Source organism: Rhineura floridana, chromosome 8 (genome assembly GCF_030035675.1).
Source record: "Rhineura floridana isolate rRhiFlo1 chromosome 8, rRhiFlo1.hap2, whole genome shotgun sequence".
In the NCBI taxonomy this organism is placed as follows: Eukaryota; Metazoa; Chordata; class Lepidosauria; order Squamata; family Rhineuridae; genus Rhineura; species Rhineura floridana.
The window spans coordinates 51,206,470-51,494,827 of NC_084487.1; the positions used below are offsets into that span (position 1 = coordinate 51,206,470).

Genomic DNA, 288,358 nt, shown 5'->3' on the forward strand with positions numbered 1-288,358 from the left:
AGAGGAGAGAATTGTAGGAAGCATGTGGATTCCACAACAGTTTCTGTGGTTTCCAAATGGGCCCCAGAAGGTTGGGAACTCTTGCCATAATGTATGTAACTCAAATTGCCATCTCCCTCATGAGTATATGCTTTCATCTAGGAGCTTTATTATGGAATCACAGACAGTTAGTGGCAGTTTGAGTTTTCAGAGAATTCCTATACAAAGAGGGGTCCTCAAAAATATTTATTCTGACATTAAGGCTATTTGGCTAACAGGGTCTATCATAATGCCATTTGATTATATGCCCCCATGGTGCATCCACATTTAAATTAATACGTGCCCCTAATGCTGCAGTTAAACAATCATTTCTCAAGGTAGGCCATATTCTTTCTTAAGATAAGCTTTAAAAGCTGAGAGGGATAGTTGTATTTTTTTGTTGCAGGAGGCAAAAAAGTAATGTAGTGGTACCTTTGGGTTTATGCATACATCCTTATAATCTGTAATGTAAATCCCTTGTGCCTCCATTAATTCACCCTCATCCATATGTCGTTCTTCTCCAATCACTGCCTTATCACACTTTCCCTTCCCTTGATGCAGTTTTCAATACCAACCATACACAACAAACAGTGATTACAAAGAGTTGCTGAGGAGGGATGCAGGTTGCCTTGAGCTGAGTCACATTTTAACCTCCTGCCATGCCTCCTGCTTCTGTTTGGTCCCCATTGGCTCCCTCACTCCTCTCTCCTCTAATCTAAGCCAATAAGCAACACAACAAGATGAGAAGGAGGGAGGGGGAGTTTGTAAACATAAAAGGGCACACCCACAAGTATGGATGAGGAAAAAGTTTGATTCAAGTACAAAGAAACTGCGAAGTAATCAGATTTGGACTACGAGCAGGCAATTCCAAAAAAGAAAATGTGGATTTTTAGTGTGGTGATACCATACTACTAGCAGAAACCAGTAATGATTTAAAAAGAATGCTGATGAAAGTTAAAGAGGAAAGCACAAAAGTACGACTACAGCTGAATGTCAAGGAGACTAAATTAATGACAACAAAAGATTTATGTAACTTTAAAGTTGACAACCCCCCTCTAGGATGCACACCTTAACATAGTGAGGGGGTTTGAGAGTGTTGAAGAAGCTGAGAGCAATGCCGTCAGGAGTCTAGACCAAGAGGCTAGATTCCTAGCAGGGGCACCCAAGGCGGAATGGGCAAAGCTGAGACAACAGACTAAGATGCATCCAAACTCAGAGGAAGGCAATGGTAAACCACCTCTGAATATCTCCTACCACGAAAACCCTATGAATAGAGTATCCAAAATGCAACACGAGATAGTGCTGGAAGATGAGACTCCCAGGTCAGAAGGCACTCACCGAGGTACTGGGGAAGAACTAAGGACAAGTACGAGTAGCACTGTGACTAATGATGCAGCTGGGTCAAAGCCGAAAGGAAGCCCAGAGGTTGATGCGCACAGATGCGAAAGGAGAGTCCAGAGTTGTACGACACACACAATAGGAACATGTAATGTGAGAAGCATGAACCAGGGAAAGTTAGAAATTGTCAAGCAAGAAATGGAACGTATCAACATTACAATACTTGGCATGAGTGAATTAAAATGGAGGGGAATGGGACATTTTCAATCAGGCAACTAAAAGATATTTTATGCAGGAAATGAGAAATTAAGAAGAAATGGGGTTGCTTTAATAGTGAGAAGTGATGTAGCAAGAGCAATTAGGAGCTACAATGCAAGGTTTGAACGAGTGATATCAATGAGATTAAATGGGAAACCTATAACCATCATCCAAGTCTACGCTCCAATGGCAAATGCAGAAGAAGAGGAATTGGAGAGATTTTACGCAGAAGTACAGGAAGAAATTGATCACACACCAAAACAAGATGTACTGATAATCATGGGGGACTGGAATGCAAAAGTAGGGAACAGAGAAGAATTAGGAATTGTGGGGAAATGGGGTTTAGGAGACAGAAATGAAGCAGGAGAAAGACTTATTGAATTCTGTAAAGCCAATAATTTGTTTCTTGCGAACACTTTTTGAGGAACCGAAAAGACAAGTGTACATGTGGACATCACCAAATGGTCAATATAGGAATTAAATTGAATATATAATTGCTAGCAAAAGATGGAGAAGTTCCATACTTTCCGCAAAAACAAGACCAGGAGCAGACTGCAGTACAGATCATGCACAAAAGCAGGACTACAGCTTAACGTTAAAAAGACTAAAGTAATGACAACAGAAGATTTATGTAACTTTAAAGTTGACAATGAGGACATTGAACTTGTCAAGGATTATCAGTACCTTGGCACAGTCATTAACCAAAATGGAGGGCTTGGCAACCAAGAGGTCTTCTGTATCTTTAAAAGTTGTGCAGGGGGAAGGGAGAATTCCACCTTGTGGTTTTTCCCATTACAGTGTTGCAAGAACACCTGCACTTGGCTGACTTTCTCTTCTCCTAAAGATACAGGATCAGCCTCAGGCCCTGAGCCTGGCAACCCTAGTGGGCAAATACATGGTTGCAATGTGAGGCCATAAAGCCTACCCTCTATTCGGCACTGGTTAGGCTTCATCTTGAATACTGCGTCCACCGAAGGATGATACAGAAAATATTGGAATGTAGTAAGCTAACAATGGTGGATGGACATGTCATAAAAAGTGGGTGAATATAGGATGACAATTCTAGAGAGAAAGGCTAAAGGGAAGAAATACAGTATTGTTATTTAAGGTACCATAAGACTCTACTTCGTTTCACCTTTAAAACTTGAGAACTCTTACTTTTTACAAAAAAAAAGATGGAAATTGTAAATTTTGTAAGATTTCCAGCGGCATCAAAGTGGATGGGGGAGTTTACCTACAAAAAAAGGTTAATATTTAGAAGCTGCTTTTCTCAAAGTTAATTACAAGATAATTTCAAAAGATTAAAGATGACCACAAAGAGAAATGGGTGTGTGTGATATGATAGCACTCTTCAAATACCCGAAGGACTATCACAGAGAAGGCAAAAGCCTATTCTCTTCTGTCCCAAAGGCCAGGGTTAAAACTAATGCACTTAAGTTACAAGAAAACAGATGTTGACTGAACATTAGGAAAAATGTCTTAATGGTATGAGCACTTTGATAAAGGGACCAATTCTTGGAGGTGGGGGAAGACCTCACTAGAGGTCTTCAAGTACAGGCAGGCCAAACATCTGCTGGGATGCTCTAACTCTGGATTCCCTGCATTGAGGAGGTTGGCCCTGTCCTGCTCTATGATCTTTAGTCATTCAAAAGTCAAGATATGACTTGGTACTAGCTGATCTATCACTGAGACAGCACTTCCCTAGGCTTAAGCTTAACTTTAAACCACGGACAGCCAATGTGGTGCCCTGCAGATGTTAGGGGTCTACAACTGCCATAAAACTGTATTAGGGAATATCAGGAATTATGGGTTTTAGGCCAGGAACATATGGAGAGAATCACATTAGCTATACCTGCTTTAAACCCATGAGGATAGGGTGATCAGGAAAGGAAAACCTAGATTGAATGTCCCATTCCCCCACATAACAGCTTGTTAGCATTGTGCAGGGCTTCATATTCAGATAGATGCTGGTCATGCTATAGGGAGCATCAAGACTGCAACTTTGCAGGCAGCTGGGTCAACCTATCAGATGCCACCCTCATGTAGCAACCTATGGCACCCCTCTTTCAGCAGATTTACATGTGAATTATTATTTGGATTGGGATGATAATACAATTGTGAGGAATTACATTAGGATCGGTACTGGGACCACCCCTTTAGGATGCATACCTTAACGTGGTGAGGGGATTTGAGAGTGTTGAAGAAGCTGAGAGCAATGTCGTCAGGAGTCTAGACTCCTAGCAGGGGCACCCAAGGCGGAATGGTCAAAGCTGAGACACCAGTAAGATGCATCCAAACTCAGAGGAAGGCAATGGTAAACCACCTCTGAATACCTCTTACCATGAAAACCCTATGAACAGAGTATCCAAAATGCAACATGAGATAGTGCTGGAAGATGAGAACCCCAGGTCAGAAGGCACTCACCGAGCTACTGGGGAAGAACTGAGGACAAGTACGAGTAGCACTGTGACTAATGACGCAGCTAGGTCAAAGCCGAAAGGAAGCCCAGAGGCTGATGCGCACATATGCAAAAGGAGAGTCCAGAGTTGTATGACACACACAATAGGAACATGGAATGTGAGAAGCATGAACCAGGGAAAGTTAGAAATTGTCAAGCAAGAAATGGAACGTATCAACATTACAATACTTGGTGTGAGTGAATTAAAATGGATAGGAAAGGGACATTTTCAATCAGGCAACTACAAAATATTTTATGCAGGAAATGAGAAATCAAGAAGAAATGGGGTTGCTTTAATAGTGAGAAGTGATGTAGCAAAAGCAATTAGCTACAACGCAAGGTCTGAGCGAGTGATATCAATGAGATTAAACGGGAAACCTATTAACATAACCATCATCCAAGTCTACGCTCCAATGTCAAATGCAGAAGATTTGGAGAGATTTTACTCAGACGTACAGGAGGAAATTGATCACACACCAAAACAAAATACGATGATAATCATGGGGGACTGGTGTGCAAAAGTAGGGAACAGAAAAGAACTAGGAATTGTGGGGAAATGGGGCTTAGGAGACAGAAATGAAGCAGGAGAAAGACTTACTGAATTTTGTGAAACCAATCATTGGTTTCTTGCCAACACATTTTTTGAGTAACCAAAAAGACAACTGTACACGTGGACATCACCAGATGGTCAATATAGGAATCATATAATTGGAAACAGAGTATGGAGAAGTTCCATACTTTCTGCAACAAACAAGACCAGGAGCAGACTGTGGTACAGATCATGAACTGGTCGTATTGAAAATCAGAGTAAAGCTAAAGAACAACAACAAAGCAATCATAATGCCAAAATACAATTTAACTATGGACTGAATTCAGAGACTTTATCAGGGAAGAATGCAAAAAGACAATACCTCTAGTTAAAAAGAGAGAAAGACCACAATGGATGACTGAAGAAACTCTTAAAATGGTTAGAGAAGGAAAGCAAAGCAAAAGGAGATAGAATACACTGAAGAACTCTATAAAGGATGACAGATTCATTCACGGAGGAACCATATGATGAAGAACCAGAAATTTTAGAATGTGAGGTCAAAGCTGCTCTTAAAATACTTGGAAGAAACAAATCACCAGGAACAGATGGCATACCAATAGAGTTGCTACAAGCTACTGAGACTGAATCTGTCCAGATTTTGACAAAGATTTGTCAAGAAATATGGAAAACTAAACAATAGCCCACAGACTGGAAGCGTTCAATATACATCCCAATTCCAAAGAAAGGGGATCCCAGGGAATGCAACAGAAGATTTATGTAACTTTAAAGTTGACAATGAGGACATTGAACTGGTCAAGGATTATCAATACTTTGGCACAGTCATTAACCAAAATGAAGACAATAGTCAAGAAATCAGAAAAGGCTAGGACTGGGGAGGACAGCTATGAGAGAACTAGAAAAGGTCCTCTGATGCAAAGATGTATCACTGAACACCAAAGTCAGGATCATTCAGACCATGGTATTCCCGATCTCTATGTATGGATGTGAAAGTTGGACAGTGAAAAAAAACAGATAAGAGAAAAATCAACTCATTTGAAATGTGGTGTTGGAGGAGAGCTTTGCGCATACCATGGACTGTGAAAAAGACATATAACTGGGTGTTAGAACAAATCAAACCAGAACTGTCACTAGAAGCTAAAATGATGAAACTGAGGCTATCATACTTTGGACACATGAGAAGGCATGATTCACTAGAAAAGACCATAATGCTGGGAAAAACAGAAGGGAGTAGAAAAAGAGGAAGGCCAAACAAGAGATGGATTGATTCCATAAAGGAAGCCGCAGACCTGAACTTACAAGATCTGAAAGTGTGGTTCATGACAGATGCTCTTGGAGGTCACTGATTCATAGGGTCGCCATAAGTCATAATCGACTTGAAGGCGCGTAACAACAACAACAACTGGGACCAGCTTGAGAGAACCAGCATGTTTCATGTGATACTGTTTGGATTATGACCCTAACAGCAGCCCCATTGCCAGGCCAAGCTCCACAAGGGCCACTTTGTGGCTGAGCAATATTCAACTGATCAATACAAATCAGCTTGCCTCACAGAGGCAGCATCAAGCGTCCTACAGCAAGCATCCACTGACAAAAGCCCTGGAACAATGTCAATTTTTGTACCTTTACACTGCTTCTGTGCATGCAGTACACATGGCCTCACTAGTGTACTAACTAAAAAAACTCGGCACCTCTTTGCTATCATATAGTATATATCTGCAGAATGGGTTCCATTTTGTTTTCTTGAACATCTGCTTTTAAGAAATGCATGATGGGGTACCATCTCCGCTCTAAGAAAAAAAAAAACCACTGGAATGTCTGTGGTACAGTTATTCTTTGACTTTTAAAAGGCCTGCCTGCAGAACGTTTTGTTTTACAACCTTGTTCAGATTAAAATGAAGCTCAGTCACCTTTGAGTAGAATCGTTGAGCGGTATAGATCAAAACAAGATAAAACATTAGAGAAAAGTTGGTCCACAAGGAAGAGAACATCAAAATGCAGGCGCGCAGACCAACAACGGAAGCCGGTTGCAACTGTGGGTAAGTAAGCGCTTCTTATCAGTGAGAAGGGAAATCCGATCGAAAACGAAAGGGAAATCTGCTGAGCGTGCTGCATGTGACTCCGAGGGCTCAGCTTTTCGCAAAAAGCAGTAAACAAGAGTCGGAACTTGTGTGGCAGACTCAGCGTCGTCGTCGAAGTGAGCAAGTAAGTAAATATTTTCCTATTTACGCCCCGCTTCTTAAAGCGTTCTTACACTTTTATTTAAAAAGTACTGGAAACTTAAGCAGGGTTAGGAAGGCGTAGTTTCATATTTCATTGCAGTGAATTTGCTTGCTGTTTTGACTTTTGCTACTTCGAGAAGATTTGCAGTTGCCTTAATAACGTCTCAGCTGTTCCCCCGTATCCGTATACTGTTTTGCCGAGGATTTCCCCCTAACTGGAGGGAAGGGATGAGAGTATTTCTTGTTGATTCGCTCAGTGACTACCTCGTTTTTCTCCAGTTTGGGTGGACTCCAATAGGCAGGTTTCAAAGCGCGACTACTGATAAAAAGATACCAAGATCGATAAGAAAACATGGGGGGGGGATGATACTTGTACAACGCGAACTGCGGTAGCCGGACCCCTTGCAGGTTATTCAAAAGTACGTCTGAAAGCCTCGAGACCCATAAAAGTTCCAAGAGCATTGAAAGCGGCGTGACACGCCTTCACTGCATTCCGATGCATTTGTAGGAGCAGAGGTGCGCTCAACCACATCCACCACAAATTATTCATCCTAAAAGGGCAAAATAGGATTGAAGCCAGAGTTCAGGAAATGTATTTGGCTACTACTGGCTCTGAGTCTAGACGTGACTTGGGGAGGAAAGAGGTAGTGAGTAGCACCTCCTCAGACCCTCCAGTTAGTTTTGAAATCCTATATCGGTTCCTGGCCTCGGTGCTTCCTCCTCCCTCCCCAGCTCAGGAAGGTTTGAATCCATCTTTTCCGATTTAATTTTTTTTCCTCTTTGTGCTCTTTCCTAAAAGTCTTATGTGCTTTAAGCAGAACCTGGAATAAAAGAATTGGGCTTGGGGTGCATGGCGAGGGTTCTGTGTGTATCTTTTTTTTTTTTTTGCCCTCGCCAGCACCCGCTCACGTTACTGTGTCCTGCTTCTGTCCCCCCCGTTCCCTTGATCCGGTCCGGCTAAGGCCGCTTTGTTTTTTTTCCTAGGCTTTCTCTAAGAAAATATTGCCTCCCGTTCAGTTCGGGTTTGTTTCTTCAAAAACAAACAAACCCTTCCTTATCCAGATTTTTCTTCCTCGTCCCTGGCATGCTATTGTTCTCTCTCCTACTTATCTTTGTTTGCCTTGCTTCTCTCTCTCTGCTTGTCCTACCTAGTGTAAATTATTCTCTTGATTCGTCTTTGCGCCTCCTATCACGTTTTCCTTACTTCTGGATCTCTTTCTCACGCGGGCCCCTTATGCCACACCTTCCCGATTCCATTTTCAGATTGTGACCGCCTATTTTCAATTTATGTGGGACTTTCCCATGCCCCCCCTTCTTTCTTTGCTTTTGGTTTTGCTTAACACCCAGCCTCATGAAGTGTCTTGGTGAATTTAGAAGCTTATTTAAGTCAGTAGTAATCTACAGTTATTTTTAGAGTATTACTGTTCCTGCATGTGTTTGTCTTCAAGTTCTTTGGCCATTATCTTCCTTTTTCTACTCTTTTGGGAAAATACACACAAGCTCTCTATGCCAGGATTTCCAGCTTTCAGGTTTTTAAAAAAGTAGGTTGCTAACATTTGTAGACCTCAAGGTATAGTAGAGATATGAATGTTTGGAAAATTTGGGGGGAAACTTTTTTGTGAGTTTTTTCTGTACCGTCATATCTCTAGATACAAGGCGAAAAAGTGTGGTTTGTTTGGGGAAAATTGGCCCAGGCCTGCCTTTTGGGTTTTAAGCCAATGAATGAAGTTGTAATAATGATTGGCACCGAGGGGGAAAAGCAGTTGTAGCCAATTGGACAAAGAGAGGTCGAGAGTGAAACACCCGGTGTCTTAGTCTACTTGGTTAATTTTAAGCCCTTTGTGCTGGTTTTTCTTTTGTGAAGAAGTGCTTGCTGCTGCCCCATTGAAAACAGTACAGATGTTCAAAATTTTTGTGTAGCTGTGCTTAGGGAGTAGTGTATCAACTCAAAACCAAAATGTAGTAAAGACAGGATTTCATTATCTTTCTGAATCTGGTATTGTTTCATATTGCTAAAATGTGACTTTATTTTGTTTGTGAATGTTTTAATAATTTACTCTGCTAGTACAGATAAAGCCCATCATTATTATACCCTTATTGCAGCGGGTGGGACTGTGGCTGCGAGGGCTAAGGTTGCGCCAGCTCTGCAAAGTAACCCAGTGTTGCTGTACCCATTTTGCTGGGGGTAGAGAAGTGTAATCTAGTTTTGTTATCCTGGCAGTTAGGGGAAGCTGTGAAATGCATGGTAGGAGTAGTGCAATTAATTAATTAAGGCTAGAGGAGGTGAAGAGAGCCAAGGAAAGAATTGAGGGTTTCACTGTAGAGACACACTTGTGGTTATGCTGGCTTTGGTGTGTCTCCACATGTTTTCCGAATGTGGGAATACATAACATTAGTTAAACTCCACCCCCTTTTACGCCAAAACCTGGGAAGTTGCAGCTCCAGCGTGTTTTACCTTGAAGTCAGCTTCGCGCAGATTTCAAAACGGAGTGGCCGTCAACCCCATGGCCACTGCAGGTGTGATCTGGGCAGTCCTAAAAGTTCTGACATCAGCATGGGGGGCTGGGTGTATTCCAGTGTCACTCCATTTCCAGTGGTCCAATACTCAGCTCCAGTAACACCTCTGTATTGCCCCCTCCCCCAAATGGCACTGCCACTTAGCAATGCAGCAGAAAGGAGGGCTTTTTAAAGACAGTTTGCGCTGTTCTGTGGCTGTAAACACTCAGTCGCCAGAGCAAAGCATTTCCATTAACCACATCTGCTGATCAGTTGCGAAAACACTTTGAAGCTGAATTTTAAAAAACCGCACCTCAGCTGCTTCCACCAGGCTTTACGGTAAAAAGGAAGGGGGGGGGTTGGCTAGCGTTGTGTGTCTTTTTTTTTTTTAGAAGAAAGAGGTGGAGAGACACTGGAACTGGCAGAACAGTGAGTGTGTTTCTACCCTGTGCTTCTGCAACTACGTAACAGCATAGTTCTCCCAGGTGTAGGCAAGCTGTACTCAATCTGTATAACAGAAACAACTTTCTATCCCCCCCACCCCATTACATTTTTGTCAGCAGAAAACAGTTTTTGTGTTTTTTGAAAGAATTTCTGATCCACTCCATGTTAAAAAATGAAGGAAGTGGAAGCAGGTAGGGGTGTGTGAGTGAGTGAGTGAGAGAGAAATCTAAAGGTCATGTTTTGGATGGACATCATTTCACTTTTTGTGCTCTTCCCCCCCCCCTACTCTCTTACACCTGCATGTGTATGTGTATCAGAGAAAATCTTCGCTCTGCTCACCCTCTCTTCCACATTATTGTATGTGTGTGTGCACATGGATTTCTCTTTTCAGGCTGGGGTGGGGGAGGTTTCTTTTTTACTGGGGTGGGGAACTGCAATTGGAAGTACAGTGGGGCCCCACTCATACGGGGGGTTACGTTCCGGACCCCCTCTGAAAAGTGAAAACCGCTGAAAAGCGGAACTCATTGAATAGAATGGCACGCGATGCCCGAAAACCACGTAAAAGTGGAACAAGCGCCGTATGAGTGGGGCTTTAGTCTAATCACATCTAATTGAGACCGGCACATTAACAAAGCACTGTAAAGCGGGGCCCTACTGTACAGTGTTTTTCTGTACTTGAGAGATCGTCTTTTGCTGAAGGTTGCAACTGGGCTTGTAAACCTGAAGCCAGGGGGGAGGAAGTGGTAGGGAGTGGCACGGGTGGTTGTATGTGTGTGGGGGAGGACACACAGATGCAGAAGTCCTTAGCTGCCACCACCAAGCTGAAGCAATGATGGGAGGGCAGATCATGGCATGTGAGGTCCCTGCAGAGCAGAGGAACTGGCAGGACCAGCAGCAGCAAGCAGGCTCAGGTCTTCTCCTTTTTGCTGCAATAAAATGAAAAGTCAGATGGAGACAGGGCTAGTCTGCAGGTAGAGACACACTTACTGTTCTACCAGTTCCTGTGCATTTCCACCTCTCTTCTGAAAATGGGAGCACACAATGTTAGTCAAACCCCGCCCCTTTTTACTCTAAAACCTGGTGGGATCAGCTTCAGTGCCTTGTTGTTGTTTTTAAATTCAGGCTGTGAACACACTAGTTGCCTACAGCAAAGCGTTTCCATTAGCCACACCTGGAGGGGGAACTGATTGATCTGCCAATCAGTTGCAGAATCTCTTTGAAGCTGAATTTTTTTAAAAAAATGCACTCAAGCTGATCTCTCTCTCTAGGTTTTACAGTAAAAGGGAGCATGGTTTGACAGCATTGTGTGCCCCTAATTTCATAAGAGAGAGGTGGAGAGACACACTGCAACTGGCAGAATAGTGAGTGTGTTTCTACTCTCAGTTTCAAACAGATTTTGCAACTGATTGCCAGATCAACCCATTGCCCTACCAGGTGTGGCCAGTGGAAACGGTTTGCACTAGTGTGCTCACAGCCTGAGGCTTCAGCACTTCCACTGCCTCAACAGACCACAGGAAGGACTCAAAAGTGGCATTTTCCACCTCCCAGGCATGTGTGCTAAAGAGACAGGATTTTTTAAAAAAAAGTTAGAAGCTTGCTCATGGATTTTTTTAAGAAAACCCATCTGCATGCATGTGCATAATTTGAGATAATGGTGACAACATTATGGGCAGAGTAGGAGTGGGTAATGAATGCGCATAGGAAAATACATTTCCATTCTCCTCTGCCCACTGGTGTGTACATATATCTACTACAATTAAAACGATATAGATATGTAGAGCTGGGTGCAGATTTGTTTTGAAAATGCACCAGACAAAATGAGGAACGGCAGGTCTACCCATTGAGAAAACAACAGAGGGTAAATCTGGAATACCAAGTTTCTCGGAAGCCAGTTCTAGCTAGATCTTGCCACTCTCAGTCACCAGATTTACCAGAAATGGTAAACCTATTCTCTAATGTTAGTTAAGTTTGTTTATTTGAAGTATTTACCTCCCTTCCCCCTCTTGGAAAAAAAGTCATGTGGACACCCATGCCCTAGTCCCAGTTTGTCTGGCTTCTGTACCTTTAATAGCTGTGTGGAAGGTTGTCATGCAAGCAGAAATTTTGTGTTCTACACAACTCCTAAAGGCGTACGAGCCCTGTCCTCTTTGCATCTGGCCACCCTAAATGTTCTCTCTCTGCTGCCCTCTCTGAAGCCAGGGTGTCTTAGGTAAATGAGCATTGCTTTCTCTTTTTAAACAAATTAGAATGGTTTTGAATACTGTGAAACTGACTTTACTTACTGTAGCCTAGCTGTAACTCAAATATGTCCCAACAGCATTTTTATAGGGGGAAACAAATGAACTTGCACACTTTGCTTCTCATGTGTAATGACCGGCAGAGCAATCCAACTCATGAGAAGCCAGCAGAAGGGGTGCCAGCAGAGGAGGAGCCAGCTGAAAGGTCCACAGCATCCAATTGCCATCTGGAAGCCTCCGGGCTGGCTGAATGAGGGGACTGGAAAGTAAAAGCTAGCTCTCACAAATACCCTAACTGGGGAGTGAGCGCTCTTCATAATCTTCCATTGTAATTATTTTCTTAGACCAACTTTTTTCTCTGCGTAACTTTGGCCTGGATCAGGACCCACTGGAGTGCTCCAAATGGGAGTTGGATGTTGCGTAAGTCCCCCCCAGCCCTTCTCTGACATACCCCCAGAATGCCCCTTTTTTGGTCCCTCTTCCAGGCTGGGCTTCCCTGGTGGACCCCTGGCTAAGCTGGCAGGGTCTTGGCTGTGCCGCGGCTGAGCCAGGGTGAGGGGCTTTTGCCAACAGAGCCCAGCAGACCCTGGCTGAGCCACAATATCCAACTCTCCTTAGCCCGGCATAAATAAGAGTTGGATTGCCCCCTTAAGCTACAATCCTGAAGCACACTTACCTGAGAGTAAACCTCATTGTACATGGAGATATAAAATTTCCAGAAATGTTTAAGCCATGAAGGGAAAATGATGGGGTAAATGGAAATGTGTGCAAGGCTTACTTTCTTATCAAACCCAAATGTATTTTACTGCTTTAACAACATAAAATGCATATGAAATTGTTTGCCATATTTACAAAATTTACAGAGCAATCCTGTGCACGTTTACTCAGTTAAGCAAATGCAGTGTTGAAGCCTTAAAAATATAAATGTCTTAGATTTGTACAAGTAACTTTGCAAACAAATGTTGGAAGGGAGAGTGAAAAAGGTTGACCAAAAGGGCATGAGGGGCCAGGTCAAAGGAACAGCGGACTGAGAATGCCTGCTTCTGGTATCTCCAAACTAGATCAAATGTCACTAGAAGGCAAGCAGCGATTCCCAAGCAACAAAGACCCTGTTTGCTCCTCTTATGAAGTTGGCAGCACAACGGGACATGCGGCCCACCTTGGCTGCTATTTGTCTGGCCCCCAAACCCCAGGGAACTCTGCACCATTTCCTGTTGCCCTGGTGATCATCCATCAGCTGGGTAGTGGGGGAAAGATTACTGTTCCTGCATTACTAAGCGGAGCAAGAGTAGCAAACTGTGGTCACAGGACACCTTGAGGGAGGAAGCTTTAATGCCTCTTCCCCCCCCCCCCGCTAGCACTCTTGATCCAGCCACGATTTCTGTCCCCACACTTCTAGTAGCTGTAATCTTCCCCCGAGCTTCCAATGCAGCCCAGTCGTGGGCTCCTTCTGGAATGAAGGGTAGGATATAAATCTGATAAATATAAAATCTTTCCCCTGCTGTCCAGCTGAAGGCTGGTTGTCCAGACTGAAATTTGTTGGCTTGATTTGTGTGCTGGTTGTGCCATTGTGTTTAGATTTAGAATGACTGACTAAAAACTTGAAGCAAAGCAAATATAAGTCTAACGTAAATACTGTATAGTGTAGATCACTGGTTCCCTAGCCTACGGAATCTTCTGCAGATCTTGCCTTTTAAAATCAAGAAACTAGTTGGTAAAATATATGTATATTCTAGCTTTAGCACAGAATTGCTGACCAAAATAGAAACATATTTTTGTATATATCCAGGCCAAATGTGGTGCCATTGGAGGGAAAGTACATGGTCTGTAAATGTAAATGTACTGCCCTCAAGTCGATTCTGACTTATGGCGACCCTATGAATAGGGTTTTCATGAGACTGAGAGGCAGTGACTGGCCCAAGGTCACCCAGTGAGCTTCATGGCTATGTGGGGATTTGAACCCCGGTCTCACAAGTTGTAGTCCAACACCTTATTTGTTGGTTGGTTGGTTACCAGCCACTCTGGGTGACGTACAAAATAAAAACATACAAATACATTAAAACATTAAAAATCTCAACAATAATAATAAAACCTAACCTACCCCGAAAGCCTGCCTGAAGAGCCAGGTCTTCAGGGTCTGGTGGAAGCTCATCATAGAGGGGGCATGGCGGAGATCATTTAGGAGGGAATTCCACAAAGTGGGGGCCACAGTTGAAAAAGCCCTCTCCCTAGTTCTCACCAGTCTAGCTGTTTTAACTGGTGGGATAGAGAGAAGGCTTTTGAGGCTGCTCTTGTTGAACGGCATCCCTGATGACGTTGGAGGCGCTCCTTCAGATAGACTGGGCCGAAACCATATAGAGTTTTAAAGGTCAGAACCAACACCTTGAATTGGGCCCAGAAAACAACCAGTAACCAGTGCAACTCCTTCAGCACTGGAGTGATGTGATCTCGCCGACGGCTGCCTTTAATCAGGCGAGCAACCGCATTCTGTACCAGTTGCAGCTTCCAGACCGTTTCCAAGGATAACCCCACATAGAGCACATTACAGTAGTCTAGGCAAGAGGAGACCAGGGCATGTACCGCAGATGGTTGGGAAGGTAGGGGCACAGCCTCCGTATCAGATGGAATTAATACAGCACCGCCTGGCTCACCGCCGAGACCTGAGCCTCCATGGACAGCTGGGAGTCAAGAATGACCCCCAGGCTGCGGACCTGGTCAATTGTACCCCATTGAGCACCAGGTCAACATCCCCCAACCTTCCCTTCGGTACCTCGGTTTTGTCAGGGTTCAGCTTCAGTTTATTCCTTCCCATCCAGCCACTCACCGACTCCGACTCCAGGCACTTGGATAGGGTTTCTACAGCCAACCTCAGTGAAGGTTTGAATGAGAGATAGAGCTGCGTGTCATCAGCATACTTAACCAATACATCACACTGGCTCTCACATGGTCTGTATTGCGCACCATTTTTCTCACTGATAAGGAAGCAACTTAGATTCTAGGTTGAAAACGAAAGTGTGTAACTGTTAAGTAATTAGACAGTTTCTGAAAGTATTGCTACCGGCACGTAGCAACTTGAAGAAATAATTTCTTCACTTCCTGTGCAACGAGGTGGTGGCATCAAAGAGGGTTTGGATGATAACCAATCATCAAACAAGATTTTGGTAGGAATCCTATAGAAATCTAAAAAGCTTGGTTGGTATCTAGTAGAGACATTTGTTTTTCCTGGATTGACTGAGGCTGATGGGGTTGCATGCTTTTTTAGTCCAATTCCAAGGATGCAATCGAGCCAGATTTAAGTACTTTTAAGACCTGGTTGTTTCAGTGAACAAGTACAGCACATTCAGTATCTCCCATGGAAACCAATGAAACCTCAAATTGCTTTGCTTTGGCTGGATTCTGTCCCAGTTTATTGTGTTAAGTAAAATATGTTACTTCCCCACCTCACTGTGTATGGGGGTGATATTTGGCATTTTTCATGCCATTATGGTATCATTCTGGCTGCCATTGCAGCAAGAATCACACATTGCGCAGATGAATTGTGAACTACTGTATTGTTTTCCATAGGTGCCAGAACGGTTGTGTGCTGAATTATGCACTCTATGTACTAAGGAGGCCTTGATCTGCTGGTTGCTGTGTGCTGCTTAGAACAAGTTGCTTCCTGTAAGAGGTGAGCATTGATCATCGTCTTGTTTCCTCCTCCACTCCCATCCTTGCCTAGTCATGCTTCCACCTTTGCATGCTCTTGTGCAGTTTGGTGGTGTCATGTATAGATGAGAAGATCTGTGTAAAGTCCTCCCATTTCAAGGGTGAATGAAAAGGTAAGTGTCTGGAATCATCACAGTTCCAACTGATAAAGAGTAACGTGTTCCTAGAATGCAGAAGGCCAGAACTTAATATCATTTAAATTGTGTAGAAATTGCAACTAGTGCTGCCTCTGTGAGTAGGCAGAATAAGACAGGCACCTGAAGCAGCATATGCCTGTAAAGGGCATAAAATTGCCAGATACATAATGTGTAAAATGGTAATGGTACCACAGGATAGGGTACCATTTAGAATCTAAAATTTAGATTTTATACTTCTGGCACCAAATCGGATTGTCCAGCAGTTGCAGATAAAGTTTTCTTACCATGTGAATACAGTGTCCAGCTCAACGATGGAAAATTTATTCTCTCACTAAAAAACTTGATATTATCATCACATGTTTCTCAATTTTATCTTGTTGAGTGGCCCAAAGTTTGCTCTGTGATAGAACTAGGCAGTTTGGATTTATGACTTCTGCACCCTCCATACAGTAGTACCTGAGAAGAAAATAATCTGAAAAGCAGTTTTCAAGACATTTAAAACCTGGGAATTAGCTAGACCCAGCATACCTGATGCCAGGTCATTGTTCACCAGACCAAGTAGCAATAGCACAACAGTTACTTTTGATTTTCTTCCACAGTGAAGCCTAACATATTTTGGTTTTTAAAAATTTCAATCAGATACTGTTAGTATGGAGTCAAATCTGAGAAAGGATGTTAGAAAAGCAGCAGAGGTGGTAAGAAACAAGCGGACAGTGGCCCAATTTGCAAGATGCTAAGCCATGGCTTATTAAACAATGATATATTAAGTCATGGTTTAGTGTTATGTATGAACCATGCCCAGTGACCTAGCAAACCATCTGAAGCCATGGTTTGTTGTTAGCTTACAGGCCTTGGTTTGTTGTAACTATGGCTTAATGTTATTTGTGAACACAGCATCCTTCCTTACCCATGGCTTGTTTGACCACCCTACCCCAGATATGCACCAGGCTTCAAAGGTACAAGGCAAGAACAGCTGGAAAATAAACCAAACTTTGAAGAAACAAGCCGTGGTTTGTTCAACCATCTCTAAGGCAATTCATGGTTAACATGTGGTTTATTAAATGAACCATGGCTTGGCAACATTGTGTCCACCAGTGCAAAGGGGAACTGGTGAAAATACTTTAAACATGCCTGTTTATAATAAGCGATATACCCACAGCAGCCATTTTGTGACTGGGGCCCATGGTACGTTCTCAAAATTCCAAATATGTGCATTGGCCCAAAAAGGCCTTATGTGCAAACCAGGCCAGAGTGGTCCACTTTGAAATCAATATCTCAATCATTATGTCATTCTGGTATGTCATGTGCCACGATGTCACACGTGTATGTTGTAACTGAAAATGAAAGTATTCTTTTGCGTTAATAACCATGGGTAACTTGATAATTAAGAGCCTTTCCAGTGTTCTTAACCCTTTTATTGTATAGGATCCACCCATCTTTCCTCAAGGTAGTGCTTCTGTTTGAAGGATTTTACATCTACACCCCTCCCATTCAAACAGCAATAATTTTGATGCTGGGAAGATGTGATCTTTCCATTTGCTAGCATGTTCATTGCTATATTCTGTAATCTGTGGAATGTGGCTGCAGTTTTTTTAAGCCCCCCCCCCCAATTATAAGGCTGGGAACTCCTTGCAGTGGCAGTACTTGTTTTTGCAGCTGTTTGAAGACTGTATCCTTTCTTTCCATGTTGCTGGACCATCCTTCTGCTCTAGGATAAATAACCAATAGTGCTTCCATTCCCGTCATAACCCCCCCCCCCGAAAAAGTGCTGATGAACCATGTAAGGGTAATTATGTACAGAACTTCTCCTGTTGCTGCATTGAGTTTTTATTACTATTTATTTATTGCTATCTGAGTTTCTTAAATAAAGATGTATACTCTACCTTTTACTCAGATATGGCAACTTAATAACATTATACCAGTGCAATATACATTTAAAATATGTTTTCTTGGAGGTGGGACAGCTAAGAAAGATGCCATGGGGACATGTTAAAGCAGGGGGCTAGGAACCTTTTTTTTTTCTCTGTCAAGGGCCACATGCCCTGTAGATTAGGGGTAAGCTGTTGGGGGCTGAATGCTGGTGGTAGGCAGGGCAAAAGCTAGCTGTAAGCAGGAGTTACTCCCGTTTTTCTCTCTTCCCATCTGCAAACTGCTGGGAAAGACACAAGTCATTCTTGCTCAAAGTCTGAACTGATCACTGGCAAGAGAGCTTTTGAAATTAGGCCAAGGGCCACATGGGACCTTAGAGCTACAGGTTGCCCACCTCTGTGTTCCAATTTTCTCCCCAGGTCCTGTTGCTGCTGCTACTACTACTGCTACTGTCACTTGGAGGCCCGTGGTGCACCCAGGGAAAACCTCCCCCTCTCAGTAGGGATGGGGCCCCTCCTCACACAGGCTAGATGGAGGAGGCTCCAGGCTCATTTCTTACTCAAGGGCCATAGCTCAGTGGTACAGCATCTGCTTCACACGCAGAAGGTCCCAGGTTCAATTGCCAGCATCTCTAGGTAGAACTGGGAACATCTGAAACCCTGGAGCCCCAGTGCCAGTCAGTGTTGACTATACTGAGCAAGATGCGATCTGACTCAGTATAAGGCAGCTTCCTATGCGACTTTAAAGCTTCTCCCTGGTGTTCCTGCTGTTTTTACAGAGTCTGTGATGAGTCCAAGGGAAGTAGCAATTTCCCTCCCCAAACATGCTGCACTGAATATGCCTGTTAATCCAGACTCTGTCTACATCTATATACCTATCAGTCATGTTTTATCTTCCAGAGAGCTCAGGGTGGCATACATGATCTCTTCCCACCCATCCCAACTGTTAATCGTCTTGAGAACAGGTTAGGCTGAGACTGTGACTGGCTTAATGTCACCCAGCATGTTTGTGGCTATGTGGGGACTTGACCCCTGGAAACTAAAACTATGATCTTCTCTTACCAGGTGTTCAAGATGAAAATGCAGCCGAAATGCCCAAGAGTCATTGCGAAGCCCAGGACAGGGTTACACTGGCAGAGGTTTAGCCCATTCCTCTGCAATCTCTTCCTGGCAATTGGCTATATCGCTCTGCTGTTTTATGCCCTGGTCTGGAAAGCAGGGAATATTGTTGACTTTCCCACCAAAAGAATTGGCTTCTACAACTTCTGCCTGTGGGACCAGGAAGCAGAAAAACTGAATTGTTCCAAGAACTTGGAGAAGATGGGCATCAACAAGATTGCGCTGTTGTTGTCAAGGATCTGCGTGTATACCACACCAGTTTTATGCCTCTTTGTTGCCAGTACAGTTTTGCAAGCCCTGTGCTTGAAAGACAGAAATGGATTTAAACTGGCCTGTATTGTTTTGGCTGTTAGCAATTTGATCTTGCCTGTTGGTGTTGCTTTGTTTATCTTCCACACTGAGAAGTGGGTACGGGTGTCTGAATTTGGTGAGGTTTTTGTAGCCCTAGGTGGGGCCCATGTTTTGATGTTGCTCCACTTGACCCTTTTCCTTGCACATTTCAAAGCTACTCTTCCCAAAGGACAATGCTTTCCTGCATGAGTATATGAAGTGGGATGAAAAGATAAATGAATTCAGTGAGTTCACTGCCTTTCCAAATCCCCAGTGAACATAGTTAAGGCATTGCCCTCATTTGAAATGAGTCCACTGAGGGAGAGATTGTATTCCTACCACACAAATATTTCTCTTATTTGTTTGCTCCCTACTTTATTCAGTGCTGAGGGTAGGTTTGCATTATTGGTGCCTTCTTAAATCAAGTAGTCTTTTAGGTGTGAACAGTAGTTGGTTCTTTATATGGCAACAGCAGCTAACTGCTGCTTGGCACTATTGAAACTTTTTTTGGTTATCTGACCTGACAATTCCTGCACTGTTTAGAACAAGTTATTGATAGAAGATAAGCTAATATTACAGGTATCCTATGTATCACTGGTTGACAAGTCAGTCATTATGGTTATCTTTTTGTGCTGAGGTATAGAGAAAGTAAAGCACAGCAGGAGTACTCCCACTGTTTTGCACAGACATACATTTTACTTATTTTATTCGAACCGTAACGCCAGCAAGAGTTCATGACGATGGGAGACCTTTGTGCTGCCTGCTGGCCATGCTCAGCACCAGAGGAGCAGGGGCTATTCATCCTTGCTAAGACTACTAGTAGCATGCTGTTCTACTACTACCATGCTAATGTTGCACAGGTGTTTTTTAAAGGAAAGCTATATAGGTTAGTTATACAACTTTCATATTGAATGAAGGTGTTTGAAATAATTCATACTTTTAAGTTTAACATGAGTATGTATTTTGTAACCAAAGCCAGGTGTAAGACAGGTTCAGTGAACAGGAGCCAGCACTGCAATTTCTGGTGCTTCCCTCTTCTAATATGCCTGCTGATATTCCAGTTATTCATATAGTAAATCAGAAACAGTATAAAGAAGTGCAAAAGTGGACAGGGCTATTGTTTCTAGTATGTCGGGTGGGGATACTGCACCCCTCCAGATATGGTTGGACTTCCAATTGCCATCAGTCCCAACCGGCATGGCTAATGGCACAGAGATTATGGGAGCTATAGTCCAGCAACTGGAGAGCTACAGACCCCCCCAACTCTGTTGCACACAATTATTAAAGATGCAGGATTCCTGACTTGTTTTGCATTTAGTTATGTAAACAAGACCTTTTATTTTGCAAAGTGTAGTTGAAGATACTTCGCAGACATCTAGCTGCTATTTGGCAATAATACTGTGGTGACCGATAAAGGTGGTAGCATTCTCTAATTCTAATTAGAGCCATATTACTACAAGACAGTGAGTGGGAGATTGTTCTTTTCCTTAGGCTTCTTAAGTGTAAACAAAGCATTTGGAAAGCCTATCATTTTATACAACTGTTTCTACTTGAACAGCCAGATAATACTTTTTCAACTGCCTTTCTGCCAAGGCCAAGTCTGTTACTCAAAGAAGAGATGCTGACATTTAAAGTCTTGTCAATCATTTACTAGATGTGACTTTTTGAAAATAGTACCACGTTCCAGTAGAAGCATTCTTTAATGTAACAATTCTAGAACACTTTCAACCCTCTCAAGTGCTTCACGCAAGTTAACTCGGTAATTCTTTCTAAGACAGATGGGGAACCTAATGGTCTTCCAGATGTTGTTGGACTTCCGCCATGCCCAGCCATGTGGACTAGGGCTAATAGGAGTTGGTCAAACAACATCAGGAGGGCCAACTATTAGCCTCCCCTGCTTTACAACAGATGAAGTTGGAACCCAAGAACATCGAGAGAACCGACGCTTCCCCCAACCCTGCTTTAATAACAAGAGTTGAGTTGTTACAAGACAAGTGAAAGTAAATATTCATTGTGCCAAGGAACATGGAAGGATGTTCTTCCAACAAACACATTTTCTCCTTGGTAAGTTTTTTTGGAAGTCCTGTTGTCCAATCCAAAGCTGCTCTTGAGTTACTTTCATAAGTCCAAGTTGCCACAGGCTCAAATAAAGCTTCTGTTATCTGCTTATGCTTTAAAATTAAGTAAAGAAGATCTCTCGGACATATTTTAAGGCATCATCTTCCTCTGATCTGGTCTTCTCACTGCAGCCTAAAGCCTCCAGCTTCTTTGGAGGCCTGGATCCAACAATGGGGATTCTGGCTTGGTTGCTGCTACTCGCTGAACTCCAGTGAGGATCTCCTAGTACTTGCTGAGACTCCTGGGACTCATTTTCTGATGAAGTTATCTCGGCTTCTTTGGCCTTGCACTTCTAGCAAATAAAATAATTGTGCATAAAGTACACATTTCTGCATGTTATGAGCATCCTCTTAGAGAAGAGATTGAAAACCTCCAGGCCAGATTTGGTGAGCAAGGCTGTTTTCCTCAAATTGAATTGAAACTTTATTTTTACCCTGCCCTTTTTCCAAACTGGAACTCAGGGTGGCTTACAAATAGAGCTACATGTAGTTAAAAATATAGAAAAACATACAATTAAACTATGCACAACCTTAAAACTCTAAAAGGCACTTAAAAATCTAAAAACAATTTAAAATAATACAAATAATATAAAACAAGCCTTGTAAAGCCCAATCCTAAACACCTATCCCAAAAGCCTGTCAGAATAAAAAAAGTCCTTACTTGCTTGACAGAAGGATGGCAAGGAGGGGGCCATTTGTGCCTCCCTAGGAAGGGAGTTCCAGAACCTAGGAGCAGCCACCGAGAAGGCCCTATCTCGTGTCCCCACCAATCGCACTTGCGAGGGTGTTGGGACTGAGAGAAGGGCCCCTCCTGAAGATCTCGAGGCCCAGGCAGGCTTGTATAGGGAGATACGGTCTGACAAATAGCCTGGACCTGGGCTGTATAGGGCTTTAAAGGTCAAAACCAGCACTTTGAATTGTGACCAGAAACAAACTGGCAGCCAGTGGAGCTGTTGTAACAAGGGAGTTGTATGGTCCCTGTAACCAGCCCCTGTTAATACTCTGGCTGCACCTCTTTGTACCAGTTTAAGTTTCCAAACAGTCTTCAAAGGCAGCCCCACGTAGAGCGCGTTACAGTAGTCTAAACAGGATGTAAGTAAGGCACGATAGTCAAATCAGGCATTTCCAGGAACGGGCGCAGCTGGCACACTAGTCTTAACTGGGCAAAGGCACTCCTGGGCATCCCAAGTTCAGAGCTGAGTCCTGGAGCACATCCAAACTGCAAACCTGTGTCTTCAGGGGGAGTGTTACCCCATCCAGCACAGGCTGAATCCCTATTCCCTGATCTGCCCTTCGACTGACCAGAAGCACCTCTGTCTTGTCTAGATTTAGTTTCAATTTGTTTGCCCTCATCCAGTCCGTCACTGATGCCAGGCACTGGTTCAGGACCAGTACAGCTTCCTTGGCTTTAGGTGGAAAGGAGAAATCATACACACCTGACATCAAGTAGAGTAGGCAGAGATGTGACTAGATTGACTGGCATGCAGCCAATCTCTACAGAAAGCAGGACTGAACTCCCCACACTTTAGCTGATACACGGGGAGTTGAATCCTGGTTGGTCACAGTATCGCCCGCCCACCCCCATGGGCTAAGTTTTGACAGGGTGGGCAAGATGTCATGGCATCAGATGATAGACAGGTGGGTAATCCTACCCATCTGTCAAACTTGGGGAGGGGAGATAAAAATCTGGGCCAAACAGGTTCTCTGTCTTTGAAGTACATCATTCCCCAACAATAATCAGAGGTAGCATATCTGTCCAGTCTGGGGAAACGGGAAGACAGATGCTAATTGTGAAGGACTGCAGAACATTCACAATCCTGGTCCCCGTTTTAAAAATTACATGCAATTCTCCAGGGCCAAAGACGCCCACTGGAGCCACTCCGTGGGTGTGTCAGACAGAGGGAACTACAAATGCAACTACCTCTTAGTCTCAGCTTTCTTTAGCCTCAGCCAGATCTGCTGCACAAGGATTAACAGAAGAGCTGCAGCCAAAATAGTCAGATTGGGTGCAGGAGCAAATAGCCACAAATGGGACAGCATACCCCCTCAGTGCTCACCTCAGCCAAAATGCAAAGAGCCATATCTACCAGCTCAGCTTCATTCATACAGTAGACAGTCTCAGTCCTGCAAAAGAAAAATCATACTGTCAAATCTAAAGCAAGCAATGGGCAAGAAAAGGGGGGGGGAGGGAAGCAGCTACAATAAGCAGAGAATAGGCGACTGAAGAGTGCACACTGATCTTCCCAGATTTGCTTAAATCCCTTTTGTCTATTAGAATTAGTACCGGGGGGGGGGAACCATCGCAAATATTTTAAGACTGCCTCTGCCCCAAATAAATTCCCCAAATAGGTTCTACTCTTACCTCCTTTTAGTCACATATTCAAGGGAAAAAGTACAACTTTCCATCTCTTACAACTATAGGGAATAGGTCTTTTAACTATTTTGATGCAACTGAAAACTTGCTGCTGTTTTGTTGTTTTTCTGCAGCCAAACTTTCATTTTAAATCAGGTTTTCACCCCTTAAAGGATGACCTATCTTGAATGTAAATGGGTGCAGATATAGATAATAAGATTGAAATTTACCACAGATACCCAGTAGCAATATTGTTATGTAACAGATTTTGGAAATGAAGCGTGTGGAGGAGTGGCTGGGGGAAGATTACTAATTTAATTAATGAAAACAGGATGGAACAGGTGAGATGGGATTAGGCTATAGTGCTCCACACAGACATTTTCATGAGGAACTGGTACGCAGAATCAATATAGCTGACACAATCCACAGAGCTGTGCCGATAGCTCCTAGTTGGACTAAATCAGGATGCTCATAGCAGCTAGCCTAACAATCTCACCGTCAATGCATGCACTAGGTTGGTTCTATTCTATATGATACCTTCCTTCACCACCACCTCTGTTTAATCACAACATTGATGAAGTAATCAACAACTTGGATGTGTTTGAAGACAGACTTTTCCTCAAAGTCCTTAAGGCAATGCTTCCCAAACCTGCTAATGATGGAGGTAACGAGAAGACTGGTTTTGTTCAGGGCAACCAACCAGTTAATTCTGCCTGTATCTACCTTATACCAAGTCATACCATTGATTCCATCTAGCTCAGTACTTTCTACACTGACTGGCAGCAACTCTCCAGGATTTCAGACAGGGTTCTCTCCCAGTTCTGCCTGGAGATGCCAGGGATTGAGCCCGGGACCTTCAGCATGCAAAGTAGATGTTCTACCACTGAGCCACAGCCCTTCCCAGCAATATGCAGAATAAGCCGGACATACCTGGCTCAAATCTCACACTATCCCAGGCTGTATGAAGATGATTGTTTCTCTGAGACTGAAATGTATGTTAACATCACCATCTCACACAACCGTTCACAAGTCATGCTATTTGTTACCCAAACAGGCCGGAAACTTCTAAATTAAGGCCAAAGTGCAACCCAACCTTCCTTGGGTTAAAAGAACCAACACGAGCAACTTACCTCACCAAAGCTGGGTTTTTTCTTTTCTTTGGTTTCATTTGTGCCTGCTGAGCTGGCCCAGTCACCCTTTTTGTCATCCATACTGGGAGGATCCTCTTCTTGGCTGCTTCAGGAGACCCCATTTCCTTCTATTCAAGAAGAAACAGCTTCCACAACAGGGGAACTCAGAATTAATCCTTCTGCGATAGGGTTATATTGTTTATTAGGGAGTAGCGGTCATTACAGATGATCTACAAGAAAAGAGAGTGATCTTATATATGGACTCTGTGATCATCATAGAATAAGCTCAATAATGGCTCATCCCAGTGGTCAACTCATTCTAATTTTCATCACATCAGGGATAATAGGAAGAAGAGATACAGGCAGAGACCTAGGAGACATGCAGGGACCTGGGAGATGGAGGTCCAGTGTTAGAAGTGTGACAACAGCAACTCTCATTTAGTCCTCTTTGCATGGGGAGATGGAGATAGAGATAGTCCACATAGGTGGCTAGGCTGCCACTGACCTGTGTTCATCTTTTCTGTCTTGCCTTCTTTCCATGTACACTGATACATCTCAGGAAGCTATTCACATATCTGACTCACCATCCTCTTTCTTCTCTGCTGACCACAGAAGAAGGAGCCATGTTCTCTTTGTCTTGTCTCCTCTCCTCTCGCATGAGGGGCAATGCCCAGGCATGGTCATTGCAGCTTCCACCTTAGTCAGCTAGATAGAAGAAGCACCTTTCCTATCCAGTATGCATTTCTATTAATAGTCTTTTCTTATTTTGAAACCATGTTTAAGTCTGAGTGATGTAAAGCACGGTAAAAGCTTGCTTCAGGTAAAATCACACCCATGCAGCACAGAGCGCTGAGCAAGCTACACTAAGTTGAACTCTGCTAATTTACTAAATCTCTAATTGATCTACCAGCCCTTGGAGAACCCAACATCCAGCAGGTGTTGCTCAAGACAGGTCAGAAAGGAGCACTAGCTGTATGTAAAGAGAGAAAAATGAGACTCGCAAGTAGTAATTTTTATTCTAAAAAGTATAAGCCTACTGTTAGCTCTCAACATTGTTTACAATACACTCTCATTTGACATCAGAGATAAAACCAGCAGTGTACGAAATGTGGGCAACTATTAAAAAACAACCTAGCCAATAGCAACAGCTAAGATGTCCCCAGTGATAATGTCCAGCAGGGGGTACCTGGCTGTGAAGCAGGGCTGACAGCATACACATCTACTCAGAAGTAAGTCCCACTGAGTTCAATGGGGCTTACTCCCAAGAAAGCAGGAGTGTTGCAGCATGGGGCAGGATAAGAGGGAAGTAAGACACTGAACATGCATCAGGAGTGGTCTGAAGGCACGAGGCCACCACGTTGCTGAAGCTAAGCAGGTCTGGGTCTGGTCAGTGCCTGGATGGGAGACCGCCTGGAAGCCACATGTATGCTGCCTTGGGTTCCTTGATGAAAGAAAGGCGGGGTGTAAATGTAATAAATAAATAATAAAATGTCAAATCCTCATAGGGGCTGTGCCAATCCTTGTGACTATCATTAGTCCATTTGGACTCGGAGACGTCCTCAAATGGCATATAGAAAATCTTTCTGAAGATGCATTCAGACCTTCCCTCAAGTCCTCTGGGAAAGGGTTGATCTCTCACCTCCTCTGAGTTTTCTGAATAAATTGCTCAGGGAAGGGAATCTTTGTCCTAGAAAGGGATAGACACCTCTGGCAGCCTGGTAAGGGGATTCGTCTGGATCACGGACAGAGAACCGCAGGCCCAGGGCTGGAATGTGGCCCTCCAGGCATCTCTATCTGGCCTTTGGAACTCGTCCCGGACTGCATCCCTTTTCCTCAAGCCATACCCCTCAATGGCCCTGCTTCTTCACACACCTTTTTTTGGGGGGGGGGCAGAATCTGGCTGGAATGTGTCCTTGAACTGTGCTTGTCTGGGAGATAAAGAGTACAAAGGTAAAATGCATTGCTCCACCCACTTTTGCCTCTGGCTCGACCCACAACGGGCATATGGCCCCTGGAAGGTTGTACTGAATGGAATGTGGCTCTCTGGATGAAAAGGGCTCCCCACCCCTGATCTTGACCCTTGCAGGAAATCCAGTTCCCATGAAAGGCTAAAAGCAGGTACATTTTAGTAACTGGTACAAAGTAAGTGCACAGATACCCTTCTGCAAGCCTGAAGAGAGACACAATAAGTAGTAGAAGGTACAAATGTAAAGGATACCATTTGCCCTTTAAGCATGCAGATCTTAGGAGTAGGGCCACATTACCAACTATACAAAGCTATTGTTTATATTGTGCCTTGGAGCAGGTCCCACATTAAAGAGGCACAGTAGCAAAAGAATGATGCAACATGCACCCCATATGCAAAACAGTCAGTGCAATGCAGTCATAATTTTAGCGTAAATGAGATGGAATTAATTGCCTTTTCATTCATCCCTCGCTTGTGTATTGTCCAAATGCTCAGTTAAGGCCAGTGAAAAACAGACGCGAATCTACATTCAAAAACAGAACACTCAGTTCTCAATATCTGGGCTAGATACAGCGGGAGAAAGACCGATTCCCAGATGCTGAGGACAATTACCACCGTGCTCTGCTTGTAGACTGTAGAACTGCACAGAGATATATTTACCTGGGCTAGATAACTTTGTACCGCGTAATCTAAGCATATTTATTCAGAAGCCCCACAGAGCTTACTCCCAGCTAAATGACAATCAGTAGCGGCACAAGAAAAACGCCAAAGTGAATTTCTAGGTGGGGAGGGCGACCTCCTAGTAGGGGGGGCGCTTGCCCCTCTTTGTCACAGCCCCTGGTGACAATGCATACGACTGCATCCTCAGCCTGATTCACAATTCTTAGGGTGGACAATGAGCCATTCTTTTAAGCGCTGCGAAACATAAAAATAAAAAAATTAAGCCACAATTTTTTACAGGCTGAAGCATTGCTTACCTCTTCTGTAAATCATTCTTTGCATTTCTTGTTCATTCCTGCATAGGTCAAGAACTACAGTTGGGAAGGACTCGTGCCTTTACGATCATCCAGTTTAAAACGATTTCACCCATCTTGCACGTAAACTTCAGGGTCAGCACTTGAAACCCCACCTCCCTGTTAAAGGAAGCCGGGGGAAATAAGCAAGCAAGCAAGCCAAGCGTCGCTCCCTTGTTACGTAGACAACTGGCTCCACCTCCCTGCCGTTGGATGACAACTCACTCCACGACGCTTAAATCCGGAGCAATCAAACCATCTCTTAGGCTCCACCTGCTCAAAGCTGAACTGTATTTCTGAAAAACGCCATAGATAAAACTGGGAGCGCAGAACTGAGAGGGCAGCATACAGGTTACAGTTACAGCGCTCTCCAAGTGGGGGATTATTGATCCAAGGATGCACACTTTCCCTTGTTGAACTACTGCAGGTTAATTTCAACCATAAAATACTTTTTGCACACTGCACAGCCAGCACAATGGGGAGGAAAGCAATCCCGTTAATTTCTTTCCTCAGCACCTACTTAGGGGAAACACTTTACTTCTGGAGTAAACTGCTATTCGAGAGGATTAAGTGGCAACGTTCTTCAAAAGAACTTCTTCAGTGCAAGATTACTTACAAACTTAGCAGCTTCTCTTCCCAGGCACCTTGGGAAGAAGACCAGTTACTCTTCTCATTTTTCAGGTGGGCCCCAAAGACAAGAATGATGTGGCAAAGGTGACTGATGGGACTGAACCTTCCTTTGCCGTTTAACCAAGTTGGCAAATGACCTCATCTCAGTTAAGTTAGTCAGGATGAGCTGAAAAAGAATTGCTGCAAAAGGATCTCTCTAGACTGTGTGCATGGGCCACAAAAGGTCGAATGAAATTCAGTTAAATACAAAACATTATTTTTGTTCTTAATGCATGCATGTTGTGAGGGGCCTGCTCTGTGTAGTGACTGTGTGAAAACTAGTATGGTAATTATTCTGGGCAAATATTGACTAAAGGGTGTGATCTTGCATCCATAGCCTTCCATACCTCCATAAATCATGCCTTCACATCCTGCCAAACCAACACTTTCCTTTATTGCTGTTCAGCACCTGCTTCTACTACTGGCAATTTTGATGTAGGGTAGCAGATTCGAACATAAACTGGAGACCACACTGCAGCATCCAGCTACTCTATTCACTGCTGGCCTTAGGCTGGCCAGTTGCAATATTCTACTGCAAGCCTACCCTTAAAAAAAACTGGCCCAGACTGAAGTGCTTTCAAGAAAACAGATGACTCAATTGCTTTCTTGCTTAAGTGGCTTTCAGGAATACAATGTTGGTACTTCTTTTTCTTTTACCTTGTGTGTTTATTCTGCTGCCCTGCAAAAAAGATATGATAGGAATTCCTTCATTTTCTTTTTTTTACAGAGAATGAGGTACTTAAGTTAGAACAATCTTATGAAGAGTTTGTTAGAAAACAGCCAGCTTGCAATTATTCATTTAAACATATTCATATTAGTCCCCACAAAGAGAAAGATATGGTCACTGGAAGCTGGAATCGGACAAAAATTATTTTTAAAACACAAAGCGGCCACTCTTGCATGAATACTCAGCAATACAGCATTTTCCTAGTCACGTGCAGTCTATTACCCATATCAGACATCGACAGTGCCTCCCAAGTAGCCATAAGCCCTTAGAAGACCCTCAACATAGGGAAATGAAAGATGCGATACTACAGTTCTCTTGCCAGAAATCCTGCACTGAAGTTTCTTAAAGCTACAGAAGCAACACACACAACAAATGCAATCAAAACATTTTCTTTTAATATGAAACACCAGAGCAGACACAGAATACTGTTAAGGTTTTGCACAGGCCTTGTTTTCCAGTGGAATCTTTACAAAGTCTGCATCCCACACCTTGGCACGATCCTGGAGGTTAATGGTCATGTGCTATTGGGAAAAAGGGGGGGGACTGGTCTCAATGGAAAAAGCTTGAAGTTCAGTGCATGCCTGCTAAGAGAATTGTTTATTTAAGGGAACTGCTGTAACTGAAACTCCTATCTGGCAGTGGTTTGGCATCGGCTTTAAAAAGTTTCCAACCTAGAGGAGAAAGCAACATTAAGAGGAGTGGTTGACACAGTCTCTCCTTCCCAAAGTGGTTTGGACCTAAATGGTTAATACTGATCTCTCCCCCATCCTCCCTCCCTAAAGAAGTCTACAGCTTGTACTTTCCTATCAGCAGAGTTTCATTTATGACTTCTGTGCAAGTAAAGTGGTTAGTTTGATCTTCCCATCCATGGAGGCAGTGAGGCAGGTCCCACAATCCATAGCTGTGCACCAGTCCACTGTGACCACTGGGGCCCTGTGTCCTCCCAAGGAGAGGCAGCTCTCCAGGACCTTGTCATTACTACTCAGCTGAAAGAGAGAAAAGACAGGCACGCATCAACACTTCGCAAGTTTCTGTGGTAGAAATCACATGTCAAGTTTGATATCTAGCACAACCTAGCCTTTTTAACTGTACTGTACTGCCACCGGGGAGGTGGCAAGATTTTGTGCTGCCAACTTTCTACTGAAGTTGAGTGGCTGCTCAGCTACAATCGGTTGTCATTTTTATTTTACATAATGCAGTGACATGGAGTATGCAACGTATAATGGTTAAGTTTGAAGCTCTGTGGCACTATGTTACAGGAAAATAAAAAGGTGGCTGTTCAGCTCTAACAGACTCTTTTAAGGCTCCGAGATTGCATCAGCTGTATCTCTACTCCTAAATTTTTCAAACTCCATTACCCTAAGAACGTAAGGACAGTCCTCCTCAATCAGACTAAATGCCTATTTAGTCTAGCATCCTGTTTCCCACAGTGGCCAACCAGATGTCTTTGGGAAGCCCACAAGCAGGACATGATTGCAATAGTACTCTCCTGGTATTGTTCCCCAGCAACTGTTACTCAGAGGCATACTACCTCTGATCCTGGAGATAGCATATAACCATCATGACTCAAAGCCAATACCTTGTAAATGACACCACCTGTGGAAGAACAGGTCAGCATGTAGTTTCCTTCAGAGTCAAATGCAAAAAGTCTTCCACGTGGGAACTGGACTTGCTTGTATCCACTGTAGCCAGACAACACAAATGGGCCAGTGGCATCTCTGGGAAGGGCATATTCAGAAACCTTGGAGCCACTTTTGTGAATGTTCCATTGAATAAACTAGGATGGCACAAGAGATTCTAATTAGATGGCAAAAGGAAGATACTTCCTACTGTGCAATGGCACCTACAGCTACAGAGACAGGTGTAATGGGTAACTGAAAACCAGGAGAAACACAGCCAACGGAGGTATGACCTTCAAGGCATCAGCATTTCTCCCACAGGATTTGTGAACTAACTTGCAATTGGGGCTTTTGAAGATGCAGCATGCCGCCAGCTCCTTTCTGCATGGCATAATATAAATCTGATGCCACAATGGATGTTATAAAATTTTCAAGTTTTATTTGAATATGTTACTGATTTTGTTATTTTCCATTATTGGTAAGCTACTTTGAGAGGCACATGTGTGGCCAAAAAGTGGCACATAACTGCTGATATAGCTAGAAACACAATGATATAGTTACACAACCTCAGGGTCATCCTAGAACCTACCTTCCCATCTTCTCCAATGCTGTAAACAGCATTCTCGTCGTAACTAAATTCAACAGAATAGACTTCCCCATCATGGGCCTTCCAACTCATTGCACATTCATGCTGCTGCATATCTGAAAAGAGACACAAAAGGTGTGCGATTTATTTTTAGGTTTTTTTTTTTTTTAAATTCACAGTATTCTAAGGGGAAAGCACAGAAAAGGCTCCAAAAGCTACAGGGCCAATGTTTCTTCCCTACATCTGCAGAATGTCTCACCAGTGTAGTAATTCCACCAAACTCCATCTTTCCCTTATCAATCTGACCACAAAAAATCAAATTTTGCAATCTTATGAACCCCTCTAGGCAAATAATGCATCTTTTGCTAGAATTCATTTTGGGAGAACAAGGAACTATGCTGAGCGCTGAACGTTGCATTATATTCATAGATATTTTGTTTCTATATTTCTTCACCAACTGCAAAAAGAACTTGGATTAGTTTCTTTTAAAGCAACACTGATCTCCTTAGGATGCCAAATCCAATACCAAAATATTTTTATTGTTCAGATGCATAAATACCTAGTTATTCCCAATCAAAATAATGATTCCAATGCATAACAAAAAGGGAGCCATTTAGAAAAGAAATCCATTCTCATAATTTGATCATTACTTCTACAAACTATGGGGGATATCCAACATTACTCATACTCAACAGTAGACCCACTGAAATCAATGTACTTAAGTCCACTGATTCGCTGCAAATATGACTTAGTTGGATATCATCCCATCTTTTACTCTGTATATTCATACCACTTCCAATGACTTAAGCAGACTAGTAGGGATTGTTGATTTTTCCCAGTATCAAATAAGTACTATCCCTGCTGCAATCAAAAGATGAACTATCAAGCTTTCACATTCTTTGTAAGGTACAATTGTTGGATGTTGTATCTGGCACAAGCAGATGCCCAGGATGCAGAACAATATAGTGACAGGCTAGATGCCAGTTGAAGCAATGAGCCGGACAAGCAATAAGTTTTAAGAGTCACTTTACTGACAACATATCACAAGCTCTCTCTGTACAAACTCCTCGACCCCCACACTCACAAGTGTCTGCTGGCCCTCTATATAGAAAAGGCCAGCTGCCCGAGCCTAGGTTGCTTAGCAACGTGTCCTTGAAGATGGCTCGAGCTCTGCCAACTTTCGCTTCTAAGTCACGTAGCTCACTTGTGGAAATTTAACCTCTGCTTTCTCGGTTTAATAGCCAATAATAATCACCAGGTTATTTAGCAGAATTCCTAATACAGTAAATCTCAACTCAATCCTTATTTGTTTTAACTATTTGTAAAACTCGAGTGCAGTGCATTTGAATTTTAAGACAATCCAAAACTCATGACATAAATCTGCATCTATCAAAGACTGAATTCAAAGTCTGCACCGTGTAGCTGTAGACATAGTCAATGCACAGTCGGCCTTGCAAAGGATAGCTATTTTATAATCTATGTTAAATACTTGATAGGGGATGATTTAGATATCTATAAGCATAATAACACCACATCTATACAACTCCATTCTAATCCAAAGTGATTAAAGAATGTGAACTCTCTTTGGAGAGAGAAATCTTGTGTTTTCAAATGGGCTATTAGATATACAATTTCCATTTTTTAGGGACTATTCAAATTCTATTCAAATGAAACTCAGGTTATGCTTTGGACACATAATGAGAAGACATGATTCACTAGAGAAGAAAATAATGCTGGGAAAAACAGAAGGGAGTAGAAAAAGAGGAAAGCCAAATAAGAGATGAATTGATTCCATAAAGGAAGCCACAGACCTGAACTTACAAGGTCTGAACAGGGTGGTTCATGACAGATGCTCTTGGAGGTTCCTGATTCATAGGGTCGCCTCTGAAGACTGTTCGGAAACTTCAGTTGGTACAACGTGCTGCAGCCAGAATGCTAACTGGGGCTGGTTACAGGGACCGTACTACCCCCCTGTTAAAAAAGCTCCACTGGTTGCCAGTCTGTTTCCAGACACAATTCAAAGTGCTGGTGTTGACCTATAAAGCCCTATACGGCTTAGGTCCAGGCTATTTATCAGACCGTATCTCCCTGTATGAGCCTGCCCGGGCCCTGAGATCCTCAGGAGAGGCCCTTCTCTCAATACCCACATCTTCTCAAGTACGACTAGTGGGGACGCGTGAGAGGGCCTTCTCGGTGGCTGCCCCTAGGCTTTGGAATTCCCTTCCTAGGGAGGTAAGAATGACCCCATCTTTGCAGTCCTTCCGCCGACATGCAAAGACCTTCCTATTCCAACAAGCCTTTGGAATTGAAGGCTAAGGATAGGGCGTGAAGGGTGCTGCATTGCTGATGTCTATTATATCATTTTTAAACTAGTTTGAACTTTTTTAGCTATATGTGTGTATGGTTTTAATATTGGAAACAGTTTAATCTTATTTTAATGTAGACTTTGCATGTTTTTAATTATATGTATTTTTTATCTGGAAGCCGCCATGAGTTCCAGTTTTGGAAAAATGGCGGGGTATAAATAAAGATTATTATTATTATTATTATTATTAAGTCATAATCGACTTGAAGGCACAAAACAACAACAAATTCAAATTCCACATTGGTATACAGAGATCCAAACTGTCTGAAATTAGTTTCCAAATAAATTAGGAGTCTTTCCCCTTTTAAAATTACCTTCCAAATCCCTCCACACCCAGTAAGTGCTGACTATTTATTTAGAAAATGAGCATACAGAGAACCTCACAGAAAGTTTTATGGTGAACATTTCCTGCTGAACACAACATTCTGTAGAAAAGGGCAAAGGGGTGCTAAAGAATGCTTCCCTCCATCGCCATTAGCTCCCCATCTCTTGCTTTGTTCCACTAATTTATGTCCAGTTCATTCCTACTCTACTGTCTCACTCTACTTCACACCTACTTGGATGAGGACTGGAGGAGCTACTGCACATGGAAGCATCAAGGATAGGAAGAATTCCATTTGTCAACAGCTCCCAGCATATAAGCACTTCTGCCCTCCTGCCTGCAGGAGGGGGTCTTGTTTCAGCACCCTTTTTCTTCTTTTCTTTTTTTTACAGTGGGGGACTGTTCCACAATTTGACATCCTAGGACTTAACAGGCATGGGATGACCAAATCAAGCTATGATGTTATAAGCAGGGATGGGAAGTCTGTGGCCCTCCTTATGATGTTGGACTCCCATCAGCTCCAGCTAGCACAGGCAATGGTCAGGGATGATGGGAGTTATATAGTCCAACAACATCTGGAGACACAGGTTCCCCATCCCTGCATTATAGGAGACTAACTGGCAAATTACCAAAGAGACGAATTATGCCATCGGCTGCTCCAGTGACGAGAAGATTCCCATTGTGGTTGAAGGCTGTGCAGTTTATAGCGATGGGCTCAGGTTCAAGGGAAAACTGGAGCTGAAAAGGCAGACAAAACACAACATTGAAGAGAACTTAATTATGTGTCCTTTGCCCTTGAAACTGCACAGATATGGCAGATACACAGGGGAAGCATTACTCAGAGGCTTCGGGTTGCTCAACCAAATGGTCACTCCATCTGGGTTTCTCCTCTCCCACTCAGGTCTACACCAGAGGGAATTCAGGACATTTTGACCAACCCAGTCCAAATTTCGCCACAGAGGCTTTTCGGTACTGCTGTTTCCCACCATTGAATGCTGACAACTGTTTCCCACCAGACAGAAGATTAAATGTAACTCCTTTGGGAAAGCAGAGAAGGATATGCTGTCTTATGCTCAGGGATTGGGGGAGGGGAAGAGAAAGAAGGAGAGAGACAGACACATAACTTTCTTCAGGCATGTCTCCTTCCTGGAAGATTAAACACTCTGTTGAAATATCCTGTGTAGGCACCTACTTGCCCATCTGCGAATGGCTGCCCCAACCCAACACGTCCACTACTTGAGAGTGCAAGGAGACGGGATCCGTTCTGAGAATGCCCATTAGTTTATTTTTCTTCCGTTAGTGAAGTCAACCTCTGAGAATCTGAGCTCCCTTTTGGTTGCTTGCTGCAGCATTAAAAACTTGCTTGAAATGTAGGCGAGAGGGGAGACAAAACTGGAGGAGAGGCTAGGACCAAACCACAAGGAAAAGGAAGGGCGGGCACATGTTACAGCTGGGGGCAGGGGTTGGATGGGCAGGGAAAAAGAGCCCCAAAGGGAAAAATACAACCAAAGTGATGGCAAGCCAGGAAAGGCCTGTGAAGGCAATGGACTGGCAGTGAACTATAGAAATTGGGGGGGGGGATTCAGAATGCTCCTGACAACTTCAGATAAAAGCCAAATATTTCAGCCTTAAGTTTAAGACATTATAATAAAGGTACTAACAACAAACATTCACTAATCTGCTCATAACTGACACAGATCAGTATTAATGCAGCTGGGTTGTACCACTGGTCTCACCTGAAAGGTGATTTTCATAGGAGTGGGCCATCACTGTGGGAAATAGTTCCACCTATCGTGCGAAGGCAAGAATGTTTTTGAAGTCAAGACTAGGGACGTCATGCCCCTCCCACTCTCCAGTTCATTCGTAGCGAGTCTAAAAAGAGATATCTAAAAATACAAGAACAAGGCCAACAGGCCCGCCAGGAAAATAACATAATAGTCACATGCATAACATGACTCTAACATAACTACATAACATAACAGAGGTAAAAGTCTTGACTTCACTCTTACATTTAAATATAATAGCGTAACAATAACATGTAACCCATTGATAAAATCTCTAGTCATCCTCCAACTGGGAGGGTCGTGATGGCCCACTCCTATGAAAATCACCTTTCAGGTGAGACCAATGGTACATTTTCCATAGGAGGTGGGCCATCACTGTGGGATGTACCAAAGCAACCCATATAGGGAGGGACCACCCACATGTTAATCCTCATTAAGAACCTGTTGCAACACTCGTCTGCCAAAAGATGCATCAGCAGAGGCATAACGATCAATTTTATAATGCCTTATAAACGAGTGTGGGGAAGACCAGACTGCAGCCCTACAAATATCGGCAACAGGAGCATTAGTGGCAAAAGCAGCCGAGGTGGCAGCTGACCTGGTAGAATGAGCCGTTATACTAGCCGGAACTGACAGCTTCAGGGACTCATATGCTAAAGTAATGCATGCCCTTAACCAACGGGATAAGGTAGAATTGGATACTTTATGCCCCATAGACCTTGGATGAAAGGATACAAACAGAGACTCCGTTCGTCGAATCTCTTGGGTCCTAGACAGGTAGGTCTTGAGAGCCCTCCGGACATCTAACGAATGCCAAGCCTTTTCAAGAGGATGGGTAGGATCCGGGCAAAAGGAAGGCAACACAATGTCCTGGTTGCAATGAAAAACTGAATCGACCTTGGGACGGAAGGAAGGATCAGTCTTCAGCACAACAGAGTCCTTATGGAAGATGCAGAGGTGGCGAGCAGAAGACAATGCGCCCAACTCCGAAACGTGTCTGGCAGATGTGATTGCGATCAGAAACAGGACCTTGAAGGACAGTATACGTAGGGGCACAGTCCTGATGGGTTCAAACGGAGGGCGTTGCAAAGCCTGCAGAACTTTCGGCAAACTCCATGAGGGGAACCGATGGACAACAGCCGGAGAGCGTAGTGCGACTCCCCTCAAAAAACGTTTGATGAACGGATGTGAGGAAATATGATCTCCAGGAGAGGACACTGAGAGAATGGATGACAGAGTAGACGCATGTCGACGTAGAGTGTTGGGTCGAAGTCCCATCATAAAGCCACTATGGAGAAATTGGAGTACCTGGTGCACATTGGCCTGGGATGGATCGTGGTGGTCGGACTGACACCACTTGGAGAAAGCCACCCAGGTATGTTGATAAATGCGAGTGGTAGATGGTCTTCTCGAGGCCAAAATAATATCAATCACAGCGTCAGACAGTCCAGCTGACCTCAAATGTCTCCGTTCAAACGCCACGCTGTTAGATTGAGCCAAGTAGGGTCCTGGTGCAGTACTGGACCCTGGGATAGGAGGTCTGGCGTTACTGGAAGTGTCCAAGGATCCATCATTGACATTGCCAGAAGATCTGAGAACCACGGTCGGCGTGGCCAAAATGGTGCTATCAGAACCAGCTGTGCCCTTTCGGTTCGCGCCTTCCTCAAGGTTTTGGCTAACAATGGTATGGGAGGAAAGGCGTACAATAGACCGTCTGGCCACGGTGTTGTCAGAGCATCCACTGCTTCTGCTGTTGAGTCCAGGTATCGGGCAAAGTACCTGGGAAGCTGGCAATTGCGACTGGAAGCAAACAGGTCGACTGAGAGGGCGCCGAACCGACACTGGAGACGATGGAACATGGCTGGATGAAGTTTCCATTCTCCCGGAAAGACCTGTTGTCTGCTGAGCCAGTCTGCTGTCACATTCCAAATCCCTCTGAGGTGCTCTGCTTTCAGGGATTGTAGATGTTGTTCTGCCCAGACAAAGATGAGGGAGGCTAAGTCCTGCAGAGGACGAGACCTGGTGCCCCCCTGTCTGTTCAAATGTGATTTTACACACGTGTTGTCTGTTCGAATGAGCACATGATGCAAAGGGAACAGAGACTGAAAATGACATAGAGCCAAGTGGACAGCCTTTAGTTCCAGCCAGTTGATGCTTCGAGATTGCTCTGCGTTGGGCCAAACCCCCTGAACGTACTGGGAGTTGCAGTGGGCTCCCCAACCTATGAGGCTGGCGTCTGTGGTCACGACGGTTCTGTGGGGTTCTCTGAACGACGTGCCCTTGGAGAGGTGTTGAACCTTGGTCCACCAACGGAAGGAGAGGCGCAGAGTGGGGCTCAAACGAACTTTGCGATGGCTGGAGCTGGCAATGTCTTTTTGAAAGGGCAACAGAGTCCACTGAAGGGGCCGAGTGTGGGCTCGAGCCCAGGGCACAATGTGGATTGTGGAGATAAACATCCCGAGCGCTCTGGCGAGAAGCATGACGTCTGCGGATGTTTGTTGCATCAGGGACCTTGCGATGCTTGTGATGGCAGTGATGCGATCTGGAGCCAGGAAGACCATTGCCTGCAGGGTGTCCAACAGTGCCCCAAGATGTAGTAGGCGTTGGGTTGGTTGGAGATGGCTTTTGTCGAAGTTGACAAGCCAGCCGTAGGTCTGCAAAACATTGAGGGTGATCATTAAATGATGATGAGCCAGCTCTTCAGACTTGGACCGTATTAGCAGATCATCCAAATATGGGTAGATATGAACCCCTTGGGTCCGAAGGTAAGCCACTAGGATGAGTAGCACCTTGGTAAATACTCTTGGAGCAGAGGAGAGGCCAAATGGCATCGCTCTATATTGAAAATGTTGGTGGCCAAAGGCAAACCGAAGAAACTTTCTGTGGGCTATGCAAATGGGCACATGGAGATACGCTTCCTTAAGGTCGATAGAAGCCAGGAAGTCTCCTTCATGCAGACTCTCGGTAATGGAATGGAGAGATTCCATTTTGAACCTGCGGTATGTTACAAAACGGTTGACAAACTTGAGGTCCAATACCGCCCTCCAAGATAAATCTCGTTTTGGCACAGCAAATAGGAGGGAGTACACCCCTTCCGACCTCTCAGTTGTGGGCACTGGCTCTATTGCCGCTATGTCCAAGAGGTGATGTATAGCTGTCTGCATGATGTTGTGCCTGGCTGGTGCCCTTGGGCAAGGAGACGGATGAAATCTGTCTGATGGGGTTGCCCAGAACTCTATGGTATAGCCATAAGTAAAAAGGTCCCTGATCCAGGAGACCATAGTAAGGCGCAGCCATCGATCTCCAAAATTAAGTAATCTGCCACCTATGTGGAGGGCGTTAATACTACTTGTGTAGGCGAGGGCCTCCCCTATATGAGGACGATGAGTTGCCCCTGCGCCCTTGGTACTGACCTCTGCCCTGGAAGCGTCGGTTCCAGGAGCCCCTGAATGCGTTGGGGTCATAGGGTCTGAAGTCGCGGCCTCGTCCTCCTGGCCGCGTTCCTCAAAAGGACTGGTTAGAACGAAAGGAGGGAAATCGCCTGAAGGGCCTGTGGTCGATGTTCTTGACTGTGGCCAGAACCGGTTTTTGGGCGTCTTTTGGATCAACCAGAACTGCCTTTAGAGCTTCCTCGCCGAAGAGTAGACATCCGGAGTAAGGAGCCTTGGACAGGTTCAGTCTGGCCGCTGAATCAGCTTGCCAGTGGCGAAGCCAGAGGGTGCGACGAGCGACTATTTGAGTCGTCATGGCTCGTGCCCCTAATTGAGTGGCATCCAAGTGGCATCGGCCACAAAAGCTGCTGTCTTACGTAATTTCGATAGTGCTCTTCTGAAGGCGACAGGATCAGGGTTAGCATCCTCTAGAAGGTCATCCATCCACATCATAGAGGCTCTGGAGAATATGGAGGCTGAAGCGGAGGCACGCATGGCTAAGGCAGTGGCCTCGTGATTCTTGCGGAGGGCGAAGTCTATTCGTCGCTCAGTAGTATCTTTTAGGTGGGATTCCCCTTCCCTGGGCAAAAGAGATCTTGAAACGAGGCGAGCGATTGGTTCATCTATGCCAGGGACATCTAACTTGGTGGCAAAGTCTGGGGCTAGGGCGTACAATCTGTCAGCCAGGTTCTTGAAGCGTCGGGCTTTGAGTGGATGAGCCCATTCTTCGGAGGCTAATTTGGCAATTGGGTCCGGCACCGGGATGTAGTGTTCAGTAGGTGCAGGGGATTTGAGGACCTTGGCCCCTTTGATAGCTGGGGCGGACGAAGTTGAAGGCGCAGTCTGGAGACCAAGGGTATGAAGTACCCTACGTGCTAGCGGCTGATAGTCTGAGGTATCAAACAGGCGATACGATGTATCCTCCTCATGATCTGAATAGTCGCTCCAGTCGTCTCCTTCAACATGGTCAGTGAAAGTTGACTCCTCCGCATACGAGGCTTCGTCCGTACATCTGCCTCTGGCTACATCAAAGGGATCTGGTGAACAGGAAGGATGAGCTTCATGGCACGCACGTTGGTCCATGTTGAGTGGGGGTATGGCAGGAACTTGTGGTAGTGACTGCATTTGGGTGAAAAATGCCAGCATGGCTTGAAGTTGGGAGAGGAAATCAGGAGACAGCTGCAGACCAGATGTGGCAGATGTGTGTGCCTGATGAACTATTGGGACAGAAGTTTGAGGCGGTAAACCAGAGGTAAGTTCGTTAGGCGAACAGTGAGCGGGAAAGCCAAGAAACTCTTCCTCGTCAGAGGCAGCAGCCGGGGAATGGAAAATATCACTTATGTGTGTCTGTGCTGTGGTTGGTACAGAGACATAACGAGGGCGCTTTGGTTTACTATGGCTGGAAAGATGTTTTGTCTTAGCCAGTGCTTTGGCATGTCTGGTCTTAGACGTGTTAGGATGTTGTGGCTTGGCTGATTGTGGCATGTCTGGCTGATCTGGCACCATGTGTGTTGATGGTGACATGCCTGGCTGTTCTGCCATCTTATATAAACCTGGGTGCAGTACACTGCCACGGAGGGGGCAGGATGTAAAGACCCGAACTGGCACAGCGTACTACCACGGAGGGGGTAGGATACACTGGCAGATGGCAAAATGCACTGCCACAGAGGGGGCAGAATGCACTGAGGTATCAGCGTTAATATAATATAGGCTGTTTTAGAGTTGGCACACTCAGATTAGTGCTGTAGGCTGGGTTTTTGGCTTGTTCACGGCCCCAGAGGGGGCAGGATATACAATGTAAATCAGATTTAATACAAGTCAGCCACTGATATTAAAGCTCCAGCCTTGATAATGTAATCCAGCCACTAGGATTAAAGCTCCAGCCTTGATAATACAATCCAGCCCACTAGGATTGGAGCTCCAGCCTTGATAATATAATTCAGCCACTAGGATTACAGCCACAGTAAAAATGTGTGTAAATCAGCCCTGTGTAAGTTTGTCAGCAGCACATATACACAAACATACAGATAGATAGCCTGCAGGGGAGGTATCCGATGGTTAATAAATGGTAACAAAAAAGGCGGGAATTTTGAATTTCAAAAAATGGCGCCCGGAAAAAAGGGCGGGAAAAAACGATCAAAAAAGGCTGAGGGAGAAGGAGCAATGGCGGCCGTCTGGGGACGGAGTGGGGGGAAGGACTGTCCAGCACAGACTAGCAGGGGAAGCAGCGGGGCCGAAAACCGCACTAGCGGCTCAAAGGAATCCCCAGAAGGGAACAGGCAGTAAGGGAAAAGCGGAGAGCCGCCGTCGCCGTTTGCAAAGCCCTTCGCAGTGGGAATTAAAGCCACGTAGCGAGGGTGATCTGAGGAAAAAGGTATGATGGGGTAACGGCAGAAGCCGCAGCTGCAAGCTCCCGCAGAGATCGGAAGAGCCGCAGCCGCGGCAACAGAGCCGGGGGGGGGGGAAGCTCCAAAACGATCAAAACCAAGATAACCGCAGCCGCGGTCACTGAGGGAACTCCCAGGCAACGGATACAACAGAGCCGGGGGGAGGGGAGACTCGAAAACTGCCAAAAACAAAAAGAGAGCCGCAGCCGCGGTCTCAGAGGGAGCCCCCAGTCAAGGAAAGAAAATAACTTGAAAAAAATAGCTCGGGAAAAAACGAAGAGAGCCGCAGCCGCGGTCTCTGAGGGGACCCTCAGTAGGTTAAACACAAAAGAGAAAAAAGGATTTGAAAACAAATACACAAATACACAAACAAATACGAGACTTAGCTAAATGCTACGTGTAATTCCAATCTTGTTCGTACGAAGGCAAGAATGAACTGGAGAGTGGGAGGGGCATGACGTCCCTAGTCTTGACTTCAAAAACATTCTTGCCTTCGCACGATAGGTGGAACTATTTCCCACAGTGATGGCCCACCTCCTATGGAAAATGCAACATTCACCCAATGTTCTTGAAGTACGAATTGAGCTCAGGACTATGGAAATGACAGGGAGAAATACCAGAGTGAGTACGTGAAGGAATTCTTCCAAAAAGAAAGCAGAGAGAACACGAGACTGGCTAAACATGTTGTATGTATATTGGTGTCAATGGGGAGTAGGTCTTTTTGGATCCACAAAGGCAGAGGTGGGGAATTGGACTCCAACTCTCATCAGCTCCTACTGGCATTGCCAAAGGTCAGTGAAGATGGGAGTTTGGAATCCAACAAATGGAGAGCCACAAATTTCCAACCAGTGAATAAAGGGAAGAACACTCTCCTTTGTTCTTTGGGCTCAAGGAAAACAACAACACAATACCTGCTGCTTCATGGTTTTAGTGTCCCACAAAAGTAGTTTCCCAGGAACTTGATTTGTGCCTTTCCCTCCGGAATCTTGAGCTCCATAATCTAGCTGGTTGACAAGGCCCGATGCGGCAGCTGAACAGACAAAAGACACACCACTTGGACTGCACGCAAGGGAGAGGATCCTGAAATATATACACGCATGGGTCAGCTCAGGCTCTCTGCAAGGAAAGTCCACGAGCCACCATGAGGGAAAGCAGTCGTTTCTGGCTTTGATCAGATTCTGACAAGCTCCTGCCCCCACACCCAAACACTGTGCATCCAAACGAGCCTCTCATAATGTTGAGATCTATGAGTTGCTACCCTATTTTACTCTTTCTTCCTTCAACTTCAGGTCTTAAGAGGCAGAGAGATGCTTTTAAGTGAGGAGCACAAGTGAGCAACAGCAGCTATTGACAGCCATGGCCAAACATGAGCAGAATAAGGGCAAAGATTCATCAAGAATCAGCAATCCATCTGCCCCTAAAAACCAGGTGGATATTCATGATCAAAGCCTCCTGTAATGTTCACATTCTCCTACGCCTTGATCAAAGTTGAGGTCCCAAGCCCCCAATTCCCTAGACACTCAAAGCAGGGAAGATGCAGTTGTACTCTCCTACTCAGCTTTTCTCATTTGGTGGAAGGACTATAGCTCAGTGGTACAGCATCTGCTTTGCATGCAGAAGGTCCTAGGTTCAATTCCCAGTAACTCCAGGTAGGGGTGGGAAAGAGTCCTGCCTGAAACCCTGGAGAGTTGCTGATGGTCTGACTCTGTATGGCAGCTTCCTCTATTCCTGTGTTTCTTGCTTGGAACACATAGGGGATAAAAGCCTCAGGACAGCATCATTTTCTGTTCCAAAAACAAAAAACAAAAAAAAGCAAGCAAAGAAAGCATTCTGGGTTGATACCCTGGTTGATTATAGAGAGCAGCAGCAGGAAATTAGGACGGATATAATCCCGCAACTGTGGGCAGTTACTTAAATCAACCAGCAAATTGTGTCCGTGGCTTTGACCCAACAGTTCAGTGGTTTTCCAAGAAGTATGGGGTAGATTACCAGGATTCAGTGCAGTTTGGGAGAAATCCAGAACAAAATATTTCCAAAAAGGTGGTTTGCATGCAAACCATCAAGGGGCAATTCACATTTTCCCTACACAGAGAATCTGTGCAAGAGGAAGCATTAAAAAAAAGGACTGTCTGGCTTGTTCTTCTGTTCTTCTACCGGGATGAATGCACCACATTTCATGTGTGAAAATATACAGTGCCTTGCAAAAGTAATCAGACCCCTGACCAATGCTCTCGTATTACTGAATTACAAATGGTATGTTGTAATTTCGTTCTGTACGATATTTTATTTTGAAACACTGAAACTCAAAATCAATTATTGTAAGGTGACATTGGTTTTATGTTGGGGAATATCAGGTTTTATTTCATTATAATATATGACTGTCTTATACAAGGTTTTATGAATATCAGCTTTTTTATACATATATTAAACTTACATGTTACAGATGGGATCTGTCTAGCACAAAGACATTTTATTTACATATTTTTATTTCTGTATAAAGTTTTATGAATGCTAGCTAATTTTTATATATAATAAATTTTAATGTATTAGAAAAGCCTACTACCAATATTAGTAAAGACTAGGATTTTTTCCAGTCATTATATAATCATTATGTGTGAACAGATCAATTATCTAGCCCAACTGACTTCTTCCAGGCTTATCTAGGTTGGGTTTCTTTCCTTTTTGGCATTCATTACCTGGGCATGTCTTCATCAATGCTGATTTCACAAAGATTCTTCTTGGCTTCAGTGTCGTAGAGGCGAACAGTCCCAACTCCGCTACCCAACAACAACTGCAACACAGCATCAAGGAGAACATTAAGCGGGGCAATTCTGCACTAACCATGTACATGTTTACTAGATACTATTACACTTGCCTAAGGTTAAGTTATATTTTCTAGGTGGCTACAGAAGTAACTGCTTTGGCATGGTTATGTTTTAGGGAAACCAGACCAAGGCCAGACTCTACGATGGTGAATAAATACAATCAAACCTTTGCAGATATCAATCAACTCCTCTCTGTTACTAGACAGCATATCTGCCAAAAGTCCAGTCTCTAAGTAGGAGATACAACTGGTGAAGAGGTGGCACTAACACTCACAAGATAGTTAGCTTCTTACTGTAAGCACAAAAGAAATGGGTAAGATTCTAGTTCAAGGAAAGAAGGAGAGAAGTGCATGGTTCAGCACCCTTTTGGCATATTCCGGCAATCTTTTCCCTTTGTTTTTAGGCAATATATTTTTACTTAAGGAGTTCCATAACATTTATGTATTTATTTGTTCATTCTTGAGCACCTAAGACAACGTTAGATGATCAGTTTGATCATAATGGATGGTGTCCTACTTATTTATTTACGATCTATTTTAATATTTAAAATAATCATAGTTAAAATTAAAAACCTCATACTTTTTTTTAAAAAAGTCATAGCATCAAATACAAACAAGCAATGGGAAGAGAACTACTGCCTACGCAAAACACTTTTCCTGCCAAGGAACATTCCCAGAAGTGGTGGTTATAAGTAGAAGGTACACAAAATGTTTCAGTGGACAGTACATGCTGAAGATTGCTCAAAATATGCGAAGTTCATCAGCCACAGATATTGCCGGACCATAGTTGGAGTAGTTCATAGAACGTAACAACCAAACTTTACCCTCCTAATTCTGCTTCCCATGTTTGTCACTGCTTGTTCCCATGGAGCAATGGCTCTTGTTAATCATAGGTATGAGTGTCCTCCATCCCATCCCCACACACACAGCAGCAACTGTATCCTGTTCCAAAACCATCCCTAGCTAACAGTGGATTTGGAAGCACATTTACCATTCAAGCTGAAGGACAGACCAAACAGAAGAGCACAATAACAGAGCTACATCAAAGCCCAGTAACCTAACACCTTTGCAGCCATTTCTATTTAGTCTCACCCAGTCACCACTACCCTTCCATCATCCACTGTATCTAAAACCTTATGAGGGAAAATGAGGAATATGCTCCAAGGGAGACACTGCCCTCCACCCAGGACTTGGTCTTCTCCGCTTTTCTGCAAGAGGAAAGACATCCCAGCCAAATGAAAAAAGAAGAGAAAAGACAGATCATCAAATTGGAAGGAATAGAATGAACAGGATGCCGTTTGTGGAAATGTTTGAGGCTTTGGTGACCAGATTAGGAAATTAGTAAACACTGTGTTTTTCCTCATATAGTCAGTCTCTCATCCCATGGTCAATCATGCTATGAAGTCTTTGTATTCACCAGAATCTGGAAAGAGCTGTGGAAAAACTACTGGGGTTCATAGAAATATGATCAACCATGCTGAGCAGTCAGGGAAAGGGAAATACTGCTCATACAAGCCCTCAAGAAGTACCATGGAATACAGTTTAGGCCTCGGGATATATAAGACAAAAAAGTAGTTAGAGGATGACTCTAGTATATAGTGGTACAAATGCTTTAGTAGCAGTTCTAACCTTTCACTGTTGCAACAATGCCAGCTACTCACCAGCCTGTCCCGTTTGGTTGCCCATTCTAGGGAAAGCAGGGGAGACTTGGAAATGGAAGAAGCTTTTGTCTGCATGATGGGATTGAAAGACCACACTTTGATGACTCCATCCACGTCCAAACTGGCCACTCTTCGACCAGAGCAGTCAACCCTAAACACAGAAAGAAGTTTCGCAGTGGTCCTTCCAACACTCACCAAAACCACTGCCTCTTCCTAAATGCGGCCCAGAGTTTCTTCTGCTACTTGATCATTTTATACAAACAATGCCACATCTAGTCAAAATACCAGCACTATCATTTAAATAGTATTTTTAACATGCAGAACCCTTTCCAATCCTTATGAAGTCAAGACTTTGTTTGCATATCTCAAACTGGGAGCAGAGGCTGCGGGACTGGGACTTAGCTGTGCTCCATAGCTTACTCTATAGCTGAGCTCAGATTCCACAAATCCAAGTCTAGTACTCAATCCACTGAACCACAACGGCTCTCTGATCGCCATCCACTCTTTCCCCAAGGGGAAGTACCCCTTACCGGCAATGCATGATGGATGAGTGGTGTTCTCCATATTCTTCTTGGCTCAAGACAATGAATGGCTGCTCTTGCCTGATGCCTCCAGCATCTATGCTGGACCCGGAAACTTTGGTCAGGGTTTCTGCTTGCTCAGCATGCAGCTCAGGGGATGGGTCTGTTTCACTGGTACTAGCCTCCATCTTCCTCTCAACATTCTGCCCCTAAACCAAGAGAAGGACCCTGCATATAGTACAGCAAGCCAGGAAAATCAGTTAAGCTACTCATGCCCATCTCAGTGTGCTAAAGGAGTAAAACATTTTAGGTAACCAAGGCCAGAGTTTTGCATCGTGTTCTGCATGTTCCACCCACTCTCAGAGAAACTAGTTTTTGGGGAAAGGCCTTTTATATGCAAAGCAAGGAAGGGCAGCATCTGCCTCCCAGCGCCTGGAGTTTTCATTCCAGCATATCAGCTGCAAGCACACCCTTCCCCACACTCATGGATAAGAGGAAGTCGATCCACAGCTCTCACAGTAAAATGGATAACTCACCATATCTGAAAAAGCTCCCCACAAACCCCTGCCATTAATTGGGCTGTTAAGAGATGTAGAAAAACAGTAAATGGGACATAAAGGCTGTATCTCTTTGGTTGGTGTTAAAAAGCCTCTTCTGTGTGGTATAACGTGATGCCTTACTTTTAATGTTTGTAAGTGGCAACAACATGGAATGGACGAATCACACAGCAACTCCTAAGCCAATGTGGGGGTTGACTAGCACCAAAAAGCAACTTGACTAACATGGTGTAGTCGCCAAAAACCCACTTCTTCATAGTGTAGTGTAATGTTTTTAAATGGCAATGACATAGATGGAAGGGATCATGGTGCGTGTCCCCATGTTAACAACAGAGATCCCCATGGAAGCTTTTGGTGTTTAATTTTACTACTGCTTTAATGGTATTCCTGCATATGTTTCTGCATTTTAATTGTGATTATATGGCATGTGACCTGCCCAATCCATGTAGTTACTGTTTACAAAGGTTACGCCTGTTTTGGAGCCCCAGCCACAAGGAAGTGGCTGTTCAGCTATCACATCTGAAGAAAGCCTTAGTGTGGGAGATGAAGAGGCAAAATCTGTATATGGACAGAAACATATGAAGTTGCATTATGCCAGATCAGACAATTTGTCCATCTTGTCCAGTATTATCTACAGTGGCAGGTAAAGCTTCTTCACAGTCTTAGGCGTCACCTACACCATACATTTAAATCCCATCACTCTCCTCCCAAGACTTCTGGGAACTGTAACTTACACCTCACAGAACTACAATTCCCAGCACCCTTAACAAGCTACAGCTCCCAGGACACTAGGGAGGGAAGTCATACGCTTTGAATGTATGGTATTGTTCACAGCTTTGGGCAAAAGCATCTTCCATCACCTGCTACCTGACTTTTTTTAACTGGAGGCGCCAGGGATTGAACCTGGGACTTTCCGAATGCAAAGCATGTGCTCTACTACAGTCAACTACAGCTCCTTCCATAGGGCAGGTAAGTAGGAGACCTCGCCCTCCACATTGGTGGTAGCAAAAAGTAAAACTCTGAGATTCTGCTAAGTAGAAGATTATTTCTTGTGTCCAGAAAGAATTATCATTGCCAAGACTGGGGTTCAGTAATCATTTCCTCACTTAGTAGTTGACAGTTGGAAATGCTAGGAAGATTCTGTGACTGCCACTTCCTGATAAGACCTTGAAAACCAGATGTTCCACAACAATATCTATACACACACAGAGCAATACAGAGAAAGTGGAAAATCCCAAGTAGAGGCAGAAACATCCCCTCTTCAGCAAGGTGGCACACAAAGAAACCTACAGAGGAAATAAAACATACTGGCCCTTTTATGGGACAAATCCAACAGCAGATGGTGACAAGCATCCAAAAGCAAAAGAAAGGGAAAAGGGGGGGGAACCCCAAAATGCTTGAAAAAATATTATTTATTAGAACAAAAGCCCAACGCGTTTCAGCCACTCAGTAGTTTGGCCTTCGTCAGGGGATGAACTGGTCTAAAATGACCTTGGTGGTCATTATTAGTTTGAGCAGATCTGCTAGAGAAGAATATTTTAGACCAGTTCATCCCCTGACGAAGGCCAAACTACTGAGTGGCCGAAATGCGTTGGGCTTTTGTTCTAATAAATAATATTTTTTCAAGCATTTTGGGGTACCCCCCCCTTTTTTCCTTTTCCTTTTATGGGACAGTAACCAAGAAAGAAAACAGTAGACAGGAGCAATCAGATAGTTTTCAAAATGGAAGGAAGCATACAATGGGTCTCACAAAGAGCTGTACTGAGACAAATGTTATTTAACTTAATCAGATAATCTGAAGTTGGGGATAAATAGTTTGCAAAACAAAATTATTCAGATAGGGAGAGCAGATTGCAGAACTCCAAAAACCTCCAAAACGGTCTCTCCAAACTTGGTGTCTTTGCAAGAGAATGACCAATTAGATTCAATAATTCATGTCTACTGAGACAAAAAGGATGTATTCTGCATTCATAACAAAAAATTGGATTTAAAGTGACTTTTAACCATCCAGGAAAGAGATCTTGGGGTCCCAGAGAAAAGCTAACTGAAAATGTCAGCTCAATGTGAAGTACAGCAATGAAAAAGGCAAATTCTACATTAGGAATGACTAGGAAGAGGATTGAGAATAAAAACAGCAGATATCATGTTGTTATATAACCCTATGATGCACCTAAATTGAGCAAACTGTGAGCAATTCTGATCATCAAGTCTTAGAATACAGTGAAAACTCGAGGAAAAAAGGGAAATGAAAAGGGAATTAGGAAGTTATGATCTGTGCTCTAAGGTTTCTTAAAGATATTTTTTTAGTTTGAAGGGAGTTTGGTTTCTATGTTCTGTGCTGCTGGGACAGCTTTTCTAGACGCAAGGCATCTATGTGTAACAAGATCAGCCTGTCACTTCCTTACGCACAGCTGTTGTCATTGGAGGTCAATGCTCTAAATGAAGATACCACAGAACAGGGACCCACTCCATTCAGACAGGAAAGCTGTTTAGCGCTATGAGCACCAACATCCTACTGCTACTGCAGGCAACTGAAGGCCTGTGGACCTATTCCAGCCCACAGGAGCTTCCCATCTAGCCAAGTTGCAGGGATCCATTCCTGTGCATGCCATGGCATTTCTTCCAAGCAAACACACAGGCAAAAGTGCTCTTTAGCATCACACTCCCTAGTATCAACAGCAGGAAAGGCTGTGCCAAAGATTCATGCCCATGTGTGAGAACCACAAACCAGAAAATGGGACTGAGCTCCTGAAGTGCACAAGGCAAGAACTCCATCCAAGACACCGCTGCTGCCCACTCTAGGGAAAAGAGGGTTAACAAGAACCCTTTGTCCCTGTCTTGATCCACCAGTGAGGATGTCATTGGATAGAACAAACGGGGCTGACTCTTCATCCCTTGCTTGATTCAAACATAAGACTCTCATTTTTAAAAATCAGCACAGTAAACAATTGTTCGTTCAGGCATGTATGAATCAACATTCCTTAAAAGAATCATCAGCCTAAATATTATTAGACTGTCCTGCATGCGTTTTACCATTCAGAGAGATGCAGGAAAGACTTTACTCCATTTGCTGATCCAGAGGTTCCCAAACTGTGGTCTATGGACCAACAGTGGTCCATGAGCTTCATGCAGGTGGCCTGCATTATGTCGGTGAAGAACAGCAGGAGGAATGACTGTGAAGTGCAGAGACAGTGCTTTAAATATTCATATTGATTTTTAATTGTATGTTATTGCTTCTCTCATTTCCTATATTGTATTGTATTATTTAGTATTGCATTTCATATTGTATTCCATGGAATTCAATTAGTAATGCAATAAAATACAATATAAGAAATAAAGAGGCACAACAATACAATTAAAAATAATACAGCGTCTAGTAGGGTGCATAACAATTGTTACAACAGGCAGAAAAATAATTAAATAGCCTGCCAAGACTCTCAGCAATTTTCAGGTGGACCTTGGGGGGAAAAGTTTGGGAACCACTGTTTTAATCTATCTGACACACCAGTCCATACCTGGGAAGCTGTTTTAGATAAAAGCTCTTTCCTTTCCTTCCCATGATCCTGCAGTCGCCTCTGACGCTGCTGTAGTGAGCTGGACTCTGTTGCCACCAGGCCACTGAAGTGACTTTTTGATTCCTTGCAGCCAGTTGCTGCCTCCTTTCCTTTGGTACTCTGGAAGGCAAGGAGAAGACTTGTCAAGCTGTGTTCTCCTGGGTCTTCTGCCAAAACTGACAGTGCTGGTACTGTTCTAGTAACTTATCCAGGAGCATCGCCTGGAGGTGCAAGAAGCTTTGCACATGATTGGTTCCATCGTCTTCTCTTTTCCTCATGTATAGTTTATTAGGGTTTTCACATTATTGCAATAAAACAGTATGATCCCTTACACCCTCTCTCCTCACACTCCTTCCAATCTTGACATATTCAGGTTCATATGGCCAGGTAAGGGTTAAGAAAAATGAGGGTCAATGTTCTGTTGGGGTCCCAGATTAACAACAATTGAGTTGGAAAAGTTTCTGTCCCTGCATTGCACCTTCCACTTCTTCTAGTTGTAGGTTTTACTCAGTGAGTCTTCTTTACACCTTTACCCAGCTTGGAAATAGCACACGTATTCAGGGAGGGGAGCATCTGCAGCACCAGCTGTGACTTGATTCAGTTGATCCAAGAGCCTGTTATCTTCCCAGGTGTTTTCCTGGGTTGCTGTACCAAAATATAATCTCTTTCTTTAGCTTTAAATTTGAGGAGTGGCTGTTGGATGTATCTCTCCTTAGTATAGCCAAGTCACATTCTTGGACAAGACGGAGAATACAATTATCTGCCAGGAGCAAACTCATATGGCTTAACGTGGAGGACAGCTAGAAAGTGCACACTTGTGCCACTCCCTCCCCTTAGAGGTGTGGCTATACCTTCACTACTGAGTGTTTGGCAGTGTCTTATGGTTTTTTTCATCCTGGTCTTTGTAACTGTGATTATGCTGTACTGATTAGGTGGTTTTGAATATTACTTACTTCGTTATTTAGTGGTTATTAATGGTTTTATGGAATGCTATTGTTTTAATCAGATCTAATGTAAGCTGTGCTGGGATCATGCTCGATGAAAAATGAAATAAAATAATGTATCGGAATAAGAAAAGTACCCTTATGGACATGCTTCAAAAAGGTGACCTGTAAATAAGGCATTGGATCAACACAGCAGATGCTCAGTCTAGTTCTAAACGCAAACATTCAACAAAGGGAGGGAAACAAAAGAGCCTGCCTGCTCTTTCTCCATGTCTCACCTGGTGGTTTGACTGTTCTTTCTTGCCTGCCAGTGTCATGCCAGTCTGTGCTGAGTTGGTTCCTGTTGCCTGCATCACTCTAGAGGGGCCCTTTTTACCCTGAGACAGCAAGGAAGACAGGAATCCCCCTCGGGTCTGGAGAGAGTGAGCAGTGCTTCTTTGGTTGCATGTCATGTCACTGAGGGTGAGGGGAATTTAAAAAAAATGCAGTCAACCCAAAAAATTCTACATCACAGACTCTAAACCAGAGAAGTCAATTTCTAAGAGAATTACCACAGAGATTTTTTTATCCTGTTGCTCACAAACTGCTACATCTGTGCTAGATCAGCATTAGCCTATGGGCCAATTAAAGTTCACCTCACTGTTCACATGTATATGCAATGCAATCCCCACTTAGATCATTAGCTGCACCAGATGCCGCTTCTAAATGAATATGAATTTAGACTGTAAGGTAGCCCCCCACCTGGTGTCCCCCAGATGTTTTGGACTACAACTCCCATCAGCCCCAGCCAGCATACTGTAAAGCCTTCACAGCAGGGACTTCTCTTTTTTTGCTTACATCACCCTGGACATTTCCATGGCCATTGATGGTACAGTAATTACCACCATGTCTAATTATTCCTCAGTATGGCAACAAGTATAACCTATATAGACAATGGCAGCAGGTGCATAAGAGGACAAAAAGGTCCACTGTCATCATCATGCTGTGCACTACAGTAATAACAGCAGAGTTTTCTGTGCTCCTTCCTACCAGCTCAGGATTAGGGCAATTGAATGTAACAAGGCCATTATGAAGTGGACTTCCATTATATGCAATTTGCTAGAGTTAAGCAAGAAGTGACCCCATTTTAACTGCTGCTCCTGGAATAACAGCTGTGTTAGGATGGGTGCAAGGAGACAGAGCCTACACCAAACCTTTCAAGTGTACAACCCCAGACATGGGAGGATGGACCGACCAAGGGAAATTAAATAAATAAAGTCACTAAGGGAGCTTGATGGATTCAGGGAGCTGCACAATGCCCAACAGCAGTAAAATTGGCATAGATGAGATTTCCCACATTTTCAACCAAGTCTCTAAAGCTTTACTTAGCAAGATATGAAGCTGCCATAGAAAGTTCCTTTAAAAAGGCTGTTCCATTAAATGATTTTTTAAAAGAGAGATGTCTACCAATCAGTTCGGCATGAACCAAGGTGGGGTGGGGGGGAAGAAAGAGAAAACACCCAGCAGCAGATCTTTCTGAAAGAACATACACTTCTCCAAAACTGCCTGTCCAAGTGTGCCAGCAAGCAAACAACTGTAAAAGGGCCAAGATCCATCTCTGCCATCCAGTCATGCAGTCACTTGACCTGGCCTCTAACATGCAGACTCACAGCTCTGAGTCCCCCAGATGGTCCATGTTGGCCACGTAGGAAGGAAGCTTGTGATGAAGAATCAGCTCTTCCTCCTCCTGTTGCTGCGGCTGTTCCTCTTTCTTCATTCGGAAGTGCTCTGCCTGCAAGGCAAACAGCTAAAAAAAAAAGGAGGGTGGGGTATGGAGAGAACAGAGAGGGATAGACTGCAATTTCCATGAACACTGATGTAAGCAATGGTTTATACCACATGCTATTTTATTGACCCTAAGCCAATAGCCCAATTTAATTGCTTAAACTGGAAAATACATCTTAAAAACTGCCATTCTTACCTTTTGACGCAGAATTTCATTTTCTTCTTGTAGAAAACAATTCCTCTGACATTCTGTCTCAAAGTTCAAGATTACTGGTACAGGTAAGAAAGGTTAAGGATGAAAATCTAAGACAACAATGGAACTCCTTTCTCTGATGCAGATGTTTTGGAGGGCATCAGTTTGTGTGGCAGCTTAAAGACAAACACATTTATATGGGATAATATTATCCCATTTAGGCTTTGGTGAACCTTCAGAGCAGTCTTTGCCATCCAGATGTTCTGGACAACTCCCACCAGCCCCAGCCAGGACAGTGTTTTCTAAGGGCATTCTAAGACTTGTTTGGTATTGTCCTTGGTGGCCAGGAGTTAAGAAGTGGCTTATTGTAAATCTACTGTTGAAAATTAAAACAAATGTTAAAAATGCATTAATTTCCAGAGGAGTAGCTGTGTCAGTCTGTTGGGAGCAAACATAATGTTATCACATAACAAATGTACTGGTCTTTGAGGTGCTGCGATACTCTTTTGTTATAAAAACAGTGAGGTTGAATGAGTTGGAAGATCCTGCTGCATTCATGTTATTTCTATTATTCTATTTTGTTTCACCCTCACTGCTCAAGGTTTTTATAATTGTTATGTATTTGGGGTGGGAAAAAGAAGCGACAGTTATATATTATCCAAAACAGAAAAAAACTGGCTGCTACCTATCACCTGCCTACTGTTGAAAGTCTACCCAGAAAATGGCTGAGCTGCACTGAAGTCATGGAATGTTCACAAATGATACAGAATACTGAAACAATGAGTACCTTCTGTGAGGAAAGTGAAAGGTAAATTTGGCTGCAGGGGGAAAAATCTCACACAGGGCCAAGCGATCAGAGTAGATGTGTCCTGCTTAGGGTTGCCAGGTTCAGGGCCTGAGACTGATCCTGTATCTTTAGGAGAAGAGAAAGTCAGCCAAGTGCAGGTGTTCTTGCAACACTGTAATGGGAAAAACCACAAGGTGGAATTCTCCCTTCCCCCTGCACAACTTTTAAAGATACAGAGGACCTCTTGAGGTCCTCTGTATCTTTAAAAGTTGTGCAGGGGGAAGGGAGAATTCCACCTTGTGGTTTTTCCCATTACAGTGTTGCAAGAACACCTGCACTTGGCTGACTTTCTCTTCTCCTAAAGATACAGGATCAGTCTCAGGCCCTGAGCCTGGCAACCCTAGTTCTGCTGGAAGGAAGCAAACAGACAAGCAGGTAAGTTTTGAGATCTTGAACTCAAAGCGCCAGTAGTCTAAAGAAAGGTGAGTATCACATAGCAATTTACATTAAAACTAGTCAAGTTTTTGACTACAGGTGTCTAGCCTAGTTGATTTGGTTAAGACACATCAGTTTTTGTGGGCTACAGTCTGGAACAAAATATTCCAGTACTATGTCTGGCCTCGGCCTTCTTTACAATTTTAATAAAGTGGGGCCGAGGACAGTTATCTGATGAAAGAGCAAAAGATATGAATCCACAAGTTGTAGACGACATAGTCAGACCAGAGTATGAAAGTACACAGTTGCTCCCCAACACATACACACACTGTAACCTTCTAACGAGAGCAAGTGCACAAGCACACAGGATGAAGCTGTTCCAGAATTAAAATTATTCTTCTGCACCAAAAAAGGATATGCATGCACTGAAATAAGACACTGAGGAAGTTGTGCAGAGAAACGATGAAAGTGTCTGCCCACTGACGAGTAAAATATGTGGCAAAGGTAGGATTTGCATCTGGATTTGTAATGAAAGGTAGAACAAACCAGTCCTTCCACTCAGCTTGGTTCTGAAGTTCAGAGGCTTGCTTGAGAAAGAATTCCTGTGTCTTGTCATTCCTGTTCGTCTAAAATATAGAAAACAGAATGGGGGTCAGATTTCAATTCTTTATGCTGCAGCAACAGCAACTCCAGATACTGATTTTATTGTGTTCTGGATCAAAGAGGGTCATAGGAGTCTCTTTCCCACCAAGCAGCATATTATGATTTCAACGTATTGCCCACCCTTTACTTCGAGGTCCCAGGGCAGGTTGCAACCATTTAAAATACATTGTTAAAAACAACTTTAACACAACTTACAATCACAAAAATAGGGTGGTTTCTAAAAGTATCTGCTGAAAAAGGATGTGTATAGCATTTTATTACACGAGATGAGACAGCCAATCTTAAAACAAAGCAACTGCATTTTGAAGGAAGGCTATCAGCTTGACAGACCTGCACAGTATGAATGAGGTAGTAGCGGTATAAACTAATCTTCAGTTTGTTCACTGTAGGTCGGTACACATCCTCCAATCGACTGAAAAGGCGCCTGTCAAGGTAACTCCAGTAATCCCGAAGGGCTGTCAGATCATAGCTGTGAACAACCTGCAGAAGCTGGTCCACTATCTTATCAACCTGAAGAGACAATGAGACCCCCCCCCAAAAAAAATCCTGTTAGTTCTTGGCTATGCAACGGCCAGCGTCTGCCACCAATAGCAGGCATGACAATAACTATGTAGCAGGATGAGGGTGAAGTATACACCCTGGATTAGTTATTAGGCTCAAATGAGGACTTCCTTTCCTTTTCAGCTCTTAAATCAATCACAATAAAGTGGCAATATGTTCAGTTGCAACACTTCCGATTTTCTTTTGGGGGCTGGGGGAGACCTTAGTGCCTCTGAGCTGCCACTGGCAGTACTGGAGGAGCTAGTAAATTGGATCCAAACTAGTAAGGCTGTCATCCACTTGCGTAAGAGCCTCTTAGACAGCCTTTGCCAATCCAAAGCCCTCCAGATGTTTCGGACTACAACTCTGGTCTCCACCAGCCAGCATGGCCAATGGGCAGGGGGCTGGAGTCCAATAACATCTGGAGGGCCACATGTTCCCCATCTCTGATACAAAGGAAGAACAGCTTTTGTGATACTGCTTACCGATGGGGGAGGGGGAAGAGGCAACGGGGAAGATGTCTTGAATTTGTGGCCAAGATTTTCCAGGTAGATGTTCCTCTCATTACAGTAGCAAGGCATGGAAAGAGGCTATAAATGTATGTTTGACTTTTTCTTTCCATTTCTCACATCCAGACTGAACTTTTATCACTCATTTTTTGGGGACTCACTGAAAACAAGGAGGTTAGTTTCAACAGAACATTTCTAATCTTGTTCAAACCAGAGTAGTGCCATTCTTAACACTGTAATTTCTCAGCAGGACCAGTAAGAGTGATTGCACTGGATCAGTTTTCCACAGTGCTAGTTTTCTAGCTAGCCTACCCCAACCTGGTGCCCTGCAGATGTTTTGAATTACAAATCCCATCATCCCTGACCACTGGCCATGCTGGCTGGGGCTGATGAGAGTTGGAGTTCAACAATACCTGGAGAACCTGGAGAACACCAGGTTGGACAAGGCTATCAACATTGATACTAGGCAACTCCTTACTAAGATAAGGGATAGTTATTCCCATTTTATAGAGCTGCCGCTGATAAAAAGGAGAGTGTGGGAATGGCTTGCCCCAATCAATCCACTTGGAACTGTTTCAGACAGGACTATTTTCTATCTCGGAGATGGAAACCTCCAGCCTGTGGGCCAAATTAGGCCTGACACGGGTCCCAATTTGGTCCAGGCTGTTTCCTTCAAACCATGCCTACTTGCCCCACATCTGACAGATAGAGCAGATAGAGAAGTGTCTGGATTGGCTGCATGGTCAAGTTCCCCATAGGGAAGTCGATCATGCAGCCAATCCCTACAGAAAGCAGGCTTGAAATCATTGCCCATCAGCTGATAGGCTTTGATTTCAAGCCTGCTGATCAGTAGTGCTACAAAGAGCCTTCAAGGCTCTTTGCAAGCCCTCTATAGTGCTTTGAAGTCCCAGCAATCATCACCTGACCACATGTCAAATTTGGACCATGAGGGGTAGGGGGCATAATGAACTGCCCTGCTGGCTGGTCAGGTTCCTCATCCGCCTTTAGAAAATGCTTCTGTTTAGGAAAACTCAGGAAAGGAATAGGTAGGTCAGCATCTGTGATAAACACATGTATCTTTTTTTAGTGTGAAAAGTGTCAAGAGTGATCATCACATGTCATTCCTTCACAAACCTTAACATGGGCAATGTCCCTTAGCCTGCAGTTGTACTGAATATGATCTGTGCAAGTCAACATATTTGTGTTAGAATTTTTTTAAAGCCAGGGAATATTATACATGCACACTTGGAGCCTTCTGACACATTCCTTACATAAGACATGATAAATATTCTTAGGACCTGTGTCTTTGTTCAAATGAATGAAAGTGTAACAAATGCTACATGTATCTGTGTTTGAGACCAGACACACAGGGCAAGATTTCTAGAAACAATTCTGGAGGACAATGTATACTAGTGTAATCTGACGTTAGATAAATTCTGCAAATATTTTTACTGCATCTTTATATAGAAAATTCCCAAAGAACCATGAAATACCAACCTTAGACTTAATCAGTATAACAAATGAGACTTCAAAGAAAAAAAATGGAAAAGGGGGCTCAACAGTACTGAAATACTACCGTGCAATGTTTGGAATCTGTGGCCTTCCAGATGTTGCGGGACTCCAACTTCCATCAATCCCAGCCAGAATAGCCAATGTGACAGAATTGTAGTCCAGGAACACCTGGAGGGTGACAGGTTCCCAGCCCTTGCTATAACAGGTGTCAAAAGGAAGAGGGACAATTATTCACATGCACATACACCCCACTGAAATTTGGTCAAGTAACAAGTCCTGCAGATAACAGATAACAAAAAAACCTCCAGGCTGGATTACTGTAATGCACTCTATGTGGGGCTGCCCTTGAGGTTGGTCCAGAAGCTGCAGTTGGTGCAAAATGCGGCAGCAAGACTGCTTGCCAACCACGCTGCTGAAAGAATTGCACTGGCTGCCCATTTGCTACCGGGCCAAGTTCAAGGTTCTAGTTTTGTTGTACAAAGCCCTATACAGCTTGGGACCAGGATACCTGAAAGACTGTCTTATCCCTTATATACCCAGCCAATCACTGCGCTCTGCAGGTGAGGGCCTCCTGCAGATACCATCTTATCAGGAGGTCTGTTCTGTACAACCTAGGAAACGGACCTTTAGTGTGGCGGCACCTACCCTGTGGAACTCCCTACCCTTAAATATTAGACAGGGGCCATCTCTGTTATCTTTTCGGCACCTATTGAAGACCTTCCTCTTTCAACAAGCATTTAAGTTGAGACCTTACCCCAGTCTGCGTCTGTGTTGGAATTACTTTTTAATGTTTTTAAACTTTTTTTTAACAATATGTTTTTAATTTTTTTAAAAAACGATGTCTTGAAAGCTTTTTTTAAAAGTTTTTAAATATGTTTTATTTTAAGGTCTGTTTTTATTATGTTTTAAAGTGCTTTTAATGCTTTTGTTTGCTGCCCTGGGCTCCTACCGGGAGGAAGGGCAGGATATAAATCAAATAATTAATAAATAAATAAATACAGTCACATCCTGTTGGATGTTGGATCTGGCGCAAGCAGATGCCCAGGATGCAGAACAGTATAGTGACAGGCTAGATGCCAGTTGAAGGTATGAGCCGGACAAGCAATAAGTTTTAAGAGTTACTTTACTGACAATATATCACAGCTCTCTCTGTACAAACTCCTTGACCCCCACACCAACTGGCCAGATCTGCCAAGTCTTATAGATAAGGCCAGCTGGTTGCCTTGGATACTTGTCCTTGAGATCTGCACGGACTCTGAGCGTCTTGGCCTTGTAACTCTGCTGTGGAAAAATACATTCAGGCACTCTTTCTTTGCCAACACATCCATGGCTCTGCCCACTTTTCCCCTGGCCCTGCCCGCCACTGGCATGCAGACCCTGGAAGATGTCCCATGAAGGAATGAGACCTTCCTCCTAAAAATGGTTCCCCATCCCTGCTTTAGGTGAATTCATGCAGGACAGGACTATCAGTGGCTGCCAGTCATGACATGGCTGCACACTACCTCCAGATTCAGAGACAGCATGCCTCTGGATACCAGTAGCAAGGGAACAACAGCACAAAACAGAAACACAGAATAGTAAAGTTGGAAGGGGGCTATAAGGCCATCAAGTCCAACCCCCTGCTCAAGGCAGGAATCCAACTTTAAGTATACCAGGCAGGTGGCTGTCCAGCTGCCTCTTGAATCCTCCAGTGTTGGAGAGCCCACCACCTTCCTAGGTAATTGGTTCCATTGTTGTACAGCTCTAACAGTCCTACTTGAAAACTTCCAAAAGCCATCTGGTTGTTCACTGTGGGACATGTGATGCTAAACAAGACAGCAGAGCTTGAAAAAGTTACTTTTTTGAACTACAACTCCCATCAGCCCAATCCAGTGGCCGTGCTGGCTGGGGCTGATGGGAGTTGTAGTTTAAAAAAGTAACTTTTCCAAGCTCTGCAAGACAGGCCTTTGGTCTGATCCAGCAGAGCTCTTCCTATGTTATATAGTTACCAGACATGACTTCTTATAGGAGGATTGTTACTGCACAGGATGCATATGAACAAACAGCTAATTTCAGATCACTACACTCCAACTGAACAGATACCTCAGCACATCAGTTTCTCTTGTTTTTGAAATGTGCATCTACTCATGGAATCTCAGCACAGTCAAAGAACCTAAATGTGTAACACTGGCCTACAGTAGTACCAGCCAGTTTTAGCCAGCCAGTGCAAAGAAGAACAGTACAAACATACAGGAGAGGTCATCTCACAAAAATGAGCTTGAAAAGGGATTTAGAATTACATGCAGGAACAATGAGAAGTGCCAAAAGAGATCATTGCAATGAAATGGGTTAAACTGATGGCTTATAAACTGGCCTGTCTGTGTGGACTGATTTTTAGATTATTTTTGTTTGGATTTCATTGTTAATAGCTCTGTTCTGGTTTTATAAGCCAAGAGAGGTGCCATGCTCTATATTAACTGCACGCCCTGCCCAGAGTCTCAGGGGTAGGGTGGGTCCGAGACCCTTTACTTTTTTGCAAGCAGGATCCCAATGTCTGTAGCATCCTACAAGCAATCAGTATGAAAGGGGAGCATCTTAGCCACTGAGAAGTGTCTTCTAGCATGCTTCCTTGTCCTTTCTTGCTGATTGGAACCAATTAGAGTGAAAAGAGGTGAATCAGCCACTGAGAAGACTCTTCTCAATAACTAACACTCTCCCCTTTCATGCCGATTGCCTCCTAGGGATGTCTGTTGTTGTGGGAGAAGGCATTAACAAAGATCTTATTCTTATTCTCAATCTGGTAGGGGGAAAAAAGAGGGAGGCAGTGTGGCTGTGACTAACATGAAGGAGCCCTGCACTTCTCAATTTGCCATTACATACTGGCCTTACCCCTAATCCCAGATGCATAAGGACTACTGCAATTAGCCAGCTGGGAAAAGGGAAGTACTCTAACCATGCTCAGACACTCTCCTCTTCGTTCCTACTCTTCACTTGTTCCAGAATTACTGAATCACAGCAGGGAGGGTGGGAACTGGTTCCAAGTGGAGGCTTGTTTAAATCTAGACACGCGTACAAATGCAAAGGGCTCCATGAGATGGTCATCAGAAAGCTTTTTAACAAGCTCATAAGGACCCAAAGACCATCTAAACCAACCCCTCCTGAAAACCAGGCCTAAACCAGGCTTTAGCCAAAAGCAGCAAGTGAACCGGCAATGCGACACTGAACTCGAAATCCTAGACGCAGATCATTTTTACAAATAATCCTGTTTGTTACAGGTTCGTGAGTTAAAGTGAAAAAGAAAGAAGAATGAGGGAATAGCTAACCTCAATTCCTCCTCTTCCTCCCAGCCCAATTCCTGCTCTTGGCTTCCCTCCCTGCCTTCCTCGCAACCCTCACCCGGAAGCCCTTCTCCTTGTCCGCTTTGATCTCCGCATCGAGCTGCTTCAAGGTGGCGGTGAAGCCGCGGAAGAGCAGATATTCCCGCACCAGTTCATCGGTGCGCTCCGCCGCAGCCGCCATCGCGCCGCCGGGTCACGGGGAACAGGGAGGAACGCTCGGAGTTCCACGCGCCGCCCCTGGCTCCCTCTGCCTCGACGCTCCGCCCCTCCCCGCCTCACTCTTTCACCCCGTCAATTCTCAGCCCCGTCGTTTTCCTAGAATCGGATTTTTGTGATAGCAAACTCCTTAAGATCTTATAACGTTTGCTTTTATTTCCCTTTAAAAAGGAGGAGTTTGTGTGAGTTTGTTGTTGTTTGGAATGGTTGGATATGAGCATAATCGTGCGTTCAAGAGTTCTCTGTAACTGTGAGTTGGAAGCTTCCCTGTTGTAAGGAAAGCGGAAGAATTTATGCACAAGCTTCGAGATGTCAGGTTTTTAAAATCCCAGACGTCGCAACAAACGTGGCAATCTAGTCAAGTGTTTGTCTGTATTAGCACACACTATGTAAATAACACTTCCAGCCCTATCAACAGACATCTTATGGACTGACCAGTCTTTTTCATCATCTTCTTTCTTGCTAGGTCGTTCTCCGTCTCGCTGTGAAAATATATGCTCTTGCCATATTGCACAAACTTTTTTGATCTGGTATTGTTATATTGGTGTAACGTTCTTTCCTCAAGGGGGGGAAATAACTCCACTAGCACAAGCGCTGGAGTTTCTAAAGTCAGTATCGATATGTGTCTGAAAACAAAGTTCACCCCAGAATTTTAAACTGAGATAAGGCTCTGTCAAATAGCATGACAGCAACGGTCATTGCCTTCGTTGTAAAATTGCTACACGTTTCTGCGTGCATCCTATGCAATGTAACTGGAACAAATCTCGTAATAAAGAATAAATCATGTTGCGTTTACATTTAAAATTCTAATGATGGCTTTCTTTAATAAATTGTTCTTAGTTTGCTGCCAGTTCGTGCTACGTATTGCACAGATGATGGCCAAAGCACTTCTAAAACAGGTTTTCCTTTTGAGATGGATGAAGCCCTGAGCTCAGTGGGAGGAAGGGCGGAATATAAATCTAATAAATAAATAAATAACCTAGAATACTATTTCAAAAGTTAGCCAAGCCAGTTTGCCCCACTGCATGGTGCTATTTGTAGTGTAAAGTGATCATATCTTTATTCTCAAGGGCTATTAGGGCATCTTCACTTCAATGTGTGTGAGCATAAGCTTGGGTAAAGATCTTCCCGTAGCTCCCTGACAAATGGGCCATGCCACTTGGGGAAAGTTGTTTCTTTTAATTGAGCCCTACTAAACTGTTTACATGTGAATAAACAAACACTCGCCTTCTTTTTCCTCCCACCCAGGACCACCTTAAACCCGATGCTGGGCGAGCATCAACTGGGTAGACTAAACGTGCCCAGTTATCTCGTTTGAACTGGGTCCGCAGCCGCTACGCACACGAAGATGACGTGTGACCTCAAATTATTATTGCATACACAACATCCAATTTAAATCTGGTCCCAGTATTATAGCGACAGTCGCCCGCTTCATGCCCTTGTGAACACAGCGGTACACCCTGGGATGCAAACGCATTAATTGCTATGAGCTCAAAGCAAAAAAAAAAAACCCTCCCGGGCTATATACTAAAGAATACCTATATTAACCGGCACACAAGTAAATGCTATTTCCTCCCCAGAACCTAAAAATCCCCTCACTGGACTTAATTTACTCCCCCCACATATCTTCAGCCTCCCCGCCCTTATTTCCCGCGTTTTTGTTGCCATTTCCGGCACCATTGCCTTCAGAATCTGTTGATCAACTCCAGAGCTTTCCTATTGGCGGCTGGCAATGCCTTCTGCGTTCTGATTGGCGACACGTCGCTAGGTTAGTACTAGGGCAAGAGAGCGGGAAGGTATGCTGGGCGGAGCGAAGCTTTGTTGTTGGTAACTTGGTGCAAGGTGAGCTGGAGCAATAGGCGGTACTTGAAAGCATCGTTTGTATGAGGCATATTCTGCAAAGAAGCACGCAGCCTCTTCCTGTTATATCGCAGGGCTGTGCCTGTAAAGAGAGAGCAGGGGAACTGGGGCAAAAAGTGGGGAAGGCGCTGGCACCCCTAAGGAAGGTTAGAGCTCGGACAGGCTAAACCGAAGCCTAGGAAAAGGCGGTAAAATGTTACTAAAGGAAAGGAAAGCCATGCAGAAAGGGGGAGCGGAGAGTCTGGGAAATGGCTGGATAGATGTTGTGGTAGATGCTTTCAGTAGCAGTGCAGTGGGTGGATATATGGATGTCTTTAGAAACAAGCTTCAACTAGTTTTATCATCTTGGAGTCAGGAGGAAAGTGACGTTTTATAGACAAGGATGGAAAAGCCAAGCTTGAGACCTGTGGTGGCTGGTCTGTTAGAGGAAATGGGGTGCCACCCTGCCAACCTCAGTCTGCCCTCAGCCAGCCCCACCTGGCCGCTTTCTTACGTTCAACTGTGGGTAGCACTGACTGTCATTTTCCTTTTCCTTAGGTTGTACGGAGAGCCAGTGTGGTGTAGGGGTTAAGGTGTTGGACTACGACCTGGGAGACCAGGGTTCAAATTCCCACGCAGCCATGAAGCTCACTGGGTGACCTTTGGCCAGTCACTGCCTCTCAGAGGAAGGCAATGGTAAACCCCCTCTGAATACCGCTTACCATGAAAACCCTATTCATAGGGTCAACAAAAGTCGGAATTGACTTGAAGGCAGTCCATGTTAGGCTGCATACACATTACTGGCAGAAAACACAGCTAGGTAATTCTATTTCTCAATTTGGATCGAAGCTGTTTTGGGGAAAACGCATCAAAAGGCAGTATTTCATAAGAAATGACAGAAGAGGCACAGGATACTTATAGATGTGGCTAACATTGTGTGTGTACCACTTCCCAAACCAGTGGTAGAAGTGCCCTGGATGCAGAGTAAGCAGGAGTGTACCTGCAGCTCTCAGCATTGCTGCCCTTGTAGAACTCAGCAGGGAGGAAGATATGGACAAAACTAGAATTAGTTGACTGCCTGTCATTGGCTCTGGCTCCACCGGCTGTTGGCCTCCCTGCCTTCTGTCCCACTAATCCCAATGGACACCAGCTATCACTGGGACAATGGCAAACTAGTTGAAATATGCTTTCAATATTCCAGACCATCAGTCTATCTAGTATTATCTATATGAACAGCCACTCTCCAGAGGTTCAAACAGGAGTTTCCCGGTGCTACTTGGAAATGTCAGGACACTTGGACCCTTTTGAAGCAAAGCACACTGACCTATGGCCCTTTCCCAAGCTTCAAATACTTCTAAATACCTGTTTACTCAGAAGTAACTTCTATTGATTTCAATTTATGTATTTGAAAAAATGTTAGATTTGATTATATACGCTACTGAAAATGCTGAATGGAATGAATCCCATAGTTATACCCAATACTGACCGTCAACTATGTATGACTGTGGAGGAGAATAAAAAATCCAGAGATATGTGGGAAAGCCTTAAGATATAATGGGACTCTTCCCTTCTTTCATCAAAGTGCTGTCCCTGTACTTGACCCTCATCTTCTCTCCTTTTACAATTAATAAGTGATACCAATCTTTCACATAAATATCAATGACCTATCCACTGAAGATTTGCAGATCAGAGGAGTAGATTGCAGCACTGTTTGTTGATCTGAAAATCTTAAATGAATTATTTGCATCTGTTATTTTATTGTATAAAATAAGGTACTATTGGCATATCCAAGTGTTTAATCAATCAGGCCAAGCCCTATTGGCAGTAATTGAGCTACAGCAGTGGGGGCGGGGTGGATATGGCAAGGGGTGGAACCCTTAAATATTCTACCCAGAAAGATGAATAGTTCTCAGTTAAGCCTGTTAATAGGTTTGGAGGCCAATCATTATTCCTATATAAAGATGTGCCAGGATTAAAGTTTTACAGCAGTAAAGGAAGGTAAGGGAACAGAGTAAACCATCAGCCAGGCCTAAGTTGTGACTGGTTTTATCCTAGAATCAACTTGAGGATCTCAGTAGGATTTGAGGGACTTTACTTAGTTCTATATTGCTATAAGGATCCACACACGCCTTTTGTACGGTTGTTAGAACACAAAATGGATATACACACCAATCCTAAGCATATTTACTTGGAACTAAGTAAATCTGACTGAATCCAGTCAGATGTTCAATCGGACATAAGCATTCAGAATTGTAGCTTAAAGGATCTGGCAGAAGTTTATCAAAAGTTGTACGGGAAGAACAATGGGCCTGGGGCCTGTGTGTAATAGGGTTGCTGCTTTCTTCCTGACCTTCCTCCTGTGTCTTCAACAGCAGCCTAACATAGCGCTGAAACAGGCAACACTTATTCTCATCACTTTATCTCTACCCTGGCCCTGGTATGGTCTGAGCTAATGTGACATTGGTCCACTCACTTATCTCTCAGCTTATCCTACCTTACAGGGCTGCTGTGAAGATAAATGCCACCTTGAGTTCCTTGGAGGAAAAGGGTCATATAAATGTCATTTAGTTCTCTCAAACAGCAGCTGAAGTGGCAATACTGCGTTGGGTGAATTGCTTCATGTAGAGTTTTATGTGCCTGAATGCTCCTCCATGCAAAAAATAAAAATATTAAACATAAAAAGGGGTATAAGGAAGAAGGATTATTGGCTGGTCTTCTCACTGACATGCTAGTTTTCTGTATATAGGAAATACTCCTGGTCTTTTTATAGCCAACAGTATGGGAGCACCTACCATTTCCTGCCTTACCTTGTCCTCCTCTTCCCAGATCCTGCTCTGTTTTTCACATTTCACATTCTCTCGTAATGGGTTGCCAGCATTTTGGCCATACATTGTTGCTCAGCTTTTAAGAGCTTTTTTAATGTGCAGATTTGGGGTTGGATCAAATCAGTGTTAAAAGTTAGTTGTTACTTCAGTCCCATTATTTCAATGTGAACTGAGTACAGCTAACAGGCTCTAATCCTAGTTCCACTTACTTGGGAGTAAGCTCCATGAAATTCAGTAGTACTTCTGAGTAAACTTAGGGTTGCAGTGTTAGTCTGGAGCCAGTCCATTGTGATTTGTTTATTTCTCTGCTGTGAAAAGTTTCAACTTATGGTTTCTGCACATCAAGATGCTGTTAAGACCTAGGAACACCCTGACCAGATTCTGGGGGGAGGGGAGGGGTTATTTGACAGCCCTTGTCTCCTACTTAGTCCTTGTCTTGCAGCAACCACAATTCAGGGAGCACTTGCTGCCAGGCCTGAGTCTTGCGAGAGGCTAAGCATGGCCACAGGGGGGCAGAGAGATGCCCCATACTTGGCTGGGTCTGATGGAGTTGTAATCCAAAACATATGGAGGGCACCAGGTTGGTGAAAGTTAGGAGAATGGGTGTGGTAGATCACTCATCAATTAGAGTAATCCTGCATTGACACTGGCATAGGCATTTCAGCACCAAGTAATGAAAACAAAACAAAATTACATATTGATCATGGATGTGCACAATCCAGCTGAAGCACTTTCTCCATTATGTCAGTGGGAGAGTTGAGTACATGCTTAAATCTCTCCCACTAAATGAATGGGACTTAGAATTTCATGGATTGTGCCTGCTGTTGTACAATTCCTTTCCTGGCCAGCTCTTGTTTTTCTTATTGCATAAATACAGATAACCTACAGTGAGTTTCTAATAATTTTAGCACTTGAAAATTGAAATGGACTGCCTTCAAGTCGATCCTGACTTATGGCGACCCTATGAATAGGGATTTCATGGTAAGTGGTACAGTATTCAGAGGGGGTTTACCATTGCCTCCCTCTGAGGCTAGTCCTCCCAAGCTGGCTAGGGCCTGCTCAGCTTGCCACAGCTGCACAAGCCAGCCTCTTCCTTGTCTGCAACTGCCAGCTGGGGGGCAACTGGGCTCCTTGGGACTATGCAGCTTGCCCACAGCTGCACAGGTGGCAGGCCACGTAACCCCTGAGCCACTCACTGTGGGGGTGATCTTTAGCTGGCCCTTGACATCCAGGAGACGTGAGCAGGGATATGAACTCACAGACTCTGGACTCCCAGCCAGGCTCTCCTCCCCATTGTGCTATACCAGCTGAATATTATTTTTTAGCACTTAGTGGGCATTAATAAGGTAAGGAGTGATGGTGTTAATGTTGCTTTAGGAACTAATTAAAACAGGTTTACTTTGCTGTGCCCACCAACAGTGCTACTGTTTGTTTGTTTGTTTGTTTGTTTTTAACTCGTGGAATGGCATTGTCTTGCAGCTTTTGATGGAGACATCTGGAGACTGTAGCACCCCATATGCCAGAGTGACTCCTAAGTATCATACATATCTGCAGGACCCAAAGCCACAAGCGGGCAAAAGACGGTTGTCTCAGGCACGCCACAGAGCTACCTTGGCAGGACTCTTCAACAACCTACGAGAAACAGTATATTCTCAGCAAGATAATTCTGCATCAAAGGTACAGAAATAACTAATCAGCACTTCCGATAGATAAATGCTAAGTATTGTTATTACTATAACATCCACAAGTTCTACTTAATGGTGGTTTATGTTTTTATTCCTGGAGCTATTTCTATTAGTACAAATGTTTCTTTCAAAATAAGCCAGGAGGGAACTTTGCGTATCAGAGTCATAAGTGTCAGGGTTATAGTTTGATCTAATTTTGCCTGAAGAATATTTTAAATCTCTTCATGATGGTGCAACTTTAGAGGCAGATCAGAAAAACCTGTATGTGCTTAAACATGTTTTACATGGAGCTTTGACTCAGCAGGCAGTAGTGCCAAGCATACATCTTGCGGTCTAAAAAGTTCATTCAGCCTGATGTGTGTTAGTTCCAACGCACACTAATTTTTAAAGACTAGACAAAATCTAGTATAATAAATAAGGAGAGTTGGTCTGACTTGATAATAAAATGCTGATTGGCTTTTCATAGATGAAATACATGTTTTTACTGTTTAAACACAGGTACATTAGGAGGTTTACATTCCTATGCATGTTTACTCAGAAGTAAATCTCACTCTGTTCAGTGGGGCTTACTCCCAGCTAAGTAGGCATAAGATTGCATTGCATGCAGAGCAATCCTAAACCTCAGCGGGGTGCAGTGGGACACAGCAGAGCGACTGTTGCAATCCAAATCCTGCCACTTGCACCACCCAAGACGGAAGGTGTAGGGTCTTTTTTGCTGCATCAACTCCAAGTTAGTGTAGCAGAGCAGCCCAAGGACAAGGTCCCTCAGGGGATCTGTGGGACTTGGGATTCATCACATCCAAAGCCGCCAGCACCTAGGCATGGGGCAGAAATTCTATTCAGTTCACATTTAATGGTGAACCTACCTAATTTGCATTTTCTGAAACAATACATGAACCAAAACAGAAACATCTATTGAAAGTCACACTTCTCCAAATGTGCAATGCATTTATCCAGCCAAGTAATGTGTACAAAAATGCATATACAAGGCTAAAGTATGCATAAAAATGCATCACTTAGTGAAAATGAAATACAAAAATCCATTTTATTAGAGAAAATTGCTTTGTGAAAATTTGTATAAGGCAAAAGTGCATATAAACATGTATATATTAGAAGAAATTGGCACTAAAATACTGATGAATGTTCATGAAGATCTTTGGGGGGGTGGGGGATTTGCAAACTGATGTGGAAATGTGGAGAACTGAACTTAAGACTGGAAAAATGAGAAACCAAAATTGGCAGATCCACCCATCCCTTCTGGCAGTGTCCTGCTCTGAAACATCCTGTTTCACGGCTTTTCTGCAGGTTGTTGCCGGTGGGAGAGCTGCCTGTGACAGTTTCCTACACCACTAGGGACAGCAGAGATCTTTGCAGCATTGGAGAATAACAGAGAGTCCCCTCCACCTCACCCTAATCCCCACACAGCAGCACACATCGGTGGTCAGGATTCCACTGTTAGTTTCTTTTCCTGGCTTTCCTACTGATTTGTTTTGGAACATCACCTCTATTGAAGTCTGTCTTTGCAGTTTGCAGTCTGAGTAGACAGTAATGCGTATTTCAAAGACATTGAATTTGTAAACCCTTTTTGGACTAAACTTCATTAAAGATGGTCAGGAAGCACATTAATACAAGTGCATTTTGAATACTACTAACAGCAAAAAGTCATCCAAGCTGTCTTAGTGATGAGGTGACCCTACAGTGAAACTCTCTCCCAGTTGGCTCTGTCCGTTCTGGCTTCTAAACCAGCCTTGAAAGCCCATTAGTTTCCAGCTATTTTAAGCTAATGGCCTGAGTTTCTGATTATTTAATAGTTGCATTTACTGCTGCCTTTAAATTGGTTTTTCAGTGGCTTTATGTGAGTGTTAAGATGGATTGTGAGATATGTTTAACTGCTCTTTAAAATTATTGTGTTTTATTTAAAAGGGAGATTATAGCTTTATTTTTATGTAGTGTCCTTTCATAGGACTTTACCTTGAAAGGTGGGCTAGAATTTTTTTAAAAATAAAGAAATTAACATGGAAAAAAAAGGAATTACTACAGTTTTGCAGCAGAGTTGTCACTTTCTTTCTAGCATGGCTCTTGTGCCTTTAACAGCTGCATGACAGCCTAATACTAACAGATAAAGCTTTCCCTGGCATGGAGATATAAAAGACTTCAGCTGTTGAATTTGTGCATACTGTATTGTGCTGATGTTGAAGAACCAGAATCCCTGCAAGCAAAAAATCACGGATATAGGCCCTCGTTAATGTAACAAGAGTACAATTTTATCCCAAGTTGCACTTTTATAATAGCACCTGCAATTGGTAACAAATATATCTGCAGAAGCAAAAGCTCCATTGGCCCCTTATTGAGGAGGCATAAGCTTTGGGGGCAGAGAAGCCCAGTGGAGGGATCGTGCATTGGCCATAACCGAAGCTGTAGCATGGCTGAAGCTTCATTAAAATTGGATCTTACTATATTATGGCTGTGTGCAATCCATACATTTAAAGCACATTCCCCCCACCTAAGAATTCTGGAATTTATAGCTTACCCTTCACAGAGCTCCATTTCCCAGCATCCTTAACAAACTACAGTTCCCAGGATTCTTTTCAAGTGTGTCTGTGTGTGCTTTAAACATATGGTGTTTACACAGCTTATGTGTAAGTGTTTTTGCCCAAAATGAGCAGGACTATGTATGGGGGGTTCCACTGTCTGTGATACGTAGCATAGCAGAGAAGGGGATACAGGCAGGTCATCACACTACAATCTCATCTGTTATGTTTCAGGGATGTTACCTACAGCATAATCATACACCAGCCTTATATCAACTTATTTATTTATTTTTATTTATTATTTGATTTATATCCGGCCCTTCCTCCCAGCAGGAGCCCAGGGCGGCCCAGTCATGGATTTTCCCCACAATCCACTTTTAACCTGGTAGAGGAATTATGGTTTGGTGAGGATATGGAGACGTCTCTGGTGTAATCTCTAGCCCGTGTAACAGGCAAAGAAACATTAAACCAGGTTGAATCTGTGTAGTAGATGTGCCATCTGTAGCTTCCTCTCTACTATTTTCACACTGAACTCTGTTCACAACAGCAGACAAACCCCTTGCTTCTCAAGTAGTAATGTGCTTTTTTAGATTGCTGTTGCTTATTATAAAATATGAGGGTGGATTTATGAAGGGGTTGGCTTTGTGATTACCCTACAACATATTTATCTCCCTCTCCAAGGGTGCTGCCTGCATGTGATGAGAAGCCTCTGTTGATGCTGATTGTCACCTGACAGGAGTTTTAGGCTTCCATATTGTCACGAGACATGATAGTGCAAACATCACGTAAAAATATTGACATATGAAATATTCTTTGTTACTATCTGTGTGTTTTGAGGAACAGAATGAAGGGTCAAAGTAAACTGTATGAAAAGCAATCCTTTTCCTGACTTTGGGGGATGCGGCAGAAGGGATATCTTTACTGTGCTGTCTTTCTTTACTTTTCATATTCTGATGCATTTGAAGTTTTTAAGTAGATATTTAGCTAGGAACAAGAAATTGATATGATAAGGCATATTAAAATGCTAGTTTGGTCATAACACAGATAGATTGGGTCTGTTTTCTGTTTTTATTTAGTGTCAGGTTTTATGCAAGGCTCAGAATTATATTCAGGAACTGGAGCAAACTTTGGAAAACTTGCTGAAGATGAAAGGTACTATACCATCACTATGTCACTTTGTTAAAAAAAATATTTTTGGGGGGGGGGACCTTTTCCCCTGACTACAACAAGCAGTAAAAAGTAAAGTAAGCTTGCAGACATTGCTGGAGAAGTTAGTGCTCCATGCAGATTGCTGAGGTTCTGTGCCACTTCAGACTGTGGGGGGGGCACACTTTGCATGCCAAAATTCCCTGTCCATGGATCATTGATATGCCAGGAGAGAAGGGTTTACATTTGCAGTCTAACTCAACTTGCAGGGCTGGTCTTGCCATGCTGAAGGTCTATATGACCTGCTTCAGGAGTGCTGAGGGAATGATGAAGGCAAGAACTGATGTAGCGCAGCAAGACCTTTTTTGAGTGTTGATCACAACAATGGGGTGGGTGGGCATGTGGGCTGTGCTTCATGTAGCAAAATGTATGTGGCTCGCATTGCCAACTTGTGTGGCATCTTGGCATACTTTTTTTATCCTATATTTATACAGCCATGTGGATTTTTCACATTCCACAATGTTAAATTGAAAATACAAAAATGTTGCTTCATCCCTGCTAAAACAAGATCAGCACAGCACGTCTTCTTTCTATTATTTGGGCTGATTGCAGGTGTTGCCACCACACACCATATGCTCAGACGCTCATGTTACCAAATTCTTCCAAGCTACACAGGAAGTGGATTGGACTGTGAAAGACCAACCGAAATGGTGTTTGTATTTTGACCAATTTGTAGGGCAGTCCAATATCTCAGAGAGGAGGTCAGGTCTCCTACTCCCCTGGTGCATTCACTATAGCTGCCCAATTTCGCTGCTTTTTAAAGTTTGATAGAAATATCTGTGGGCTATAGGTACATTCTTAAACCGCAAGGTTTTTTTGCCTATTAGTGAATTATCCACGTTTCCCACTGTTGTTAGGGCCAAACTACATATGTGATCCCTCATAGGCCATATCTTGTCTGGCTTGCTACCTTTGTAGTATTTCTTCTGGAATTTGCAGCTGTATTGCCTGTTTCATTGTATTGTATTTTTCTTGGCTTTACATTGTGATCTATATTGTGATTATTTTATTGTAAAGTGTTTTGAGCATAAAAATAACAACAATTTTAAAGATCTCTTGTTAGTAACATTTGAAATAATTTACCCACAACACTTTATTGAAATGGACCGGATGCGAGCAAGCCTCAAAATATACTTGTTTGTGATGGCTGTTCTTTCTTCTGGAAAGCAGAAGTTTTAAATCTGGAGGATGGCAATCCATCAAGCTTGGAGGAAGTAAAGGAAGAATATGTCAAGATGTACTTCAACAATCAAAAGTAAGACACTGAAAAATCTAGTATTGAATTCATCCTGTTTAAGCAGCTCAAAGAACTTTTTGCAAGCTTCAGTAGGATGAACTGCTTCTGGCCTGCAAGGTGCGTATGTACATACAGTCTCTCAAGCTATAGAAACAACAACAAGAAAGAAAATTAATGAAGAGCTGACTGAGCCCAGTCTTAAAAGCAGATCATGTAGTAACATAGTATTGATTGCAGTCCCAAACTCCTCTTATGCTTCTGTCTGCCAACATATTCCTTCTCACCACATGACTTTGGTAGCCTGGCAAGTTAAATAGAAGAATAACTGCTCAATCAATTTCTCAGCCTTTAAATTCTTTCTAGCTTTCCTCATCTTGCTTTCTAGTGCTGTATCTCCTTCAAATGCCATGAGTCAAAATGGTGCCACAGTCTGGTATGTGATCCAGGAACAGGAGAAGAGCTCTGTAGAGGAGGATGTGACTTTGAGGCTTACACAATCACCAGCTACCTCTTCTCCTGACCTTATGGAGTTTGAACGGTATATGAAGTTCTATGTTGTTTCTATGTTATAGAGGATGAATTATTTTGAGTCTGCACCTGACCCAAGAAAGGCTGCAAATCTGTAGGATAGGAGAATTTCAGTGGGTGTAACTTGGGCTCCATAATGGGAGAAACTGTACCCTGTGGAGGTTTTCCATGCTGTACCGCTACTGAAAGTGTACAAGCACACTTCACATTCAGACAGGGGCCTGGTTTGCATGTCACTCTGAACCCAACCATGGTTTAGCGCAAGTGTGGAGGCTTCATTCCTTCCTATTCATTTTGTTGTTGCTCTGTAGTGAATTAATGCAAAAAGGAGAGGGGGTATAAAACCCAAATGACCATTAGCGTTCTAAAGTTGTTTATTTTATTTTGTCTTCTTTAAAAATGCCATTAGTAGACCATTTTCTTGAATGTAAACACACTATGAAAGATTTTCATTTTTGGGGTGTAGAAAAAGTGTGGGGACAAAATAACAGTAGACTCCTAAAAAGAGAAATATGGTGGATTTTGGCTTTAAATACCATGTCTCCTTCAGGATTAAATGGAGAACTGGATTTTCTTCCTCTTTTGTAGTGATACAGAGTTTTTAGAGGATCCCTTACAGGCAATTTCTGAATAGATAATGAAATACACATCTCAGCTGAGTACCACTCTCCATATAAAAGCATGTCATCTAGTTTTAACAAATACACAGAAAGAAGGTAAAGGGAATGCTATAAACAGTTAGAGAAACAAATAGACAAAGAAAAATGTAAGTAATTTTTTTTTACAAATGTGTGTTTTCCTATTGTTTATTAAGAATTTTAAATGTAGTACAAATGAAGTATTAATTATGCAAATGTATATATGTTTGTATTGTAGCCCCTGACGAAGGCTGATATACAATAGAGCCGAAACGCGTTAAGGGCATTTTTAAAGAAGACAAAATAAAATAAACAACTTTAGAACGCTAATGGTCATTTGGGTTTTATACCCCCTCTCCTTTTTGCATTGATATTTGACCACCACCCCTCCCTCTTTTTTTCTTTCTTTTTTTTCTGTAGTGAATTAAGCCATAGTTTGGCTTAGGCTGCAATCCAATACATGTCTATTCAGAAGTAAGCTCCATTGGGTTCAATGGGACTTACTGCCAAGTTAGTGTGTATTGGATTGCAGCCTTAGCATGTCTTCTGAACCCAAACTCATGGTTTTGCTCTCTAGACTAACCACGAGCTATAACCAAGGTTTGCTTTATGGTTTGTGGTTCAAAGTTTGTCCAGGAGAACTATACCAGTCTTTCCCAACCTTTGGGTTCCCAGATGTTGCTGGACTACAATTCCCACATTCCTAACCATTGGCCACGCTGCCTGGGACCGATGGGAGTTGTAGTCCAACTGCATCTGGGGACCCAAAGATTGGGAAAGGTTGAACTGTACCATGATCCCAGGTGTGGATGATATGCTAAGCCAAACTATGGCTTAGCTCGGCGTGATGCAGCAGCGAAACAACCAGAAAGCAGCAAAGCGACCACAGTCTGCTTTCCTGGAGCCTGCACATTTGCACAAAGCCATCGTTTGACAAAGCAAAATTTGGCAAAGCAGGCCAGTGGAATTGAACAGAGGGAATTTAGCCCTCACTGCTAAAGTGATTGGTTGCCTTTACCTTAGTCTCTGTCAGTTTTGCACTGGCATGTCTAACATAGAAAGGCCACAGGAAAGCAGTTCAATTCATCACAGTGCTTTGCAAATTTTAGCAATCCCCCCCCAACTATTAGAGGAAATGTTTGTTCATATGTGTCAGGATTCAAGCATTCTAGTCAATAGAATAGCTTAAAAGGCTTGTGCACTGTAGAACATAGATAGATAGAGATACATATAGACATAAAAATATCCACATACAAGCTTGGGATAAGTGTTTGTTGATACAAATAACAAGCCAAGCCCCTAGCCTGATGCACATTTCTGATTGGCTTTCATTATTGTTATTGTTAAGTACTATATGACCACCACACAATGTATTCTCATTCTTCTGCAATACGCCACTTGTTAAATTTTTTATTTGTTTTTTTAGATGGGGTGGTAAAAGGTAGAGTAACAATCCAGCTTGACCACCAGATGGCACAACCCTGCTTCCTTGTACAGTTTGTTGTGGCATTTCATGATTAACAGTTATGGGTTTTTTTGAGAGAGAGACGGCAAAAGATGTACCCAGCAAAATAAGTAGTTACTCTTCAAAAAAAAACCCTATATAACTCCTTTGTGGTTTCTGCTCCCTCCCTTCCCACCTTCAATGATACTCCTAGAGCAAGTCTGACCAGGTCTGCCACAACAGCAGAGAGTAACTGTGGCTTCTGCCATGCAAGCACGTGTATGCCTTTTACATTGCTGATTCTCTTCCTATAATTGGTTCCATAATCAAACATGACACAGTTGTGACATTCCCCTTTAGAAGTATATAATGTACTGCGGTTATACAGTTGGACAACACAAGAAATCGATTCCTTTTCCTCCTCTGGCTTCCCCACAAGTAATAATTTATGGAAACTGATTCCATGCAGGTAGCAGACATAATGGACCACAGAATAGGGTAACACTTTTACACAACTGAAAACAGTGCCATATCTGTTCAGTAATCAGGAGAAATGCAGAGCAAGATGATGACTGAAAGGTGCACATAAAAGGTGTGATTGCCTAGCTTGGTACTTTGTTGTATAAAGGGAAAGACCCATTGCTCGGTGATAAAACAGCTGCTTTGCATGCAGAAGGTTCCAGATTCAATCTTTGGCAACTACATTAAAAAGGGGGGGGAGTAGTGGGAAAGGCCTCTCCCTACCTGATACTCCTGGAAATCTATTATTGAGCAGACAATAATCTGACCTGATTTATGGCAGCTTCCTAAACTATGCATTCTCCACATGGCTACTATTGATACAAGAGGTATGAAAAGACCATGTGATTGGTCTACACACTGTTGGATGCCATCCAGACCACATTCTGAGAGCCATCTCCTTTCCTGTCTTATTCTAGATACTTGTATTTTTACAAACAGACAGTAGACCTGCTAGTAGATAATGGGGTTGTGAGCTCTGAAGATGTTACGCTCCCTGTGATCTCCACAGCTGTTTCCCACCTGTGGCAGGGACTCCCTGAAGAAAAGAGAGACAGTGTCCTACAGTACTGTAGTCAGAGACAGAATTTCATCACTGAGGTCAAGACTGCTTCCCAAGAGCCTCCTTGTACTGAGGGCAGTGTGAGGGACAGCGGAGCTAGTCAGGAAGCCAGCGGTTCACTAGTATCCACACCAGAGGAGGTGAGAACTAATCACTTTTAGGATTCCTGCTCCACAGTTCTAACAAGGACTGGCTCTGAGATTGAGGCAGCCCTGGGCAAACCATCTCCTGGTGGGCCCCATCCTCCATCAGTAGGGATGGTGAAGAATTTCATAGTAATTGAACATGAATATGAGCTCTGCAGCAGTTCACTTGTTCGCCTACCAAGTGAACCAGTTGGTTTCCATGCAAGCTCTAGTAATCATTATTGATACAGTAGGGCCCTGCTTATACGGCGGGTTCCATTCCGGATCCCCGCCATAAAGCGGAAGATGCCGTAAAGCGGAACCCCATTGACTTTAATGGGCCGCATTGTGCGAAAACGGCGCAAAATGTCACAAAACATCGCAAAAGAGAAAAAATAGCTTTTAAATTAAAAATGAAAGCCGCCGCATCAGCGGAACACTTTAAAGCAGAACGCCATAAAGCAGGGCCCTACTGTACCATTAAAAAAAATCCAATACCATTAATGACACCTGGACACTCAACATTACTCTGTTTTCATTGTTCTGGAGTTACCATCTGATTGGATGTGCTGAAATGTGTATTTCATTGAACCCTGTTTTATTGAGGTGATGGTGGTAGCCATTAACATTCATTGTCATGTACCAGTACTAGCACTAGGCCTATTGAGTTTCAGAAGCAGGGGAAAACGTTTTAAATTATTGTTGCTATGAGAGGCTGTCTTTTGGGGATACAATCCTGCACAGCCCTCAGAGACCTCAAAAATAGATTAGGCGTCCATCTCCTCAGGAGGGATGGGGGGCAGTCAAAACAACTTCCTGATTCCACTGAGCTGCTTGCTCAATCAATTTGCACTACAACGACTAACAAATTAACACCCAGGGCTCATCCAGGCCATACTAAAAATCCATGTTTTCCTTATTGGATTTGTCTGCTGGTAGTCCAGACCTGATTGCTTTGCACTTTCTTTGTACTTGAATCAAATTTTTCCTCATCCATACTTGTAGGCATGCCCTTTTTTGCTGTCAAACTGTTCTCCCTCTTTATCTTGTTGTGTTGCTGATTGGCTTAGATTAGAAGGAAGAAGGGCGAGGAGCCAAAGGGAACCCAACAGAAGCAGGAGGTCTGGAAGGAGGTTGAACTGCAAATCAATGCAACCTGCATCCCTCCTCAGCAACTCTTTGTAATCACTGTTTGTCTCCTTTTCAATGTATGGCTGGTATTGGAAACTCTGCATCAAGGGAGGGGAAAGTATGGGAAGGCAGTAGTCAGCGGAGAACATCATATGGATGAGGATGAATTAATGGAGGCACAAGGAGCTTACATTATAGATTATGCAAATGTATGGATGAGTCTTCAAGCTCATGTAACTGAAACTCACTTCCTCTGGACAGAGTTCCATCCCCATCTCCAGGGCTTTGCCCTTTCAGGCATGTCCATACAGACTCACTCACGTTAAACATGTTGGCACTATCAGGAGAATAAAAAACAATGACTTTATTTGTGGAAATCACCAGACTAGGTCAAGATCATACAAATTTAAGAATGGCTTTGTGACATTAGTTGCCAATTGACCAATCATATTCCTCATATTTTATCTATTGGCAGGATTCCAACCACTGGTTACTGACAAGTCAGTTGAATTGTACAAGTCACTTGAATCAAACCACAAAACCATATGGACCTCCACTCAATACATTCTGCTAAGGAATAATCAGGGATTTTAGTAGCTGGGACTTTTTCCTTCACAGGGCTCCATAATGGGAGAAAGTGTCCCCTCTGGAAGTTCTCCATGCTGTGCTGCTACTGAAAGTGTAAAAGCATACCTCACATTTAAACAGTGGTCTGGTTTACACATCATGCTAAGCCAAACCATGGTTAAGTGCAAATGTGAACGTACAGGCTCCTTGAAGGAGATCAGTCACTTCACTTTTCTCTAATCATTTATTGCTGTGCTGTGTTGAGCTAAGCCAAGCCATAGGTTGCCTTAGGTTGCCATCCAGACCCGGGCCTGTGATTGGTTAAAGGTGGAATATGAATGAATGAATGATCAGGTGAAAGAGAGAACACTCTTATGTTAGGGCCTGAAGCATTAGTTGGTGTGACTAACTCAGGATTCCTCAAGCATGAAGGAGGCCAGGGATGAGGAACCTGTGGCCCTCCAGATGTCGCTGGATTCCAACTCCCATCAGGCCAAGACAGGAAGACCAGTATTTAGGAATGATGAGAGTTGGAGTCCAGCAACATCTGGATGGCCATAGATTCCCCAGTCCTGCCCTCCTTCATGCATTGATTACATACCTTGATTACAACTAAGCTAAAACAGAAACATAAAACAGATGAATCACATGCTGCAGACATATTCAATATATTATAAAGGTGGGTTAAACCAAGTTCTGTGGTAGCGCACAGAGCTAAATTGTATTTGGGGTCCAGGTGGTGCAGTTTAGCATGTTGCTAGAAAAAGAGCCATCAGTGTGATTCCTGTCTTTCACTGAGGCTGTTGTGAATAACTGACCCAGATTCAAGGTTTACAGAGAATTAAAAGGTGAAGCTCACAGTGAAACTAGCTGGCTTCGGTCCCACCCTTTTTACTAATCACTTATAAAACTAGTTAATAATAAAACATGACCCAGCCCAGTAATGGAGTATCTTGCCTCAATGAGATAAAAACTAGATTTTTAAAGGGATAGGTGCCACTGCCACTAAAAGCTTTAGTGTATAATAATTAGCCTTGCCGACCAGTTTCATATTGGTATATCCAAGTTCTCTCCTTCCTTCCTTGTTTGTTCATCTGCATTCCTTAATTTTGCAGATTTCTAGAAGGATTTTTAAAAACTATTATATAGTGCTTAGCATAATAGGGCTTGTCCACATTTGTGCATTATTTAGCTGTTAATCCACATTTTCCCCATTCAAATTAGACCAGAGTAGATTCCACACTCATGTTTATTTCAGTTTGTATATGAGGGGCAACTTTGGTCTTTACCATTCATACAAGTAGGCCTTCACTTTTGTGTTTGTCTTCTGATTTTTTTATTCTGTTATGCCAATTAAGTATCAACAGGGCATGCACAAAGATACTTGTGCACACACCTTTAAAAAAAAAAATCCCCACTCAAGAAGTGTGAACAGCCAGAAAAATGTAAATTCTCAGCACACCTTTGTGGTTTTCTCGTTTTGTGCAAATCTGAAGGATCAAAAGGGAAAAAAATATAAGGCCTGGAAATAGTTATGAAAGCAACTGTAAATTCTCAGCACAAACTTTTCAGACTGTTGCCAATATCTGGTGTAGAAATTTTTAATGTGGTGTTGCTTGTTCAGTTTTGTGCAAATCTGAGGGATCAAAAGAAAAAAAATATATTGTGCTGGATATAGCTATGAGCAGGGCTAGAAAAGAAATGAAAGCATTGAGGTAGTGGATGTGAAAAGGGGAGTAGCAAAAAGTGAGGGTTGATCCACCCACACCAAAACAAATAGTCTGCGACCCCAAAGAGAATGGTTTGGAACCTGACTTCCCCTAAATTATCAGATTATCCTCATATCAGGTAAGCCTGAATTTACCAGGGGAAAGCATTGAGATTTGGGTTGTTTGAGGGTAACTTCATGTGAACTACACCAGTTAAATGGGAATGCAAACACAGTAAACTCCAGGGTGGACAAGCCTATAGTGTCCTGTGTTGTCATGAGTAAGTAGCATATTACTTGAATGAAACATTATCATCAATACCTAGTTGATAGCTAGTATCCAAAATGCCTTCTCTTTTAGATACTCTTTGAAGATGCATTTGAGGTGGCAACTAGCTTCCTGGATAGAAATGAAACTCGAGAAATGTCCAGTCAAAGGTAGGGATGGAAAGATTGATCAGTTTCGGTTCTCTCAAATTTTCTTTTTTCCAATGTTAAATTCAGTTCTCTACATTTCTACAGTGATCTGTGGGGTGTGTGTGTTTTAAATCCTCATGAAAATTCTCCACAATTTTAGTGCAAATTTCTCCAAATAAACACATTTTTGTAGGCAGTTTTGACAAAGGTACACATTTTTGCAAGCCATTCCCCATCATTTCATGCCTTTTTGCATGTTATTTTCACTCATGTATTTATTGTTATGCGCACTTTCCCCTAATACATGCATTTTTGTAAATATTGTTTAGTTGGTAAACTGCATCCCAAAATTCTAATAAATGTGAATTTCAAAGGATGGCTGTTTTGGTTCTAATATTGTTTTGGAAATTGCAAATTTGATAAATTTTGCTTGAAATGCGAACTGAATGGAAATTCTCACCAATCCCTTGTCAAAGGTAATGGGCTCAGTTACTTGAACTCCCAACATCTTAATCGATATCTCACCCCCTCTCCTTAAATAGCCTTTTGTTTGTTTTGTTTTTTCAATTTATCTTTTATTAATTTAGATAGCTTAACATACAGCATATAGTTGTCAAAACAAAGCATAATTTGTCACATTGTAACAAAAACAATTTTTTCACAACATAATAAGTAGTAGGAGTACTGGAATCAAAGCAATGAATATAAGGAATTTACATACATTTATATGTAATTTAAAAAATTAAGCATACAAGCATTTATAAGACTATTATTTTCATTTTCAATTTAGAGTACAGTTTACAAAGAATATGGAAATAAGTTATCTTGAATCTTGTTATTCCAAAACATGATAAAGACCACCATTCTACAAACCTGTTTACTTGTCCATTTTTTCCTCTTCTAATATATGTCAGTTTTAACATCAGTATTGCGTCCCAAACTTTATCAAACCAATCCAAGTTTAATGGAGCTGTTTTTCTCCATGCCTTAGCAATGGTTATTTTTGTTACAATCTACATATTTGAAATGTTTTCTAAGTCACATGCTAATACTATGCCATCCAAGAAATTTAACAATAATGCTTTCAGGTCATTTGGTATAGAATATCCAGTCATATCTGAAATTATGTTATCCACAGTGAATATATTATATCACTGGGCAGCTCCAAAATACATGTAGACAATCTGCTTGATTATTATTGCATCTCCAAAATTAGCTCTGTGCCATAGGGTATGTTTTTGAAAGCCTATACGGATCAAATTCCATTGATATTGATTGGACTTTATATAATTTTTTTGTAAATCAGTTGATACTAACCAAGAAGTTATTTTTGCCCATATCCATGTCCATTCTGTCAGGCTTGTTTCTTGTTGGATAAATTAAAATGTTCCCTGATCAGTTAAACATAACTATTGTGTAAATATATATTTTGTTTCACTGGTAATGATTATGTATAACATGGATTGTGTTAGTACTTAGAAAAATATAGACTCCCTTGGATTGACAGGATAGCAGAAAAAGTAGGTTCTTTTCCATAGATTCTCCATTCCACTGTCACAGCTGACAGTCTGTGACTGATCATCATTAAATTTATTGTACACATTGAAAAGAAACACTTTATTTTTCTTAATTTAGGGAAAAGGCATCCCCTTCCTCTCCCCAAAATTGATGCTACGCTCAATATAGTTTCTTTTTCTGTTTGTAGCTCAGCATTCACAGGTTGTGCTTCACAAAGTCAAGAAGATAATCATCACCTCTACCTGCAGATCATCAGCTTCTTGAAAAGCCTGTTTTTTGCTAACACACAACCACCCCAGGTAGGACTTTGCAATCTGCTTTTTATTAGACAACCTGTCCACCATTTATAAAGTTGCTAGTCATGTTAGGACCACTTGTATTGTTGAAGATATGAGAGCTTTACAAGTCACTCCTGTGTCTGAAAATATATGCAAATAGTTTAAATTAATGCATTGTCAGTAACTGAGTGATTATATGCACCATTTGAAAGCTTCTTTTAGAGTCTTATTGGTACATTTCAGAGCTATTTAGGTATAGTAGTAATCCTTAGTTTACATTCGCCTATTTGTCTTTCAGTTGTAACATGAGGGCATCTCTAAATGCTTTTGGAAACTAGGGTCATGACTGAGCAAGGCTTTCTCAGAGTCGGGATGCCCTGATATAAAATTACTGTCCTCAGGATGAAGCATTGGCCAGTGGCTTGTTTGCAGTTGTGGCCGTTCAAACCACCTGTGTTCTATATAGTGATAGCAAACTCTTTATCTGAATGTGGAACTCATATGTAGCCAAAACAGCACCTTCCATGCACAACAGGGAGGTATCAGCAGCAGGCTGAGAGGCACCCCAAGTTTTGCAGGACAAAAAATTATTTCAGGAAGAAAACTCGGGGGGGGGGATTCCTAGCCCCCCCAAAAAAATTCAACTGAAGACTGAGCATACTCAGTGGGCATGGAATAGTGACTGAGACTGTTGAGGGAGGAAAACAGAAAATAGGGAAGGGGGAATAGAAGAGAGTATCCTGGAGAAAGACATAGCTGGCTGGTATCCTGAAGAGTAGCACTATGCACTGCAACATTTTGTGTCCTAGCTGTAAATCCTTGTTTTCTATCTGGCTAATGCAGCAGTGGCAGGAATGAAAGATGGAGCTAAAGGTAGGTGGAGAATCTAACAGCAACACCTTTGTGAGAATTCTTCTGAGTGTCCCAGGGGAGAAGCAGTGGTTGGGGGCACAGGAAGAAGTGGGCCAAGAGGGTCATAAAGCTGAGGAGAGAGAAGCCTTGTGCAGTGAGATTAATAATTAGAGCAGTCTTTTCCAACCTTGGTATCCCCAAATGTTATTGGACTACAAATCCCATCAGCCGCAGCCAGCATGGCTAATGGTCAGGAATGATGAGGATTGTAGTCCAGCAACATCAAGGAAACCAAAGATTGGGAAAGGCTGAATTAGAGCATAGCAGCACAACAGAAACATGACAGACCTACAACAATCAGGACTTTTTTTGTGATAGAACTCAACAGTATGGAGTACCGGCATCTCTGCTTTGGTTGCCATTGGCAGCCATTTTGTGCTGGCACCCACAGCACTTTTATCAAGGCATGAGTACCGCCACCTCATTGTTTTTAACAAAAAAAGTACAGCTTACAACTGATAAGAAAAGTCCTCCCCTCTATCTAGGAAATCCTACTGTTCTGTGTAAGGGATCCTGTATGAACCTTGGCACCCTCACCAGACTGCAATTATGTGACTAATCTGCAGGCTGATGACTAAGACTACCCAACCCAGTCCAACTCATTCATCATAGTAAAATAGCAATACCACAAACTTCAATTGGGCAGGAGGAGCAGGTTTACAGTTGAGAGGTGATGGGGTGGACAAAAACAAGTAGTAGGACTCGTTTACAGAAATTTAAAGAATAACAGTGGCACCCAGTTGTATTTTTAGATAACTGCAGCAGAATATGCCTCAATAAAGAGAAGTGTACAATTTAGGATAATTTTGGTTTGAGCCACAACTTAGGTCAGCCATTCCCAACCAGTGTGCCTCCAGATGTTGTTGGACCACAACTCCCATCTTCCTGACCATTGGCAATGCTGGCTGAGGCTGATGGGAGTTGTGGTGCAACAACATCTGGAGGCACACTGGTTGGGAAAGGCTGACTTAGGTCCTTACCTAATGCTGTAACCATTAAACACTTCATGTTATCCCTAGAAACCAGGGTGCTATGTCAACACAAAACTCTTTGTGGCTACATATGTGCATGAAAATCTGTGACACTATTATCTGACCATAATAACAAGAAGTGGTAATAACACAAATTACAAAACTGAGAACCCGGTTTTCCATTCATCTGGAGCAGGTAGAGAAAACCCAGTGACAATGATAAAAAGAATTGGAGCCACTTCTTGTTTTTAAGAAAGAGGTTGGAATTTTATAGTTTGGAACAGGTGTGGAGAACTTTTTGCCTCCAGATGTTGCTGAACTACAACTCCCATTATCCCAGGCCCATTGGCCATGGTTGCTAGGATTGATGGGAGTTGTGGTTCAGCAACATCTGGAGGGCAAAAGGTTCCCTAATCCTGGTTTAAAATGATAAAATGTGACTATCATGATGAGGCACATCATGATGCAGGTTTACAGAATTAGGAATAGTCTGGGAAGAGTGAACAGAGTAAAAAGTCTCATTCTCAAAATACTAGAACTTGGGAGCATTCAGTTAAATTCATTTAGCAACCAATGGTGCACTACTTTATGCAACACAAAATTGTCCTGTTCCAGCAAAGGGGATCCACATATAGAAGCAGCCTTCTGCACACTTTATAATACTTACCATCCAAGTAGGCTGTGGTTATATGATAAGCATTCAGACTCGCATGTCATCCAGAGCCACCAGCGGCTTCATGCTTCTAGAGTTGGATGGGAGGGGATTTATAGAACAGGATGATATGATAGCTGCTTGCATGGTGGGCTTTATTAAGGATCTGAGACGTTAACAAACAGAACAGTCATATACATGTCTACTCAGAAGTAAGCACCATCAATGGGACATTAATAAGTAAGTATGTATAGGATTTACCTAGGGAGGTGGTGAGCTCTTCAACACTGGAGGCGTTCAAGAGGCTGCTGGACAGCCATCTGTCAGGTATGCTTTAAGTTGGATTTCTACTGTGAGCAGGGAGTAGGACTCAGTGGCCTTATAGGCCCCTTCCAACTCTACTATTCTGTGATTACCGCCAAAGGAACCTTCATGCTTAGTGATAGTATGGCTCAGATTAACAAGGTTTGGCTATCTCCATTGTATTCCAAGTGGTGGATTAAACGGACATTTCGCTAATCCTGCAAGGCGGTTCTAATATTCCTAATGTTTCAATTGGAATAAAGCCATGAAAATCTACATAGTTTTACTTAATTCGCAGAAGAATACAGAAATATGGTAAACACATTGTGGAATAGATGTGAGATTTTCTGTCTAGATCTCAGTACTGTGAAGTGAAACACCAGGATCTTGTGAGGAGAGGGATAGCCCAAAGAACAAAGGAAGCAGCATTGATTTGGAGAAAGATCTGTAAGATAAGGATGAGCAAAGAAACCCCATGCTCTGACTTTCTAGAATAGAGATGGGGAACTGTGGCCCTCCAGATGTTGTTGGACTCCAGCTGCAATCATCTCTCACTATTGGGCTGATGGGCGTTGGGAGTTGGGAGTCCAGCAACATCTGAAGGGCACTGCGTTGACATCTGACACCTTCTGTGCATATAGTTCCTGGTTTAGTGAGATGTAATTTTTGTTTCTTCATTCAGAGTTGTCTTCAGGCTCCTAAAACTCATGAATACAGAATCCATGACTTAGTGCATGCTATTATCATAGTATTTGATGGGCTTTTCAGAATTCTGGGCCAATTAACATGACCAAACTGGCACACTGAGACTGGATTGAGCAGAGCTCTACAGTGTGGTGAAGGACTTTGTTTGATTGCCTCACTGCCTATCCAGCCTTAACTAGCATATCCTCATATCCACAAAGCTGCCAATATGGATGTGGAGTAAAGGTAAGGTGAGTCACAACCAGTGTGTGAAATAAACCAACAATTAAGGTAGGGATGAGGAGCCTGTGGTTCTGTAGATGTTGGACTCCTATCAGCCGCAGCCAGCATGGCCAACAGTTAGGGATAGATGGGAGTTGGAGTGCAACATCATCTGGAGGGCACCATGTTGGCTACCCCTGCTCTAGAGAGAGCATATTTATTCATTTACCTGTTTTGCCAAAACAATCCAGGCTGGGGCCCTAATAAAAGTTTTATGATTTCCCTCCTCACCTCACCTCTCCCCCCACCCCACTTATGTTTGATAGGAAGAGGTTCTCCAGTTAGATTACGAGACTGTGATGCTGAGATGCACAGAGACATTTGATGATGAAGATTTATAAGTTAAGCTGTTTCTACTCAGTGTTGCTTAATGACACTCCTCAGCCTGCACCATTAGAAGAGATGTTGCACCCATTTCTAGGTGTTCATCATGTTTAAAAGAGTTCTGTTAGTTTGCTATGTACTTCTCCATCAGTTAAATTATTGGTAATTTTTACATGTATTACAGTTCGATATTTATAAAGTTTTCTTTTAAAAGTATGTCTGAAATTTGATGCTGGTAAGTACACATTGGAAAGAAAGCACCATAGGTCTGTTTATATCACATAGCATTTACCAATGTTGTTACAAATATGGGCCAAGCCTGAGTCCTAATTAATTCACCGTTGTCCATATGACATCCTTGTTATCTCACTGTTGGTCCACACTTCTTCCTCTGAGCCTGGATTTTTCCAATCTAGAGATGCTCCAAAGCAGAGAAGATGAATTCCAAACTGCCGTTAGCCAAGGTCACTGGATGCATTGGTGCACATTTTCCTGTAGGAATGGTTCAACAATGAAAGAGAAGCACCTCTGCCACACCACCTGATTCAGTTCTCTTCCCATTTGCATTTCCAGCTGTAATCGTGACTGGCTATGCTGCCATTGTTGTTGTTTTTCTAAGCACGGCTAGGCACCATATCGAAAAACTGCTTGGTGCTATTGGAGGAATGCTCATCAGCTGATAGGCGGGAGCAGAGAGGAGACGGCAAAAACACAATGGTGTGGTGGTGGCGTTTGGCCGGCCCAGTGCTTAGTTTGGGGTCCACACAGCTACAGTTCCTTTATTCATAACTGTGGACTGCAGTCATTGCACACTGATGTGCTTTGCAGAAAAACAGCACCTCTTGCCCCAGGTAATGATGATGCATCTCAAAGGGGAGAGTTTCCTGATGATGAAGATGTTTGATACTCATATTTTGTGATGTAGTATCAAATCAACTATCTAGGCTATTCACGCAGCAATTTGTTGAAAAAGGAACTGAGCACCAAATTCAGCATCATAAAAAACATGTAGGACAGTGATAACTGCAAGGGAACTATCTACTTTCCAATTACTGAGGTATAGATCTTGGGGGGGAAATCACATTCAACCTTACTCAGCACACTTGGTACCAGTTCACCTTTTCTGGTGGCATGGCTTGTGTACTAACAAGGGTGATGCACCATCTAGCTTGAGGATTCACTTACTGGGGAGTCTCTACTTGAACAGAAGCCCCACACAGACGCCACAATGGAAATGGGGCTTGTGTTGCATTTGGAAGGTGGGGATGGAGAGCTAGGCAGAGAGCGCTGCCGGCCCCTTCTTCCCAGAAGATGCACCGGGGGGGGGGGTAGGCAATCTATACTAAGAGTCCCCCTCCTCATGTGCAGTGAATATTTTAATACCAAATTGTGAGACCTTTGAAAAAAGAGGTCTTTTCCCTCCCCTGTTTTGAGCTTTCTATGGCTGTGAGCACACGAGTCGCCTACAGCAAAGCATTTCCATTATCCACACCTGGAGGGGGAACGGATAGACTACCAATCCATTGCAAAATATCTTTGAAGTGAATTTTTTAAAAATAGCTGCAGCTGATTCCACCACATTTTACAGTAAAAAGGGGCAAGGTTTGACTAGCTTCATGTGCCCCCATTTTCAGAAAAGAGAGGGGGAGAGGCGCACTGGAACTGGCAGAACAGTGAGTGAGTCTCTGTCGTATGTTTTCTTCTGAGCTGCAGCACTGGGGCAGGCTGCTGGTGTCTCCCCTCTCTTCCTCCCCCGCAAAGCCATAGTCCATGGAAGACACTGCATGTGTGTGCGCATGTCGAGGAAGCGTCCTGAGGATGTAGTGCCCCATCTTCTCTCTCCTTACCCCTAAACTAAAGTTGGTAGTGGATGAGACCAGAACTGGGGGTGAGTCACCCATTCTCTACCTTCCTAAAAATTCTTTCTAAGGGCCATGGGAGCAAGGAGAGAGGGTTAACCCTTCCTTCTCCAGCTGCCTCACAAAACCAGCCCCATCCAAGCAACACATTAAAAACCTGAAATGCTCACAAAAAACCCAGGTTTTCATAGTCTCTTCCCTTTTACTTTTTTTTTTAAAAAAACTACTCATGCTTGAGGGGGCAGTACCTAGTGGTAGGAGTGTTCTCTTGCTCACTTATTAGAGATAGACAGACTTGCCTGTCTCAACTCCACAGCATGAAATGATGCCTCTGAGACTCCTCATTTCCTGCCAGTTTTCAGTGCAGAAAAGAATTCTTCCAACCTCTGACATCAGTCAGGCAGATAGGCTGCCTGGCCAGCTAGTCGGGTGGGTGCAAGGTGTAGGGGTAGCAAGCAAGGATGAAAAGCTTTGGCCCATTTCATGCTCAATCCGGTCTTGACTAGGTCTGGTTCCAACTCAAAATGGAGCACCTGTTATTGAGTGGGGGACCTTGCTTTTTGAGTCCCCTTCAAATATATGCCCCCCATCCCTATTTAGGATATTCCAGGTTTACTCCTGAAATTGTCAATTACTCTTAATAGTCTCACACTAGGCCTCAGCAACATGACATTGGCACAAACAATAAACAGTAAGTAGTGGTGGTCAGTAAAGCAGCTTTTCAGGACACAGGAAGTTCACACACCCACACCTTGTGGTGATTGTGCTGCCTAATTTGGGGGAAATCTGAATTATTTGAATACACTATAGCAGCTGCTATCAACATCTGCAAATGTCAGTGATGATGGGAGTTGTAGTCCAGCAACATATTTAGGGCACCAAGTTGGGGAATGCAGGATATGACTTCATCAGAAAGTAATAACAGAAAATTATACCACATTTTGCTAAGAAGTAAAATATGTTTTTTTATTTAGAGTTGTTTTTGGTTTTTTAGTATAGGGTTTATTTTTTACAGAATATTTTTCACAGAAGACCATCAAATCCACAATATAAGATCAATTTTAATGACACATGGAGAGGGTGAAATTAAGAGCACTCAGGTTGGGTAAGGTAGAGATTGTTGATGCAAGGTTATCCTTATAGCACACTTCACCCACAGTGTCATACAAAAATCAGACTGGTCTGAGGTGTTAAAAATCATCAACCAGTTAAATCTTAATGTATTAATTGCATGATTGATTAAATTTGCATGAAGATAAAGCAATCAGTCTGAAGGAAAATGCATTCCTTTCTTTAGAATTTAGATAAAGCACATGTGCCACAGTACTTGCCATCTTTGATGAGATGATAGCTTGGATGCTGTCTTGCTTCCTATCAACAGAACAGTTCATGTTCACAGAACAGGGCTTTCCTGCCTCTCTCTTCCCTCTGCAGCCCCATATGCCACCACCACCCCTACAGATCTGCTCCTTAGGATTGCTGGAGTGTTGTGAATGGCCTGAGATTTGGTGCAGAGGACTGTAGATGGAAAGGGAAATTGATGATAATCACCTGCCCCTTATGTGAATAGAGCAAACTGGGCTCCAAGGGTTTGTCTTGTGTGTAAGAGAGAAGACATGGCTTATCTAAGATGCTGCTTGCCACCTATGGTGTTTTTTAAAAAATTTTGGGACCAGATTAATAGGGGATATCTCTTAAAATTAATAAAAAACCACTTGACTAAACTTTGCAACCCTGTTTTTTTCCTATCCTTGATTACAGTTTACAAGTATGTATAGAATGGAGTTTCTGCATGTCTGGTTCAAAAGTGTGCACATTCTGCAGCCAGCATTATAGAAAGTAGGACCTTCACTCATCACCTGTTTGTGGTGAAATGGAATTGAATGCTTTCCCCTGCCCTCCCCCATCCCCAAACGGAACTGATGGATGCAATTTCAGCTTCTTTTGTCTTTGTACACAGCCCCAACTCCTGAATCCCATCAGCCTCAAGCAGCATAGCCAATGGTCAGGGGTGATGGGAGTTGTAGTTCAACAACACCTGGAGAGTAACAAGTTAGCCACCTCTAAGCTACACATATGCAAGCAAAATCCCACAACAGAGTCAGGACGATTGTTCCATATGCACAAGTGTGTATTACGTGCCTGAAAGGCAGGAATGTGATCTTGTGTACATGTCATAAATGGCTGATACCAAGAAACCACACAAAACCACCAGTCTTTTACCAAGCAAGGATAAAAAGGTAGACAGGAAACTTAATTGGTCACAGCAGCCCATGCAGATCTTACCACTTATCAGACACCACCACACAATGGGAGAGAAGAGGGCCATGCATGGCACAACCTTTGTGACACAGCTGACCAAACTACTTGTCAGAACAGCAATTAAGGTAATTTGTGTGCTGCTCATGTGTAGTGGGATAATTTGTGTGGAGCTCTTGCCCTATAAAATGTACACTGTTTTCAGGTAAACATGTACTGAACTGTCTACCAACTACTAAGTGAGTGAAGATGGAATAACGAAAGCCTGGACAAGGGGAGAGGGAGAGAGAGATTAGCAAAACAGAAATAGAGAGCTGTCAACAGGTGCTAGGCAACTACAAAATAACTCTTGTAGAATGAACAGACAGGCAGAAATTGAAAGAAACATCACAAAAGTATAAAGGAAATTCATCCTAACTGCTACAAACATACTAGAAAGGAGGATACATATTTGGGGCATATTCTGAGCAAAGAGGGGATTTCTAGAAATGAAAAATGGAAATAGAGGACAGCCCCATTCCTAAGACAGGCTGAGGTACAGTTCTATTTGGCCATTAATAGCATATAGGAAAGTCACTCACTCCCCCTCAAATCAGTTTCATGCCAATTGCACTGGGACTCTCAGCCAGAAGAGGTGTGCAATTGACAAGAAACGATGAGACTGACCAAAAAAAGCCAGCAGTAATTCCTCCCTGGTCTCCCAGAGCACTTGAAAAGGCACAATCACGAGTGCAAAGGCGGGTCCCCAAGGCACTGGCCAGCATTTTCTTTGCTTGCCATCCACTCCCTTCCCCTTCATTAGACCCCGGTTTGTCTTGCAGTGATTTGCAAGAGGGAGCGGCTGGCTGGCTGGGATTCGCCTCAGCCTCTGCAGTTGGGAAGAAAGGACTTAAGGAAAGAACCAAAGGAGATAGTGTCATGTATGCTCCCCTCGCCTTCCCTTTGTCTTGGGGGGGAGACTTTCCCACACAAGAAGCAGGGAAATACATGCACACAAAGTTAAAGGGCAGAAGAATGGCTCATTCTTTCAGAGGGAGAAGGTCAGGTGAGCAACTGCTCTGGGAAACCCAAGAGCGTGGAAGAGAAAAAGCCTGCGATGGAGGAAAGTGGCTCCTTAAGTCAATGCGCCACTCTGGGGTAAAAAAGAAGGGGAGGAGTGCCAGTCCTCCCTCTCTGTCCCTCCTCAAACCAGGAGGGAAGGGAGGAAGAAGAACGGGTGGGTTGGTGGGTAAGACCGGGCCACTCGTGCTCATTTCATGGTCTCCCTCACTCCCAATCTCAAGCCACATGATACAAGACACGTCGCAGGATCTGTGGGACTTTTGTTTTTTTGTTCTCTTGTTTCCTTTGCTCTTTCATTTTCCTATGAGTGCCTGCGTGTGATTTACCTCATGTACATCGAGAGAAGGACAAGGGATCACACGTCTTGTCTTATGGGGAAAGAATTGTGGTCTCAGTCAGAACTCCCCCTTATACACACACACACACACACACATAAAGAGAAGGACTTTCAAGGGGAAGGGGTGCCCCCTCAATTCCTATTACCAAGAAAGAGAAGGGGACAGAATTCATTTATACTAGAGTGGGAGGTGGGGAAGATGTTCAGCTGGGAGAGGCATGCAATTGACAAGAAACAATGAAACTGCTCCCCAAAAGCATCCCCTTCTCCATTAGCAATATTGATACTCCAGATGCAGTAAACATGCAAAATAGGGGGTGGGGACATGAAACAGTGACACGAATCCTTCCCAGAGGAATGCCAACTGGTGTGAACGGAAAACCTCAGATTTGAACGTAGGAAGTGTGAACCTTGAAAATCTATCATGATGGCAAAAGCTGCGTCTTTTTTCAGCTCCCGTGTGAATGAGCCCTTAGACTACAATTAATGCTTCATATATCTTTATCAGAAGGCGCTTCTAGATAATGCCAACAGTACACCTAAGAGGCCACTTGTTACACACACACAAGAAAACAATTTTTAAAAAAATCCCTGTATATGTCACAGGTTAGTTTATTGATTACTTCCTTTTGGCACAACATTTTTATGATTTAACCAAGAAGATAAAGCATATCTCTGTATAGTATTTGTTCTGTGTGGCTTCTCACAAATACTGACTTTCATGGAAGTCTAAAAGCAGCTTAGAACCTACAAATTTATTTTACAGATTTCTGGAAGCCTGTTGTAGCAGATAACATAAATAACATATATTAAAAGGTATAGTATGTCCTCCAGAGACTTACAGCAGAGATGGGGAACCTGTGGCCTTCCATATGTTGTTGAACTACATCTCCCATCAGTCTTGACCATTAGCCATCCTGACTGGGGCTGATAGAGTCCAACAACATTTGGAGTGCCACAGGTTCCTCATCCTTGCTTTACTGTTTAACAAATCTGAAGACTAAAAGGTATGGGAGCAACAAAATATTGAGACACAGGTAAAGTAGTTCAGCCAACTGCATAGGATCATTCTAGCAGAGACAAAATCTTGAGTCTGGTTTTAATGAGGCCTAAGTCAGTAACCTTGCTCCTTGGCACTAGCTTGTCCAGTTACTCAGGAACTCAAAAACCACACACTGGATTTTCAGGGCAACAGGTTCCCGGGGTAGGAAGGAAAACAAGCTCTCCACCTTGGACCTGCTGGGGTCCCTAATCCCTAGTCAAGGTTATTCCTCAAAATGGTACTGTATTCTTGCAGCAGAGAAATTGACACACAAGATCGCGCTGAACAAATGGCAAATTATGGAGCGGCTTGCAGGAACTTAGTCTTTCTTGCTTCAGCCAGTGGCATGAAAGAGCAAAAATGATGTTATTTCAATGGCTTAGCAAACCAATTTGTCTACTGGTGTGGTCTTAGATTCTGGTGTCAACATTCATTTCTGCGTCCCTTTCTGAATTAATATTGCTGTTGTTCTCCTGTACATGATTATTGTGTTCCTGTGCATTGTTTCTAGCTGGGCGCTTGGGGCACATTGGGAGGTACTGAAACCAGTTAGCAACACAGAACTTAGAGCCTATTCCAAAGGGTAGATCATAGATGTCCGTGGTGTTTGCAGTATCATCAGACTCCTCCTTATAACCCTCTTTCCATGCCAGGAGTCCCCGTTCTTCCTTGCTCCCTACCAAAGGAAAATAGAGTGGTTATCAAAAGCCTTCATACAGAATACAAAGTCTTTTGTGTCATTGGCAATAGGCATGGGCATCATTTGGTGCCACAAAAAGCATGAATCTTACACCACTGTCCTTTTAGACTACATTCACAATAAACAAGGCTATTTCCCACTTATAACAAGAATATGAAAGTGACAGGAATGCATCCTCTATATTCTTTTGAGTACTGTATGAGTAAAATACAAGGCACATTATAATAAACATAGCTCTACAGTACACTGAGTATATGCTAGAGAAACATCATACAAATTGCCCCTGTAAATCTATAAAGTGGTTTTGTGACTTTCTGCTGCAAAAAAACAATGATGAGTGCAGTTTTGCATCAGCACCCACATGCCTTGCTCTAACTAGATATCTCCCTGATCCCAATCAGTAGTGACTACACCCTCTGCCTTCATAACTCAAAACACTGAGGATACTTGTACTACATCAGTGGGGCCCTTTCAGGGCCAATGTAGCACCATGCATGCTTGGGCAACTGCAGGGGCTACAAAACCCTGACAGGACCTGCCAACAATGCTTGCCATATTTTTCCCCTCAGACTGGTGATTTGAGAAGCACCAGTTGGCACAGTCTAGCTGCTGCTTTCACTTCCCACAATGCCTCTGTCATAGCATCGCTCTGGGACACTAGAAGTTAAAACAGCAGCCTTCAGCCCCTTCTCCCCATCACTGATGCTGTTGGCTGCCAGGGTCCACTCACGGGTGTCTGCAGGAAGTTTCTGGGATGGAAAGGAGTAAAACACTGAAAGGGGGAAGCAAGCCCCTGGACACCTATGACCAGAGTGCATGTATTCAAGCACCCATCAAACCTGGTGTGGCCCCTTTAAATTTTACTCTAGCTGTATGAGAAGTGCGCTCCTGCGGGTTAACATTTAAATGACCCAACCAGGTGGGTGGCGGCCAACTGCATAAGTTTTCCCAAGGAATTAGCTCCACCCTTCTAGCATGTTGCTGACTCTGCGGTCAGGATCTATGTGCACATGTGGATGGGTCGTTTAAACATTACCCAGTAATGCAGGAGTCACTCATAGAAAATGCAGCTTCTGCATAGCTAAGCTAATGTTTAAAGATCTCCAGTGTTACTGCTTCAGCGGCTGTAGCCAGAAAGTTGTTTTGTTTTGTTTTAAAGTCACCCTATCAGGACAGTGGTCTCAGACTTATTCTGAAGATGTTCTGGGCTCAAGATTTTCTGACGATATTCTGGGCTCAAAGCACGGGCAGCCATGTGCAGCCAGACTGCTAGAATACAGCCAAGAAAGCTATAATAATTACATTATTGTAATTCCTACCTGGTATAGTGTTATCGAGAAGAAAGCCCAGGAATCCCCCAACAAACATGCCTGTAGTTAGCAGCACACTGATCACTTGGTCCAGCTGTTCAATTCCTAGAAACAGAATCCATTGGTCAAAACAAACAATCAGAACAAATTAGAACCCCCAATAGAACCAATAAGGGAAGTCATTTAGCATTCTACTATCTTCAAAAGCACACAATATTTACCTGACACTAAAATCACATTTTTGCATGATTCATGTGAAATTTTGTATTGTACTACTACAGCCATATAAATGGATTCCCCTGTTGTGACCTCTGCCCAGATTATTGTCCATGGACAAAGTTTTCATATACACAAAAGGAATACATAGGAAATGTCCTGCTGAGTCAAGACTACTGAGCTCATCATACTATCGTAACAAATCATAACTATCACATAATTACAAACATCTCCCTGAATCTACCCAGTCCATATTCTCAACACTCCTGCTCAAAAATCAGGCCTCATAATGGAGATATCCATCACATGTTGCTAAATCTCCAGCATCTGAAAAAATGAGGATTATGCTTTGGACTGCTGCCAACAAATATGTTACTTTTTGTATTATGCTAATTATTTAAACAGCAGCCATTCATCCAAGTCTCTGCACTGCTTTAGAATCGCTATATCTAACCATAACAACAGACCTGTTCATCTTCATCTTCAGAATCTCTAATGATGGTGAGACCAACTAGAAGCCCAAGACAGGATGTTGTCATAACTGCAGTCCAGGTGTTCTAAACCACCTGATGTGATGAGGGAGAGCCAGGATGAAAATACTTGTGCTATCTTCTTGTCACCACCCCTCTCCACAAGTTGTAGCAGGGAGGAGCCTCTTCTAGTTGTGGAAGCTCCTGGTGTTTTTTAGAATCCTGATTTTTCAGGGTTTTATCTTGTGTGAGGAGCCTACACAGAGCAGGCTCCCTTCTTCAGAGATTATCCCTCCAACTCATGAAGAGTGACAGAGATGGTGATTTGGGGGGCAGGGAGACAACCACACTTGTTTTCTCTCTCCCACATCAGATGGATTGAATGCCTGAAAAGGGCTATAATAACCTAAACCCAACATTTTTGTGAATTTATTTTGTGAATATAGAGCTTGTTTTGTATTTAATCATATTATTTAATTGTAATACTGACTTGCTGACTTTGCCTATTTTGAATTTGTTACCTTTTGTAACACACTGCTTTTATAGCATTTTTTGGTATCTGATGTGTATTGTAAGTAGCTTTGGCAATGATACACTTTGGGAAAGTTGCATATAAATTAAACTAAAACTACAATCTTACGATTTAAATCCACTAGATCCTACCGATTCTATGCACATTGACTGGCAGGATAAACATGGATTTACAAGCATGTATCCACCCAAAAAGATGGTCAGCTTTGATAATGCTGTTAACTGAATCTGGAGGATCAAGCGCTAAATACAGGTGTCTAGAGCAGTTATCAGCTAGCATCTCAAGACAGAAACCAACCACAGCAGATGAGAATCAATCCACAGCAGCTTCTTAGCATGAACACTGTATCTGTCAAAATCCACTCATTCAAATTCATGACATAATTGAAACCACAGTGTGGGTAGAAGCTAATTTATGGGAATTGTGCCCCTATTTTAGTGTGCTAATTTCTAATTAACTTTCTGTTGATTTCAGGTGAAAGCAAAATATAATAAAAGCCATGGTCTCCCTGTTCACCTGTTTTAACTGCTTCTGAATTACGCTGTACCCAGAAAGGAACAGTCAGACCCGAGAATATAGAAAATCCAAAGATGAACAGGTTTCTTGAAGAGTTCATATCTGTATACTGAATAAGGAGGAGATGTTATTTACAGAGAAAAACAAATCAAAGGTACTAAACTCATTTATTTCACCAGCCAGTTTTGGGGATGTACAAAAGAGAGCACTGTTAATTATTTATCGTACTATCTGTGTGCAAGTGCATTATTGAGAGTAATAGGACAAGTCCATGCCCTGAAGAGCTTACACTCTAAAATTAAGCATAGTGGAAACAGAAGAAGGGAGGGAAGGGGAGCCCAGGGTAAACAGAAAAGCAATATGTGATGGTTTCAGATGCAGTGCGTAAGTGTAGCCCCAGGCAGAGTTACATTAAGGCATGGAATCCAGGGGTCTACGCAAAAGGCATGACAGCAAAGGTGCATTTTGAGGAAGAACTTGAAGGAAGCAAGTGAGGTGATGCTAGTGGCATCACACAGATGCTATGGGGCAGACCCAAAAAAAGGGGAGAGGGAAAGAGATAAAGGGTCTTTTGAGGGATCAGACCTTCTGACAATGGAGAGGGTTGTGAGAATATTCAAGAGCCACAACATTCAGACTGGATTTGTCTTCTAGTGTGCCACTACAAGAGTTGCTCTTTGACATTTGGGCTAATTCACATGTTGTGCACATCAGTTGACAAGATGCCATCACTATTCTCAGAGTTCCCTGTCCTTTGCCATCTTTCTACAAATCTGAAGTATTTCATTTTTACATTTGAGCAACATGCCAGTTTAGCAATAAATTCCTTGGACAGTATCAAGCCAAGTCATAAAGTAAACCCACTGGAATAAATAGGCTTATATTTATATTTATGGGTCAATACCAGTATAATAATAATAATAATAATAATAACAACAACAATAACAACAATAATAATACTTCAAGACAATATATTCTTGATTTATTCCACAACTCTAAAGTTGGTAGTATGAAAGAACTGAAATATGGCACTTTTATGTTTATCACTGTAAGACAACAAGTGAGGTAGCAGAATATTCCTACAGTCCTGCTCTAAGAAGAATCTTTTGCTTTAATCTGTTTTTAGATTGGTTTTAATCTGATAATAGAAATACAGATTTGGAGAAGCCATCACACTGTTCTCTTTGGGTTTCTATAAATTGATTCATGCTGAACTAGGATGTTTAGTTTTCCATATAAGATCTGTAAATATCCTTTTCTATATTTTACAATCTGTGCTGCAATAGAAAAGGGAACATTTTCAAACAAATAAAATCCTTTTGATAATGCTTTTATTTTTTATGATAGTAATTCTACCTAACAATGAGATCTTCAATTTAGATCATATCAGAAAATAACTTGTAATCTTATCTAACAATCTGACAATTATGTTGATAAAGGTCATCTATGCTATTAGTCAGCAAGATGCCTCACTGGTTTTAGGACCTATTTCAATCTGCTGATTTACTTCATTTTTTTTTACAGCAGAGTTAATGTTTCAACTTACAGTTTTATTTTGCTTCTGTTAATCTTGTAGTTTAAAACTCACTTATATGTATTAATACAATTTAACACATAGTTCATTGACTCTTTTGGATTTGTTAAAGATCTCAAATCATCAGGTTCATCATAAAGTCATGTTACCTGGGTCCTTCAACATTCTGCATTTCCTGGCTTATTATTGCAAATGGTTCTGTACTTAAAGTGAGTAACAATTTAGTAACAGCAGCCTTGACATTGTAAACTGAAATGTCCCTATTCCCATCCATGGTGCCAATTCATGTAAAAATATTTTTAAAGGTAATGAAATTTCCAATCTACCCTGTCAAACATCTTTTCAGTATCAATAAATGTCATTTATTTATATCCCGTGCTTCCTCCCAGCAGGGAGTAAACTTCTGTTTACTAATTATGGATAGTGCTTTTCCTATAATAAACCCCATTTAGTCTGTAGCTTGTAGTAATGAAAATATTTTTTTTCTAACTGTAATTTCTAAATTACAGAGTAATTTTCTGTACTAAGCCTTGTTTGTTCATTGTTCATTCAGTTCTCCTACCAACCTCCAACTAGTGTCCCATTGTTTACCACTGATTTAAGAGAAATATTCATTAGAAAGTGTTTGCGTATGTTATAGGATATTTCCTGGACATATTGCTCATATTTTAATAGAAATGTACTCAGTCCTCAGGTTTTATTAACTGGTGTTTTTAAAACAGACCTTTCCAAGTTTCTACATAACAACATATGACACCATTGTTAAAACATCTGCACTGGCTACCCATTCATTACCGAACCAGGTTCAAGGTCCTTGTAATAATTTACAAAGCCCTCAACAATGGTCCAGGGTACCTCAAGGACCACCTGAACCCTTATATCCCAGCTCGATCACTGAGATCATCTGCTGGAGCATCCTTGGGCATCCCCCAAGTTGGCAAGGCTCATCTGACAACAAGAAATCAAGCCTTCATTGTCATCAGCTGAGACCTGAGGAATGCTCTGCCAATAGATATTCAGCAGGCACCTTCTGTTCTGATTTTTAAATGCCTGCTGAAAACTTTTCTGTGTCACCAGATTTATGCAGGCAATTAAGACAATCTATTTCTGCAATAGTTAGTTAATATCTGAGTTTAAATTTTTATATGATTTTATTCTGTGTTTATATATGTTGTGATGTAAACCGCTTTGTGAGGTCTCCCTGGAAAGCGGCATATAAATGCTTTAAATAAATAATAATAATAAATAATAAATATGGGTGCATAACTAGAAATAAAAAAGTTTAGGGCCCTTTTTAACTTCCCCACCAATTGTCCCCTTTTTGATTCACTCAGCCTCTTTCTTCAACCTGAGGACATGGGCCCCTTTGCTCCTCTGCTCCTCCAACCCATCCTGTGCCGCTTCTCAGTTAACAAACAAACGCTCGCCTCTAACCCACCCAGCATCCTTTTTCACACTACTCCTTTCAAAATGTGTTATTCAGAGCATCACAAGGACAGGGCTGTAAGACCTGGGAAACAGGCTAGTAATACAACTGTTGTTCCTAATCCTCTTTCCTTGTAAGGTCCTTTTGCTCTTCTGCCTTCCTTGGTTCTTGAATGTTAAATGCATGAAGACTTGATAAGATATTAAGTACCCACTTGAATTACTTTCCATTTTAGAATAGGAGTGAACAGAAAATAGTCTGGGAAAGTGATGTGTGAGCATGGCCACTGTGTCAAGAATATAGATAGGTAAAAAATGAAAAGACTGTTCTTATTGCTAGTGGAATAAGAGTTGATGGAGAAGATGGTCTTAAAAGCATAGAGCCCATTGCATTAAATCTAAATGTAATAAAGCTGTGATGGTTCAGCAGAAAATGGAGTTGCAGTGGGAGAAAGACAGATAAATTTCTTTAAATCATATTTAATGTTAAAATACATTTATCATACACCACACTGACTCTCATGCTTTATTATGTAATTTATATTTTTATGCAAGCTTAAAAGTACCTTACATGGTTAAAAGTGCCCATTTAAGTTCATTGCCCCACAGTGAAAAACACTGTAAAAACTGATCCATCATCAAGCCTAATAAAAACGGATGTAACCAAACCTGTACATTCTTGAGTAACTTTGGTTTGGATTTGAAAAGACCCACCATGAGCAGTAATGACTGCCAAATGTAACCATCCCATCCATGCAACTGGCAGTCTTAACAACAGAGCAACCATGCAAAATAGGAAAAACTATTACACTTTGTAATTCACCTGTTACTCAATGGTCCTTGATGACCTTCTGAACTGAAACAGTGAATACTAAATTTGTGCTTCTCAGCTGTTTCTTAGCTGTTACAGATTATGCATCTTCATTATAAGCTGACTCGAGGAACTATGTTTAGGCTGAGAGGCAGGATACAATGAATACATACTCAGGCTAGCCTTGGAGTGCTAAAGATGATCAGCTAAACTGAAACTGCACAAGGCCAAATTGTGCTTCCTCACCTAAGCAGAATAAAACTTTCTGAAAGCAAAACTCTTGCCTGTAAATTAGAAACCCCCACAGCAGTGATGATGCCAAACATCACAAAGAACATTCCTCCAATGATGGGAGTTGGAATGCTGGCAAACATAGCTCCAACCTTGCCGAACATGCCAGTCAAAAGCATAACACAGGCACCAGCCACAATGACCATTCTACTCCCTACCTGTGTTGAAAAGAACAGAAGAGAATTACAAGCCATAAAAAAAAAAACAGAATCTTTTATGTTAGATCTGTCAATTCTGGCAGTAGTCAGATTTACAAATAAGATTACAATACGACTAATTAGCCAGTAGGGTTACCATCATTTTGTCATTTCAAAAAGAGTACATTTGGCTTCGATAAGTGAAAAGTAAGAGTATGCTGTTGCACCATCTCAAAAAGAGTACATGTACTCTTAAAAGAGTACGGTTGGTAACCCTATTAGCCCAGCCAAGTGTTTTTTATATCAGTGGAGCATCAGTCCAACCTATCTGGTTGTCCCATGGACTTCCCTGTTAAATATACCATGTTTTTAGCTCTAGGTGTTGTATTAATAAATATTTATTCAATAGGAGATGTCACATTATTCACTTTGAACAATCTAAATTGCAATAGCAGATATTAAATAGTCAGGGATGGGGCAGGTGGGTGTGGTTTGTGGGAAACAGACTTGTAGGCCTAATTAGGCTCATGGGCAGGAGGTTCCCCATCCCTGTTCTGTAAGACAGAGAACACTAATAAACTTTCAAAAGCTAATCATATTACTGCACACTGTGTTGATCTTGATTTCTGAGGCTATACTACCAGCATAAGGACTAGAATGTAATAATTTATTAGCAATAGAAGCGAATCCTTTAAATTTCTTACAGTAAGCCTACATATGAGCACCAAGTTGTTCAGAAGGACTCTTCAGACCAATAATTCAGCAGATTTTTACATTTAGAAGCTCAGTGGACCTTGTGGTAGTTCAGAGCAGTCTGATGGGGCCCAGCCCCATTACCTTTCGTTCCATCCCCTTAGCTACTATTTAAAGAAACCTATAGGGGGGCATGATTTGGCAAAAATTAGAAGGCATCAGGAGTGGGGCCTGTAGATTTAGTTAATTTGAGCACTGAGCCTGCCCACCGCTACCGATCTTCCCCTGCAATGTGCAGGTACAGAGGAGTACTGGGAGATTCTCAGGCTATGCTCTCAGTTCACCTATGCTGTGGCCTGGCCAATGCCCCACTTAAACAAAATGCATACTCCAGAAAATTCCCCGGAATCCTCTGCAAAGCACAGGATTTCCACAGCAGATGCACTGGGTGTTTTCAGCAGACAAACTGATGTGGAAAGAGTTCCCTGAAGGAAGAAAGTTTGAAAAACACCATGCATAGCCAACTTTTGTTTTGAGTGCACATGATTGGCTTCACTTTTTAAAAATGCTAGCATTTTGCTATACTGAAATTCAATGTATCGTACTGAAATCAGACTTACCCGGGTGATGCCCAAAGCACCCACATTTTCACTGTAAGAAGTAGTGCCATTCCCTGTTCCCCAGGCCCCAGCCAGAAGGCAGCCAATCCCCTCCATTCCAATTCCACGGTTGATAGCATGCTTGGGAGGGGGTGGAGCACCAGATAAACGAGCACAAGCATAGTAATCTCCTACTGACTCCACCATGGAGGAGATCACTCCAGCTATGATGCCAAATATCCCGGCCAAGCTAATAGTTGGAACTCCCCATTGACCTGTACATCACAAACACAAAAACTAAGTGTTCATGTTAGCGTTGTGGATCCGAGACTAGTAAAGTTCACCAGCATACATCACTAAATTTTCCCCAAATGTTGTCCAGTTTTGGAGTCAACTGAACTTTTATTTTTCCTGTTAACAATCTTTAACAGCAAGAGACACACAATGATTAGAATGCAAGGTTGTCAACTAAATTCAGGGTACTTAGGACTGCTTAGCAGGCAATAACCACCACAGGGAGACTATTTTAAATTGCTCCGCATATCAGCTGTCATTATGTGGTGAATTGTTCAAGTGCACCTTGAGAAACTCCACCATTAGCATTTCTCTAGGTGAAAACTACCACCAAGCAATGAGTCATTTGTGTGCAATGATTAATTATAGCATATAGGATAAGAAGAGTGGCTGTAAGCTAAGTCAGAAGCAATGGTCTCCACAACCCTTCCAGTTAAGCACTGCTTGGAAGGAAAGAACCAGAATTGGGGATGGAGGAAGGGAAGAGACCAGACTGCACCAAGAAGATGATCCCTCCTGTCATAGTGTGCTTGACTCTCCGCCTCTACTTGCTTCCAAGCTCCTACACGATCTTGTTGCTCCAAGGTTTTATAAAAAATATTTGCATCCCTGTATGGATTCAGGCAGCGATTCCACTCTAATATCAAACTATTGTTTCAAACATACATAGACTGTTATCAGTACCATTAACCATCTTCCAAAGATCATATTAAAATTCAATTAACATTTTAAATCTGAAATTGCCTAATAAAGCGTAATAAACAATTGATTAATGCTTTCACTCCAAATGGTGCAGCAAAAATCAGCAACATTGTAGCATGACAATACCTGGGTAAGGAAACCGAAACCACGGTGCCTTGGACAGAACATCACCTTTGCTGTCAGTCCGAGCTTTATAGCCATGAGCATTTTTGTCCGAAGGGAAGACATTGGTGACGGTAAGTACAAAACAGAGAAGCCAAGAAATTGTAAGGCCAAACAGCACCTAATCATTTACAGAAGACAATACATCTTTGTCATTGGTGAGACTTGTTCTTCTGGACAGGAAGTTCTAGTATAATTCAACAATATTTCCCATTATATTTGCAAGGTGCATCAAAGAAATATAGATGTAATGTAACTGGTTGTCACTCCTTCCTTTCATTTATGCTGAATTTCAGTGTCATTAAAAGTATTATTGGATAATGATATTTTGCCTCTTATCTGAGCATTTCTGTGGATGGTAATTCTGTGCTAATCACTTGATAGAATACTCCCAAAAGCTTTATTGGACCACTTCTAGCTCCTGAATTAGCCCCCAGAAAGCTTAACTGTGTTGTTGTACATTGCATCATTACATGGATTTGGTAAGATGAGCACAACTGTAAATACCAACTGATCCTAACTGCTACTCTAACCTAGACTAAACTTTACAAAAATTCACAGAGCTGCAGCTGAAAATGGAAGCCCTATGTTGAGCTCCATTCCCTGGTTTCCCCTTGGTAACATGCAACTCAACAAAGCTTGTGCCCTCCTGTCATCATGCTGATGGGGAGCAGAGACAAAAAAAACAAGCAAAGGACACTGGAGGGAGAGACATAGTTCCATCCTGAGATCATGTCTGCCACTGTATAAATTTACAGGATGGTTCAATATCATCTGCATGCCCATGATCAACTGGCTTGTATAATCCATGATTCATATTGTGCCTTGACCACACACAGCTGTACAATTCACTCAGGGGATCCAGATGGTAAAACACACAAGTTTTCATGAATGTATTTCTTTTGTTTGACCTGATTAGAGAGATTGTGTCTAGGGCAGGGCTTCAGCCAGGTCACCCTATAATGTAGCTAGAAGTTCTTATTTCCACCATGCTACATTTCAAAGCAAATATATCAAGCAGAAGGAAGGAAGGAAGGAAGGAAGGAAGGAAGGAAGGAAGCCAACTGAGGGAGAACTTGATTGGGTGAAATGGGTGAGACACATGCAGTTCCTATACATCTAGTTTTAACACAATCATAAAAAGGGAAACCACCAAATTCTCCCTTGAGAAAAGCAAGCCTGGCACTAGCGATGGGGCTCCCTTTTGAGGCAAGAAGCACCCAACCCTTTTCCTTCTGCGTTTGCAAATAATAATGCTTTGCATCACGAATACTTTCAGAAGCAGTGGGGGAGGAGGGAATCAGGAGTGGGAAGATCTCATAGACTTCTAAAGCCTCTTTTTTTTAAGAGCAAGAGATAAAGGGCACAATTCTTCATCCCTTTCAAATGCTTTGCAACTAATGTGCCCCTTCTCCTCTTCTGAAACCTGAACTGATCCACACCCAAGAAGCAAGCACAACATCCAATTCCTTTCTAGACTGGGTGATCTGAAGGCAAAATAGTCACTCCTGGGGTTGCAACTGCCTTCCACCCTCCCCCTGTGTAAACTCCTTCTCTCACCCTCCATCATCCTTATCACTGTTCTCCCATGTAAGCTTCTCTCAAGTACAAGGTCCCTTCACACCACCTCTGTCCCTCACATACATACATACACACTCACACTGCGCCGCTACAGATCTGCCACCCCTGCTACCATGGAGAAGGAGGAGTCAGAAGCCCCCGCAGCAGAGGCTGCAGCAATATCCTCCCCAGGAGTGCCAGCCCAGAAGAGGAGGAAGAGCCACACTGCAGGGCAAGAGACAGGCTGTAGGCTGGGATGAGTGAATATCTGCCTAATTGCGCCCCCCCATTGGAATTAAGCAGATTTTTTGAGGGCTTCTGCTGGCAACCTGTCTCCTGCCCCACAGTGTTGCACCTCCTCTTCCTTGTCCTCCTCTGCAGGCAGAGGCTGTATGGTTTGGCTGGGGAGCCCTCTCCCCCACCTCCTCCTTCACCCTGGTGTGTGTGTGTGTGCGCGCATGTGTGGGTGGTCGATTGGAGGAGGCCGGCAGGGGGGCGGCTGCAGAAAAAGTAACAGGATGAAGTCCCAACACATCCCCCCTGAAAAACACACCTGATTATTATTTCTGATATTCTCTATCTTTGCAGAGCAACTCTTTGTGCCTGGTTACCAATTCATTCCTCTTTTTCCCCATTTTTTTTAAATGCTTTGAAATCATTGAGAGTGTGAATGATACTTTTATTGATCTACTCTATATGTGAGCACTTCAAATGTGTATTCCCTTTCACTTATGTCAACGAAGTGTTGATTGTAACTGACAGACAGAAAGCAACAGGGAGGAATGAGATGTTGATTGTACGCAGTGGGGGTGGGGAAGGCACTGACTTGATTATCCACCTTAATCTGCTCTGCAATGCACTTGAAAAGGAATGTAAACAGGCAATAATTACAGAGTTCAGAATAAAGATCAATACCAGTGGAGACTCGTGAATAAATTATAATATTGATAATTCTCTGCAAAGAAAAAAAATCAGAGGAGATAGAAAAAATGAAAAGATATTGGAGGAAATGGTTAACAACCACTGAGGGGGCCACACTTAAAAACAACATGTAAAAAAAGAAGATTTATCCTTACTTGGCACAACACAGCATTAATCAAGTGGTGAACTTCCTATTCAGATAGTCATTTTTTTTGCCAATGAATGAATGGAAGCCAATAGTATTTGCTGGGTGATTGAAATGAACTATGATTTAACTTTATTTTAGTCTACCTGCTGTGGTCTATCTGGTCACCCAAAGTCCAAAGGAGGTAACTCACTGGGAAGATCTGGAAGAGGTAGATCTTGGAGAAATGGCATCTCTTGCTTTTCTTGTAAGATGGCACTGGAACAGGCACATTTTTCAGGTACTGAGAGAATAGAACTATGAGGAAAATGGTTCTAATGTGACAAGCAAAGAAAGAAAATAAGTCATCTGTATGCTTTATGTTGACTTGGAGGTCCTGATCCAGAACTTAAGGGAACATTTATATAGGAACAAACACAAACATTAGTGCCAGCTTGCATGTTTGCAATGCATACTTTTTCAGACATCAAGGCATATTGTTCCTGTTACACTACTTTTTCACAGCTATGTTTTCTACACTAATGTAAGGGATCCAGCTCATATAGTGAGATATTAATTGTACTGAATCATCTTGCAAAATCCCACACATCTTAATGCAAATTACAAACAGGTACATGAATTTGATATCACAGTTCTTTGGTCAGAGTTTTTGTGTTTTCTGAAAGATCATCAATTTTAGGCTGCACTTCTTTGCATATTGACATGGGAGTGTGCCCTATTGAATTCAATGGGGCTGACATTGTCCTGAGTAAATATGCAAAGGAATGGATTGTGCTGTTAATCTGATGGTGGTCTATTTGCTCTGCATTTATATTTTGTGACTATAGTGCATGTTATGTTTAATTTTTTAATTGTTTTTAATCTTATAAGCCACTTCGCATCTTGTGACAAAAAAGCAGGATAAAAAAACAAGCATGACTGTGCTTTGTTTTTAGCAGGGGGCCATGTGCGCTTACTATTCAGTATTTGAAACTGACAAAAAGCTTGTTTTAAAAATCAGGAGATCTAGCCTATTCAATGCCTTGAACAATTTCTCCACATATGGGCATAAAACAAATCATGGGCAAATGCTATAATGCTATATATACTTCTAATTTTTATTTCATTTTTAGTCAAATCAACAGATGCTATGCTATGTGATTGACATGGAGGTCTAGAACTAACAATATAAAGAGGGAATGTCATATTTTGGTCAGTACAGATACATTGTTTCCAAGTAAATGTGAAATCCTCCTAGTTATGAATTATTTTACATTTGCTGGTTAATACAGATAGGGTGGAATCCAAATGATGCCCTTGTGCTTGCAGAAGAGCTTTTGATCCAGCAGACCTCTCTCCCCTCCTTCTATCAGCAGAGGTAATTTTTGCTGATTTCCCCTCCCCCCCTGCAGTATTCAGCACCCCTCACAAATTAGCTCGAGAGAGTTGGGAGATCCTCCAGGTCAGGGTGGAAGGTGCTGCAGAAAGAAAGGCAATTTGACAAAAAATGCATCCTCTCCTAATTGGTAAGCATCACTATGTCTACTGGATCAAAAGCCCTTCCATGGGTGCAAGGACACTATTCGGACCTGTAGTCTTTGCACATTGACTGGGTAATTCACAAAATATGATGTTTACACTACGAATTTGTGTCCATTTCTCTGTTTGGAGACTATGCACATCAACTTGGCAATGTACATAATTCCCAATTTATACCAGTTTCATATATTCCATGCAACTGTATACAACAACAACCAGTGTTTATACACATTTTTCATTTTAACTCACATTTACCAGAACATAGTCTCTGTTTGGAGACTATGCACATCAACTTGGCAATGTACATAATTCCCAATTTATACCAGTTTCATATATTCCATGCAACTGTATACAACAACAACCAGTGTTTATACACATTTTTCATTTTAACTCACATTTACCAGAACATAGTTACTTAATATATGACACATACAAATACATAACAGACAATGCTCCCCATTACTTGGATGTCTATTAAATGGATCTATGGAAAAATGGGATATAGTGTTATATTTTTTGTTTACATCATATTCATTTTGGTAATAAAGGGAGGCAAAACTTACATGGCTGCTATGCCCCAGTGTTCTCCTGCATCATCCCCTGCAGATCCAAAGAGAGGCAGCGCCACCAAGGATATAGTTGGAGCAATTGTCAAAGGGCCAATGAACCGCATCAGAAATCCAATGAGACCAGAAAAACCAACAAAGATTTGGAAGCAGGCAGCTACCATGATCGCTCCCTGCAACTGAAAGAAAGAAAGACTTTCAATGGGTTTTTATTTTCATGTGGGATCTTTCCCTTTAAGTTGTTAAGTACTGTTGTAAGAATGACAGTGGGCTGGACAGGAGAGAGTTAATGGAGCTGGACACTGCCTTAACAGTCCTAGTAAAATTCCCAAGCATCTTTCTTCTGTTAGGGCAGCTTTCACTCATCTGGAACTGTCCAGATGTTTGGACTACAACTCCCATTAGCCCCAGCCAGCAGCTTAGCTGATGGGAGCTGCAGTCCAAAACATCTGGAAGGCACCAGATTGGGGAAGGCTGTGTTAGGGAGACTGGATTTTTGAATGGCTAGTAAAAAATATCTGAAAGGGGGATACCTCTCCAGCTGTTGCAATCTAGGTATCACAGTATCCTACTATTTAGAGCCCAAACCCAAGACATTCCACACACAGAGACAGCATCTCCAGTGGTTACTGTCATGAAAGCCTGCATCTAAGATGGTTGTGGAGCAGGGAATTGTGGGGTTTCTTTTTGACAGTGTGGGACCTTCACAGATTAACATTTGGTTTTTGCAAGCCAGCATGATTTGGCAGTTTTACTGCCCAGCTGTGGGTAATCAAAGGCCCAGCCTAGCACCTTCTTAGCAGTAAAGGTCTGGTTCCATCAAGATAAAGCCTGGGAAGCTTTAGGGAGGATGTGCCATTTGGTCTGTGATTAATGGGCCCTTACCTCATGAAGAAACCCCTGATTGGATAATTGTCTCCAGCCTGTTGCTGGGGATTTTGCCATAAGTATGGGCAGAAAATTCTAAGTTTTGTTCCTCTTCTGGGTCCCATCATGCCTACTTGATGTTGCCCGGCAAGGTTCCATTTTGCCATAGACTATCCTGACTGTTATCTCTCTGAAGAGAGGTGGCTATGCAACTGAAAGCCTTTATGTAAGTATTAGGCTAGGCTAGATAGCTTTCTTGTTTTCTTTATTGTGATTGAACTCTCTACCTTGCCCCTCCTGGGTGTGGTTATTAAGGAACCATTTTGCTGCTGTAACTGTGCACCGCTTTTATTCTTTAATAAATTTACTTCCATTTGCCAGTGTGTGTTCATTTCAGGAGGTTAGTTCTAAACCTGGTACCTTGACCATTGACCATGACTACTGTGTAAATTGGGTGTTTGCCTAAGGCTCCAGGGCAAGGAGTGCCTCTTTGGCTCTTGCCCTTTGGAATTTCTGGCAAGTTTAATGGGCTCTGAGTTTCCCCATGGCTCGGAGTGGTAAACCAGTATAAGGGGTGGTGGCAGCTACCTAAACTGCAGGGCTGTTGTGACCGTGCACAGCCTTGGCAGGGAAGGATATTGTTCCAGGTTCAATTGCCCAGGGTGGGGAATTGGTTCCTGGGACAGCGAAGGGCGGGGGAAGGACTCCCAGCCGATCATCACAGTTACCTCTCGTATTCGTGTCTGCCAGACATCAACAAACTCTGGAGAAGCAGCATCCACCAAACTGGCATTTTGAGTCCATTGAGGGCACTTCCAGTAGGGGAGAGAGAGCATGGCCAGTGAAGGAGTTAAGAAGGCAAAAGTCCCTCCTTGCAGAATAGGGAGCCTGTGTTCAGGATTGGGGGAAGAAATGACACAGCTGAGTGGAATGAACTTTGGGGATTTTCCTAGATAAACCAGCCTAAACATTAATACAAATGCAACAACAACAGAAAATACAATTGAAGTCATTTACCTAACTCCTAGCAAGGGAATATTATAGCTCAAGGGTTGCCAGCTTGGCACTTTCAGGTGCAAGTGTGCCTGCCAATACCTCCAATGGTACCCAGGGAAAATCTCAGTAAATATCTCCTCTAAAATCCACAATGCACAAGAGTGTTTCCTCTTCTGCTCAGCATTTTCACTGGCTCAGTCTGGACTCTGTCCTACATTTAACATGCCCCCTTAAACATGTCCACACTTCTCTGGATACCAGGACTGGTCACCCACTCTTCCTACCATTCTGAGCAGAGGGGAGGGGAAAGGTCAGTGGTGGTTGACGTAGGGCCTAGGGGTGTTTGACATAGCTTGTTTGCACCTAGTCCTGTCCCTTTTTAGATGTGGCAGCCATTTTGTATTATGTCACACATCACACAGCAGCCATTTTGTGACTGGTGCCCACTGCACTCTTACAAAATTCCAAATGTGCCTACTGGCTCAAAAAGACTGGCAACCCTTTGTATAGGTCATTGGCCTTCAACTAGTGAGCTGATCTTACCTAAGATGGATCACACCAGCAACACCACACCTGTCTACTAGAAAGAAAATGAGAAAGGTAAGGAGAAACGGGAAGAAAAAAGGATAAGGGAAGGGGAAAAGGCCAGAATTTCATAGTAGTCAAGAAAATATAGATGAGTATATATAGTAAAGAAAAAATATGATACAAGAAGGAAAAAATGGGATCCATAAGGACTCCAGCCTAGATGACATTGAATAGAAATATGCAATTCATGCATCTTTCCAGAAGATGATACTGCTGTTCTGCCTGCTTTGCAGTAAATTCCTTTGCCTCTCAGTTCCTGCTTCTACAAAAGTTTTGTATTGATTCAAACAGTATCAATGTCCTAACATAAAGCATACTTCCATGCAGGAGAAAAGTGGGGGTGGGTGGGAATACATGTAGGTCATCGCATGCAGAAATCACACACACACGTTTCTTTGGCCACACATGCAGGTGCTACAAAGTACCCCTGCAGCAGGTAGCAATGGCAGGAATTATACCTGCAGGTTCCCCATACACCCTGTCATGTAGGTGGCCTTACACTTTGCAGACAGGCAGCAGTTACAGTTGCTTGTCTCAGGGTAAACTCCATTATGTTGAACAGATTGCATGTTGCCCGGCCGCCAGGAGCAATGAAATCTTGGCAGGCCCTTCTGCCTTGCAAATCATCCTAGGGAGAATTTGCACTAAAGAACAAGCTTTCCCCTTCCAGTGGTTTTCCCCTGAAAAACCTCCCCTTTTATCCTCATCAGCCTTCATCTCAAACATGCACGTGCAAGGGGGAGTAAAAGCAGCTAGGGAAGGTGGCTTCAGGAAAAAAAGGTGACTCGCAGATGAAGGAGTAAGCACTCCTTTCCTTCTCCATTGCAAATCATCTGCTTTTTGGAAACCAAGGTAGCAAACTAGCTCCACAGTTTAAATTACCACTTTTCTCCTTCTTCAGGGTATTTTTATCTCAAGATTTTTGAGATGAAGATACATTCCAAATGCCTCAGTTCTATTACCTATGTGCAACTAGGGTTGCCAGGTTCCTGGCCTGAGACTGATCCTGTATCTTTAGGAGAAGAGAAAGTCAGCCAAGTGCAGGTGTTCTTGCAACACTGTAATGAGAAAAACCACAACGTGGAATTCTCCCTTCCCCCTGCACAACTTTTAAAGCTACAGAAGACCTCTTGCAGGCCGGGCCTGGCAACCAAGACGTCTTCTGTATCTTTAAAAGTTGTGCAGGAGGAAGGCAGAATTATGCCTTGTGTTTCTTCTCATTACAGGGTTGCAAGAACACTTGCACTTGGCTGACTTCCTCTTCTCCTAAAGATACAGGATCAGTCTCAGGCCAGGAATCTGGCAACCCTATGTGCAACTGCATTCATGGGAATGTTTCTTAACTGAAAGCTGAAGTTCTGAAATTAAATTCAGCAGCTGCTTAATGCATCCCTGCAGAGACCCTCCCTCTCCAGTCTATTCACTGTATTATGCAGCCACGCGAGTGGCTGTATACTATGGTCAGCATGGATTTTTTGCATTCCGCAATGTTAAATTGAAAATACCTCCTATGCCATTCTGATGCTTCCCATCAGCTCATTTCAAAACAAAACCTTACAAAATTTATAGTCCTGAACTCAGAAACACTTGCTTAACAACCCTCTAACTTTTCATGGTGTTACACAAAACAGTCAGAGAGAATCGAGAGTTCAAAGTGTAAAAAGAGAGAGAAAACCAGACCCCTTTTGGACTTTTTTCTGTCAGTGTTCTCATAATCTGTTGAAATTCATTAAAAATCAGCCATGCTCACAGAGTACCTGTAATCCTATTACTTGTTGTGGTGTAAATTAGTTAAGCAGAGAGTAACAGCGGTCTGAAATGAGTGTGTGCCAGTGTGTGTGCATTTACCTAAGAAAGCAGATTTTTACCCTGCATTGAGATCACTGAGACTTAAGACTTAGTAAAATAAGAAAAGCTACTTTATTTATAGAAATACATAGTAGATAGAAAGGCATACCTAGTTCTAACTAACTGTTCCCAAATTCTTCCAAGCTACACAGGAAGTGAATGGGACTGTGAAAGACCAACCCAAATATGTGTTTGCATTTTGACAAATTTGTAAGGCAGTACAATATCTCAGATAGGTGGTCAGCTCTCCTGCTCCCCTGGAGCATTCACTATAGCTGCAGAATTTCCCTGCTTTTCAAAGTTTGATAGCAATATTTGTTGGCTATAGGTACGTTCTTAAACCGCAATGTTTTTTTCCTATTAGTGAAAAATCACTAGGGATAGAGGAAGAAATTCAGTTCAGTTTGCATTTAAAGACAAATCTATCTAATTTATGTTTCCCAAAACAATATGAGAACCAAAACGCAGTCATTCTCTGAATTTTGCAATGTAGTTCTCCAAGTAATGTGTACAAAAATGCATACTCTAGGTCAGCCTCTCCCAACCTTTGGTTTCCCAGAAGTTGTTGGACTAGGGGCTCATCCAGATAACTGTAAAATGTGTGACATGATCGCTTTGTGTTTTCATTATTTTTCGGTCATCCGTATGACGCCTCACGCTTTTGCACATTTTCATGCGGTGAAATCCACTCCTGTAATACCACAAATCATGCGATTTGCTTTTTTAAACCGGGAATCATCCCCTGTACCTTCAGGCGCTTGGATGCAATACCACGGACTTTACAGCTGTGGGCATTTGATGGGCGGTTCTTGGGTGGTTCCCCATATCCCTTCCCTCATTCTCAGCCAATCACGTATTTCCACTGTTGCACATGTGTGCGAATGTCCGGGGAAAGCCCAGGAAAAAGGAAACTATCATAGCAATGGTGTGGTGTTAGGGGGGCCCCCTGCAACTTCTACTGCGCAGATGCAAAAAAACGCATTTGCGCAGAAGCAGCAACAGTGGCTAATTTTTAGCCAGCCTGCAAACTGGGCAGCCGCTCAGGGTGAGATCTGCAATTGTGGTTGTTTGTAAACTTTTTCAAGGAAGAAAATATTTATCTTTGCCTAACCTCCACCTCCCACCCCTCACCCCCCGCATCAAATGCCCTTCTTGAACGTATTGGTCTTTGCTTCCAGGCATCTAGAGTCGAGGGAGAGGGGGGGAGAAGAGAAATAGAGGCTTTCCTCTTGGATTACAGACACTCATGCACCCTTAGTCAATTTCGCTTTCCTGCCTGCAAGGCTACTCTCTTTGAGTCTTGTCAATTTCAACCACAGCCTGCAGGTTCTCTGCAGCCCAGCTGAGCTGAAAAGCATACAGTCGCTTTTGCGAAATATCACAAATACAAGCAGAAAACCCACAGGAATTATTGGCTTATAAGTGGTTTGCTAGAGCGTCTCAACCACCTGCAACCATAGAGACTGGTGGTCTACCTTCCTAGACATGACACATTGTTACTTGCTGTTCTGGAGAAATAAGTGGAATTGCAATCATGTGTATCTCCAGAAACGTTAAAGGTAGAAAAGCATACAGTCAGTTTTGCGAAATATCGCAAATACAAACAAACAAAAATACAGGAATTATAGGCATATAAGTGGTTTGCATGTGTCTTTTATCAGAGGGAACACTGCAAAGCCTGTGCTGGTTGCTTCAGAGCAGATTGACACAGCAGCACGCGGGACTGTTTGCCCGCATTCCCTGCCCGAGCCAAGAGCGGCCACCCATGGGGGGTCCTGTTTGCTTCCCTCAGGGGCAGCATTTCTGCTGCCGAGCCACATAACGGTCCGGGGCTGAACCCTGCAGTGAATGGGCCCAAGGGTTACGGGGGATTCACCCGGTGATTACAAGCGCTGATCCCTTGCACTGCCCACAATCCCCCTGGATGGTCAGGGGCACCTGGAGACACTCCGGCCGGCGCTGCTTCAGAGTGATGAGCGACAAGGAACTCCATTACAGCCACTACTACCAAACCATCAGGAAATTCAAACTTCCGCGCTCATACGTTCAAGCGCATGCGCCTTGTTGTGCTTTGTTGCAAAGGGGGAGAGGAGCATATGTCATATTTTTGCGGACCAATTGGCTGATAGGGGGGAGTGTTATGGGCGGAGCTGGGGAAAAGCGAGAAGAAGTACGGGTCCTCTCGCTGTGTGTGGGCACAAAAAAAAGCAGTTTTTTTATTGGGAAAGAGCGAACAAACAGGCAAAGTGAGGATTGTCAGATGACGAACCAGATATGGAAAACGTTGATTATCCCGCCCCGTTTGGATGAGCCCTACGACTCCCATCAGCCCCAGCCAAAATGGCCAATGCTCAGGAATGATGGGAATTGTGATCCAGCAACATCTAGGGACCCAACGATTGGGAAAGGCTGCTGTGCATAAATACGCATAGATAAGTGAAAATAACTGAAATACTGGTGAAAATAACACAAATATGCATTACATTAGGGGAATTTGCTTGCAAAAATGTGTATATTAGAGAAAATTAGATAGAAAAAAGTGCATATTTGGAGAAATTCATACTAAATGGATCGATTTTTATGAGGACTTAGCAATGGAAATGTGGAGAACTGAATTTAAGATTGGAAAAATGAGAAACTGAAAGCAACTCAAATTGACAGATTCTAATGGTCTTCTCTCTAGCATGGAGAGGGCGCTTCCTACACAAGCCTTTTAGAGCACAGTAATAACACAGCCAATTTTTGTTGCAGGGTATTCACTCATGTCCCTTCAAGACAGCACCCTTGTTTGTTTGGAAGCTATCACATTTTCCCCTACTACTCACAGCCAAAATATGGGGGGGGGTGATTTATTTCCTCAAGTATGGCAACTATTGCTGTATGAAATAAGGCTGTAAAAATGTCACGGGCTACTTCCTCCCACCCCTCCATTCTCATTCCCCCCTTTCCAGGAACCTATATTTCATTTTTAAAACTTTCCTTCCTGGCTAGGATTATGACTTGCTTGTAGTAGAGTCATCATCCAGTCAAATTCCCTCATGTTTGTGTGCATTGCACTAATGTGGTCTGCAGGATTTTCTAGAGCATTTGCATGAGCAGAGCCCAGTGCATAATTGGAATTCCCTCCCCTTAAATATTAGAAAATATTAGCCATCAGAGCCGGTGCCAGGCATGACTGGGCTCTGCCTGTTCCACGTACCTCTCTCCTGTCTTCTGCTGCTACGCACGCAGGGCTACCATCAACCAAGATGGCAGTGAAGGCTTCTCTAAGGGGCTAATGCCCCTGCTGCCATCTTGGTTGATGGCCTGCATGTGCAGTACGCTATGTGCATACACATGCCTGCCACCAACCAAGATAGCGGTAGGGGCACGCAGCAGCAGAAGACAGAGATGTCAGTGGAATGAGTGGATCGCGGAAGGGGAGAGCTACCCTCCCACCCTAACAATGGACCCTTCAGGGGCCTTCTGGGCTGCAGGGACCCTTGGCCAGGGCCCAACCTGGCTGTCCTTTGGCGCTGGCGCTGGGCACCATCTCTGTTCTCTTTTTGGCACCTACTGAAGACCTTCCTCTTTCAAGAAACCTTTGAAGTAGAAACTTTATGCCAGTCTGCATCTGGTTTGGAATTGCTTTTTAAGATGTTTTTAAACATTTAAAAATATGTTTTTAAGATTTTTATTCTTAAGATGCTTTTAAGATGTTTGTTTTTGAGATGTTTAAAGTTGTTTTTAGAGTTTTGTTTGCTGCCCTGGGCTCCTTATGGAAAGAAGGGCGGGACAGAAATTTAATAATAATAATAATAGGCCTTGCCTCTTGTTTGCCTTACCCTCTTGGCAACTGATCTACCTGCCTTCAACTTTGAAATCTGATCTTCCAGCTTTGCTTTTCTTCTGATTGTTTTAAGTGACCTGTTCCAAACAGCCCAGTCAATTAAACTGTCCAACAGAATTCCAACAGCTAGACAGCTCAGATCTAATTTCTTGTAATCAGAGATGCCTAACTGAAAGCATTATTATAGGACTAGGGCAGAGGAGTTAGTCTAGCTGTTATCTGATATTATGGGTCCTCACAGCCCTGTGGTTCTTAGTTGTGAGACTGAGGGTTAATGGATCAAGCAGAACTACCAGAGATTGCATTGATATCCCTGGCAGAGTTTGTTAAGGGCATGTATCTCAATGGACACAGGCAATTCTGGAAGGAGAGAGCCATTTGGGAATCAGGGCTCAACTTCCCCCCTCCTCTGGCTCTGGGCAAGTGTGAAAGAAATATAGCCAGTCTAATCTTGAACTGGCTGGGAAGAGATACAGAGGTGTGATTTGCTCTGTGTGCTGAATCCAGAGCTATGGATTTGGAAGTCCCCTAGAAACCTAATGGGGAAGGAAGATTTAGGGAAGGATTAATACTGTGAGCCCTACTACCTTATGCTCAGCCTGAATATATGTGTAAATAAAACCATAAATCACAAAAAGTTACCATAAACCTCCAGTGAGCTTTGTTCTAAGGAAACATCAAGCCAAACTATGCATAGAAACCCCAAGCTCTCTTACTGCCCAGAGATTGGGATGCGCATAGCGGTACATTGATACAGTAGAATAATGAAGATTTACATCTATTATGCAGCCTGAAATCACAAGTGTATGGATCATGCTACTGTTTTGCATATAGCATGCATTTAGGGATATGATTTCCTAACATTAAGACATATATTAGCAACAGCTGCTACTAAATTTGGATGAGGGTTTGTTGCAATATATGGTTTAATGTACAAAATGCATATTATTTTCACAGTGGAAAATAATCCATTCAAATATATATCAATATTTTATTGAATTTGTTAACCTCCTTATTCCTGCCATGCTGTTTTTCTGTGCCATGGCATCCCACCACCTTAAATCATCCAGTGGGACATTCCAGGAATTTTTGTAGCACTTGTTTTACCACATAGGTCAGTGGCTGAGCATATGCATTGCATACAGAAGGCCCACAAACAATCCCTGGCATCTTCAGCTAAAAACATCTCAGGTTCCAGGGCTGGGAAATATCTCTACCTGAGAGCCAGGTGGAGTACACCGTACGAGGCTGGATGAAATAATGGTCTGGCTTATGGCAAAAAGCAGCTTTGCAGGTTCCTTCTGCATGCTGCTGATAATATAAACTGAAACCCAACTCTTCCTGTTTTTGATTTTCAGTAGTTGCAATGGTTTGTTGGCTATGCTTTTAACCTAAGAACAGTTCAAGGGCTTGGGTAGAGACAGCTATGAAAGAATGGAGACAGATATCTAGAACATCTACAGGTATAATAATTCCCTGCCTTCCCTAGGATCCAGCTGAGTTCATCCAATTTCCTAGTGTACTAACATCACCAGTCAGTTTGAGCTATTAGATATAAGTCCTATTGGCCACCACGTCATGAACACTGTTTTGAATGGGTTTGCAGGCATAGTCATCTGAAATTCATAACTCATCTTCACTGTAGCCAGTATTTGGGATGTTGCAGAAAATTCATAGCAAAGAAGTACCCTGTCTGCCTCTTAGGAAAAGCTCTTTAAGGTCCATGATGAATGGAATCATAGTCAGATTTTTCAAGACAATCCTTTATCGTCAGCTCCCATTCTCATGCTGTTATTTTTCTGGACATCCAGCAATACACAAGCCCATGAACTAAATATACATCCCTGCATCCTCTTCCTCTTAATAATTATTTCCTGTGATTTCATAGTTACCCACCACTCCATGAGATTAGTTACTTAATATCGGCTGTCATAGGAGTGCCCACAAGCCTTTCCACAACAAGATCACAATTCAAATAAGCCTTGGCAAAGTATATAAAGGAGTGTTACTGCACAGAATGTACCTAAGACTTCAAAGAAGAGTTTCATTTTTTTATAAGCCATGCCTCAGTAATTCTACTGGAAATAGTAACAGACATGTTTATTACCTGGGCATTCATTAACATCCATTATCTCCCTTTGAGCTCACTGACTAATTACTAGTAACTCACACCAATCAGAGGTTAATCTGAGGCATTTATAGAAGTGCTTTGGGTGTGGAGGAAACAGGATTCCTGAAAAGGTTATCTTTCATTGGTAACTTCCCATTATTCTGGGGGATGTTGCTATTTTTGTCTAGCAAACAAAAATGTTAGTTGTTTCCTGCCCATGTGCATTAGGGCTGTAAGTCATGGCTTTCAGAATCTGCTAGAACTGTGAGTACTTTCTGTCATCACATGGAAAACCAATATGAGGAGAATGACCATGGCACAATCTCTATTTCCCAGCTTAACCTATTTTACAAGGGCTGTTTTAAGGCTAAATGGGTAACCACTGTGTGGAACCGCCAACCTTGGAGAAACTGCAGGATATAATTTAAAAATAAATAAATAAAAAAAATAACTATTAAAATGAATGGCTTTAGACCATATTGCAGCTGATCTTGAAATATTGGAGTTATTAAGTGTGCATAAATCAGATATGGTGAACTTGTTGTCCAACACTATCTGGAGGGCCACAACTCCTATCATCCCTGATGGGAGTCAAAAACATCTGGAGGGCAACAGGTTCCCCATCCCTGACTTAAATTCTGATTCTAAGGTTTCTACCTGGGCAGGCAAGTAAATGTGACCCATTTCCCACTGAACTGAAGTGGCCCAGAGCAGTCCTGTTGCTATAGGAACTCTTGCAGGATAATTCTCCCCCCCCCCTCCGGAAGTAGGCTTGTGTGTGAGAGAGTTAGTCTGGTGTGGAGCTGAAAAGACACAGAGAGGCTTTACTGCTCTGTGTGCTGAACCCTAAGCCAAGGCTTTTGGGTGTCCCCCAGAAACCTAATGGGGAAGCAAGATCTGTTGGGGTGTTAATTATTTGTTATTATTTTATTTATTAAATTTATATTCCATCCTTCTTCCCAGAAGGAGCCTAGGGCAACGCTGTGAGCCCCTCCATCTTACACTCAGATTGTATACATGTACAAATAAGCCATATATCCTGAAGACACCACAATCTCCTTCAGAGGCCCACTGTGAATTGTTTGCAAGGCACTTTGAGGGTAAAGATGCTCACCTCCGTAGCAGTCTTGATGCCCCATCCACATCTACTGTAGTCCCCAATGAGGTGTCCAGTGCAATGTCTGCTGCAACTTCTTGGGAACAGTTTCAGTTTATGCAGCCTGATGATGTAGACAAGGTGCTTGAGATGATGCAGCCAGCAACATGTCCTCTTGACCCTTGCCCTTCTTGGTTTATTGAAGCTTGCCAAGGGGGTTTGACCGAGTAGATCCAGGGTCAACTCATCATTGCGGGAGGGAGTGGTTCCAGCTGCCCTGAAAGAGGCAGTGATTCAACCGACCAACCGCTCCTGAAAAAGCCCACCCTGGACCCATTGGACTGTGACAATTACCGACCAGTCGCAAATACCCCCTTCTTAGGGAAGGTGATTGAGAGGGTTGTGGTGCAGCAATTGCAAGTACACTTGGATGGAACAGATTATCTTGACCCATCCCAGTCTGGGTTCAGGCCTGGTTATGGGACTGAATCGGCCTTGGTCGCCCTGATGGATGACCTTTATCGGGAGAAGGACAGGGGGAGTGTGACCCTGTTACTCTTACTTCATCTCTCAGCAGCTTTTGATACCATTGACCATGGTATCCTTCTGGGCCAACTTGGTGAGATGGGTATTGGAGGAACTGTTTTACAGTGGTTCCGATCCTATCTCCAAGGTCATTTTCAGATAATAGCACTGGGTGATTGTCTTTTGGCCCCCTGGGAGTTGTGCTGTGGGGTGCCACAGGGTACCATCTTGTCCCCCATGCTGTTTAACAGCTATATGAAGCCCTTGGGAGCAGTCATCAGGAGATTTGGGATGAGATGTCAGCTGTACGCTGATGATATCCAGCTCTATTTCTCTGTAACATCTGAAGCGGAAGAGGCCATGCAAGCCCTGGACCGCTGCCTGGCCTTGGTGGTGGGCTGGATGAGGGCAAATAAACTGAGTCTGAATCTTAGCAAGACGGAGGCGCTGTGGGTTGGTGGTTCCCAAGTTTGGATAATTGGTCGGTTGCCTGCTTTGGATGGGGTTGCACTCCCTCTGAAAGAGCAGGCCCATAGTCTAGGGGTGCTCCTGGATCCATTCTTGTTGCTAGCGGCCCAGGTGACTTCAGTGGCTAGGAGTGCTTTTTACCAGCTTCGACTGGTAAGACAGCTGTGGCCGTTTCTGGACCGGGATAGCCTGACCATTGTTGTCCACACACTGGTAACCTCCAGGCTGGATTACTGTGATGCGCTCTATGTGGGGCTGCCCTTGAGGTTGGTCCGGAAGCTGCAACTGGTGTAAAATGCAGCGGCAAGACTGCTCACTGGGGTATCGCCAACATGGCACCCCGCTGCTGAAAGAATTGCACTGGCTGCTCATCTGCTACCGGGCCAAGTTCAAGGTTCTGGTTTTGGTGTACAAAGCCCTATACAGCTTGGGACCAGGATACCTGAAAAACCGTCTTAGCCCTTATACACCCAGTTGATCACTGCACTCTGCAGGTGAGGACCTCCTGCAGATACCATCTTATCATCTAAATGGACCTTTAGTGTGGTGGCACCTACCCTGCGGAATTTCCCTCCCCTTAAATCTTAGACAGGCGCTATCTCTGTTATCTTTTTGGTGCCTATTGAAGACTTTCCTCTTTTAGCAAGCCTTTTAAGTTGAGACCTTATCCCAGTCTGCGTCTGTGTTGGAACTGCTTTTTAATATTTTTAAATCTTTTTGTAAAAACAATATGCTTTTAACCTTTTTTTAAGATGTCTTGAAAGCTTTTAAAATGTTTTTAAAGATGTTTTGTTTTAATGTATTTTAAAGTTGTTATTATGATGTTTTGAAGTGTTTTAGTGCTTTTGTTTGCTTCCCTGGGCTCCTGCTGGGAGGAAGGGTGGGATATAAATCAAATAATAAATAAATAAATTTCTTTAGTAGAATATTGTATATCCTGCTTTTTCTGCTTACCAGAGTAATGCTCAAGGCAGCTAACAGTCAAATAATAAAACAATCATCAACAATTAAACTGTTAAAAACAGAAACAGCATAGCAGATAATTAAAACATCAGAGTCAGCTTAAAATACAAGGCTAATAAAACATTTAACTGGCATTATTACGCAATCCTTTATGTGATTAGAGATCTTGCATCCACCTACATGGAGAATACGGGTGCTAGAAATGGGGGCTAGGCTCACGGAATTAGTGTTTTCTCTCTAACCACAACAATAAGTTGAGAGCTATCCCAGTCTGTGTCTGTGTCAGAATTGCTTAATATGTTTTTTTAATAATGTTTTTAACCATTTAAAAAAGTTTTTAAAATGTTTTTAACGTTGTTTTGTCTTAATGTATGATGTTTTAAAGTGTTTTTAGTGCCTTGTTTGGTGCCCTGGGCTCCTGCTGGGAGGAAGGACGGGATACAAAATAAATAAATAAATAAATAAATAATCTATCCAACAAAATTAACAAATCAGAAATTCATAGGCATAAACAATGCTACAAGGTAAGAATTCTCTGGACAGACAGAGAGTAATCCCCCTCCCACCCAAGAAAAGCTAATGAACCAGCACAAGGTTAAGAGAGTTATTTTTTTCTGTCACATATCACTGGGAATGTTAATTACTGGATTATTCCTACATCAGGAAATGGATTAAACTAAATTCTCCCTGGCAATGTTCTCAGGTCTGTCCAAGGGCCAACTGGGTGAGAAACTGGAGCGTTGTGAATGTCTTCCATCTCTACCTACAGCAACAACAAAGAGCTGCAGAGGGAGAGAAGAAAATTGGAACAACAGCTCCTGGGGGAGGGGCGCTTAAGTTTAACCATTTCCCACAGGGTCTGCCCAAGACATTTTACTGCCTAAGGTGAAGGACAAAATGGCACACACTCCCAACATCCCACGTACAGAAGCCAACTGGACCGGCAGCTGAATCTGGCTATTGGTGGTGGGATAGCATCCTCTTCCCCACATGCGAGAACAACAGACTAGTAGGCTAGTTTAAAGCGTGCAGGGCAGGTCATGCAGCACACACAGCTCTGTCCTCTAAAGAGGGCGACAGCCAGTGGCTGCCACCTAAGATGGTTGCCTCACTCTGCCTAACAGGGGGACCAGCCCTGATTTCTCCACACATTATTTTCCTCATGTAAACTGCTGCCCACCCTCACCCTGATGTTTGCTCCACTGGGAAGAACTTAGGAGTTTATAAGCTACTATTAAAAACTGTGGGGCAGGATGTTTTCCCAGAGGTGCTGCAGGAGCCCTGAACGCCATTTCACATGCCCTTGGATCTACTGGTTAGATCCTACTTCTAAAATATCTCTTGTGCTTTCTATACTGTGTTGACAGCATTTACAAACAAATCCATAAACATTGTGAGAGAGGATCAAAGTTGCTTTTAATATCATACAAGGAAGCACTTTACCCATACACACAGGGAACATAGTCCTTAATCCACATTAAGCAACTTTGATTAACAAGTTGCTTTTGACTTGCCTTTAGTCAAACTAACAATTTACTACTACCCCTCCAAACATGAATTTTGCACAGATAATTCTACCAAGGCACATTTTTGTTCCTGAGCATTTTTGTGGGAATGCTCAAAACAAGGACAGCTTGCCCCTTCCATTTCTCCACTGCACATACATATGAGGGCCAAACTACATGTCACATTATTCACATTCTTTAAAAAGTGTGATTAAACTGGCCACTTTTATTTTGAAGAAAAAGCAGCCATCTGGATTGGGGCACTATACCAGTTTCCTATGGAAAATCATCACCTGTCCTGGAGGTTCTTTTACTGCAAACATTAGTCCTTGAGGAGAAATAGCACCCTGGGGGCAGAGAGGTTATTATTATGTTATTACAGGAAATTGGTGTGGAGCTTCAATCCAGGTCAGGAGAACATTCCAGACTGGGTTCCTGTGGTTGCTTTTTCTTCAACATAAAAGGGGACAGTTTAAGTACACTGTTTAAAAGGTCCAGATAACATAACATATAGTTTGGCCTCCAGTTAGTGTGTATATACTTAGAGCTTCTGTGTCTCCCATTGCACAGCAACTATTTCACTATATGACTAAACAACCTGCACACCACATCCAGCTTGCTTCCAAGATAATTTGAATATGACTCCAACATTACTAAAAGTTGGTGATACAACTCTTAATGATTGCTGGAAAGAGGGTAACATCCTGCCTCCACAACACAACACTCAACAATACTGCATGAATTAAGAACAGCAGGAAAGATTTCATGCATTTCCTGACTATCAGCTGATGAGCAATATCCTGGTTTCTTTAATTCAATAACCACATACACAAAAATAGAACATAGCCATTGAAGATTAGGAAACAAATAACTGTCTAATTCTGGAGTCATATTTTGTGGAACGTTAGCTATGAAGAAGAAAAGTTGGTAAGAAGACAGAGAAAGTCACAGATTATATGAGAAGAAAAACAGAAATATCCAGAAAATATACATAGTCATTCTGGTACAAAACCAACTTACATTTTATGATCTAGAGTCAAAATGGGAGGGGCTGAATCTGGCCAGTTGGCTGAACCCTGACCTCCCCCACCCCTGCAAGCCATTTTGACAGGTGGACAGGACCACCCTTCAGTCAATCAGTCATGACATCAAGTGACAACTTCAAAGAGGCTTGCTGTCAACAACAATCAGCTGACTGACACTCACAGCAAGCCCCACTTTGTTTGCAGGCACAGTTTGGATTCAGACCATGACTTGAAATTGACAAATTGTTTTTCTACAAAGCTGGTCTGCAGCGGAAAGATGTCCATTTGCAGGTGCAATTTAAATCCAAACTGTACCTGCAAATAGAAAACTGGAATGGGGGGGGTGCTTGCTGGGCACTGTCAGTGTGCTCTGTTTGCCAAGGAACAACTGAGAGCACACTTTAAGCTCTTGATTGTTTCTTTGAAGGTGATTTTTACCTGCCCCACACTTGATGTCAAATATGCAGTCAGGTGTGGGACAGCTGGGGCAGTTTGGAGAAAACCACCTCATAGACCAAATTAGGACTCCTGCTGGGCCTAATTAGGCCTGCGGGTTAGAGGTTCCCCACCACTGATTTAAAATAAAAATGCCTAAATCATGTTGCTTTACTTATTTCCAAGTGAGCCCATCAAAACTATAATAATTTTGAATATCAATTTGTAGGAATTTCATGCTTCCTTGGGCAAACAGGAAGAGTGGCACACACCATATCTGCATACTAATATGAATTCTCCACTGTCATCTCACCCTCTGCTTCCTAAGTCCCTGATCCAAATCACTGAATTTAACACATACTGTTGTTTATTATGCCTTAAGTGAAGTTTTCTAGTCAAATAGAATAAATAATTTTCATTCTTCATGAGCTGCTAGCATTGTAACTAATATGTGTGAATTAGACTCGTATTCTCTGCATGCATCTCAATCACATGCAAATGGTGTCTCGTAATTGCCGCACTGTATTTCCAAAGGTACATTCCTACCTGACTCCAAAGATGACTTGAAGAAGGGTACATATCCCTGAGACGAAGAAGATGGTGCTGATCAGATGACTCTGTGTCAAGCTATCATGCTCCAAGCAAAGCGATTTGGAGAGGATGAGAGGGATAGCAACAAGACCCCCAAGTGCAGTGAGGTAGTGCTAAGAACCAGAGAGCAAAAACAACAGGAGAAAGAGCTTTGCATATACCAAACATAATAGCAGACAAGACAGGGCCTTTTCTGATGTGGCACTCAGATTACAGAACTCCCTCCCTAGAGAGATGGAGTTGGCTCCCATTCTTTTAAGGTTCAGGTATGCTGCCACTAAGACGTTCTCATTCCATTACTTTAAAAGTGGTTTAATGTTTGCATCTCCTGGCTTTTTAAGTGTTCTAAATATGCTCTTATTGTTTCGATTACTGTATTTATTGTTTTAATGTGTTTTTAAAGTCACTTTGAATTTAATTTAAGTAAATGAATAAATAAAATAAATTGTAATAAACCTATGTGTATCTAATTGACAATAGAAGCAATGCTAATATTAGACATCCACAATATGTAACCTTTTTCTCCTTTTCTATAGATTCACATATTGCAGTGTCAAAACTAATTACAGATGGGTACTAGGGTAAACACACCATAGCGAAATCCATAGCTCAATAACAGAATGGCAGCCCTGTGCCACTTTTTAATTTTGGGAATAGTTGTTGTGTTGAAGTTTGGGGCAAGGTGAGGGAATTCTGCTGGTCGCTTTGAATGATTCACTTATAATAATAATAATAATAATAATAACAATAATAATAATAACAATAATAATAATAATAATAAATTTTTAGGAAAAAAAACATAAGAGGCCAGTAGTTTATCTTCAGCTGCCAACCATGAAAAATCATCATTTCTAAGCTGGTTTTGATGAAGTAATGGAACAAGATATAAGGTAGATCTCATCAACAACACTACAATACAGATAAAGATTCACAGGGGAATTTTGTATTTTCATTGGTTTTGGCCACAATATATTTTTTCATACATGTTTTTATATACCATAATTGCTATGTTATCATACGAGTCTAATTCACACATGTTTTAGTGAACCATAGTTGTAATATAATGTATTGCCCCATCCCCAAATCTGCTAAGAAATAGTGACACAGAGAAGGGGAAAATAGATATTTGTATTGTATCTGTCTACCCCCCACCCCCTGCAGCCAGTAGCAGCTTTTGAGGGTTAAATTGGGGAAATGCTTAAAAACACCTTCCTCCACCACAACACTCTGTTTTACTATCTATATATAACATACGGAATGATTTTAAGACTGCTAGAATATATTATTTACACACTCTCAGTCATATTTGGCTTGTGATTTGAAGCCTCACCTGAATTCCCAAGAAGATACAGAGGTACCACGGCGGGATATCTGTGACAGTGTAAGCAAGTCTGTTACAGTCTTTGCCTTTCTGCCTCTCTTCAGAGTCTGCAACTGTGGCACCAGCTTTAGTGAAGTTACAGTAATGCCCCTCATCATCAGTCTGCAGGAACCAAGAGAGAATATTCCTGTTAGTGTTTGAACTGGAGGATGACATCAGAGTACCACCAATTGCTTCTCTGGGAGGTATTTACAAAATTACTGCACCTCTTTGGATCCTCTAGATGGGTGGGGTGGGGTGGGGTGGGGTAGGGGAACAAGTAACGTTGTTTAGGAATATTATGAAGCATCCAAGAAGAAGGCATTGCTGTCTGGAACCCAAACAGGAGCACTCCATTTTATTGCAGATCCTACTTGTTGATACTAATAGTAAAAATAAATGTTCATTTTGATAACCCTGTATATATACCATGCCAACCTCCTTGGAGGAACTTTGGGATATAATAACCAGAACAATGTTACTACTGTTGCTAGTATTCATTTATACCGCACATTTAATAGACAAGCCATGCATTTTCATTCATCCTCCTTGTATTAAGTTATTTGCACGTGGCTTGGGGCTCTTTCCAAATAGCAGGAGGCCTTTACTTACAGGACTTGCTGATAGCAAAGCAGTCTCTGGCATTGAAAGTCTAATCAGCATAGTATCCATAAGGGCTTTCAGAAAGAGGAATGCTGAATTTCCAGACATATGAAGCTGTCCATTAGGAAGCAAATTATTGGTCCATCTAGTACATTGCCTGACTAGCAGTGCCTCTCTAGTGTCTCTGGCAGAGATTTTTCTTAGCATATGTGATTGTTTAGCTAGATCTTGACCCTGCAGGGGCACTATGGGTGGGGGATTAATTCATTTCAGTCCACATTTAAAGCTGAATTTATCAAATTCACACTTTTCAAAACAATATGAGAACTGAAACACAGCCATCCTTTGAAATTTGCACTTATCCAAAATTTGCAATGCAGTTCTCCAATGCAGTAAAGCAATGTTTACAAAAAGGCATATGTTAAGGGAAAGTGTGCACAAAATGAATATATTACTGAAAATAACATACAAAAATGCATTATACTAGAATAAATTGGTTGCAAAAAGATGTATAAATTAGTCAAAACTGCATACAAAAATGTATTCATTAGGAAAACATTGCACTAAAATGCTGTGGAATTTTCATGAGGATTTTTTTAAAAATCACAAACTGCTGCAGAAATGTGGAGAACCAAAATTTAAGTTTAGAAAAATGAGAAACCAAGAGAACATAAATTGACAGATATTCCTTCCCTAGGAAAAACCTTTTACATGCTCTATCCACTGATCCCCTCTGAGAATGGATGAAAGCATAACACTTTTTCCTGAAATGCTGCAGAGCTGCTGTATAAGCAGACAGAGGCACCTCCTTTTATCCGTGCATGTGTATATGCCTTCTTTCCCCTTCACCCATAGGTGCAGGCCAGTACTTTGCAAGTTTACTCAGATCTATTCAAGCTCCAGGGAGTACAGCGGGAATTACTCCTAAGTAAGTGTGCAGAGGACTGCAGCCTTAGAACCTGTTGAAGTTATGCAATAATGCAGGATAGGGATGAGGATAAAGAAAGCATGTTCATAAGATATATTTATTATCCAAAAGTCTAAAATGCTAATATTAATATTTATTTCATCTGGTTTGTTGTAATCTTGTATAGTAGAATAGCAAAATCTTTAGACACAGAAGGCAATGATAGGGAGAGAGGTATAGTATAATAAAATGTAGAGCATTCTCTCTTTCTTATTTATTAAATATAAAAAACAATACAAGCAGCAAAATGTTACTGTTTACTCAGAAGCAGAAGTGTATTCAAAACAGTTCTAACACCCATTGTGGGGGAAATGAGTTTTAAAAGAAATCCACACGTTCTGCCTATTGCAAACACAGATTAACATTGCTTACCCCAGGGGTGAAATTCCTGTGGCCCCTCTAGATGTTGTTGGATTCCAACTCTCATCAGTCCCAGCCAGCATGTCCAACGGTCAGGGATGATGGGAGCAGGAGTCCACATTCCTGTCCCTTGGCTTACTCTGTCCACTTCTCTTTTCCCCTACTTTTGAACTGATTTTATTTTAGTGTTTGGTTTTATTCAAGCTTATTATGCAAGTATTTGATTTTAAATGCAAATACAAAACTTACTATAAAAACGGGATTGTCTAGTCCATTGGTGTCTTTGTCCGAGGGGGTCATCACTTCAAAGTTTCTTCACTGACTTCCTTGAAAAAGCAGAAAAACAGATGAGATTTGTGATAAAAACCTCATGCTTCAAATCCTAAAGAAGAGGCAGGAGAGAAGCTGAATGAGCCTGATTTGCAGAGTCCAAATTCAGTTTCAGGCATTCATGTGAGAATTACTGCAAAAGAATTTCACTTTTCGCTAGCTTGCTGAAATCACTCTCTCTTTCACCCCACTCAGTTATACAGGGGCATGTTTTGAAACAATCTTGGGGATTGTCCTACTTGACACACAGTGAATCAGTAACTGAAAGTGTGTCATTTTCAGGAAAACTTGTGATGTCCATAAAAATCTATTGAGTGCCCCTCCTAAGTTAAGAAATATTTCATGCCGAATAACAAATTCATTTTTTAGACTGAGCACCATTACAAAAACACAACTGCAGTTGTTTACTGTGAAACGGGAAAGAAACTCCAAAACTTCTATGGAGCTGATAACATTGGGTTGTATTCAACTAAGCCCTACTCAGAGTAGACCCATTGAAATCAATGAGTCTAAGTTAGTCATATCTAGTAATTAAAAAAAACTTTTTTAAATTAAAATTTCAAAATAAATCAATTATACAGAATATACTTGAACCAATAAGCAATAATCATGTGGAGCAAAGTTAGTCAAATTTCAATAGTTTATTTATTTATTATTTAATTTCTATCCCACCCTGCCTCCCAGCAGTTGAAATGTTGTTGTTGTCGTTTACGACTTATGGAAACCCTATGAATCCTTTTGGATATATTCATAGAGTTTTCATGGTAAGAGGTATTCAGAGGTGGTTTACCATTGGCTTCCTCTATGCCGACGGCACCTGGTATTCCCAGGCCGTCTCCCATCAAAGTACTAACCAGGCCTGACCCTTAGGTTACGAGATCAGACAAGATCGGGCGTGTTCAGGGTAGTACAGTCGTAGGCTAGTTAAGTATAGTAATACAAAAATAAATTTATAGCCAAATACCCTCTCCATAAAGACATTTGCCCTTGCAAGGGTCTCTGAAAGTTGTTGCTTTTATTTACACAGCAGATAAATGGAAACCATAATGTATCAAACTTACCATGTTTGACCAGCCCTTTTACTATCCTTCTGTGCTGAGTGAGATGTTCCAGAAGAGAGCAATGTCCCATATTTTATCAAACTACCCTTGCCTAAGGGGGGCACCTTCACTCTTCCAATATTGAGCTACTTCTACTCGTACCACTGCCAAAAGTATGTATGCCAAACCTCTTTAAAAACAAGAGGGCTGTCCTGTGCACTGTTGAGGGATAATAAAGTCAGGACTGGATCTGGTTTTAAAGTCCTGCCTATAATTTAAGAGATTTTAGTAAACATGGTCCAGAAAGAGAGCACCTTAGGATATTCACACTAAGGATGGAATAGCATGCCCCCTCCAGAAGTTTGGTGAGATGTTGTTAATAAGCAATAGTCAGACTGGAGTCCAGTGCCACCTTAAAATGGTTTTTAAGGATGCCTCTTGAATCCTGGAAGAGGTGGTTTGAAGTGGAGGTTTTTCTCCATATCATTTACCAAATGTCTTCACTGAGTGGCACCCTCAAGTCCCCTACCCATGCAAATTTTAAAGCTCATTGACCATTCAATTAAAAGCTTATAGATTGCAGAATCAATCCCCTTTAATTGATTACCTGATGATAAACATGAATGCTCAAAAGTATTTTGTCAGGGGAGTTCTGTGCTAGTTGAAACCTATTATATTTGAGTCTGTGAAGCTTGTGCCAAAGCACTTCCTCTGAAATGGACTGTCCCCAGTCCACCAAATCTTCAAGCAATAGAGTCCTTTTGATTCCCACCCTGAAAATTTTATTTTATTTATCTCCATTGCAGAGATTGGGATGGTCCAGAAAAGAAATCAGTGGTGATCCCAGAGGCAAAAGCTTCTCACTCCAGTGCTTCCATACCATCCCTGTGTCCTTTACAAGCAGATTGGGCAGTTTCTTTATTAACTCCATGAAGGGCAAAGCTAACAGCAATGGGACAGAGGAAGAGAATTCAATTTGTACTCATGGTATGTGGGTATCTTTTCTAATTATTTGCATTTGTTTGTTCTAACTGAAAAGCATCTTAATATAATTTAAGATTTGACATACCTAGCCCCCTCTGTCACATGGTGATTCCCAAGTTTGGATATGTGGTCAGTTGTCTGCTTTGGATGGGGTCATACTCCCTCTGAAAGAGCAGGTCCATAGTCTGGGGGTGCTCCTGGATCCATCTTTGTTACTAGAGGTCCAGGAGACCTCAGTGGCTAGGAATGCTAAGACAGCTGCGGCCATTTCTGGATAGCCTGACCATTGTTGTCCATGCACTGGTAACCTCCAGGTTGGATTACTATAATGTGCTGTATGTAGGGCTGCCCTTGAGGTTGGGCCAGAAGCTGCAGCTGGTGCAAAATGTGATGGCGAGACTGCTCACTGGGGCAGGGTATCGCCAACATGTCACCCCGTTGCTGAAAGAATTCCACTGACTACCTATTAGCTACCAGGCTAAGTTCAAGGTTCTAGTTTTGGTGTATAAAGCCCTATATAACTTGGGATCAGGATACCTGAAAGACCATCTTAGTCCTTATATACCCTGCGCCCTGCAGGTGAGGCCTCCTACAGATACCATCTTATCAGGAAGTCCATTCTGCACAACATAGGAAACAGTCCTTTAATGTAGTCGCACCTACCCCTTTGGAATTCCCTCCCCTTAAACATTAGACAGTCACTGTCTCTGTTATCTTTTCAGTGCCTACTGAAGACCTTCCTCTTTCAACAAGCCTTTTAATTAGAGACCTTATGTCGGGATTTCAGATCGGGATCCTGAAAGTGCAGTAGGAGAGAGTGGGGAGGGGGATTTGGGATTCCAGGAATTGCAGATGGGGAGAGAAGAGGAAGGGGACAGGAGAGAGATGCCAACAAAGACCTTGGAATTCCAACGGCCGAAGATTCATCCCTGCCAGTTCTCACGCCTCCCTTCGCGCCGCAGGGAGGGGGGTGGGAGGAGGAGTCGGAGGAAGGAGGATTCCTAACCCCACCTCAACCCAGCAGTCCTGGGAAGAAGCCGCAGCCCGGCTCTCCATCCCCTGCCCCCCACGTGCTGGATACGGAAGTCAGCACTTCAGAAGGGGAGGGGCCCAAGGATCCCCCGTCTCCTCGAGCCTGGCTAGGCAAAGACGGGATGAGCAGAAAAGGGGAGAAGGAGGGGGATCTCTCAGGAGAAGTGCGAGGTTACGCGCCCGCCTCCCTCCTTCATAAGGGTCGTAGAGGCGGGAAAACCTTGCTCTGTCAACTTTCTTTCAACGCTGCAGGATCAGGTAGTTAGGGAAGTTAGTGATTTAGAATAGAGGTTTGTATGAAGCGCAGCAAATATAACGTTGATATCTCCTTAATAAAGAAAGAATTTCTTACATCATCGAGTCTGGTCATTGAGTCCCAGCCTGGGCGCGACACCTTATCCCAGTCTGCATCTGTGTTGGAATTGCTTTTTAATATATTTTTAAACCTTTTTTTTTAAAATGTTTTTAAAGCTTTTAAAAATGTTTTTAAAATTTGTTTTAATATGGTTTTAATGTTTTGTTTTAATATATTTTAAAGTCTGTTTTTATGTTGTTTTAAAGTGTTTTTCATGCTTTTGTTTGCCGCCCTGGGCTCCTACTGGGAGGAAGGATGGGATATGATATGAAATAAAAAAATTAATAGTCTGTACAGAACATGGTTACCGATCTTGCTGCACCTCCCCCGGGCCATAAATCTGTTTAGCAATTTTTGGCACGAATCTGAAGTGGCTGTACTTGAAACAGATATAAAAACTTAGGATAAATCTTGACATCGGCTATCCAGCCCAGCCATGATAAATTTAGATGTCTCCACTTTAGTAGTTCTTGTGAAACTGCATTGTACATGCAACCTAAATTTCTTTCGTGCAATTGCTGCAAATCTCTAAGTAGGATGATTCCTCGATATCTGAAGTCCCCATGAATGGAGAAGCCAGTTCTGCTCTTCTTTGGGTAGACTTAATAGCATGACAACAGATTTGGCGCTGTTCACCTCCAATCCAGCCACTTTTCAGAAGTCATTAAGAGCTACATTCAATCACGGCAAAGTGCTGAGGTTTAGCAAGGTGTTGTCCACAAATAAATTGATCTTATGCTCCTCTCCCCTAATCCTAATGCCTTGTATTTGTGGATCATCTCTAATTTGGATATCTGGTGCTTCAATTACTAAAGCGAACAATGAGGGTTAGAGGGGGCACGCTTGCTTAGTTCCCCTCCCTAACAAAACTGATGAGACCCACGGAGATGCTTTCAATGTTCCTCAGACAATTGTCGCAGATGTGTCCTTGTAAGAACTCCGTTATCACTTCCCCAATGGGTTGTCCGAGAATATAAGGAGGAATAAAATTCTTCAAACTCTGCACAAATATCTTCTGGGGTGTAACAGAATGATCCTTCTCTTTTCCACAACTGCAGGATAAGGTTTTGTGCTTTCCATTTTTTAAGAGCATGGGCTAACAGGCATGAAGCTTTATCCCCAAACACATAGTATTTGCTCTTTAAATGAGCTATTGCTACATTAATTCATGCCCTCTCCATCCAAAGTTTGTAACTCAAAGCACTTTTGTCTACATCTCCAGTAAGTTTTATTGGATCCTGTTTGTATATCTTCCAGTTCCAACTGTTGAATATCTGCTACAGTAGCCTGCCCCATCCCCTACCTGTCCTTCCTCGGCCTACAAGTTTTGCTGATGCAGTGGCCCCAGACCACTGCCTTCATTGCATCCCACAGCAGGGATGTATTATGCCGAGGATTGAGTCTTCCGGGAAATACGCCTCTATAGTATTTTTTAGGTTGTTCTGGGTCACTGCATCAGCCAGCAGGTCTGTTAAGAACAATATGTGAGGGCAATTGGGAAGACTTGTTTGAGAGAGCATTGCAGAGATTAGCAGTGCTTGGAAAAGTTACTTTTTTGAACTACAACTCCCATCAACCCAATCCAGTGGCCATGCTGGCTGGGGCTGATGGGAATTGTAGTTTTAAAAAGTAACTTTTCCAAGCTGAGATTAGAGTGTGGTCAGAGACAGTGATTGCTCCAAAGCATGGCATCAACTACTTGGGGCCACAAGCCTCTTGAGATGACTATGTAATTGATACAGGCAGAGCTTGGAAAAGTTACTTTTTTTGAACTACAACTCCCATCAGCCCCAGCCAGCATGGCCACTGGATTGGGCTGATGGGAGTTGTAGTTCAAAAAAGTAACTTTTCCAAGCTCTGGACAGGAATGGGATCTAAAACTGTGAGAAACAAATGGATAGTCTCTCTGGGGTGAGTGAAGTGACCTCCACAAGTCCATCAGGTCTGAGTTAGTGAACAAGTGAAAGAGGGAGCACAAACACACAATAAAGGGAATGTAAGTTGAGCTGTTAAAATGCATGATAAACAGGCATTGTGCACATTAACCAGGCCAAAATCAACATTTTTTTCAGCAGTTCAGCTTCCTTTTCACCATTCCCACCTGTTTCCGTCAACTGAGCAGCGTGAGAGGGGGCTGTTTCAGGGAGAGGAAAATTTTAAACCTTCCCTCCCATGACTCTGATGGAAATTGCCCCTCTCCACTTCTATTAAGCCAAGGAAAAGACTTAATAGCAGTGCGAGGTCAATCACTGTGGGAATCACTGTGGGAATCTGTGGGATTTGACCAGCTGAGGAAGGTTGAAGTAGCAGGGGAAAGGGGGTGGGAAAGAAAAAGTGTGAAATACCTCTCATCCTATCTGCTGCGGTTTCTGACCCAATCTACTGCTAGCTTGGGAAGCACCAAGTGTAGGGCTGGCAAAGCTCCTTGTGCTGCCGTTGTGCTGGCTGGCTGGCACTTGGGAAGCACTGTGTGAGGGCTTTGACAGGAGGGCAGAGCAATCCACCTGCCAATAATCTGATATCATAATGACATAAGATGACTGGCAGGTGGGTTACTCCGCCCACCTGACAAAGTTGCACTGTGGCCGTGGGGACAGCTCTCTGGACCAGGGCTAAAAAGATCCCCACCCCTGTGGTAAACCATGGTTTATTGTAACATTCAATAATAGTATCAAAGACCTAGGCCGAGTATACACAACACTGTGTTCTAGAATCAATGGAGACTGAGTGCTTGTTTTTTCTACATAGTCCACACATAATCTAGACTTTTTGTGTATTTTTTGTCCCTGAAAAGTGCTTCTTGAGAAACTAGTTTTGTTCTGAAAATAAATGTTCCTTGCAGATTAATTCTGCATTACCTTGCAGTGTGTCCATTTGAAAAAAGATTAAAACAGATGTAGGAGGTCCTGGCAATGTGAGGAAGGTTGCATCCACACCTGTCCACATTAAATTGTGGGTGGGTATATACCGCTTCCTTCTGAATTCACCTGGGGCATGTGCATGGAGGAAAAAGTATGGATAACCTAATCATGGGGAGGGTTTTCAAATGTCCATCAAACACAGCCTTGAAAATGGCAGGATCTAGAATCAATCTAGACTGAAAGCAGCATAATGAGGATGAACTATTCTGGATTGAGAAAAACTGTATTTTTTTTGTTACAAACAGGTTAGTGTGTATGCAGCCACAGACAATGACAACAGAATGAAGCAATGAGTGCCACCTAGAGGCAGAAACTCAAGAACAAATGGAATGACTTTGTATCAGCAGTTTTAACCAGCTAATCAATAACAGAACCAGCTAGGCAAGTTGCAAACCCCACCAATAACTACCCCAGAAGAAATACTCCAACCAGATATTGATATTATTTTCTGATAACCACCTTGTGCTTAGATGAATGATGTGGCAGCTCCTGAAAATCAAGCAGCTCATCACTCACTCTCTGTGAAATGCATTAAAATATTGTATTAGTTCTAGCCTTTCTAATTTTACTGTCCCATGTCATGAAATAGTTTTCTAACTCCAACAATCCATACTGCCATTAGAGGCACTAATGCTGCCCTTGAATGATATCTTTAAGCTACATGACAAGGTCAGCAGGATATATACTGGAGAGATGGGAGAGTAACATAATATGGGAATTTTAAAAACCAGGCAGATCAGGTGTCTACCAATTATCAGCCAGAATAAAGAGTCCTGCTCTGCACAGAGTCCTGAGGAAGTAGCAAGTACAGCTGCAATGAGTGATACAAGGGAAGGCTGTAGTTACCAGAATCTTATAACTAAAGGATAGCAACCTGTTGTGCCTCAGCAGATAAAAGGATCCTGGAAGGCCCTGCTGAGGAAAAAGTAGTGGTTGTAGTGCCTTTGGTTATGGTTAAGCCCTTAGTGGGAAGCCCATTGACAGAGTTTTTGAGGTGGTCTATACCAGTGGTTCCCAAACTTTTTTCCCCCATGGACCACTTGAAAATTGCTGAGGGTCTTGGTGGACCACTTACTCATTTTGATGCTTCCTATAGCAATTGTAATGCACTGTGCTAGATGCTGTATGATTTTGTATTGTATTTTTATTGCTTCTTTTATATATATTGTGTTTTATTGTATTCCATAAAATTCAGATTGTAATACAATAAAATACAATACAAGAATTAAAAGAAGCAATTTAAATATTCGTACTGATTTTAATTTTATGTGATGGATGTGCCGTCTTCAATCACAAATTCATAGATATGCCTTGGACTGTCTGAATGTACCCATGGACCACTGGTGGCCCACAGACCACATTTGGGGAACCCCTGATCTAAACTATAGGAAGCCACTTTGGGGTAGGGATGGAAAGATCTTTCAGTATCAGTTCTCTCACTTTCTTATTTTTCCAATCTTAAATTCAATTGTCCACATTTTGCAGCAATTTGCTATTTATGTTTAAAATCCTCATGAAAATTCTTCAGCATTTTAGTGCAATTTTCTCTTAATAAATACATTTTATGCAGTTTTGACTAATGTACACATTTTTACAAGCATAATGCATTTTGTATGTTATTTTATTATGTCAAATTTCCCCTAATATATATGTATTTTTGTCAACATTGGTTGGAGAACTGCACTGCAAATTCAAATAAGTGCAACTTTCGAAGGATGGCTGTGTTTTAGTTCTCATATTGTTTCGGAAAGTGCAAATTTGATAGATTCAGCTTTAAATGCAAACTGAATTGAATTTCTCCCCTACCTTTACTTAGGGATCCATCATAGGTTTAATAATCCAGAGTTCTGGTCTAGCTAACAAATGGCAAGGCCTCACTTTATGCTTGCTAAAAGGCTAAAACACAACAGATGACCTCAGTGGCATTTGATAAGGGGATACACACCTAGCTATAACTTACTTGCAGAAGATGGGTATTGAAAAAAATTAATCACCATGAGAAATGCACCTTCAGAACACTAATATCAATTATGTCATATACACCATGTGCTTAGAAATCACTTTCAACTGGACAATGATAATGGGTATCAAATGCAGACAGAACATACCAGAAAGACACATTTTAGGTACATGCCATATTGATCTGACAAAAGGTAGAGAAAACACAGTCCTTAAATTAGGGCAAACATGTCAAACACATGTTAGAAAAATGAGAAGCTGGGGAAGGTATATAACCACTAGGAAGACCACAGCACTTTGCAATACAACATCAAAAAATCTGCTCATATTAGCTGAGATTACTTCTTTCTACAGAACAAGACAACCTGGGTTTGCTAGCCACAAGTGGCAACCAATTCAATAGTTCATCCAGGTGCCAGAAGCTGCTATGACTGACATGAGTTGGTTCTAGAACAGGGCTTAATTATGTCAAAATTTCACTAAGTTGCTGAGGAGGATCCCAATTTAGCCCAAGGTAGAGACACTGGCAATAGTGGTTGAAGGGGTAGCAAGGAATGAGAGACTGGTGAGCTGCCTACCCCAGACTGTGAGGCAGCATGGTAGATTAGAATAATTTGTGATGAGAAGACAAGAGAACACAGATAGTAACTTCCCAAAGACACTAAATATTGGTTTTATCCACTGCTTGTGATAACTCCTGTGCTAACCACCTTGTGGGGGGAGGGGGCAGACCCTTGACCATGGTTCTTCTGTCCCCAAGTTCACATAACTTGGCTTTATATTGTCATTTGAAATGTCCAACTACTCCACTGTCTTTTATGTTTTTAAAACTCCATCTCACCAAGTAGCAATGCACATAATGGAACTTATGGAAAGGACCATAAGAAGGCACCATTTTTTCCTCATGTAGAAGATTACACCCACATATTTTCCAAAAGCGTATACTACTGTATAACATCAAAGCTTAGGTTATAACCAGAAAACTACTGAAACTGTTAGGAAGCAGGATTATCCCAAAAGTACTGGCAGACTATGGTGCCTGATTGTCATGGTTGTTCAAAGAGTTTTGGTATCAGAGCCTTAAGAACCTCTTTGTATAATGCTCAGTCATATGGTCTAGTGGAGTAGTTCAACAGAACATTAAAAGGGATGCTCCACCAATTAGTATCCCCTTTTGTTTGCAATTAGAGAAGCCCTGCAAGAAACAACAGAGCATTCTCCCTTTAAGCTATTATTTGGACAAACTAACCAGGACAACCTTGGACACTGGCCTAATTCACACATAGGAGTGAACTAGGGTTGCCAGGTTCAGGGCCTGAGACTGATCCTGTATCTTTAGGAGAACAGAAAGTCAGCCAAGTGCAGATGTTCTTGCAACCCTGTAATGGGAAAACCCACAAAGTAGAATTCTCCCTTCCCCAGCACAGCTTTTAAAGATACAGAAGACCTATTAGAGGCTGGGCCTGTCAACCAAGTGGTCTTCTGTATCTTTAAAAGTTGTGCAGGCGAAGGGAGAATTCTACTTTGTGGGTTTTCCCATTACAGGGTTGCAAGAACACCTGCACTTGGCTGACTTCCTCTTCTCCTAAAGATACAGGATCAGTCTCAGGCCCTGGACCTGGCAACCCTAGAGTGAGCTGTTGTTTAGCTTCACATCTGAACACAACCACTGTGTAAACAATAGGAATGCCAACTGAAGAGCCCTGGCCAATGCTACCGTACTCCATGGTATTCACACTATTGGTATGTCTACCTTATTTGGCCAAAACCCAAGTCCAGCAGTTTCTAGTTTTTACAGAATACTACCAGAGGTTTATCCTCATGTTTGCTTGTAAAGCTACATCAATGACTTGATAAAGGACAGTTGAAGAAGTTCATGTAGACACAAGCAAAGAAGGCTGTACACCAAAAATTAAGGAAAGACTTGGTTTAGTTGCCTAAAATGGTATGACTTACCCAGTAAGATACAAGACTTCAGGACTCTGTCAGCTTCCTTGCTTTCTGAGCTCATAGGTGTGTCTTTAAATATCCAGTCAATCTAGTTTCCCAATATGTCATGAGCAAAAAAGTTGAAGTTAAAGTTTAACTTTTACTGACAATTTTGTATCACACTGAAAACAATAATGAAGATAATGAAAGAAATGGTAACAGTGAACTGGACATATTATTATGATTGTTTTAGTGAGGTGAATAAACTTAATGATCAAGACAAGAAGAGTTCCAAGATGTCAATGACAAAATGGATAATGATCAAATAAGAACATGACAATTGCATCTAAAGAGCCAGAAGTACATTTAAAAAGATAAGATTCTTCTCTTTAGGTTGCCAAGACAGGTGTTACTTACAGATTTCATTACAGATAAGATGACTCAGGAAGTTAGAGAGGCTGTGTGACCAGTGTAATAACAAAACCAACAAATAACTCAGGTACAGAGTCTTTTCATGTCCAATTGTCTCTATAACCTACAAAGCACAAGTCTAAACAGTACCACTCAGATCATATTACTAATTAACCTCTAGGCCCCTAGATAGAGCATCTCTCCAAAATGAATAATGAGCTGTAATGGTGGTTTGTGACACTCCCCACCTCTATTTACAAATGCAAGGAATGGAAACCAAATTCCCACATAATTATCCTGTTTGACTATCTCTCTCATCCATCTCTTGTAGTGCATGAGCTTCTCTGAGAGGGCTATTTGCCTATTCTCCTATATTACCCTTCCACTGCCAGTCCAGTTTTGTTTTCCAGTATGTGGCTATCTCCATCATTGTTGCTGCCAAAACCAACCTCACCAGTTACCAGTTATTAACTATCAACCCTACCACATCCTGAAACTCTACAAGCCTCTTACCAAGCCCTTCTCCTGCAGACACTGGATTCTTCAATGACAACGAAATATAATCTGCAAATAGACTGATTTTATGGGTCCCTCCCTAATTTCCACACTATAGCCACTACAAACAGAAGCCACTACAAACAGAAGGCACACCTGTCTTGATCCACTGTATACGCCCATTGGCAAAGAATCTAACACTAGATTCTCAATAAATCTGATAAATCAGATGCATAAACCTGCCCCCAAAAGTTAATTTGGCCAAGAACTTAAATAGGAATCTCAGCTCTACATGATCAAAGGGCTTGAAAATGTCTAACTATAAAAGTGCCACCAGATTCTTATTTTTATTTCCAAAATAAAGAATATTTAATGCCCTTCTAAACATATCAGCCATTTGCCACTTAGGTATAAATTCTGCTTTATCTACCCCAATGTTGCTTGTTATGATCCTGTTCATTCCATTAATCAAAATTGCAGAGTATTTTTGAATCCAGCTTCAGTAACATAGTAGGGTGGCATGACCCCAGAGACACAGGATCTTTACCTGACTTTGGCACTACTATCAATCTTATCTGTCTTCACAACTCTGCAATTGCCTTTCTCCAAAATATTACTGAATAATTTGACTAATTCTGATGCCAGGACTCCACTCTTAAGTTTTTAGATCACCTCCTTAATTTCTTGCTCCCTGACAGGTTCATTTAAATAGTCCCTGTGGTCCTGTGGCAATGGAATGTAACATTTTATCCAGATAAGATTCAATGATCCTCAAACTGGGACTGTCTGATCTATAGAGGCTTCTATAAAACCCATGAATGCTTTATTGATTTCTTTTCCTTTATATTTTCTTTTAAGATATGCCACAGATCTATGGATCATCCATGATGCTGATCCACATGAGGGCCTTCTCAGTGGTGGTTCTCATTTGTAGAATGCCTTCCTGGTGAGGTGTGTCTGTTTCCCTCACTAATGACGTTCGGGAGGAATTGAAAAACATCCCTGTTCACCCGGGCATTTGATGGCTAAAATACACTGTTCCCAACCTTGAAATTATTAGCTGTGAGAGTATGCAACTGTTTTTAGACATTTTTAATGTTTAAATGTTTTAATTTTTGTAAAATTTAATTGTATTGTTTTATTACTTTGTTGTATGCCTCCCTAGGCTCCTTTGGGAGGAATGCTGAGATAAAAAAAATATTCCTCGCCTTCATTTCCTCTCAGTGTTTCCCAACCTCTTTTTATTTTTTTGTTGCTGGACTACAACTCCCATCAGCCCCAGCCAGCATAGCTGGCTGTTGCTGGGCATTTTCCCATAAGCATAGGATTCAAACCTTAGCCTTTGTTCCTCAATGTGATGGTGTTACCTGAAGTTGAGGTTCCATTTTACCACTTGCTATCCAAGCTATATATCTATGGGGAGATGTGAAACCATTAAGTTATCTTGCTGTTTACCTCTTTGTAAGTATAGACTGGGCTAGATAGTTTTTTTATTTTTGTCTGTGATTATAACTCTGTGTATTGTTACCTGGCCCTCAGGGGTGTTGGTTTTAAGGAACCAATTTGCTGCTATTTTTGTGCACTTATATTTTATTTAATAAAGCTACTTCTTATTTAGCTGTGTGTGTTCGCAGAGGAGGAGTGTGGCCCTGAATCCAATACTTTGGCTACTTAACCACGGACTACCATATATTTGAGTATTTTGTTTAAGACTCCAGGACAAGGCGTGCTGTTTTGGCTCTTGTCTGTTGGAATCCTTGGCAGGTCTATTTCTGGCACTTTAGGTTTCCCTTGGCCCAGAGTTGTTGACCAAGTTAAGGAGTGGTGGCAGTCTACCTACCTTGCAGAGCTGGTGTTGTTGTACACAGCCCTGGTAAGGGAGGCATGGGTCTGTGCCTTGCTAGGATCAATTGCCCTAGGTTTGGGAACTGAGTTCTGGGACTGAACTGAGGGGAAGCTGGTTCATGACAGTGTAAGCTTTTGCTTCACTGCTAAGTGCTGCTTTCCAAATGCAGAACCTCCTGACTACAACTTTGTATGTGTCCCACGTCACTGCATTGTTCTCTCTCATATCTGCATTTTGAAATAACTTCTTGGTTTCCTCCTTAATCTTATATATTATCTCTTGTTTTGTTTTGCAAGGAATGCTATGTTTAACCTCCACAAAGAAGAATGCAGCATAAATGTTGCTAACCCAGTGTCTGATCAAGACAGGGTGAAGTTTCCAATATAGGCCTCCTCCCCACTCTCTGCCAACCAATTAAAAAGGTTAAGAGTTTGTCAATTATAGAATAAGACGTGTGTCTATTAAAGTACAAGGTGCGGTCCTTCACCCCTGGATTAATTCCCTGCCCCAATATCTACCAGATCGGAGCCACACCAGAGTGTGGTGTAGTGGTTAAGGTGTTGGACTACGACCTTGGAGACCAGGGTTTGAATCCCCACACAGCCATGAAGCTCACTAGGTGACCGCATGTCACTGCCTCTCAGCTTCAGAGGAAGGCAATAGTAAACCACCTCTGAATACTGCTTACCATGAAAACCCTATTCATAGGGTCGCCATAAGTCATAATCGACTTGAAGGCAGTCCATTTCCATTTTCCATCTACCAGATCATACCCTTGCAATCAATCCTTCATCCCTGCTCCCACCTTTGTTCCTCTCTTGCCCCTTTTACTGTTCAGTTTGCCATCACATATAATGACCCCAATCAACGTCAAACCCATCCCCTATTTTAAAACCTTTGGGAACATCCAGTGTTTGACTCAGAAATTCTGTTTGATCCACATTTTGACAATACACTGAACCTAATGTGACAACATCATCCCCAATTCCCCCCCCCCCACATACACAAAGATATACCTCTTTTTCAGGTCTGGCAGCACTTCTGTATATGCCCACAGGCATTTTTTGAATAGTATTATAGTTACCCTTTTAGGACCCAGGGATACAGATTTACTCTGAGTCAGGACCCTTTCAACACACACAACCCAACTGAGCCTTGCTTCCAGTGGCATCGCTAGAGGGGTGCGGGGAGTGTGGACTGCACCTGGGTGACACCATGAGGGGGGTGGCAGCCAGAGCCGTCCCGTCACGGGGCATGGCGCCCATGCCGTTGCCCAGCAAAGGAGCCGAAAAATGCTCCGGGTCGGCGTCAGAGCAGCCAACTCCTCCTCCTTGGAGGCAGGTGGGCAGGCGAGACCAGGAGCAGCGTCAGCGGGGCAAGGGAGGCGCACCGGCATCCCCAGGCCTGCTTCTCCAGCTGGGTGCCCCTCCGGCACGCACCCTCCCAGGGGCATGGGTGGCTGGCCTTGTGCACACGCGCTCAACAGGACATTTGGGGGCTCGCCAAGGAGTTACCGCACCGGGTGACACCAACCCTAGTGACGCCACTGCTTGCTTCCAGTGTATTTCTTGTTAAACAAATAAACACAACAACAACAATGTCCAGCTTGTCATTTTTCGGAGCTGCCCCTAGCCTAGCCTGCCTAACTGGTGAACCTAGCCCTTGAACATTAAATGAAGTAATCTTCAAATTATCCGTCACAACTATTTAATTCTCTGCTGTTGACTCTGAGACCCTCTCCCCTCACATTTGGTTTGCCCTCCAATTTTTCCTCCACCAAGGCTCTAGAACTTCCCCACAAACTAAAACCCTGATGCTTCCTAAGGAAAGAGGGGCCCAACAAGCCAATCCTTCTTAATAGGCTATTTTGCCCTTTACTGTTAGGAAACCCAGCCTTGACTTTTCTCCTAATTGGAATCCTCTCCACATATGAATTGTTGCTCCTAAAGCCCAGCTCTTTCAAGCATAACTGAGGCTTCCAAGCTCATCACAGCCAAGAACAATTTTGATTTGACAGTCAATTTAAAGGGGAACCTTCAGTGATACACTAGCTTTTACTCTTGCAGCATCTTTGGAAATGGTGTGGTCAGCCTCTGTTTTAGGTGAAAGATTTTGGGATATGTAGACAGTCACATCTTGATATTTCAACATTCTAAAGTTCTGCAGTGCTTAGTACACTTGTTCTTTAGCCTTAAAATGATTGAATGGCTGTCCACCATTCTGTGATTTCTGACCCAATGCTCTATGGACACTTTCCAAAACATTAACATTGAGCTGAAACTTTTAAGTGCAGGCTATTTATCCATGCACAAGGAGAAGTGCCTACATCCCCTTCTCTAATTCTAAGTCCACAAAATCAAAGATTCCTGCTACACTCAAGTTCTCCTGGTCCTCCAGGCATAGTTTTATTTCCCTCATGTCTACCTTAAGCCTGAATTTGATCAGGAATACCATGGTCTGAATGATCCTGACTTTGGTGTTCAGTGATACATCTTTGGATTTCAGGACCTTTTCTAGTTTTCTCATAGCTGCCCTCCCCAGTCCTAGCATTCCTCTGATTTCTTGATTATTGTCTCCCTTTTGGTTAATGACTGTACCAAGGTATTGATAATCCTTGACAAGTTCAATGTCCTCATTGTCAATTTTAAAGTTACATAAATCTTATATTGTCATTACTTTAGTCGTCTTAATGTTCAGCTGTAGTCCTGCTTTTGTGCTTTCCTCTTTAACTTTCATCAGCATTTGTTTCAGATCACTACTAGTTTCTGCTAGTAGTGTGGTTTCGTCTGCATATGTTAAATTATTGATATTTCTCCCACCAATTTTTACACCTCCTTCCTCTAGATCCGAACCCACTATATGTTCTGCATATAGATTAAACAAATGGGATGATAAAATACACCCCTGTCTCACACCCTACCCAATGGGAAACCAGCTGGTTTCTCCATATTCTGTCCTTACAGTAGCCTCTTGTGCAGAGTATAGGTTGCGCATCAGGACAATCAGATGCTGTGGCACCCCCATTTCTTTTAAAGCGTTCCATAGTTTTTCATGATCTACACAGTCAAAGGCTTTGCTGTAATCTGTAAAACATAGGGTGATTTTCTTCTGAAATTCCTTGGCCCGTTCCATTATCCAATGTATGTTTGGGATATGATCTCCAGTACCTCTTCCCTTTCTAAATCCAGCTTCGACGTCTGACATTTCTTGCTCCATATATGGCAAGAGCCTTTGTTGTAGAATCATGAGCATTATTTTGCTTTCATGGGATATTAAGGCAGTAGTTCAATAATTACTGCATTCCCTGGGATCCCCTTTCTTTGGAATTGGGATGTATATTGAATGCTTCCAGTCTGTGGGCCATAGTTTTCTTTTCCATATTTGTTAACAAATTTTTGTGAAAATTTGGACACATTCCGTCTCAGTAATTGTAGCAACTCTACTGGTATGCCATCTATTCCTGGTGATTTGTTTCTTTCAGGTATTTTAGGAGCAGCTTCCACCTCACATTCTAAAATTTCTGGTTCTTCATACAGTTCCTCTGTGAATGAATCTGTCATCCTTGCATCTCTTTTATATATTTCTTCAGTGTATTGCTTCCGTCTTGGTCAGTCAGTGTGTTCCCCTGTTGATTATTCAACATCCCTACTCTTGGTTTGAATGTCCCTTTCATTTCTCTAATCTTTTGGAATAGGGCTCTTGTTCTACCTTTTGTGTTATCCTCTTCCATGTCTGTACAATAATTATTCTAGTAGTTCTCTTTGTCCCTATGTATTAGTCGCTGTATTGTTGTATTTTGGGTTCTGACCTTGTTTCTCTCTCCTTTCGCTTTTGCTTTCCTTCTCTCTTTAACCATTTTAAGAGTTTCTTTAGTCATCCATTGAGGTCTTTGCCTCTTTTTAACTAGAGATATTGTCTTTTTGCATTCTTCCCTGATAATGTCTCTGACTTCACTCCATAGTTCTTCTGGTTCTCTATCAGCTAGGTTTAAAGCCTCAAATCTGTCCCTTGTTTGATCTTTAAATTCTTCTGGGATGTTATTTAGATTGTATTTTGGCATTATGATTGCTTTGTTGTTCTTCTGTAGCTTTGTTCTGATTTTCGATATGACCAGTTCATGATCTGTACCGCAGTCTGCTCCTGTTCTTGTTTTCGCACAAAGTATGGAACCTCTGCATCTTCTCCTACCAATTATATAATCAATTATATTCCTATATTGACCATCTGGTGATGCCCACATGTACAGTCATCTTTTTGGTTGCTCAAAAAATATGTTTGCAAGAAACAAATTACTGGCTACATTTCTAACTTCTAAGCCCCATTTCCCAACAATGTCTAGTTCTTCTCTGTTCCCTACTTTTACATTCCAGTCCCCCATGATTATCAGAGCATCTTGCTTTGGTGTGTGATCAATTTCTTCCTGTACTTCTGCATAAAATCTTTTAATTTCCTCTTCTTCTGTGTTTGCTGTTGGAGTATAGACTTCTATGATTGTTATGTTAAGTCTCATTGATACCACTCACTCAGACCTTGTGTTATATTAGAGCAACCCTGCTTCTTATTAATTTATCATTTCCTGCATAAAATATTTTGTAGTTTCCTGATTGGAAGTGTCCCATTCTCATCCATTTTAATTATTATTTAATTATGTACGTGGTCATTGTTTCAAACAACCTGCAACGGGGCTCAGGCAGTTAATGGCTGTGCCTTGTTCTGGTCCTCCCCACACCCGCAGGTTTGTTGGTTGCCCTATCAGCCAGCTCTCAGGCCTCCAGATGCTGCTCCTAAACGCCAGATCGGTGCATAATAAGATCTCCCTCATTCACGATTTAATTGTGGATGAGGCAGCCGATCTGGCATGTATAACCGAGACCTAGGTGGGTGAGCAGGGAGGAGTCAGTCTCTCCCAACTATGTCCACCAGGGTACCTGGTCCAGCATTAGGGTAGACCTGAGGGTCGGGGAGGGGGGGTTGCTGTGGTCTATAGGAGCTCCATCTCCCTCTGCAAGCACCCTGTCCATGTGACTAGTCTGGAGTGTTTGCACCTTATGTTGGGTCAACGGGACAGACTGGGGATTCTGTTGGTGTACCACCCACCTCGCTGCCCAACAGACTCCCTAGCTGAGCTGACGGAGGTGGTCTCGGGTGTACTGTTGAGATCCCCCAGACTGTTGGTTATGTGGGATGTCAACATTCATGCTGAGGCCGCCTTATCCGTGGTGGCTCAGGATTTCATGGTTTCCATGACAACCATGGGACTGTCCCAATACGCCATTGGCCCAACACATGTAGCAGGGCATACTCTAGATCTGGTTTTTGCAACTGGACATGGAGTTGGTGATCTGAATGTGGGGAGCCTTACATCAGTCCCTCTGTCATGGACAGATCACTGCTTGCTGAAGTTTAGACTCACAGCAGCTTTTCTCCTCTGGAAGCGTGGGGGACCTGTTAAGTTGGTCTGCCCCCAGAGACTAATGGATCCGGATGGTTTCCAAAGGGCTCTGGGGAGTTTTCCGGCTGATAGGGCTGGCGCTCCTTTCGAAACCCTGGTTGAACTGTGGAATACAGAAATGACCCGGGTGGTTGACATGATTGTTCCTGAGTGCCCTCTCCAGTGTAGAGCTCGTACGGCTCCATGGTATACCCCAGAGCTGAAAGCGATGAAACAATATAGGAGACAGCTTGAGTGCAGATGGAAACGAACTCCTGGTGGATGCAATTATACACTGGTAAGTGCCTATAGTAAGCTGTATTTAGGGGCAGTGAGGGCAGCAAAAAAACAATATTTTGCTGCCACTATCGAATCATCACTCTGCTGCCCACCGGAGCGCTTCAGAATTGTCCGGGGGCTATTATACTCTGGCCCCAGGGACAAGGTAGAACCATCTGAGGCCCGCTGTAATGAATTTGCTAGGCACTTCCAGGATAAAATCTTTAGCATCCGCCAGGACTTACAGTGTTATAGCAGGTAAATCAAGTGAGGTATCCAGAGCACCGCCTTGTCCCGATTTCTTGGATGAGTTTCAGTTGGTGCAGCTTGAGGACATTGACAAGGTGCTTGGACAGGTTCGTGCAACCACTTCTGTGCTGGATCCTTGCCCTTCTTGGTTAATAAAAGCTAGCAGGGATGGAACAGCCGGCTGGGCCAGGGAAGTGATTAATGCCTCTCTGCAAGAGGGGGTGGTCCCTGGCTGCCTGAAAGAGGCAGTAGTGAGACCACACCTGAAGAGACCCTCCCTGAACCCAGAAAATCTTAATAACTATAGGCTGGTAGCAAATGTTCCATTCCTGGGCAAGGTCCTTGAACGAGTGGTTGCGGGCCAGACACTCTTGGATGAGACTAATTATCTGGATCCATTTCAGTCGGGTTTCAGGCCTGGTTTTGGCACAGAAACAGCCTTGGTCACCCTGTATGATGACCTTTGTCGGGAGAGAGACAGGGGGCAGCATTATCATTAAGGGGGTGCAGGGGGTGCGGGCCACACCCGGGGGACACCATGAGGGGGGAGACACCCAGAGCCGCCCCTAGGCAAGGCACCAAGAAGCAGGGCAGGCGGAAAGCTGCCCTGCCCACGCTAACATGTGAGGCATGGGGGAAGAGCAGGGAAGGGTATTGTCGCAGCCGCCGCACCAGCTGGATCTCCCGTGGGGTGGGGCCTCGAGCGGCATTGCAGCCGTTACCAGGCAGGCTAGGCTAGAGCCTGAGGCTGCTGCACCACCACCACCAGGGGTGACTGTTTTGTGTGCCACGTGGAAGGGAAAGGTGAGTTTTGGAGTCTGCCAGTTGGCGCACGGGGCGTTTTGGAGTGCTGAGCTAAGCATGCCTCCAACTCTGCCCAAGCGACACGGGGAGCGCCCTCTGCACCTGCAGCCCTGGCCGGTCTTTGTGCAAGACCTTCCCTTCAGCCCACCCCAGTCTGTAGAGAGGGCCGGCAGCATCTCTTCACCTGCCCTGCTTTCTGACACCCTCCCGAACCTGCCAGCCCGCGTCTCTTTGCGCGCCACGGCACAATCCTGTGCCCAGTAGCCATAAACTCCGGGGCGTCCAAGAAGGGAGGGAGGCTTGCTCCCGATTAATTGAAGGTGGGACCAAGATATGATGGGTTTTTAGAGTCCTTTTTACTACATAAAGTGCTCCTGGATGTAGAAAGCTAACTTCGCTATTAGCAGGCTGCTTTTAGGTTTTTTTCCTGTGTAATACACGCGCGTGCGGTTTTTAAAAAGGGGATTATCCTATTTCCCCCCCCCCACAACTCATCTAAGTTCTCAAGTATAACTGGAATGTATTGCCACCCTGGGTTTTTTTGGGAGGAAGGATGAGGATATAAATTTAATAAATAAATAATGTTTTCATTTTAAAAATGAGGCTAATTTCACTGCGATTGCTTTCCCATTTATCTCACGTGTATGTATATGATTATGATTCCTTGCCTAATGCAAAATACCTCTAGGCAACTTTCAATCAAAATATACAGTACCGCGAATACAAATGTTTAATGTGCATAAACTTCATAAACCAAACTGCAACTGCAAGACCCCGCTGAGTAGAAGTCCAAATAAACACAAACTCCCTGTTCAGAAACAGCAACCTCGATCGACGATATGAAAACCAACGGTAGAGAAGTTAACAGTAGTTAACTCCCGGATGCTATTTTATTTATTTATTAATTTAATTTAATTTTTATACCGCCCATAGCGAGGCTCTCTAGGCGGTGTACATCAAATATAAATATATAAACAGTCAATTTTAAAACCACCTAATCATCAAGACAACAGTTTATACATACAACAAAGACAAAATTAACATAAAAAACCATATTAAATACAAATCAAAAGTAAAAAAAATTCAAAAAAAGATAAAACATATAACTATCTTTACAACATTAATACAAATACTAAAATACTAAAAAATAGAAATATTAAAATATTAAAATGCCTGGGCAAAGAGGAAGGTTTTCACCTGGAGCCGAAAAGATAATAAAGTAGGCGCCAGACATACCTCGTCAGGAAGGGTGTTCCATAGTTCGGGGGCCACTATCGAGAAGGCCCTCTTTCTTGTAGTCACCTTCCGGGCGTCTTTCTGAGTAGGCACCCGGAGGAGGGCCTTCGATGTTGAGCGTAGTGTATGGGTAGGTTCATATCGGGAGAGACGCTCCATCATGCTAAAAAGTGTTTCTGTTGTAAATATGGTTAGACTGCTAAGATTATTTAAAATGGGGGTGGGGAGGGAAGTATTGTAAAGTGGGTGCCAGGCAGAGCATTAAAGGGGGGGGGCTTTGTATTAGTCACCAGTCAGATGGCAAAAGCAGACTTTCTTGCTTGCTTCCATACATGTTTATATGAGCAAACTGGTGATTCTTCTGTAAGCTGGTGAGTTTTGGGGGCTCATTTATGCTGTTTACACAGAAACAGTTTCTTGATGTGTGGTGTGGTTGACTGTTTGGGCTCGCAGATTTCCTTGGAGCTGGCAATAGCTATTGGGGACTGAGTTTGCTGGTATGGCAGTTCAGCCTACCATGGGAGAGATCCTGCAAGGATAGTTGACACATGTCACAGCAGTGGTGTGAAAAAGCTGTTGTGCTCAGCAAGGGGCCATTCTCCATGGCCACCATGTGGGAATGCATGAACTGCTCTTGAGGGCAGGTTCTACCCTAATCACATTTGGGCACTGGAGGCCTCTTCCCAGGTGAAGTTGCCACGCCTGGGTGGTGTTCTGCACTTAACGTTTTTGTACATAGATCAAGAATGCCAAGGTTAGGAGGCGGCATGCAGTTATTTTAAAAATGCCAAGTGTTGCCTCTTTTGTACAGGATAATATTTGTGTTTCATAGGGTAAACTCAAGGATCTTGTGAACATCTTGGCATTTCAAAGTAATGCTCAAATGTGGTTTTTTTCCCCCCCTGCATGCTTTTTGGAAGCTCAGCTTAGAAAATAAAACTTCTCTCCAGGAGTTAAGTTAACCAGATGATTTGTCTGGTGTACCGAGTCCAGTGCTTGACACATTGCACTGTGGCAAATCACAGTCCCATGGTGTTAGTATTTGTATGACACATGTTACTGGAACTGTGTGTACGCTACATGTGCAAATTGCAGTGTAATGAGCATATAACACAAAATGCTTGGCACTTACCTATAAAATTGTTTGGGTGAAGCAGCCATGAAAAGTGACTCCTATCGCAACAGTTTATAATACGGGAAGGGAATTTTTGAGCCACAGCCAAATACTTATTTTATTTACATGTCTATACCACCCTTCAAAAATAGAATTCTTCCCAAGGTGGTTCACATAACATACAATAGGTTACATTAAAAAAAAATCTCAATAAAACAATTCCCTATTATGCGAACTAGCAATCCAACATCAAAAACACACCAGGGCCAGATCAGACAATTGCATCCTCAACCCCAGTTAGTTTCTGTAAGTCAAGGTAAATAGAGGCCTGTTTGAAAAGATCCAGATGTGGTGCCTGCTTAATATTGGCTGCCTGGGTGCTTTCCCACCTAACTTCCTTTGTTGGTGGGCTTCAGACACGGGTACGGGCAGGCTTGTATGGATGTAGGTGAGTCTTTAAGTCACCTGGTCCCAAATAATTCAGGGCTTTAAAGGTCATCGCTGGCATGTTAAATTAAGCGCAGACTATCTAGACGAGAAATTAGGGTTGCCAGGTTCATGGCCTGAGACTGATCCTGTATCTTTAGGAGAAGAGAAAGTCAGCCAAGTGCAGGTGTTCTTGCAACCCTGTAATGGGAAAAACCACAAGGTGGAATTCTCCCTTCTCCCTGCACAACTTTTAAAGATACAGAAGACCTCTTGGAACCTTAGGCAGTGTTCATTTAAAATGGGCCTAGGCAATGCAGTGTGCTCCTGATGCAGTTGGACTAGACCAACCCTGCTTGCGGGCTTCCCCCAGGCACCTGGCTGGCCACTGTGAGAACAGGATGCTGGACTAGATGGGCCACTGGCCTGATCCAGCAGGCTCTTCTTATGTTCTTATTTGCAGAAGAAAGTGGTGGAGAAGCACTAGAACCAGCAGAACAGTGAGTGCTTTTCTACCCTATATCTTAGTGGTAGGCTGAGCATGTGCTTTGCATGCAGAAGGTCCTGGGTTCAATCTTTTGCATGTCCTTGTGAAAGGGAAAAAATATTCTAGGTCGTTTGTGTGATGATCCCAAAGCCCTCTCTCTCTCTCTCTCTCTCTCTCTCTCTGTGTGTGTGTGTGTGTGTGTAGTCTTTCCAACAACCCTTTTTATTGTGCAGGGATATTCTATCATGCCACACGGAGTGCATAAATCAACGAGGCCAAGTGGATGCCAGTGATACATGGGAATTACGATTTACGAGTAGCATTAGTACAAAAAACATTACTAAGGATTCTGTATGGTCTGGTACGGGAGGAGGTCCATGGGGGTGACACCATGAGTTACCGCACCGGGTGACACCAACCCTAGTGATGCCACTGACAGGGGGAGTGTGACTCTGCTGATTCTCCTTGATCTCTCGGCGGCTTTCGATACCATCGACCATGGTATCCTTCTGGGGAGACTGGCTGAGTTGGGAGTGGGAGGTACTGCATTGCAGTGGTTCAGCTCCTACTTGGCAGGTCGCCTCCAGAAGGTGGTGCTTGGGGAACATTGCTCGGCACCCTGGACTCTCCAGTATGGGGTTCCGCAGGGGTCAGTTCTGTCCCCCATGCTGTTCAACATCTACATGAAACCGTTGGGTGCGGTCATCCGGAGCTTTGGAGTGCGTTGCCATCAGTATGCTGATGAAAAGGAGAAATAGAGCTGCGTGTCATCTTCTTCAGGTGAGGCTGTCAATGTGCTGAACCAGTGCCTGGCTGCGACAATGGACTGTATGAGGGCTAATAAACTGAGGCTCAATCCAGACAAGACTGAGATGCTGCTAGTGGGTGGTTCTTCTGACCAGATGGTGGATGTCCAACCTGTCCTGGATGGGGTTGCACTCCCCCTGAAAGAGCAGGTTCGTAACCTGGGGGTTCTCCTAGAACCATCTCTGTCACTTGAGGCTCAGCTAGCCTTGGTGGCACGGAGTGCCTTCTACCAACTTCGGTTGGTGGCCCAACTACGTCCCTATCTGGACAGGGATAACCTGGCTTCAGTTGTCCATGCTCTGGTAACCTGCAAATTAGATTACTGCAATGCACTCTACGTGGGGCTGCCTTTGAATACGGTTCGGAAACTGCAGCTTGTGCAAAATGCAGCGGCCAGATTGGTAACAGGGACCAGACGGTCCGAACATATAAAACCGATTCTGGCCCACTTGCCCTGGCTGCCTATATGTTTCCAAGCTCGATTCAAGGTGCTGGTTTTGACCTATAAAACCTTACACGGCTTGGGACCACCTGATGGAACACCTCTCCTGATACAAACACACCCGTACATTTCGTTCAAGATCAAAGGCCCTCCTCCGGGTGCCTACTCCAAGGGAAGCGGAGGATGGCAACAAGGGAGAGGGCCTTCTCAGTGGTGGCCCCCAAATTATGGAATGATCCATTTGATGAGGTGTGCCTGGCGCCAACACTGTTATCTTTTCAGCGCCAGGTCAAGACTTTCCTCTTCTCCCAGGCATTTTAGCATGTGTTTTATAGTGTTTAAATTTTTAAATTGTGTTTTAAATTGTTTTTATAAGATCTGTTTTAAATTGTATTTGTTTTAATGTTTTTAGTTACTGTAAACTGCCCAGAGAGCTTCGGCTATGGGGTGGTATACAAGTATAATAAAATAAATAAATAAATAACTGAATTCTAGTGTTACCCTCTTTTATATTACAATATTAGCCACAGGTGTGAGTGTTGTCCAATTTAATACCATGTTGGGGGGGTATGTATGAAGCTTTTAACCATCCATCTATCTAACCAACAATCTGTCTCTCCCTACCACCTGATTGCAGGGAGGGCTCATCCTAAACTGGTGCCTGGAGGCTGTGAAGGGCTGGATGTGGGCTAACAAACTGAAACTTAATCCAGACAAGACTGAAGTGTTGCTGGTCAAGGGGAAAACTGTGCCAGGGATAGGGTTGCAACCTATTCTGGATGGGGTTGCACTCCCCTTGAAGGAGCAGGTCTGCAGTGTGGGAGTCCTCTTGGATCCTGCCCTGCTGTTTGAATATCAGGTGGCTATGGCAGCCAGGAGTGCTTTTGGCCAACTCAAAATGGTCTACCAGCTGCATCTGTTCCTGGAAGCAGTTGACTTGGCCACAGTGGTGACATCAAGGCTTGATTACTGTAACACACTCTATGTGGGGCTGCCTTTGAAAACGTTTTGGAAATTGCAGTCGGTTCAAAATGCAGCAGCCAGAATGTTAACTGGAGCATGGCGCAGGGAGTATATCACCCCTGTGCTTTATCGACTCCACTGGCTCCCAATTTGTTTCTGGGCCCAATTCAAAGTGCTAGTTCTGACCTTTAAAGCCCTAAACGGCCTTGGACCAATGTACCTGAGGGACCACTTACGCCTGTATGTACCTGCCCGGGATTTAAGATCTTTTGCCTAGGGTCTCCTCTGTGTGCCTGGAGTGAAAGATGTTACACTGACAAGCTTGCGGGAGAGAACCTTTTAGCTGTGGCCCCCAAGCTTTGGAATACCCTACCCCAAGAAGCTCCCTCCCTGATGGTTTTCCAGAGTCTTTTGAAAATGATCTTGTTCCAGACAGCCTTTGGGAGGGACTGAAGGTAGACCCTGACACTGATTTTATGCCTTCTATGTGGCATGCTCAGCTCACATGGAATGCTGACTGTTAGGTGGAAAAAATTGAGAAGGGGTGCAGAGGGGCAGGGCATTGGCTGGAGTGGCTGGAAACCTGAACAGGAACACTCCACACTACAACATTTTGTTGCAAACCAACTTGTGTATCCCATCTGGTATTTGATTTCAGCCTGTCCATGACTATATCTTCTGCCTCTGACCCTCTACTCTTCCTGTTTGCCTTATCTGGTACATGACCTCCAGCTTCTGGCCTATGTGACTATCACCTTACCTGTGTCAGACCTGGACTTCATGGCACATGCCACAAGCTAGGTCCCAGGTCTGCAATCTTTTTAGGTTAATTCCCTTACGGAAGGAATAAAGGCTCATTCACTTGAGGCATACAAACATGGTAGACTGCCTCAATGTCAAAATATATGCTGGGAAAATATTGTTAAAGATCAGTTCTTACCTACAACAAAGAGTTCTTAAGTTACGCTTAATTGCTCATCAAAAGTCAATCTGGTGCACTGCAGCTATAAAAAGAATTCAGAAGCATTAACTGCAAAAAAGGGATAGACAAAAATACACCAGAAAAGTTCCTTGCATTTTTATCTGACACTTTATTTGCATTTTATCGTGCCAACAACCCTGGGAGGTACGTTAGTTACTGCCAGTCCAAAGCCCCAGGTAAATATTACTGCATAAATTCATGAAGCACTGATACCTTGACATCCATGTGAAGTTGTGGTTGTTCTATCTGAAAGTGATGTAGCAGAACAAAAGGATAGAGAACAGTAAGTAATCCAGAGAATGGAATAGCTTCCTTAGTCATAAGGATATTAAACTTTAGAGATGATTAAAGGTCAGAACATGAATAGGAAAATGAATTAAAAAAGCTAAGGGCCACTTTTTAAAAATCCCTTTAGAACTGCTATTGGATATTGTGAAGTAGTCATGAAAAGAATAATAGGATGAAAGGGCTAAAATAGCATTATAAAAATACTCTGTCTAGCTTTCTTAAATCTCTGGCTACTTGAGCTATGGATTTGTAGACACTTTCTCAGGGCCTTCTGATACTATATTTTTGGCAAACTTGCACAGTAGTTACTCAACTGCATGGAAGACAAACATATTTCCCCAAGGCTGAATTTGTTTTGCTGGACTTTTCCCAGCCTTTAAACCCCAATATTTTGACACTGGGAAAAATGCAAGAGAGTAACAGATTATGTTCCTACACATGTACAAATCAAGGTGTGTACACCCTGGGAAGCTGGCCACAATCATCATGAGCTCTGTGTATATACACAGTGATTTACACATGTGATGGTTCATTCTTTTGTGTTTGTATTAATTACTTCACACATATTTGCCTTTTATACGAGAGTTTTGTAATTTGCAAAGCAAATGTGAACATGAATAGTTTTATTTTGTTTCATAAAACAGTAACAGTGCATACAAGTCTTTTGTTATTTACACTACTTCATAAACTATCACATGCTCTTCCTCATTATTGCTTGCTTAGCCTCATTACTACATTATTCTTTACATTTTATAGATAGGATACAGAGCATATTGTGACTTTTCTAGGATCATCCAACATCCTTATACCTGAGCTAGATTTTGAAGCCAGGTCTGCTAAACAGAAGGCAAAGACTTTCTCCCCTGAAATGCTGCTTCCTGCCTCAAAACAAAGTAGACATCTTGGACAAAAGTCACTGGGTTTCATTTTATCGCATTCGGTTTGGAGGTTTGCCTCAAAATTCCAGAACTCTGATTAATTATAAATTTTATTTCTGTAAAGGTATATTGCCAGTAATAAGATACACGGGGAGGGCATTCCATATCTGGAAGCTGCTACAGAGAATGCCCTCTCTCAGGCTGCCACGTGGCTAGGCTATGTGGTATGCAACAGAGGTTTCTGTGGATTTCAGTCTAGCGCTTTAAAGCATCTTTCATCTCAAATCCCAAGCAATTTAACTTAGAATAAAGACTGCCCCTAGTTTTACACTGTGGGTAGGGAGGGGAAGAATACTTCCCTACTGTCAAAACTGTAGGATCTCTATCATCTAGCCTCCTTTGTTCTGCACCTTTCAAAATATGGGAGCCACAACAATGCACACACATTAATTTTTATCCCTCCCTGCCTCCAACAAACACAGGATGATTTATATGATGTCCTGTGTCCTTGCTCCATCTCATAACTACCTGGTGATATAGGTTACGTTAAAATATAACTGCCCCAAGGCCACCCTATTACTTTCATAGCAAAGTTCAGTCTAACACTCCATCTTCTATACCAGTTTGGGTCGCAGTAGGTTTACCATTACTTAGAAAGCCATACACTCTAGCACCTTAATTCAAGACACCTCTATCTCCAGCCATTCGGATCATGAAGAGCCATTGTGGTGGATGCTGATGGCCTCGACATTCAGCTGCAACACAACTACTATGCATCAGATGCTGTTTAGCATTCCCAAATTTAATTCTGGTTTGGTTCCTCAAGTTTTATCCGCAGTTCTAATCCTTTAAGTCTCCTAATGGATTTAAACCTAATTAACTTATACCACTGCCTATGAGATCAGCCCCCAGAACACTGAAGGTGCAATCAACCATCCCATTTCTGTTCCATAGCTGATCAACTTGACCTGGACTTCTACAGTAACAGGAGCCAGATTTCTCAAAGTGCTCCTTTGTCCTATTGGTGGGTGAGATTCAATATCAATCTCACTGTGCCTCCTTCCCCAGGAAAGGCACAAGCTGGATTGGACCCTGAAGCTAATTTAGGAAGGAAAACACATTTACACACAATGAGATCTTTGGCCAAAGGATCCACCTGCACAAACCCGCCCTTAGTCCAACCGAGTGACAGCCTTGGTCGGATGGACAACTTTATTTAGGAAGCATCAACAATTTATAGACCACTAGGGCACGGTGAACAGTAAACAGATGAAAGACAGAGTCATCAAACAAAGCTGTAAACAGACGTAATAAAGGAACGAAAGGCGCGTTTTCACTCTTCCTGTCTTCCTGTTCTTAAAGTTATCACCCCCTTCAAACAGACACTTTGTGACCTGTGGTTAAATGCGTCTTTGAAATGCGTCTCTGCAAGGAACATTCTCTGCCTTTGTCCTAGATACAGTAAGGCAGTTTCAACAGATTATAGATGTCATTGCTTTGCTAAGAATTAACACATACTTAGCAGAACCCTAAAAGGATAGGGAGAGATACATTTTTTTATAACAAACATAAACCTCAGAAGAGGGAGAATTCAGATCCAGAGAAATTGCTTCTGAGGCACTCATATTTTCCATGCAACACTATCTAACGCTACCAGTTTCCATTACCTGACCTTTCATGCTGCAAAAATACCTGCTTAGGCAACAGACAAGCAAGCAAACAAGCTCTGAACAGGGTCTGGTGGATTATTCTTTTAATTTTGCAGTATCCATATATTTAAAAAGAGTTAAGGGGTACCTGAGCTTTTCAGCCAGTTCTTTGTCCAGTCGTTCTTGGTCCTCTAGATGTGAGTCACAGAGGTAGTTGCTCACCTTCAAGGCTTATGCTAAATGGCATTATTGAAACTGTTCTGGGCTGGAGCACAAGAATGAATTGAAGAGCTGCCAGGATGTCAACATCAGGCGATTTGTGTGTGAGTGTAGATGGCACTGAGACAATAAATGAGAAAACAAAAAGAAAGAAAAAGCACTAAGGAAGATTAAAGAAGATTCAGGCTCATTTACATTTGGGATGGGCTGATGAAGATATATCCATACTATTTATGCCATCCTGCAATAAAAAGGGAAGCAGCTTGCTCTACTTTTCTGTGGCTTGCCTAGTCATACATTAGATGCAGGCAGGAGGAAGGAATCCGGTTAAAGTAGGACAGCCCACTGAAGTGAAATGGTAAAACGGGAGCAACAATACATGTTAAGCTGTTTAACACCACTGTGTGTAAGTGTGCAGGTACACTTTCCCTAATAAAACAGATAAAGCAGCTGGGGGAAGGAGCAATTTTCATTGAGATGATAGCACGGGCAGGAAAGGGTTAACAATCCTCCTCCCCCATGTCTCCCCTCAGGGGTGTAGTCATCCAGGGTCTCATGGGGTCTCTTTACTTTTTTGGCAGTAGGGCCCCAACCAGGTCCCTGTGTCTCCTGCATCCTATAAACCACTCAGCATGACAGGGGAGTGTGTTAGCCAATGAAAAGAGTCTTCTAGCATGCTTCCTTGTCCTTTCCTGCTCACTGGAGCCAATTAGAGTGAAAGGAGGTAAGTCAGCCACTGAGAAGATTCTTCTCACAACTTATTGGTCCCTAGGGACATCTGTTGTTGTGGGACAGCACATTGTACATTGCTACAAAAGCATTAACAAGGGTCTCATTCTCAACCCAGCAGCAAAAAAAAGTGAGGAGGAAAGGGCTTTGCTGTCATGACTATCATGAAGGGACCCTGCACTTCTGAATTTGCCACTATGCTCCTGCTCCCCCCTCCAGCTTCTTCTTAGGAACATAGGAAGCTGCCTTATACCGAGTCAGACCATTGGTCCATCTAGCTCTCCAGGAGTTCAGATAGCGGGCTGTTCCAGCCCTATCTGGAGATGCTGGGACTGAACCTAGCACCAAAACACTGAGCTATGGCACTTCCCCTGAGGTGGTTGTATCTTTCTCTTTCCCCAGTCTGTCATCTTGTCTAGTTTGGCCTGAGGCTGCATACACACCACACATTTAAAAAGGCACCACCCCCCAAAGAATCCCAGGAACTGTAGTTTACCCCTCACAGAGTGACAATTCCCAGCACCCTTAACCATAGTTCCCATACGTCTTTGGGGGGTGGGGAAATGTGCTGTCAATACATGGTGTGTATGCAGCCTCAGTCTACATTAGCTGAGGGCTGTGTGCTCTGTCAAAGGCTCTCCCCTCCCACAGCTGCACCGACAAACTGGGATGTTTAAGTCCTGCTACTGCCCAAAATCTTTCAGGGCCTTCTGCAGGCAAAGCATACACTCTACCAGTGTTCTGTGCCCTCAAGAGAAACTACATTGGAAACATAAGAGCATAGTCTACCAGGAAGGAGCAGCTGCTGTGTGTGCTATAAAGTTGTTGTCAAACAGCAGCAGAACTTTCACTAGGAGTGTTTGGACGGCAATGGGTGCATGATCTCATGAGGGGAGAAGAGCTACCTAAAAAAATGCATGCAACAGGAAACGTCTGCTCATGGAGTGACATCAAGCATTCAAACCAATAGGTTAAGAAACCACAGAATGAAGGAGAACTATTGTTAAATAAGGTTTCAAGAAAGGACAAGTAGGACTGCCAACAGACCATTGCAGTGGGGAGTGCTTCTGGCTCAGGGTTTCACCAATGACCCATTCTGTTTTCTATGATATTCCAATTCTCTTCTCTCTCCACACACACACCCATATAGTCAGAGAGCATTCCACAACTATGGAGCATGCTCAGTCATACTGGGGTATTTGGGGGTTTACTATACGTTTATATATATATTCTTTTAACGATTTTTGGTACTTCTGCAAATCTCAGAATCCCCCCCCCTTGTGCATGGATGATACCATTCTGGCTATATAAGCAATGGCACTCACACCTGAGCATAGAAGATATAAACTTTTAAGAAAAGGATGTGTGATGTCATATGCGGGAAGGTTTTCATGGTAAGAGGTATTTTCAGAGCATAACAACAACAATGTGGGAAGGAGGGAAGTGTTAATCAGGTGGAAAGAGATAGTATACTGGGAAAGGCTTTTTCTGTGGTGGCCCCCAAACTGTGGAACGATCTCCCAGAGGAGATACGCCTGGCGCCAACGTTACTATCTTTCCGGCGCCAGGTTAAAACTTTTCTCTTCACCCAGGCTTTTTAACATGTTTGTATGTGCTGATATTGTTTTAATTTTTAACATTTTAAACTTTTAATGTGTTTATATTGTTACACGTTTATTGTATTTTTGATGTTTCTTGTCTTGTGAACCGCCCAGAGAGCTTCGGCTATGGGGCGGTCTATAAGTTTAATGAAATAAATAAATAAATAAATAAATAAATAAATAGCTCTATACGTGTTTAGTTAATCCTGCCCTAGGGCAGCAATCTGGAGTACATAGAGACCATTTTTGCTTAATCAGATAAGTCCACTTTGTTATCTTCTTTCTGTGAATGATTAAATATACATCAAGCAAAATGTCTGTGGTTAAAACTAATCAAAATTTGACTGCTTGACAGGCTAGTCCACTTTCCTGATCCAACCATATATCTTGTTTTCCTGTTGTGCAATTAATTACATGAGATAGGTGAGAGGAATCAATATAAGCTCGTCCTCTGCTTCTACTGCATTTGTATGCTGATACCCTCTGAACATGTGATGGGACCCAACCTTGGCTGTGCACCACAGACCATAATGGAAACAGCAATTTAAATGCCAGTGAACATTTTTAAAAAGGCAGAAAAGTGATGTGGGAAGTTGTGAACACACACTGGTCTTGTATTGCCTATGAAAGGAGCCACTCTTTATCAAGTTTTCCCATCACCACTTATTGTCTTCTGGAGAGGGACAGATGGATCATCAAACTGTGCCAGTTTCATATGTGTTCATTCATAAGTTCATTGTGCACTGTCTCCACACCAACCTGCAAACTTTAAAAAAGCATGAACATTTGCATTATGTTTTAATGCATTCTCCCCACCACCACACCAAATACACATTTATGTACACATTTTACCCTAAAATACACATCTGTGTATGCATTTTATCCTTAACATGTGCATTTTTATATACACTTCGGTATGCTTTGAGCCAAGAACTTTGTCAGTGGAGAAAAACTGCACTCCAGTTTGCATTTTATTCCAGGAAGTATGAATCAGGTTGGGTCACTTACAACAAATACAGACAGAACAAATTCCTTGAGCATCCCTACTCCTAAGCAAAGTAATCCTTTTTCTCCCATAATTGGCAGTGAGATGCCATCGAACGATCAACTGATTCGGTGACATTTCACTGCCGGCAATAGCTTCATCTAGCATAGTGGGATGCTAAACAGCAGTTTCCTCCCCTGTCATTGCTCCACATCTCTGACTATGTCTTCCCTGGTACTTCTTATAAAACAGTGTTTACCCTTGACTAATCCTTGAAAGTAATATATCACCTAGTGCAACTGGCACACATGATGGGCAGGTTGAAGCGAGAGCTTATGTAAAAATTGAGCAACAGAAAGGAGTGAAACTCCCAAGCTCTAATGACATCATTTGCTGGGGAGCAACATCTGACACACACGGGGGAGGAAATAATAAAACCACATTTATTAAGGGGTCACAGGTTTTGACTCACCTCTTGTATTTCTGGTACTTTAATAAATAAGTGGTCTGCCTGAGAGTGGTTTTTTTTAAAAAAAAAATAGGGTTGTTATGGGTATAAAATGGATTCACTGTATGGCTCAGTTCAAACTCTATTGCTCAATTCAAATATTAACTGCCCAATCAGACTTTGAAGAGCCCCTGTGCTCCCCCCCCTCAGTTTTTGACAACCATCATTTGCTAGAATGTGAGGATTGATGAACTATAATTAGCTCCTTGCTCCCAAGACCAATTTGAACAGGGTTTGCAAACCATGCTTTGAAATGCAATGTCTACAGTTTACCATTTTGAACATGGTGGCAGAATACGCCTAGCAAAAACAAACAAGTTGAAGAAGGAATCTGTGCATGAGAGGGTAAGAGGGCATGTGACAACCTGCAAGGGAACTCCCAATAGCCAAACTATACCTTTGCATTATATCTGAACTGAACCTATGTTGGTAGATACCAGGAAGTCATGCACACAAGCTGTTCCTCTGGTAGGCTGAGAAGAAAAAGTATTTGCTTCCCATTATGTTCACACAGCATACTGTGGTCAGAATTCTTTTATCCAGGCACCCCCTCGTAGCACCCTTATACTTTGTACTTGGGACACTTGTACTGAGATAAATAAAACTCCATCCCAGCTGCCCCAGACAAATCTGGCTCTATAGGGCCCAAATGATCAAGTCGGTATCATCCGTTCAGCAGAAGCCTGTGGAAGGATCAAATGTTGGGTGGTTTTCCACCATGGGTGGCCATATGTGCAGAGGACAGTATTTGAAGTGCTTCAGAGGGCAGTCCTCTGTTTGAAGGGCTATCTTTTCCAAGTCCGGTTTAAAGCTAGAGAATCACAAGAAGAAAGAGCAGGGACTTTGAAGTAGCCCATCAACTGTTAGAACATGGGCAGCAGACTGTGCAGGCACACAGTCTCCCGCACTATGGCAAGATGTATTGGATTTCTATGTAAATTAGTTATCATTTCTCATTTTGTATCTATCCATATTAGCTAGTATAGGCAATTATTATGTAGAGCTGTGTCCATTTTTGTTCTCTTTGTATGTGATAGATTTCCTCTTCTGGCAAAGTCTAAGCAGCCACCCTATGTTCCCCTCCTGTCCATGGCAAAAAGTGATAAGCCAATAAGAGCAGGGCTTTGTAGAGAACCAGTCAGACACAAGTGGCTTCAAAAAAGTAGTGCTTCATCTCAAAAATGAAAGGTACTGGGGCCCATTCCTGCCTGGAAGGTATGCTCTCCAACAAGGAAACCTGTACCCAACTCTCGTTCAAGTGGTCTGTTATGTGCCTTCAAATCGATTATGACTTATGGCGACCCTATGAATCAGCGACCTCCAATAGCATCTGTCATGAACGACCCTGTTCAGATGTTGTAAATTCAGGTCTGTGGCTTCCTTTATGGAATCAATCCATCTCTTGTTAGGCCTTCCTCTTTTTCTACTCCCTTCTGTTTTTCCCAGCATTACGGTATTTTCTAGTGAATCATATCTTCTCAGTATGTGTCCAAAGTATGATAACCTTCATTTCATCATTTTAGCTTCTAGTGATAGTTCTGCTTTAGTTTGATCTAACACCCAATTATTTGTCTTTTTCACAGTCCATGGTTTGCACAAAGCTCTCCTCCAACACCACATTTCAAATGAGTTCATTTTTGTCTTATCCGCTTTTTTCACTGTCCAACTTTCACATCCATACATAGAGATTGGGAATACCATGGTCTGAATGATCCTGACTTTAGTGTTCAGTGATACATCTTTGGATTTGAGGACCTTTTCTAGTTCTCTCTTAGCTGCCCTCCCCAGTCCTAGTCTTCTTCTGATTTCTTGACTATTGTCTCCATTTTGGTTAATGACTATGGCAAGATATTGATAATCCTTGACAAGTTCAATGTTCTTGTTGTCAACTTTAAAGTTACATAAATCTTCTGTTGTCATTACTTTAGTCTTCTTGACATTCCTGCTTTTGTACTTTTATCTTTAACTTTCATCAGCATTCGTTTCAGATCATTACTGGTTTCTGCTAGTAGTATAGTATCGTCTGCATATGTTAAATTATTAGTATTTCTCCCTCCAGTTTTCACACCTCCTTCATCTTGGTCCAATCCTGCTTTCCATATGATATGTTCTGCATATAGATTAAACAAATAGGGTGATAAAATACACCCCTTTCCGATTGGGAACCAATTGGTTTCTCCATATTCTGTCTTTACAGTAGCCCCTTGTCCAGAGTATAGGTTGCGCATCAGGACAATCAGATGCTGTGGCACTGCCATTTCTTTTAAGGCATTCCATAGTTTTTCATGATCTACACAGTCAAAGGCTTTGCTGTAATCTGTAAAGCACAGGGTGATTTCCTTCTGAAATTCCTTGCTCTGTTCCATTATCCAACATATGTTTGCGATATGATCTCTGGTGCCTCTTCCCTTTCTAAATCCAGCTTGGACATCTGGCATTTCTTGCTCCATATATGGTAAGAGCCTTTGTTGTAGAATTGTTGTAGAATCTTGAGCATTACTTTACTTGCATGGGATACTGAGGCAATGGTTCGATAATTACTGAATTCCCTGGGATCCCCTTTCTTTGGAATTGGGATGTATATTGAATGCTTCCAGTCTGTGGACCATTGTTTTCTTTTCCATATTTGTTGACAATTTTTTGTCAAAATTTGGACAGATTCAGTCTTGTAACAACTCTATTGTTATGCCATCTGTTCCTGGTGATTTGTTTCTTCCACGTATTTTAAGAGTAGCTTCCACTTCACATTCTAAAATTTCTGGTTCTTCATCATATGGTCCCTCCATGAATGAATCTGTTGCCCTTGCATCTCTTTTGTAGAGTTCTTCGGTGTATTGCTTCCATCTTCCTTTTATTTTATCTGTCAGTCAGTCAATGGGTTCCCCTGTTGATTATTCAACACCCCTACCCTCGGTTTAAATTTCCCTTTAATTTCTCTAATCTTTTGGAATAGGGCTCTTGTTCTACCCTTTTTTGTTGTCCTCTTCTATTTCTATACAATAAGTTATATCTATTGTAATAGTTCTTTTTGTCCTTATGTACTAGTCACTGTATTGTTGCATCTAGGGTTCTAACCATGTTTCTGTCTCCTTTTGCTTTTGCTTTCCTTCTTAATCATTTTAAGAGTTTTGTCAGTCATCCATTGAAGTCTTTCTCCCTTCTTAATAGAGGTATTGTCTTTGCATTCTTTTCTGATTATGTCTCTGACTTCAATCCATAGTTCTTCTGGTTCTCTGTCAACTAAGTTTAAAGCCTCAAATCTGTGCCTTATTTGATCTTTATATTCTCCTGGGATGTTATTTAAATTCCATTTTGGCATCATGATTGATTTGTTGTTCTTCTTTAGCTTTACTCTGATTTTCGATATTACCAAGTGGTCTGGGGTGTGTGAAAAGCACAGACGTATGGCCATGGCACAATTCTAGACCATGTGAAGAAGGAAAGTCTTTTGGTTCACCTTTAAGTCATGTCAAAAAACTTCCTGGAATGACTACTGTCTGCTTGTCATCCTTCCCTTTAGCTTAAGGGCAGGGAGAATCTGACATGAGAGTTCACCCTGCTAGGTGGAGGAAGAAATGGCTGTAATGTTGCCCTTCCCTTCCCACTCCCTCTGCTGCCCCACCTCTTCACATCACAGGGGAGCTGTACAATAGAGTAGATATCAGCAGCATCCTCATTGTGACAGCCAGAGAAGTGCAAGCGGTAACAAATCTGCCTAGATTTATAGGCAAATTCTTCTTCCTTTCTTCTTGTAACACTGTCTAGAACAGCCTTTTCAAACTTGGTGCCTTCCAAATGTTTTAGACTATAACTCCCATTAGGCCCAGGTTGGCAAAGGTTGCTCAAGAACAACATCTACCTAAAAAGTAGAGCTCAGACTGTCTAGCCGCACTTGTTTTGCTCCCTGTCGACAAGATACAGCTTCTGCTGTTTTCAGACACAGATGCAGATTTTTCTTCTTCACTCCTTTCCTCGCTTCCTCTCTACCTGACTTTGGCTTGGGCCTCCAATCCCTAGTCTTCCTTCAGATTTCCTGGCAGCTGATCGACTCATGACCAAGTCTCCACCGTCTCTTCTGTGAAGTGGCAAGCTTATTCCTGTAGCTGTGAGTAGCTCCATTGTCAGGGAGAGCTCCACACTGCTTCTTAGAACAACAGTCTAGGCTCTGCTCCAATGCAGCCAGCAGTTGTGCATGGAAAGAAGGGCTCCAGAGCAGGCGACATACAGAGCTCCTGTATGTTTTCTTCATGTGTCAGGCTGGAACCACAATCAGATCTATTCAAGATTCAGCATTCCAGTATGCTGCCTTGTGCAGCAGTTTGCTTACTCACAAGTAACTTTTGCACTTCTCTTTGATGGTATGAAATGAGTGCACAGACACACATACAGAGAGAGAGAGAGAGAGAGAGAGAGAGAGAGAAGCAGCAGCACAACACTCCAGAAGGAGGAAAGCACAAACAAGGATTCTTCATTTTCCTTCTTTCTGGAAAGAAGAGAGTACACCCTTAGTCTACAAAGTAACTTCTCTGGTATCACCATTCCCCAAACACTCTATTCTACTCTGCACACCTTCACTTTAGATACTGTAAACCAGGGCTGGAGAACATGTGACCTTCCAAATGTTGTTGGACTCCAACTCTCATCAGCTCCAGCCAGCATGGCCAATGGTCCGGTCCAGGATGATGGGAGCTGGAGTCCAGCAACACCTGTGGAGGCCATGAGTTCCCCAACCCTACTGTAAGTTAAAATGCAGGCACAAGACCTTTTATGCAAGTGCTAATCTGTTTTGGATAAAGAGCAATAAAAAGGCAATTGTTCATCTCCTTTCCTGACACAGCGTTTTGTCTCACCTCAAAAGGATACTTGGTACCTCAAGTCTCCAAAACATTCCGGGTCTAAAAAACAATGCTAGCAATAACAAAGAAATTGGAAAGTCCTCCAAGGCCATCTAGTCTGACCCCATCAATGAAGGAAGCCCACTAATACAGCACCTCTGATAGGTTGGGGAGGGCATCCAGTCTCTGCTTAAAAACTTCTAACAAAAGTAGAGTGCACCAGCTTCTGAGGCAGTCTGTCCCACTGTCAACAGTTTGTGCTGTCAGGAAGTTCTTCTTGGTTGAAATCTCCTAATTTGACGGATGATTTGGGTCATACCCTCTGGAGCAGCAAAATGAAAGGGCAAAGATTCTTTACCTGACTGCCCTCCCAGGCATCTGTAATTCTTTATGACAAGCCTGCCCCCCCTTTTTATTGCTAGAGCATTATAAAAACAGCAAAACATATTTAGGATAGAAACCTAGCCATTAATCAGAAGAGCATCTCTCTCTTTTAAATATTTATGTCTATTCACATTTTCCAAAAAAGAACAAAGATACAAACAAAGGGTCATACCATGATATATTTAACAAAGAAAGGGAAGGAGCAAAGCAAATAGGACCTAGATGGACAAAAATAGCATCTTTGTGCATTAACTTTGTGAACCCACAGAAATATTATCAATTGGCCTCTCGACAATCCACAGGAAGTTAATTATATGTACGGCTTTAACACTCCTTATCGACACACAGGTTATTAGAGATGACTTATGTTGAATAACAGCACCAGCACTATTTCGCATGTATAATTATATAGGAGGCCTCCAAAAGGCTTGGCATTCACATAGTGTTCATCTTTAGTTTTATAAGCCCTGATTTTCCCATGGTAGAAACTGATCACTGAGCCAACATTGCAAAAAAAGGGAAGAGAGAAGAAGTATGTGAGAACAAATTAATCTATATATACAGTGGGGGTGAAGAAAGAAAATTCAATGAGTATTTTTTGTGGAAATGCCAAAAACAGAAGAAGAAAAGTAGGTTCCTTCAGCCCTGTAAGAATTGGTGAAATGGCAACTGATCTCTGAGGAGCTACAGGGTCTCCTGCTTAAGACTTAAAGACCTAAAATGCAGCTTACTGCTACAAGGTCAGCTTTTAAGTGAAGAAGGAGAAAATATTCATGGGAGAATTTCAGGATGTGTCAGGAAAGCCTCAAGACAGGAAGAAATCAAGTTCCCAGGAGTACACAGCCCTTTGCCTACTAGCTTGAAGTTGCCTAGAGTTTACATTGAGTGAAGCTCTTGAATCCTTGGCCACCATCCCTGGAGAGGAGACTGGGGTAAAGAAATTCCTTAGAGATGCTGGAAATGGGACTATTGTACCGGGCAACCTTTCAGGTACTCTGAAAAATGTCTGTGTTTAGTGTGTGTTTCTGTGTCCACAGGCCTTCAGCCAAAAGTCACATCTTGTGTCTCATATGCACAACTGCTATGTAAAGGGCATCATTCCTATCGTTACTCAAGAGTCATATACTAGGTCACTCATTACTTGCCCCTTAGCATGCTGGGTTAACCACTCTGTCCTATTAACTGTAACAAAACCCACATTAGTAACTCTTAACTATTAGTGAGGGTCAAAGGTATAGCTTTTTCTTACAGACTCAAAGCACATGTTCTAAGTGGCATGAAAATTTTCACTCATTTGAGTGACTATGAATACTGAAGGATGTGGCAGCCATTATTCTGTGTTAGTTAATTCAAGTATACGAGTGCCATTTTGTAAGTATGTTGTGAATTTGCTAGTATATACCAGATGGCATCCTCAACTAAAATCTTGATCCTGCTAGAACAAGCAGAACTACCACTGACTTCATACACAGCATTCGAACTCCCCCGTTTCGAACATGAGTACTTATGCCATGCATAAATCTGTACATCATAACATTTCACCTCCTGTGGGAAACACTGGTAGTTTGATACAGTTTTTTGGGGGAGGGGAGTTGTTGGTAAGAGGATTCCTGACCTCATTAGTTTTATCTGTAAGACAAATGCAGGGAAAGGGGGTACTCACAGGGAGGAACTGGTGGACAGGAGCAGGGTGCATCCCCTACCCACCACTGTCTCCTGAAAAAGCTCCCTCAAGCAGTTTTAAATTACCCCTCCAACACAGACTCTATTCTGAAACTGGAAGTAAGCCTGTCTGGGCTGGGGGGGAAGGTTTTGAATGGGCACTTAAAGGAGAAAATCAGCAGCTGTATGAGGGGTTGATCACCCTTCAAGGGGACTTTAGGATGTTGTCATTTCTGCCCGTCTTTCCCCTATACCATACACATTGAGTTGTAGCCAATTCGGACTACTCAGAATAGACCCATTGAAATTAATGGGCTTCACTTTAGTCACATGCAGTAAGACCTGCACAGAGAAGCTGGACTTTCCAGGAGGCTGGGGAAGAGGACTTGCCATCATTGCCCTCCCCACCATTTCCCTTTTGCTGCTGTTGGTCTCCTCCGCTTAATCTACCCTGGTGAGAGGACCCCTCCCCTCTGAACTGTATTTTAAGCCAGGTTGGTGAGGCTCCTTGGAGTGCAGTTAGACCTGCACCAGCAATTGGAAGTTTGTTTGTTTACTTCCTTTTTGCTCTTACTTATGTATTTAAATTTATTTTTTGTAATATTGAATTTATTCTATATTTGCTAAAGTGTTGATTCTTGTCCCATTTGAATGTATTGATATGTTTTGTAAACTGACTTCTCTCCCACACCCCAACACTTTGGCATTTTGATAAGCGATTGTTTGTTCTAAGCTGCTTTGGGCTAAGGATGGGTGAGAAATTCAATTCAATTCGCATTTAAAGCCAAATTTATAAAATCTGCACTTTCTGAAACATGAGAACCAGAACACAGCCATCCCTTGAAATTCGCACTTACCCAAATTTTGTGATGCAGTTCTCCAACTAAGCAATGTTTGCAGCAATGCCTACGTTGGGGGAAATTGTGCATAAAATGAATATCTAAGTGAAGACAATATACAAAAATGCATTACATTAGGAGAAATTGCTTGCAACAATATGAAACATTAGTAAAAACTGCATACAAAAATGTTTAGGAGAAATTCTCACTAAAATCCTGGAGAATTTTCATGAGTGTTTTTTTTTAAAGTCATAAATTGCTGCAGAAATATGGAGAATTGAATTTCAGACTGGAAACAGAGAGAACCAAAACTGACAGATCCTTCCATCCCTTATTTGGGCACAGCTCACTGTGGAAAGGCAGCATATAAACTAAATCAATTGTGTCCATTAATTTCAATAGATCTAATTTAAGTAGGACTAACATCGGATACAACCACACCCAGAGTGAGTGAGTTTATTGAAGGATTTTTCAGGAACAAAGAATAATAGAATGGCACAACAAATTACAAGTAAGTAGGCTTGAAGATGTTTGAGCAAAATACAATTACTAAAATTGTCCAAATAAGAAGAGGAATGCACTATATGTAGTAACATATATGTAGTAACAAGTCCAGTCCAAAATTATTTGTGATGAGAAATGTATGTTTGTACTGTTCAGATCTTGTAAGTTCAGGTCTGTGGCTTCCTTTATGGAATCAATCCATCTCTTGTTTGGCCTTCCTCTTTTTCTACTCCCTTCTGTTTTTCCCAGCATTATGGTCTTTTCTAGTGAATCATGTCTTCTCACTATGTGTCCAAAGTATGATAACCTTAGTAATTTGTGCTTATTATATGCAATAAATGGAAGCCATTATGTTTCAAGGGCATCTTACTTAGAGAAATCATTTATCGCAAGATCCAGATACTTTTTCTAAGACAACAGCCCCAAATCCTATTGAAGAACAAGGAGAGTCCTGCTGATTCCAGTATTGCAGCCACTAACAAAAACTTTATTAGGTCTTTAAGAAAGACATCCTTCTCAGTATAGCATGAAGCATGTCGAGTAGAATAACCTTGTGATTGGGAGACAAATTCTTTGTATTGTTTTGTTAATTTTGTGCACCTGAGTCCACTGGACAGCTGTACCACAAGTGGTAGTGTGAACTTTGAGAACCATATTTTCTCCAAGCCTTCGGGCTTGTGAAGTCAGACAAACTCCGGCCAAGATTTCCTTCATGGTGTGTCTTTGACAAAATGTTGTTGTTTATTTCTTGCCCAAGAGTGGTAAAAGAGAATTCACATACTGGCCAGCATGGCTGCAATTGTTGTTGTTCCCAAGCTGCTGCCTATGAAGGTAGACCAAATCATGTGTGCTTTTTCTCCGTCAGTTATATTCACTGGAATTGGGCTGGCTGACGAAGTGAGTTTATAGCAGCCCACAAGGAAGACAGAAAAGGGTAGAGAATCTTCTTACTCGGGTCTTCTCAGTCCTTTTTCTGAAGTGAAGGGTCCGATCTGTAAAGAAAGTTGGATGTTAAAAGGTAGGGGCAGGGCATTCCAGGCAGGGGGTTGCCAACCCTACTTGGATATGGATATCTTTGCAGGGGATCCCTAGTCAAGCTTTGCCAACAACACAATCCAACCACATCTACTGAGAAGTCAGTCCTATTGAGTTCTATGGGGCTTAGTCCCTTAGTAAATGTGTTTAGAATTGTTGTAAACCGCCCAGAGAGCTTCGGCTATGGGGCGGTATACAAATGCAATCAATCAATCAATCAATCAATAGAATTGCAGCCTTCGGGGACATCCATCTTTAGTCCTGAGTGCTCCCATCTAACATCTCCACTACACTAGGCTCCTTTCTTCCTACAATGGCCTTCTGGTGACTGGCCTGGCCTGAGGGCACTTAAACCCTTTTTGCCAGAAGTGAGTTGGCTAGATTAAATGTTTCCTACCCAGGCTCCATCATTTCTTAATTTCCAATCAGAGAAATGTTTTTGTATGAATTGTATGTACCAAGCAACTGTGGTTGATGCTTAATGTATCATGCTTAATGACATCACTCAGGCCCACCCCATAACATCACTTGGACCCTCCCCATGACATCATGCAGGCACGCCCCATGACATCACTTGGACCCACCCCCCAAAGTCTCAGGATTTGGGGTGCTTCTGACCTGGCAACCCTACCACAATGGCTGTTCAGGCAAGAATGGCCAGACATCCAGGACTGACCTGAACAGATCAGAAATGGAGTGCTTTGACCAATGTCTGTATTGGGATTTTTGTGCTGCTTAGCTCTGCATCTCTTTTCTGTTCCCATTTGTAATGTTTCTTAGAGCCAATTCAAGCCATTCAGGGAGGTGATAGGTACAACTGTCTTGTTAGACTGTATGAAATTATAGAGACCAGGAGTTGCTAAAATGGTTCCTGCCATCCCCCTGACCATTGGCTATGCTGGTTGGGGCTGATTGGAGTCCAACAACAACTGGACAGCATCATGGTGGCTGTCTCTGTCAGAGGCCTGTTCATTTCTACGCATCTGCACATCACTTACTGCACTTAAAAGACTGTTTCAGTGTGAAGGCTTCTAGCACTGGGAAATATGGGTACAGAGGTTGCTTTCAGACAATGACTTTCTCACATACATTCCAAGATCATGCAAGAGACTGTACTTTGCCTTCTTCAAACTGGCTCGGTCTCAGCCCCCAAAGCAGCAAGATGGTAGGTAGCTGTTCTTCCACCCTGTTTTCTCTTCATCTGTGACCTGAAGTCTCTACAAGTAGAAAACATTAATTTATGAAGGAAAGTGAGCATATATTTACTGTATATTTTAATTGCTTTCCTGGATAGCTCTGGTTAAGTTTACCCACCCATCCATCTGTCCATCCAATTCCTGATTCTCAATAGCTTATTTATTACATTTATATCCTGTCTTTTCCACAAGAAGCGTGAGGGGGCCTAGATAGTTCTCCCCTCTCCCATTTGGTACTCACAACACTGTGAGATAGGTTAGGCTATCAAGGAGATAATTACTGGCCTGACATCACTAGCAAACTTAATGGAAACAGTCCTAGTATGACATGAACCACTATGCTATGGTTGGATTCAAAGGCCAGATAAGTCCTGCCTGGTCCTTCCAGCAAGTCAGCTGACACAGGCACCTCTTTCATTTCTCTCCCATAATCAGTGCCCTTGCACCCTTTGTTTGTTGCTTCTGGGGAAGGGGTGTAGGTCCATTACTATCCCACTTAGTTGCTGGATCCCGTAAGAAAGCTCTGCATGTCCAAGTTGTGTAAATATTACTACATGTACGTACATGTGAGCATGGCAAAAGTTCATGGGCGCATGACTATATGTGGCAATATCAAGAAAGATGGTGGCAGGAACTTGGATGAGTGATGATCATTGGAAGCAGCAGGCGCTTGGGAAAGGTACAGGGGACAAGACTGGCTTATTGGGTTGTCTGAACAACGTTGCGATAGGTAAGTGGAATATTTGTGGCAGGGACTCACAAGGGTGGTGGCTGAGAAATCCAGCAGCCAAGTACCAGGTGCCTATGGACTTCATCTATATATCTTTGGCAGACAGTGAAAAAAAAATCATTTCTGGCAACCAACCACACTGGACCTGGTAAAATGGGTAACACAATAGGCTTTCACCAAAATATTTCTTCAAGCATGTATCCACTGTATTATGATGTATGAAATGAAGCTTCCCTCTGGTGGTTAAGAAACTGATTTCAATTTTATGGATTTGTTTATGTATGGTTCTTTGCATGTTTTTATATTTTTAAATTTCTGTATGGTTTATGTATGATTTGTATTTTTAAATTTATGTAATCAAACCTTGAGACCTGCATTCTAGGTGAGAGGCGGACAACAAAAATAAATTTATTATGAGCAGTATGAAAGTATACACTATAGACTCAGCCACTGCACCAATATTACACCTGTTTCTCCCATGATCTATAAACAAGTTGTCACAGAGAAGGGTCCTACATTAGTCAAATTCATAGCATAAGGAACTTGGGTAGAACGAGGCGTTTGCAAATGCCTTTTTAATATATACACGTTCATGGAAAGCCTGGGAGAATTCTGGATTCTCTTGTAGTTCCATTACTACTCAGCCTGTTTGCACAGTACTGGTCAGAGAAGCCAACATTAACTTTTGTTTTAATCTTTCTCTGGGTTCTTTCTTTCATATTGCAAAGTGTTACACTGAGTGGTGTGATTTTTATCCTACCTAAAACATTTCTGCTGTTAGGTTACTGCATCAAACTAGAGGTTACTGAGCAAATTACTAAGCTAGTGCTGCCATCTGCAGGCCAAGGGATCAAATTAGATGCCTTCTCTAATTTGAAGCTGGGCTGTCTGGGGCTGATGGGAGTTGTAGTCCAAAATAGCTGGAGGGCACTGGTTGGTCAATGGTGGCCTACCTGGTAGATAACTAGGCTGAGTATTCTTTCCTCTACCTCAAAAGGAGTGAACCAAAAGCTATATGGCCCAAGTTTTCAAACTATCTGCTGACACTGAGAAATTTGTGAAAGACACTAAAAAATTATATACAAGGATGCAAAATGAAAAGATAAAATTAACATGACAAAAATGGAGGAAAAGCAAAGGCCTGGAGTATGCTACGTTGCCTAAGTACACAGTGTTGTCAAAAATGGTATAGATTTAAATACTGCTTTTGTGTTTTTACTGCATTTTATAAATCAGGTGTCTCCAAACATCTTCTCACCCACTGATAGAACTCATCGCAAGGCAAGTACTGATGGAAGCCATTTCCCACGGAAAGAAAACAAGAGCTTTCACACGTTTTAACAACTCAGAAGCTGCAGCCACAGATCTGTCACTTCTTTCTAATTATAATTTTTGGCATTGCACAGCTTTGCATTTTCCTGCACATATACACATTTTAGAGACCGATATTATCAGCCATTCTGTGAAAGCAAATGCTGAAGAAGTGAAGAAAAAGGGCAACCAGCAACCCTATTATAACAGGGGCTATCGAACGGTGGTCTGCGGACTACCAGTGGTCCACAAGTGTCATTCAGGTGGTCCACAGCGTATCTGTAAAAATACAATTAAAAACCATACAGTAACTAGCACAGCATAGTACAATTCCTACAACAGCCAGAAAAAACATTAAGTGGCCTGCCAAGACCCTCAGCAATTTTCAAGTGGTGTGTGTGGGAGGGAAAAGTTTGGGAACCATAGCTGTACCATACTTTGCCTTAATGTTAAAACAGCCCAGCAGCAGCAGATTATTTACACAAGCTTTCTCTAGTTTAGCAGGAGAAATAAAGTTATACCCCATATCCAAAAAGGACTGATCCACAAGTTAATTTGGATGTACCACCGGGGGGGGGGAGAGAGAGAGAGAGAGAGAGAAACTGGAATAACAGAAGCTTCAAAAAGGAGAGTTATCAAATCGCTTGAACTTTATGGAAAGAGCTGACAAAATCCCCCCCTTCCGCCAACATAATCTCTTAGAAGCCTATTGCTGTTGAGTAGGCTCTGAAGCGTGATGACTTTATAGAAAAAAGGATACAACTTTGTGTTTTCATTTATTCTCTCTTCTGGAAAGGACATTTTAGGAAGAACATTTCAGTGATGATGTCCAATCGAAGGAAAGGGCCTGGCAAATAAAAATGGGCATTGTAAACTTATTTCTCATGTTCAGACAGTGAATATCTTGACATAATGAGCAAATGTAGCATGTTTTCTCATCTTTCAGGCAACAGCCAAGGAGGAAATTCAAAGTTGGAATAGCCAACTCCACTAAGCAAGAGATGGGAAAGACAAGCACTCACTTTGGGAAAATAAAGCACAACCGCAGGCTCTGCTATCGCACTTCAGCCCTCTACAGTTGCGCATACCCCAGAGCTCTTGCAGGGTACAGTAACCAGGGACTCCAAAGGTATTGGCTTATATGGCGCTGGCACTTCCTCCCATTGGGGTGGCCATGTGCTCTACTGTCAGAGGACAGTCATCTGTTGGAATGGCTACCAGAGAACTGTCCTCTGTTTGAAGAGCTGCCGGGTCTTGGTTTAAAGATAAAGAAGCCTCAGAAGGGAGAGCAAGAGCTTTGAAGTTGCCCATCAGCAGTGAGCACCCAGGCAGAAGACTGAACAGGCACACAGGCCACCTGGTCACAGTCTTTCCGACTATGGTGACATGGATTGTACTTCATCTAAATTAAATGTGCACCTACATATTCAAATAAGCAATATACAAATTAGCATCGGTCCCAAATCTTGAAACCAGGTGTTCTTACTATCCTTTGTCCAATGTTTAAATTTCTTCTGTGAAATGGGAGTTATCAATGAAATGTGGTTTTAATTTTATTCTAAATAATGAGAAGTGCTGTAGCAAGTTTTACTTTTATGACTTTTTTCTCCCAACCACGGTAAATGTTAAAGAAAATACTTGTTCCATCTAAACTCAGGTAGCTGATTTTCTTGCTTTATCTAAGGAAGTGTTGCTTAAAAGGATGGAAGTTTGCTAACAAGTCCACAGTTGGATCATTGCTCGCTGAAACAACTCATTCGTTTTACAGAATTCAGTGCTTGCTAAATTGTAACCAGATTTGTCAGACATTTCAGCTTTTTAAAAATAGAAACATTTGCTTACACGGTATTAGATAGCTTTGGGCCACTTTATACACTAGGGTGCTCTTATGAAGATTTGAAGGTGCCTGGCACAAAAACAAGGAAATCTTATGGAAACAGTGCTGATCAGAGCCACACAGACTAACAGGTTCAGTTAAATCATGCCAAGCTCCCAATACTAGAAGCAGTTCTTATTTTAAGCTAAAGTAGCCTGAAAAGTTGCTGTTTGGAATAAGGCATAGCTTGACCCTCTTTTCTGTATGACCCATCCAAGGCTTTCAATACTAGTGTGTATGAATGATCCAATAGATTAGGGAAAGGAAATTCCTCCAGATGTGTGTGTGTGTCCACCGTTCACCAATGAGTCCCAGGATGGGTTACAAAATCTAACATACAATGTTTAAAAAAGCACACATTTCAATCACAAGAATAGGGTGGGTCCTGAAAACATACATCTTAGGAGCTTAAGGCCAGGGTAAAGAGGTGTGTCTTTAGCATTTGCCAAAAACTGTACAATGAACTCCACCCAGCTGGCATAGGCAGTGGGCAGGGATGCTGAGAGATGGAATCCAGTATCTGGACGGTCAAGGTTCCCCATCCCCAAAATAGACTAATGTAACAGTCATGCAGGTGCCATACCCAGCCAAGCAGCAAATGACAAATACTGTCACAATCTGTCTCTTGAGGAGATTGGAATTCATAATGCCACAAACACGTAATCATAATGTCCCAATGACTAATTAGTTGTATACGGTTTTGTTTAATAGGAGCCCAATGCTTTTCTCACCATCTCTTTTGCTGTTGTTTCTGACAGGAGCCAGGAGAATCTGCAGAAATGGGCTCCGCAACATTTATGCGCTGAAATCCACATCTTCCCGCAGGTCATTCTGAAGCTAGGCACTGTCCCATCTGCCTCTATGTTTGTTCATTTGCCTCAGAAATCAGGGGATGTTCCCTTGAATGTGAAACCTTGCCATCACAATCTTCCCCAAGGCTTGCCTTCTTTTTATTACAGAAGATTTGAAAAACTTGGCCACTTGAATAAGTGCTGAGGGACACTGCTTTGGATAACCTCTTTGTAATGAACCAAGAACAATGCCCTGATGGAAGTTTGTTAGAGCCAAACTGCCTATCTATGGTATATATAGTTAAGTTAGAAAACATACTGTTATATGCAATGTCTTTATATAAAATACAATAGAAAAAAAGATTATCTGAAGCCTGCAACCCTATGATATAAGCAGCTTGTTCAGGACAGATACTACTGATGTGCATTATCATTTAATTATGTAGCAATAGGAGCTCCGAAAAGGAAAACCGGTTTTTAACAATTAATTCACTTCTATGGATCATTCTGGCTTACAGTCCTAATATTTAATAGTTTCTTCTGTAGCCAGATGGACAACTTGACAGGCCAGAATAAAGCAACAACCTTTTCTATCATCTCCAGTCTATTCATTAAGAAAGTAGGAAACGGGCTATTTCAGTAGAGAATACATGTCCAGATGGGGAATTTAAAAATCCACATACAGAATTTCCTCACAATAGTGATTTATTGGCAAGTACCATGGTTTGTTCATACTGGTAACTGCAAGCCATATTACAAACACAAGATGTCTCCAAGTTCAGGAATATTCACTGCCTGGGATTTGTGACTAGCAACAGGTAACTGGATTATGCCTCAATTGTTAGTTTCTGTGTGGTATCTGGCTAGCCATGGTCAGATTATTGCTGGGCTAGAAACACCTTTGTCTCACCAGGCACTGCAATTCATATAGGCAAAACCTCTCCTAAGAATCTAGATTGTATTGCTGCACATTTACATCAACGCCTGGGCTGCTCAACACAATTGCCAGCACCAGGGTGGTGGGAACTCTCACTGAAGCTCATTAAGTATTCTTGTGCCTCTCTCCTCCCAAAAATAAAGGAAAGCAGCTGGGGATGCATGCCTAACAAATTTACACAAAACCAGATAATGGTGTTGGTTAAGTAGGAAACCAAAAGCCACTATAGCTACATTCTTTAGAACCAACCAAAATGTCAAACGTAAAGCACTTTTTCCAGTTCTCCAGAACTCTTCTTCAAGCTGGATTTTTGACAAATACACAGGGCATATTGTTAAGGCCCAAAGTCTTAAGATGAAGTGCAGGAAAAACCATGCAGACAGACTAGCTTCTGCTATGCACTGATTTCAGGTTGCATCAAGGGTAACTGCAATGCAGTAGTTATGGCTGTTGCCCTACCTTAAAAACAATTAATATAATGGAACCATGTCACACTCATTATAAGCAGAAACACAAGTGGTATGAGAACAAGTATGGTACTTTGCTACATCCTCAAGAAAAGTCCTTACTGAGATCAGCTAGAGAAGGTGTGCAGAACCTTTGGCCCTCTAAATGTTGCTGAACTACAACTTCCATCACACCTGGCCATGCTTTCTGGGGCTTATGGGAGTTGCAGTTCAGCAACATCTGGAGGGCCAAAGGTTCCCCAAACCTGAGCTAGAGAGATAATTTAAAATCAGAAATGATAATAGTAAAATATTTATATCTAAGATGTAGGGTCCCACTGACAAGGTACTTTTGCTACTATTAGAAAATTTGCATTTGGTACACACAGTCCAAGTCATCCCTATTGCTGGAAAATAAAGCACCTCACTAACAACAAGCTCAGAGCAAGTTTAAACATGGAGAGAATGCAGGTGTGTGGACAGCCCCCCACCCAACCGTTCTGGATTGAGGGAGGAGGGGATTTTCAACAGCAACTAGGAACATATCTACATTTGCGGAATGCAAGCTATATAACATACTAAGCACCATTGTGTGAGAATTCACATCTACACAAAGTGACTAATCATTTCCCTTAGGGAGCAAAAGTTACCTAGGATGCAACTGAATTGTCCCTACATTTCAAATCTTCCAAAAACAGAAAATTCTGAAATTCACATTATTTATATTAATTCAATAAAACGTTACGTTAATGTTTATGTTAATACATTTTACTTTGTTACTTTTAATCTCTGGACCCAGAAAACAATGTAAAATCATGCATTGCAAGCAATATGTGGAATCACAGGGCTTTTTATAATTCATACACCATCTACTGGACGTACCACCAGCTTTCTATATTTGTTAGGAAGAGACTGTACTCTGAACAGGGAAACTATTCTGTACACTGATGATGGTCCCTCTGAACAGGGACCATCATCTATTCCTTTTTTTTTTTAAATGACGCATCAGAAAAAATGTACATCCTAAATTTAGATGTAATACTGTAACAAAAAGTAGGGGCTGAAAGAAAAATCTGATTATACTGAACATGTCAATTGTTAGGTTGTGTTGGTCAACAACAACTAAACTGTATAAAAGTTGTTCTATACAGTATGTATCAAATACTTATGCATTTGTTTATATATAAAGATTTGATACACGTTTGCTTTTCTATTAAGCTCTGTTGCTAGCACTAGGTTCATTAGTAATCTAAGATTACACATTTTTTCTAAACATCTTCACTGGTTCTATGGCTACAAGGCAAAAATGAACAAAATGGATTAAAAAATGCTTTGGAATTAATGTAAAGAAAATGAGTTTCTAAGATTCAATATATTTACAAATTTTATAGGTAACAGCTTACACAGCTTCAATATATTCCCATAAACAAAAGACTGTGGGTGTACACAGCCCCAAGCTTCACACATTCTCAGCAGTCCTCACAACATTCTTAGAACTTCAAGTATTATTCCCATATTGTAGATGGAAGCAGACTTTGATGCATAACAACTTCGTTAAGACCATACAGTCTCATGGTTGAAAGTCTGAGCAGAAGCAGACTTTTGAACTCAAGACCTGTGCTGTTGACCACTGTACATGCACCGAGACAGAAAATTCTATTAAAGTGTTTAGAAAAATAAAAATCACTATGAAGTCAAGCCTCCTGTATATAAATGGTTTAGATTGAGTTAAAATGGAAATGATAAAAAATACCTGAGTTGTAAATTTTCCTAAAAGGCATAAAATACAAATGTTTTCACTGGGCTAGTCTATACAAACTTGAATCTTTGCCATGCCTAAAGGTAGCCTTCATCTTAAAGTGCTGGTCAAAAATCTCTGGCCCGTGGGCATAGTTAGGCCTGGCATGAGTCCCAATTTGGCCTATGATGCTGTTCCCCACAAACCGTGCCCACCAATTCCACACCTGACATTATATAGACACAGCTGCAAAGGAACTGGTAGCTTAAGACAAGCTCCTGACCATTCTACTGAAGTGCGGCTCCCTATAGGCACAAACTTAAGAGCAACTTTAAAAATCATTATCTTACTCTGCAGGTCTTTCTAACCCCCCCCACAACACCCCCCACAACTCCCCCCCCCAATATCCTCTAGGTCTCATTTGTTTCTAGTTTCTACTCTTTCCATATTATTTCTAGGTAATGGATATTGAGTTAGATGGGTAAGATGGCAAGTTTTAAAGCTAACTGAATTCTTCATGGTGCATCTTTGACTTTTTTTCTCCCATCTGAAAAAAGCTGCATGTCTGAATGCTTACCCAGACACACTTCCATAAGGCAGGTTCTGAGAAACCCACCTCAGAAAAATCCAATGACATATCCACATGATCTTTCACCTGTTCTTATAAATCTTGGGCTGGTCTTCAAGTGATTTGAATCCTGCAAAGTGAAAAGAATATCCAGGGAAACAGACATATGGGACAATGCTACCACTTAAACCAGCTCTACTGAAGCTTGTTGGAATATTTGTCCCGACAGAAAGCAATCTATTCCCTGTATCATACAGGCTGGCCTGGATGAAATGTAAGATTTTAGCTTTCAGTGAGAAACAAGTGTGCCAAAATGCAAGATTCACATTTTTATGGTGGATATCTATAGAAGCCTGCTTGCAGATTCATGCACGTTCCAACCTAGCTTTAAAATCTCTGGATTAAAATGAGATACAAAATTGGTTCACTACTGCTTTCTCCTGGGGTGAAACTGCGGAAGCTTAGTACAAAACTGGGTCTTCAAGTCATAGTCATGCAGAACACAACACTGGACACCGAGTTTGATGTAAATATGAAAAGATAATTTACTGGTAAATTCCTCTAACCTTTCTCTGTTTAGTCTAGTTCAGGCAGTGATGATCTTTCTGATAAACCATGGTTTATTTGACCTGGGAACAAGCTATGTGTCCACGTGCTGCCTACAAGCCTTCCTTCCTGCTTTCATGTGACCAGCTACACATCCGGGTTTGGAGAGAACCCTATAATTAGAACTTCCTAGTTTGGACATCATGAGAAGCTGTGGTTTAAGCAGCCAAGATAGCTTTGCTGAAGCTGGGTGCAAAAGGACAGCAGGAAAGTGGAGGGAGCATGTGGGCACACAGCTGGTACCCAGGTTGATAAACCATGGTTTATCGGAGCAGGACAGTTATGGCTGAACCAGGCCTTTGTGAATCAAGGTACTTTGAAATCAGGGTGCCAAGGACAGTGGACACATTGATTTTTCTGAAGTAAAATAATCAAAAAGTGGATTTTCTCCTTAAGTATATTATATTTATATATCTATATAAGTATATTTATCATTGTATATACATAGCTCCATATAATAATCAAAAATGAGGAGATTTGAATTTTGGGAATATACAGGACTCTGGCCACACTCTAACAAGCCTCTTTGATCTATGTAAGGCCTAATATACACACTAAACTATATTATAATCTACTTTGGAAATTCCCTTGAATTTTAAAAACTCTGGAAAGAGCACTATCAAGAAGTGGGGTATTCGTTGATACAGTTAAAAAAACGAACAGTAAAGCAAGGTGAGACATGGCACAGAAAGGCTAACATTGGGGCTAGTGAGGAGAGGGCAACAGCCCCATGGAGCATGTACAGAGAGTCTGAATTTGCTGTCAACCCCATTACAGGAACTGACAAAAACAAGCACGAAATCAAAGAACTCACAAAAAGCTGTCATCAAGTTTTCTGTTTTATTTAAGATTTTAGTTTTAATTCTGAAGAAAGAGGTACATTTCCTTGTTTTTAGTTTTAGCGTCAGGGTTATAACCATGTTTAATTTTATCTGTTTCTTTTTTCCTGTCTTTCAATACTGCACAAACGTCCAGAAACTACAAGGTTAAGTAAAAGCTGCAGGCAGAGGTCGTCAAAGGTTGTGCTCCTGATGGTGATCATGTGGCCCCAATGCAGTGCTATCCCAGAGTGCCTTAATCAGGTGAATTTTTAAAAAAGAGAGACTGACAAGGAGACAGAAAGACTGAAGTAAATATCACTCGTGTTTCAGCTGCTTATAATTATATCATGTATATGCTAGGTATTAAATCTGTGAATATTTTTAAAACATTACGTTTACTTGAAATCTAAAGCCAATTTTTTTTTTAAATCCCTTGGTTCCTTCTTAGCAACATGACAACATGCCAGTTTAGTTCTACAGGCAAACTGTCCTTCAACCCACTTCATGACAAATCTTACTGACAATATTGTCCCACCCTTCCTAAGGGAGGGGGGAGCTATTTCCCTGCATACCGACACACAGAATGCAAAATAAATGCTATGCCACTGTTTCTCCCCATATCATGAATCTCGTTTAAATTAAACTCTTACATTGCTGCATTTGATTCTGAATGTTATTATTATTTTTCCATATTGTCTTGACAGTTTCTGCTAGGCGAATTATGTGCAAAGGATTTATAAAAGTAGTATTTTCTGTTTATGCACTTTGATTTCTCTCTTTTTTCTTAGTGTGTTTAAAGACATAGTTTTAAACAGTGTATTTCAAACACTGGCTCAGCAGAAACTTAACAAAAAAAAGATATGGTTACGACCCTGTGATTGCATTGCATTTGGGGGCTGATGGGGAAGAGTTTTGATCAGGAACTGGATTCTTCAGAAAGAAAGATACGGAAGAGGGACCACGGGTGGGTATAGGAAGTCTGGGTGGGGCAATTCCTGCATTTCTAATGTTTTTGAACTTTTCCTAATGACGATCCAGCGCTGAGCTCTGTAGTAGATCTGTGGGGGCTTTACTGGGGGGTCTGAAAGCTGTCTGAAAGCCTGGGGGAGGAGAGTGAAAACTGGTGGGATTTGAAGGAGGGGAGTAAGGATTCCAACTAGCTCTGTGCAGAGGAATCTGTGTGCTGAAGGGGTTACTGTGGGGGGTCTGTGTTGGGGCAGCACTGGGGCCATCCATCTCTGTGAGAGCCTGAAGAGATTTTAGCCAGTGTGGTGGATTGTCGTCTTGAAGGGTGTCTAAGCTGTTTCCAGCAGAGGCTGGGATACCTAGGAAGAAAAGAAAACATAGGAGGAGAAAGAGGTTAAGCCTGGGCAAGTAAGAACATCAAATGTGCAGTAGGTCAGCTTAAAGTTAACCAATGGCAATAAGAAAACATTATTAGTTTGTACAAAGGACTATAACAACAATTTCCCAGATATATCAGTAACTGAGTTTTCCTAAGAGCCATTTGCCTTTTAGAGAATTTTTTACACTTATCACAACATTCGTCCACAGAGATTCATTCATAAAATAGCTCTACCAAATACCATACGCTTCTCTACCTTTCCAAATAATACTTTTTAGCCTTTAGAAGGGAAACACAAATAGCCTTATAAAAGAGCTTTATAAACAAGTGGAGTATGCCCTTTAATGAAAAAAACAAGTCAAGTTAATGTATCAGTACCTCAGGAACTGCATCGCACAGACCAGCATGCCATTAGACACATGGCAACCTACTAAAACCTAAAGATATATTGGGAAAGATGCTGGACATGCAACAGATGTTGGGTTTGGGGGGACTAATACCTGTTTAGATGTTTGGACCTCTAGAAAGTTTGGTGGATGGAAGCTGGAAGAGACCACCGCATAGTTGCTTTTTTTTTCTTCCACAAAAAGTATTAATTTGTGCCAAATATGCACTTGACAATTGTCAGTGGAGCTGAATGAGCGAGAAATCGTTACCTGTGATGATTGCGGGGTCCATCCAGCTGCCAGCGCTGTCCCAATTCAGGCTGTCGGTGATGGCAGTGTTGGACGTTGGTACACTGTGGTTGGTGTTGGAGGGGGAAGTAGCATTGGGCAGTCCACCAAAGTTGATGTTAATGTTCGGTAGAAGTGCCCTTAGCCCGTCCTGCCATTCCTTCATATTTAAACTCTCTACAGAACTGTTGTTGTCTGGGAGATTTATCAACAAAAAACAAAAAACAAAATGAAAGATAGAAAATAAAAGCTGGAGTTAGAAACAGATGCTGTTTTTAATGAAAGATGGTGGTTCTCTAAGCATTAAACACTGATTCCCTATCAAGAGAATGGGACAATGATGATAAATCAAGATGAAGCTTGAACGTTGAGCTGCCACAGAATGTAGTATTACTTAAGCATGTCGTGGATGAAAACCTAAATGCTTCCCCATAAAAATCAGGGTAGAAACATTTCTTTCATTAGTAGCTAGAAAAATCACTACATCTTCGTATGAAAGCTCCCGTTGCCCAATGACAAATTCTCTCTAGATTTATTGAAGGACTGAAGTTCAAAACAGCTTCTAGTCAAATGAAGAAGATGCAAGACAATGGTACAGAACCCGAACAGGATTAGAGACCTGTGAAAATATTTACACAGCATACTTGTACTTTGTGGGAAGTATTAACTGAAGGTGGGGAGAGCTTGTTTCAGTTCAGAGCGTCTAAGAAAAAGAAATGTCCAAGTTTTTTCAGATGGATTTTAATCTGCTCTAAAGTGAAGGACAACACACTATAGAACCACACTTAGCTATATGACTACTGGTTTGAGCCTCTCTAAAGGAAGAGAAAAGATTAGTGACCAATACTAAATGGTTATTTTCCATGATATCTGCAATGTTTCATAGCTTGGTTTTAATCTTGCCAACAGAGCATTCTTTAAACTTCACTCAAGCACACAACTTAGACTCGTAAGTCTTAAAAGAATTCATCATCAGAAGATGCGAAAACAGCCACTAGGTCAGGTGGCATTTAAAAAGGATTAAACAAAGTTTATGGAAAACAGGCCTACCAACAGTTGTCAGCCATGATAACTAAATGGCACACCCATGCCAAGGGGCAGTACACATCTGAGTGTTAGGTCCTGGGAACACGCACATTTCATGCCTGCCTTTAAACTTCCATAACTAACCATCTAGCTAACCACTGTTAACAGAATGCTTGACTACATGGATCCTAGGACACAGTGCCCATTGTAAAACTGTGTAAAGCCCCCCTTATTATGCACCTGTTTTGGCCCAATTCTCTGGATGTTTTAATGAATGAAAACATTCACCTGATTATTGGACTCAATGTATGTATTTAGAATAACAGAATTTTGGCAAGAGAAATATTATTTGACTTATGAACTTCCACACAGAGACTAAGATTATTGTCTACTGTTCCACACCCCCTCAACTTATATGAATTTACTTGTTCTACTGATCTATACATGTATTGTTATTTACGGTCTATGTTTAAACAATTACAATTGATTCAGATGGATTTGGTCCGCTGGTGGAAGGGGGGAAGTGACTTGTCAATTCCCCCGCCATCTGCACCATCTCCCACACTGTTCTGGATGGTTCCCCAACCCTTTGCAGCCATTTTCTGGAGGACACCAGGAGCTACAGGGGAAGGGGGTGGTCTCACTGACAGCACCAAAGTCTGGATCCAAGCCAGTATGTTGAAACTACGTGAGAAGCAAAAGGCTGGAGCTATTTGTTAGTTGTCTCAGATGTCCCTGTCTTTGGTTGACTAGGAAGAAATACAAAGTAAGAATTTGTTATCACTTGACAATGCCTTCTAGGACTAGTGTTGCAGTATTTCTTTCTTCACTATGAATAGCCTTTGGACAGAATACACAACCTTTCCATAACTGACTAGACATCCTCAAGAATTATTAGAGAAGTTTCAATCTGTGTCAGTAATAAGATCCATTATTAGTATCTTGCCCAAGATATGAGTAACAAGAAGATCTGTCTATATTCTCTTTTTTGAGGGGGTGGGTGTCTATATACCATGATAAACACATGCTTGATTTTACATATGGTGAAGCAAAAGTGAAGGCCTTTCTTGAGAGGAAGTAAGAACTGCCCCAACGAAAGAGTCAAGAGAAAAATTGGGAAAAGATCATACGAGCAAGAGTAGCAATGTTTAGTATTCACCTCCTATTCAATAGGAAGTTACAACTATCACAGCCTTCAAATGACAAACCAAGACTTTATAATATAATTGCCTTTCCTCAAGAAGCAAACTTTAAACACAAAATCTGAAGGGTGCAATGGGAGTAAGATGGATACCCACTGTGAAATATGACCACAGCTTAAGTGTCAGAGCAGTTGCAAAGTCAGTGAAAAGGTGTGCCACAGGAGGAACAGCTAATTTATTGCCGGACTGTGAACAATCATTCCTTTAAATGGGGACAATATTTAATCAAACAGAAGTAACCTTAAAGGCTGTTCAAGTCACAGGAATGAATGAGTGGACTACCAAGGGCTCAAAGGCAAATAGCAGTCATCCCAGAGAGGGAAATAATTTGGATGAGCCAGGGTTGCTCACTTTTTGTTTTGAGTAAACTAACGAAAGTTGTTTTAGCTGAGGGGGGTGAGTGTAAAAGTAGGTTCAAACATGTTGACTGCCTCTCAGCACACTGCTACTGCTGCATAGGAACTGTTAGGTCAAACAGATGGTCTAGACAACATATCACTTTAGGACTAAACAAAAGCAGGGCTCTCACCGCCCCAAAGAAAAGTAAGATGGTCTTCAAATAGTGACAAGGGCCCAAAGAAGCCACCTCTAAGACCCAGAGAGACACACTGCACATCCATGTAGATATGTTACATGGATATAACACTGTCAATTTCCTATCCATGGTTAACAAAATAAGGAGTGGGCAGTGAGGTTGTCTTCCCTCCTCCATATTTTCCTTCTCGAGCATGAGATCCTTTGTCCTTCCTCCTGCTAACCTTAACCACTTAAAAAATTAAATCAGCAGCAATATTAATAGCTGTGTAGGAACATGGGTTCAGACTCAGAATTTAGGTTATGAAGAACCTCACGCTTCTTTGTTTTTACTGCAAAGGCTGGAATAAATGTGGGAAATGCCTTGTGAAAGCTCAGAAGCCAGACATATTTTTAAAATTTCTATCCTACCCTTCCTCCCAGAGGAGCCCAGGCAGCAACATGGCTGAACAAGATTTCTAATGAGGTGGAATGGGAGCTTTAGGACCCTTCATTTGTCCTGGCCCTTCTTCCATGGCTAGAAGCAGCAAAATGATATAAAGTAAACAAAGTAATAAAAATATACACATAATACAGGGCTGTACATTTCAGCTTTGCTGTATGCTGCACCTGGGTCACCCTAGCTCAGCATTTTAGTTTTTCCTATACACGTCACATGTACACGGGTCCTGCTCTTAGTACTCCACTCTGGGATTGGCTAACCACGTACCAAGCTATGTAGATGAGAGTTTCATCACTGCATGTATACCGTAAAGAGCCACATACACTTAGAATACAGTTGTAAGATATTCAGTTCACAACAGAGATGGGGAATCTGTGGCTCTCCAGATGCTGTTGGACTCTCCAAATGCTCTGCAGGTGCTGTTGACCATGTCTGCATGGTCAGAGGTTAAAGATGATGGACGTGATAGTCTAGCAACAAATGGAGGCTATGATTCTCCATCCTTGCTTTAGCAAAGAACTTTCTTTAGAAACACAATACTATATCAGGACAATTGGCCAGCAGCAGCAAGATTTACCCACTTGCAATATGGATCTCAAAGAATCACCACAGTGTGGGATAACAGCATTCTGATTGTGTGGATGGGCAGGCTGTTATGATGTAGTCTTCGTCTCTATAACCTATGCCTCCTACACTCTTCCTGAAATAGCCTTACTGTAAAACAGGGGTGGGGAGAGAACCCCATTTACTTCAATGGGATTAAGCTCTTAAAATTCTACACTGAATTATGGCCCTAATGTTTTCCTGTTCTGTGTAATATTAAGACACTAACTCATAAGGAAAGGCCATATTGTCTATATGGAACAGCTTTTGTTTATTAACTGCAAGTTCAATACTGCAAAAGACAAAAAGTACACATGGTGAGGTTTTGGTATTATACAAATATATTTGATTAAGCTACCTTCTACCTGTTGAACTAAAACAGTATTTAATTGGGTATCAGGTCTAATTTTAAATATTGTGCTTAAACAGTAACTCTTCCCCTTCCCCCAAGCTAAGTAAAGAGAAATAGTCAGCATTCAAATTTTAATAAGGGAAGTTACATTCCTTTATCATTTTTGTCTTTATATGCCAGAATGGAATCTTTGAGCCAACATAATCAAAATAAAGAAGAGATGTATTTAGGACAGCCCAACTTTTAAACAGGGCAAATAAATAACCCAATGTTGTCAAAGCGCCCTTTGTACTCACTCTAATGAAGTGGATGCAATTTGAGAAGCTTGTACTTCACAAATTATTGACATGATACTGCTTTGTTGGTTGTGCAACTGCAAGTATAAATGTCTTTTCTAACATCTTTCTCTAGTGGATCAAAGAAAGAAGAGAGGTGGTGATATTCAAAGCTTTTCTGGGAAATTTATCATTAGTCACAAATCACCATGTTACAAGAATATTGCATGAATTTTAGCCAGAAGCATATCTCCAACTGAAAAAAAAAGTATCAGCTAGGTAGTGATAGATACAGGAAAAGGCTAAGAATTAAATAAAGGAATCCTTGCTTGTATGATTGCAGAACAATTGTACTAATATAAAGCAGCTGTTGACACACAAAATGGCTGTGTGCAGACATCAAAATAACATGGTTTATTGTGACATGCATGAACCAGAGTGAGCCTTGGAATACTTTTACTTAGCCACAACTTCCCATTTCACCCGAAGCAGGGATTGTAGTTTAACACTAAGCATGGTCAGTTTCAATACAAGCCAACTTCAAACCATGGGTTATGACATTGGCTTGTCTACACTAATGATAGTTGGTTCATTGGATAATATTTGGTTCAGATGAAACAGGAAAATGTAGTTAATTATAATGAAAAGAAGACGCTTCCAAAGCTTGAGTCCTCTGTGTGTGTGTGTGTGTCAGTATACAGCATGAAAGGCTCCCTGCAGTTCATGTATGGCTGTCATGACATCCAAATGCAGCCACTGGATTAGGAAGCTTAAGGGAGGAGCTTAATAAAGTCCACTTAACTTTTTTTCTAAGAAAACAGAAGTTTAATCTTGCACTATTTATCCACTTGGTATTGTACTAGTTCTGCTTCCATATTTTGTTATTTAGTATTAAATCCAGAAGTGTTTATTAACATGGTTGGAAGGTGTTCCTAAGGCAAAAGAGCAGCTACAATGTAACATGATGGCAGTAAAGCCATCAATGAAAACACAAAAAAGTTAAAGATGGGAAATGTTTTGCTTCATTGCAAATTGGAAGTACTATTAATATACTAGGATTAAAGAATAAGAAACATAAAAACCTTGGAAATGAATATGAGTACCCTGAATTATTATTATGAAATCTTACATTTATTAATGAAACGATTTAAAACTAAATCCTTGTTTGTCAAAAACCAGTTCTTGTTCAAGTACTTAAATAAGCAAGCTGATGCAATTAATTAAAAAATCATCAGCAATGGTGATTTTTATATTGTAGGTACTGTTATAAAATTGATATTCTTGAACTGAGGGTTGGGCCTTATCCCACCAAAATCAAGACCACTGACGTCATTGGGTCTCAGTATGACTTATGTCTGATACCATCTTACATGTAGAATACTTAAATTTCCCTTGGATAATTTTATCTTTCGCAAACATCCTTCAAGCATAATCTCAAAGATATTAATACTCCAATGATAACTATCATGCAGAGAGCCAGTGTGGTGTAGTGGTTAAGGTGATGGACTACGACCTGGGAGACCAGGGTTCGAATCCCCACACAGCCATGAAGCTCACTGGGTGACCTTGGGCCAGTCACTGCCTCTCAGCCTCAGAGGAAGGCAATGGTAAACCACCTCTGAATACCGCTTACTATGAAAACCCTATTCATAAGGTCATCATAAGTCGGGATCGACTTGAAGGCAGTCCATTTTTTCAACTATCATGCAGCCCAATTTTACGCATGTTCTCTCATTAATCTCACTATATCCAATAAGGCTTATTCCAAGTTTGTAGAGAACTGTAAATTTAATAGATTCATCTGACAACGCACTTAAAAATCAATGAAAATTTTGTCTGCTCATTCATTTTGCTAAAGAGGTAGCCAAGTATGCAAAAAAGTGAATTGACATGCCAACTTGTGCCGAGTGTAAACATGTAAACATTTTGCAAGGTTTGATATCAATGCCTCTTTTCTACATCAATGGAATGGTAAAGTGCAGAGGCAATAATAATGTAGCCCTCAAAACCCAATAAAGTCATCCTGAAGATTATTTTCTCACTGCCCCAAACCTCACACATTAAATGTAAAGCCTGATCTTCATCCCCAAGAGATGAATGGAGTAGGCAATCCACTTATTTGAATACAGTCAAAATTGCTTATGTGGTACATCAACATGTAATTCAAACCATTTTACTTGAAAAGTTTTCATGTTTCTTCCTCAGCTATGGAGTATAAAGAGAGAAATAAAAGCCTCCTTGCCACAATGGTCTAAAACCTGTAAACTGAGCAAAGCTCTTTATCCCCAAGAACTATGGCAGAAACTTACAGGAAAAAACACTGCAAAAGAGCATTTTCAACTCTGGTTTCTATATGTTCAAAGTATTAGTCAAGGTCTCTTTTTAGAACAGGTGCTCCAGATATAGTTTTCAGCAGCTTGATTCATATTCATCATCTCACAAGTAGCAATTCTCTGCTTTTTTGCCACTAGAGGGGGATGAAAATCCATACACCATGCAATCATGTCTGTCTCATTATCACATACCCAAATCCAGCAGAGCGGAGGCACCTAGTTCAAACACAAATTCATATTAGAATAGACTTTAGTTAACCCTCTTTAGCACATGTTCAGGACGTCTGAATATGCTACAGACTATCCATTTGTCTCTGCTTTGAAGCTCTTCACTGTGAGGCGCATTAGACAAAAGCCAGGTGGTGGAACACAGTAATCCTGAAGCACCTAAAACTTAATTCCAACAGCCAGCAAATTAGGTGGTTAAAAGTATTCCTCCATAGAAAATGAATGGGTTTCTCTGCTTGGCAGGCTAGTTCATTTACACCTCCTCCAGAGCCAGCCTTGGTCAAAGGGCCCTTGGTGCCCCACCCCCCAATGGCCATGCCCAGGGCAAATAATTGCAGTACAAGCATGCACAGAAGTGGCAGCAGCACAGAGAGGAATATCATGTAACTACAGCATGGAGCTGTTATTTCATACCTCAATGCATCTTATGTAGCATTGCTCCAGAGAGCTGCTACATGGGACACACAACAGAGTTCATTCGCTCTCTGAAACTGCTGGGCATTCCCCTCATGAGCAAGGAACAAAACCTTAAAAGGGGTCTATTCGGCTCAGGTGGGCTCTTTAAAGATTTCCCCCCCTTACCACTCAGTGCTGAGTGGAGCAGTGAGCAATTGCAGCAAGCAAGGATGCTATCTGTTTAATCCCTCCCCTGACATAGTGTCACTGTGGATCAACACTGTATCAGGGGCACTGGAAAGTAATTAAACTGATGACTGCTTTGCTATAACCTCTCAGAGCTCCTTCGTGCCAAATGGCAAGGGAGGAAAAATATGAGTCTACCTATTTAAGACCTTTTTTTCTTCTTCTTGCAGGTTGGAGTTGAGTGATTGCAGAGAGCACTGGAGACCATTTTAATCCCTCATTCATGTGAGGTAGCAATGCTACATTGAGGGTGCTGGAGAGGAATTAAGATGGTATCTCCACCGCTCCCTTACACATCGTCTTACTGCAAAGTGGTAAGGGAGAAATTTTTTAAACCATCCCGCGCAACCCAGTTCACAGGCAGGATCAGGAGCAGTAGGCCATGCTGGCACCTATGGGCTCCAGCATTTGCCTGACCATGCCATGTCCTGATGCTAGGCCCACCTTTCTATAAAGGCACTTTACCATCTCATCTGCTATTTGAAGGCTAGAATTCACCTGAGCAGTGAAATGCCAGAGGAAACACCTGCAGATTGTGACTTCTCTTCCATAATTTAGAAATGTCAATTTTTTGAATCAAAATTTTTTTTGAAGGAGTTGTGATCTCATGGAAATCCTCTCCAAGTTATCCAAGTTAGCATGGATGACGCACTCTCAGCCTTAGTACATGTATTTCAAGATTCAAAAGCTGTGAAGCATTCCACAAAGTTAAAATCATCATCATCACTTAAAGCACCTCACATTTTATAAGCCTAAGTGCTACTAAGAAAGGAGATACCACAACAGAAGCACTTATTATTGGTGGAAGTTAATACACTAGCTAGCAATGCTTTACTCAAGCTGATTTTTGTAAAAATTAAAAATATAAAAAGAAAAAAGCACAGAGGTCTGGCACACAGTGAAAATAAACATGTTAAAAAACCACAATTACAGGCATACCCTGCTTTAACATATGCAATGGGACCGGAGCGTGTATGTAAAGTGAAAATGTACTTAAAGTGAAGCAATTATCTATGCATGTACTGCACTGCAATCGCCACTAGGTATGGTGGCGTATGGAGCATGTACATTATAGCGAGGCGACGTTAAGTGAAGCGACGTTCAGCGGGGTATGCCTGTATTCTGGTTCACTCACACACCCCATGCATGCTGCCACTGAGTCTTCACCATGTAAACTGGCCAGCTGCCAATTTCTGCAGGGACTGAAATATTTCATTTCACACTTATTGCCAGGGTTAACATGTTTATTGGCAATTCACATGTAACTTATCCAATTGTTTAACCATAATTTATCGAAAGCCTCTTCCTATGTGATCATGATCTCCTTCCATTACCTTTCAGATCCCTGCCTTTTGCTGCTGCTGAAGGGTAAATTAGTGTCAAGGTTGATAAAAACCAATTATTTAAAAAATAAAAAATGGGTTTTTAAAAAATTAAATCAGATTTCAACATTTCTTAAAACAATTAGTAAAAAAAGAGCCAAGGTCAAAGATATAATAATGAATACTAATTATACAACTTCTAATTATATTCTATGAGTATGTAAACAGGCCTTGCCTCTCTCTAAGTGCAAAGGTAGAGAAGGTCAATGAATAGAAAATTTGGGGAGATGGAGTAGATCTGAACAAGGAGGAAATTACTGAAGTGGTAATTTAACTCTTAACAGCAGTAGCCTCTTCTGTAGGTGTAGAGAGAATTTTTCCTTTCTTTGGACTAATTCATTCTAAATTGTGAAATTAATTGGGAACTGAAAAAGCAGGAAAGCTTGTATTTCTTTTCCAGACAATGAAGGGAAATGTGAAGAAGACCGTGTTAACTATATCACCCTATATTTTAAATTTCTCATATTGACTTGGTTGAAATTGCCTAAATTTTATTTTTTGAAGAACTTTACATTTATCTAAAAACTGAAACAGTGAACCATTCAAAAATCCATGTGGAGGTTTGTTAACATTCTTGTTGGTTGAAGAAGAAAGCTAACCAAAATAAACAACTTTATTAGTTCAATTTAAAAGCCTATTTAGTGGTGGTGATTCTGGCACATCATGACAGGACTCTGACTGCTCTATTTTTCTACTGTCCGACTCAGACTCCACCCAAAATTGCTTCCAACTCCACAGCCCTGGAAAGGGCTGTAAATGTCTTTTTAAATGGGAAGCTCTCATAGGAGCATTTTTATCGCTGCCTGAATATGCGCTGATCTTGGCATCACAGCATTTGTCTTCATCTGGGTCCTGTGTCATACACTGACACACAAAATGTTTTCTATCTTGAGTTATGGTGAAATGCTCAACTACAGCTGACATCATGGGAAGCTTCTTTGACATTTTGAATTTATATTTTAAAAAATTTGTCAATCAAAATTTATTCTGAAGCCGGAGTCGGTACATTTCTAAAATTGCTTCCAACTCCGACTCCACGACTCCAACTCCACAGCCCTGCATCATGACAAAAATATCATCTCCTGATTGACTTCACAAGTTCATTCTGCTTTAGTACAAAGATGACCAAATTATCATCCCATTTTTTTAAATGAAAATTGATCTGAAAACAATTCAGAATTGCTTAGTAAATCAATCCTGATTAGTGTTCCTGAAAAAGTGGCAAGAAGGCTGGGGACATGTGATCCCAAAAACAGTTCTTGTTTTGTTTAACTATGGTTAAACATTCAGGAATGTAATATGTTCATAGGCTCCTACTCTGACTAGATTTCTTCTTTTATTTATTGAAAAATGGAAAAGGACTGCCTTACAGCATTTAATCTTGATGTTTTGTCACTTCTTATAGAGTAGGGTTGACTAAATGTTAGACCAAGAAAATAATAGCAGGAGGGAGTTTTGTAAACTCAAAGCAGGGTTTGCATGGTCAATTCTTTTGCACAGGACTGAGACTATGATCTGAATATAGGGGAATGACTGGTCCAAATGACAGGAAAAAGGTCATGGTATCCTGCATTTTGCCATGCCAAGGGAGACCCTGAGGCCATAGCTCAGTAGTATAGTACTTGAAAGGTTGTCACACAGGGAGGAGACCCAGGCTGTCTTCTTGATCCCAGAGAGCACGACATGGAATAAAGGGATCAAGGTACAGGAAGCCAGATTTCAGCTGAACATCAGGAAAAACTTCCTAACTGTTAAAGATCAGTATGACAATGGAACCAATTACCTAGATGGGTAATGAGCTCTCCAACTCTGGAGGCATTCAAAAGGCAGCTTTTGAATTTTTGATTTTTGATGCACCAGCAGCACAGAGCTAAGTTTGCGCGAAGAAAGGATTTTTTAGTGCTCAGTAAGTTCTGTTTTCTTCTTCTGGGGCAGCTTCCAAGTTTGTTTTTTCTGGAATAATTCAAGAATTTAAACAACTTTCTCTTCAATATTACTATTTCAAGGACAGCAACACACCCATCCACAAACAAACAAACAAAGACCATACAAATAATTTTAACAGGGGCAGCTTCATAGCAGTTTTCAAATACATCAACAGGAAAAACAGACAACCAACCAGCAGCCTAGCACCAGCCATTTTCCCTTTAAAGTTACAAAATAGCCTAATTATGCTACATATCTAAGCCAGGCAAGAAGAAAAAAGTATCTTAATAAGGTAAGTCCTTTTAGCAGACATGCAGGAAATGGAAAATTTTAATATAAACAAGGGCACTTGTCCTATATTCTGAAAGTTGCTTCACACATTACAAGGTGGAAAATGTTTGTTTTCCACTGCTGTGTTCATGCAGCAAGGAACCATGGCCATTTTTGATGCAAAAGCTCCATTTCATGGATGACTGCTTGCTCTATTTGAAGTCTTCTGTCTTTGGATTCTCGTTTTAAGAGAATACATCTAATTTTGGGATCCGTTCCCAGATAGCTCATTACCAAGCTCAGATACTATTATAAGAACCTCAGTAGGTTACAAAGAATGTCAACATCTAAAATGATCAAAAAGACAATTTAATTCTGCAAGTTACTCTACAGTATAACACAACTACATATTCTAGTACTGACCACCTACTACACCTGTCATTTTAAACTAGGATGAATAAGACGTAACGTGATGGCAACTCAGAGGGAGATATTCTAACAGTTAAGAGCTACACAAGAAATGCCTCCATTGTAGTAATTAGTAGCCTGAATATATTGACATTAACTGACCTTTGAAGTGGGGATTGAGTTTAGCCTGGTGAAAATGTGAACCACCTATGTTTACATGTAGGAAGCCACAGATTTGACACTCTAGCTCTCTAATTCAAACTTTGTCAGACACTCTTCACTAAGACCCTGAAGAGCTGAAATACAACTGGACTAAACTTTTGGTAAAGTTTAGCCTCCAAGGGCACCTAGTTGTAGCTCAGCTCTCCAAGGTCTTAGTGAAGAGTGTCCAACAATCCAGCTGCCTGACAAATTTACATTTCTTTTGATGACAAAGATACACAAAATCCTGATTGTTTTTCTTTGCCTCACATTTCAGTCCCATTTTGAATAAGAGTGTCACATAAGGAAATCCTTAGTACTATATATTTCTCTATCCAATTGAATCATGCACGTGAACCCCAGGAGCATCACTTAAAGGAATATAAGCATCATTAAGACAGAATTAAGATGCCATTTGATATTCATATTGGAAGTGGCTTTACTCCTGAGCTTGAGCCAGCACATCTTAAAATCACGCACTGTAATGTTCCTCAGCTACTCTTTGTTAACCCTAATATTGACATCTAATGCTCTTGAAGTAGCCTATGTCAACTCACATGGATTTTGGTATTTATATAAAGTAACCAGCAGCAATGATCAAGGCCTGAAAAGACACAACAGGAAAAGTGCTGAAGTCTAGAATGTGAACATCTTTGCACACATACACACACACTCCTGTGACTGGGCTGTCTGTCTAAACCCAGATTGTTGCCCAACAACTGCTCATCTCTAATTTAGGGTTTAGTTCACATTAATTTAGTGACACAGTCATTTGAGAGTCAAGATTTGGAAACTGTACACATTCCTTTTAAAAATACGCAAACAACTCAAATCCACTGGACAATAAATATTTTATTATACTACAATATAACTGTATCATATTTAGACCAAGAAATAGCAAATATGCCCTGCTGTTGTTATGCCATATTTACATTTAAAATTATTCAAAGTGAACAGTTTTACATTCTATTCATATTCATTGTAAATTCTAAATGAAGGCTGGTGAGTTGGAGTCAAATATGTACTGATTTTTTTAGAGTGTCCTCCAAAAAGCATTTAAAATGTGTTTAGAAAGAAGTTAATTGCTTTGGCATGAGAACTCCTGAAAAGGGGCCTTAAACTTTGGGGAGATGGTGTTAAGTGCAAGTGCAAGCTCGTGGCACAAGTGCAAGCCTGTGGCACTGTTGGAAGAAAAAGTGAGAAGCCTGGAACGGCGGGTGGCCACACTGAGAACTATAAGAGAAGATGAAGAGTTCTTAGAGAGAACACTGGAACAACAGCAGCAAAGAGAAGTGGAGGTGGAAGAGCAACAGCATGTGGTAGCAGAAGAGGAGACTGCTTTGGAGAGGAACAACGAAGTGGAGGAAACTCCGTGGGAAAGGGTGACAGGAGCAGAAGAGCTAGAAGACACCCTTCACCAGTGGAACTATGGAACCGCTTTCAACCAGTCGAGGAGGAGACTGGAGAACAGCCTGTGGTGGAAAAATTACAGGAGACCCTGTGCGACAACAAGCAAGAGGCTGAAGCTCAATCAAGCAGGGACAATGAAACCTCGCCCCACAACAAGAGAAGTCAATCAATCAATTTATTGTCAGACCATAGGTCATCACAACATCACAGTAACACAACATCACAACATGTAATAAAAAACAGTATAAAACAAGCTTATAACTAAAAGAATTACATCTATAAAACTATACAGGACATGTTTAATTTTCCTTAGCTTCCAGATCAACCAAATATTTTGCTCTCAACCTATGAGCTGCCACAGCAAAAAGGGCTACCCGATAGGAAACCCAGTAGTTAGTATCGGCTAAGAGCAAGTAAACAATCTGTTCGACGCTGAGGGATTCTCGTTGATTAATTAAAATGTTAAGGAACTTAGCTCTTGGATGGTCATAAAGAGGGCACTCTAAAAGATAGTGAGGAAGGTCTTCCAATTTTCCCGATTGGCATATGCATTTCCGCTGTTCCATAGGAATCTGAAGATAACGGCCAGCTAATAAAGCAGTTGGCATTGTTTGAAATCTTAAGGCTGTAAAGGCGAATCGTAGATGGGGTGGTAAAGGGATTGACAGGTAATTTGCTCTTATATGATCTACTTTATACAGCCTAAACCAAGTAGAAAACTTAGAATTACTAATTGTCAATCTATCCATCCACTCACAGTAATCTTTTATCTGGGCTTGGGTTTTTACTTTGCTCAGTAGTAAGGGCGAATGTAAAGGTATGTGATAATGTAAGTGGATAGCCTGTAGTTTTGAATTCCATTTACAATCCATGCCGACCAGATTACAACAAGCCTTCGCTAAGACCTTTGAGAAGGAATTTATTGAAAGAAACCAAAACGTTAGCAATGATTGATGGATCCGGGCGCTGAGTGGGAGGAGCCCCGCTTCAGCTCTTAGAAAAGCAGCCGGAGTGGAAGGAGGGAGATTCAAAACCATTCTAATAAATTTATTTTGTATACATTCCAAGGAAGGAAAGGAAGGTATTGACCAACCCCATATAGCTGCTCCATAAGTAATCTGGGGAAGGACTTTATTCTGAAAAACTTTCAAAGCGGGGGCCACTAAGTGACCACCCGCAGTCCTATAAAAACGGAGGATGTGACTAACTGATCTTGCTGCTTTGAGTTTTACGGCAGCAATGTGCTGATTCCATGACGAGGTATCTTGAAAAAGAATACCTAAATATTTAAAGACACGACATTGGTCTATGGGTTGATTCCATAGATACCATTTATGTTTAGAGTATTTTTTTCCAAAGACCATAATTTTGGTTTTCTGGTGGTTTACCTGAAGGGATTCTTTTTTACAGTATTCGTCTAGACTTGCCAGTAACCTCCTTAAGCCAATTGGGGTCAAAGAAAGCAGAGTCATGTCATCTGCGTAGAGTAAGATGGATAGTTTCCTAGATCCTATTGATGGAGGGAAAAATTTCGGACCCACCAGTTCGGTAACTATATCATTTATGTAAAGATTGAACAAGGCGGGGGCTAAAAGACAGCCTTGCTTTACCCCTTTATTAGCCAATATAGGCTCTGTTAGATTGTTACCCACCCTAATTCTCAAACTATTATTAGAATATAGCTCTCTAATCAGATATAGGAGACGTTTGTCAATATTTGTGCCAGCCAATTTGGCCCACAAACGATCTCTATCAATAGAATCGAAAGCAGCCGCCAAGTCAACAAAGGCGGCATAGAGGTGTTTAGTGGGCCCCTTGATGGACTGTTGAGCCAGGAAGAAAAGGGTAGCACAGTGGTCAATGGTGGACTGGCCTTTTCGGAAGCCCGCCTGTTCAGGGTGGATAACCATATTGGCAGTTTCCCATTCTTCCAGCTTAAGTAAGAGAAATCTACTGTACAGTTTAGCTCCTACGTCTAGGAGACTAATAGGGCGATAGTTATTAGGATCTTGTTTCTCGCCTTTTTTATAGATAGGGATGACAATACTCCGTTTCCAACCCTCCGGCATGTTGCCCGTTGCATTGATATAAGTAAATAAATTTGCCAAAAGTGGAGCCCACCAGTCTGGGAAGTTAGAAAAAAGTTCCGGGGGAATCATGTCCTCCCCTGGTGCTTTACCACTTTTTAATAAAGAGATAAGGAACCTGATTTGGCATGGTGGAACTGGCGGCCAGTTAGGAAAATTATCCTGAATTGGCCATGGGCAGGAGGAACTAGAGATGGCTGTGGTAGTATAAAGTTTTGTAAAATGCTCAATCCACGTGGAGGGGGATATTTGACCGGAATCATAATATCTAGATGTACATGAACCATTAGTTACTATATGCCAAAACTGTCGTTCATTACCCTCCAAGAGGGCTTGATTAAGTAACTGCCATTGAGCATGTGCATATGAAAACTTTTTTTGCCTCAAAAGAAGCCTATATGTGGAACGAAGATAAACAAGATGGTCATAGTTAAATGCAGAAGAATCACTTCTTCTTTTCCGAGTATAGTTGACTAATTGACGTTTAGCCACTTTGCATTCGGAATCAAACCACTTTCTAGTTTTCGAGGAAATAGATTTTTGGGGGCTGGTTTAAGAAGAGAAATTATATTCTGGTAAGAATGAAGAGCATCCATCTCACTCACTTCCCCCTTCTTGAGGGGAGAAATAGGAATGCTCTCTAATAGATTTGCTATTGCAGTTTGTAGGGACAGGGACCATCGAAGTCTGCGGTCGGCTAGTTGGAAGCCCTCGATAGATGATAAAATTGGGGGAGACCATGGGCGACGCAGGCATAAGACTGTCACGGTGGGGAAATGGTCGCTATCAATTCTATGCAATACATTGAACTTATAAACCTCCTTAAACAGCATGCTAGAAACCAGCGTGAAGTCTATCACGCTGGCTCCTTGATGGGAGCAGTAAGTAAAGGTATCGTTTGAATGATCTAATCTTGAGCCATGGAGGCATTCTAAACCATGCGTCTGGATTAGTTCAATGAGTCTCAAGCCTTGTTTGTTCGTTACCAGGTCTTGGGAGACTCTATCATTCAGAATAATACTAGGGGAGGGGTCATGATTAGATGCAGGCCAGCTGGGCCAACCAGACCCCATCCTGGCATTAACATCTCCACATATAATTATCTTACAGAAAGGATATTGACATTCTAGGGAGGATAGGTATTCTGAAAGGTGATCCCAAATACTGCCTGGAGCCACATTTCTGGCCACAGTAGGGGGAAAATACACATTTATAATGATCAGGTCTCCCGTCATCGGTCCATAAAGCCGGACCCCCTGAACATAATGATCACAATTTGGGGTCAAAGCATATATATCAGCCATAAGATCCATAGAGATAAGTATACAAAGACCCCCACTCCCTCTACCCTTAGGTTTAGTTTTAGTCGCGGGGAGCGTAAAGGCTCGGAAACCATTTAGGGTAACAAAAGATTCTGGGGTCAACCAAGTTTCTTGCAAGCAAACAATCTTAAATTGGTGGAAAAGGGGGGATAGGTCCTCTTCCCTGAATTTATTAGACCATCCCATTAGATTCCATGAAAGTATTGGCAGCTGTCAATTTGTGGGAGGTAGTTTCACTAGGTTAGAAGAATGGTTAACACAGAGCGAAGAAGGTAGGGAGGACGTGATCCATGATGAAGAGTTCACAGTATTGGTCGTGATTTGGGGGACAGCCAGAAGATGGCTTTTACTACGAGAAAACTGGTCAGTAATGGAATGGAAACCCAATTCATCTTTTTCCTCAGCGTTCAAGTCCAAATCCTTACACGTATTTTTTGTAGGCTGTTCATGAATGTGGGAGAGGCGCAAAATAAGTTGGACCAGTCTGTTGAGGATTTTGTCTCTATCAGGCATAGGCAGTAGACTGAAAGACTGGAACAAGGCCTGTTCCTCTTCCACCGGAGGGTTAACCATCCAGAACTCATCAGTACAATCCTTAGAAGTTGGAGTTTGTGGCTGGTTCTGTACATGGGGAGATAGGCTATCATGTTCCAAGGAAAGAGGCATCATGGGATTTAATGTGGAGATATTCAAATCGTTTGTATATGAACGAGTTGTCGGTCCGATATCTCTGGCTAAAACTATTGGATCAAGTGGTTTGGGTAGAATAGGTTCATTGGGCCGAAGTACGATTTGAGTCTAGATCAATCAGCAAGTCACAATCTCCACAAGGGGGAAGCCTCATATCACTTTGGAGGGGAAAACGTGGAAGAGTTATTCTCATTGGGGGCATCAGATTCTCGAAGAATCTTGAGGTAAATAAATCTAATTCAACCAATTTATCTTTAGAATTCCACACCTGGTTTGTTACCTCTGGAGAAGAGAAAGAGACCACCGCCCTAGCTCTAAAGTTGTTATAATAAAGATATTCCACCTGGATGATGTCTCTGATCTTTAAGGGAGTTGTCATGGCCTTGTTCATGATAGAAAGGAGATGAAGTTTCCTCTGAGAGGAATGAATATAGCCCCTTGGCTTAGGGTAATTTTCAAAGACCAGTTTTGATCTATTAAGGACAAGATTCCATCGTTGCAGTGGGACAGAAGATAAGGAGTTTTGAAGAGGATATGCACCCTCTAAGACATCCCTCCAAGGGTCCTGATGTAAAGGCCACTGTGTTGGACTTGGAGTGTCAAGACTATCCAGGTTCTCCTTCACCGAGGGAGAGGTAGAAGATTTTATTCCAGCGTCATCGGGTTTAGGTGAAAGCCCCTTATATAGGGGTGTCTTTAAGCCAAGCATGGGTTTCTTGCTGTCCTTCTTTGTCGGATTTTCCAGAAACTTAAATAGTCTCTTAAAATTCATCTTATTATTGTGAGAAATTTTTTGGGTTTTGATATTTTTGATGTTTTTTGTCTTTTTTTGGTGGAAAGCCAGGCCCCTTTTCTTTTTCCGATTAGGTTTTGAGGGGGCCGTCATTTTGGCCGAAGAATGTTTTGATGTATAGGTCTGTGTGGTAGTCTGACGCGGGGTCTGAGTGTCACGAGATAGAGCAACTAAAGTTGTTAGTAATGAGTTACATTCATTCAGAAATGTTTTAATATGCTCTAGATCCTCTGCCATCATGTAGATCGCACCTAATAAAATATCATCCCTGGGGGGGGGCGACCTGAGGCGCTTGATTGGAGGCCTCTACCAAGGATCGATCAGGGTAGATAACAGAAGGGGGGGACGCCTCAGATGTTTTTCCTACTGAGATGTGTGATTCCAAGAGGGAGCCGAACAGCTGGGGAGTAGGATCTTGTGGAAAGTTACCAGACAGGGACTCAGTGAAAGTCAGTGCTGAGCCTTTGTTATTACAGTCTGTCGAAGACTTTAGCTGATTTAAATTTGACCTCTCTGCTATCTCAATTTCCGTGGCTAAGTCCGGGATATCTGATACACTCCTTACATTGTGTGAGTAAGCCTTGGTAGGGAGGGACCAGTCCAGGGAAGTAGTTGCAACTTTCCCTAATTCTCTCTCGGAGATTTGGAGAACTATGCTGTCATAAAAGTCCGTGATTTTTAGCTGCCCCTTTAATTCACTAGATGAATCTAGATCAGGCTGTATTGGAGCTTTTAACTGAGGCGTTCTCAGTTTTCTCTGTTTCTTTATTTTAAGTTTTTTTTCTGGTAGGCACTCAAGAGGAGGAGGAGAATCCAAAGCTTTCCTCACATTTCTTGTTAGAACCATGGTGTAGAGTAAATAAATGTTTTAATTATCAACCTTAGGGTTAATTTCTCAGTGTTTCTCGGTGTTTCAAGGGCAAAGAGTGATGTTGGCAGTTAGCCACCACTAAGTTTCTTCCGTTCAGGCTAAAAGCATGCCCTAGTTCATTGCTGCATTTGGTTATATAAATATGCAGCTAAGAGCACTATCGAATGAATTAGTTCAACAAGAAGAGAAGAGTACTAGTAGTGGGAGACTCCCTACCGCGTGGGATCGAAACCCAAGTATGCAGAGAAGATCTGTGGACTCGCCAGGTATGCTGTCTACCAGGAGGACAGGTTAGAGATGTGATGGAAGGGTTGGCATCACTTATCAAGCCCACCGACAGGTATCCCTTTCTCCTCATCCATGTGGGAACAAATGATACTGCCAAACAGAGCTATGAAGAAATCATATCAGACTTTGAAGCTCTGGGAAGGAAACTCAAGGACTTTGGGGCCCAGATAGTTTTTTCATACATCCTTCCCGTACTTAGAAGAGGAGTAGAAAGGGAAAGAAAAATACTTCGTGTGAATGAATGGCTACAAAGGTGGTGCCGATGTGAGAGATTTGGATTCTGGAACCACGGGCTATGCTTCCTGGAAGATGGATTACTGGCAAGTGATGGGTTGCATCTCACAAGGACTGGGAAGACTGTGTTTGGCCACAGCATGGAGAAGTTCATCAGGAGGGCTTTAAACTGAATCCTAAGGGGGAGGGAGACGTAAACTTGGTGGTAAAGACTGATGAAGGCTTGTGCACAGTAATGGGAACAGAGAGATTGGCTGTAATAGGGATCAGTGACAGTCCTCAGAAAAATGTAGTAAGGAAGCCAAGCCATAAATCACATGGTCTTCGATGTCTGTATACTAATGCACAGAGCATGGGAAACAACCAGGACGAACTTGAATTCTTAATACAGGAGCACAATTATGACTTGATAGGTATACTTGGTGGGATGACTCCCATGACTGGAATACAGCAATTGAAGGATATAACTTGTTCAAAAAGAACAGAAGGAATAAAAAGGGAGGTGGAGTCGCGCTATATGTTAAAAACATATCCCTGCACAGAAATACAGGAAGATGAGCTTGGTAGTTCCACCGAGTATCCGGATTAAAATTAATGGGGCAAGTAATAAAAGGAATGTGGTGCTTGGAGTCTATTACCACCACCCAATCAAGGAGAAGACGAGAATGTAACTTTTGAAAAGCAAATTGCCAATGTTTCGAGGAGGCATGATGAAGTAGTAATGGAGGATTTCAATTATTCCAATATCTGTCGGGAGACAAATTCTGCCAAACACGACCCCTCCAAGAAATTTCTGACTCGTGTTGGAGATAACTTTCTCCTACAGAAAGTGGAGGAAGCAACCAGAGGATCAGCTATCCTGGACTTGATTCTAACCAATAGAGATGATTTGGTGGATGAAGTGGCAGTTACGGGAACTCTGGGGGAAAGTGACCACACCATACTTGAATTCTTGATTTTAACAGAAGCAAAAGCTGAGAGTAGCCATACGTGAACTCTGGCCTTCAGGAAAGGTGATTTTAATAAACTCAGAACAATTGTAAGTACGGTCCTATAGCAACCGACCCTAATGAAAAAAGGAGTCCAAGATGGGTGGGAGTTTCTAAACAACGAAATTCTAAAAGAGCAATGGCAAGCAATTCCAACAAGAAAAAAGGGGGCAACAGAAGAAGCCAATGTGGCTTCACAAAAAGTTTAGACAGGACCTGAAAACAAAAAACCATTGCCTGGCTGCGACAATGGACTGGATGAGAACTAACAAACTGAGACTCAACCCTGATAAGACTGAGATGCTGTTGGTGGATGGTTTCTCTGATCGGATGGTGGATATATACCCTGTCCTGGATGGGGTTACATTCCCCCTAAAGGAACAGGTGCGTAGTCTGGGAGTCATCTTAGACTCTTCCCTCACACTTGAGGCTCATGTAGCCTCGGTGGCCCGGAATGCGTTCTACCAACTTCGGTTGGTAGCCCAGCTACGTCCCTATCTGAGTAAGGAGGACCTCTCATCAGTGGTACATGCTATGGTAACCTTGCGTCTGGACTACTGCAATGCGCTTTACGTAGGGCTACCTTTGAAGACGATTTGGAAGCTGCAGCTAGTGCAAAATGCGGCAGCCAGACTGCTAACAAGAACTAAGCGGTCTGAGCATATAACACCTGTGCTAGCCCGTTTGCACTGGCTTCCAATATGCTTCCGGGCCAGATTCAAAGTGTTGGTACTTACCTATAAAGCCTTATACGGCGCGGGACCACGATATCTGTCGGAACGCCTCTCCCGATATGAACCGGCCCGTACACTACGGTCTACTACGAAGGCCCTCCTCCGGGTTCCGACTCATAGGGAAGCCCGGAGAGTGGTGACAAGATCTAGGGCCTTCTCAGTGGTGGCCCCCGAACTATGGAACGGTCTCCCCGAGGAGGTGCGCCTGGCGCCGACACTATCATCTTTTCGGCGCCAGGTTAAAACCTTTCTCTTCTCTGAGGCATTTTAATTCCTGTTAATTGTAAATTATTATATTTTGATTTTGGACTGTACAGTTTTGTGTACAGTTTTGTGTTATTTTTATTGTATTTTTAATGTTCACCGCCCAGAGAGCTGTTGCTAGTCGGGCGGTATATAAGCTTAATTAAATAAATAAATAAAATAAATAAAAAAGGACACATACAGGAAGTGGAAAGAAGGCCAGGCTACAGAGTACAGGCAGGTATCACGGAATTGCCAGGACGGTGTCAGGAAGGCTAAAGCTGAGAATGAGCCGAGGTTAGTGAGAGATGTTAAAAGCAACAAAAAAGCTTTCTTCAGGTATGTCCATAGTAACAGACAGAGAAAAGAAACGGTGGCACAGCTACTCAATGAGGATGGCAAAACGATAACAGATGACAAAGAAAAGGCAGAAGTGTTCAATTCCTACTTTGGATCAGTCTTCTCCCAAAAAAGGATCTGTGACCCTCCCAGGAAACATGAAGTAGAAGGGTCAGGATTGGACCTTGAGATTGATAGACAAATAGTCAAGGAATACCTAATCACTTTGAACGAGTTCAAATTGGCAGGGCCCAATAAACTGCATCCTAGAGTATTAAAGGAACTGGCTGAAGAACTCTCAGAACCGCTCTCTATTATCTTTGCAAAATCATGGAGGACTGGTGAAGTGCTGGATGACTGGAGGAGAGCTAATGTTGTCCCTATCTTCAAAAAAAGGCAAAAAGGAGGAACCAGGGAACTACAGACCAGTCAGCCTAACATCAATCCCTGGAAAATCTCTGGAGCAGATTATAAAGCAGTCAATCTGTAAGCACCATGAAAACAATGCAGTGATTACTAGGAGCTAACATGGATTTATGAAGAACAAATCCTGCCAAACTAATCTTATCTCATTTTTTGACCAGGTAACCTCCCTTGTAGACTGTGGGAATGCTGTGGACATAATATACCTCGACTTCAGCAAAGCTTTTGACAAAGTGCCCCATGATATTCTGATTAGCAAGCTAGCTAAATGTGGGCTGGATGGAACAACTATCAGGTGGATTCACAGTTGGCTCCAGAATCGTACTCAAAGAGTGCTTATCAATGGTTCCTTCTCAAACTGGGTGGAAGTAACGAGTGGGGTTCCACAGGGCTCAGTCCTGGGCCCAGTGCTCTTCAACATTTTTATTAACAACTTGGATGAGGAGGTACAGAGCATGCTTATCAAATTTGTAAAAAAGACAAAGGTGTCCCCGCACTTATAGTGCGAGTCGTTTCTGACTCTTAGGGTGACGTCTTGCGACGTTTACTAGGCAGACCGTATATATGGGGTGGGATTGCCAGTTCCTTCCCTGGCCTTTCTTTACCCCCCAGCGTATGCTGGGTACTCATTTGACTGACCATGGATGGATGGAAGGCTGAGTGGACCTTGACCCCTTTTACCAGAGATTCGACTTCCTCCTTCCGTTGGAATCGAACTCTGGCCGTGAGCAGAGCTTTGGCTGCATTACCGCCGCTTACCACTCTGCGCCACGGAGGGTCTTCATCAAATTTGTAGATGACACAAAATTGGGGGACACAGCTAATACCATGGAAGACAAACAAAATTTAAAAGGACCTTGATAGGTTGGAGCATTGGGCTGAAAATAGAATGAAATTCATCAGGGATAAATGCAAAGTTCTACACTTAGGAAAAAGAAACCAAATGTACAGTTATAAGATGAGGGATACTTGGCTCAGCAATACGACATGCGAGAAGGATCTTGGAATTGTCGTTGATCACAAGCTGAATATGAGCCAACAGTGTGATGTGGCTGCAAAAAAGGCAAATGCTATATTAGGCTGCAATAACAGAAGTATAGTTTCCAAATCGCGTGAAGTATTAGTTCCCCTCTATTCAGTACTGGTTAGGCCTCATCTTGCGTCCAGTTCTGGTCTCCACACTTCAAGGATGCCAACAAACTGGAACAGGTTCAGAGGAGGGCAACAAGGATGATCAGGGGACTGGAAACAAAGCCCTATGAGGAGAGACTGAAAGAACTGGGCATGTTTAGCCTGGAGAAGAGAAGACTGAGGGGAGATATGATAGCACTCTTCAAGTACATGAAAGGTTGTCATATAGAGGAGGGTTGGAATCTCTTCTTGATCATCCCAGAGTGCAGGACACAGAATAATGGGCTCAAGTTGCAGGAAGCCAGATTTCAACTGGACGTCAGGAAAAACTTCCTGTTAGAGCCATATGACAATGGAACCAATTACCTAGAGAGGTAGTGGGCTCTCTGACACTGGAGACATTCAAGAGGCAGCTGGAAAGCCATCTGTCGGGAATGCTTTGATTTGGATCCCTGCATTGAGCAGGGGGTTGGACTTGATGGCCTTATAGGCCTCTTCCAACTCTACTATTCTATGATTCTAAATAAAGCAGGGGAGGGGGTTCTTGAAAGAGAAAACTCAGAAAATCAGCCCATTGTACATGCAGCTCTGGATCATGCCCAAAGCCTTCAGAGATTGGGAAACAAAGTGGCCTAAATGCTACTGTAAGCTTAGAAACAATTATTAAACCATTATGTAGTACAGCAGACTAATGTGCTCTGTGACCAAAGACTGGCAACAAGATTCCATTTTTCATAGGGTTATATAAATGGAACATGGACTACAGTAAGCAGAACACACACTTTAGCTTTGCTTCTTCCTACTGGGAAGCAATCAAATTTTTATTTTAGGCCTTATTGCTGACATTTGATAGATTAAAAACGAGTGTTGTCTCAATTAACATCACTACCTGCTGGTAACCAGGTTCACTAGCTAGATCCATACAAAGGCTCTGCTGTAACACCTTAAAGTTTAGGGCTTACTTTTGAGTTGCAACACCCCCCAAATGACAGGATCTACTGACAGGTATTGCCACAATCATAAGCTATGGACAAATACATTCCAACAAATAAATGTGTTCTGCGCGAGGAAACATCAAACTAGTAGGTGAGAATAAAGTATCTTGATTCTTTAGCTCATATGAGGACAATTTGTCTGAACACAGTAACTTCTCTGAAGCAATACGGTTAATAGTAGAATTAGGGCACAATCCAACTCACCTTTCCATCAGGCTGGGGCGAGTTGGATGCTGAGGATCCCTGGCTGCGCCGGCCTCTGCCAGCAACAGCCCTCCGCTGCAGCTGAGCCATGGCACTGCTGGGGGTCCAGCCCAAAGGTCACTCTGGTTCGATGTGTGAGGGATACAGCTGAACTGGGAGGCTTGGAATCTCCAGAAATTTCTAAGTGATCATTAGAAGAAAGCGAGGCTACTGAATGGGATTTTTCTGCCCCCAGTTCTGAAAATAGTAGCCCCACTGCACCTAAAGTTACTCCTGTGAAATCTACTGTGGTGAGTGTGATCCAGCCAGTACTGGGACAAGGGAAGGGGGAGGGACAGAGTAGTCAGTCCCCTGAAACTGCTCTGTATGCTTGATTCAATCAGGACAAGCTGAATGGTCCCAGGCTCTATTTGGAGAAACTATATCAATTATGTAAAATTAGCTGGCCACAGAGACAGGTGGTCAGAAATAATGAGTGTTGCCTGTCATCTGGTGAAGCCAGAACAGATTTTAAAGGGAATCAAGTATACTGTCACTCCGTATGGTCAGCAGCCGTTGCTTGTGGATGTGGCTAAAGTACACTTTCACTATCAAGGATGGGAAGGTGAACACCAAGTGATTCTTCATGATAATGCACCTGATTTTGGGTCAGTGCTTGTGGGTAATGATGTTTCTTATTGCAGTTATTTACATAAATCAAGAAATCCTATGAATGCCATTACCTGAAGTCAAAGACTAAGCCGAGAGAGAGGGCGAAACGAGTGATTTACAGCTAGATTGCTCTTCAGCAAAATAATTTGTTCCCATAGCAAAACCTGCAGAGAATGTCTCAAAGGAAGAAGCTTCGGTGTGTCCAGAGGGGGGAGAGCTGGGTGAAAATGCTACTGAACAGCTGCAGCTTTTATCTGCTACTCCTCAAGAATTCCAGAGAGCCCTACTGGAGGATGCCAGCTTAGAGCAATGCCGTAAGTTAACTGAGAATGCTCCAGCTTCTCTGTCTAAGACCGATAAGTTACTCTTTTTCTGGGACAATGCACTGTTGTGCCAAGCGTTCGTTCCTCAAAGTAGCTCTCTGGAGTGGGCTCCCACAAAACAGCTGGTTGTGCCAAGTTCGTATAGAGCTGCCGTGTTACAGATGGCCCATGATTCTGCCTGGTCTGGCCACATGGGAATAAAATGTACTCTAGCCAGAGTTACCCAGTGTTTCTACTGACCATTGGTGGCTAACAGGGCTGTGGAGTCGGAACACCAAACCTTTGACTCTGACTCCTCTATTTTTCTACTGTCCGACCTGAACTTACAAGATCTGAGCAGAATGGTTCATGACAGATGCTCTTGGAGGTCGCTGATTCATAGGGTCGCCATAAGTCGTAATCGAAGGCACACAACAACAACATATTAGCTAGTAATAACAAATTTTGTTGTTGTTCTGTAGCAACTTCAGTTTGTTCCTCAGTTCCAGCAGTGTGCTCTTCAATTTCAAACATTCCTATATCTCTGAAGTGTTCTTCTAGCTGTTGGTCACCTTTGTTATCTGCATTCATTAGTTTAATTGTACTTAGCATGTTTGAAGCATTGTCAGTTACAATACAAAGAACCTGGAGAAACTCGCTGGTGTGATGAGCTTCTGTGTCTTTTACTGACAGTGTCTTGGTAACTATTTCATTCTTGTCACAAACAAATTGGACATTGATGGCAAAATAGTTCACTCTGTGGCATGTGCAGGCATCCATTTTAGGCAATACAAAGCATCCCTTGAGAGTTTTTTTACGTTCTTCCTTTTGGGTTAAGGGCTTCTTCAATCACTATTTTTCTAATACTATCTCTTTCCAGAGAAACACCATGTTTGCGGGACATTTCTTGTTATAATATTTTTGACCTGCATTGACTATCCTACACATTTTGCTGAAGCTGTTCCCCTGTCTAGTATTACTGCCACAAACATTGCAAGGGATCTCTTGGGATTTTTTTCTCGTCAGGGGTGCCCTAAGACTATACTCTCAGATCAAGGCTTTGGGATCGTGGCTAAGCTGACCCAGAAGCTGTGGGAGATTGCTGGCACTGAACACCTTACATTTGTTGCTGCTTGCCACCAAACCAATGGACTGTGTGAAAGACTGAATTTAACTATCAACTGCATGTTAAAGACTTATGTGATGAAGCATCCAGCTGACTGGGACTTAGCTCTGCCTTATCTGATGCTTGCTTATAGAGACGCCCTTCAAGAAAGTATTGGATTCACCCCAATCAACTGGTCTATGGGAGAGACCTGGTTGGACTTCTTTCTTTGTTAAAGGTGGAGTGGGAGAGGAAATTAGAGTCTATCCCTGTTCCAGCAAAAGTTGCAGAACACTCTGAAGGATGTGCTCGAAGTGGCCCATGATAACTTGGGAGAGGCACAATAGCAACAAAAGGCTTTGTATGACTCTCAAGCCAAAGTTCAGCAATTTGCTGTAGGAAGTGAGGTTCTAGTTCTGAAAGCATTAATAGGCCCCAAGTTATCTGGCAAGGCCCTCTAGTGGTCAAGGTCCAACTAAGTGCTACAAATTATTTGCTGGCTTATCCTAACTCTTCCAAGCCATCCAGAGTGTTTCATGTCAATATGATGAAACTGTATTTGTCCAGAAACAATCTACTATTGGCCTATACTGCTGCAAAGGAGAATGCAGAGGGCTTTGTGGACTTACTAGCTGAGAGTCAGCAGGTGTGTGTGTATGTGTGTGTGTGGTTCTGAGGCCTTCCTGCCTGACAACTTGTCATATGAGCAGCGTTCCCAACTGTTTAAAGTTTTGGCAGAGTTTCAGGCCTTGTAGTCCTGGCAGGACTTATTTAGCCACTCATTCTGTTATTATTGGGGACCACCCACCTATCCAGTCGCAGCCTTATCGTGTTACTGGACCACATACAGAGGTGGTGGAAAAGGAGATCCAGGCTATGCTGGAGCTTGGAGTTATTGAGCCTTCAACTAGTCCCTGGTCTTCACCTATTGTTCTAAGTGGCCAAGAAAGAGGCTAATGAGGTTCACTTCTGTGTGTACTATAGACAGCTCAACCAGATTGACTCAAGCGGATCCATATCCTTTGCCTAGAATGGACCATTTGATTGAGCATGTGGACTCTGGACTTGACCAAAGGTTATTGGCAGGTGCCTCTGGATGAGGATGCTGCCTTGAAGTCTGCCTTTGTAACTCATCTGGGACTGTTCGATTTACAGTCTTGCCATTCGGATTGCTAAATGGACCTGGATCCTTCCAGAGATTCATGAACACCATGCTCAATGGACTGAATGAATTTGCATGTGCTTATTTGGATGACATTGCTATTTTCAGTTCAGACTGGGATTCTAATGTTCAGCACTTGCGTACTGTGTTTCAGAGACTTCAGAAAGCTGGCCTCACAGTTAAAGCTCAAAGTGTCAATTTAGGTTGGGGAGGTGGTTTACCTGGGACATCGTTGGGGGGGGGGAGGAAGTGTAAAACCTCTGGATGCTAAAATTGAGGCTATACAGAATTGGCATGTGCCTCACACTAAAATGCAAGTCCAGTGTTTGCCCTTCTTTTCAGCAGTTTGGCTGCACCCCTGACTGATCTTTGTAAAAAGCACCAGCCCACTCAAGTTCAGTGGTCTGATAGTAAACAGTAAATCTTTATTAATACGGTCGAAGACCAGCAATAAAACAATATCCTATAATACATACATTTAACTAAAATGAACAGAGTTTTGTTTGATTTAAGATATTTTAAAACTATCAAATTATAAAACACCATGTGGGACCAGCAAGGTGCGTTGCTTTATTACTGCAGCACAATATCTTGCAACTGGGAATGTAACAGAAGGGTCAACATCTGCTAAAAGATATTTTGTATATAATGCAGTCTCGGCCTGGGATTCGTTGGAGAAGAGGAGTAATAAATCGCTGTCTTAACTCATTGTAAAACTCACAATTTAACAGGACATGGTCAATGTTTTCTAAAGAGCCACTGCCACATGGGCAGACACGCTCTAGGAGTGGTATTTTTTGATATTTGCCGTTTAATAAGGTAGAGGGTAGAACATTGTATTTGGCCTTTGTGAATGCTTTTCTTATTCTATAGTCCACTAAGATCTTCAAGTGATTTGCAGGCATATAGGGCGAGCTACGTGGTTCCCCAATTATATTAATATGTCTAAAAGAGCGTTGGTTTTGTATTTCCGTATCCAGAATTCTTTTGGTAATTAATAAATTAGCTTGTTGGAATCCCATAGAAAGGAGAAAGGGCGGGGATAGGCCTAAAGATGTGAGTTTTAGTACTAAGGAATTTCTCCACTCCGAATGGAAGGAGTCAGTAAGTACTAAAGGAGCCAGTCCCACCGGAAAAAACACTAATTTTAACCAAAATTTTAATTTAAGGATCCATATACGTGCTTCCAATGTTGGAAGACCAGCTTCCAGGCGTAAGATGTTATTTGATACACAAGATGGAACTCCTAAGATGGATCTAAGAAATTTTGTTTGTACTGTTTCTAATAAGGAGAAGTCTGTACGTGCGCTAGCCTGGGTACCATATAGTAGTTGTGGGACAATTTTGGAGGTAAATACTTTTAAGACTGATAGAATATGTTGGCCACCCTTAGTATAATAGAAAGAAAGAAGGGCATTTACACTTCTTTGGGCAGTTATCCGAGCACATTTGGCCTGAGCTTGCCAGTTACCTGATGAGTGTAACACTATGCCAAGATATTTATAGATAGTTACTTGGTCTATAGCATTACCCTCCAGATTCCATCGGTGTTTTGTGCGTTTTTTGGTAAAAACCATCACCTTGGTCTTTTCATAGTTGATTACCAATGCCTCAGTCTTACAGTGATTACTAAGAGCTGAAAGGAGACGCCGAAGACCGACTGGTGAAAGAGAGACTAACACAGCGTCATCAGCATATAACAGTGTTGAAATTGGCCTATTTGAGAGCGTAGGATGGTGGGAAGGAATTTTTGCAAGGCTTTTAATTAAGGCATTCACATAAAAATTGAATAGCGTTGGAGCTAATATGCAGCCTTGTTTTACTCCATTTGTCATTGGAATATGCCCCGTTAAATTACCAGCACTATTATATCTGATGCGAACATAAGTATTTGAATAAAGGGTACGTATAAGTAATAACAGTCTCTTATCAATATTTGCAGATTCTAATTTAGCCCACAGTTTGTCTCTGGGGATAAGGTCAAATGCAGATTTGAAATCTATAAAAGCTGCATATAACCCCCCCCGCCCGGGCGCTTTGAGTATTTGTCTATTAGATCTTTTAAAACAAGTAGGTGGTCAAGTGTAGAACGATTTACCCTAAACCCAGCTTGTTCATCTTCAAGTATATTTTCCTGCTCAAGCCAGAATTGGAGTTTTGCTAGGAGGTGCTTAGCATATAATTTGCTGATCACACTCAACAGACTTATGGGTCTGTAGTTCGATGGATCAGCTCTATTTCCTCTCTTAAATATTGGAACAATAATAGCTAAGCCCCAATCATCAGGGATGATGGTTGTCTGGTCTATACTCGTAAAGAGTGTAGCTAATATAGGTGCCCAAGTGGTCTGATATGTGCCAACAGGCTTCTGATGCTTTAAAGGCCTTGTTAATCAATTATCCAGTTTTGAAAGCTCCTTTTGTCCAAACTGATTCTTCAGATTTTGGAACTGGAGCTGCCTTGATGCAAGCTGATGCAGTTGGAGATTTGCACCGTTGCTTATCTCAGCAAGAAACTTTTGCCCCGGGAACAGAATTTAGCTACTATCGGAAAAAAGTGCCTAGCAATTTGGTGTGCCTTAAATAAATTACACTGCTACCTTTGGGGGCAACATTTTCAGTTGTAGACTGCCATTCACTATTGTGCTGGTTCTCTAAGATGAAAAACTCCAATCAGAAGTTGTTAAGGTGGAGTTTGGCTTTGCAGGATTTTGATTTTACTGTCACACACATCAAAGGACGAGACAATGTTGTTGCTGATAGCTTGTCTCGGGCCTATGCTCCAGATGACTGATTTTACAGCTCTGTTGACCTGGGTTTTGGATTTTTGGACCTGATTTTGGATTGACCCCATTTTATTTTAATTAATATTTTATTCACTTTTAAAAGTCCTTTTTAGACTTTTCTATGTGTATTTTATGGGTCATTTTTTTCTCTTTTAAGACTTTTTCTTTTGAAACAATGCTTTTCTAAGGCTTTAACTAAAGAAGGAGCCTGATACGCTTGGGGAATGCGTACAAATATTTCCTTTTAATATTGAAATATTTTAAGGTTTTTCTTTTCCTTTTGTTTATTGTTGGTTTATTTTTCTACCTGTTTTGGCCAATGATGAAACAGAGGTATTTGAACCTCTGATTTCATCTCCTTGAAGGAGGAACTTGTCAAGAACAGCTGGTTTCTAAAATGGATCTGAGGCAAGGAACTGTGGGAGGAAACATCCTGCCTGAAATGGGGCCTCTGAGAAGGCCATGAGATTGCAGTTCTCACAGCTGAAGCAAGTTAATTAGGCTACAAGCAAGAACATCTGCTTGTACATCTCTGGGGAGATGTGGAACCATGAAGTTATTTTGCTGTTTATCTCTATTGTAAGTATAAATGAGGCTAGACAGTTTTGTTATTTTTGTCTGTGACTGTAACTCTCTGTATTTTACCTGGCCCTGAGGGGTGTGGGTTTTAAGGAACTATTTTGCTGCTACACTTGTGCACTTATATTTTATTCAATAAAGTTACTTCTTATTTACCAGTGTGCATTCATTGCAGGTCTATTTCTGGCACTTTGGGATTCCTCTTGGCCCAGAGTGGGTGACCAGCATTAAGGGGTGATGGCAGTCTATCTACCTTGCAGGGTTGTTGTTGGTTTACTCAGCCCTGATAAGGGAGGCACGGGTGTCTTGCAAGGATCAATTGCCCTGGGTTTGGGAATTGAGTCCTGGGACTGAACTGGAGGCAGAGGTTCATGTGAGGAACATTCCCACGAGGCATGGGAATCCTGCAAGTGAGCATGGTGAGTGTGGGAATTTGTTGGAACCCTGCATCTTCTGTGCTGTCTTGAACTTTTTGCGCTGATCTTGAACTCCTGAATTTTGTCTCCTGCTCCTAGCTTGTCTAGTTCCATCATGCCATCGCCTAGTAAGAGCTTTGGGGCTACAATAACTCTTTGCATTCTGCTCACTCTTTTCTGTTACTTTGCTTCAATAAAGATCTCTTCCTTACTTCCAAGCAACAGCCTGTCATCGTGGTTTGGGCAGCAATCAAGGATAGACAGGTAAAGATCCTGGTGTCTAATGAGGCCTAATGTATAACCGATGTCTTTGATGGAAAATACACGATGGTACCAGAGCAAAGCTAACTGCCTTTAGATGTCCAAAGGATATGATGGCATCCCGTTACTGGAGGCAATGACATACAAGTGTATTGTGGCTATAACAATGTCCTCTTTAAACATCAAACCCTGCACATAGCCTTGTGGTGATATGCCAAACTCAGTGTAAGCTAAAAGACCATGAGAATCTGATGATTTACCCATCTTATGTAAGTGAAGACCAGGTTCATCTCTAACCTGTTAACAGGCAGCCATTCCATCTGAGGTTGTTGAAGTGCAGTAAAGCAATCTCACATTAAAGTAAGAGTTACAAATTGATACAAAATGCATGTGAAAGTTGCTTTGAGAGCTAAAAGGTGACTAACATATTCCCTTTTCCATCCTCATCCCTTTTTCCTTTTGTGTAGCCTAAGGACAGGGATTGCCTTGTTTGTTATCAATTTTATGCAAGGTGCTCTAAATCCCTTTTTGGCTGAAAAATGGGCTACAAATGCTTTAAGCAAGTAAATAATTAAAAAAACCAGGTAGCTCTAATCACACTTGGGTACAAATACATAATAAAAATTAACAAAAAACCCTAGTACTGTGAATTAATGATTCCCTTGATAGAAAAGATGCATTCAAGTTCAATAATGAAGTCACATCAGATTCTAAACTGGAGAGTTCCACTGTGGTGAATTGTGGGTGTGATGCCTTTTAATACTTTCTGGAGTAGCTCATACATTTAGCAAAAGCCAGGGATGATAGAACAGTGGAAGAGTTTACAAACACAATCAGAAGAGTGTGACATTGTTACTCATTCTCTTAAAGGCTTTTGATACCATTGACCATCATATCTTCAGAGACTGACTGCCTGGGATGGGTACCAGAGGCACTGTATTACAGTGGTTTCGTTCCTAGTTGTGGTGTCAAGTCCAGAGGACTATTTTGTCCTCAACGTTATTTGTCTATGTGAAACCAATGGAAGTGGTCATTAGGCGGTTTGGTGCATGAAGTCATCAGTGCGCTGATGACATTCAACTTTATTGCTCCAGAACATCAGAATCAGAAGAGCTGTGCAAGCCCTGGATCAGAGCCTGAATGGAGTGATGGTCTGAAGGAGGGGCAATAAACTGAGCATGAATTCTGAGAGGAGGAGGCTTTGTGGGCAGGTGGTTCCCATGTCCAGAAGATATGACAATTGCTTGTTCTGGATAGGGTTGCACTCCCTCTGAAGGAGAAAGTATGTCACTTGGGGGTAACTTCTGGATACATCTTAGTCATGATGTGGCTAGGAGTGCTTTTTACCAGCATTGGCTGGTATGCCAGCTATGGCTGTATCTGGATTGGGATAACCTGGCGAAGACTAGATTATTGCAATGTGCACTACATGCCTCAGCCCTGATCCAAAAGCTCCAGCTAGCTCAGAATGCAGCAGCTAGACTGCTGATGGGGCAGATGGTCAACAGCATGTAACATGATTGCTAAAATATCTGTACGAACTGCCCAAATGTTACCAGCCCAGGTTGTAGGTTCTTGTATTAATATACAAAGTCCTGAACAAGATGGGTTCACGATATCTTAAGGACTGCCTAATATCCCAGCTTGATCACTATGATCATCTGTAGGAGTGCTTTTAGTTGTCCCCTGCATTTCAGAAGCCCAGCTGGCTTCCACTAGAAGTCAGGCATCTAGTGTTGCCAGTTCCACACTGTAGAATATTCTTCTAGCACAGGTTTGGCAGGCATCCTCGCTCCTAATCTTCAGACTTCTCTTGAAGAGACTTTTTTTGTGTTGACAGTGCTATTCTGTGTTTTAAGCTTTTAAGATGAGCCAGACATTTTTGTGATTATTCTGTATTGTTTTTAATGATATTTTATCTCTTTTGTAAAATGCCCTGGGATTTTCTATGAGAGGTGGTCTATAAATATTTTTAGAAATAAAATAAATAATATGGCACAGAATGAAACTGAGAGTTCAGTTCACGTACTATGCAACTCACCAATATAAAATTTAACAGCAAATTAAAAAAAATTCCTTTTACAGACCCTGATATAGCATATAAAAACCCCACACTAATAAAACAATGCAACTGCTCCATCAGCACATAATAGTAATGAAACACTGTAAAGCTATCAGTATTTTACTCAGACTTATGGCTCCTAATTGTACAATGGTTTAATTCAGATAACAAACCCAACATATTCAGTACTGCTGAAAACAATCACACAGTTGCTTTAAGTCCACTGGAAAATACGGTTCCTTTGAAAGAAATCAATACATTACTCAAACATTTGTAAAGCTATCCTAACGGAAACCTACTTTTAGCTTTCTTACCTTGATGCCAAAGCAGTGAAGTCTGATATCCATCATTTGGAAATATAAGATATAGTTTAGAAAGAGATATGTACCTTATAAGCTATCCTAAAAATCAAGGAAGATTTTTCATCTAAACAAGGTAATAAATTCAGGAGATTGATAGGGCAAATTCTTTCATATATCCTTCCTCAGAAAGATGGAAACTGTCAGAGATGACATACCTACCATCAATGACTTTTAGAAAATATGCTGACTGGCATTTAAGGACATCTGTTTTCTCCCAAAATGGGCAGCATAAAAAAAAAATCAAACAGGAACATATTCCACAGTTACAGAGTGCCATGACATTTCCGCCAGGAAGTTAAGTCAAGGTAATGTGCAGAAAATTAAGATATTAAAAGCTGCCAGAATGCCCATTAGATACAATGATTTCAGCATTCAAATGTCCTGAATGCAGCAAGGAATGGTAACTAGTCACAACTTGCAAGTTGCCCTTGAAGCTTTTGCTCAGGATTACTAAATTAGAAAATCCCAGGTTTCTCCTTTTTAGATAAACTTTTGGCATGCATGCAGAAAGAGGTAAAAGCTTTTCAGCGCATATCTCCAAGTCAGACTCACAGTCAAGACTAAAGTGCCAAAGAAATATTTTTGCAACCAGAATGAAGAGACAGATGTTGTGACAACGTTACAGGTCTTATGATAAACTGCAACTTCTATGAATGGCCAGATTACTTACAGAAGCACTCAGAAAGAAAGAGGTGACTTTATAAATGATTTAAACGACAATGTGAATAAAAAAACCAAGAACTGTTATAGCAGTCAAGAAAAACAAAACAAAGGAAAAACAGGTTACAGCAAAATAAATAAATGAGTTATTTCCAAGCCACACTATCCACACAGTTCAAGATATGATCTGTTCAAGAAGAGAACCACTACAAGTTAAGATGGAAGGAAATGTTACTTGATGTTTGATCTAAAATCCAAAAGATATGATCATGAAGTGATGCTTGCTATGATGTGGTCAGTTCTCCAACCCTCTCCCTGCTACGTAACAATAATGCCATTTGGAGTCTAATGCTACAAGAACAGAGGGCTAAGGGATTAGCTTTCTAACTGCACGATAAAATGACCCATATAGGTGGCAGTTGGCTTCCCATAGTGGATCACAAAGAATATTTCTGCACCATTTTACATTCACTGGCTCATCAATACAAGATTTCAGATACAATTGAGGATGCTAGAGTTCAAGCGTCAAGGGCGAGAAAATGTATTACATTGGTGTCACTCTCATAAAATCCCAGCGAAGTTCAACTGGTGCCTACGTTGCTGTCTGTTAGACACCAGACTAAGACAGTTTATTTCTCTCAGAATTTTTAAATGAAATGATTTTATTTTATTTTGAAGATTTGAGGGAAAAGGAAATGACATTTTAAACATGGTAACTGAGTTATCCACTCTGCTAACTTTGTAATTTTAATTATATAATTGTTGTAAATAAATGCATTATAAATTTTTATTTTGAACCACCCTGGAATATATTGTATGAAGGGCAGTATACAAATACCTTAAATAAATAAAAATTAGCTTCTTCCTGCCATATATGCCAAACCTAATGGACTGGGACTCAAGGATTCACATTTTTTCAAATGTTAAAATGTAGTCCACTTCTTCAAATAAGAAAAATATAAATGTAAAATAAAAATCAAATCCACAACGTGATCAACGCTGTCAATGCAAATGATTAAATCACTTTTGAAATAAGAGTGATTGGACATAGAATACTCCACCTTCCTTGTAAAGCTCATTATTATAAGGCTAAATACCAAGCTAAACATTTATTCTCCAACATGCATAAAAACATGTTCCTAACATGATAGACATGATCATTCCAGGACCAAGTATCAAGTATCTCATCTCGCAACTCTGATTTAGAGAAGCAGAAGTCATGAAGGAAGTTCATTGATTGTCTCAGTGCACTTACCTGCTATAGGGATCCCTCCTAGACCTGTGCTGTGTTGTGGTGGGAGGTTTAAGTCCAAGAAATTACTATTTGAAGAGGGATTTGCTGTGTGGTTCAAGTGCATGATGTTATTGCGTGGGAAGGCCATCCAAGGATAGCGAGCGGCTTGGCCTGGAAAACTGAAGGAGTTGTAAACTGCTCGATGCTGTTGAAACTGCGGGAACCTCTGTGGCAAGACTGAAAATGTGCTATTGAGAGAGTTGGCATTTGTGGGAGCAGCAGGATGCAGAAATCCAGAGCCTGACCCTTTGGCGGTTGTAGTGTGTGGGGAAGGGTTCTGGAGAGACGTGGGTGAGAGGGAAGGTTGGTCTTGGACCGACAGTTCCTTCTCGATCAGGTCTGCTAAGGCTTTGCGGGTGATATCAAAGGGATCAAACCCCAAGTCATCTTCTTGCTGTTTGGAAGAGCCAAATCCAAACGCCGCTTGCCAGTCTGTAGAGGAGGATACTGGGATGGTTTCTGCGGAATTTAAAAAAAGGTTGTTTAATACAAACCTGGGTGTTTTTTAGGCTTTCAAATAATTGCTTATCCTCATGATTAAGGTAGCCTTCCTCAGCCTGGTGACCTCCAGATGTTTTGATCTATAATTCTCATCAATCCTGATAGTCCAAAACATCTGCAGGGCACCAGGTTGGGGAAGGCTACTCTAGGAAATTGGTTTTTAGCTTAGGGCTTAACAATCTATATTTCTTTGGTAACCCCAAATAAAATTTTTCCATACTTTACGTCAAAAGTATACCTGAAAAACATTTGGGATGTAATTCAAAAGCCACTGTCTAGGACAGCCTTTCCCAACCAGTGTGCCTCCAGATGTTGTTGGACCACAATTCCCATCTTTCCTGACTATTGGCAATGCTGGCTGAGGCTGATGGGAGTTGTGGTCCAACAACATCTGGAGGCACACTGGTTGGGAAAGGCTGGTCTAGGAAGTAAGCTCCATTGAAAGTAAAGAGACTTACTTCTGAGTATGCATGTATAGGATTGCTCTGTTAGTTGGGATTAACTGTGGATCCCTGCCATGAACCTAAAGGGTATTGAATATCTGCTGCTGCATAATATGCGAAGGAGATTCTAAAGGTGTAGTACAGACAATAAATTTCCTGTAGCACTCTTCATTAAGGATAGCTTATCTGCACAGCTGACTAAAGTGTTTATTTTTATTTTAACCAACAGAAAAAGTATTTAATACAATTCAGTGGAAGTACTATGAAATCAATATTCTTTAAGTTCTAGTTAACAAGAAATCAATCTGAACTCAGCTATACTGATAAAGAAGCATTTTAAAATTTCGAAACAGTCTTAGGGTTGGATCCTAGGAACCATAAATGCTCAAAGAAGGGGACTTTCATACTCTGAAGACAAAACGTGTAGCAAAAACACTTGAACCAAGCAGATTTTATCAGCTTTTAAAAATGCTCTTGATAAAACGTTTTTTCAAAATATGTTGGGAACTGTATTCATTTGTGCAGCTTTCATATTCTTCTCCCCCCCAAAAGCTATAAATTGATCCTCTATTTGTGAATGTCACATTCCCATCTCACCCTCCGCAATGCAGAGGTGGGTAGGCTGTGGGCACCTACTGGGAAGAGGGGAAATAGCTGAAAAAACTGGAAGAGGCACCCTGCAGTTTTTAGGATCCAGCCCTTTGAATTTCCCATCCAGCTTTTGTAACACATGCAGTGACGCTTTTAAAAAGTGTAAGAAATCACTGTTTCACTTCATATATTACTTGCTAGAAGCTAAATAATTCTAAAGATGTCCTCTGCAAAGAAACATAATTGAGTGGTTCAGTTCCTAATGAAAATCTTTGTAGTATTGCTATAGAATTAAATAAATCACTGCTTGTAATTATACACAAAATATTATTCTCAACTGAAGTGCTCATTACATACATACAATCACAAAACAAGGTTTTACATTAAATATGATTTATCTAAGTTTTTCTTTATTCTGAACACAAAATCTACATTTCTGTAAGACAGTTTACTACCACCTATGAAAAGGGTATGGCAGTTCCCAGACAGGCTTTGCAAAATATTTTTCAGGGCCTTTGCTAACTAATTGTAATGTATTCACAAGTTCTTTAAACTGGAGCAGTACTGAACACCATAATCAAGTTCATACCAAATTTTAAGTAAAAATAAGAGCCCGAATATGTTATCTCAAGCTATTATGTAAAAGGATCATGTAATTAATACTAGGTTCTATATACCTGATGTGAAGAGGCTCTGTGGCTCTGGTGCCATGGGCCAGTCATTGGAAGTCTGTGGGGAGCTGGGAAATGGTGGGAGTCCACTTGGAATAGGATTGGGGTGCCGGAAGTTGTCCGAGAAGAGAGACTGTGACTCTGTTATAGCCCCTTCAAAGGGAGACCGTGCACTGTGATTGGATGAATTGATAGGGATGACTGAATTGGATTTTGATAAGCCAGGTGGTGGTGAAGGCGTGTCACTATTTGATATCTAAGAAGAAAAGAAGGTGTGTCACTATTAAATGTCTAAGAGGAAAAGAACAATATATTCTTTTCTAAGCTATGTTTCAGTGGTATAGATGCGAGACAATTTTACAATGATACAGTAAAACATTTTTTTTCTTTTAACAACTATTTGGTTTTTAGAAAAAAGCATGCGTTTGCACACCTATTATAAAGTTAGAATCAAGCAACAAGCTTATGGAGCTGACAAGTAGTAGGAAGGTACAGTTAAGATTATGGCACAAAAATATTATGATACAATGGCAGCTAGGGCATACTGAAACACACACTATAGTCTTACTGCAAATATATGTGTATTCAGTTTATAAGAGTTAAGTAGCATCAGTTCTCAAATCTCACCTGTTGCGAGTTATCACAATTTCCGATACTGAGAGAATCTGAAGGTTTGTCGATAGGGCTAGAGAAAAAAGAAAAACAATCAGGCAAATATAAAAGACCCAAAATCAGCCTGGTGGCCAGAACTGCAGGGATAAAAATTAACATCTTTTAAATTAGTTTATGGAGATGAGTTCCATCTTGCACATTAGTTTAAGATTAGTTCCATCTTGCACATTCTGCTTAACTGTTACTCAGTGCAACAAAACTCAAATTTGAAACAACCTGCTCTTAGATGCAAAACAACCCCAAGATTGTCTATACCCCTATTATCAACCCCCAACATTAATTTGATGCCAATGCAACAGGTCTAATAACTAATAAAAGCTTTGTGCTCACGGTGAGATTGACGGAGCCTGGAGAACTCCCATATTTTGATTAAGTACACTCAAGTAGGAGTGAGACAAAGGAGAGAGAAGAGGCAAGAAGAAGAAAGATAAAAGAGCACGTAAATGGACAAATCTCCACCAAACAGCTCAGCACAGCAGAAATGCTTACTCTTCCTCTATGCCACTTCGGTTTCAAGCCAATGGGAATTGTGCAGCAACCTCTGACTTAAATGCAGCTGAACCTCCAGCTGCTCATGTGTACACTCACTCATCCAAAATTAGAACAGCAGAGCAACAGGAAGATCAAGGGAAGGGCAGGACCAGAGTTGGGATGAGATTGTAAGTTACAAAAACTAGGAAGACAATGAGTTGAGGAAGGAATGGTGACAGCAGGAGAAGGAGAGATACCAGATCGGGTGCTAACCAGGGCTGTAGAGTCGGAGTCGGAGTATGTCCACACAATCTGTAATATTAAGTAAAGCTATCATTTGGCACACAAAGAAATCAAGATGCTGAAAAAATAATAGCCTGACATGGCAGTTCAACTGAACATTGGAACCTGTCACCATCTTGCTGACAAATGTAGTGGGTGATACAGTAAGTCCCTGGACATGAACTGATGGACAAATGCAAATATTTAGAAAAAATGTGCTTATTATGTGACTTTAAGACTGAAAGCATCTCAAAGTCAGCGTTCAAAACATTTTGGTCACATAGTTACACAAATGCAACTCAACATCCTTTTGTTCCAAAAGCAGTTTTCTGTCCGAAAGTAGCGACACTGAGCTTTCTTAATGGCTCACTTGTTTACCAAGGTCTTGTATTGTCACTATAAGCTCTTGTTAAAAAAACTGAACAAAATCCTAGTTTATAAAAATCTACTTTGGACAATAATACTCATCTCCATCTTCCAAGGAACAAACACGAATTCAGTCTCAAATAAGCTTAACAAAAACACATAGCCTGCCAACCATAACAACTGGCAAACCTACCTTTAAACTGCAATTACGGAAGGAGAAGGTCTGTGAAAGATATAACTATCGGAAGATAAAGGTATCAGTCAAATTTAGCTGTCTCTAAAAGAGAACCTGCTCTCTATTCAAAGCCAATAATGCAAGACAACCCTTGCTACACGACTGTAAGAATATGCTCCAGATAAATATTAAACCAACAGTACCATGACAAATCAGCTAACAAGAACTGGCCACAGAGATTTCCTTAAGTCTCAGTGAGGATGGAATGGGTTTCAAAGTGCTCTTTTTTAGCCATCTGCACTCTTACAACCCGTATAAACCACTGGTTTTCAATGTTTAAATCTGGAGGGGGGAAGAGTGAAAGAGAAAAAAGGGGAAAACCAAGCAACGTCTCTAACTGAATGAATACCACATGCTTACCCAGAACAAATTCAGATACAAGCTTAATAAAGCACATTTTCATATAAGGCTGCAGAAGTGTATCTGATTCAACAGTTCAGACACACCTCCCTTTGCAGTAGCTCTTAACACAAAACTGCCAGTTTTCCGCCTCTTATAGATATTTTCTGCCACATTACACAAACACAATTTATTTATTTATTTATTTATTATTTAATTTATATCCCACCTTTCCTTCCAGCAGGAGCCCAGGGTGGCAAACAAAAGCAGTAAAAACACTTTAAAACATCATAAAAACAGACCTTAAATACATTAAAACAAAACAACTTTTAAAAAATGCAATACAATCTAAAATCATACAAAGTCAAGTCAAATGAAAATCTACAAAAGCAGAAATCATGAATAAAATCAAATTGTATTCTTAAATTAACACATAAGTTTCATATGTTTTATTTAAACTAGATTAGCCAACAACTAGATGGATTTTCATTATCTAAGCCATACTGGTAACTTTTCATGAACTGAGTTAGCCATCTCAAGAGAGACTTAAATCTGCTCATTCCGGGATTCAACCCAAAGTGAGAGGGTCACAGGCTATCTTCACAGTTTGTGTCCTGTGGGTAATTACAGAGTAGTGATTTGTATAAATCTCAGGTTTTATGAAAATGTGCAAAGGTAAGATAGGGAGAAATTGTGATACTTAAAACTAAACAAGAACCAAAGAATTAAATGTCACCAGTGTTCAAATCTCTTCTCCCAAGTTCTAAATGTCATTACCCCATTTTACTGGTATATTTTCCCTTTCACTGTGAGAAGTAATATTCACAAACATCTTTAATTTTCTTCTGCTAAAACAATCTAATTTTGCAGTTCTTGCTTATTGAAAATAATTGCTTAGAGCGCTTCGTTTTCAGAACAGTGAAATTTTACCTACTAACTTTAATTAATTTGTGGTTTAAGAGTCCTCCTGTAGTAGTTACCCATTCCATGGGCCAGTTAGGCAGAGAGAACTGAGGAATCTCACGACATGAATTAAATGGTGGTGTCAGGCAGAGGGCTTTTTTTGTTAGGCACTGGAAAATATTTGGGGGCAAGACGGCCTATACAAAAGGGACAGGTTTCACTTGGAACAGGATGGAAACAGACTGTTGGTGCTTAAAATAAAAAAGGATAGAATGAAAATACTTATGATTCTCCAAATGGAAGAGTAGAAAGTGCAGGGGGACATTCAAAGAGGCTGAAGTGCCACAGTTTAAAATGCACGTGTCAGACATTTGGAGAGCAACACTGAATGGACAGAACAAAACCTGGTGGAATAGAGAGAACCAGTGCAACACTTACTTCTGGATATAAACCTTATGGGAAGCATAGGAAAGAATGTACTGGAGGTGGTGTTCCTCCATATAACAAAGACAACAGAGTCTTGGATGCCTCCACAGAATCGCTGTGGATAGCGATACCAGAGTCCAAAAGTAATTTAGTACTGGGGATGTACTATTGCCCCCTGAACAAAATGGCCAGGGTGATTTTGAGAAGGAGAATGAAATCAAGGAGACACACAATGGAGGAAATGTTCTAGTATTTCAATTACACTCGCATAGTCTGAGTAAATGCACATTCCAATCACAACAAAGAGGCAAAAAATCAAGATACCCAAAATGACTCTGCCTTTGAACAGTTGGTCATAGAACTTACCAGAGAGGCGGTGCCCCTGGCCTTAAGTAAAACCTAGGACCTCATGCAAGATGACAGCGCTGTTGAATCAAATGGGAACAATGACCATACCACTATCAAGTGCAACATATATGTAAATGGTCAAATTAGCAAGAAAGTCCAATACAGTCATAACTAACTTCAAAAGAGGAAACTTCCCCAAAAGTGGGGATTGGTAAAAAGTTGGAAGATAAAGTCACGAAGGTCTAATCTCTCCAAAATGCTTGAAGTGTCATTCAAAACCAAAAGAATAGAAGCTTGGCTAGAATGTATACCACAGATCAAGAAAGGTACCACCAAAATCAAAAGAAAGCCAGCATAGCTAATGATCAGAGTCAAAAAATGTATTAAAAGCAAGTTGTCCTTCAGAAAATGGACCATTGGTCTCACCTGAAGGGTGATTTTCATAGGAGGAATCCCATCATGTTGGATTATAGCTCGTCCTATTGTCCGAAGGCAAGAATGTTTCTGAAGTCAAGACTAGGGCGTCAAGACCCTCCCACTCTCCAGTTCATTCGCAGCGAGTCTAAGAGATATATCTAAACATGCCGGAGAAAAAACCAACGGGCCTACCAGCAAGAATATAACATAATAGTAACATTCAAAATAAATGACTCTAACGTAGCGAAAACAGTAATAAAAGTCGCGACTTCACTAGTAAATTAAAATGTAATATAATATAATATAAGATACTATAATATAATATAATAATGTAACTGTAATATATAAACCATCCCAAAAATATCTAGGTATCCTCCAATTGGGAGGGTCATGATGGGATTCCTCCTATGAAAATCACCCTTCAGGTGAGACCAATGGTCCATTTTCCATAGGAGGAATGCCATCATGTTGGATGTACCAAAGCAGCCTATAACAGGGAGGGACCACCCACATCCTAATCGTCATTAAGAACCTGTTGCAACACTCGTCTGCCAAAGGAGGCATCGGCAGAGGCATAACGATCTATTTTATAATGCCTTATAAACGAGTGTGGAGTAGACCAAACAGCAGCTCTACAAATATCAGCATCAGGAGCGTTGGTAGCAAAAGCAGCCGAAGTGGCTGCTGACCTAGTGAAATGAGCTGTGATACTAGGCGGAACTGGGAGCTTAAGGGACTCATAGGCTAAGGTAATACATGCACGCAACCAGCGGGATAAGGAGGAATTAGCTACTTTATGCCCCATAGACCTTGGATGAAAGGATACAAACAAAGACTCGGTTCATCGTATCTCCTGGGTCCTGGACGGGTAGGTCTTGAGAGCCCTCCGGACATCCAACGAATGCCATGCCTTCTCGAGAGGATGGGTAGGATTCGGACAAAATGAAGGAAGAATAATGTCCTGGTTGCAGTGGAAAACTGAATTGACCTTGGGACGGAAGGAAGGATCAGTTTTCAGCACAACACAGTCCTTGTGAAAGACACAGAGATGGCGAGCAGAAGACAATGCGCCCAGTTCCGAAACTCGTCTCGCAGAAGTGATCGCGATCAGGAACAGGACCTTGAATGACAACAGACGTGTAAAGGCACAGTCCTGAGGGGCTCAAACAGAGGGCGTTGTAAAGCCTGCAGCACCTTTGACAAACTCCATGAGGGAAAACGGTGGACTACAGCCGGTGAACGTAGAGTAGTGCCTTTGAGGAAGCGTTTGATGAACGGATGTGAGGCAATAGGGGCACCAGTGGAGGGCACTGAGAGAATGGACGACAGAGTGGACGCATGTGGACGCCATGTGTTGAATCTGAGTCCCATCATGAGGCCCCTATGAAGATATTGCAGCACCTGTGTATTGTAGCCTGTGAAGGATCGAGGTGCTGAATCTGACACCACCTGGAAAGTGCCACCCAAGTATGTTGATAAATACGAGCAGTGGATGGTCTTCTCGAGGCAAAAATAATGTCAATTACAGCATCAGACAGGCCAGCCGATCTCAAATGTCCCCGTTCAAAAGCCACACTGCTACCTTGAGCCAATTGGGATCCTGATGCAATATTGGACCCTGGGATAAGAGGTCTGGCCTGACTGGGAGCGTCCATGGATCCGTCACTGACATGGCAAGGAGATCCGAGAACCACAGTCGACGGGGCCAATATGGAGCTATCAGAACCAGTTTGGCCCTCTCGCGCCGCGCCTTCCTCAAGGTTCTGGCTAACAGTGGTATTGGAGGGAAGGCATACAATAGGCCATCCAGCCACGGTAGTGATAGGGCATCCACCGCTTCCGCTGTCATGTCCAGGTATCGTGCGAAGTACCTGGGTAGCTGGCAATTGCAACTGGAGGCAAAGAGGTCGACTGAGAAGGCGCCGAAATGACGCTGGAGGAGATGGAAAACGGTCGGATGAAGCTTCCATTCTCCTGGAAAGACCTGTTGTCTGCTAAGCCAGTCTGCTGTCACATTCCAAATTCCTCTGAGATGTTCTGCTTGCAAGGATTGCAGATGTTGTTCTGCCCAGTCGAATATGAGGGAAGACAGGTTCTGCAGAGGTCGGGACCTGGTGCCTCCCTGTCTGTTTAAATGAGATCTGGCACACGTGTTGTCCGTTCGAATGAGGACATGGTCCAAGTGGAAAAGAGACTGAAAATGAAGTACAGCTAAGTGGACAGCCTTTAGTTCCAGCCAACTGATGCCTCGAGTTTGCTCTGCTGTGTTTCAAACTCCCTGAACTAACTGGGAGTTGCAGTGGGCTCCCCAGCCAAGGAGACTGGCATCTGTGGTAATGACAGTCCTGTGGGGTTCTCTGAATGGAGTGCCCTGGGTGAGATGTTGTACCCTTGTCCACCAGCGGAATGACAAGCGCAGTGTGGGACTCAAGGGGATTGCTCGATGATTTGAGCTGGCAATGTCGTGTTGGAACGGTAGCAAGGCCCACTGTAGCTGGCGAGTATGAGCTCGAGTCCATGGCGCAATATGGATGGTGGACACCAACATTCCGAGAGCCCTGGTGAGAAGCATGATGTCTGCAGATGTTTTGTGCATCAGAGATCTTGTGATGTCTGTGATAGCAGTTATGTGAACTGGTGACAGGAACACAGTCGCTTGCAGGGTGTCCAACATTGCACCTAGATGCTGTAGACGTTGGGTTGGTTGTAGATGGCTTTTGTCGAAGTTAACTAGCCAACCGTGGGCCTCTACCCTGGAAACGTCTATTCCAGCCTCCTCTGGAGAAGCGGAAATCATATGTTGGGAACTCGCGGCCTCGTCCCCCGGGCCGCGTTCCTCGAAAGGGCTGAGACGTGCGATACGAAGCGAAACGTCTAAAAGGTCTGCGCTCGATGTTTCTGACGGTGGCCAAGACAGGCTTTCGAGTGTCCTTAGGGTCAACAAGCACTGCCTTTAGTGCCTCCTCGCCGAAAAGTAATGACCCGGCATAAGGTGCCCGTGATAGATTAACTCTGGCAGTAGAGTCGGCCTGCCTGTGACGAAGCCAACAACTTCGGGCAACAACTTGAGGCCCCATGGCGCGTGCTCCTAGCTGATTCGCGTCCAAGGTGGCGTCGGCCACGAAAGCAACTGTTTTGCGCAATTTTATAAGCGATCTGCACAGAAAAACAGGATCTGGACTGGGATCTTCGATGAGGTCATCCAACCACATAATCGCTGCCCTGGTGAAAATAGAGGCTGATGTAGATGCACGCATAGAAAAGGCGGTGGCCTCATGAGTCTTGCGTAAGGCAAAGTCCAGTCTCCACTCAGTGGCATCCTTTAAATGAGATTCTCCTTTCCTTGGCAAGAGGGATCTGGAAACTAAGCTGGAAATTGGCTCGTCTATGCCAGGGACGGCCCGTTTGGTAGTAAAGTCCGGGGCCAAAGGATAAAGTCTGTCCGCAATGTTATTAAATCGGCATGCTTGTAGAGGGTGAGACCATTCGTCCTTGGCCAGTTTAGCGAAGGGATCTGGCACAGGAATGTAGTTTTCTGCTGGAGTGGGGGATTTCAAGACCCTGGTCCCCTTTAAAGCGGGAATGGCAGCTGCAGTTGGAGTGGGATCGAAGAGGCGATAGGATGTATCTTGCTCATGTTCCGAATGGTCACTCCAGTCGTCTCCTTCATCTTGCAGCGCAAATGCGGACTCCTCCACACAAGAGACGTCATCAACAAACCTGCCCCTGGCCATGTCACACGGATTTGGAGAACATGAAGGATTCGTCTCACTGTGTACAAATTGGTCCCCGCTGTGTTGAGGGATAGCGGAAACTTGTGATGGTGACTGTCTCTGAGTGAGAAACGACAGCATGCCCTAGAAGGTGTGAAATGAACTCATGGGACAGCTGCAGTCCCGGAGATGTAGACAGTTGCTCTTGGATAGGTGGAAGTGCGGACGGCCCTACAGGTAGTGAAGAAGAATAAGCCCCGGGTTGGGTGACCGTTGGCTGTTCAGGAAAACCCGGAAAGTCCTCCCCCTCAGAGGAAGCAGCAGGAGAATGAAAGAGGGTAGGTAGCTGTGCACGGGTTGACCCCTCTGGAACTGGAACAGAGACATAGCAAGACCGCTTGGTTGTGCTGTGGCTGGAAAGATGTTTAGTTTTGGCAACTGCTTTAGCATGCTTATGTTTGACCGCCTTAGGTGGTTTAGGCTTGGTCGTCTGTTTTGTCTCTGGCTGTTGTTTCGGCATGGTTGCCTGGGTTGTCTCTGGCTGTTCTGCCATCATATATATATTAAGGGTAGCAGTACACTGCCACGATGGGGCAGAATGCACAGACCCGAACAGGCTCAGTACACAGCACACGACTGGGGCAGAATGCACTGGCTGATGGCTAAGTACACTGCCACGATGGGGCAGAATGTACACTATGAACAGCCAGAATGCACGTCCAGATATCTTGGCACAGTATCCGCAGGTGTGGTACATTATGGGGCAGAATGTAATATTTGCACAGCTTTGCACAGTATCAACAGCTCTGGTACACGGCCACGGATGGGGCAGAATGTACAGTTCAAATAGCTTTGCGTGGTATCAATAGACTTGGTACACGGCCACAGGTGGGGCAGAACATACAGTTCAAACAGCTTTGTATAGTATCAACAGCCTTGGTACACGGCCACGGATGGGGCAGAATGTACAGTTCAAACGGGTTTGTATATTATCAACAGCCTTGGTACACGGCCACGGATGGGGCAGAATGTACAGTTCAAACAGCCTGGTACAGTATCAACAGCCTTGGTACACGGCCATGGATGGGGCAGAATGTACAGTTCAAACAGCTTTGCATAATATCAACAGCCTTGGTACGCGGCCATGGATGGGGCAGAATGTACAGTTCAGACAGCCTTGTAAGGTATCAACAGCCCTGGTACACGGCCACGGATGGGGCAGAATGTACAGTTCAAACAGCTTTGCATAATATCAACAGCCTTGGTACCCGGCCACGGATGGGGCAGAATGTACAGTTCAGACAGCCTTGTGCAAAGCAAGTGCAGTAGCAATAGTCTTGATGAAACAGTCACAGTGAGATTGTACTGGTTCAGATAGTTGCAGTAATCAAACTGTTGCCAGAGCTAGCAGCAGTAGCAGATTTAATAAAGGAATCTGTGAAGAACAATAGGATCCTATCTGCAACACACACACAAAGGTAGATCACACTGTGGGAGCTGACTGAGAGCCTGGGCTCTGCTATCCACAGCCCTTGTAAAAGAGACCCCCCTTTGCAGTACTGAAGAGAGACAAACAAAATAGCGCCCGCGAAAAGAGCAGGGAAAATTGGCCAATCAGAAAGGTTTGTGGAGATGAAGAAGCAATGGCGGTCCCCGGGGAACACTAGCGAGCCGAACAAACGGCTTCCAAAAATAAAAAAGGCGCTCTGGAGCCGCGGGGCTGAGAAGCGCGATCGCGGCTATAAAAGCCAGGAAGAAAGTTTGCCACAGACGGAAGATGGAGCAAAACATCCCCTAGTAATTGGGGAGAGCCAGGGACACTGGGAGCAAGCCACAGCCGCAGCCTGCTAGCAACTGTCGCAGCGAGATTTAAATTGCCGCAAAACGATCCGGGGGAGGCGAGGCAGTCCAACCAGAAAGGGACATTGATAGTATGGAGAGCCGCAGTCACAGGCTCTGAGGGAAAAACGCCGTGAAAATAGGCTGCAATAGAACGCAATCGCGGCTGTATAAGGTATGCAGGGAAGCCTCCGTCAAGGAGGCAGAGCAGCCAGGGAACTCCCCGAGCAGGAAGAAAGATCGGCAAACAGGCAAGCCGCAGCCGCGGTCTGCAGAGACCGTCCCGGCAAGGTATTAAACGCCGCGGACGAGTCGGGGAAGGCAAAGAGCAGTAAAAGCTGGCTCCTGGCGGGGGAGATTGAAAGTGCCGCCCCTGAAAAAAGCCAAAGACAAAAGGAAGCCACAGCAGCAGGCTCCCGATCGTCAGGGCACGAAAAGGGTGGCTGAGCAGGCTAGGAAAAAACGCAGCTCCTGGTTAAGGCTGCGTCTGCCACTGAGGGAGAGAGACCGCAGCTGCGATCTCTCTAAACCGTTGTAAGCTTTGTCTTGGGAAGAAAAACACCCGGGCAAGGGGGAACCTCCCCAAGGAAATCCCCAGGAATGACACACAAACAGTAGTAAAAGACAAGACAGAGGAAAGGGAACAACGTGAAATAAACACACAAAGCTCCACACTCTGTCACACAAAACTTATCTAGTCACTAGCTTTAGATCTTGCGCGGACGAAGGCAAGAATGAACTGGAGAGTGGGAGGGGCTTGACGCCCTAGTCTTGACTTCAGAAACATTCTTGCCTTCGGATGATAGGACGAGCTATAATCCAATATGATGGCAAAAAGGTACATAAACTTTGACAAAAGAAATGCAAAAGAAATTTTAAAAATTCAAGGCTCACACTGCTAAAAATGAAGTCCAAGAATAAAATCAAATGTAAAATTGCCAATCTCCTAACAAAAGTATGTAACTTGTCCCTAAGATTATTCTCCATACCAGAGGACTGGAAAGTAGCCAGTGCAACATCAGTTTTTAAAAAGGAATCCAGAGGGGATCTGGGAAATCACAGGCAGGTTAGTATCTATTCTGGGAAAACTAGTGGACAGGATTAAAAACTGAATTACCAAACATATAGAATAAGTCTGGTTAAAGCAGAACCAGTGTGACTTCTGCAAGGGTACATCCAGTCTCACTAACTCATTAAAGTTCTTTGAGAGTCAGCAAACAGACAGAGATGATCCAAGTCCCTCACCTGAGTAAGCTTAGCAGTCATGGGATAAGAGGACAGGTTTTTATGGATACGTAACTGGTGAAGGAACAAGGAAAAGGATTAAATGGACAGGTATCCCACTGCAGGGAATGAAAGAACCAGTATTGGAACCAGTGAGCAGTGAGGTGACCAAGTTAACAATATCAAATTGTTCTGAGTAATATGAACAAAAAGGAAATGTGAGGTGCTCCAAAAAGATCTCTTCAAACTGAGTGAATGGTCATTAAAATGGCAAAAGCAATTTAATGTTAGTAAGTGTAAAGTAATGCATATCAGGGCAAAACATCCAACTTAATATATATGCTAATGGGATCCAAATTGGCTGTAACTGACCAGGCAAGAGATTTTGAGTCGTAGTGGACAGCTCAATGAAAATGTCAACCTAGTGTGCAGCAGCTATGAAAAAGCCTAATTCCAAATTAGGGATCATTAAGTAAGGGTTTGAAAATATTGTAATGCCATTCTACAAATTTATGGTGCAACCACACTTAGGAATACTATATACACTTCTGGCCGCTAAACGTTAAAAAAAAAAAGATACTGTAGAGGTGGAAAAGGTTGCCAAAAAGGTAACCAAAATAATCAAGGGGCTGGAGGAAATCCCCCAGGAGGAAAGGTTTACAACATTTGGGATTTTTTTAGTTTAGAAAAAGGGCAAAGAAGGAAGGACATAAGACACTTATTTATTTATTAAACTTTTATCCCACCCTTCTTCCCAGAAGACGCCCAAGGCAGCAAGAAGAAACTGTAGTGAGATAAGTTCTTCCTCCATGTCTCACAAATATTGGAATCTGGGGTCATCCAATGAAGCTGAATGTTAGAAGATTAATGACAAACACAAAAAGTACTCCTCCACACAGCACATTGTTAAACTAAGTAACACGTTACCACAAGATAAAGGGACAGCTATCAACTTGGCTTTAAATGGGTTTTAGACAAATTCATGGAGGATAAGGATATTAATGGCTACTAACCGTGACGACCGTATAGGACCTCCAGTAACTAGGCAGTATGCCTCTGAAAACCAGTTAGTGGGAAGCACAAGCGGAGACAGTGTTGTGTTTATGTTCTGTGTCCCATAGGCAGGCATCCGGTTCGCTGCTGTGAGAACAGGATACTGGACTAGATGTGTCTTTGGTCTAATCCAGCATGGCTCTTATGTTCTTAGCTATAATTATTGGTTTATTTGTAATGTCCATTTTGCAATGGACAGAACAGATCAGAACAAAACTGATCTCAAGAACTATATTCTGCTTTTTTTTACAGTCTATAAGATGAAATGACAAAGACCATAATAAATTACGTATTTTCAGAACCTGCTAAATAACCTTAGGCATATATGATTATATAAGATAAACATATCTCCTTTTTTCTATATCAATTAAACAATACATTTTCAAATATCCTAATGTATAAGACTGTTAAGACATTACTGAATTTTTGAATGAATAACTCTTTCCCTACAATATTTAACAATCTTAAATAACATATTAATTTTGCTGTGAGTGCATATTTCCACAGCTACTCTATCCAGTCTGTTACAGAAGTATAGTACTTTGTCTGCAGTCACCATTATTCCTTATTCAATGTACTGACAAAGCCTTCTATACAGTTTAAAAAGTAACAAAAAGAAGTATCAAGGAAGTAGGTAAACCATTTGCTGGTTTTGTCTCAGTCACAAGCATGTAAATGAGGAGAATCACTTCCTGCTTTTAACACTGAGACTTGTAAGATGAATTTAAGGAGCCCTTCAAAGCTATACTGGTCATTCCCAAACTCTTCCTAAAGTCTAATTCTAAGTGCCCTGATGTGGTCCTGTTTTCAAAAATGAGTTGATGCTGCAGGACTGGATAGCCAATCTCACCTGGATCCAATCACAGCAGCAGGGAACCATCACAAATAAGTATTCTACAAAGAATTAAGTGTGCCTGTTTAGAATTAACTTAAGGAAAAAAAATAGAAATCAAATGACCACTACATTCTAGCTCCAGCCTACATTTTAGAGAGGTTTTGGCAGAACTCTCCTCTTTCAAGCTCTGCTGAGAAGGGGGGAAAAAAAAGGATAGCAATCTGCACACTTGCAGAAATACCATAAGCTCGTGGGTAGAAAAAGAGACATATAAGTGTGTAATATTACATTGTTTCAGCCTATAATGTAACACACATACACCACTTCTAATCAACTGAAACCTGTGTATTTCTTAATGATTTTCTCATTTTATTTATCTTTCAGTTCTGCAGTCAGAAACATAGTTGTTTCACAAAGATTGTTTAATGTTCAAAACCCCTTTCTTATGAGTAGGCTGGAGTCCCTGTGAGGTCAGTGAAAGAATGCCTCTGAAAATCTCAACATCAGAGTTAGACTCAGGATCCATTTAGAGGAATTGGTTTCAAAAGTACCAGATTAGCCCATCTCATGAATAAAACTAGCCACAGGCAAAGGCTAGAACCCAAAGAGTCCCAATGTAAGAGTGAAAAGCACTTCCACCGCCTTGGGGCAGAGGGAAGATTGCCAATTCTTAATTTCAAATGTAGTCCTTTTGTGCCATGTTAAATCCTGTTTTGAAAGTTTTTCTGACCTTTTGGAGCAGTTGCGTGATGATGGTAGTGGTGATGGAGGAAGAGACTATAGTGGGGAAAAGGTGAGAAAGTCCTATTCATTGTGTGGACCTTTGGATCCTGGTCAGCTTAACCTGTACTGCAGACGTGTACAACATTCTCAAAGCATTTTTCATATGCCCATAACCAAACAAGAACCTAGGGGATGTTTAGTTTTATATAAAGGATTTCTACAATGTTTCAATAATACTATAATAATCTACAAAGGAATATCTAAAAAACAGACCATTTTCTTCTGAGCAGAGAAGTACCAAAGCTTAGGTAAGAGGGTCATGGGATGTTTTGTTAAATAAAGAAGGTCTTCCATTAGAATTGTACTTCCAGAAGTATTCACACTCGCAATGATTTCTAATTATGAAGTTTGAAGAATTAGTTTTCAATGCTTGAGTTGGTTCTCCTATTTACTACTAAGACTCACCATATACATTACTGATGTGACATGGGAGTAACCTCCTAGTTTGATCCTTCAGTACAGCAGAGACATTGGAACAGGAAACACTGGAGTCAGGCAACCTATATGGCTGCTTTCCCCCACCTCCATCTATTACACTGGGAAACCAGACCCTAAGAAAACAGTTTCCACACTGCAACGGTACACATTAAATAGGCCCTCAAGTCTTCCAGATTCAGAAGAATAATATAAGCCAGTATAGATATGTTATGCAACTTGGATTTTGAATCCAACATCCACAGATCTGAGTAGTTGTAGGAAGCGGGTAAGCTAATGCACCGCAATCCATTGTCATACTTGTGTAATACCAAAATATGTGGGTGAAGAGGGTAAAATATTTAGAACTGGCCAACTGAGTTCAAAGCATTCAACCAGTCAACTAAAGGATTTTTACCTAAAAGATTAGAGTTCCTACTATGCAGCATTTTCTCTTTAAAAACATTAAAGTTGTTTGCTGAAGTGAAATATGTAGTTTGCTATAACACTGACGCAGAAGGCAACTGTATAAAAATGTCTTGCCTGTTCACAACCCATACCTTTAATAATCACCTGTTAGCCTTCTCCTGAATAAACTGCCCACTGCAGAATAATGTGAAGTTCCCCCCACCTAGGTATCACCTAGTGGTTCAGGCCAACCTTTTTAATTTGAATCCAGCTCTCAAATAGAGGCTAGAGAATCATCCCTCCACATCAGTGGGAGAGAAAGAAAGCTAACTAAAGTATAAAAGGCAGCACAATTACCCGAAATCTGAATCTGGACCATCTGGAGTCATGTGTTCTGGGTCTGTGCCATTTTCTAAAATAGGAGGCGTTTTCCTGTGTTCCATTGTTAAGCCGTTGACTGATTTACTTGAACTCTGTAATGATGGCCAGGCATCTTTGTTATTACTGTTGGGTCTGGAAAGAGGTGAAAGTAAAAAAGAGTTCAAGTTATGGAGAAAGTCTTAATATTGAAACACTGGGGAAATTATTCCTCATGCCATATATGGTGCAAAGGAATAAGGAGATCTTCAACACAAATTTTAGTGTTTGCCCTTACGACTGTAGGAATAAATTGTTTCTTGCACCAGGCAGATTTACACTTACATTTGTAAACTTTTAGGTGAATCCGACCAAGATATGTGGTCCTTAAACTGTAATTTCATCCCAGTGTTTTCTATTTTTATTAATATTATTACCCCTGCCTTCCAGGTGATATGCTATTATATCCATGCAATGTCCTTGAGGATTCCCCCATGTGGCCTGCATTATACACTGTGGAAATATCACTACACCAGTTCTAGTGAAACTAAGTTCATCTACATTACCCGGTTCCTCTCATTTTAGGTATTTGTCCCAAAACTTTCCAAAAGTATGTTAATTTAAAGCATTGATCACTGAATAAGATTCTCTCAGCGGCTTTTGATACCGTTGACCACGGTATTCCCCTGGACCGCCTGGAGAGGCTGGGCATAGGGGGCACTGTAATGCAGTGGTTCCGTTCCTTCCTCTCTGATAGGTACCAGAGGGTGGCACTGGGGGATGAGGTCTCAGACCCATGGCCTCTCACTTGTGGGGTACCACAGGGTTCCATCCTCTCCCCGATGCTGTTTAACATTTATATAAAGCCGCTGGGAGCTATCATCAGGAGATGTGGGCTGCAATGTCATCAGTATGCGGATGACACGCAGCTCTATCTCTCATTCAAGTCTTCACCGGGGTTGGCTGTGGAAACCCTGTCCAAGTGCCTGGAGTCGGTGAGTGGCTGGATGGGAAGCAATAAGCTGAAGCTGAACCCTGACAAAACTGAGGTACTATTCGTGGGAGATAAGAGATGGTTGGGGGATGTTAAGTTGGTGCTTAATGGGGTACATTTGCCCCTGAAAGACCAAGTCCGCAGCCTGGGGGTCATTCTTGACTCCCAGCTGTCCATGGAGGTTCAGGTCTCGGCTGTAAGCTGGGCGGCATTGTATCAACTCCATTTGATACGACGGCTGCACCCCTACTTTCCAAACCATCTGCTCCCATTGGTGGTACATGCCCTGGTCTCCTCTCGCCTAGATGACTGTAATGCGCTCTACGTGGGGTTACCCTTGAAAACGGTGCAGAAGCTGCAACTGGTACAGAATGTCGTGGCTCGCCACATTAAGGGTAGCCGCCGGCAAGACCACATTACTCCAGTGCTGAAGGAGTTGCACTGGTTACCAGTTGCTTTCCGAGCCCAATTCAAGGTGTTGGTTTTGACCTTTAAAACCCTGTACAGTTTTGGCCCAGTCCATCTGAAAGAGCGCCTCCAGCATCATCAATGTTGCTGCCCAACAAGATTAGCCTCAAAAGACCTTCTCTCCGTCCCACCAGTTAAAACAGCTAGACTGCTGAGAACTAGGGAGAGGGCTTTTTCAATTGTAGCACCCACTCTATGGAATTCCCTCCCAAATGACATCCGCTATGCCCCCGCCATGATGAGCTTCCGCCGGACCCTGAAAACCTGGCTCTTCAGGCAGGCCTTTGGGGTGGGTTAGATTTTAGTGTTATTGTTGGAATTTTAAGGCTGTAATGTGAATTGTATGTTTTTATGTTGTGCGTTGCCCAGAGTGGCTGGACAACCAGCCAGATGGGCGACTAATAAATGTAATAAATAAATAAATAAAATGAATAAATTCTTCTGGTATGTAAAATTATTTAAGAGTCTGAATAAAAGCAAACTGAAATAGGGAATTACATCTTTAAAAAGATATTCCTGCTGGATTTTGTATGCATATGCTAATAGATATTAACATTAACCATCAATGTAATTATAGACGTTTCTTTCTCCTCATTAGTCCCTTTGGTTCATCTGATTATTTTTGAAAGCATCATCCCTATAAGGAATGAAGGATATTTAGAACTGCATCTTACACTGAATGTGTTGGAGACCTGTATTATACTGTACATCCTCATCTTCTTGAAAGCAATGTCTTGCCTTACCATTCATTCCTTGAAATGCAATGAATTTATGAGTTCTCAGAATGAAAGTGGAACAAGCACACATAATACTGCTTCCTAAAACCAAGCAAAACCAAGGCTGTAATTAGAAAACTTGGTTGCATTTTTAGTTTTCATACCAAGTCTCTCATCTATCCACACATTTCTAGATTGGCTCCATAACTCAGTCACTGCAAGAAGATAAATATAGTACCACTGTCAGTCCCATTTACCAAGTTGACAATTAATCTCATATCATGCTTATCTATTAGTCTACTCTCTGTTCTAAAGTCCATAACTATATGGTATTTGCTTCTGTCTAAATCTCACTTCTAGATTTTAAGACTGATAACTGATGAATTCATAAATTGGCTTCTTTTAGACAGCCATTTAAAGTTACTGCCCAGATGCACTGGAGGAATCAAAGTAGTAGGAACCTAAGCCTTTGCCTATGGACCAATGAAAGATATCTGGTGCAGAGAGGTTCATAACAGAGAAAGCACAAAAAAATCTTCATGAAGTAGCCTTTAGCAGCAGATAAATTTTTCTATTTTGAATAGAAATCTGTATTTGCTATTCAGATGACACTTGTTTCAGGAGCAAAACTGAACTCTAAGGCCATGGAAAGTCACATGCTCACTTATTAGATTCGTAGCTAAGAATGGCAAACAAACATCAAAACAGATGATAAGAGGGTACCAAGAAGCTAGCATTTAAAAAAATTCTTCATCTTTCAAGCTGTCTGGGATCTTACAAAATTAATCAATTGAGATTTAAGAGACCACTGAGGGAGCACAGACAATTCAGGCAACATGCACCAGTAGGTGCTGAGCTTATTCTCACTTTGTTTTGTGGGGCACATAAAATGGTCATGCATGCCCAATCCACCATTAGTCATCAAAGTCCCACCTTGGATCTTTTTGCAAGAATGGGAATAAAGTCCCAGATAAACTCCTACTGCTGAAACTGACTAGAGCCAAATTTGTTGCCATTTCAGAATACTCTGTTTTCTTGTTGTCACTTCTTGCCTTATGGTGGGACTTCATCAGGTCTGACTACTCTGTGCAGACCACCCTGTGAGAGAAAATATCACTTGACCCTTTCATGACAATTGGTTAATTTCTCTTGAAGCTCTTGAACAGTATTTCTCTCTAAAGCTCACATTAACTCAATAGTCAGAGTATAACAAGAAGGTATGAGACGCTCTCAAATGACAAAACTGAGATGATGTCCCACCCAGAGTCAAAATATCAGCAAGGTTGTAAGAAAAATCGACACGTCTAATCCAAATTCTGCTAATAAAATTCTACTTTTATAAATCTCTTGTCAACTTTCCTGAATGCAAGATTCTTCATTTCCTTTAAGAGATAAAGTCAATCCACTATTTGGCATTAGACAAAGTAGTTTAGGATCCTAAGCAAGGTAGCTCTTGAAAGCTTATTTGAAAAGTATTCCTATTTAAGAAAGCCTCTAAAGAGTCCCAATTTTTGTCCACCATTTGTTTGCTATGGTCATGAAGTACTGATGTTCATTTGCAAACAGATTTTCCCATGCAATCAGTTAAGTTCCTCTGCATTAATGGCTGAAGAGGCTTAACCAGAGGTGACGGCACCATGACAACCATTATAACTTAAGTAGTATTTTGCAAGTACAAATATTACTTCAGATTCTAAACATTAACAGCACTTCTACCAACCAGTTAAGCTTTTCCAGAAATAGACAACCACTTAAAATTATAACTTGGAATATCTAGGTGCTAACTTTAAAAAATCCTTAGCAATATTTTGTTACACAGACATATAAACCTATGTTACCCTGTCAAACTCTGCACCCTAGATATCAGCAGCCAACTTATTTTAACACAAACTTCAGCTAAGTTGCCAAGAATCAGAACTTTTCACAAATTAACTTTGTCTTTCAGATGAGCCCTCCATGGCATTCTCACCTTCTAAAGGCAAGGCTGAACCAATTTGTTCATAATAATGAAGTGTTGTATTTAAAATGAGTAAATATCATAATTTGTATTCCCAGTTTAAAGGCATACCCTGCTGATTTCACAATAGTAAACAATGCTCTAGTTAGAACATTTGCTGAAACTTAAATTCAGAATGTATCACAAAACCTTATCAGTGTAGGCATAAGTGCGGAGATGTTCTATTTTCACTACATATATAGGTGTGGCAGCAGCTTTCATTTAAGTAAACACACGCACAAGTGTTTGAAAATGCTGCATACATCTGTATAATGATGTAAGGGAAGTAAGATGTCATGTGTGCTGGCTTAAGCAAGTAAGGCAGTGAACCACAGTGCTGAGGGAGAGAAAAAAAGGGGTTTGATGAAAACTAAAAAGCACTGACAGAGAACCTTTACTTACACATCGTACCTCTGTAGTGAAGCCACTTTGTTCTTGTTCTTGTCAACTACATTTGAAGACAGCTGGAGGAAGTTGGGGTTTAACTTGTACAACTCTTGCAGTAATTTCTGTTCGTATTCCTGATGCTTACCAGCCTGCAGTGAGAAAAATTTATAACCTGGTAATTTAAAGTGAATGTTTCTACAGCAAATTCCCTTCTTCTGCTCAAGCTTGAATTTGAAAGGTCCGTCTGTGCAATAAAAAGTCATTTTAAGCTGGCCTAGTTCATGTCCCCCCCAAATCACAAGCCTATGACAACTATTTTGGCTTTTTTTGGTAAGAGTGTCACTTTGCTGCTGCATAAAGCAGAAAATTAGGTTTACTATAAATTAGATAAGACCTTTCCAATTTAAGTGAAAGCTCAACTCAGAACAATTCATGATAATGATCACATTTCATATTATTATAAAATGCCCATTTTAGTTTCTTTAGTAAACTGCTCTTTGTGTAAGGAGACACAAAGTGATTAGTTAAAGTAGGGATAGGGAACTGGGGGACCTCAATTCCCATCCTCCCCAACCACTGTCTGTGCTTGCTGGGGCTGATATGAGTTGGGAATACAACAACATTGGAAGGGCTCAGGTTCCCCATCCCTGTCTTAGCCTTCAAGCTACTTTTAGCTCTAGCTATGTCTAGAGACATGAATGAAGGTCCAGAAAAGAACCGCTCCCCTCCCCCCTCCCCCTCAATTTTTTGAAAAAAAGTCTTGGGGGAACAGGAAAAAACATCACTCCCACAAAAGTTTCCAGTTTTTTCCCAAGGCTTCACATCTCTAGCTATGTTACAATTTAACGTTAAACAAGTTTTCAAGTAAGTACAAAAGACAATTTTGATTTGTGAAAAGAATGACCTCAGCACTCAACTTTTCATGAATGAATTCTGAACTTTTGTGCAAAAGTTCTTACATGAACTTAGATCCGTTAACCAAATGTTAGATTTAACATGTAACCTGTGCGCTCATCAATGTTCATAACAGCCCACCCCAAATGCAAAGATGCTCAACACAAACTCTTAAAATGGAAAACTTAATTTTACTGTTATATACACCCATTTGAGCAATGTGGTCAGGATAGCAAACATGGCAGCTTTGCAAAGTTTTCTGAGAGATTCCCTGGAAACACGATGAGGACATAGTAGTCCCTTAAGGTGAATGTCCATTGACATATATAGATACACATTGTTTGCTAACTACTAACAAAGGGTACTAACTAGATACAACTCAATGAGAAGGAGGAGAAATGTTTTCCTTGGTGGAGAGAGTCCTAAAAGTCTTGCAACACTCAGTAGGCTTATGAAGGTAGGAAGCAAGGGCTTTACAGACATTTCAGGCAGGGGTCTCTTCAGGCTTCTGGGCACATTTGCAAATGATAGAAACTGTGATGGGCACCACACATACATCAACCAAGCACACACAACAATCTATTATACTGGTTACAACAGAATGCTTCTTTCAAGGATAATTTCCGCAAAGTGAGTGGTGGGGGAAAGGAACCCTGTGGGTGACAAGGAAAGCCTCTGTGGATAGCATGTGCACCTGATCTTGGGGGTGCCCTCATCTAGAGTGTGTAAAGTATATTCCTAAGTATCCTTGTATTCTGGAAAGAAAGAAGGTAGATGTCTATCTTGGGTAAAGTGAAAACAGTCAGACATTAAGCCTGGGTAAAACAGTAAAATCCGAGTCAAAACACTACATCCTTATCCACCACCAAAGAAAGGTATATCAGAATACAACTAACAACTCACTCTACGAGCAGAAGAGACAGCAACAAGAAAAACCACTGAAAAGTGTAGATAACAAATTGCCATAGGTTTGAAAGGCTTATTTCTATAAAACTTTAAAAAGCAGGGGAATTGGCCAGCTATAGTGAATGCATCAGGGCAGCAGACCTCCTCTCTGAGATATTGTACTGGCCTACAAATTTGTAAAAATGCAAACAGAATTTGGGTTGGTCTTCCACAATCCAATCCACTTCCTGTATAGCTTGGAAGAATCTGGTAACATGTGCCTCTGAGCATATGGTGAGTGGTAGCAACACTTGCAATGAGCCCAAATAACAGAAACAAGTAATGTGCTGTGCTGGTTCTCATTTTAGAAGAGAGGAAGCATAAAGACTGTTGATGTGGTTCAGATATTCACTTTCAATTTGTTTGATTAACTTGGCAATTTTAGTGACGTTTCCTATGGTAATCTTGGTAAGACAAAGACATTAAGGGATTCAAACGTAGGTGATAGCTAGTATTTCTGATTGTACACATAAATTCAGCAGTTCTTAACTTTTAATGCATGACCACAATAAATGGAAAAAATCTGCTCCCTGATCTCCTCATTTAGCAATTGCTAGAGATGCAGTAACATATGTAGCAGTTTTAAAAGTTAATTCTCTATTAATAAGGTGGTTTAACTTTGCTAGAGACACTTTAATGCTTTTATAGGAATAAGATATCATTACTGATGAAGAATGCATGTCCAAAATACATTCAATTTTTAAAAAATATTCCTTCAAGATATATCAAAGTCTAGTATAAACTGTTGCACTCCCAGGGTATCCTAATGCTTAATGCAGCCTTTCCCAACCAGTGTGCCTCCAGATGTTGTTGGACTACAATTCCCATCTTTCCTGACCATTGGCAATGCTGGCTGAGGCTGATGGGAGTTGTGGTCCAACAACATCTGGAGGCACACTGGTTGGGAAAGGCTGGCTTAATGTCTTCTTAGTTTTAACAAAATTCAGATATATTCTGGAAATACCACTTTCACTAAACTTCCAAATGAATTCCCCCCCCCACAAAGATGTACAGTATAATGTTTGTCACACTATATATACACACAACTTAAAATGCCTTATTTGAAAGAAGGGAAAAATAACATCCATCACTAACTAATGAACTGTCACAGGAAATCACTTACCTATTTTATTTTTATATTTTAAATTAAAAAAATTAAAAACACATCTACTTATAAACAGAGTATGCAAATCTATTTGCTACCTTTCCCAGTTCAGACAGTATCACTTCTAATTTGTAACAAGAACTCTTTGCAGTCTTTATTATGTTTCCTCTCAATCTAGCCTTGGGCAGGAGGTTACCGTTATCTCCACTTCAAAAATAAGGGACAGAGAATAAGAGTCAGGCCAGTTTGGACATAACTATCCTGGCTTAATAACAAAAATCAGGCCGTCATGCTCCCCACTCTCCCCATGTGCTGGTTTCAACACTTCGGACTATGGTTTAAAGAAACCATAACTGAAATGGGAACTGTAGTTTCAGCACTGATTTACGCTGTAATCCAGTACACACTTTCCTGGGAGTAAGTCCCATTGAAACCAATGGAATTTACTTCTGAGTAGGTATGTATTGGATTGCAGCCTTACTAATCAGGATCTGAAATGAGAAAACTGCAGTAATATTTTGTGGTACAGGTTGCAACCCACATACCTGCATCTCCTCTTTTGTGAAACTGGCTGCTTCATCCCCTAATTCATGTAGATACATACAGTCTGGTTTTGGACACTGCATGTTCTTCAGAAAATAACTGCAATATTTTGTGGTACCTAAAGATGCCTGGTGGAAAACAAAACATCTCAGTAATTATAAAGAAGAGCTAACTATATATTGCAGAAGTAAACCTGTTTTAAAATTCAGCTTTTGATGCCGTGGTGCTTAACTACTTAAACTGGTTAGACATTTACCACTACAATTGAGCCTTATTCTCATATAGTTACAAACCAGAGCTTGGAAGTAATTAGTTACAAAAAATGTATTACTTGTAATTTATTACTTTTTTGAGGAACGAGTGGGTAATTCCTTTACATTTTGATTGTAATAGAAAGCGGTGTAATTTTATTACTTTTGAGGGGTAATTGTAATGTTTCCAGCATTACTTTTGGCCATTACTTGGGGGGGCAGGGGAAGTCTTCTGCTCCTCTGATTTGTGGATAAAAATTGTGCGCCTCAAACTGGGCTTCTGTGCAGCATCGCTCTTCCCTCATGCTCTGTGGGTGGGTAGGAAGCGACGAGGGAGGAAGTAGAGAGCAAGACGGGGTGGAGTGGAAATAACAATTGTCTGAAAAAATGGACGGTGGTGGAAAAGAATGGAGTGGAGGGGGAAAGCAGCTGGAGGGCAAGAACACAGATAAAGAGAAGGAGGCAGCAGCGGAATGGAGATAAAGAACTGTGGAGGTGAAAGATTGTGTGTGTGTGCGTGAGCATACTATGTTTGCAGTTGGCATGCAAAGCAGCCTCCGCCACCCACCCTGGCTACTTTGCTGCATTTGCAGTGTTTTAACTTTTTTGCATCTCAGAGGAAAATGTTGGCTTGGGTCGGTGTCTCTTAGTTCGTGGCAGAGCAGGGTCCGGGAGGTGGTTAAGTCAGAGAGATTATGCTGGCTGGCTGAGAGAGTGTGTGTGTTGCACTTGGTTTGATGTGAAAAGATCTGAGTAGCAACCTCTGCCTCCTTTACCACCGGAGAGATCACTACCACTGTCTTATAGATAAAAATAATTATTCTACTACTTCTGGGTGTGCATGTTTATTTTTAATGCTGCTTTAGGTGCAATTTAAGTGTAACTGTAGTGATTACTTTTGAGTAACGGTAAAGTAACCAATTCCTTTCTGAACAATTTTAATTGTAATGGTAATTTATTCCTTTTTGGAGCCATGTAACAGTAAATGTAATTTATTCCTTTTAAAAACTAATCTTCCAAGCTCTATTACAAACACTTATAATACACACATTAATATTACCTTAAGTGTTCTTCCATCTACTACCACATTATTGACACACTGTATGGCTCTGAGTGCATCTTCTGACCGGATGTAAGTTACATATGCACTTGCACTTGGACCCTAGATAATTAAAAAAGGTTTAAGCATACAGTTCAGTTAATTATTTAACCTATAATGTAGCATTGAACTTCACAAAATTCTGAAGTATTTAATATAGAAGTTATTAAAATAAACTATGGAAGAAGCCCTCTGCAAAGGATTCATCATACTTTACAGAAGTGCAGTAATAATTATGATTGCAATGTTTGATTAGTTTAACTAGATTATAGGAGTGCCGCTCATTAATCGGACAGCAGATTTAAAAAACATTTTTGTAATACTAGTACTTATAGAAACTCCATCTGGCAAGCACCATTTTAAGAAGCACTTGCACCTGGAATACAAACATGAGGAATACCTCTAAGACAATGTCTGCCACAACATGAATGCAAAACCTAAATACAATTGCTTCAGAATGAATTAAATTTACATGTGGGTAAAACAATCAATAAGCTGAAACTAAAACCTTACAAGGTTGAAATAATGACTTGCTGAAATTAGGTTTGAACTGACAGCTTCCCAGCTAAATGACTGCTATGTGCACTGACCCATAAGACATTCATAACAATGAGACCACCATAGTTTTACCCCCAAATCTTTATCATGCAATTAGATTCTCTTCTTTCCTTACAATTACTTTGTAACTTTTTACCTGATCTTTGCTCCTCTATCCATTTTGAAGCCAACGTCTAAAAGCTTAAAAGTGCCCAAAGTAATATATTCCTTCGTACTAATAAATTTGAAGGAAGAAAGTAGCATATACTTTGAGACAGGAATGAATCTTCGCATTAGTATGACATTAGCATGTTCACCAGATTAACGTATAATCAGAGAACTTCAATGAGGCACAATGCAAACTCAGAAAACAAGTGAAAAACTGCAACAGATTTCTAGTATATCGACTTCTGCACCACCAAACAGCTGCGGCAACTCATGGGACATTTCAGGTTAGAATGCAAGTACACCTCTGAACAGATATACATGGAGAGAAAAATAAGAGCCTACATTCTAAACTGAACAAATAAGAAGACTTGGACACATATTTGCAGGGAAGTGTCATTTCAAATCATGTTCTATAGATAAAGACTTCCCAATAAAAACAGAAAAAAACAGAATTAAACAGATTACATTTAAAGGATGCCCTTAACTGAAATAACATTCCAATTCATGGTATTTAAATATTTCACTGGTGAGCATTCTAGGTTGTAGAATTAATTGGATTCTGATTATTAGTATATGTAGAGTAAAATAGGGCTGTTGAAGTTATTTTTTTCTGGAATGTTTTTGTCCAAAGTGTGTCAACACTCAATCATCCACATGCCATTGAAATTGCTGAAGACCAGCTGAACACCCACCTCTTGCCCAGGACAAATGGAAGTCAGTATCTTACCTGTGAGCCGGCATATGATGTGCTGTTGTTGATGACAACTTTGTGTATTTTACCAAATTTCCCAAAATATTCTGGCCTTTTCAAAACCTGTATGGAAAATTAATTTAACTGATATAAAAGCAATATTAACAAGCAGCTCAAACAAAACTCAGACCACTATTTAAACCTTACTTGATTAAGAAACTATTTTTACTCACTTTGAAAATTCTTTGTAACAAAGTTAAAGGGATATTGTTAAGTAGTTACAAATGAATTATGCAAAACAGTGGCAATTAAGCAAATCCCAGCACCAACCACTCGAGAAGTGAGATTTTATTGTCCCAGATTTGGAAACGCACCCTAGCTCCTATCTTGGTTGATTTAGGCAGAAACCTACTTATCCAACTGTTGCTCCGTTAGTAATGACAGTATTTATTAATGAGCACATATCACCAGAGCTTGGAAAAGTTACTTTTTTGAACTACAACTCCCATCAGCCCCAGCCAGCATGGCCACTGGATTGGGCTGATGGGAGTTGTAGTTCAAAAAAAGTAACTTTTCCGAGCTCTGCATATCACATACTGCCTTTGCTACATTTAGTGCCAGATAGCTTCAGCCTTCTCTCTCCTGAAGCCTATCCATATTATAATGGGTTCCTTCCAATGGCCCTCAGTCCCTACCACAGAAAATCCAAGTCTTAAGCAAGTGTGAAAAAACATGAAATTATGGGGCTATATGAGGCCCATAAGGGCACTCTATAAGGTTGGTGCTACTATTGAAAAGGCCCTACTCCTGATAACCCTCCCTCATATTTCAGTCACCAGGGATTGGCAAATCTTGGAGCAATACCCTGTAATGAGGGTTGAATGAGGAGAACAGCAGGTACAATACAGGAGAAGGCAGTACCCAGGCCCTAAACCATTTTAGACTTTTTAAAAAATTTAAGAGCCAACACCACTGAGTCCAAAAGCAAACAGGTAGCCAGTGCAGATCAACAGGACTGCCGGGCAACAGGTACAGCGGGCACAGATGTAACAGGACCACAGCCACAAGTGACCCCAGACTATCTCTTTTTTTTAGTTAATTTCTAGCCCTCATAGAAAGCAAGTTATGAAGCAAGATGTACATGTACCCTTCTAAGCAAATTCCCTGAGGTGAGGCAGCCTGGTTGCTCCTGCTTTTTGGTGTTTTTAGCCAATGAGTAAAGTTAGAGATGAGACTGATGAGTGAGGTAAATGAGTGATCCTAAGGCACCACTATTTCCCCCTCCCTTTTATTGCATTTTTCCTGCTTTCATCTCATGTTCTAATCCTTGGAATCGCTATAGTTTGCCCTCCTTTTTCCTAGCAACCAGGACACCTCTTTTCTGTGGTGGGTTCATAACAACTTTGCTGATACACCTATAGAACTCGTTATATAGCTAACTTACAGTATAATGGTATACATGTCTACTCAGAAGTAGAAAGGTGAAGGCCTGGGGAAAAACCAGAAAATATTTGGGGGGGGGTGATGTTTTTTTCTATCTATTCCCTGAAGTCTTTTTGTTCTTCTTTCAAAAATTTGAAACATTAAAAACTTTGGGTTATGAAAAATTCTTATGAAAAATTCTCTTCTAGAATGATGAATAAAATATTCATGACAAGGTGTTTATAAATTTCCTTCTCCAAAATGATTTCAAAAACCAAGTAACAAGAAGACATTTAAGACTATGTACAGTATCATATAATTATAGTTCCTGTTCAATCAGTACAGTAGGGCCCCGCTAATACGGCGGGTTAGGAACCAGGCCCCCGCCGTAAAGCGGAACCCATTGACTATAATGGGCCACGTCGTGTGAAAATGACACGAAAATGTCGCAAAATCAGCTTTAAAACGGGGAATTTCCCCAAATTGAAAGCCGCCGCATGAGCGGAATGCCGGTAAGTGGGGCCCTACTGTATACCAATTTGTATCTGTCTGAATAAACTGTACTTTTAATACACCAAACATGATGATTTTATGAGAAAACCAAGTTATATGTTTTATATTCCTAAAGTAACAAAGTATATTTTACTCTGTAAAGGGTGCTTTAAAAAACTGCATATTTTTCCAGTTTCCCCAAAAGGGGAGGGGGTTCCCATGGTTTCAAAATTTCTAGAAATTTCACATCTCTACTCAGATGCAAGTCTTTGCATTTAATGGGGCTTACTCCCAGGTAAATGGATATAGAATTGCCGCCTAAGCTTTCGTTTAGGAGTTGACATTGGGGAACAGCAGGACTCCTATGTCTTTAATAGCTGTGTGGCAGACAGAAATTCAGTAAGTTAAGTCTCGTTTAGTATGGAAATACAATTATGGGAAAAACTTCACCTGTTCACATTCTGTCTATCAGATATTTTATTACAGATGTGGTCACCAATTCATTTTTGGGCCCTCCACTCCACCTATAAAAGAGGACACAAATTTGCATACAACACAAAGCACTGGCAAATCTATGCAAATCTGCATCTTCTTTGTGACGGGGTCAAAGGGCCCAACCTACCAGGCCCAGAAAATCCTGTTGGCACCCCTGCAGATGGAACACCAACATAGCAATATCCTAAAGCAGTGATTCTCCAACCCAGGCACACTGGTGCGCCCTAAGAGGTGGCTAGGAGTGCCTCAAGTATTATGAAAGTATATTTTAAAAATGAGAAGAAACCCATCTGTATAGGGTAATAGTTTTCCATAATTTATTTTTATTCATAGTTTAAAATATATTAATATATTTTTAATTTTGTACACGAAGTGCACCAGAAATGTTTTATATGTTTTACAGTGCGCCGCAAACAAAAAAAGTTTGAGACCCACTGTCCTAAAGTGACCAGTTTCAGATAGTCTGGTGACAGTGTTGCACCAACCAAAATTTCTGGAAGCGTTTAAGGGCAAGCCCATGTAAAGGGCATGGTATGCTTTAGCAACCTTCAGACTGAACTACCATGGCCAGAAATGTCTTCCTCAAGATAGAGTATACCTGGCATATCAGCCGAAACGCTTCTAGCCTACCAGGTGAATATCCAGATCAAGGAGCACTCCAAAGCTGAAAGTCTCCTTCTTTAGGGAAGTGCAACCCCATCCAAGACAGACTATACAACTAACCACAGCTCAACTGGTTCTCACAACCAACAATATTTCTGTCTTAATTAAGATTGTTTCTCCACATCTAGTCACACACTGTCCCTTCAAGACATCAGTTCAGAGTTTCCACTGTCTCTCTAGGATATGATGAAAATATGGGTGTGTGCACACGTGCACGTGCGTGTTGAGCATCAGCAGCAGACTGATGACATTTCAGCCCAGATCTCCAAACTAAAGGTCATGAGGCAGAGTAATAGTCAACCAGCACCACTTTATGAAAGCTATCCTGCAGGAATGACCAAGTGAGCCAAGTGATGTACCCTAAAGCCCTGTAAAGAATACTGTGGTTGATGGTATTGGGACACTGCCAAAAGGTCCAGGAGAATCAGCCAATTTGAAAAGGAACTTATTTGGCAACCATGGTAATTACAGCAAAAGTTCAGAATACAATTACTGCAAATGAAGAGCAGATCCCTGGCAACTGCTTACCTCTGGATCTGCTAGGCGTTGGGATAATCCTACTACAAAGACAAGATTCTTCTGTACAACCCGTACACTGGCCAGATGTTTACGATTCTCTGATATCTTCTGTTTTCTCTCATTTTGCTTCTGTTTCTTTTCATTTTTTATCCTTTGCAGCTCTTCTTGGGAGAGTGGTTTATACACTGCTGGATCTTCTGGATATGGCTAATAAGAAAAAAGTAGGTAAGTCTCCAAGAACCAGAAGTGGAATTCAGTTTAGTTGGAAAACGATAGCTTTTGATGCAAGGAAAAATGAATTAGTCCTAGTTTAATATATTAACACCTTTGATTATTCCGTTCCCTAAACCAAATCACATGTGTTTATGCAGATTGTTTAGAAATTACAACATCTCAAAATTATAAATTGCCAGGATGCCTCATGGGAAGCAATTTATGAATGAAATAAATAATACAAAAAAGGGGAAATAATGTTAACGTGAAATTTTACTGTTTTAAAAATCTCTAATCTAAAGCTGGGAAGAGAGATCTGAATCTACTGGCAAATCTCTGGGTGATTTGCAATGGATCAGCACGTATTTCTAATTGTCACTTGTTTAACAATAGCAACAATGCAACTCTCCCCACCACCCTACATTATACAGTACTTCTCCAGCAAAGAAAACAAGAGTACCCAGATGTTGTTTGTGTAGAAGGACTGTGAACTTTGTTCTTTTCTCAAATCAATTTCAGCCACCAAAATTATTTCATTATAATTTTAAGTCTTTTGCACCAAGTTCTGGTGGGTGATCTCAGGATTCTAGTAAAAAAATGAAACATGTCTCACAAGTCTTGAAGCATGCCCACCTTACTCTAAACTATATTACTCCATCAATATAGTTTGCTGCCCTGGGCTCCTACGGGGAGGAAGGGCAGGATATAACTTTAATAAATAATAATAAAAAGTATGAATTACATTAAACAATAAAATATCAAAAATCAAATAACCTCCACAAATAAAAAGGCTGTACTAAATTTTGAATACTGTCATTCCAGTATTTATTGTGCGCACACACACATGCACACACTCCTCCAAGGAGCTCAAGGTGGCATACATGATTCTCCTTCTCCCCATTTAATCCTCACAATCACCCTGTGAGGTAGGTTAGGTTCAGCTGGCCCAAGGTCACCCAGAGCATTTTGCTGCCTCCCTTGCTTTTATCATATTATTAATGCTTTTTTTCCCCCCATACAGGCAATGCCCCAGATTCTCAGGCACCATGGATGAATAGATGGTGGGATTTCTTTTACCCATCTGTAATTTACGGACATACTTTTATTAACTGCAGCATTTATCACCCATTTCAATATCCCAATACCACGATGATTTTTATATAACCAAGCAAAGTTTTGACACATGGGCATATACTACTATCTCCCCTCAAGTGTTCTCTGCACAAATCTAGAAGTTTGTAATGCATGCAGGTGGCTATGTTGGGAGTTCAATTTATTTATTTATTTCTTAGTGCATTTATAACCCACCTTTCCTCTACAGAGCTTATGGTGCCATACAAACATGGTTCTCCCCTACCAATGTTATACTCATAACAACCCTGTGAGGTAGATTAGGCTAAGAGACTGTGACTGGCCCAAGGTCACCCAGAGAGCTTCATGGCTAAGCGGAGATTGGACCATTGGTCTCACCTGAAGGGTGATTTTCATAGGAGGACTGCCATCAAGCGGGTTATAGCTCCACCTATCGTCTGAAGGCAAGAATGTTTTTGAAGTCAAGACTAGGGCCGTCAGGCCCCTCCCACTCTCCAGTTCATTCGCAGCGAGTCCAAAGAGAGATATCTAAAAATGCAGGAGAAAAGGCCAACGGGCCTACCGGCAAAGACATAACACAATAGCAATAATCATAATAATATGACTCTAACGTAGCGATATAACATTAATAGCAGTCTTGACTTCACTAGTAAATCTAATATATTAGCGTAACAGGAATATATGAAAAAAAACCCCAAAAATATCTAGGTATCCTCCAACTAGGAGGGTCGTGATGGCAGTCCTCCTATGAAAATCACCCTTCAGGTGAGACCAATGGTCCATTTTCCATAGGAGGACTGCCATCAAGCGGGATGTACCAAAGCACCCATAACAGGGAGGGACCACCCACATCCTAATCATCATTAAGAACCTGTTGCAACACTCGTCTGCCAAAAAAGGCATTGGCAGAGGCATAACGATCTATTTTGTAATGCCTTATAAACGAGTGAGGGGTAGACCAAACAGCAGCTCTGCAAATATCAGCAACAGGAGCGTTGGTAGCAAAAGCAGCCATAGTGGCCACTGACCTAGTGGAATGAGCTGTTATACTAGCTGGAACTGGAAGCTTAAGGGACTCATAGGCTAAGGTAATACATGCACGCAACCAGCGGGATAAGGTGGAATTAGCTACTTTATGTCCCATAGAACATGGATGAAAGGATACAAACAAAGACTCAGTTCGTCGTATATCTTGGGTCCTAGACAGGTAGGTCTTGAGAACCCTCCAAACATCCAATGAATGCCAAGCCTTCTCTAGAGGATGGGTAGGATTCAGACAAAATGAAGGAAGAACAATGTCCTGGTTGCAATGGAAAACTGAATTGACCTTGGGACGGAAGGAAGGATCAGTTTTCAGCACAACACAGTCCTTGTGAAAAACACAATAATGGCGGGCAGAAGACAATGCGCCCAGTTCCGAAACTTGTCTCGCAGAGGTGATCGCGATCAGGAACAGGACCTTGAATGACAGCAGACGTAAAGGCACAGTCCTAAGGGGCTCGAACGGAGGGCGTTGTAAAGCCTGTAGGACCTTCGACAAACTCCATGAAGGAAAATGGTGGAATACAGCCGGTGAGCGTAACGCGGTTTCCCTCAGAAAACGTTTGATGAACGGGTGCGAGGCAATAGGAGCACCAGCGGAGGACACTGAGAGAATGGACGAGAGAGTGGACGCATGTCTACGTAATGTGTTGGATCTAAGTCCCATCAGAAGGCCCCTATGAAGGAATTGCAGCACCTGTTGTATTGTGGCCTGGGAAGGATCGAGGTGCTGGGACTGACACCACCTGGAGAATGCCACCCAAGTATGTTGATATATATGGGTGGTGGATGGTCGTCTCGAGGCCAAGATAATGTCAATAACAGCATCAGACAGGCCAGCTGACCTTAAATGTCCCCGTTCAAAAGCCATGCTGTTAGCTTGAGCCAATTGGGATCCTGATGCAATATTGGGCCCTGGGATAAGAGGTCTGGCCTGACTGGGAGCGTCCATGGGTCCGTCACTGACATGGCAAGGAGATCCGAGAACCATGGTCGACGGGGCCATTATGGAGCTATCAGAACCAGTTTGGCCCTCTCGCGTCGTGCCTTTCTCAAGGTTCTGGCTAAGAGTGTTATTGGAGGGAAAGCATACAATAGGCCATCCGGCCACGGTAGCGACAGGGCATCCACCGCTTCCGCTGTCGTGTCCAGGTATCGAGCGAAGTACCTGGATAGCTGGCAATTGCGACTTGAGGCAAATAGATTGACTGAGAAGACGCCGAACCGACACTGGAGAAGATGGAAAATGGTCGGATGAAGTTTCCATTCTCCCGGAAAGACCTGTTGTCTGCTGAGCCAGTCTGCTGTCACATTCCAAATTCCTCTGAGATGTTCTGCTTTTAAGGATTGCAGATGTTGCTCTGCCCAGTCGAAGATGAGGGAAGCTAGGTTCTGCAGAGGACGGGACCTGGTCCCCCCTTGTCTGTTTAAATGAGATTTGGCACACGTGCTGTCTGTTCGAATGAGAACAAGGTCCAAGGGGAACAGAGACTGAAAATGGAGCAGAGCTAAGTGGACAGCCTTCAGTTCCAGCCAATTGATGCTCTGAGTCTACTCTGCTGTGGTCCAAACCCCCTGAACGAACTGGGAGTTGCAGTGGGCTCCCCCGCCGAGGAGACTGGCATCTGTGGTGATAACAGTCCTGCGGGTTCTCTGAACGGAGTGCCCTGGGTGAGATGTTGGACCCTCGTCCACCAGCGGAATGAAAGACGCAGTGCGGGGCTCAAGGGAATTGCTCGATGATTTGAGCTGGCAATGTCCTGCTGAAACGGCAACAAAGCCCACTGGAGTTGGCGAGTATGAGCTCGAGCCCATGGCACAATATGGATGGTGGACACCAACATTCCGAGAGCCCTGGCTAGAAGCATGACGTCTGCGGTTGTGTGGTGCATCAGAGACCGTGCGATGTCTGTGATAGCAGTTATGCGGTCTCGGGACAGGAACACCGTCGCCTGCAGGGTGTCCAACATCGCCCCTAGATGTTGTAGGTGTTGGGTTGTTTGGAGATGGCTTTTGTCGAAATTGACTAGCCAGCCGTAGGCCTTGGTAAATACTCTCAGGGCAGATGAGAGGCTGAACGGCATCGCTCGATATTGAAAATGCTGGGGGCCGAAAGCAAAACCGAAGGAATTTTCTGTGGGCTATGCAAATAGGCACATGGAGATACACTTCCTTTAGGTCGATAGAAGCTAGGAAGTCTCCTTTGTGAAGGCTTTCTGTAATGGAGTGGAGGGATTCCATTTTGAACCTGCAATACTTTACGAAACGGTTGATGAACTTGAGGTCCAACACCGCCCTCCATGACAGATCTCGTTTGGGCACAGCAAATAGGAGGGAGTACACCCTGTCCGACCTTTCTGTTGTAGGGACTGGCTCTATCGCCGCTGTGTCCAAGAGGTGATGTATGGCTGTCTGCATGATGCAGTGCCTGCCTGGTGCCCTGGGACAAGGGGACGGATGAAATCTGTCTGGAGGGATTGCCGAAAACTCTAGTGCATAGCCATAACAAAAAAGATCTCTGATCCAGGCGACCTGAGTCAGACGCAGCCAATGGTCTCCAAACAGAAGCAGTCTGCCCCCAACCGGTATCGTGTCAGTACTGTCTGTGCTGGTGAGACCCTCCCCAATATGAGGACACTGAGGTACCTCTGCGCCCCTGGTACTGACCTCTGCCTGGGAAACGTCTGTTCCAGACTCCCCTGGAGGGACAGAAATCATAGGTTCGGAAATCGCGGCCTCGTCCCCCGGGCCGCGTTCCTCAAGAGGGCTGGGTCGTGCGGTATGAGGTGAAACGTCTGAAAGGCCTGCGATCAACGTTCCTGACAGTGGCCAAGACAGGCTTTCGAGCATCCTTGGGGTCAACAAGCACTGCCTTTAGGGCTTCCTTGCCGAAGAGTAATGAGCCGGAATAAGGTGCCCTTGATAAATTAACTCTGGCTGTAGAGTCCGCTTGCCAGTGACGAAGCCAGAGGGTCCGTCGAGCGACTACCTGAGCTGCCATAGCTCGTGCTCCCAGCTGATTTGCGTCCAAGGTGGCATCAGCCACAAAAGCCGCTGTCTTGCGCAATTTCATCAGTGACCTCCTCAGAGAGACAGGATCGGGATTAGGATCATCTAAGAGGTCATCCAACGACATCAACGCTGCCCTGGAAAAGATGGAAGCTGATGCAGAGGCTCGCATGGAGAAAGCGGTGGCCTCATGATTCTTGCGTAAGGCGAAGTCCAGCCTCCACTCAGTGGCATCCTTTAAATGTGAATCTCCTTCCCTCGGCAAAAGGGATCTAGAGACTAGACTGGAGATCGGCTCGTCTATGCCAGGGACGGCCAGTCTGCTTGTAAAGTCTGGAGCCAAAGAGTAAAGTCTGTCCGTAAGGGCGTTAAAACAGCGTGTTTGTAATGGATGAGACCATTCGTCCTTGGCCAGCTTAGCAATAGGATCTGGCACAGGAAGGTAGTACTCTGCTGGTGTGGGGGATTTCAAGACCCTGGCCCCTTTAATAGCAGGAGTGGCAGCTGCAGGTTGTGTAGATTGGAGACCAAGGGTGTTCAATACTCTGCGAGCAACGGGCTGATAATCTAAGGCATCAAACAGGCGATAATATGTATCCTCCTCATGTTCCGACTGATCACTCCATTCGTCTCCTTCGGCTTGCACAGCAAATGGTGACTCCTCCTCACAAGAAACGTCATCAACAAACCTGTCCCTGGCAATGTCAAAAGGATTTGGAGAGCATGATGGATCTGCCTCATTGCGTACATAGTGGTCCACACTGCGCTGAGGAATGGCGGGGACTTGTGACAGTGACTGTGTTTGAGTGAAGAACGACAGCATGTCTTGTAGTTGTGATATGAACTCATGAGACAGCTGCAGCCCCGGTGAGGTAGATGGTTGCGCTTGTAGAGGCAACATTATGGACAGCTCAGCAGGCTGTGAAGATGAATAAGCCCTAGGTGGTAATACGGGAGGAGGGTGGCTGGCTGCTGGTTGGTCAGGAAACACAGTATAGTCCTCCTCCTCGGAGAATGCAGTCGGAGAGTGAAATAGATTCGTTAACTGTTCCTGGCCCGCCCCCTCGGAAACTGGAACAGAGACGTAGCGAGGCCGCTTGGTTGTGCTGTGGCTGGATAGATGTTTAGTTTTGGCAACCGCTTTGGTGTGCTTATGCTTGGCCACCATAGATTGTTTCGGCTTGGTTGCCTGAGTTGTCGCTGGCTGTTCCGCCATCATATATTTTCTAGGGGGTTCAGCACACGGCCACGGATGGGGCAGAATGTACAGACCCGAACAGGCTCAGTACACGGCAACGGATGGGGCAGAATGCACTGGCTCAGATGGCTAAGTACACAGCCACGGATGGGGCAGAATGTACAATTTCAACAGCATTGGTACACGGCCACGGATGGGGCAGAATGTACAGATCGAACAGCCTTGGTACACGGCCACGGATGGGGCAGAATGTACAGTTCCAGACAGCCTGAGTATACGCAGAATGTACAATTTCAAACAGCCTTGGTACACGGCCACGGATGGGGCAGAATGCACAGTTCCAAACAGGCTTTGCACACGGCCACAAATGGGGCAGAATGCACAGTTCCAACTAGGCTGGATACACGAAACAGCTTCAATAGTCAGCTGCAGGCAGCAGTTTGTGTTGAAGAACTTATAGCAGGATTATAGAGGTTCTGCTCTGCAGCATACACACAGAAACTGACAGAAAAGGCCTAGAACAGAATCCTTTACTATGGAAAGGACCAAACAGAAAGGGCAGGAAAAAAGGGGGAGGAACAAAATGGCGCTTCGAAAAGAGCGGGAAAATTGGCCAATCAGAAAGGCTTGGGGCGATGAAGAAGCAATGGCGGTCACAGGGGAGCACCAGCGAGCTCAAAAAAACAGCCTCAAAAAACGCTCTGGAGCCGCGGGGCTGAGAAGCGCGATCACGGCTTAAGAGAGCGAGACAGATCTCTACAGCCGTGGGAGAGACTCAGCAAGCGAGGGGAATAAGGAGCCGCAGCCGCAGGCTCCGAAGGCAGTCGCGGTGAGATTTAAAATGCCGCAGAACGAGCCGGGGGAGGCGGGGCAGCCCAACCAGAAAGGGACACTGAAAGCAGAAAGAGCCGCAGCCGCAGGCTCTGGAGAAAAAACTAAGGGAGCTGCCGCGAAAATAGGTGGCGAGTTGAAAAAAGAGAAGCGGCGCAAGTCAGAGAGCTGCAGCCGCAAGCTCCTGGATTAAGTCTGCGTCCACCTTCTGAGGAAGGGAGAACCGCAGCCGCGGTCACCCAGAATCGCCGTTCGGCTAGGCAGGGAGCTGCAGCTGCAAGCTCCTGGATTAAGTCTGCGTATGCCGACTGAGGAAGGGAGAACCGCAGCTGCGGTCTCCCAGAATCGCCGTTCGGCTAGGCAGGGAGCTGCAGCCGCAAGCTCCCATAACAAGGCTGTGTCCGCCGCCTTAGGAAGGGAGAACCGCAGCCACGGTCTCCCAGTAAATAGCTAGGGACTGAGGGAAAAAAGAAATAGACAAAAAGGGGATCCCCCTTAAGTACAAAGACAAAGTACAGTCAGTCCCACAGACTCTAAAGTAAAAGACAGAGGGAAGGAAATAGCGTGGAATACACACACAAAACCTCCACACCCTGTCACACAAATACACAAAAACTTATCTAGACACTATATATCCAACTTGCACGGACGAAGGCAAGAATGAACTGGAGAGTGGGAGGGGCCTGACGCCCCTAGTCTTGACTTCAAAAACATTCTTGCCTTTGGACGATAGGTGGAGCTATAACCTGCTTGATGGCAGTCCTCCTATGGAAAATTGAACCCTGGTCTGCCAGGTCCTGGTTGACACTCTAACCAGTATACCACACTTGCTCTCAACTCTCAAATCAACATCACAATCATAGCCTTGTTTTCTGGCATTCATGAATATTTCCCTTGGTGAATGATTTGCACACGGGTGTTTCTGTAGAACCCATGCCCACTGCAGCGGTTAATCTAGGGTTCACACAGAACTATCAATGATTTCAAATAAACCCACCCACCCCAAGTCACATGGTATGCAGTTTCTGCCAGTGAAATTTCTTAAACTTTGCTGTCATCCTTTGCAAGCTTAACACTTCTTCCCCTGAACTGTACAACAGCAGAGACAGGTAATGGCAGCTTGTCTGTTATTACCTATCTTCTCACTGTGGGAACCTCAGTGCATTTCCACAGGATGCAAAGAACACAGAACATACTTTGAAAATGTCTGCCACTTAAGTGATTAGGTATAAACCCATAGCTGGTACCTGAAGGTATAAAAGTAAACATCAGTAGTATGTGTGACATGACAACACCCAAATAGCAACCTGTCACACAAACACAATACAATGCTGATAACTAGAATAGTTATCTCAGTATGACAGTGTAAAGAACTGACAGTTTCCCAGGAAGGAAAGACCCCTCCCTTCTATCATTCTTTCATGCATTAAAAAAAAATTAAGCAATACCTGCCCAAGCATGAAGTCTAATTAACAATGCAATCCTACACAGGTCTACTCAGAAGGAAGACTCATCAAGTTCACTTGGACTTACTCCCAAGCAAGTCTAAGGCTCCCATTGCAGCCCTGGCAATGTTACAAAGAAACCAGCACATAATTTTTATTGAACTATATAGGTTTTGTAACAATTTTCTATTATTGCAGGTAAAAGATTTTGTCACACACACACTCCAAAAATTTAAAACGAAATGAACAAGCTTTTTTTTCTTGCATTTTGTATCAAAGTAAGTGAAATCAAAGGGGAAAGTCTCTTTTCTAAATTTAGCACATGCCTGGTTGTCTGTGGGCCAAGGAGTGATCCCCTTCAGTGTTGTCATTCCAGTGTGGCATTCAATGCTGGTCTTATTCAAAGTAGACTCATTGAAGTTATTAAACATGACTAATTTAGGATTATTAATTTCAATAGATCTATTCTGAGTTCACTGAATACAACCCCTAGTGGCTGTAGAAAGTGGGAATGTAGCCATGCCTGTGTGTTTGCCTCCTTTACAGCCTCAAAGACAGCCAACAGTTCGTTAATGCCTAAGGCAGAATGAGCATGCCAAGCAGACTGCCGCATTACAAGTCTAGAAGAAACCAACACAGACATAGATTAAAAGACAAAAAGGAACAACCTCCACAGTACTATGGATGCTATGGCATGCAGCTTGATCCCAGCACTGAGACTAGAACTTAAGATGGGGAAATGCAACTGGTAGCAGGCAAAGTGGTACGTGCAGAACGTAGACAAGGAGAATAATGGATCTATATCCCAAGTGGTTCTTGTCCAAATGTCTGTCATTTGAGTTTATACACTGTAGCATCTAAATGTGGCCTTCAAGTGCCTTAATCACGTGCAATGCAACATTCAGTCTTTTATGCACACTTCCTTTTGACTACTACTGGTGCATGAAAAGTAACCCACTTTAGCAGGTCAATGAGTTCAAACAGCTGGGTCATCAAAAGGATTCAGAACAAATGCCCTAGTGAACTACTTTATGAGGATATATGTATGCAGACTTATAACACCGTGGCACATTACAGAAAAGGTAATGATAAAGAGAAATGAATTGGAGATTATACAATAAACCAAAACACACCAGCTCATTTTAAAATGGAAAACTTTTAAAGTGGCTTCTGACAAAGTCTAATGAGAGTGGGCCCACTGAAATCAATGGTAACTGATTTCAATGCGTCTACTCGAAGTATGACTTTAGATTCTACAGGAGTAGCAATGCCAGTGGTGCGGAAGTTGCTTTGACACGTGGGCAGGACAACCCACCTGTTAATCAGATGATGATATTATGCCATCACATGATTGACAGGTGGGTTGTCCCAGACACCTGTCAAAATCCCTTGCCCTTCGTGACCCTCCCTGTACTTCTCCTTTTCATCCCCCACGTCGGAGGCGTAAAGGAGTCATGTGGGGCAGCTTCTAAGAACAGCGCTGGGAGGGAGAAGCACTGCATGAAACTGCTTCCCCTTCCTTGAGCGAAGCCCGCTCCTATTGCCCATCAGCTGATGGGCAGTTTGGAGGATGCCTTGCTCCAGCAAGAAAACAGTTGGGAGCCCACTTTAAGCTTCCAATTGTTCCTTTGAAGGCACCCCACACCTGGTGTCATGTATGAAGTCAGGTGTAGGGTGGGTGGATGTGGTTCTCCAAAACAGCCAAATGGGGAGGCCTGGCAAGGATAGGGGTCCTTAAATTTCTTGCACCAGTCAGTCTTATGAAGCAATGCATCTGATAATGTAGGTCTTAGCCCACAAATGCTTATGCCACAACTAATTTATTGTTCTTCACAGCTGTTTTGAAGAAACTGTTTTGAGATGGATGTGGAGACATTATTTTAGTGAAAAGTAACAGCAAGAATGGATATAAGAAGCTAAGAGGGAAAGAATGTTATTGCTACATTTACACTTGATAGATCATGGAGTATCAGTGGCATGTCTTGCCATTTGAATAAACTCTAGCAGTGACAGTATAATGAGTTTCCTTCCTTCCTCATTCTCCCTCTCCCCTGTAATGGGTTTTTCTTAAAGCAACATTGTCAAAAATGAGGGATGTTTTGCAAAACATTAAAAAAAGCATCTTTTTTCACATGAAGGGACCGTTCCCCTACTCTCCCCTGAAATATCCACATAGCAAGCTGTGGTGCACCTAGCTAATTTTAGAACCTGTATATAATGGTCTTATTCCACCACCACCCTTTAGAAAAGGTGTTATTACTTCAATTGTGAAGCTCACACAATGAATATTTCTCTCCCATGGAAAACAGGGAGCATGAGAAAGCTGTAAACACTGCTTCTTTAAAGAGACCTACTGCTTCCTCCCGAAGGAGCCCTGGAAATTTTGTTATTTTCAGTCCCTGAAATATCATGCTAAATGGTGTGTATTATGTATGACTGCCAAGGAATATGCTTTGCATGCAGAAGGTCCCGGGTTCAATCCCCGGCCTCTCTATGTAGGGCTGGGGGAGATTCCTGCCTGAAACCCTAGAGAGCTGTTGCCAGTCAGTGTAGACAATACTAGGTTAGATGGACCAAACAGTCTGACTCATTGTAAGGAAGCTTCATATGTAATATTAATTCTGAAATCAGCACTCTAGGAAAAAGAAAGCAAGGGATTCTATTCCCAAACACAGTCACAAACATAGAATTTGGGATTCTATTCCCAAATACAGTCACAAACAGAAATAGCTGCCATTTTACACTTGAATGATAATGCTACTAAAAGATCTAGACTCACTAATATCCTTATTGTCACAAAAGAAAATATCTGCTTTTTACTATACAGCAATTCCCCAGTCACTAGGTTTGCCATGTATTAAATCTATGAATGGGATTGTCTTACTTAAACTAGCGACCTATTCATAAATAGATAAGAGAACTTTTTCCTTGGCACACTTAAATATCTATAACTGCATAAGACAATAAAATAATAAAATATATAACAAATGAGCAACAGTAAATCAAATTATTTATTTATTCAGTTTTTAAGAATATTTATAAACCACCAGCTCATAAAAAATATGATTTACACTCAAAATGTTTAGCGTGCAAACATGATACTTTGAGCTCCCTGGAGAAAAAGTGAGATATAAATGTAATAAACAAACAACAACCCTTCTGTAAACAAAAGAATGCAATAAAAGTGGTGGCAGTCACTGAGTTATATTTGGAGTAGAGCCATTTAAATCACTAGTCAGAAAGATTCTATTTAATCATCATTTTAGTAGAAGTACATTATTGTTTAATATAACCTTAATACATATTCAAAGATGTAGGTTTCGTCAGAAGGTAGGTACACACTAAGCAATTATCCTGAATTGTTTTCAGATTAATTTCAATAATAAATGGGATGATAATTTGGTCATCTTTATACTAAAGCAGAATGAACTTGTGAAGTCATTCAGGAGATGAACCAGCTCCAACTGTTCAATTAATGATATTTTTGTCATCATATGCCAGAATCATCACTACTAAACAGCTTTTAAATTGTACTAATAAATTGTTTATTCTTCTGGTTAGTTTTCTTCTTTAACAAACAACAACATTAAAAGAAAACATACACATGGATTTTTGAATGGTTAACTATTTCAGTTTTTAGATAAATGTAAAATCTTTTAAAAAAATAAAAATTAGGCAATTTCAACCAAGTCAATATGAGAAACTTAAAATATTGGATGATATAGTTAACACAGTCTTCTTCATCTTTGCCTTCCTTGTTCATTGTGTGGAAAATTCCTGCTTTTTCAGTTCACAATTTATTTCTTAATTTAGAATGAGTTAGTCCAAAGGAAGAAAAAAATTCTCTCTACACCTGCAGAAGAGGCTAATGCTGTTAAGAGCTGGATTATCACTTCAATTGTAGTCTCCTTGTTCACATTTATTCCATCTCCTAAATTATCTATTCACTGACCTTCTCTATCTTTGAACTTAGAGAGGAAATGGCCCCGGAGATAGAAGCAGTAGCATTGAAGTACAGTACCCCTAACCCCCATCCTCTCTGAGCCACTCCAGAAGGAGACCATGGTCAATGGTATCAAAAGCCACCAAAAGGTCAAGAAGATCAAGCGGGGTTGCAGTCCCCCATTTCTCTACTGACAAATGTCCTCAACCAAGTCAACCAAGGCAGTTTCAGACACATGACCATGTCTAAAGCCAGACTGAAATGGATCCAAGCAATCAATTTTCTCCAAGCATGCTTGAGCTGGACTGTCACCACCTTCTTGCCCAAAAAAGTGATAATCGACACTGAACAATAATTGTTTAATACTTCTGGGTCTAAGGAAATCTTGTTAAGGAGGGGACACAAAACAATCTATCCTTCAAGATAGATGGTACTTCACCCTCCTTCAGTGAACATTAATCCCTCTCTGGACCCACTCAGTCCACCCACTACAGCTAGCTCTAAGGAGCCAAGATGAGCAAGGGTCAAGGGGGCAAGTGGTTAGCCGCACTTCTTCAAGCAATACTAGTAACCAATTTTTTCAGTGGCACTAGACTTCCGACAATTTACAGTTCTGAAGAACAGTTTGAGCACTTTGCTGTGGACAGTGTACAACTCAAAAGATGAACACCAATATTTCACTTAAAGCAACTCCATATTCCTACTTTATTTGTGAGGGTACTCCAAAAATAAAGTCCTTTGGGGCAAGATACATCACACATGAAGCAACCTTTCACTCTGGTAGTCTTATTGCATAATCATACTTCTTCTAATGAACTTAAAACAGATACCTTTTAAGTTGAGACCTATCCCAGTCTGCGTTAGAATTGCTTTTAATATGTTTTCTTTAATAATATGTTTATTAAACCCTTTTTAATAACCCTTTTTAAAAAAGATGTTTTTAAAGCTTTTTAAAAATGTTTTTAAAGTTATTTTGTTTTAATGTATTTTAAGGTCTTTTTATGATCTTTTAAAGTTTTTGTTTGCCGCCCCGGGCTCCTGCTGGGAGGAAGGGCGGGATATAAATCAAATAATATATAATATATACCTTTCTGCAGGCAGGACAAAGCCCATTCTCATCAGTGCGAATACGATGCCAACAGAAGCGACAAATCTGGTAACCACAGGTGCAAGGGAAAAAGTTTATGTCATCAATCTCCAGAGGCTCCATGCAAAGAGGGCATTCCACAGGGTCTTCCTTCGCATCTGGGCTGCGAGACATCTCTGTTTTCGCACAGCAGCAAAAAAGTATATAATAACTTAAGAGAGGAATAGCACAGAAAACTAAAATGAAGATACTTGAAGATCTGCAAGAGAAAAGATAAGTGAATTAGTATTTAAGTCTGCACTGGAACATACCCACTTTCAATTCTTTCTGAATCAAAAAGCTTGGGTTCTTCCCCCACTGCTTTTGTTCAAGACACTTCCCAGTCCCCTGCTTAGTTTGCAAGAGATATTACCCCCAGTTTTCCACTCTCAAGGAATTGTGAGAGTGGCATGTAAACCTATAGTTTTCTAATACCATTTAGTTAGCATCTCAAATTATTTTATAACCCTTTGTTGCGTAAGAACACAATGAAGTACTATAAGTAAACAGCCAAAGTGAGTATCTCTTCAAAGTTTTGCTGTTCTTATCTGATACACGGAAGGCATTCTAAAATGGTTTGGGGATTTATTGCCCTCCTCTCACCACTCAAAATGTTGTAAATGCATTACCACACATAAAAATGAACAGCCAATCAGAATTCAGTTGAGAGGAATGGAATTCCACAGCAGAGGGCAGGCATCAAGAACCTCAACATGTCCTCTGATTTACAGTAGATGGATTAGAGTATATTCCATATCTTAGAAATCACAATGGGATGTAGTGATTGTACACAAGATCTTCAGCAAAATTACTCTGATAGGAATTGGCCTTCAACTGTCCCACCCCGCAATCTGTTCAGTGATCTGTCTAGGCTGGCTCAGTGATGGTCAAGCTGTGGCCTTTGATAACATATCACTCATATCATATGGGTGGAAAGGAGGGGAAACATGAGGGAGAAATGGAGTGACTCAAAGAGAAAAAAGAGGTACCCTGCCTTGAACTAGGTCACTGCTGTAATAGAAATCTGTGGCAACCAATAGGATCCATGCATTCCCAGCAAGACAATTCTACAGATATGGTCTGTCCCACAGATTTATGGAGACATGGAAATTTGAGCTCTTACAAGGTTGTAGTCTACACATGAAAAGGATGACAAGATGCACACAGGCCACTAATGTCCAGATCAGTGAGACAAAAATATAGTGTATAATTTGTCATGTTTTGGGCCTGTGGTACAGAGGAAGACATGAAGGAGACAATGCAAGGGGCTGGATTGATGGCCTTATAGGTCCCTTCCAACTCTACTATTGTATGAAGTTGCCACTAACAACTATGAAGTCTTGAGTGGCTCCTGACAAAGGTAACATTGGCATGGATGGTGAAATTCCTCAGCTTAATGAAATAGGAAAGCCTGAAGTTTGCAATCAGTTCTGTCAGCAAGATCACAACACAACTCACAATCCTGCTTGTGTTTTGTACTTGAACCTATGAAAGATAATTGAATCTTTACAGATCACTACCATTCCACATTTGTTAAAGATCCTTTTTTTAAAGTACAGAAAATATGTCCCAAAGTTGGTCCACTCATCCTATGAGATTATTTCATTCCAAGAGTAGGCTAAGAATCTTCTATAGATTGGGGTAGAGTTTGTATTGAAGGGAAATTTCAACATGATTTTTGCAAATATTGTTCAGGCAGGGCTAGAGAAATTTTACATTTTAAGCGTCAAGATGTTATTCACTGAAGTGACAAGGAGCCCTCTGGTTCTGACCTCAAATACCCAAAATGAATTCAGAATCACCATCTATACCAGCCCGCATAAATAGAATTCACCTAAGTGGACACAGAACTACTGAAGTACACAATTCTTGAATTGTCTCAAAAATCCATTGTTATCAGTGTGATTGTCTAAAATGACCTCAGTGCTTCCCCCCCCAACACTTCCTCAATTTTTAGTGGCCCCCATCAATTTCTGTGACAAACTAATGTGTCAGATTGAAACTCATATAAAGTTTAGAGTATAAATCAAAAAACCCTTTACGTATGTCAATAAACCCCCACTATTACTTGCAGAACATAATGGAACACAAGGAGCACATGAAATACTAACTTACACAACAATAGGTATGACTCCTGAACACATGCACACAAGCATCTGGGAAATATAAGTACAATAAAATAGCATAATTATTAGAAGCAAATAAAGTTTAGAATTCAACATGAACTAGTGACCTAAAAGTAACCTAAGATACTGAACAAGGTTATGTTGACAACTTATGGCTGAGATTTCCCATACATGTAAAAGACTAATTTGTTCAGATGACTGACAAAGTTCATGACTAGTCTGGAACAAACTGAGACAAACAGCTTTGCTTATCCGAATGTTGTGCAAGATGAGTAATCAGCAACACAAATGGTATCTGACCATTTCTCTTCTAACTTGCCTTGCTTGTTTAATATCTGAAACCCTCAGTGGGCAAATATAACCAGATTCTATTCTAGAGGATGGGATGCACATGTCAGCAAACATATTAAAAAGTTCTTGTTGAATTTCAGTGGAGTTATATTAACAGCATAAGAATTTTTGGGTGTTCTGCATAAAATGGATCTGAAGCAATTCAGAAGTGGTTCAGGATAATTTGCTTTACTTTTTGAATTTGTATTCTGCTCTTTCCCAAAGGGCCTCAGAGCACCTAAATCGGAGCTCTCACTCATAACCACCTTGTAAGCCAGAGACAGTAAGACTGATCCAACATCACCCATTGAGCTTTATAGATGACCAGGAACGTGAACCCAGATCTCCCTGCTGTGTACCTACAACTCTTGTCTTTCAAATGACCCTGAGTAGAAACCAGGTTTTAGTGCTCCAATCTGGAGAAGACAACCACAGCTAATACCTATTCATTATTACAGTTTGCATACTTCGGCATACCTGGACATACAATGCAGACCCATATATTAGTCCTGGTATACCCATAAGTTTCTTCTTAATAAAACTGGACACTCGAGCAAGACTTTCCTCAGTTTACTCCCCAGATACTATTTCTGGCACCTTGTTAAGTAACTGCTTTCTTAACAAGCATCTTCTATTATAAGCTTCATTAACTCAGCGGTCATAGCATGCACAAGTTTTCACGAAGTGTAACTAAGAAAAACATCTGTGTCTTCATTAAATATGCAGTTTAATAGCTAGCAGCAGCAATCCAGGATTCTAGAGGGTTCTCTCCTAGCCCTACTTAGAGACACCAGGGATTGGACCTGGGACCATCTGCATGCAAAGCAGATGCTCTATGGCCCTTCTCCACCAAAACTGGACTCTAATCTAAAAAAGAAAACTTACCACACTGATGTACACAGTCCCATTTTGTAACTATGAAACATCCATGAAACCCACACATGGTCTATGAGAACGTCTGTGCAGCCCAGAAGCCTAGAGAATATCAAGTACTGTGGTTTCAATGATACATGGACTAGACCACAGATTCCCAAACTGTGGTCCATGAGCTTCATTCAGGTGGTCTGCAGCATGTCTGTGGGTTTGTAGATGAAGATGGGAGATTGCACATTCATTGCATTATATATTCATATCGATTTTCAGTTGCATTTTATTGCTTCTTTTATTTCTTATCCATTGTATCCATAGAATTCACATTGTAATACAATAAAATACAATAAGAAATAAAAGGAGCAATAAAATACAATTAAAATCATACAGCGCCTAGCACAGTGCATCACAATTGCTAGAATAGGCAGAAAAATAATTAAGCGGTCCACAAAAACCCGTCACAATTTTCAGATGGTTTTTGGGGGAGATTTGGGAACCACTGGACTAGGCAGATTAGAAGCAATTTAAAATGTATCGATTGACTAGATATTTACTTCTTGGAATGAATACGTCCATATTCTCAGCTGATGAGTGGTGTTGGTGAATACAGTTCCCTATAAACTGGTTCTCATTTATATGCAGCTACAGACATAATGTTATGACATTCTACATGTGGATCTTGTCCAATGCAGAAGTGTTTTCTGTGTAGTCTCTCCACCATCCCCAAGTTTTAGGTCTTGTTGTTGGAAAGATAAGCTTGAGAACATGAGGGCAGCATGCCCCGGAAGCCTCAGAAATCAAATCAGGAAAACTACATGCTTTCCAAGTTAATCTAATGAATTTAAGGCCCTGTCAATACTGAACACTGAGAAGGAAAGGCGTGAGCTCCAACATGAAGGAAGGCTCAGCTCAAGAAAGGAAGCTTCAATGTACCCAAATCCCTTTGTTAAAATTATAACAAAAGAGAGAAATAAATATATTGAATGTAGAATTATGATCATATAAAGTCACTGCTGGAGATGTGCAAATATGAAGCTGAAGAAGTATCTTACACCTATAGTTAGACTTGAACATGAATTTTTTGGACAGGCAGTTCAAAAGAAGCTAAAAGTGAGTTAAACAACAGAAACAGGAGAGCTAGATGTTGGCAAGGGTTTGGATACAGAAAAGTGGTGAGAGCCTTTATATGAAAAGAACTTCTCTATACGAAACCCACATAAAGGCTGTCATGGAACAATCTCACAGGAGTACACTTTGCTGCATGTCCAACATATTCATGAGGGAGTACAATCACAGGCACTACTTAACCGTTAAATAAAGGGGCACAGTCAAGTGCTAGAGCAAATGCTTTGAATGCAAAAGGCCCCAGGTTCAATCCTTGGTATAGTCAAGGAAGGCTGAGAAATTTTTCTGCCTGAAACTCTGGGGAGCTGAGATGAAGCATTGGTTTGACTCTGTAGAAGTCACTATGCCTCATCACATAGTTTCTAATATTTAAGAGAAGAAGACCTGTGTGGCAGAAAAGTTCACCTATGCTTGCCAATTGTATGTGACTTATGAATAAGATTTCTCATCTTACCTTTTCTTCCGAACTCACTGGAGAGGTTGTCAACGGCCAAGAAACTAGAAGGTGCTATTCACTTTTGTACTAGTAAATACTTTTGATATAAACCACTATCTACACAGCAGTCTTAGTTCAAGAGATATAGCTATGGCAATATAGCCAGATTTCAATATCTATGCCAGCAATCAGAATACTAAACAAGTCACACTTCGTACCATGTACTCAATGTTCTAACTTTAATCTTAACTCAAATATGATATAGCCCTCAAAAGCGACATTCAGGTGTTGCAACCTAAAATAAAACCATAGTTTTCTTAAAAATAGTTGCTTTCCCCTTTGTAGACCAATAGCCCGCTATTCATTCCTCCCTCACAATCACATTTCAATAGCACGTATTACTTAAGCTTTTTGATGTTTGTACCGAGATGATTTTTATTGTTCACTCAAATGTAGCATTACTACCCCAAAACTGTTACACAGATCACCAAATATGAAATTATAAAGTTATAGGAAAATGACACACAAACAATGCAATGCTATGCTCCTTGGGAGGGCGTCCTAGGAACCACAGGATGTTTTGGATCTGCCCCTATGAGGGTTGAGAAAGAAGTCTGACCTCATGTGCCATACAGCTTCTCCCAGACACTACGCAAACCTCTGTGGCATTTGCCTCACCAACATCAGAGTGTGCCAAATTAGGTAAAGGCTTAGATATGAAGGATCCAAAGCTTTCCCACTGCCCTGACATGCTTCCCAAACAGGGAAAATATATACTAGCTCTGGAATCAAGAGGAGGAAAATTGTAAAAGGAAAAAGAAAAAGGAAAAAGACTGGTGTGGGAGGTAAAACACTTTGCTTCTCTCCCTTTCACAGAGAGCTCTGATCTGGTAATTTGTCCACCTTTAGTTCTCCCTCCTCCCCATTTTGGATTGCTCTTTCTGTAAGTTAAAATCTAATATTAAAGTAGGGTTACATCAGTTCAGCAATTGCTCACAAAAGTAGACAAAGACCTACCTTTGTGCTTGTATTCTTAATAAAAATGCCACTTCAGGCCAGTATTGAGAAACATCCTGGGAAGAATAAAAATCAGTGTCTAGTCTTTAAAAAGAATTCAAAGACAGAGTCAGCTGTATTTTGGCATTTAAGATAATTGCTAAATGTTTTAATAAGCATAATGGTTTTTTGGGGGGGGGTTAAAATGCAAGTTTAATGCCCCTTAAGATGAGGTCTTAAGGGGCATTAAACACTGAAGCAATCCCAGTTCAATAGCTCTGTACTTTGCAACAGATCAGTGAGGGAAAGCGTAATGGTTCATTCATACAAGCAAAAAGGCCTGACCTAACCTCAATGGAACCCAGATTGCTTACCATATAACTACCCCGTAGGTATGCACTTAACACAAGAACATTTTTGGAAGTTTCCCCAGATGTTTCTCATACCAAGAGGTAACTTTTCCTGATGAGAAGCCAAAACATGCAACTGCAGGGTATATGTTTAAATTAAATGCTCTCCTCATGTCTACTGCAGAAGAACCATATCAGGAACTGTACAGGAATGGAATACTAATGATATTTACTTATTTCCTTGGCTAAGTTCCCCCCAGATAAGATTTCTCCTCAGGGTACCTCCTCTGAGTAGCAGCAGCATATTCACCAAATCTTCTCTCTTACAGGTGGCTTTTAGCAATCTGTATATAGGCAGCTACTGACTGATTTATTGGTATGCACAGCTTTATACATGTGTGCAGACAAAACCAATAAGCCTAGACAAGTTTTGTATCAGGATCAGCTTTAAAAACCAACCTACATTAGTCAACACATCATGAGAGAAGAAGCTGGTAGATATCGATAATTTAAAAATACTACAAAGAGTAAATTAGATTATATAAACTTGAAACATATCTTAAAGGTTAAGTCCTGGAAAAGATTCAGAGCTTGGGCAATTACTCATGTTGGCATTCAATAGCAATGTCTTAATCTGAAATAAGTTTAAAAGTAACTTCTCATTCTCAACAGAACAAACAGAAGGCTCTCTTCCAAAAGAAACTTGTGAAACAACTTATTTTTTTCTAGTTATTCTAACTTTTCTAGGGCATGAAAAAGTGCTCTATAAAGATTTCGTTATCGCTTGCCATAAACTCAGCAGTCAGTAGTTTGTATATAGCCTATGCAAACATGTACTTCACAACAGAAAAATCCTACCATTTAAACTCTTAGGCCAAATGGTGAATAGACTAAAACAGGAGAGAAGGGGCAGATCATTTTATTTCCTTGAAATAAAGCCGGTGTCCACACATTAAAAGAAGTATCTTGCATACAGTACTGTGTAGGGGCACTACTCTTATTCTCTTTTCTGAATTGCATCATTTGAACATAGGAAAAACATCATTACTCACTCTTAGGAGGAACAAAGAACTAAATTCTTATTACAAGATCACAGTGAGCCAGTGTGATACAACTGCACAGACAATCAATAGAATTAAATATTTAATATAACCTTCCCTTTTGTTTAACCACACTGTTGATTCTCTTCCTTTAGTTTCAATTTACAAACTTGCAAAAAGGTATGCTTAGGCACCTTATGATGCAGTACTTTTTAAATCAGTCAAGGCTTCAGACTAGGGACTTGAGGTTGGGAACGGAAGACTAATGAAACAGTCTAATTTCCCACCAATTATCCTGCCATTGTCCTAAAGGGCTCATGGCAGTGTACGTAGCCCCCCTTTTAATCCTCACAACCACTTTGTGATACAATTTCACTTGAGAATAACTCTAGTTTCCTTGATCTTAGTCCAATATGTCATTATATCATACTGGATACATCAAATTTGGAGAGAGAGTGGTAAAAGCCTTGAGTTCCAACCCCTAGTTCTGAGTTTCACATAGTCAATCTTCCTTTATGTACACATGCATCATCTTGCTGCCTGAAGCATTGGAGCAGGGCAGGAAGAAAAATATAATGAACCTGATAAGCTCTTGATTTGTGCAGACTAAGTATATGCATGATAGATGAAAGAGAAATTTCAAGAAAAAGTTGTAGTATATGTAATATTGATTAATTTCAAACCTACTACCTTAAGCACATGAACATTATGCATAACTCAACAGGACATTAGGTAGTTCAATCTAGTAAGACAGAGGTGCTCCTTATCAGTCGTAAGACGGATCAGGGAATAGGGATTCAACTTGTGCTGGATGGGGTAACACTCCCCCTGAAATCACAGGTTCGCAGTCTGGGAGTACTCCTGGACTCGGCTTTGAGCCTGGAGGCCCAGGTCGCTGCTGTGGCCGGGAGTGCTTTTGCTCAACTGAGATTAGTTCGCCAGTCGCGCCCGTTCCTTGACGTACCAGACTTGACTACAGTGACACATGCCTTAGTTACATCCCAATTAGATTACTGTAACGCGCTCTACGTGGGGCTGCCCTTGAAGACTGCTCGGAAACTTAAATTGGTACAAAGAGCTGCTGCCAGAATGTTAACTGGAGCTGGGCCCCGAGAACATACAACTCCTCTGTTATACCAGCTCCACTGGCTGCCAATTTGTTTCCGGGCACAATTCAAAGTGCTGGTTTTGACCTATAAAGCCTTATATGGCTTAGGTCCAGGTTATCTATTAGATCATGTCTCCCTCTATGAACCTACCCGGGCTTTAAGATCATATGGTGAGATCTTACTCACTATTCCATCTTTTTCACAAGTCCTTCTTGCTAAAACACAGAATAGGGCCTTTTCGCTGGCTGCCCCCAGATTGTGGAACTCCCTCCCCAGTGAGGTTCGACTGGCCCCTTCGCTTTTGTCTTTTCGTGCCCAGGTGAAGACTGTTTTATTTAGACGAGCTTTTAACTGAAATTGACAAATATTTTTATTTTCTTTTGATTTTTAATCATTTTAAACGTCTTAATCTGTATGATTACTGTTTTAATTGTTTATGGTTCTTAATTGTAAGCTGCCCTGAGTTCTTCGGAAGTAGGGCGGGGTATAAATATTATATAAATAAATAAATAAATAAGTTACCTGGAAATGCAGAGGTGGGAAGATGCATCCTGGCCTCTACCACCAGCCAGGTGACCAAGGGTCACTTGGAGGCAGAGCATCTGTCTCTCAGGAAGAATATCATGACATGGGGAAGGAGACCAATGAAGGAGCTGCTGCTCCAATGCTTGCTTTCCTCTGCCCTCTCCATTCCCTTTAATGTTGTGTTTATTAGATTGTAAGTCTGTGGGAAGGGACTAGATAATAGAAAGTTTTTGGCTCTTTATTAAGTCTTATACCACGGAACATTAACAAGAACAAGAGTGATCAACAAATATCTCCACGTTCTGTGATCAATGGAGCTGGAGCGGAGAATACTAATGCTTGTGAATGCCTTATCAATTCTTGTATAATTTTTCTAAGAAGTTGATATTTTAAACACATGGCATCCATTCAAAGATTGGAGGATGGGAATTGCCTTGGTATCAGTATACAGATGTTAAGGTACTTTCCAATAGGGAGAATTGACAAGCCAGCTACATCACACAAATGGGGGTAACCAAATATACATGGTAGAAATATCCACCATGACAATTCATGGATTTTAAGGGAATAGGAATGGTAGCCCAAATCAACTGTATCTTCATCTCCCTAGACCCTCTCCCTCTCTCACAAGAATGTCTCTGCCCCAACAGCCTTAACTGTGGTTTTGTGTTACATCGGCACTAATGTTAACTACAGTTAATGCTGATGAGGTTCTCTCTTAGCTATGGAAGCCTCAAATACTAGCTTCAAAACTTGGCTAAGAGAGAACTCTGGTGAAGGTGGCAGGAGAAATCTAGCCAGAGAAAGGAAAAAAGATGCAATCCCAGATCTCCAAATCTTTTATTCTGTGAAGTGCTGTTTTTAGAACTGCTGCTGGTTTTGTCTGTTAGTTTTCTTTTTATGTTGTATTTTTATCTTATTCTGTACTTGTGTATTTTTGTCAAACAATAATGCATAACTACTAATTGAAGCTTATCTACTACTGTATGAGATTTTACTTATTTAATTTATATCACATCCTTCCTCCCAAAGGATATAACTAGGGTCCCACTTGGGGGTATCCTGGTGCTCACTGGAGAAATAACTAGGGTTAATCTGGTCAAAATACAGAATGCATTTCAATATAAGAAACTCAACCAGGTAACTTCCTATGTTCCTTTCAGCTCAATAATTTGATGAATTTTATATGTTTATGGTTGAATATTTCAGCAATTTAGTCTATTTATAGCAAAGACAGATGCTAAGAGCAACACCACACAAAAAAATACCCCAACCTGCAGCTGCTCTGGATTATTAAGGTCTATGATCTAGAAGTACATGAAGCTGCCTTAAACCTGGTCAGATTGTTTGCCCATTTGGCCCAGTATTGTCCACTCGAACTGGCAGCATCTTGCCAGGGTCTTAGATGTTTCAAGCAACCTGACCCTTTTAACTAGAGATGCCAGTGAATGTAAGTGGGATCCTGTGCATGCATACATGCAAAACATTTGCTCTACCACTGAGTTATGGTCCTCCCTTCTAGAAAGTACAAATAAATTAGAAACCTTTCCTCTTTATTGTTCAATTATTTTCACAAACTAGAATCAGCATTATCAATTAATGTCATGCATAAAAATATGAAAATTAAACAATAACCCTGGATTGTCAATTGTTTTACAGGCAGTATCAAGCCATACAAGGAAGCTACAGGATAGACAGGAGAGCCATTGCAAAGCGTGTGTAAGGGGGAAGTTTCATTCAGTTTCAAGTTACATATGTGAACCCCGGGAGAGAGGTGAAAAGGTAGAAGAGAAAACCAGGCCAAGGAACACCAATAGTCTGAGACAATTCAGCTGTTTTATTATTTTGTCTTTTGTATCTGACTATTTAAGTACTTCATGAAGTTCCATGGCAGAACGGCAGTATATAAACACAGTACTACAAACATACATTCTGACACTAGCTAAACCAGTTACTTCAACAAAGTTAATGGAAAATCAAAAATTAATACGCCATCACACACTGGCAGATATGTGGCATTCTAAGTACAATACAAGTGTGCTAAGTCATCAACTGGACATTTTTCTAGGCTACCCTTACTGAGCACAAATAACTAGCAAATTTTGCCAAAAAACCTAGGACAGGTTAAAGCAACTACAGACCTTACATGTACACATTCAATAAATGTTTTGAAAGCTAACTGCTATAGCTTAATTAACCAATTTTTGAACAGGTATGCTCTCATTGGAAATGCATCATCCTTCATAAAGGTTTCTAACACATCCCACCACTCACATATGCCCAGTATATTCCAAGAAAAATATATATTGGTACAATGGTTGTTGATGCAATAATCCAGTGGTTGTTGATGCAATAATCCAAATTCACAAAAAAAACCTGGTTTGGACCACCTGTCTACTGGTATAGAGTCACTTTAGCTGCAGCACCATGGACAGGGAGAGCAAGCACACAATTTTCCTCCATCCGACTCTAAGTCTGGGCTTCACATTTAAGAAATCTGTTAAGACAGACTGAACTGTTGTCTTAAATGGATTGTTTTACTACAATCAAACCAGACTTGGAAGGAATCAACCTGTCTACTCCGGCTGCACTTGCTACTTGCTAGCTGATCAGCCATCTCCTCTGGTGGATTTCTCGTGATACAAGTTTAATAACTTCAGCCTGCTGAATATTCAAATAGAATTTATACTCTTAACAAAAAGCAGGTTAGATATAACAGCATCTTCGATTTGTTTTTTACAGTCATGCTTGACTACAACAGGAAATATAACTTTCACATTACACAATAAATACTTTCCTACGATTAACCTACATTAGCCCTGCATTTCTCACAAACCATCTCCTTCAAAATTATCTTTTAAAAACTGTATTTTAATGCTGTTAGCTTCCCTGTAACTCTCTCCAAGCTCCATCAAGAAGGAGACTTCTATTGTAGCCAAAAGAAAATACAAACATAACGTTATTTAAGCCTACATGTAAATAAATCCAGTTATACTTTGTGTCGTACCAAAGGCTCATCTATGCCAGCATTCTGTTCCCACAGTGGTCAACAAGTATCCCACAAGTAGGAATCCCACAAGTAGGACATAAGCACAATAGCACTTTTCCACTCAAGGTCTCCAGCAACTGCTATTAAGAGACATACTGGTCCAGGCTATGGTCTGAAGGCACATGAAGCCAGCACCCTGCTGAAGCTAAGCTGGGTCAGGTCTGCTCAGTGCCTGGATGGGGGGCCACCTGGGAACCATATGTAAGCCACTTTGGGTTTCTATGATGAAAACAAAGGCAGGGTATAAATCTAATAAATAAATAATACTGTCTCTGATATGGGAGCAAACATATAGCAATCATGACTACTAGCCAATGCTGCCCTTTTCTGCACCTTTACTTGCCACCCTACATACTTGGTCAACAGCAATGACTGAATATACTGAAATGTTTTGTTGAGTAAATACAAATCATTCTTACTTACAATTATATTCTAACACATTTACTATATTAAAGCTTGTAACTAAACCGGGTGTATCATGAACCCAAAGAGGTCAATGAGTCACATGCAAATACATAGCTGCCTTATACCAAGTCAGGCCATTGCCCTATCTAGCCCAGCATTGCCTACCTAACTGGCAGCACCTCTCCACAGTCTCAAGCAGAGGTCTTTTCCAGCCTTATTATTTAAAAGCCTTCTAACTGGAAATGTCAAGGATTTAACCTGGGGTCTTCTGTATGTAAAGCACAGAAATATGACCTTTCCATAGAGACAAAAATATTCAGTAGAAGCCAAACAATTACATCCAGCGGGTCAGGAACAAAGTCTAAATTAAATGCACAATTCTAGTGACATATTTATTTATCAAGACTTGACAGTGCCAGGTCAACATTACAGTAATTCATGACTATAATAGTCTCTATGTGTTGCTCAGTGTGAATTCAGAAATCGTATACAGCCCTGGGTGGCAGCTAATCTTCAAGAGGAGCTATGTTCTGAATTCTGCATGGACTAAGTCCTTTATGGGCTCCAGCCATGGCTTGCTTTCACTGAAGGCCAGAGAAAGGCAATGGGCTCTTTAAGATGTGTATACAGCATGTGGACAATACCACATTTTGGTACCATTCTGCTACCTCAGCTTCTGACTTTCACAAATAAGCCATGAAACAGTTTCAGTTGGTGCAGCTTGAGGACGTTGACAAGGTGCTTGGACAGGTTCGTGCAACAACTTCTGTGCTGGATCCTTGCCCTTCTTGGCTAATAAAAGCTAGCAGGGATGGAACAGCCGGCTGTGCCAGGGAGGTGATTAATGCCTCTCTGCGAGAGGGGGTGGTCCCTGGCTGCCTGAAAGAGGTGGTAGTGAGACCACTCCTGAAGAAACCCTCCCTGGACCCAGAAAATCTTAACAACTATAGGCTGGTAGCAAATGTTCCATTCCTGGGCAAGGTCCTTGAACGAGTGGTTGCGGGCCAGCTCCAGACACTCTTGGATGAGACCGATTATCTGGATCCATTTCAGTCGGGTTTCAGGCCTGGTTTTGGCACAGAAACAGCTTTGGTTGCACTGTATCATGACCTTTGTCAGGAGAGAGACAGGGGGAGTGTGACTCTGTTGATTCTCCTTGATCTCTCAGCGGCTTTCGATACCATCGACCATGGTATCCTTCTGGGGAGACCGGCTGAGTTGGGAGTGGGAGGTACTGCATTACAGTGGTTCCGCTCCTACTTGGCAGGTCGCCTCCATAAAGTGGTGCTTGGGGAACATTGCTCGGCACCCTGGATTCTCCAGTATGGGGTTCCGCAGGGGTCAATTCTGTCCCCCATGCTGTTCAACATCTACATGAAACCATTGGGTGCGGTCATCCGGAGCTTTGGAGTGCGTTGCCATCAGTATGCTGATGAAAAGGAGAAATAGAGCTGCGTGTCATCTTCTTCAGGTGAGGCTGTCAATGTGCTGAACCAGTGCCTGGCTGTGACAATGGACTGGATGAGGGCTAATAAACTGAGGCTCAATCCAGACAAGACTGAGATGCTGCTAGTGGGTGGTTCTTCTGACCGGATGGTGGATGTCCAACCTGTCCTGGATGGGGTTGCACTCCCCCTGAAGGAGCAGGTTCATAGCTTGGGGGTTCTCCTAGAATCATCTCTGTCACTTGAGGCTCAGGTAGCCTCGGTGGCATGGAGTGCCTTCTACCAACTTCGGTTGGTGGCCCAACTACATCCCTGTCTGGACAGGGATAACCTGGCTTCAGTTGTCCATGTTCTGGTAACCTCTAAATTAGATTACTGCAATGCACTCTACATGGGGCTGCCTTTGAAGACAGTTCGGAAACTGCAGCTTGTGCAAACTGCAGTGGCCAGATTGGTAACAGGTACCAGACGGTCCGAACATATAAAACCAATTCTGGCCCACTTGCACTGGCTGCCTGTATGTTTCCGAGCTCGATTCAAGGTGCTGGTTTTGACCTATAAAGCCTTACACGGCTTGGGACCACAATACCTGATGGAACGGCTCTCCCGATACGAACCCACCCGTACACTACGTTCAAGATCAAATGCCCTCCTCCGGGTGCCTACTCCAAGGGAAGCTCGGAGAATGGCAACAAGGGAGAGGGCCTTCTCAGTGGTGGCCCCCAAATTATGTAATGATCTTCCTGACAAGGTGTGCCTGGCGCCAACACTGTTATCTTTTCAGCGCCAGGTCAAGACTTTCCTCTTCTCCCAGGCATTTTAGCATGTGTTTTATATTGTTTTAAATTTTTAAATTGTGTTTTAAATTGTGTTTTAAAAGATGTATTTTAAATTGTATTTGTTTTTAGTTCCTGTAAACCGCCCAGAGATCTTCAGCTATGGGGCGATATATAAGTATAATAAATAAATAAATAATATGAAGAAGCAGTTGAAGGCTGTTAAAAACTCTTTTCAAAACCGTGTTGCTATTCATACTGGAGTTAGAAGTCTAGTGACATGCAAACTGGAGACAAGGTTAAAACAGTCCTTTGCCCGTTTATGGTCTCATTCAGGATAATCAGTGTCTGTGAACTGAGCTAACCTGACAACTAGCCCACAGTATCGCCCCTGAAGGGAAGCTTCTGGGGTCTAACACTGAGCATCTGGTTGACAATTTCCCACTTTTCACACTGGGTCTCTATTTAAAATAACATTAAGTTTTCAAAACAGCAGAAATACTCTGAGTACTTCTGATCTGTAACCACGTTCTGAAGAAACCATCATTAATGAACACAACAAATAGTCTGAATCAAAGCTTATAAACTAGGACTCTAAGTTGCTCAGCAATTTAAAATGTAATGCCTCAACTACTTATTTATTTATTACATTTATACCACACCTTTCTTTTCATTATAGAAACGCAAGGCGGCTTACATATGGCTCCCAGGCGGTCTCTCATCCAGGCGCTGACCAGACCTGACCCTCCTGGCCTCATGTGCCTTCAGACCATAGCCTGGACCTAGCCTTCAGACCAAAGCCTAATAGTACACTATAGCATCAACCTGGCATGTATATGAGAGATTTTAGGACACTTATTTCTTCTAAGCAAGCAGCTTGGGGAGGTTTTCCTAATTAATTCTACTAAAACAATTCAGTCATGTTAGTCAATAAGTCAATATTTATACTGAAAAGCATATAAATGGTTTATTCATTTTATTGTTAATTGGTTCTCTATTACTTAGAGAATTACTATTTGACTCAAGCAATGCTTTCCTCTTTCTTGGAATGAGATACCTACATTATTTCTATAGCTGCAGAAGCATGAATAACCCATATATCTTATGCACTAATTCCATAGCAAATGGGCATCTCATTGTGACATCAATCTTCAAAATACCCCTTGTTCTGACAGAGCAATGTCTTTCCCTACAGCACCTTCCCATTTCCCGACCATTCTACAAAAGAGAGAAATGCTTGATGACATGCACAAACTTTTCCAAATCTTAACTTTGTGCCTCAATCCTTCCATCAACCAAAAGGGATAAATTTCACATACCATTCTTTGAGAAGTGTTCAGGTCTACAGCCCACTTAGGATTCAAGTATTTTCTCCCCTGTGATGAATTATAAAAAAATAAAAAAGGAAATCCACAAAAAGTAGAAGGGCTGCTTAGGGCTGGCTACTTGCTTTTTCCACCTGAAGAAAATTCAAGTGAGAGATTGTGGAAAAGATGCATGAGTTGAGGAGCACATATACACTCTGAAAATACACAATATTTAATTAAGATGTTTTATTTTTCCACATAAAAGACCATCACCCTACAGTTGAATTTTGAGCCTTTCTGCAGTACCTCTGTACAGTAATTCATACTTGTCCACACTGTCCAAAGCTACTCTTCATACATTATACCGCCTAGGTCAGAAGCGTTTCTGGATCTGGGCATACAAAACCTGTATGCAGTATATTTTGGATACAACCTGTATTGTGATGTTGTGCACACATTCATGGTGTTACTTTTGTTAGCAGGCATATGCTTTAAGAGAAACCTCAGGTAAAAGGTTAAGCAACTTTTTAACAGGTCAGTGGTGAGTTATTTCACAGATTATTATAAGCTATGAGAAATACAGAAGTGGCATGTATTTATTGTTCTAGCAAAGTCAGTCCACAATTTGTACTCTTAAATTAGTCTAATAAGAACTGATTGGCTTCAAAGAGACTAAACTAGAACACTGTGATAAAATACTAAGCACCAAAAGATCTTGTATGTTACAGTAGTCAAGAATAAAAAACTCAATGTTATAAACTATTGTTATGACCCCCATACACTACAAAGCCAATTTTCTCCTAGAATAAACTTTGCTTGTATTTTTGCCAAGTCTAATGCTAAGCATTTCTAAACAGATACATGTGTTATTTGCATTTGTGGACTAGAAACTGAGTACTTCAGAATAATAAAAACCCCATGGTATACTGCATTTGACTACCAAAACATACTTAAAGAGAGGATTTCTTAAAACTACAAGTCTTGTGGGGACTGTCTGCATTTGTGAACCACAGGGAACAAATTCATCAGACATATTTAATATGTTCCGCAAATCCTTCATAGGTATAATTTCAAGAAATAAAAAGTCACTGTCACTAATCACTTTTTATTATTGCTCCCAACACACGAACATGAGGCCACAAGGAAAGTAGTTAATACAATCTGGATTTTAAAAAAAAAGTAAACACAGGCAGCATTACAGCATGCACATCACCACTCCAACCTAAACCAGTTTATTGGAAGTAACAAGTAAAACTTCAAAATCATCAAGCACTAAAAGGTGTTGAAAACCAGTTACATGCTAGATAATTTTTATAAACCAGCTCCTGACTTTAGTACTCTCTCTGTTTATGTCACACACAATATATGCCCTACACTAGAATAATTTCCCTCCTGAGAAACTTGTTTATCTTAAAAGCAAAGCATGGCTAGAGAAATCTTCCAGGAATTACTACAAAAAAAAAGGGGGGGGGAAGATACATGAAGGAACAATAAGCTCACTTTGAAAGAACATGTAGCCCACATCACTGAAGATTAAGAGTGAAAGGCTGTAACGTTACTGAATTTGAGCATCCCACAAAACTTAAGAGTATTACAAATTAGTTTCTGTATAACAGGAAAGCATAAGGAGAGAAAAATCTAGGGAAAGATCTATAACAATAGTGCAAGGAGAAACACCCAAGCAGTTAACTGCCACCCACTACCAAACACACGTGCTGCTATTGAAAAGCCTGGGTATTTTTTTTCCGCCTCTTTCAGTATATGGGAGAAGGAGAAACCTTTTTTTCCCTCCTAACCTTATCAGAAACCCAGAAAAGCATAGCCTAACAGCAATGGGTCCGGATCCGTCTCACCTCCTGAACACACCCACACACAAGAAAGGGGGGGGTGCGAAGGCGCCCCACAAGAGTCCTCCTCCTCTATTTACTCCCGGGCCCCCGCCATGAGCAGCCTCAGCGTGGCCTCAGGTTCGCTCAGAACCTCTCTCCATCCAGCTGATCTCCAGCGCAAGCAGCCAAGCGCCGGCAGCCCCTCAGATGACCCTTCCGCTCCTAGGAAAGTGAGCAGGCCCTCGCTGCAGGGACAGAAGCCGCTCTGGCTTGTCCGAGTCTCCTTCCTTCCTTCCGCCCCTCCAGCCAGAAGCGCCGGCGCTCGCCGAGGGGCTGCAGCAGGCAGAGGAGAGATGGCCGAGGCCTGCAGGCTCACCGCGAAGCCTCCGCTCTCTCGTAGCTACGCAGCTCCGGCTCCCCCAGCCCCTACTGCTCACTCACCCGCCTCGTCGTCCCTGCTCCACGGCGACCGGCTGTCTGGTGGCGGGGGCAGTAATACTCTCTCGCGCTCTCTTCCTCTCGCTCCTTTCTATAGCAGCGGGAAGGGGGCTGGGTGGCTTCTGCGACGACCTTTATGTGTGAGACGGGTAATCTCCAGGCTCTGCGCGCTCCGCTGCCAGACCGGCCACCATCTTACATTAGGGAGAGACTGCTTGCTTGCCCTGGACGCTGCTTCCACGGCGCATGCGCACGAGCCGCCGGAGAGGCGGGTGAGGGGGGAAAGGAAAAGGTAGAGGCGACGCGACGCGACCGAGAGCATGATGGGACTTGTAGTCTGGACTGGGAAGGAAAGAAGGCGGCCGGCGGAGCATGCCCTTCCCTAGGTTCAAAAAGGGGATGAGTGACGAGGCGGCAACGCTGTGAGTCAGAAAACCTTAACCAGTTTATGCCAAATGAATCAACGGGAATGAACTGGCTTGATGTCAACCAGTGATTCCTTTTAAATGCGCCCACTTCGCCTCTTTTGGTTGAAATCTCCCCAGCCCCCTTACTTAAGCATATGTTTCTAGGAAGAGGGTGTGTGTATATAAGAATCAGAACGATGCAACATATTCCAATAATCTCAAGAACTGCAAAATGAAAAAGAGGGCGCGGAAAGATAGGATGGGCAATGTTATGAAGATTCAGGAGCACCCTCGGCTTCCTAATGCTGTGGGAAATGCTCGTCCGTATTAGTGAAACGGTTGAATTAGTTAGGAAGTTCGATTCTGTTCATTTAGCACTGAATAGAGACAGTAGTTTCCCACTACATATGTTATTTAATTCAGCATTGTTAAGCTGATTGTTTCTTATCCTGTCACTGCTGTTATAAAGGGTTTTCCATTTGTTTTGCATTCACTCTCACTCTAATTGGTTTGTCACCTAGGCGGGTCCTACCAATTCAGCAGAGTGAGACAGCTGCCTCAGGTTGCAGATTCTGGGGCGCACAAAGCAATACCACGATACTACAGGACAGATCTGTGTGTGCCACACAGCCTGCCCTGTGCTCCCTAAACTAATCTGCTAACCTCGGGTGTAGTGGAGGACGCTCTTCTGTCACCAGTGTCAAAGTAAGATTTAACTGCCAGTGCAGTTGGCTTCTGTATGTGAAACGGAGTGATACTATTTTTTCCTTTGCTGCAGGCAGCAAAATGTGTTGTGCCAGCCCTGATTTTCACTATCTGTATTTCTTTTACATTTCCCATACCTCAGTGCTTACAATTCCCCCCTACCCACTACTGCCAAACCCCACATGTATATATAACCTGCTATCAAGGGTTACACTTCATGCATTTTATGAAGTGGACTCTAATCCACAAAAGTTTATACTGTAACATAATTGGCATAATTGCAAACAAGATTCTTGGTTGTTCTTGCTGTAACAGACTAACACAGTTAACCTTCTGGAAATTCCTCAGTGGTCATAATTCTTGTATGAGCACACAGAGATTCACCACTGAGAATTGTTCTCATATATAGCCCATTTTTAAAAATACTTTCAGGAGATAGCCTGTTATTCAGGAAACATTTTACCTGTTACTGCTGTGAATTGCTTCAATTCCAGTATCTTTACTGCTAATGTGGGAAGGGGTTTCATGGCTGGTTATGTTTGCACTGACATCACTTGCAGGAGTTTTTTCTTCTGGGTGTTTGTTGTTGTTTATGGCTATTTAATTTTGGGTTTGTATCTGTCACTGCAGAAGAACAGGCATAATGGGTTCATCTATGTTTGCCTCCCTGGGCTCCTACTGGAAGAAAGGGTGGGATATAAATCTAATAAATAATAAATACCTTTCTGTCACTGACTGTGACCAGAGGCAGACACTACAGTTTTCATGAGCACAGTAGTATGTCTTATGTCTGCTGTAGGCTAGGAACTTTTAACTTAGTGCCAGTGTGGTGTAGTGATTAAGGTGTTGGACTATGACCTGGGAGACCAGGGTTTGAATCCCCACACAGCCATGAAGCTCACTGGGTGACCTTGGGCCAGTCACTGCCTCTCAGCCTCAGAAGAAGGCAATGGTAAATCACCTCTGAATACTGCGTACCATGAAAACCCTATTCACAGGGTCGCCATAAGTCGGGATTGACTTGAAGGCAGTCCATTTCCATTTGCAGGGGTGTAGTTGTCCAGGCACTGTGTGTGTGTGTTGTGTTTTAGACCCTTTACCTTTTTGTGAGCTGGGTCCCTATGTCTCCAATATTCTATAAGCCAATCAGCATGAAAGGGGAGTGTGTTAGCCGCTGAGAAGAGTCTTTTGACATGCTTCCCTGTCCTGTCCTGCTGATTGAAGCCAATCAGAGTGAAAGGAGGCGAGTCAGCCATTGAGAACACTCTTCTGAGTAGCTAACACTCTCTCCTTTCATGCTGATTGGCTCCTAGGGAAGTAGGAGGAGGCATTAACAAGGATCTAATTCTCAACCCAGCACCAAAACAAACAAGGATGGAAGGGGGCATGGTTGTGACTATCATGAAAGGACTCTGCACTTCTGAATTTGCCACTACACGGCTGACATAGTATACTATTACCCTAAATATTAGGCTGCATGCCATTAGTGTCTAATAAAGCATCTCTCTAATGGATCAGGTACGTAACTTGTGGGTACTCTTGCATACAGCTTTTTCATTAGAGGCCCAAATGAACTCTCTGGCAAGGAGTGCCTTTTTCCAGCTTCAGCTGGTACACCAGCTATGGCCGCATCTGGATCAGGATAACCTGACCACCACTGCAGTTCATGTCTTGATAACCTTGAGACTGGATTACTGCAATGTGCTATATACGAAGCTGCTCTCATATAGCTGGAAGCTCCAGCTACTGCAGAATGCCACAGCTAGTATCATGAGTCCCATAGAATATTGGAGGATGAGGAAGAAGAAGAGATAGAATGGGACTTGGGGGAGGGCTCCAGTTACTTGCATTCGGAGAGGTTGAGCCAGAAGCCTTCAGTGCTTCTGACTGTGACATCTCCACCCCTGTAGCTCCAGTTACAACTAAGGAGGTGCTGCCCTATCTGGAGGCTGCATCTTCACCTTCCCTTCACCCCTTTTCCTCACTCACCCCACCATCGCCACCATGCACCCTTCCTCCTGAGGACCTTGCTGAATTTTGAGCTAGCCATAGCAACATAAGGCAATTTCACACGTGAGCGTATGAGATACTCATGTCAGCTAAAATAATAAAATATTTGGTTTTATTAGTCAGCCTATCGATATCAATACCAATACCAATACTTGCTATTGATGAATGCTTGACACTGATGAATGCTAGGAGCAGCCAAGCTGTGAGGGTGAGGACATTTATGCAACATTTGTTGAGGTGCCTGCTGCAAACAACATCTCACTTGGGCAGCACATGGGAGAGCTCTGTATTTTCCTGGTATCTCTGCCATGTTTTTCACAAGTTAGTTGCACTGGACATCTATCAAAGTGCTCACTTGGGCATCATAGAAAGAAGAGCAGGGCAAAGTTGCTGTCCAGTAGAGTGGTAAGAGAAAATACAAATAATTGTCATAAAGGCTGAAACTTTATATGCAGATAAACATACAAGTATTCATGGAAGCATTCAAGGAGGTTGTCCTATTTTATCCTAACAACAATTTTGTCAAGTCAGTTATGCTCCAAATGAGTCCTTATTCACATTAAAAAATAAAACCAAGCAAGGTAGGTAATATGATCTTTCCCCTTCCCAATTCCTATAATGACTTAAAGGTAAAGGTGTCCCCGCACTTGTAGTGCGAGTCGTTTCCGACTCTTAGGGTGACTTCTTGCGACATTTACTAGGCAGACCATATATATGGGGTGGGATTGCCAGTTCCGTCCCCTGCCTTTACCCCCCAGCATAGGCCGGGTACTCATTTTACCAACCACGGATGGATGGAAGGCTGAGTGGACCTCAACCCTTTTTACCAGAGATTCGACTTCCTCCTTTCGTTGGAATCGAACTCCGGCCGTGAGCAGAGCTTCGGCTGCATTACCACCGCTTACCACTCTGCACCACGTTATTTAAGAGTACCTATTGTACCTACGTTGGTTCCAAAAAGGAAGTCACAGACCTGAACTTACAAGATCTGAACAGCGTGGTTCACGACAGATGCTATTGGAGGTCGCTGATTGATAGGGTCGCCGTAAGTCATAATCGACTTGAAGGCACATAACAAAGCAAGGGGAGATGTCAGGCCACCTCACGTTAAAAATAGTGGAAACCAGCTTTTGGGTTTCAAAGAACTGACTTAAATCTATTGTTTCCAAGTGATTCGTTTTTGGGGAGGTTGGGACTGCAACCAATTAAAAAAATTCCGCTATCTATTTAAATGTAATAGATTAAAAGTGTCATGGCCCTGTCAGAGGACTCATCAGACGAGGATGA

General features: G+C 42.1%; 5 protein-coding genes and 1 long non-coding RNA gene across 31 annotated transcripts; 2 read left to right on the top strand and 4 right to left on the bottom strand.

Moving 5' to 3' along the window:
- Nucleotides 1-6,411: 6,411 nt before the first annotated feature.
- Nucleotides 6,412-21,328, top strand: TMEM140 (transmembrane protein 140). 6 transcript variants are annotated; one of them, XM_061639441.1, is made up of 3 exons: nt 6,412-6,824; nt 15,583-15,685; nt 18,794-21,328. In XM_061639441.1, exon 3 carries the CDS (start codon nt 18,803-18,805, stop codon nt 19,385-19,387), a length of 585 nt encoding a protein of 194 aa, XP_061495425.1. In that variant the 5' UTR covers nt 6,412-6,824; nt 15,583-15,685; nt 18,794-18,802; the 3' UTR covers nt 19,388-21,328. The 6 variants fall into 6 exon arrangements, with proteins under 6 accessions (XP_061495425.1, XP_061495428.1, XP_061495431.1 ...); XM_061639444.1 differs by lacking the exon at nt 6,412-6,824 and adding an exon at nt 7,411-7,582; XM_061639447.1 differs by lacking the exon at nt 6,412-6,824 and adding an exon at nt 8,056-8,227.
- Nucleotides 21,329-24,908: 3,580 nt separating this feature from the next.
- On the bottom strand, nt 24,909-61,692 carry WDR91 (WD repeat domain 91). The gene is made up of 16 exons (XM_061639430.1): nt 61,486-61,692; nt 55,880-56,059; nt 55,305-55,512; nt 53,668-53,750; nt 53,357-53,493; nt 51,986-52,163; nt 50,725-50,883; nt 46,662-46,861; nt 46,132-46,282; nt 44,343-44,437; nt 42,558-42,726; nt 34,674-34,782; nt 31,361-31,473; nt 30,732-30,929; nt 27,721-30,138; nt 24,909-25,007 (listed from the first exon to the last, which is right to left on the bottom strand). Exons 1-15 carry the CDS (start codon nt 61,606-61,608, stop codon nt 29,974-29,976), a joined length of 2,268 nt encoding a protein of 755 aa, XP_061495414.1. The 5' UTR covers nt 61,609-61,692; the 3' UTR covers nt 24,909-25,007; nt 27,721-29,973.
- Nucleotides 61,693-63,349: 1,657 nt separating this feature from the next.
- Nucleotides 63,350-86,734, top strand: STRA8 (stimulated by retinoic acid 8). Of its 6 annotated transcripts, none has more exons than XM_061582830.1 (9): nt 63,350-63,411; nt 67,787-67,984; nt 71,600-71,675; nt 72,900-72,984; nt 73,352-73,504; nt 76,515-76,797; nt 80,550-80,626; nt 82,311-82,422; nt 86,472-86,733. In XM_061582830.1, the coding sequence occupies exons 2-9, from the start codon at nt 67,793-67,795 to the stop codon at nt 86,544-86,546; spliced, it is 1,053 nt and encodes a 350-aa protein (XP_061438814.1). In that variant the 5' UTR covers nt 63,350-63,411; nt 67,787-67,792; the 3' UTR covers nt 86,547-86,733. The 6 variants fall into 6 exon arrangements, with proteins under 6 accessions (XP_061438814.1, XP_061438811.1, XP_061438810.1 ...); XM_061582827.1 differs by lacking the exon at nt 63,350-63,411 and adding an exon at nt 63,434-63,485; XM_061582826.1 differs by lacking the exon at nt 63,350-63,411 and adding an exon at nt 63,524-63,649 and having other exon boundaries at nt 86,472-86,734.
- A 5,888-nt stretch (nt 86,735-92,622) lies between these two features.
- LOC133390575 (solute carrier family 23 member 1-like) lies at nt 92,623-157,973 on the bottom strand. Of its 7 annotated transcripts, none has more exons than XM_061639451.1 (14): nt 157,812-157,973; nt 135,448-135,507; nt 128,576-128,648; nt 126,367-126,519; nt 124,992-125,149; nt 109,786-109,945; nt 108,188-108,369; nt 106,300-106,420; nt 103,445-103,601; nt 102,344-102,597; nt 100,887-101,051; nt 96,833-96,941; nt 95,108-95,203; nt 92,623-93,764 (listed from the first exon to the last, which is right to left on the bottom strand). In XM_061639451.1, the coding sequence occupies exons 3-14, from the start codon at nt 128,624-128,626 to the stop codon at nt 93,499-93,501; spliced, it is 1,872 nt and encodes a 623-aa protein (XP_061495435.1). In that variant the 5' UTR covers nt 128,627-128,648; nt 135,448-135,507; nt 157,812-157,973; the 3' UTR covers nt 92,623-93,498. The 7 variants fall into 7 exon arrangements, with proteins under 7 accessions (XP_061495435.1, XP_061495434.1, XP_061495437.1 ...); XM_061639450.1 differs by lacking the exon at nt 135,448-135,507 and adding an exon at nt 138,904-138,985; XM_061639453.1 differs by lacking the exon at nt 135,448-135,507 and adding an exon at nt 154,807-154,870 and having other exon boundaries at nt 128,576-128,652.
- Nucleotides 157,974-169,865: 11,892 nt separating this feature from the next.
- On the bottom strand, nt 169,866-175,035 carry LOC133390577 (uncharacterized). Of its 2 annotated transcripts, none has more exons than XR_009764429.1 (2): nt 172,054-175,035; nt 169,866-170,921 (listed from the first exon to the last, which is right to left on the bottom strand). It is a non-coding gene; the product is annotated as an uncharacterized LOC133390577 (long non-coding RNA). The 2 variants fall into 2 exon arrangements; XR_009764430.1 differs by having other exon boundaries at nt 171,963-175,035.
- A 7,769-nt stretch (nt 175,036-182,804) lies between these two features.
- Nucleotides 182,805-284,230, bottom strand: CNOT4 (CCR4-NOT transcription complex subunit 4). Of its 9 annotated transcripts, none has more exons than XM_061639456.1 (14): nt 283,953-284,230; nt 281,695-281,834; nt 265,755-266,013; nt 251,905-252,102; nt 248,341-248,427; nt 246,870-246,971; nt 245,561-245,686; nt 242,087-242,220; nt 237,511-237,666; nt 223,053-223,110; nt 222,432-222,681; nt 220,181-220,678; nt 183,986-184,198; nt 182,805-183,309 (listed from the first exon to the last, which is right to left on the bottom strand). In XM_061639456.1, the coding sequence occupies exons 3-14, from the start codon at nt 265,926-265,928 to the stop codon at nt 183,008-183,010; spliced, it is 2,298 nt and encodes a 765-aa protein (XP_061495440.1). In that variant the 5' UTR covers nt 265,929-266,013; nt 281,695-281,834; nt 283,953-284,230; the 3' UTR covers nt 182,805-183,007. The 9 variants fall into 9 exon arrangements, with proteins under 9 accessions (XP_061495440.1, XP_061495441.1, XP_061495442.1 ...); XM_061639457.1 differs by having other exon boundaries at nt 242,096-242,220; nt 283,953-284,229; XM_061639458.1 differs by lacking the exon at nt 237,511-237,666.
- Between the last annotated feature and the right edge of the window lie 4,128 nt (nt 284,231-288,358).

What these genes read in the sequence shown, in the direction of transcription:
- CNOT4 (XM_061639456.1), bottom strand. Translation starts at nt 265,928, where the DNA reads ATGTCTCGCAGCCCAGATGCGAAGGAAGACCCTGTGGAATGCCCTCTT. An exon ending in AACGCCTAGCAGATCCAGAG is followed by an intron (nt 248,428 to 251,904) that starts GTAAGCAGTTGC and finishes TTTTCCATACAG; the next exon opens with GTTTTGAAAAGGCCAGAATA. An exon ending in TCACAAAAGAGGAGATGCAG is followed by an intron (nt 242,221 to 245,560) that starts GTATGTGGGTTG and finishes TTCTCACTGCAG; the next exon opens with GCTGGTAAGCATCAGGAATA.
- WDR91 (XM_061639430.1), bottom strand. Translation starts at nt 61,608, where the DNA reads ATGGCGGCTGCGGCGGAGCGCACCGATGAACTGGTGCGGGAATATCTG. An exon ending in ATGAAATTCTGCGTCAAAAG is followed by an intron (nt 53,494 to 53,667) that starts GTAAGAATGGCA and finishes TTTTTTTTTTAG; the next exon opens with CTGTTTGCCTTGCAGGCAGA. An exon ending in CATCTGGGGGACTCAGAGCT is followed by an intron (nt 52,164 to 53,356) that starts GTGAGTCTGCAT and finishes CCTCACCCTCAG; the next exon opens with TGACATGACATGCAACCAAA.
- STRA8 (XM_061582826.1), top strand. Translation starts at nt 63,527, where the DNA reads ATGAGGCATATTCTGCAAAGAAGCACGCAGCCTCTTCCTGTTATATCG. An exon ending in GACCTTATGGAGTTTGAACG is followed by an intron (nt 73,505 to 76,514) that starts GTATATGAAGTT and finishes GTCTTATTCTAG; the next exon opens with ATACTTGTATTTTTACAAAC. An exon ending in CTAACACACAACCACCCCAG is followed by an intron (nt 82,423 to 86,471) that starts GTAGGACTTTGC and finishes TATGTTTGATAG; the next exon opens with GAAGAGGTTCTCCAGTTAGA.
- TMEM140 (XM_061639441.1), top strand. Translation starts at nt 18,803, where the DNA reads ATGAAAATGCAGCCGAAATGCCCAAGAGTCATTGCGAAGCCCAGGACA.
- LOC133390575 (XM_061639451.1), bottom strand. Translation starts at nt 128,626, where the DNA reads ATGACCCCCTCGGACAAAGACACCAATGGACTAGACAATCCCGTTTTT. An exon ending in GTATCTTCTTGGGAATTCAG is followed by an intron (nt 125,150 to 126,366) that starts GTGAGGCTTCAA and finishes TCTGGTTCTTAG; the next exon opens with CACTACCTCACTGCACTTGG. An exon ending in GTTTCGGTTTCCTTACCCAG is followed by an intron (nt 102,598 to 103,444) that starts GTATTGTCATGC and finishes TGTGATGTACAG; the next exon opens with GTCAATGGGGAGTTCCAACT.